Below are 288,358 nucleotides of genomic sequence, written 5' to 3'. Positions count from 1 at the left end.
CAGAAATCTTTGATTTTTGAAGCTGATCATCTGGCTAAGAGGTGACGAGAGAAGAGCAGTAGCTCTCAGCCCCCAGTAACCTATCTAGGGAGTGAATGAAAGTGACAAAAACCTGCCAGCACACTGCCTACACATGAAGAAATTCTGTTTCCAGTCCCCCGGGGGAGACTTCTCCTGAAAATCCCTTTCCTGGGAGGAAAAAAAAATAAAAATTAACAATCACTCCATGTGTGTGTCTGTATGTGATTTTTCCGCTTGACTTAGACCTATACAAACAACGACACTATGACAGTCATCACATTTGTGTCAAAGGAATGGGACAGCCGCGCAGCTCTGGGCTGTGACAGACTGGTACCTGGGATGACCCTGGTGCAGGGTGGTACCTGCAGCACCGACCACCCCACACGCTGTGGGCGCGATGAGAGATGACAGCTCTAATTGCTAACTGCAGAAACAGGGAGCATGGAGGCAGAGGTGCAAAGGAAATGCAGGAGGAGGCCATGCGTGGGATCTCCCCATCCCGCACACGTCCTATCCCTGCCTCTTTTCCTAGACCGAGAGAGAGGAGTGGAAAATGCAACGGGAGGAGGATGGCATGTATATCTCCTTGAGACACACTCCCCCTTGCAGCTCTAGGTGCAATTTACATATGAATGCTGCGGTGTTCTTCAGAAGCAAGAATTAAGAGAACAAAGGAGTGCAGGAAGTAAGGGTAAGGGAAAAAAGACAAGACAGAAACTGGAGGTGGTGACAGGCGCCCAGAGGCAAGGTTACGACTCAGAGTTGTTCAGTGTTGTCCCTGCTGACATGCACTCCGAGGGTATAATTTAAGGGAGAGTTACCTTCCCACGCTTTGTCCCCATCCTGCCTGGTCCCCTGAACTGTTCTGCCCTGATTTCTGATACACTCGTGCAGCATCCAGACCATCATTCCAGGGTGGACACAGCAGACTGTGCTTTTCCAGCCCAAGGAGAATTTCTCTTAGCACTGCAGCCCTCCCTCCTCTGCATTGCATGCTTTTTTTGCATGTGACTGACAGCCACATATATACTCAGTGATGAAAAAATTAAAGAGATTTGGAGAAGCAAATTCAAATGGTGCCTATACATTGAGGATCTCCAAGGTCAAGGTTGGCAAGCACACAGGCTAAGGTCCAAAATCCCAGTGAGGCACACACAGATCACAACACATGAAGTCAGAATCTTATTTGACAGAAAACAAAAAACATGCTTGTACAAGTGTACGTATTTGGTTAAGGGTTCCTTAAAAGTGTAAAGCAAGATTTCTACATTAACAGAAAATCATGTCTTTATTCAGTCTCTTGTTAATTTACTCAACATCCTCAAATTGCTCAACTCTCAATTTCAATAAGTAGGGACTACATGACCAGGAATTCTTCTGACAAAGGGGTCCCTCAAAATCCAGAAGAGTATCCAATCACAATTTTAAGACTGTTGCAGCCAGAATGATTGAGTAAATATAGGAGTGATAGGGAAAGAAAGTGTGAGAGCATGTGTGAAAGACAGATAGCTTCACTTTCTCACACGGGGAGTGAGGAGAACAATACCTGACCTTAAGTTTTGTGACAAGTGGAGCTGAGGTTCCTGCTGCTGGGTTTGGACCAGCTTGCCTTCTTGTCAATCTCCTTTTCTTCTACTTCTCTCTTTCTATTTTGGTATGTGCAGGCCTTGTATTTTTATGGAAAACTTATATTGCTTCTTATGGAGTCTTTTTAGATTTGTATGCATCAACAAGGAGGTTAAGAGCTTTGCCCAGGGCATTACTGGCAGAGAATAAAAGGCTGCTGTTATTTCTGGGCTGAGTCAGATGCAGTGGTAAATACATTTTTCTCCTGGGGACACTAAGGAGGTGTCAGGGAGTCACTACCTTGAAATCCCACCCAGAGCAGGTTCACCAAGTGCTAACAGCTCTTCCAAACTCTCTCTGTGTACTGGGAATTGTCCAGAGAAGGTAATTGTATTATCAAGCCTGGAAGGAGAACTACATGATGATGCATTTATATCCCATGCCCATAAGAGATATTGGAATCCTTGGGTTGCAAAGAGAGAATGTCCAGTTGATTCAGAAGCATTTGAGATTGACTGCAGATCAAGCCCATGTACTCTTTATTGCTGACAGCTCCTTCGAACTCACCCTTGGCTGTAGCTGGGCAAACCCTGGAGTTGAACCCTGCACCATCAGATCAGACCTTCAGGTGTAGACAGCAGGGCTGGGAGCCAGTGAGCCTGGACAAAAAATGGGAGCTCAGGAGTGCACACGGCCCTGGGCTCCTGCTGTGTTTGCCTGAGCTAGGGCTCATGCAAGGTGTGTCTTCAAGGTGGTGCAAAGTCTGAAGGCTGTAGGACCAAAGGAGGCTGCAGAACCAAAGAAAGCATGAGGGGCAAAAAAGGCAAAAAATTATCAGCTAGAAACTTTAATTTCAATTATGAAATAATTTTGCATGTGAGTACCCCACCTGTGGTCATTTTCATAAGGTTTCTAGGACAAGTTCAGTCGTGTGTTTGCAGAACCAGCAACGTTTAAATGAGTCCTAAAGGAGATGTGATAGGAGAGATTTCAGATCCTCTGTAGCCAGGATTTACCTGAGAAACTTGATTCCAGGAATCACACACATCCAACAAGAGAACAAAGACCTATTATGTGACCTACCTGCCCAGTCTAATTAGTGCAAATGCAGAATGGAATTAATTAAAGCAATTAGAAATTGAAATGAATATGCCATATTTCTCAAGAAATAGAACTTTCAATTACTTAAACATTTCAAAATCATGTATTTAGTTCTATTATTTCTTTTTTATTTAGTTTTCCAATTTTAGTCTTTTTATAGCTTTTAAATGAGTTCTGATGTCAGCATGTATAATCTTCATATCATTAATATGTGAATAAAGTTGTGAAGAAGAATCTCTAAAGAAAAAATCTTTTCAAATGCAATTCTGGCAATTTAAGATTTTTTTTCACGTTTAAGTTTTCTTATCTCACACTCTCCAAAAAGGAATTTTACAAGATTCTTTCAACTTTTATCCAGCAATAGCAAAACAACAAAGAAACGAACCACACAACCGTTAGAATGAAGAAGTTTTCAGCGAGACATTTCTGCCTTGCCCTGCTCACTGCAGTGTCTTCTGGATGAGTGACAGGCCACAAATCATCTATGAAAATCACCTGCCAAGTCGCTTCAAATTGAGTGTGTGAGGAAACCAGGATGTGCTCTTGAGCAGTTCCCAGAGGCACCTGTGCACATCAGTCGGTGCCTGCCCGGCTGAGCACGGGAGCCGCCAGTCCAGCCCACCCGAGCCTCACTGCCTGTGAAAAATGCATCTTTTATGATTGGCTTTTTGCAAATATTAAAATGAATATTATATGTGTTGTGTTAGAAAGTAATGCTGCATTAATTCTCTTAAGTACTGTGTTAAATATAGTTTTAGGTTATAAAAAAAAAGTTAAAATAGAAATTATGCTTTGTAAGATACTTTTTTTAAAGAAAGGACTTGCAGCGAGATAGCAGCCACAGGACACCTAAATCTTTCAGAGAAAAAGAATTTATTGTCCTCTTATCAGAAGAAACAAACTTCTTCTCTCCTTGAAGGCCCTGTTAGGATTCAGAGGAAGAAGTTGACGATGACCAGACAGAATCTTGTGTTTGAATGGAATTTATACATCATGTATGAAGTGTATGAATATGCAACAGGCTGTTGTTTTTAAGGATTAATCCTTTGTTAATGGGTGTCCTTTTCCAGGCTGTGCTGTCCAGAAAAAGGTACCTGGATGTCCGAAACTCTTTGTTTCTATTGTCTCATATTGTCCTAATTCAAATTGTCCAAATTATTATTACTCTAATTGTATTACTCTTTTTATAACCATTTTATTACTATTAAACTTTTAAGATTTTAAAAACAAGTGATTGGTGTTTTTCACCCTGCCCCAGCACTCGGGACCACAGCCTGCGGAGGGGCGGGAGGGTCTGACGGGCGGCGTGCAGGAATCACAGCCTCGCCTGCCTCCTTCCTCAGGTCCCCTGTTCTTTCCACCAGTCAGTGCAGTGGTTTCCAAGCCATTCAGTCCACTGCAGTCAATTAACGGGAGCCAGTCGCACCCCCCATCTGCTGTCACAAGCCATTGGGAAGAGTTTCTGTAATCCTGCCTTTGAACTCCGCGGCTATTGCCGTTTACATTGGGTTTATTAGAGGCTTAATTGAATCGTGCTGCTCGGGCTGCTCATTGCTAACGCGACGGCCATTAGCGGCTGCTAATGAGGGAATCCAGAGGATTACTGCATCAATTATCAGGTTGGGCTGGGACCGGAGGGGCAGCCCACAGCGAGCTCCCGTGAATTCAGCTGGCAAGTGTGACACAGCGAGCATGCGGGAAGCCGATGTGCTCGGCGGCTCCAACATCCTGGAGAAGCATCCAGAGCCTCATCCCCATGTGCTGAGCCTCAGCCACCCGGCCTGTCATCCTCATCGTGATGGACAGGGGAGGACCAGCACACCCCACTGCCACCAGAGGAAGAAACACCTGCTTGAAGAGAAACCACCAAGAGAAAGTGTTATAAATTATCAATTGCAAGCCAAATTATCAAAATTGCGAAAAGATTTATTTATATTTTTCCACAACAAAAATACGGTCCTCAAAACCACCGCAGCCAAAGAGACAGCATCGAGCCCGGGATCGGCACTGGGTGAACCTGGATCCGACCTCTATTGCATTGAATCCCCCCTCGTTCACAAGAGCCACTACTAGCAGGGATGTTTTATACAGTTTATCATGCCCGAGGTGAAGAAGTCCCAATTTCTTTTGTAACTCTTCACATTGATAGTTGATTCTTCCACTGTGCAGAGCTGGACAATCGCCGTTTCCTGGTTGATAGCCAGTGTTGATCAAATCCTGGGAAGTCCCATATTCATGTGTATCTTTCTGACGACTTGGGCTATCTTGATTGCTGTTATCCAGAGGGCGATGATCGCTCTTAAGTGTCGTCCGATGACTCGGGATACTGGTGGTCATCGCGTTGGGTGTGTGTATTATTGGGCTAAATGCCGATCGTTATCTGATTACTCCAGGAATTTCGGAGTTTGAACAGACATCCTTCTCTCAGGCTGCTTGTGGTCAGAGACTCGTTTGGTTTTCACAATCTTTATAAATTACATTATTTTATAGCATGAATTATTTCTAACATATATGTGAAAAATGCATGTATTTTATAATTGGCTTTTCGCAAATATCAAAATGAATATTATATGTGTTGTGTTAGAAAGTAATGCTGTATTAATTCTCTTAAGTACTGTGTTAAATATAGTTTTAGGTTATAAAAATTGTTAAAATAGAAACTATGCTATGTAAGATGCTTTGTTTAAAAGAAAGGACTTGCAGCGAGATAGCAGCACAGGACACCTAAATCTTTCAGAGAAAAAGAATTTATTGCTCTCTTATCAGAAGATATGAACTTCTTTCCGCCTCAAAGGCGCTGTTAGGATTAGAAGGAAGAAGCTGATGAAGACCAGACAGAATCCTGTGTTTGAATGGAATTTATGCATCATGTATGAAGTGTATGAATAGGCAACAGGCTATTGTTCTTAAGACTTAATCCTTTGTTAGCGGGAGGGTCCTTTTTCGGGCTCGTGATGCCCGGATATCCGTAACTCTTTGTTTTTATTGTCTCATATTGTCCTAATTCAATTGGTCCAAATTGTTATTACTCTAATTGTGTTACTATTTTTTAACCATTTTATTACTATTAAACTTTTAAAAATTTTAAAAACAAGTGATTGGCGCTTTTCACAATATATTACAGAAAGTATTCAAAGCCATGGGAAAAGAAGTCAAATGACCATATTCTTTCTAAAATAGACTTACTGTTTGCTGGGAATGGCTGGTGGGGCCTTGTTTTCAACAGCCAGAGTCAGGAAAGAATATTGCACGTGGAACAACGCCATGTGCACTGCTGTGTGCAGATCCTTACACATACCTCTGGCGGGTAAGCATCCCCATCCTCTGAGGAAGGGGGAAACCCTCCCCTAGGAGAGACAGGCTGTATTGGGAGGAGAGGGAGGGAGGCAGTAATGATCTCCCACATTAGGAGAAGGATGCTACATGCAGCCAGGACCTCACAGCAGGAAGGAGGCGTCAGTCACAAGCTGCCTTGCTGAGCATCAGCACTCTCCAATCCCACAAGGGGAGCAGGGGGCCTGACCCTGCCTGGCTGTGAACAAGCGATGGGGATGCAGCACGGGTCGGCTGGTCTGTGCCTGCCAGGACCACGGGATGCTGGCTGCCCATCTGTTGCCTTGCTACACTGCCAAACGTCAACAAGGAGAGAGAGTTTTTTTTTTTTTTTTTTTTTTTTTTTTTGTATTTTTTTCCCTTTCCCGTCTCTCTTCACCACAGCTCATTTTTCTTCTGTGTTTCAGATAAGAGAGTGTTCATGAGCAGAGTTAATTGTGTTCTGCAGAGATGAATATGGGGCTTTTGGGTTGCAGCAGGCGCTCTTGTGCCTGAAGCAGCTCCTTTGCTGCTCCTCCATGCTGATGTGCAGCCCAAGAAAAACCTGCACATGGACCTGCTGTGGAGCTGGAGGCAGGCTGCAGAGTGCCTGTGCTTCAGCTGATGATCTTCCATGCCATGGGAGCCAAGGATCCTGCAGAAAGCAGGTCCAGCAGCCTAATGGGGGAGGGCTGTGAGGGGAAAGGAAGGGAAGAAGACACTAGTGAAGGAAAAAGCAAGGAGGTGGTCATGAGGTGGGAAGAAGATGACACTACAGGGATAAAGCATTCTTTTTGGGGAGCCCTACAGAGACTGAGAAACTGGTATCGTTTTTGCATTAGGCATTTTCAAATGCTGTGACAGTTAGATTTTAAAAAAGTTATGATGGGGAAAGTCAAGCTTTTCTTCTCCAGCACCACAAACTCATTCCCTTCTCTTTCCCTGACTTGCAGTTGTAGCAGGAGACCTCCTTTGAAAGGTTGCCTGAGTGGGAGAGATTACCACACAAACACATCCTCTCCATGCTGCTGAGCTGGATTAATACAGTAATTGGGTCTGCCAAACAATTTCTGGCTGGAAGACAAAAAGGCAATGAAGAGGATGACCAACCAACCAACCAAAAGGACCACCTTCAACCATTTGTGCCAGTGAAGGGAAGAGCCGAGTAAAAAGACGGGAGAGTGAATTTCCAGGCGCTCTCTTGTTTCTTCACACAGTCCTGAGGAGTCACAAGGTAAAAGGTGGAAATTCTGTTTCTGCTCTGAGGGTAAAGCAAAGGTAAGCAAACCCTGAGAGTCAGGAGGGCAAAAGCAAGGACCACTGAAAAGAGGAACTTGCTGGCAGCAGGAAGAACAAGCAATTATCAAATCTGGATCAAAATGACACTGGAGAAAGGGAAAAAAACGTCTTGCTGAGCTGGAGTAGGCTAATCATTAGCTCTCCCGAGTGCTGGAGGGGGAGGGAATCTGCCGAAGGAGAGGAAGGAACCGGTGGGACGATTACTTGGGGACCTGAGAAGCTAACGAGAGCAGTTATTTCCATTTCAAATGGAAAGGCGAGAGGAGATCAAACACATTTCACAGTAATGATCCGGAGCCTTTCCCTTAACACTGAGCCACACAAACGCTCAGGGTAATTGAAGCCACATGTAGCTAAGATGGAGAAACTGGAATCTGCTCAAGGGGACTGGGGTGGGGGCGGGGGGAACACCCACAAAGCAAACAAAGATAAAATCCCAACCTGCAACAAACAAACAGCTCTGCACTGGGCTCCCCACCCTCCAATTTGCCTATCCAATGTGATCCAAATGCATCAAGTGCTCCGCAAAATGACATCACCCTCCTCTTCCTGCAGCTCCCCAGAATCGATGGGCACTTATTCCCAATGCCATGGATGAATGAGCCAGAGAAAAAAATCAAAAACTGGTAGTAAATAAATATTTTGTTTTAAACATCAATCTCAGATAATTATGGAATAAGAATGTCAATAGAACACAAGATGGGCTCGAGATCTTTTTGCTTATTCATCCATTTTCTAAAAAGACTACGGTGACTTCGGTCAGAACTAATGAGGAATACTGATCGACGGCTCATTGCTTTTAAATCCCTGATCTGCTGAGTCTGCATTTAGCTATTAAGTGGTAGTTTGATATGGTCCCATTCTTCCTACCTGGAAACCAGGCTGAGATCCACCAGCGTGTTTCAGAGGGAGACATCTGTTGTCACTGTTATCACTGCTCCAGGGTTAAAAAACCTGTCAGTTCCAAGGTCAGAAACACTGATTACCTTACCGGCTCCACATTTATGAATGCCCCTCTAAGAGAAAATCCGAGTCCCCATCCCATTCTAGCAGTCCAAAAACCCTAAGACAAGGGAGAAGTGTTTCTAGGTTCTAAAGAGTATGAAGGTCACTAAGCTTTATTTAACATAAAGCTTGGTGTTTATTTATTAAATTAATCCAATTTTAGTTAAAAATGTGTGCCCAAGGTTCGAAACAATTGCCTTACAGACAAGAGTGTTATAAATTATTAAATTCGTAGCCAATTTATATAAAAAATTGACAAAAATTTATTAGATCAAATAACAAAAAAAAATAAATTTCAAAATCTCACCACAGCCAAGTCAGCTTTCAGTCCCGGGAACAGCAGCTGGGTGCACTGGGTTCGGGCTGACAGAGTGACAGCTTTTCCCCCAAGTGCACACCAGAGCCAGCTTATATACAGTTTATTTCACCTAAGGCAGAGATGACCACATATTTCTTTGTGTTTCTTTACATGTAAAGTTGGATCTATACATGTGTAGAAGTATACAAAGACTGAAGTCCGAACCCAGACAAATGTCTGAATACCCAGGCAGAAAGATGTATTCACATGGAATAGGCAATGTCCATTCCTGGGAGCTGTCTCCAGGTGCAGGGTCCCATGGGCTCCTTCCAGATGTCTATTCCGGGAAAGTCTAGATGGTATCTTTTCTCTTGCATAGTGTTACAGGAAATCTCTGATGGCCTGGGCTGCTTCTCTTCATATGCATTTCTGGTCCGGGAAGCTGCAAGCTTTGCTTGATGTTATCGTTTGAATGCATTCTCTAGTCTAAGCATTATCCACATAGAGTTTTAAGTTCTACTAATTTTATATATATCTATTTCTATCATTAGAGCATGAATTAACTTATTACATATAACAAGAGCATCCACAATGGTATCCAGAACCCAAAAAATGTCTAAGCCTATCCTCCTCTTCCTCCTCCACAGTTACCTTGGCCAAGCTATGGCAGAAAATGAGGAGTTTTCACTCTGGCAGCAGAGCCAGGAGCACCTTTATAGAGAGGGATAAGACCAGTCTGAAGAGCATTGGGTCTTTTCTCCTGTTGAAGGCAGAAGCCCAAATTCTTCCTGCGATACCTATCACTTAACTCATGCACAGCAGCAGGAAGAGGAGGAAAAGCAGTTTCTAAGGTAACCACGCACCCAGCACTTTGGGCTGTGCAGAAGACAGCCAACTGCTGCACACAGCTGGGAGGCACTGGGCAGCCTGCAGGTGAGTGCTGTCCCTGGCAAGGAGCCCCAGGCAGCACTGGGAGAGCCTGATGTCACACTGAACCAGCTGAAGGAAAGGCCCTGTGTGGGCCATGCTCAAGCAACCCCACCCTGTGGGGACAGAGAGGTGGGTCAGTGAGTTAGCTGGGCTCTCTGCATGCAGGTGCAAGGAAACCCTCTTGGAGCATGCCAGTGTGGAGGCTCACTGCACATCCCACAACATTTCCTCCCTCCTCCACACAGGTTTTCATGGCTGCTCATCAGCCCTGCTGTCTGTCTCCTTCCCCACAGATCCACGTGGAATATTTGCCTCCCAAGAGATACTTTTAACCCTTGTAGCCTGCCCTTTGCAATGCAGATCATCAGCATCAGCAGTCCTGGCTGGAAGAGTCTTCTTCAGCATCTGCAGCATTTAGACAGGCGTGTGTATGTGTGCAGGGTAGACCCAGGAATGAGCCCTGTGTGTGTTGTGTGTGTGTGTGTGTGTGTGTGTGTGTGTGTGTGCATTCAGGGTAGATAGCTCTGTGGCAGTGAGTGAAAGCCCAGACACCTCTTTCTGAGCCCATTTTGTAAGATACAGGCAGCAGAGCCTCTGCCTGTGCAGTACATGGGAGCACCTCAGCCAGCTGGCAGCCCCACCTTGTGCTGCAGCCAGCACCAACGCAGTCTTGCCTGATATTGAAACCATTACTCTTCACCATTCCCTCACCCCGTGCTGCCTCTTCATCCCCCAAGAAGCTTGGAGCTAAAATTATATACCCGAATAATTATTCTTTGGCTTGAAAACAATCTTCCTCCCTCACCACCCTTTTCTTTGACATGTGTGTTTAATATCAAATTATTTATAACACAGCCTCGCGGTCAAGCTTTTAATAAAAGAGCTGCCAGAGACTTTTAAAAGCATCGTATTCACTCGACTAGCCACATTATGCTGAGTAAGGGCTGCAGGGCTTTAGCAGAAGGAGCCTTGCTGCTGAAAATCCCCCCAGTCCATGTGTGCACATGTTTTACTCACTCACACTGTCTCTTGTTCTCTCCGTGTCGTTTTTGCTGTCCCTCCTTCTCCCTTCACCTGTCTAGATCTGCAGTCTCTGCCTGGCTGTGATGAAATGCTGCCTGTACTGATGTCTACAAACAAAAGAATTATTAAGAAGGGATTCTTCAATGCCACATGGATTTTTCCTTCCCTAGGATTACGCATAACCAATGAGAGGTCAAAAATGAAGGAATGGATCCTTTAAACCTCCCTCCTTCCTTCCTCAGCTTTATCTGCTTCTTTTCACTGCACTAACCTTTTCCTTCTCTAAGAGTATATATGCACATGTACATATTCCTCTCCCCCTTCAGCATGAAATATTGATGAATTCTGCTCCCCTAAATGAAGGTTTGATGCAGAAGAAGCCTGCAGTTCATCTTCAGCAGGAGGAATGCAAATGTGTTGAAATCCTAGGAGGGATAGGACAGCAAAATACAAGGGCTGCTGCAGCAGCTGCCAGATCATGTTTGATTCTGCGCACGGGCACGGACAGTAGCAGGGCAGGAAAGCTGCCCCGAGCAGTGCCGACCCTCCTGGCTTGCCAAGCAAGAGGCAAAAACATGCTGCCCAAGTAGGGAGCTTATTTACATGGAATTTATGCCTTGAATTATAGGGGAGGGCCAAGCTGCTGTTAGCACAGATGTAAATCTGTGGCTAGTGATGCTAAAAGGGAGTTATTCCAGATTTACACTCCCATCAGGGGGGTTTATACGTGTAGTTTTCCACAGTGCCTTCTGCCATTCCAGGCATCGCTGCACATGTCCAGCTTTCACGGGCTCTGGCAGGAATAAAGCATGCATAACAATTTGGTAATCAGTCCCCTCCAGGCCTGATGTAAAAGACTCGCCCCCAGGGGATCTGAGCACTTGGAAGAAGAAAACCAACAACAACCCATAACATTTAGGGAGCTGTGCTTTTCTTTGCATCCTCCGAGGAACAAAGCGATGATGCCTGTTAGTCTGTGTATGTAATTGGACTCCGAGTGCTAAGTGAGGAACATCAAAGAGGTGAGCATTGCTAACAGACCTCTGAGTGAAGCACTGTGCCTGTTCCTGAGCATTTGGCATTCAGGTAGGAAGAGATGGAGATAGAAGGCCTCGAACATCACTGCATACAAACCACAGCCCTTCCCCAAAAGAGCTACTGATCCCTTTTTAAAGGCTCTATCAACTTCTGCATCTGAGAAGGCAGCCTATATTCTCCAGTAGGGGAAGAGTGGTCAGGCAAGATGACAGTGAGGAAAGGCATGAGTGAGAAGGGGTCAGGTGCCAAGAGTCTTCTCTCAGTCTTCCACGTCACTGAAACATCCTGGTTTTCCCCTGGTCATAAGGTCATAGGATGGTTTTTATTGGAAGAGTTGGCTTGAGGATTACCTAGTTCCAACCCCCTGCTATGAGGAGGGACACATTCCACTAGACCAGGTTGCTCAAAGTTCCATCCAGCTTGGCCCTTAACACTTCCAGGGATGTGAAACATGGAGACATGAAAGCTTCTCCTCCTAAAGAGAAGAGCATAATAAGAATTTCCCAAGCTCTAATGCTTGAAATTAGTGCTGCACTGGCACTCTAAACCTCACTGTCATCTACACTACCTTCACTTTGAAGTGATTAAAGACCTTGGAAAATCCCCTTTGAAAGTCTCTCAGCCAGAAGCCAAACCCAGTGAAGCCAAACACGAGCAAAGCAGCCAACCTGATGCTTGCCTGGTGCTTGCTCCATACCTCAGGCGACCCTACCGAACTCACTGCCACACTCCCTGCCCCGAGAGCCACAGCTTCTCTGCTGGCCTTGCAGACCCCTGCTGAAGCCAGACATACTGGGAGATTTGTGAGGGCTCTCATGAGCTCTTCTCAGCATCACACATGCCCTGGTCACAGCCAGCCCAGGGACAGAGCCATAAATCCCATTTCACAGATGACAGGAGGGATGCACAGAGAGGTGTACTGTTTCACAGTTCAATCTCCCATCCACCTCCCTACTACCTTGGTTCCCCAGCTCTTCCCAAACCCTTCAGAGCAGCCCAGACCCTTTACAATGTGCTTTCCCACACTACAACTTGTGGTGACGGTGATGGAGGGTGCCCATTGCTCCCCCTCCTTCTCCTCTGTGCACTGGCAGCTGAATGTGTTATTTTTGTCCCCAGTTCAGAGGCAGTTTCATGCATCCCACTGTGCGGCTTATCTTCTGCAATTAGCACTTTCCGCCATATCTGATAGGAGAGAAGGGCTCAGCTGCCCCTGATTAATTGCCAAGTATTTGCTTTCTTTTCCACTTCTGTGGCCTGGAATTAATTAGTTTATCCCTCTTATTCCTTTCATGGGCCAGAGCGTTCTTCTTTTTTTGTGCAATTATATATAATAGCAATGCCTGAAATCCCCTGGGGAACAGTTGAGACAGGCTCTCAATGGGGAGGAAAGGAGCCTGAAAGCAAAGAGATTACTAAAGGTCATATGTCCTACAGCTTCCCTGAGGTCTTAAAATATATATTATCCTCTGGCTCCAACACAAATTCCTTCCCTGCACCACCTACCTTGCTGCCTTCTCCAGGTTTTTCAGTTAGTTAATGTCTGAACAGCATGAAGAGCTTGCAGACCTAAATCCCAAGTGCGAACAAGAGATGTAAAAGAATGGCCCCCCTTGGCTGGACACCCTCAGATGTTGCAGAAACACAGACCTCATAGCCCAGCAGGGACAATCTGACAATGCTAGCCTGGCCACTGTAAGGTACAGGGCAGTAGGAACACTGGCTCTAACATGAAGGAGATGCTGCAGTTTAGGTACAGCAGCTGAACACTCTCATAATCTCTGGCTGAGGAGGATGACTCCTGTGGGTCACTCAAAAGCCAACCAACAGCACACTGCTGACTTGGGGAAAGGAGGACAGAAGAATTCCCTGAGCAAGAAGACCATGTTCAGTTCCTCTCTTGCAAATGCAGGTGACACTGGCGCCAGTGTTCACAGTCCAGTCTTGCTTTCCTGTACAGTAAACCAGGAGTAAATGAGTATGAAAGCTCTGTTACTGAAAGCAAACCTTGATCCTTTGGCCAAAAGGAAGACTGTTTTTTGATATTTTTAACTGAGTATCCCCAAGCCAGGTAGGTCTTATTTACTGAGGGTTTTAGATCCATAATTGTTATCTTTCTTCTCGCCCATTATTAGGCTATGTTGTCTTTACAGTCCACTCCATTTGAGTTACTTCACTTACTGCATTTTTTTTAAGCTGGTGTCAGATGGCTGTGACCCAACACAGCCTGAGTTTCAGGGGTCTTTTTGGGTGTCAAAACTCCTGTGCATTAAAATTTTTGTGCTATGTCACTTGAAGACAGGGAACCATGATGCAGCCAAGATGCTGCCCCCAGTTCTCAGGCTGCAGGATGACTGTGGTCTCATCCAGCGTAAGGAGGGAGGGATTCCAAGACAGCCAAAAATTAGGCAAGCACTTGTTTTCCCACAGCAATACCTGCAGAGCTAAAGCTGTTCAGCCTTTAGTCAGAGAACAGACAGCAGGTTGCCTCTTATGGGTGCAAAAGAGAAGGGATGATCGGGCAGGACAGTGTGCCTAAGACCCGGGTATCCTGTTCTTTGGACGGACATTTCTTTCTGCCAGCTCCCCTGCTTCTTCTCTCTACCTTCACTTGGCTGTCTTAATTGTTAGCAGTGACCAGTTGTCTCCCTACAATCCTTTTGGGCAGACTGGAGGTGATAAACCTGTGGAAGGTGAAGGCTGTGCATTGCCTGAGCTGCAAATCAAGAAGTGGTTGCAGACTGTACTCCTCCCCTCCCTTTCTCTCCTTCTTGCTCTCCTGACTTACAGCTCTGCCAGCTTTGCATCATGGACCCCTCTGAACTTGCTCTGCAGGCAGGCTGTGAACGGAGCACAGACGTGCCTGGGAATGTGTAACTGCACAGAGATCTCTGTGTGTGTCAGGGAGGGGGAAATGGGCCAGGGGCTGGCCTCACACGCGGTGTGGAGCCAGGAAATGCAAGCATGCCAGGTGTATTGCACACAGACTTACACCCCTGTAATTTGGAACATGGTCTGCACCCTTCAGTATACACTGCATGCTCCAGAGAGCATCTGCTGAGCAAAAGGCATTAACATACAAAAAGGAGGGAGCTTGCTTTAGAGTCGCTGTATATATCCATCCAGAGTGTCTGCTGCAGTCAGACAGTTGTTTCAGGCAAAATGGTTCCGTCTTTCTCCTTGGGAAGGCAACTCGGTGTACACTCTGAGCTCTCCCTCAATTCAGCATGGTGCTGGGGCAGCAGCCATTTCCTTGCTCTCAGATGCAAAAGGACAAAAAGCATCCACAGCTGTTTCTAATCCATTTGTTTCTGGAGAGGACAAGATGGGGCAGTTTTTTGCCTTACTCTAGAGGGAGTTTTTCTAATGCTGTGGGGCAGAGCTGGAGAAGATGAGTCTATTTGGGCAGAGCAAGTTTGGCCTGTGGTCTGTTAAGGGCTCTAATGTAGCCTCTGTTCCACAGGGACCTATGGGTTGCAGTCTCCAGCAGCAGGCACAGAGGAGACCCTTTTGCCTCCCTACATGAATTCCCGTTTATACATGAAGATTTTGGATTTGTGTTCTGGTTCTGTTCCTTCCACACCTGCATCCCTCAGCCATGCTCTGCTGGTGTAAAATGGTCAGTCTGCCTTTACTTGGGCTGTGCTACCGTCGTTTCACCCCTCCCAAACCTCTAAAGCTCTTTCCTTCATAATTAGGGGTGTAACTGACCTCATATGAAGAGCTTTTAAATGGCAGGAATGCAAAACTGAGGAGGCTCTTCCTCCCCCCCAGCTCTCCCCCGCCCACCACAGCACCTGCGATGTGATTCATGCCCATGCACCAAGGAACATTCTTCATTTTACCTTACAGTAATCCACAGCTTTTCTAAGGTGGTACTCACAGAAGTGACTTGAAAGCAAACCCATAAACGTCTCTCTTAATTACTTGGTAAAGCATTTTATTTGCTATCGCTTTGTTTCACAGTTGTGAGTAGCAGCAGACAGGGAAGATATGTGACATACTGGCTTTGAGTGACATGGAGAGCCAAGTGCCTGCTCATGACAGCTCAGTCAGGTTTGCAGAAGCAGAGCACAGAGGCACCTGCATTCCTGCCTGCCCAGTTCTGAAATGGCATTTGCAATTGCTGAGTGCCTGTACAAACCAAGCATTTTACAGGAGCAAACATTTTTTCAGCCTCATTTGAATACAAAGCTGCTATCATTACACACATAAAGTAAGCATGCAATAGCCTCACAAGACCCCCAGTGGTGGGGGTCCATTCCCCCAGCTCCTAACAGCAAAGTCCTGCAATTTCAGTGTCAAACACTGCTCAAAAAGAAGGTTAGAATCTTATTAGATCCTAGTTTGTTGCTACACACTGTCTACCTCAGGTTTGCCCTACTGGCTTCCATACAAAGTGTTGTTTTTGCTTACTGCTATATGTCTTCGCTGGGTTCCCAGACATTATTAAGCATCTGACACAATCCATCCCAGAGGTAGCTGCATTTAGTTGTGGCTGAATGATTGCTGAATGTATGTAGTCTGCAAAGCAGCGAGTGATTCTTCAAGATGTCAGTCATCTTCATTAACATAAATAAGATACGTTTCATTTTAGTCATTCTAAAATCATTGAGTCATTTATTGATGTCTCAGTAATTTATGAGCTCTGTATCTTTGCTGGAAACCTAGCAGTGAGGCTGGTTGCAGGAAGAAATGGGCACAGTACAGGGATAGATCTCTGCCTAACTGAAGTTCAACTGTTTCTTCCCTGGGTTAAAGAGTCACACAGACTGGGGTGATAATGCTTGCCAGCCTTTCACCTGCAGTTCATACAGTTAGTGACAAAATGCCACTGTGCTGCCCAGTGAGAAATGGTCATCTCCTGCTCCTGTTGGTGCTATGACATATCACAGGCATCCAAAAACTGAATCCAATTCCCTTTTTTGCTGGCAACTTTAGCCCAGAAGGCAAAGGACTCACTAGAACACAGAATGAGCTTCCTTCCTGTTCCAAGAAATGGTCAGCCAGGAGAGGTGCACATTATCTTTGCTGTGCTGCAGCTGGAGCTTTTATCTGGAGGGGCGATGAAAGGGAAACGTGAGTCTCCTGGGGTGTCAGTCAAGCACTCTCATCAGTCTAATTTCAGACAGAAATTTTGTCAGGCAAGAGAACTGAGTGGGTCCAGATGAGCTCTGGAGAGGCATCCAGATCCTCTGTTGATAAGACAAATCAAAATGGAATGCCAGCTTGTCACAGTTCAGAGAGAAGAGGAGCCCTGCATCCTCAACATCACTTCAACAGCCCTCAGCTCAGCGGTGGGATGGAGGATTTGTCAAAAAAATAGGTCCAAATTCAGCATCTCTCACACTGGCCTCCTTCTGCCACATGTTTCAGATCCTCTCTACTCAGAAATGCCCAGCAAGTGTGTCTATGAAGCCAAAAAGGAGAAGGCTGGAGAAGTCATGGCCTGTATGAGAGTCAGCCAAGCTGAGCGAGATGCTGGGTGTGCACACAGTCCCTCCAGCTCTGGCCATGAGCTTTCCCTCAGACAGGAGGAGAAGGAGAGTAGGACAGGTAGGATGCCCAGAGCCCACACTGACATTTCTCACTTCCCCATAATATCACCTCTGTCACCTCACTTCTGGGAGAGAAGTAACTTTGAAAAGAGGTTTTATCAAGCCCATCAAAGCGGAAAAGAGAAGGACCCCAAAGTGTAAATAAACTTGTGTGCCTTAGTTTCATTATCTCACCTCATTTGTTCCCTTTCCCTTCTGCTTCTATGATGTTTTCTTCTCTCTTACCTCTCTTACTTACCTCTCATCCCTTTCTGCCTCTTCCAGTATTTTTCCTCATGCTTTCTCCTTGGAATTCCCATAGGGATCCTGCTCTGTTCACAGGCCCACAAAAACATCTCTCCTTTAAACTCTACCGTTAAGCAGGTGTCAGCAGTGTCTCAGTGAGAAGTCAGAGCTACTTTGCCACCAGACATCTCTGTGCCACACCACCTCTTCCACACAGCCCACAGGAGCTGGTGGCACCACCCAGGGACCCTTGGCCCTGGAGCAGAGGGAGGAGATGAACCTGTCCTCACTGCAGAATTGCACCACAGCTGGGGATGATTTGTTTTAGAAAGCATCCTTAAGGGCCATTGACACAGAATTGTGTCTGTGTGGATGACCCATGTGCAGCTACAGATGCTCAGGCGCTGCCCAATCTTGTAACTGGAAACCGTCAGGGGCCCTGACTTAACACAGAGGGGTTTATATTCCAAAATTAAAAGAGCTTGCTCCTCCTTCCTCCCACCTGAATGTCACCTCTTGGGATGCAGGACCAAGGCTTGAGGCTGGAATTTGTCAATTCTGCATTTGTCACCCTGGAATGTTAATGATCTTCCTGCATGGCCCACAGCCTTCTGAGGTAAAATAGCTCATGTGGAACATTGGGACTTCCATTGATTTACTTCAGCTGCTTCCAGGCACTAACATTCTCTTGGTTTTAACCAGTTAATTGTATTTTCCAAAGGGTTTTTATCTATCCCACATGCCAGTGGGATGCTGAGGCTGTAGCTGGGTGGGCTCACGCACAGGTGGAAAGACAGGTGGACAGGTAAATATCAATGGGGCCTTTTAGACAGGCTGTGGAGGAGGCCCTGTGACTGCAACCATCAGTACAGTTTTCAATGCAATTAAGGCATGCAGCACAGTGGGTCCAGGTGACTGCAGCAGATTGCTCTGTGGAAGTCCAGCTGCCAGGAGAGCCGTCCATGGCTTTTGGATGAATGCTCCTATGCAAGCTACCTGCCCTGCTAACCCTAGTAGAAAATCAGTCACATCTGGTGGCACTGGAGCAACAGCACAGCAAGCCTGGCTGTATCAAGCTTCTCTGGCCAGTGGAAAAGCTGTGCAGATGCACTTTCATGGTGATGATAACTGAGATGTTTTATCTCCCTTCTGTCATGAGCTGTTAGCATCCACACAATTAGTTATTACAGCCCAGCCATCAGCAGTAACAGAGGATGCTGGGGTATCTCTATTGCACATTAATATCTGCCCTTAGTCAAATAAAGCAACCCCTCTGTGTGAAAATAATGTATGATATATCACACTGCCAGATGAGTTTTCACAGGCATCTGAAAGGCAGAAATGCAGGCAGAGCACTCACACAGAGCCAGCACAGGAACACTAAATTGTTAAAGGCACGTCTAAACTTGTCACATGGGACACTTCTCTGAATCCAGGCATTATTGCTTTCTGAATATCTTCCCTCCTCACAAGATGTACTGAAACTCTTCCTCACTGAGCACAATTCAGGAGTCAGAGCTGAAATTTGAAAGCTGAGGCAGCTGTCTGAATGTAAAAGACAATAAATCTATACCAAGTCAAAAGACCAGAACCATCTTAGGATAGCTGGAAAAGGGTATCTCTAGGCTAATGTCCAGATGGGAATCCAGACCAATCCCTGCTGAACTGCTGCCATAGCTGTTTGGTACTTGGAACATTTTGTTTTAAATTTTTAATTTGCTCTTAGCGTAATTTTTTAACTACCACTTTGAACCCCTTGGAACAGGTTGCACTGAGACTCCTCAGATCTCTTGACACATTTAGGAGTCCAGCCTCAGCTCACAGGGTGAAAACAGTGTCTGTCAGAGCTGCCTGGGCTTTGGGAGGAGATTGGAGTCTGCACCCAGGTCTCATGCCATTCCCAGTACCCAGCAGCAGGGTCTCTTGCAAAAGTGAAGCATCTGACCTCAGGACTGTGGCTTCTTCCCTTCTTCTGCCAATATATTTAGAGGTGGAGAGGAGAGAAATCCCTGCCATCCGTGTTAACAGTGTCTCAATGTGTTATTTCTGGCAGTTATTCCACAAGATTTCTTTTTCCACATCAAAATTCAAGAGCCCAGGAAGGCAGCTCAGGGCTAGACTGCAGGATTCTAAATCCTGTAACTCAGAGAAGTACACAAATGTAAAACAAAGCATAGATAAAAAACTTAAAAAAGGCTACACTATTCTTTTTGTGAAGACCTTTCAAGGGTCCAGGCTATTATTTAAAACCAGAAACACAATAACCCAGATCTCCAAGGACTATGCAGTCTTGTGCTGCACCGATGCATCTTTCCTAGGTGTGGCCTTTCCAGCTGCCTGCCTGTGACTGTCACTGCTGCACTGCCTGTCCTGACACAGAGGATGGACACCCATGTCCCTGTCCCCTGGGCTGGGCTGCACCCCAGGGGCTCTCTCAGCTGCCTGCACCCCTGGAGAGAAGAGTGGGTGCTGAGGATGGTGAGCCCCTCTCTGGGTCACGGCCCTGCCCCAAGGTGGCTCAGCTGAGGGGACACAAGCCTTTACTTTTCTGTTTGCTTTTTTCTCAGTCACTTTGCAGGTGAGCCAGTCGCTCCCTGAAAACTACAGAGGATGCAAAGCTCACACTGGTCATTCAAAGCCTGGGGTGTGGTGGGAGACAGTGGAGCCTGCATTGCTCTTGGTTCAAGATAGGAGATAGTGGCAGTACCAGTTGTTGGTTTCTCTGGGTCTGGACTGAAGGCACTTGAGACAGTAGCTCATGTTTGGACTCAAGTGTTTATTATTTCTTATCAGTAAAACAGGCTCGCTGCTGTGAGTTTGGCAGCTTTTCATTAGAAGGCACAAAATGGCCAACAATCTCTTGTTACAAGGGCTTTTAAGACTAAACTATCCAATGAAGAACTGACACCTAGATTATTTTCCCTTTTAATCCAATAACTGATCCCAAAGAGCCCCCAGTGAGGACTTTCCTGCCCAATTACAAAATGCCACTCAAACCCATGAAGAAGAAGGAGGAAGAAGCATGAAGAAGAAACCCAGGATGACACCCTGTGCCCTCCATCTTGCTTCCATCCACAACATACTAAAAATCCCACAACCTAAATTTCTCACCAAGTGATACACCCACACTACTCTCTATAATCCATTTCATACTTTTGTGGATTCTAGTCCATCTTGAAGTCTAGGAAACTTTCTCCATGAGTGAGGGTCAAAGTCAGTGCTGCCCTGGGGGTCAGGGCACCCCAGAGCAGACAGAGAAATATTCCTGGTGCTCTGGGTTTCCACATGAGATGAGCCCCTGATGGCCAAGAAGGGCATTGTGGAGCACAGTGTATGTATGAATCTCTTCCCATGGGATTCCTGGGCATGCAAGGCACCGTGGAAATGCAAGGCACCCTTGGTCCTATTTCTCCACAGCTTGGTCATTCCATCCCTTCTTTAGAGTTTGCAAAGGGAACATCCCTCTGCCACTCTTACTGGCCACTCTACACTGGCAGCCACCTTGCAGAGTTTAGCCTGTAAATGCATTTTACCCTCCACCCCCGGGCAGTCCATCACATCCCCCATTCCTCTCCCAGCTGCCCCCACCATGTGCCTGCACATCCCTGGGGATCCCCTTGGGTGACTACTGCCCCTGACATGGAGTTGTCTCCTGTTTTCCAGCTTTCCTGCCCCTGTCTGCTCCTCCCTGGCACCACAAATTGGCCTCTACAGGGCCTCCCCAAGGCCTGGCGGGGGTGGCTGGTTTTGGGGAAAGTACACAAGTGGGTGGCTGCAGAGGACAGGGGTTGAAAGAGACACACAGAGAGAAAACAAAGCTCCTGGAAGAGATACGTGATTAAAAGGGAACCCTTCCCACAGATTTATGGAAGGTCAGAGGTGCCAGTAAGTTGGAGAAAACCTTGGAGTAGTGGCAATGGTTTGCTGTTGTTGCCCAGGCACCTTACGCAGCCAGGTCCATTGCACAGGAGGTGATGCACAGGGGAAAGCATTGCTGTGGGCAGAGCAAGGCATGCACATGAAGAGTGAGACTGCAGGAGATCTGGATTTGGGGCTCAGCCTCAAGGCTTTGGTGCTTTCCAGCGTGGCTCCTGGCTGCCATCTCTTCTGCTTGCTCATTCTTGTGCTTGAGCTTTTCTCCCTCCCTCTCTCTTACTGTTCTGCTTCTCTGTTCGGGTAGCAGAACACTTCACGGTGGCTTGGCCAGGGCAGGAGCTCCAGCTGAGCCCACAGGGCCAAGGAGCAGAGAGCACAGTGGTGGAGACAGGTGGTGGCTCCACGTGGTGGAGAAGGGACTTGGTGGTGGGGGCAAGGGCAGGGAAAAGGAAAAGCTGGAGGGAAGGAGAGGATGAAGAGTAGGAGTGGAACAAGCTGAATGAGAATCAGAGGAGAAAGAGAGCTGGCCATTCAGCTGGGCACCACACACTTTACACTGTGACTGGCTCCTCTGTGTCTGAAATGTTTTGGTTAATGCTTAGGGAATAAAAAATGTGGAAGGTTTTTTTTCGTGGTTTTTTTTTATGTTAATAACAGTCATCTATTTATAGGCTGTAAATTATACACCATGAACATTACTCAGAGACAAGACATTATTTTGCTGCCAACAGGGAAAAGGGAAGGAAAGGGGGAAAAAAGCAGATGGAGAGAAGGGAGAGAGAGGGAGAAAGGCATACAGAGAGAAAGTGAGGAAGCTTTGAGCTTCTGACCCCCCCCCCCTGCACCCCATGAATCTACAGCAAAGGGCATGTCATGTGCAACAAGGATGACACTGAAAAGAGGAAGAGAAGCATGTGGAGCCAGCTGTGGAAGCCCAATTCTTGTTCCTTCCTGCCAGGGAGGAAATGTGGGACCATTTTTGAATGGGTTCAACCATTTTCTAGTGCTTCTTTTGAGTGCCAGAATAAAGCACCATGAAAAATTTTGCACAGTAGCTGATGGCCTGTGGAATCTGCCACCCTCCTGTCTGTTGCAGACACAAGTGCATGGGCCACTTTCCAGGCTTTCCTGGCCCCCTGACAGCAATTTGAGCGCTTCAGAAAAGCACTTTACCATCCCCCCTCTCTTTTCAGCCCCTTCTGGTTCCCCCCCAAACCCTCTCCCTCCTTTTGCAATCACATGTGCACAGATTCATCTGCCAGAGTTAGAAACCAGATCACGCTGGCTTCCTCTGCAGTCAATAGAAATAGGGAGACAGGGTAATTTGCCTACTTGATCTCTGAAATAGTTATGAGATGGCCCTACCATATTTAATTCTGTATAATACTTAAGTATCTAACACTGGATGAGATGAAGTTAGGCTTTATGAGAAATCCAACAGATTGTTTCCATCAAGTTTGCTGTGTACAGGGTGAAAACATTCAGAAGTAATCCCGGACCATGGTAGAATAAGAAAAAATTCTTTTAAATGCAACTGCTGATAAACTTTTTCATGACTACTTGGGCTTCAGAAAGCATCACAGCAGATCTAACACAACTTCCTCCTTTTCTAAAGCTTATTGATCTTTTTCTTTGGCTCCCTAAGCTTCATCACTTAATTGTTTATTTCTTTCCACTTCCTCATTTCTTGCCTAGATTTCCTACTGTTTTTATAACTTCATTCCTTTTGATTTCACATGCTGAAAAAGAATAAGAGGTTTTGACCCAGCTTGCCCATAGGACTAAAAAAGCTTTTTAATCTCTGAGGTTTCCCAATATCTATCCTATATGATCAAAAGCAAAACCTGTAAGTGAAACCCACTCGTTTTACAACCCCACCACAGAAAGAACCATATGTGCACCCTGCTGATGCTAAAAACATACCCTTGGGCAGCAGCCCACTGCAAAGCATCTGTGATATCTACTGAGAGATGTCACAGTCCAGGTACGGACCAGAACCAGACACTACTCCCTGTGCAGCCTTGAATGCAAGGAGCACGTTTGGAGGCACACAACACTGAGATCCAAACTCAATTCACCTCTTTTCTCTGGTGCTTGGCGACTGAGGGCACATGGTCAGCCACATTAAGCAGCCAGGGCTCCCCTGTGTTTCAGTGAGGTCAGCTTGGAGAACTGGAAAAGGATGAAGATCGGTTTGACAGCCTACTGAATCATCAACAGTTGAGCAATGGGTGGCTCAGTAACCGTGGGGTGCTGCTTGGCATTGTTTCAAACCACATGTTGCTCACAAGCAAGAAATTTAAGTCAGTAATCCGCAGGGTAGAGCAAAAGTGAGACCATGAATTTGGATCTGAGCTTGCAGAGCAAAAGCCTCAAAGTGTTTCTCTGAGCTGTAGTTAGGAGGGATGCACCCACGTGTGAGATGGTGCCATGTTCAGTGCCCTGCTGTGAAATCAGTCAGCTCCCTCAAAGCTCTTGCAAATGGGAGCACCAACATTACAGTGCTTGGCTTGACAGTGCTTGACAGTGCAAACCATCCTAGAACACCATCCTACAGAGCAATCCTTTTCATGAGGAGTGCCTGTTTGGTGACCTGTGTGCAAAGGCACTTCCTAGTTCCGCTTAAAAAGGCACAGGAAAAACATCCTAGATGAATCCAAGGGTAACTCTCATGCAGTCTAGTGCTGTGATATCTAAGCAGACACTTAGCAAAACGTTACATCATACAGAATCCCATAAATATGTTCAGAGGTATTGTCTTTAGCCCTGGGAGTGTAATGTGATATAGACCATTCAGCTGAGATACTGTGTCACTGAATTGCTTTTCATTCCAGCAGTGGGTCTTTCCACAGCTAGGAGAAGACATCCATGATGGCAGTGATATGTGGGCAGGGAACCTGCAAAGCAAATGCTGCTGCCAAATAAATAGAAAATCAGATCTCCAGAGTTTCTAGTTTGGCCTGGAGGACAAGTCAACCAGCAGAATGCATCAGAATAGATACTCCTCATCTGAGCCCCAGGGAACAGCTTTACCTGAGCACAATGCACCCTTACCCCTCAAGCTCTGATCTTGCCAGAGCTCAAATACAAGCAACATGAAAGAATATCCCACAGCTGCTGATGAATTAGTACATTGCTGCCTTCTCTCCAAGTCAGTGCTAAAGCTAAATCTGTCTGCATCACATTGAAGAGTTGTGCTCCCTTCCCAAACCCTGATGTGTGAAACCTCACCTCATTCCTATTCCCTGAAGCTCAAAACTGATCCTGGACCAGTGCTCCCAGCAAGCCAGCTGGCATCCTGTACCCTGGCAGGGTCTCACAGCCAACCTGTATTTTCACTGGTGCAGCAAATCAGAAAGGAGCAGTCTCCTTTCTGACTCTGAGCCTTTCAGGGCATAACAGTCCAGTCTCCAGAGCTGCTGTCTGTAGCCTCTGCTCTCATGCCCTTCCCATGCCAGAAATGCCTCTTGTCCCTGTGCCACACAGCCAAGCCATAGCTGCCATTCCAATGGCAGATACCTGCCAGGAAGTCCCAGCAGGGTTCAAATTCTGCCAAATCACATCTGCTTCTTTGTCCTGGTTTCCCCCAGCTCATCTCTGATTTCAATTAACTGAAATCACGACAGCTATTCCAGTCCTACGTGGGCAGGCCAGATCCCCTCACTGTTTTTTCATTTTTTTTAATGAGTATTATTTTGGGGTGTAGGTGGAGGGGTGGTGCTTAAGTGAAAAAGTCTGAATCTGTAGCATAAAATCTCCTCTCAGCCTAAAAGAAGAAGCTGGCAGATTGATGGAAAGCATCACCATAATGTGAAAGAACAAATAGGGTGAAGATGCTGCCAGATGGGAAAGTGAATTCTCTCTGGTTCTATGAGCATAGATATCGTTGGTGGTGTATGTACCACTGGCACATTCTGCAAGTAAACTTTAATCTTAGCTGCAGCTATCACCAAATTATGCCATGGTCTATAAGAAGCTGCAAAATATTGTACCCAAATGATCTGGGGGCTTGGAGAATCCTTTGCTTGCCTCACTCAGCAGATTAGCACCTCTGTCCTTACACCAGTGTCTTTAGCAGCAGGATGAGTAAAGGGGACTGAGGGATATTTCTTCCTTGTGCACCCCATTTCCCCCTCTCTAACAGCTGGAACCTTCTCACAGCAAGACAGCTGGGAGCAGTGGCTCTTTGCAGAAGGCAAGGTGGTTTCTGTGTGGGTGAGATTGTTGTTGTGAGGACTCCACAGAAGAAGAATCTCCTCTGTTACTAAGCAGGGATCTGAAGGCCATTGTCAGGGGAGAAGCAGAAGAATTTCCATAAAAGGAAGAATTATTCTGCCTGCAGCCAAACCACCTGGACTTTAATCTTGTCAGATCTCACATCAGTAGCAGGACTGGTCAGCAAGGGGAGACAGGGTGTTGCAGTGATGCAGGGAAGAAGGGAGGGAACTTCTTATCCTGTGCAGACAGTAAATACATTATCCCTGTGGATTTTATTTATTTTTTTCTTTCATGACCAAAAGAAGAAGAGTCTTTCATGATCCAGAGTGTGAAGTGTGCATCACATGATGTCTAATCTGACTTTCTCATCTAATTTCAATAGGAGCATTTAGATTATGCTGCATTACTTTTCCTTTTTCCACTTTCTTTCATCATTCACCTAAGCTGCTCTAACCAGTTGCGAGCCCCAGAACTGTTTGAGTAACTGTGTATGAAAACTTTCCTTCTGTTGTAAGCAACATAAGGACCCTGGAAACAAAGTGACCCTTTGCCTGAGCAGCAAGAGGGGTCCCAGGACATTAAAGCAGAAATGGACATGACAGAGGAGAAGGGGTGTAGAGTACGGAGTCTCTGGCCATCAGTCCAACACCAGAGCCAACAGGGATCACTGTGGACTGCAGGGAAAAAGAGGCACCCCCAGATCCCAGCCCCTTTTTCTGCATTAGCCAGGGACTATCTCAGGCAGTTTGTCCCCTTGCTTTGCCTCTGAACCGTGCCCAGCAGAGATGGCAAAGCTGAAGAGGCTGACACAGCAGAGCTCCCTCCAGTGCCCTTGAAGGCCCTGGGACAGAGCTGGTGTCTAGGTGAAGTGCACTCACAGCAACTTTCCCTTGGCTCAACTAAGTGGGTGTTGAGTTCTCTTCACATGATGGCTGCTTAAATTCACTGTAAGACAAGTAGGAGGAAAAGAATGGATCAGGGGAAGGAAATAACCAACTCTTGTCCTGCTGCTCTTTGGCCAATAAAGTGATAAAGCAGAAAAGAGAGGAGGCTTTTCCCCTGCCGTATTAAGAAGCTGAAAATTGAAGAGCAAATGGAGAGTATATTTGAAGATAGCACAAATCCTCGATAAAGCCTCTCTGAAACTTGATGAAAAATTTCAGTGTGCATTAGGAAAGTTGGGATTTTCTAGAGGATAAATCCATCAGACAGGACAAACTGAGGAGGAGACAGCACAGATGGTTGGTCTGGGCTCCTAAACCAGTGGGAGTGGGGGTGCAGAATGAGAGTTAATTTCTCTTGGCCTGTGGGTTAGGAATGGATCACTAGCATGGAGGTCCAGCATGCAGGGTCTTCAGTATCTGCTAAGCCTCTTGTGTCATTTGAGGAGACGGCCACAGCATGCTGGAACTCAGGTGCAGAAGGTTCTGGGGCAGTCATGAGCCTGGCATGGTCCAGCTCTTGCCTTGCTCTCTGTCCATTTCTCTGCCATGGGGACAAGCTGCGGACTGCACAGGCAAGCAGCACCCTTGATGGCTCCCTGCCTCATCAGGAAAGCAGGATAGCATGAGCTGCTCTGGGCCACAAAAATCCAGAGTAGTTTCAGATGTGGTGATGAGGTCTTTGGTAGGAGATATAAATGCAGTCACTAATCTCACTCTTGGTTTTCTCCAGTGTGTCTTATAGGAGAGCAAGCAGAAGCACTCTGCCTAGCTTTCCAAATCTGCACTAATACTGTCTCCCCAAATAGGAGAAGATATGGCCTAAATTTCCTACCTGCTCTTCAAAGATTTCTCTTACCCCCTATGCATTTCCAACAAATTAATTCCCTTGGAATAGGCCTGTAATTAAGAAACTGTACAGGGAACTGTCATCAGGTAAATACAGATGATGGTGTCTGGAGACAGAAATTCTTTCAAGGAAGATTAATAAGCAGAGCTCCTGTCCCAGTCTATCTGGCAGTGGGGAGAACAGGGTTTGAACATGGGGGAGAAGGGTCAATGCTTCCCCTGCTCTGCACATCTGGCACCATCCACCCAGAAAGCATCGTTCATGGAAGCCTTCAGAGGATACAAATGGTTTCTCTGTTCTCAGGCTTTTTGTTTAGGCAGAACTGTTATTTAGACTGTTCCTACAGCAGCAGGGGAAAAGGGCAAAGAAAACATGATTATTCTTGATCAGAAAGTGACATTTCTATTTGCCTTATGTGCATTTGCTTCCCAGAGGGGACATGGACAGGAACTCATGTTTGCAATCCACACAGTGCATAGTGGGAAGGCAGGTCCAAGAGAGGCAATAGGACACAGCTATGCCTCTTCCTGGCAGATCATCCTGGAAACAGATGTTTTGCCTTAGGAATTTGTGCTCTTCAGTGCCCACCAGGCAGCAGCAACCTGACTGCAAAGGCCTGAGTCAGTGAAGGGAGCAGGGAAGAATAAAGAGAAAAAGCTTGGCTTTACATGTTGAATGGAAAAAGAAAATATCCCACATGAGGACAAAAGAGCCCACAGAGGTCACAGCACATAAAGCAAAGGAATGGGAGATGATCCAACACACATCCCAGAAACTGTGTTAAAGCAGCAAGAAGAAAAAAGGCTGAGGAAAGACATAATAAATAACCAGCACTAGAATCAATTAAATGTAGCCAAAGAAGGAAAAAGGTCAAGAAAAGACAGGCAAGAGAACAGCAGATCCTGGTGGCAGGTGAGGTTTGGAGGGAGTGCTCACCCTTTAACAGGAGATTTACATCCATAGCTCCTGTTAAATAGCAGGGTTGGACAGGGCTACATTCCCACAAACAGGGAATCTTGCACAGCCACACAGGAACTGTTCCCATGGATTTCATACGAACCATCCCAGAATTCCTTTTATCAACTCAGCCAGCAGCACTGGCAAAGGGGAGTAAAAAACTGTGTGTTTTTCACAGTGATCCCTTCCCCATCACCACTCACTGGAAAGTGGAATGGGCTTGGTGGCTCTCAGCAGCAGATTTTAAGCACAGAAGGGAAGGGTTAGGCACACTGGTCGTGTCTGATCATCCAGCCCTTTCCACAGGCAGTGAATAACCAGAGCACACAGCTCTTGAGAACAATCTTAGAAAAGCTCCTGCTTTTGCATAATAACTCGTTCTTTTAACAACAGGGACAATACCTGAACTTCTTGTAACAAGTTTGGCCCTTGGGACATTTAATGACAGAATTCCAGAAAGCTGGATCACCTGGCTGGGAAGGCATGGGCACTTCAGGGAACACCAGGTCTCATCTGGGATACAAATGGCTTCAAGTAAGCTCTGGCCCCAGGCTGGTGACTGGAATGCTGCTGACATTCCCAGGAAAGAAAGAAATGAAAAAGGTGTTATGAGAAGGTGAGGAAAGCCTTTGATGCTCAGTTTATTGGGAGGCATAATGTGCTATATGAGAGATTTAGGCAGCATTATCAAGTACTGGAGGACACTGTCAAGTCCTTCAGAAGAGTGATGCAGAGCTGTTCAGGACACTTCCAGAGAACTTCTAAGAGGAATCATCATTGCAGACCTAAGAGAGGGAGTACTGGGCTACTCCTCCCAGCTTGAACGCACTCTGACCTCGGCAAAAACCAAAACCAGCTACAGGATGAGAAAAGAAGCAGGAAGATTTGGAGGATAGGGTGTGCAGAGGAGGAAGAAGCCAATAGGTTGACCCAGCTCCAGGTGAGGGAAAAGGACCAGACACACATCCCAAAAAAAACCCCAACCCAACTCCAGGGACAAAGAAAGAAACAGCAGAAAACATTCTGAATATCTCCCTGAATTCATGCCCTGTATTTTCATGCACAGAACAAGGCTTCAGGAGATCAAAAGAAAGCAGGGCCTCTGTTTGACAAGCAAGGACATAATTAAGAGGAGCTATATTTGGCACCAAAAGCCCCTGAGGTGTGCAGAAGCAGAGTAACCCCTCACACTACAGACACCTTAACGCAGGACTTCAGATGTTACAATGAAACGCTACAGACAATTGCAATGTGGAGTGCCAGGAGGTCCCAGAGACAAGCAGAAAGCCCCCAGAGCCCTCAACCCCAAGACTGGCCCAGTCTTCCATAAAAGCTCTCAACTGGGGCAGGGTAAAGTGAATTTTTTCCCCGACAAATGCTCATTTGTGGTCAGCATTTCCATGCCCTGTACCACTTGCAGCTTGGCAGGGGATATTTTGCCCACAAAGCTTTCCTTAGGAAGCAAAGACTCTCATTTGAAAACGAGAGTGACAGAAGTGGCAGAAGATGCACTTCTGATGTGGGGAAGGAGCTGGATGCCCAGGTGTGGTTAATGTCATGTAATTTTTGGTGTCTAAGCACAGATAAAAGCATAACATAGAAAATGGAGCTGGAATTGCTTGCAGTCAAAGGAGAGACAGCTACTTTTACATTGTGATTCTTTGATCTTTTTGAGATAGGTACATAAGGATGAGATAAATCATGCCCTTCCTCTCCCACAGATATAAGGGGAGCCTGGCAGTGTGGTAGGCAGCTTTCATAAGAGAGAAACTTGCTCCCCACAGCTAGAGAGCTTTTAAAGGCTTCAGTTACCCAGGTAAATACACAACTGACCCAGCAATAAAACCAGCAAGGACACCAATGACACAAACCCAAAGCCCATGTATCTGGGAAGATGCTGTGCATGCTGCAGGTGCAGGACCACTACCACCACAGGGAAAGACCATGGGGCTGCCTTGACCTTCACTCAAGAGATCAAGACTTTTCTCCAAAGCCCAAGTGCCTTCCTCCTGAGGCCCAGCATGACCCCAGCAAAAGGACAGGTGTGGAAAGCAGAGTATCACCACACACACACCCTGCAGACAAAGCCCCAGAGTCTCAGAACCACCACATCCTTTAGAGGAAGAGGCAAGAAACAAGCAGTTATCATTTCCTTTATAGGACAAATGTTTATCTATCCCACCACTTAAGGCAGCCTCCATGCCAAGTAGGAGCTAATGCTCTGCTCTGCCCAGCCCCATTTTCTCATTTCTCTGTTTTTCTAGGTCTGCTAGCTGTGGCCCAGGAAGGTCATGGCAGCCTCTGTAGCTGCCCAAGAGCCTCAGCCAGAAGGGCAATTACAGTGAACACTTGCCTTTTCTCTGTTTGACTGGCAGCTGAGTGCAGGCTGGGGGAGTTGTGCCACAAACCGCGCCCAAGAAGTACTTCACAGAGAAGCTAAGAAGACTCTTGAAAAGAAATATCCTGTTCTGAAGGGACCCAAAGAGGTCTTTGTTTAACAGGCACCACACACAAGTGAACAGTGACAACTCAGGAGCCCCTGCCCTCCTCTACATAATGAATGAATTTTGCTGGTTTCCAGGGAGGAATATTTGTGTCTTGATGTTCAGAATGCAGTCCTGCTTGGGGAGAGGTACAGAGCAGCCTTCTCCCCCTGGTGCTTCAGCATTGCTGTCTACGGGAAGCCAGGCTGCTCCACCTCTGGCATCTCCTCAGACATTGCCAACAGGAACGCAGCTAGCTCCAACTGCAGAAGGGCATTAGTTTTATATGTGCATAATCACGTGTGCCGACCATGTGAAAATGAGCTTACAGAGCTGGAAAACAATAATTCCCCTATTTGCATAACTTTCTTCTTCATCTTCCATGCAGACCTAAGAGCCTGGACAGTGGCCACAAGCAAGAGAATCCAGTCAGAATCTGGAGAGCTATTTTACAGCTAGGCAAGTGGTTGTGTTCAATCTTGTGTCTCAGGAAGAGAGATACAAGCTAGATTTCTTTGTATAAATGCATCCCTGGGGGATTCTCAACAAATGGCACGCATTGAACAATTCTGGCCTTCACTAGTTCTATCAATAAACTTCAGTTCCCCTTTTGTTCCCCAGGGCCTGAGAGTGCAGGACATAACAAAATAGCCCTTGTGCACAGGAGAGGTTCAGGATGAAGCAGAGGGAGCAGTGGAGGAGCAGAGCTGGCAGAGGGTTGAGCCTATTTGAGCTCACAATAGCAAATGGATTTTGCTGGAACAGATTGTGGGATACCCAAGAGAGAGAAGTGGAACTGCTGTGCTCCCTGAAGAGCCTGTGCATGGAAAGATTGGACTAAGAGTTGAACAATGGACCTGAGTGTCAGGGGTGCTCATGGCTCCTCTGAAGCCAAGTGTCCCAGCACTGGAGACATACCAGCACCATGCTGCAAAAGCACAGCACTGAGGGCTGATCCACCCAGAAAAGCAGAGAAACCAGACCCTCGCTGGGGCTGGCCATTTCAGAACCTCTGCCAGTCCCTTTTCGAAAGGTTGTCCACTCAGCACTAACAGGAACAGACACACTCTAAAACGCCAAAAACCTGGATGCACACAGTGAAATGAGGAGCCTGTTACAGGAGTGAGGAGCAAGGGGACAGAAGGACTCTGACAATGGCCAGACACAGAGGGCATCGCATGTGCCGTAAGGGTCTGGCAACCCAGAATCTTCCACACCTTCCCTTCCTCTTGCACAAACCCGACAATGACACAGCTTCCTTCCTCTGTTCCAGCCTCATCTCACGCCTACCCCCATCCTGGGATCTCCTGTGCCTGACACAGCTGAATACATGGTCTGAGACTTGTCATGGGAATCCACACATCAAGAGAAAGGCTCCTAGGCTGTGCTGTGGCCAATGGAGCCCCTGCCTCTTTCAAGTTCCAGTTATTGCCTTCACAAGCTCAGGATGTGATTCTGACTGCTGGAGGGGTTGTTCTTCAGCTGGCAGATGAAGAACTCTGCACGAGCCTAGCACAACAAACCTGCAAAAAAATCCAGACCAGGCAAGGTGGAGGAGGAAGCAGTTTCTCTCTTAGCTGTAGACACCCCAAAGTTGTGATGTACTATTGTTCTGGCCTCAAAAACATATGGCAAGGACTCCATCTGTGTGGGCCCTGGTCGGACCTTGACATGCTCTGGTAAAAGTTGTACTCTGAAAGTATGGTTTTGTTTTATTTTTCTGGTTTTTGGGAGGGCAGTGACACTGCAAAATGTGAGGAAATAGTGGAAAAACATGTTCAGCAAAACAGTACAAGCACTGCATGAGTGTGTCCCAGGAGCACTAGGGGAGAAGAAAGCCAAACGTGGCACATCATCTATTCCATCAAGATCCAACACACTGTCCCTCCAGTGCCAGCACTGAACATAAAATCCACTTTTCCTCCAAAAAGCAGCCTAATTGATGCACAGGAGTGTGAGCACATTACCATGGGGGAAGCGCTGTGGGTCTGTGTGGGTACAGGCAGGACGGTGGTCCTGAGGAAATGGGGCAAGAGGTGGTGGGCAGTGGGGAGGGATCAGTGTCCCCCAGCAGGGCACTGGAGGGGAGCAGGGCTCAGGGGGGTTGGCACAGGGGCTGTGGAGAGAGGCATCAGTAAGGCACTGCACAACTCACTGAGCACTCGAGTTTCTGAGTGCTCAACAGCCAAAGCACTTGATGGGAGCTGTTATTTAAACAATCCAGTTGTTAATAAGTGGAACCTTTTAGTCCTAATTGATGAAGAACCACAAGCCTGCAAGCCTCCCAGAGCTCTTCAATTATAGATACTGCCCCAGAACTGCTGGGAGTGACTGTGCTGGTTCATGGGCTGCCACGGAGCTGCTCATGTCCATCACTTCACACAGCTCTGACAGTGCCCTGGTTTGTCAGTGCTGCCATCACTGGGCCTTCCTTTATACACTCTGCAGAGGCAGATTCACCTACAGCCAGTCAAAGGCTCGGAACTATGAAGAATAAGGGCTTTCTGTGCAGCTGTTTACAGCAATTCTGTCCTCTGTCCACTGCAGGCTTCCACCCCATCTCCCTCCCGTCAGCTCACTGGCTCTGGTGGAGCCTGTCTGACTAACCCAGACTTTGCAGCCAAACTGCCATCAAGTGTTTCCAGTTTTTTCCTGTATCTCCCATAACTTCAATAATCTTTTCCCATCTGTGGAGTGCTGGACAAGCCCAGAGATCCTTTGTTTCCATACCCAAGGTGAGGCAGGTCAGCATGGTCAGAGACCAGGTACTTACTGCCTTTAGCCAGGCTAAGGCATTTTTTCTCCCTTCATTTTTCTCTCTGCTGCAAGGTACCATCACTGTAAACTACCTTCCTGTGTGTAGCCATGAATAAAATGGGACCACTGAGAGGTGTGAGAGAGCCCTTCCCACTTTGCAATATATTTGATGTGTCAGCACACAGTAAGGTATGGGAATTCATCTAAGAGGCACCAACCTCTTCTGAAGGCTCTGAAATCCTCTGGTTCACTGTTTGGAAAACCTCTGGCTCTGCCAAATTAAACATTCAGAATGTTAAGATCTCTTCCAAACCAAGGCATTCTGTGATCCTGTGAAAATGGCTGAGGGATAACTACCCTTTGGATACCAAAAGAAATACAAAAAAACCAACAAAACAAGATTGCTAGCCTGGATACAGCTGCTGGACTCAAAGGCGGGAGGCTGGAAGCCAAGGTGAAGGGCAACGCAGCAGCCAATTCCTTTTCTAAACAAATATTTAACATGCCCGAGTCCTATCCATGGATTTATCCAGTTGGGTACACTCCTGCCAAACAACAGGAGCCTCATGAATCAGTTTTCTAGCAGAAGTACAGTGTCAAGAAATTCTTCATGAAGCCCCAAATCCCTGCAAATTCTCAGAGAGTCTACAATGCAAGCAAAGTCTCAAGGGTGGAAATCATCTCATGGCTTTAAATCCATGTCTTGGACCCTCCTCTTTCTTCATAAGGAGGAAATTAAGTTTCCTGTCTTCTGGTACAGCTGTGTGCCTTTGCTTTCAGACCTCTCATTTGGAACCCATGAAGATAAAAGAAGGATTAGAGGGAATTCTGAGGTGGTAAAACAGAGTCTGAGCTGCTTCCCCACAGGCAGCCTATTCATTCTGCTGCCAGTGTCTTGCAAGGACTTCAGCTGTCTGCTCCTGAAGCCACCTAGACATTAATAAGCATTGTGGGGAAGGGAATGCTACTTATTCATGCTTTGTTGTGCATTTCTCGACTCAAAAGTAAGTCACACTCTGGGTAGGAGCCGAAATGCCTCTTCCAGAGCAATCTCCACGTGTGTGAGCTGCCAGCCCAGCCCAAGGAAAGACCCCCAAGGAAAAGGCAGTTAAAGGCACACTGGCAAGAGACATCCTACAAGCCACTGCAGACATCCTACAAGCCACTGGGTGGGGAGGGCTGAGCTCTGCAGGGCACAGCTGCTGCCTGTGGGGAAGGCAGAGGCATCCTGTGGTCACCTCTGCTCCTGCTCCTCAGAGCTGATGGGACAAGCTCACCTCTGAGACCTTCAAAGGGCTCATGGGCACACACATCACCCTTTCTCTGCTCGTGTCAGACCTTTTTCTCTACAGCCACAACTGGTTTACCTCCTCTAGTCTGTTCAGAATTCTTCAGTAAAGCTTTTATCTCTCCTGCACACCATTTCTTCCTGGGTTTGAGTGCTCTTCCCTGACTTTCAAGCTTTTCTTTCTGTGAGAACTGTTCAGGATAACTGTTCTGCCATCACCAGTGGGGGTGTTAGTGGCTTCAACAGACTGAATCAATCACTGACAGTATTCAGGGCAGACTGTAAAAATACTTTTGCATATTTTCATGCCAGGGCCTTCCTATTGTTTCCATATGCAAGGAATATGCCATGACACACTCTTATTGGCATAGTGGGAGAGCATACTGAATGAAATCCACGCACCCCCTCCCATCCTCTGAGGTTTACATCTTGGCTCTTGCTGCCCTGTGCTGTCTCAGTTTCCCTCACATCTGTAGGCCAAGTGAATACCACGCTGGAAAACACAGTGATGCATCTCTTTCTATAAACAGGTTTTTTCCAGTATAATGTCCATCAAGTTTGGCTTCTCCACATCTGCTTCTTCCTAACCAGAAATCAGCCTTTAGAGCAAGTGATTTTGAAACATGAAAAAGGAAAACATGAAAACCCCACAACATGGAAGTCCCATGTAACATGTTTTGTTTTTAATGAGGAAGACTTTGAGGCAGCTATGCCAGAAGAATGTGTGCTGAAGCTCTTTGCCCTTGGGTTGTCACCTTATCAAACCTCCAGGGAAAGCAGGAAAAATTGCACTGGGGCTCAAGGAGGAGACTGCACAGAAAACCTTGGGTGCTAGGCAGGAGGCTGGGGTCAAAGTTACAGATCTGCCTTACATGGTCCTTCCACAGCTTAGTCCCTTGAACCTCTGCCTCATACTTACTGGCTGCTGTGGGGTTATTCTACAGCAGCAGCGGAGTGAAAGGGTGAAGTAAAGTCCAGCTCTCCAGATTGTGTGGGCAAGGGAGGGCTGCAAAACCACCAGACCATACTTGTAAAAGCTAGAGCCTTTTGTTCAAAGAACTCTGTTGATGACGACAGTGCAGGCCCTGTGGTCGCGGCAGAGGGCTGGTGGCACCACAGTAGGGTGGCTAGGGAAGCCCCAGCACTGCCGGGTTTGGGTAAAGGCCCCAGAAATGTCTGACCACAATATACACTTTACTCTTCAGCCCCTACACAGATGGTTCATCCTGCCCTGGGTTTTCGCTGTTCACCTTGCCAGCATTCCCCTTCCTGCCAAGAGACCATGTATTTTTTCTCCTTTTTAACACGTGAGCTTTCCTTTTTTTTTTTTTTGTTGTGTATGGGATGGGGGTTTGTCCCTTTTTTGCTTTCTTCACCACAGCAGCAAAAACTCCTTCCTGCAAGTAGCACTGACCTGCTCAGTCAGCAGGACCAGTCCTCCCTTGCAGGGATGGGGCAACCATGGTATGAAGAGAACCTGAGGTTTAGGTGGAGTTCATGTTCCTGCAATCAGTCCAGCCTTAATAAGAGCCTCTGCAGCCCCACACCACCTCCACCAGGACTGAACCTGTGCTGTCACATGCCAGCATATACAATAATGCAAGGAAGCAGGGCACCTAGGGACTTGGTCCTTTTGGGGCTGCATTTGCTCTCACACTGTTCCCCTTGCTTAGGGATCAGCTGCCCTGGTGCCCCGAGGCTCTGGCCCTTGCTCCCCTGCTGCTGCCAGAGCTGAGCCCTGCCACACAGCACAGCAGCCATGTCCCAGACTGCTCACTGCCCCTGCAGCATGCAGAGCTGCAGACAGCAGAGCTGCCCTTGCTTGATGCTTTGTGGCTGTGAAATTTCCCAGCAGAGGAGATCTGTGTCACGTTGCAGCTATAGCAGCCTCTTTGGCAAGCAGATAATTAGAACCTGCACTCTCTGTCTCTGGGTCCTGCAGCCAGCTGAAGGTACAGCCCACAGACTGCCCTGAGGACCCACAGAAAGGGGAAACACACTCATCTCTGAGGAGGATGTGGATCCACCTGGGTACTGGAGGGCTCTGAAGCTGGCAAAGTCACTTGTGGCCGGGAAAGAGCTGTATTTTTGGGTGGTTTGAGCTCCGTGGGGGTGGTGGTCTGGCAGCAGCCATAGCAGTGTGTCAGCTGGGTGCAGAGCCAGGTCAGAGCCTGTGAGCACACAGCAGTGAGGCAAGAAGAGAAAGAACTGAAGTGTGCACGTGGGGAATTGCAGATTCTTGTGAGGTATAAACAGGGAAGAGAGGAGGTGTAGAGGCTGTGTGTGCAGGGGTAGGTCCAGCTCTCAGCACAGCCAGTCATTCACTTGCTCCACAAGCCACACAGCAGGGTTTTCTATTGACCTAGGAAAGTGGTGAGTGATTCCCCATGGCCAGACAGCTTTTGGAAAAGAGAGAGGTAGGTCACTGTCTTCCACCCCTGTCACAAACATTAATTTCCTTGAGAAAAGTTAGATGCAGAGATTTATAATGGTCCTGTGCCTTGAAAATTTGCAATTTTGTTTCGGGTGACTGAAGCTTGCTCAAATACTCAGCAGGCATATCAGTGATATGAGACCTTGGACTATAGCATAAAATAAAATAAATCAGCGTTCAGCAAGGGATATGTGAAGCTGCCAAAAGATGAAACTGATCTCTGTTCTTGCAAATGGAGTTTACACATTTGTGTTCCCAATTCCCATCACACAACAGGGACCGTTTCAACATGTGCAGACTGTGACACAGAGGAGTTCTCATCATTGCAGTGCCACATGGAGAACAGGTCACATGAATTTCTCTTCCTGGAAAAGAGAACAAGTGGAGCAGATAGTGAAAACCTCTGGCAAGTTAAGGATCACTGTGTCTTCGTGCCACTGTGCAGAGGACACACATATTACAGCTTACTGCAACCCTCCAGCCCATGAAAGCCATTCTGCAGGGCTTGCATTGGATCCCTGCAGGGCTGGTCGTGATAGCAAAGTTGTCCCATTTTGAGTTTCAGTTTGTGTCACAGAGATGAGGTGTACAGCTACAGGGACAGAGGTGGGAGCTGGCAGGATGAGAGGCACTGGAGGCTGCAATACGGATCTTGCCTAAAAATGCACAGGCACTGAAAAACCCTGCAAGCTAGATATCAATGCCAGGGTGTGCATGTCAGCAGGATTGCCATTCAGCAGTGAGTGTAAACAGCAAGGCAGAAGTTGTTAGAGGATTTTCTGCTCCAGATGAGAATGCCACATAGGAAAAGTACCCTGTTTCTGCCATAAACTAGCTAGAAGACTACAACATTGATGATCCCATTAAAGAATGCAGTAAGGAAATAAAACAGTATTATACAAATCTGAAGTATTTTAAAATTTTAAAAAGTGGGCTAGCTGAGATGTAATTATTGCCCAAAAATAGCTGAAGGAGGCCTCTTGACCTTGGAATCACCATGAGTACTTGTAATGGCAGCAAGGACTGTGCTGCTGATGGGCAGAATCAGATGACTGCTGGGCCTGAGCTGGCTTGCCTTTTAACATCAACTCTCAACTGAGATGTGTCTGTAGCAGTGGCAACAACAGCACAGCACTTGGGAAAAATAAATGTTTTAACACTCTTGCTGACAACTGCTTAAGGTTACTTACTGCCTACACTGAAGCACAAGCTAACACTGCAGGAACAAATACACACCTAATTTAAAAAGTCATGGTAAATAGGGCAGGGACACAGCAGTGCTGGGCTGCCTTGCACTGAAGCAGAGACACCCTCAGCACAGCAGAGCAGTGTCCAGGCACGATGACTCTGTGCCGTGCATGCTAGAAAACCATTGGAGAGAAATGTTGTTCTCAGCAGAAAGAAATGTAAAATGAGTTAACTAAATGTCTCTGAAGGACAAAATCCTGCTGATGATTTAAATAGCTGTTTTGAAACCAGCCTTTACCACAAACTGGTTTGTGATTGACAGAAAGAAAGGAACAAAGAAGCAAAGGAAACATGACAGATCAAGCCAAGCATATCTACATCACAGCAAGCACTTCTTTTGATAAAAATAATTTTATGAAATGGCCTCCCAGGGGGTCCATAGAGTGAAACTAAGATTAACATCTTTGCCTTTACCAAGACAAATTACAGAAGTAGAGTTTGTAGTAGGCAGCCTCACCTGGGTGTAGTTTACAGAATGAGTTGCCAGTGACGACATTACTGTTGACCTGGGATGTTACACACAGAAATAGAGCTCCCTTTGGCACTCACCAAAAGGATTGTGGCTGCATTTTCTTAACATTCCTTCTTTCCCTTTTTTTTTTCTCATCAACAGAACTTTATGCATTTTTCTCTGCTGCATGCCAAGATAAGACTGTTTAATGGAGCATAAACAAACAAATTATTAAGATTATTTAAAAAGAACTGCTGTGAAAAAAGCAGTTAAAAATCCTGGAAAGACATTAGTAGTGGGAAAGAAATCTGCTAAAATGCAGAATTTTAAATAACGTGTAAAGTAATATTTACACAAGGTCTGTCTGCTTTGTTGCAGCTGAGCTGCTGCAACTGAACTCATCTAAGGAAAGGCTGAGAATGCTGTGGCTGTTCACCCTGGAGAAGGCTCAGGGCCTGTCAATATGCACAAACGTCTGAAAAGGGAGTGCAAAGACACTGGAGCCTGGCTCTACTCAGTGGTGAACACTGACCAGAGGCAATGGGCACAGACTAAAACACAGGCAGTTTCCTCTGAACATCAGGAGACACTTCACAGTGACAGCAACAGCATTGGCACGGTTTCCCAGAGAGGCTGCAGCATCTTCATCCATGAAGGCACTCAAAAGCCATCTGGGTGTGGTCCAGAACAATGCTCCAGGTGGTCCTTGGCCCTGCCTGATGACTGACGCCAGACAAAATTACCTCCAAGCCCCTTCCTACCTCAGACATTCTGTGCTTCTGTGAACATAACCGGCAAGAGGAAAGGCCTTGGAGAAGTAAAAGAAGATGCCAAAGATAACTGAAGATTGACAGTCCAAAGTGTTAGGTGGTGTGAGATCACAGAGAAGGAGCTGTTGGAAAGGTTGTCAATCTATGGCATCAACAAAAATCGTTGAGACAAATTGGCAAAGGATCCATGATGTTCCTAGGGGTTACTAATTGTCCATGTGCAGCTACTGTTCAGATGGAATGAAATGGGAAAAAACTATTCTCATTTCTATGAAGCAAGCTTTGCACAACAAGGAATGAGGGTTAATAGAAGTAAAAAATTGCGGGTGTTTTGTACCAAGTTTTGGGTGCATTCCTAATAAGCACTGATTCATTTGTGTGCTCCTCTTGGATGTGTCATTCCAAGCACACCATCAATGCAGAGTCAAATAGGGTAAACGAGGAATCCATACAAATGACAAGAGTGCTGGATACATCAAGCCCTATTGGATTCAAGTGATCTGTCTTAGCACAGAACAAAAAAAAACTGGCAGCACATTATGAGATTCACCATTTCAGAGATTCTTGAACAGGAATTCTGCCATTGTCTAAAAAGCTTTTGGATCCAAGATTAATTAATACTGAAGTTGCTACAAAATAAACCTATGTGCCAGAAGACACAGAAGACCTCTCTAAAAAAGGGTCAAACTGTTACCTGCTAGAGAAATGAGAAAGAATTTGATGTGTCATAACCACTAAATGAGAGCATGTGGCAAAAGTGACCATGACATGTTTGTATAAAGACAAACTACACCAACAGAATTTGAAATAGAAGGCTGTGCATGAGTCTGGTTTAAAACACAGCCTGCCATTGATGAAACCACAGCATGATCAAAGGTCTGAGGGCAGGGCAAATAGGTTTTGAAAGAAAGGAAGAAAGCTGACTGGTAAAACACCTCTGCTACCCACATCTAGGTTGAATGTCTGAGATGTCCCTAGAGGCACCCCCTGAGAGAAACAGAAGATTGCACCTTCTTTTCCAGGACTCATAAAATGTCAGTAATGTTGCTCTGTGTCGGCAGAACTCAGTCCTTCCCGGCATGAAATGAGGTTCTCCACCTACTGGAAACAAGCCAGTGGCCAAAGTGCACAGAAAGGACAAGTTTAGTAAACCAGGAATGGTTTGCTGGTCAGAATAATGCCCTTTCCCCACTGCCTGACTTTTGTTGGCTGGACTGAAATTTTCTCTAGTAGTATTTTTTGATTACAGGCTTGATATGCTCTAAGGTGTTTTAATAAAATAACAAATGTTACATTAACAAAGAGGAACCAGAATGTGTATCACTGAGGAGGAATCACTTATACTCTCATATTACAGTGAGAAAACAGAGATTTTTCAGACACACAGGTATTTCCTTGTGCTTGAAAGCAGCAAGCTTGAGAGGCTTGTCTCAAGGCCTCTTTATACCTCTTCTACAGGATTAAGAAAAGCTAAGGCTTCTCCTCCTATCAGTTCTGCCTCCTGCACATCCATAGCCCCTCACTTTTATAGCTGAGCGACTGGATCACCTGTGTACATGGCAGATACAGCTGGTCATCAGTGTGCTTGCACTGTCCCTGCTGCAGCTCTCCTTGAGCAGACACACAAACCTGCGTCCCCATCCTTGCAACCACAAGGACACAGGAAAGTGTGGAACTGGCTCATGCTCCTTCTGTGCCTGTCACAAGAAGAGCAGTGCCAGGGGACTTCATGCCATGTGTCAGTTCCCTTTGTAATATTCTTCCCTTCCAGTATTTCCATTCAGGACCCTTCAGCATTTAACAAAGCAAAGCAGCTGAAGTAAGAACAGTACAGGAGTGCAAGCAAAATGTCTAAATCCATCCAAACAGGAAAAGCAGCTCTAACACTTACCAGCTGGTCACATATATACCCTGCCAGGAGGATAGATCCCATGTTAGTCCCAAGGGCAAGGAATTCCCATGCAAAGCTGTCTCTAGCTGCTAACCCACTCCAAGAATTTGCTTTTGTTTTGGGATTAATTTCCAAGAGTGCCCATGTGGTTTTGTACAACTGTTTGTTTCTAAAAGCATTTAGCCTACCCTTTTGAGTTCTGCTTTTCTTCCACTGGAAGATAAAAGCCTCACAAGAGACTGAGCCCCCAGAGAAGTACTTACAAATGTGATGTAGGTGGCTAAAACATATTGTTTAATTTCAAGAAGCTCACGCTGTGTTTGTGCTGTGGCACACCTTTGGAGACAACCTCATCACGTAGCAAAGTCCCCACCTGCTAGCTGCTGCACGAGCACAGATGAGAATTCATCCCTCCTGTATGAGTCCTGCACACCAGACGTGGTGAAAAGCTGCTGGCACAGCAAGACTGCCAGAGGAGGCACAGCCCATCAGCCAGGGAAGAGGCAGGAGACCCAACATAGGGACCCAGAGTGGAGATCCCCTTCTCAAGCCTTGCACCTGTGCCCTGGCAGCTGCTCTGCTTTCCTGACCTGTCAGCAGTAGGATAATCTGTGGTTATGGCATACCCACTGCCTAGCCCCTCTCAAGGACTTGTTCAACTAACACAGAAAGAGAAGCCTGAGGCCAGAGAAACCCTAGAGTAAGATGGATGGGGAATGAGCAGATACAGGCCTCTGCTCCAGCTACCTTTCCTCCATCATGGCTTACCCAACCATGGTGTGGGTGGTCCAGCAGCAAAGGGTACCCACAGCATCCTCTCATTACTGTCAGCAGTGGCAGAATCACATCACAGACACGGACTGTGACACACAGACATTCCAGGATTCACAGTGAAGGAGCAATAACACACACAGTTTGTGTTGTGTGCAGGTACCAACAGCCAGCATGCTTTAGGGGGCTGCTTTAGACTCATCCTCCTCATCTCAATGCACCTGGGTGATCCCTCAGAGGGGAGACCCTTCTTCTTCTGCAGCTTGTCTTTCTTGTGGCCTAAAGCACACCAGCAGGGAAGGCAGTAGTTTTTCTTCCCTACCTGAGCTTTACACTACCTGTAATTGGAAAATCCCTCATCCTACTATAGAATAATTTATGCTTTTGACTTTGCTCTTGGTAAATTTCAACCAAGTTCTGGTTGGGGCACAACACTCCTACATTAATGTCTAATCTGTACATTTACCATTCCTTGTGCTGTACTGTGACAGTGGTTTTGGTCTGGACAGGTGGGAATTGATGAATCTGTTCCTCTCTGGGGGCTGTTTTGAGCCATGAGAACTCCAGCCAGCTGGACTGATGTGGAAAACAGCTGCAAGTCTCTCTAAGGACATTGCCCAGGAGCCTTGCTGTTAATAAATACCTGCCTGGCTTTCCACAAAATTTTTACATTATATATATTTGATGTATGCAAAAAGAACAAATCCCAGGGCCTGATTAATTGCAGGGTGAGAAATGTGGGTGTCTCTAATCTATAAAAAGGAAAAGCATGTAGCCTTTATGACTTCCTCTCTTGTACTAGGCTGGTTTGGAGTGTCTGTTGGCCTGTTCTTGATCATTCATCATGCACCTGTTTATTACCTACACTTTGGTCTGCAGCATCCCTAGTCCCACCATGCATCAGCTCCTTGCTCATTTCCTGACAGCTCCCCAGCCCCTCTTGCTTTGGATCACTTGAATTGCCCTTCACTGGACCTCTATGATTTCTGCACTCCTCATTAATTACACCCTTCCTTTCTTCCCTCCTGTGTTTATTCTTCTGTTGGTGTGGGCACACCTCTGCTTGTTTTACAAGCACCTGGCAACACATGGTGACAGGGTGTTGAAACAGCTTAGCTGGTGAGGGCTGAACAGCCGTCAAAATGCCATGTTAGTTACACAGGCACTGCTGACTGAGGAATTGGCTCAGACATCCCGTCACCCAGTACAGCACACTCACATTGCCTTTGCACTGAGCTGAGGGAGGGGAGATGGCCACAAACATCACCACACACATCTCTGTGGGTGTGAGCAGAGCGGCAGAAACACTGGGCAGGTGAAGAGAAAAGCTACAGCCTCCTTCCCTATGTGATGCACACAGAGAAGGAGACAGGGCTTGGGAGAGATGCTTGAAGCTCTTCTCAGCACCAGCAGCGACATCATTGTCAAACTGGTTCTCAACACTGTCCACAGGCTAAGGAAGCCAGCCATGGACACTATTTCTGCACTCTTCAACCATACTGGATAACCCTCCCTCACACATCTGCCTGGTGGTGGGATCTGCTGTGCCATTGATGACACCCTCCACAAGCTGAATATTGAGTCTAAGCACCTACCAGGCCTCCAAAAGGGTCAGTGGCAATTCTGCTGGCTCAAACTGTGCAAGAACACACATGCAGAAACCATTTTACTCACCACTAACATACAACCACCTCCCACAGTCACTGCTACCAGGCACTGAGGTGGTCACAACCTGGCATCAGAGGTGAAAAGAAGGATGTACAGAAGGACACATCCAAGTGCTTTGGGAGAGCACCCTGACAGCTCAAGCAAACACCACTTTCTGGGCATGTCTCATTTGCAGGCAAACAAAGCATCTCCTCACTAGAAAATGTTTAACACTATCATTCACACAGCAAATATGTTAATGTGAACAGTTTCAGGGTTGGGTACATTACCTACACAGTGCATTGCCCAGCAGAGTGGGGCAGAGCACCTTTGTCATGCCCCAGCTGCTGTGTTCCTCCACCCTTATGAAAGGGTTAAAAGTAGGCAGTTCCCCATGGCAGGGCTCAAGTAAGAAAACACATACAACAGCCCTTCAGTCAGGCACTAAACCAAGGATTTTTGGTAATTTTGGGACAGTCATTTTCCTCCACATTGTTAACTAAAAAATATTTCTGCAAAGAATAGGTATCATCTCACAGAATAATCATCTTTTTCTGATTGCATCTCCTGAGCTCAGGCATTTCCAAATGCATGTGCAGTGCTGAGTATATGCCTGATTGCTGAATAAAGAGCAGCATTCAGATAACTGGTGCAAGGAGCACTCTGCAGTAATAAGCAGTCAGTCTTTGGGAGATTTGGATAGTTCAGGGTGTTTTCAATATATGGATGCTCAATTTTTTTTTTGTTTTCTTGTCAGGATATTATTGCATGTGGCCCCATATAGCACATTGCATGATCACACAATAATTTAAGCAAGTGAATTACAGCTTTTGTTGGCAAAACAACACAAAAGATACAAAGAGGGATATAAATATGCATGCATACATGTATGTAAAGGAGACACAAAATATTTAAGAAGTCACAGGAGGAAAGAAAAAAGAAGTTGGTGGTTTGAAGCTGTAGTTGGGAAAAGATGAAAAAATCCATCCACACTCATTCAAAATTACAGGTAGAATTTTTAGATAAGAAGAAATTAATTATGCAAGCTGGAACTGGGCCAGGACACTGTCCTTTTCTATACTACACAACGTTATCATGTTTGAACATGCTTGTAGCAAATTGAGTCACAGGACACAAAGCTGAGCACAGCTTTCCTCTGAGAGCAGGAGCAAGCCAGCACAGCTCCCTCCGGGTCACTCTGGTGTTATTGTCATGGGACATCATGCTTTTGAATGCAATTTTTCCAGGGCCCTGCTACATCAGCCAGGATCCAATCTCTGACTGAACACAGCATTCAGGTACAAGGCACCACTGTCCTTCATGCTCTTGTAGCCATTTGTGCTAATGTTACACCAGCTGAGAAGAGGGCTCACCAGGATTTAGATACAGAAAACACTCCTGTGCAGCTGACACCAGGGAGCAATTCACAGGGACCTGTAAGCTCTCTACTTGCATAGTGCTTTATTTACAGCTCATGTGGCAGGAAATGGGGGGACAAGAGGGGAAAGACAACATTGCAGCTGACTGACAACCTCAGTCTTCTTTTTCAGTCCTGACTGAAAGCAGTGAGTACTTCTTACAACAATAGATCTTCCTGCAGGATCCTGTTTGGCTCTCCCAATGAGGCTTTATCCTCTGCAAGGCACCGCAGTGATGACTTTTGCTTTAGGGTCCTCTAATAAGCCTTCCTAATTTGAGAATAATGAAGACTGAAGGGTTCGCATCCCTCAGGCCAGTCAAGGAAGAGGGCAGCCCAGGATAGTAGAGGTTGGGGACGACACTAATATATTTTAATTGCTTGCTAAACTTTTCCTGTTTGTCTGGTACAGAAAGGGGCCCTCTTTGCTCCGTTAATTTCAATGCTGGCACATGATGGAGAGATTTCATCCCCTCACCCTGCACTGAAGGATGTGGCAGCTGGCACAGGACCTCTACTGGGACAACCATATTTCTGCATAGCTTGGGATTAATGTTGAAAAGACACAAATAGGAAGGTGGAAGGCAGTGCACACAGCACAGGAGGTGTTGGGAAGCCTGCCCGCTCCCGATCGGTTGAGTCCATTTGCCAGCATTTCTGAGGGACAGCCACAAGACATGGTGCACCCAGCAGGGGAGGGCTGGTCCCCAGGGCAAGTGCAGGAGCAAAGGTCTTTCTCAACTACAGCTGCACTGTCAGTGCTGGGGAGAGTGTCAGAGATTATGTCCTGAAGGATGGCAGTGTGGCTGTGCTCTGGGACACATGTGGGGACCCTCGCTGTACTGCAGACAATGTTCGCCATTGCAATCATAACTACCTTTGATTTCAGCTACGTTTTTTCCCCAAAGACATACATTATTTTCTGACTCTGCTGCTTATTGATCTGCCATTGAGTGCAGGCTGCCAAGAGATGCCTCAGACAATAGAGTTCATTACAGTTCATTGTGCTCCCATTTTACATCACTCAGCCCTCCCCTCCTCTGTGCCTGACATTTTCAGCTACCCTGCAGCAAAGAACTTGGCCAGGAGGGAATTCCAACCCCACCTCTGTCCTCAGGGCCTGTCACTCAGTGCAACTCACCTGTAAGGGAGGCATTTACCCCCCAGTCATGTCTGCTATGTTCAATTAAACACAAGCAGTGGGCTTTGGTTGATCTGTCCTTAGTTGTCTTCTGCTGAATTTGTCCATGGGTCCAAACCCCCAGCAGATGTTTCCCAGACCATGAGTTTGGTGGGAGATTTCTCTGAGCCAAAAGAGATCTCTCTTTGGAGAGGATGTACATATTTTCTGTAGTACATTGACTAGACAGAGTCTAGGTGCCAGCAAAAACCTAAGCATATAGCTGAGGTTTGAACTCCTAAAGCTCAGGTGAGCCCCTAAACACACACAAGACACATAGACACACAGACACACAGACACACAGACACACAGACACATGCACACACGCAGGCACACGCACACTCCAATGCCAATCATCTGAACAATTATAAAAGAAATGCCCTCCAAGAGCAGTTGTGCCTCCTACACAGGCCTCAGGCCAGCATAGCCTATGTTTGAGAGATGCTTTCTGCCTGGAGGAAAGAGGCTTGTAGATATCCCCTGCTAGGCACTAGTTAGGGTGTCCCTGTTAGGGAGATGCATCCCCACCTAAGGGGTGAGGGTAGCAGACCCTGGATGGAGCAGGGAATAGCTCTTTTCTATCACTGTGTTCCTGTGCTGCGTTTAAAAGCTTTTCCGTAAACCTTCAAAGAACCAAAGGGGTCAGTAAGTGCTGGTGACATCAGAATGAACCTATACTTGTTAAACTTGAGTATCATAAGAACAATGATAATGTCATTATTTCCCTACATATTTTTACCCACTTTTTCATATCTAGTCCCAGGTCACCAGATTGTGGCTGAGGTGAAAGTAAGAAGGAAATCTATAGAGGAAAGTTAATCAATCTCTTCCCACTTTCAGCACATTGTTGTCCATCTGGGAGATTCAGAGAGGGAATCTGATTTTTCAGTTGCTCTCCCAGTCACTGATAGCATCTCCAGGCCTCTTAAAAATCATTTGTTCAGCTAAAGCACCACCAGTTAAGCCATTTAAAAAGTTCTGGTTGGATTATATTTCAGTGAAATTTACAGAAGTAAAAAAACCCTGAGAAATACTTTTCTACTGTTCGAATCCTTTTTCATTCCCTTTTATGATTATCTTTACTTTTCTCTCACACACTCCATTTATTTTTCTGTTTGGATTACTTGTAGTCAATTGGGAGTTTTCAAGTGTGCAGCTTGGCCAAAAGGTGAGTATTTTCAAACCTGAAATTAAATTGGCAAATATTTCTATCTTCAAAGCAGAACCTGTCAATTAAAAATTTCAGTACTGAAAAAAGGAGTAAATGTTTAGAATGGTATTGAAAAGGTATAAAATCTTTCTGTATTGAAAAGATAAAAGCTCAAAACACTGAAACCTTCAAACCATTAATTTCCCCTGCACCTCTAGCCAAGACTTTGTTCTGGCTAGCAGGTGCAATCTAGTGAAATGCCTGCCTGCCTCTGGCACATGAACCCGGGCAAAGAGCTAAAGTTTGAATAAACTATACGGTATTTCAGCTAAGAGTTGGAAGTTAACCAATTTTGGTGAAGTATCCTGCATTTGAGTGGGAATTAATGCAGCTCCATTCCAGACCCAGAAAACAGAATTTTGTTTTCTTAACAAAAAATATCAGGTGCTGGCAGAATTGGCCCGAAAATCACATTTCGTTTTTGCACTAAGCCACTGCCAAAAAAGTAATTATTACTCATCAAAATGATGTTGTTGGAACTCAGAAATATAAAGGTGAGTACCTTATATTCGCACATGGTTTGAGACTGAAAACCAAAACCTCAATATTCACCTTTTTTTTGCCTTCTGGTATCATTAAGGTCACAAGTGCACCGGTGGATTTTGAGACTGGGAAGAACCACTGTCACAAGGCTATCCACACAAGCAGCAGCTGAGTCATTTCAGTGCAGCAAGCGCAGTGACTTACGGGGGGAAGGGAACGGGGCAGGTGTATCGGGGGTGCATCTCCGACAGTGAGGCTTGGAGCTGCAGCCCTCATTGGTCTCAGATAGTGTCCCACTTCCTTTGGTGATGGACAACAGTGCAGACATGGGTAATGACCCATTTGTCTCTCCAGCTTCATATAAAAACTGAGTATTGAGCCTTTCAGTCTCTCCTGTGCTATTATTGACTTATCGCTCATCATTAGTACTTAACATCTACTTTCAGGATTTTCAATAAGCGTGGGCTTGTGTATATATAATCCTATTTACCTTCATGTTTACTAGCTGGAGATTTTCTTTCCCCGGTTCACAGTTTTGATCACCTTATGAATTATCTTCATTTACTGACATTTAGTGTCAGCTGCCATAAGCTTCTTGGCTGAACACTGCATTTCCTGTTCTGAATCTGACTTGGAGCATCTGAGTGTTTCTGCTGTGTTCCACACTTTAAATTGCACCCCACAGGTAGTCTAGCATCCTCTGACTAACTCAGCTAGTCCATTTTCTTTATTTTTAGCTCCCCTAAAAATAACTGACTGCCCTCTCACCATAAAAGGTGATGCACAGCTCTGTATTTCCAAAACATGTCAGTTCTTAGCATTTCTTTATAAATAACCTCTTGAGCCTTTTCTATTGTTTGGACCAGGGTAACCTCTGCAAAGATCAACTCCTTCCCTCAACTTTGCTGTAGTCTTGGCGTTGTGATTAATGACTGATTCCCAGATTAGGTGACATCATTGAAGACTTCCGTACCATCTTTGCCACCCCTGTCTTTGCCACCCCTCTACAGTCTCAGTCTGGGCTTTGTTTTATGTAAACTGTGTGCCAAAGCCTTGTCACTTGCTGGCTGACAGGAGGGGTTCAAGATATCTCCAAAGCCTTGCAGCTTGGGTAGCAGTGATATCAGCAACTTTGTGGTGGCTTTCATCATGCAACCCCCAGAAACATTTTCAGGCAGTATAAAGGGAGATTCAACCCGCTGAGACAGTCTCCCATTCCTGTCTCTGCCTCAGTATTGTTTGTGTTTCATGAATATGATCAGGCTCCTTCATCCGCTCACTCTCATCATCCAACCCCAAGAGTGTAGCCTCAACCCGCGGCTAATAGTGGGCACCAGGGCAAGAGCCCCTCTCAAGTGACATTGTCATCCTAACTTCAACTCATCACCATTCCAGGCTTTTAAAACATCATTCACCCATGCAGCAAAATTCCCAGGCATTCTCCAAGTTAAGAACAAAATGAATGAAGACAACAACAAAAATATTCTGATTATGGGTTCCAATTTTTTTAACCCTGATATTCTGTGGTACATTTCTTTATTTTTGAATATAAAGTGACAGAAATAATTTGTTGTTAGAAAAGAGAAAGTATCTTTGACTATTTACAGGTTTTGTACATCACAAAGGTTTTCATGTTTTTGTTGATTTTTCTTCTTCTTTTTTTTCTTTTTTTTTTTTCTCCACATCCTTTAAACAATGTTGAACTGGAAATCTCAACAGTTCACAAAAAACCTCTTCCCCAGAAAACAAACCCCAATGAGAAACAAGAGAAATCAAAGGGGAAAAAAATTAACTCCTTTCATAGCTGTCCAGGAAATCCATTTGCTTAAATACATATATTTTTATATTTATAGATATTATTTTTTCAAGTTCAAACACCCAAAATTCAAGAGAGAAAGGGGAAAAAAAACCAAAACAAGTGTCTTCCCCACCCCCCCTCCAGAATCTGTTGATCCCTGCTTGTCCAAAATCAGAAAGAGTTATTTACAGAAAGAAGAACCGGAGGAGGGTGAGGGTGTAGGAGAGAGGAGAATGAGGTTGTGACAGGCGGAGAGGAGATTGTAGGATTCGGGCCTCGGAGAGGTGAGGCAAGCCTGAGTTCGACTGCACGTTCCCTTAGGAAGATGCCGCACTGGGAAGTGTCCCCAGTGTCCCCTTGCCCCCACGTTCAGCACAAGGGTGCTGCCTTTCTGGATCCTGTCTCAGACCCACAGCAGGAGCTCGGTGTTTGTCGCTGCCCTTCTCCCCACAGCCTCCCTTGGTCTTCCCACGCCAGCCAGCCAGCCCTGGACATCTCCAGCCAAAGGTACACCAGGAGCAGAGGGAGTGCCTCGGGGGTCTCTGCTGCGCCCAGCTGAGCCCCTTCACACAGATCCACCGCTGGCAGCAACAGTTGCTGCCCCTTTCCTCCCACCAGCTCCTTTTGCTGCTCACCCATTTCACTCCCAGTCTAAAGCCACTGAGTGCTCAACTAAACTGCGTGTTCACAGGAGCCTAACTCCAGCTCCAAAGGTTCCATTACATGAGACTCATTCTGCTGCCAGCTACCCTTGGCACCCTCTCCTTCTGTTTCATGACTGCAGGGCATTGGCAAGTAGCAGGCACTATGGAAAGACTTCACAGAAAATCCACCTCGGATCCCAATTCTTCCTTCCCTCTTTACAATATTCTGACTTCAACTGCAACCTGCTGGAAAAGGTCTGCCAGCTAAGCCAAATTTTGCACGACAGAAAATGAAGTTTATGTTGCAGATGTGAGCCTGCAATTTCCACATGATTTGTGTGTATTATAATGTATTAATCAGGAAACACTATGTAAATGTGTGTAAATGCAGACCACGATCTTAAATCAGTTTTGCATAATGCAAGTAAACAAATTAATCTCCCAATGTGCTTGTAAATGTTAATAAAAACTTGACATTAACCGTTAAGTTAATGTCACTAGATGATAATGTTACTGGATGAGAAAGCAGTGTTCTGTGTCATGTGTCCTTTAAATGCAAATGAGTAAAATCTACATGTCCAAGAACCATGTTCTTGAGAACTCAAATTGCTGTTTGCTGCAAGTCATGTAAGCTCTACTTTATCCATCAGCAATTTCTTTTTAAAACACTGCCTCCTCCCTGGAGAGAGTAAACCATCCAAAATGTAAGGATCCCTTGAATATTTGAAAAGTGGCAGTGACTGTGTAAGTAGGAGTATGCATAATTTAAAGGGGTTCTGGCAAGACAGACCTACAATTTTGGAGCAATTAATTAGGCTGCAAATTGAACTAAGCTGACCTGTAACCCTAGGAAAGCTGGTTTTATCATCCTAGATTTTTGAAAACAAAAAGAAGCTGGGTCAGCCTCTGTCCATTTGAACATTTGTTTGCACTTCAAACCATCCTTCAAGGTTTGAAAGCAATGCCCAATAAATAGTTGGCCAGAAAGTTCAGTCACTATTCAGACAGACCAGGATGTCTTGGATGAAATTCATTAAGAGTTGCCAAGATGAATGAACACTTTGCATGATACAAAGAGGTTCTTGATGAAGCTTCTCCAATGTGACAGTCTGAGGTGTTACTGCACACTGGTGGAACCAAAAAAAGGGAAATATTTTCTATACAATATTTTGACAGTCTCCCTGGAAATGCTGAAAGTTTGTAGCAGCCTGACAAAAGCAGCAAAGGGATGCTCAAGACTACTTGTGAGGAGTACAGTAAGACCTTGATGTGCAAGTTTCCAAAGAAGGGAAATGAGTTGTATTTTGAATCCTAGTACAGCTTCAGCTGAGAGAAATTAGGTCAAGCTGGCAGCAGAGGCTGAGCCCTGTGCACTGCACACATCCTCAGAGAGCATTTACAGCTCAGCACCTCTCTGGGTTAGGTCCATACATGCACTTTCCCATGCTACCTGTAAAAGCAGTGCTAATTGAAAATGCACAGAGCAATCACAATTTATGGTTCAGGTTCTCTCTGTCCAAGGCTGGGATGTTACAGCATTCTCAAGGCTTTGCCCAACTGATAAAGTGAAATGAAGCTGGAAAACAAGAGCACTGCCAGAAGAGCTAGATTTCTCACCACTCACCTGAAGCAGATCTGATGACCCTAGGCATGCTGTCATCCCTTCATGATTTCCAGAAATGTAAGAAGAAAACATCCTTCCAGGTACTGAAGTGGAGACTCTGGGGTCTTGTGGTTTGCTCCTGAGTGGATCACAGATTCCCCTGCCTGTGTAGGAAAACCTAATCACCTTAGAGTATGGGGGAATCTCAGTTGTGTGGTATGTTGTGCACCATGCTGCAAGGAGATGAGTGTAACTCTTTCAAATCTTGAAAACAAACAAACAAAAAACCAAACCAACCAAGCTGAGACCCTGACTGGCCCTGGCCCTTCAGGTTGAGGTCTGTCCACATCCCAAATCAAGTCTCCCAGCACAAACTTCCTGCACTACTTCTGACTGCATCCCAGGAAGTTACTACACTGCTTTCCCCAAACAGCAATCATGAACATAATACTTTTCCAAATGAAAATGCCAGATGTCCTTTTCCTCTGCTCCTAGTCTTTATCCCTGTTCATACAAGTTTTACCAAGTCACCTGGCTTATCACGTCTGGATACCTCAATTATTTCCCTTATAAAATGTATGTTTCATTTAACCTCAAGAAAATTAGATGCAAATGCATGCAAGATTTCAGGATATTTGCATAATATATGTAAACTATGGCATCTGTCAATTTACTTGTTAATGTAAATGCTAATATTAACGTATTTTAGTTTAGCATCAAAATTGCAAACTCTTTGAAGTAAGGGCTATGGCAGAGTGAAGCATCAAATGGACAAATCTTGTTTGAAAAAAGGACCTAAATGGTTTTGATCAATTTTATGTCAGGGTTTCACCCTGCTGGCACAGCATTTCACTTTACTTGCTGCTTCCCAAATTAATGACTGGCACTGACACGGTCCACCTCCACAGCAATAGTGTTGTTAGGAGAGGTGGAGTCATTTTGATGAACACAAAATTACCCCTGAAGCCACCAGTCACTGCTTGCAATCGATATGCATCCCCAAGCATACCATTCTGATGAAATCCTGCCCCACATGCTACCTACTTCCCCCTCAGTGACAGGAGCTACTGAGGAGGGAACTTTTGCATCTTCTCAAGGGATCTTCATATCCTCAGCTCAACCCAGGGCATCCTCCAGGATTAGTTGGTGGTTGAGATTAATATCACAATATTTTAGGCTCAGGAGAACTCATTTAATTTACCTCAGTATTAAATATTCCAGCCCCTTCATGAAGAGATTGTTAAAAAGAATAAACCTTTCTAGCTTCTGTAATGGAAATTTCTAAAGGCATCTGAGCATCTAAGCACTATTGGCTTTCAATAAGATGGGTTTTGATTTAAGAAATTTCTTGTGTGTTTTTAAAAATCCTTCCCTATGTGATGCAAACATGGCAAAAGCATTAACTGTTTATTTCTTCCCAACATGCAGTGCTGATGGCTCACATGTGGGGTTGCCTGAGGTACTCTAGATCCAGGATGTCTAGTAGGGGCACTTGAACAGAGCAAAGCAAGTGCTAAGTGATTGAGACTTTGGACTCAGGGCTCATCCCTTGAGACCAAGGTGGCAGAGAAATTGACCCTGCCCTCTGTGGCAGGAACTAGTCTATTCCCTCAAAAAAAACCAAGCAGAAACATGGCCAGAGGCTGTGTTTGAGCACCAGTCAAAGATCTGCCTCATTCTACCACTGCAAAACAATGCTCTGCACAGAGTGACAACAGTCAGTTTCCAAGTGAGGGAAGAACCGTCCGTTTCTCCTTTCCAGGAAATTTTCCCTTGGGAGCTGAGGAAAAAGAGAAGGAAGAATCCAGTTCCTTCTGTTCTGCTTTGATGTGAGTCTACATCCCAGCCTTGAAGGAGTGGCAAGCACACGGTGTAAGTCACTCAGCATTCCAGTGCACGTCCGCTGCCGAAGGACAAGCGCCTGCCCAAAGCTTCACCTTGCAGCTGCCAGGCCTTGGTGTCCTGCCTCCTCAGCAAGGACAGCTAATCAAGGGGCCACAGAGACAGGCCCAAAGCATCATGCTGCTCCAGTTTTAATTGAATGCCTCAGATAAGAAAGCGGCCATGAAGCCCTCACACCCTGCATGTAAAATGGGGAAGGTCAGCAGGGATTGCAAATTCAGTCGCCACTGCAGCACAGAGAGAGCCCTGAAGTGGCTTGAGGAGGAAGAACATCTGAACAGTTAGTTCCTAAGCAATGTGAAGCTGCAAAGCTAGAAGAAGTGGCTGGTTCATTACAACTAGCTCCTCTTCATTCCAAATAGTGTGCTTTTACCTGTATCTTAGCACAGCAAGGTTCAGCCTCCAGAGCTGAAAAAGCTGAAAAACCTCTGTGCAGGAAAGGACCAGAACCTGGGGAAGTGCCTTCATTACATGGAAAAGTCCTTAATGTGAAAGGCCTAAGAGAAGCCTAATTGTTTGCTTCAATGAGTAAAGAACATCTAATAATCTTCCCCAGGTATGGGAAATACCCCTTTGCAGATGCCTTTTGTGTAACTACAATCCTAATCCCTTGTTCAAATGTCAAAAAGACACATTGAATAGCTGGTTTTCACTGACATAATCTTGGCTTCTGGTGGTGACACAAATAATCTATGAGGGCAAATAAACCCAGCAGCACTCGTTAACAGAGACATTTCAAGAGTATTCAAGGCTTGTGTGCTCCAGACCTCCAGACTCCTGCCTTTGCTGTACATATGTACTGGAAGGAGTTCTGTCCTCCCTCTGGCATGGTTGAATGTCTACCTGAAAGACCTGATATCTGAGCAGTTTGGTGCAGAGACAAGGTGAGCAGAATGAAAGCTGTTTTGCTTTGTCATTAGGCCCTGTGGGTCTAAGGGAAGATGAGGCTTCTGCTTCATTCCAGGGAAGGGAAGGTGAGCGAGCACACAGGCTGGAGTAGAATGGCCCTTGGCTCAATTTCCAGCAAATCACGTTGCCACAGCCCTGGTTCCAGAGTCTGAGACATTATGCTTGGAAATCTGAATCTTCAGAGCGTTCTCCAAATGTCTGCTTAAACTCTGGTCCACTGGATGGGTCCACCAGTAACAAATGCAGAGCTAGTGCAAAATGGTCACAGGTGGAAGATACCATATTCTTTGTAAGGAAGCAGGTGGAATCTACAAGGTACTTGAGCAAAGTGAGATAAACAATACCCCTAACTTGTGTGTAATGACTTCTCTGCCCTCATAAATCACTGAAGGACACAAAGGAGTCTCTCATAAAGGAGCAAGGGCCCTTTTTCTTAACATGCAGGTGCAGGAAATCACAAGGGCAAAAAGGATGGGACTAGCAGACAGAAGAAGTGGGAAGAATGGTAAATAGCCAGATGCTCACTGGAGGAACAGCCTAGATTTGTAACTAATAATGAGAAAAGCTTCATAAAGCAGACAAAGTCTCTTCTTCCCTGTAGGAGTCAAAAAGCTATCACAGATAGTGCATGGCATAGGGATTGGCAACAGGGAGAAAGAGGCTAACTAGGACCCACAGAGGCCACGAAGATGCGTCAGAATTTGGTCTTTTTATGCTAACAGGACTCACCCCCTCTTTTTTCCACTAAGAGGTAATGTTCCCATGGATCCTCTTTCATACCTGGCTCAGAACTCAAGAACCCACCAGTCTAGCTGGTCGACACCATCATTGCCTTCAGGTCCTTCTTATCTACTTCACCCAAGTCTGTACTGACTTGAGCACAAGACAAGATTTCTATCCAGGATTCTTTTTCCTAGCACACTGCTAGAGGTGTGGCCTAGGTTGACACTGAGACTTCACTCTTTTTCATACTTCTCAGTCAGTGCTGAACACAATTTATTTAATAGCTTATTTTAAGCTATATGGTACACCCTTTGCCTCTTACCTTCCAGTCTACAGTGTAGAAGACACCCAGACAAAAAGGACAGGAGCATGAGAGAAGGTCTCTGCTAGTTGGAGGGGCAATATTTTAGAGATTGTGTCCAGGGACGGGAGCATGAGGGAGTGAAGCTGAAATTCATTTGCAGGAGATCTGATTCACTCAGGCACATGGAATACCTTCAAAGCAGGATGAACAGAGCAACCTACCAACTTTCCTTGACCATTCCAGAAACCAGCATCTCCTGTCTTCCGGGCAAGAAGGACTCACAGCATGTGCTGAGGAACCACCTTGATCCACAGCAGAGTGGGGTGAGTGCTATCACCTGCTCAAAGGCAATGTAGTGCTTCAGCACCTGGAATCAGAGCCCTCAGTGGAGATAAAGAGCACTGATACCTCACCACCTTCAGGGGAGCACAGAACCACAGCCATCATTTCTAAGAGGGTCTGTAATGCTGAGATTACCTACTGTTTTGTCTAGAATTTGGAGAGGCAGTCTGCTTCCTTTAGTAAACTGGGGGGGAGGAGTAAATTTTTTTAAGTAGTGAAGAATGGCAGCAATATATCCTGCAAAAGGACACTACCTTATTCTTTTACTCAGAAGGAAATGTGAAGAGCCCCTGGTTTAACACCTATAATTCACATTACAAAAAAAAAAAAAGAATTTTTTCAGTCCTTCGTTAATGTCTTACCTCCTTTGTACCTGCCTCCCACTATTAATACCTCAACTACTCAACAATCTTAAATCAAGAAGAAAAAATCATGATGAATGCAACACTCAAAAGCAATTCATGGCCATTTTCAATTTGCCTTTTGGTTTTTTGAGTCCTTGGGATTCATTCTGTTCTTATTTTCAAGGTTTTCTTCCCAGCAAACACAGATAAAAAAATCTTTTCATATAGAATGATTTGTGGTTTTTCCTTCTTTTTTTTACAAATCACAAGATTCCAGCTACCAAAATTGAATACCAAGACTGAAGAAAAACATTATGTATTGTGAATCTCGCTCTAAAAGCCATGACTGCAGTATCCCTCTCTCATACACCACTGTTTCTCTCTTCCTTCTTTTCCCTCAGTAACTAAACAAAAACACCCTTTGCACAGCTTTTATTCTTGATCATTTTATTTTGGTGGTTTTCATGCTACATAAAAATTAGTTTTTATATCAAAAAATTATTCACAATATTTCCAAAATAGTTCAAGTTTTTTTTTCCTTTTTGTGTTTTTTAAATATTTTTAATGTATTTTTATTTCTTTTTTTTTTTTTTACTGCAGCTAGGGTTACAAAACATCCCATTTCCTCTCGCCACCACCAATTCACTGTCAGTTCCCTTTTACATTTGCATATGTAAAAAAAAAAGAAAAATAACAAAACTTTTTATATCATTTACTTGAGAAATAAAAAGTCATTTGGCACTCATGTCTCTGTGGCTCTGATTTTCACCAGTGAAGTGGCTGGAGGTGGGCGGGTGTGTGTGTGCACGTGCACACACATATGCATGCATAAAGGGTACAAAGAGGAGGCAAAATTTAGGCAGAGATGGTCTCAGAAGCGGACAGGATATATCTGCTGTGTTTAACAGCCTGATGGGTGGCCAGGTTCACCACAAGGTACCAACAGCTCAAGAGAAGAGGAGGTAGCAGTGTTGGGCAGTAGAAGACTTAGACTAGAGGTGAGTATTTCTTTTTCTTTTGGTTGATAGACTGAGCTTACCAAAGGTGCTCTTCAAAGTAAATGTACATTAGTTAGAAAGCAAATACAGCTGAAGTTGACCTGTGACAGGTCTAGAGACGCTACCTGCCCCAACCCTAGTAGACACAACAGTCCTCCACTGCTGTCCTCAGCCACTTCCAAGTGCCAAAGGATGAAGGTGCTGGGTTTTCCCTTAGGTGTCATAATATTGAGAGCTGGCCAGCTGCCCATGCACCACCTTTAATTCCTACTTCACGGTCTGTGAGACTCTGCTCAGCCTTAAATGATGTTGTCCAAGTTCAGAGTCATTCCTACCCACTTGCAAACAGGTCAGGAGAGGCAAGGCTGAAGACCTCTGGCCCATTCAGGGTCATTCATTTGTCCCTGTTGCAGACCTACATGCCTGGCTCCTGCTCCAGTGTGGGAAGGACTGTGCAGGGGTCAGTGAACCATCTTCCCCTGCCTGCCCTCCAGCCTGACCCACAGCCCACACATACTAGAGGATGATCAGCTGTGGATGACCATTCCCTCTGGGTCAGGCCCCTCTGCTACAGGGGTCTTGTCCCGAGAATGACCATGGAAACTGCCAATTCCATCCTCACCTGGACAATCTTGCATGGCTTCAGAAGGGCAGGACCCAAGGGTCAGACAGGCTCCCTGCCTTGCAACAGCCTTTGGTGCAATGGCCAAAGCTCACTGGAGAAGCATTTTAACATTTTTTAAGGGAAAAAAAGAGAAATTTTAAAAGGAAGGAAAGAGAGGGAGTACCAAAAAAAAAAAAACCACCAAAAAAACCCCCACAACTACACACAAAAATCTCCAAAGCCCACTTGTGCAACAATTAAATATTTTGTCTTCTGTGACTCCACAGGGAAGTCAGTGAAAAGCTACTTCCTGAAAGGCTGCTGCCTCCACTATATACCAGGCCTCACCTCCAATTACAGATGGTGCTTTGGTCACTGGCAAAGAGACGTTTCAAGATAGCCCTGCCATTCAGGAAAAACATGTACAAAGGAAAGACCCCAAATACAGCTGAACCATACAAACAATAACCGCACAGAACTGAGGTCTCGGAAAGTTGTATTGCTGAAAACACCTCCCTGCGCCCACTAAAAGGACTGTGTAAACAAACAAACAAACATACAAAATAAATCAACAGCTAAACAATAAACCTTCCCCCCCATGTTAGAAATTTTGAAAATGCAAAACTAAAAAGAGCAGTTTGCTGTGTTTCTGACCTCAGGTGAGAGACAGCCTGCTCCAAAGATAGGAAAAGCAACCAGACAGGCAGAGGCCTCCAAAGCTAGCAGCTTTCTGTGCTAACCTCCACACTGACTGCTGTCCAGTGGGAAGGTCATTTCCTACAGCACCTCTTGAAGGCTCCAGCTTGCTAGGAGTTTTTAGGTGTATAGCATGTTGATAATAGCAATAATATCTAAAATACACACACGCACATGTACAAGCATTCACACACATATATCTTCTCTTCCATAAAAGACAAACCTGGCAGAGCACAGGATATAATTTGATGGGAGAGGAAAGAGCAGCTAGACATGGAAGAAAGCAGAGGAAGTGGATGGAAGTGGTCTGATAGAATGAGTCATTGGAGACCACAGATTATTCTCTTACATTTCATATACATGAAGAAAAATAAACCATCAAAGAGGCCCAGTGACAACAGCACTAAAGGGCTGGCTAAGCAGACTTAAGATAGGCTAAATGATGAGTGCCCTAGCCCCTAAATGTTGCTCCTTCCTTTTCTGACTAATCATGGCATCTCTTCATTGGGTCCCGATTGTCTTTTCTGGCTGCTGACAGAGGACAGCAGTGTCTTGTTCAGCAGCTGGCCAGTTAAAGTGCTGTGCCAGTTGCTGTAGGGCCCTCCCAGAAGGTCATCCTCGCTGGAGCTAGCAGTCTTGTGATCTCTCCTGGAAATGAATGGGATGGAGAATGGCTGCAGAAAGTTTACTTCCTTCTACTCTCCCTTTTCACTGTCCCCTCTGGAGAAATGGAAACCCTCCAGAGAGCGGGATTTGCAAGCTCCCTACTCAGCTCCAAGCAGCAAAAGTGATGTTCTTCCAGATAATGGGATGGGAGACCAATTCACCTCAGCTCAGCTTGTTTGTGTGTCTATCTGACATAAGAGAAAGAAAGAACAGGCTAGTGTTTTCTTGCAAGTGGAATTTCAGTGCTTGCATCACCCAAGGAGGCAGCAAAATGAATAGCAAGGGAGTCTCTTGTTACAGTCACAGATCAGATTGACCAGATCTCTTCCAAAAGACCTTACCAGTCGGGGTGTGATTGTCTTCCTGCTCCACCTACCACTTAAGGCCAAAGTAGGTAATGAGTGTGGCACGACGGTTTGGAAATGTGGCACAGTGGATGAAGCACAGAAGTGAATGAACACATGGAATGGGTTTCTGATGCTGTAATCAAACCCTCTACAGGGGTCTGCATCCCAGCCTCATCACTGATTCAGATCTGGCCCCCTGGAATCCAAAGAAAGCAGCCACGCCAGGGTGTACCAGGAAGAAACAAGAGGGTTGCCAATTTACCTGCAGGTACCTACCATCACCTGGCTTTAGCAGCACACGGCTCCCATCACTTTTGTCTCAGCTCAAACACATGCGTACAAACACCTAAGCACAGTGGCACCACACATACAAATGTGTGCAGGCTGCATAAATACACATACCAACATGAACCCACCCCTGCCCCCCACGACAGACACGTGCAAGAAATACAGACAAGTAGCAACAGGCATGCAACATACACATGGTGATCCCAAGCAGAGGGAACCCCTCTAAGCTATGTTCAAGCACAGTAGGTTCCTGGGAGATGAATCCTGGCAAAACACACTGCAGAAAGAGGCCCACGAAAGGAAGAGAATCCAAAAAAGCCATTCCAGGCATCTAAACCCCTAAGTAGCTCTTCCGAAAGCTCCTTGAATTTCACAGGAGTTTAGCTGCCTGTGAAGATGGATCTGGCTCCAAGGCCTGGAAGGAAAGCAGAGGGAGAAAGTACAAAACTTGAATCTTATCCCCTTGACTGATTTTCATCTGTTCAGGGACAGGTATCACCTTTTTTCTGGTTGACAAGGGACTTATCAGCCAAGTGCCCAAGGACCTAGAGAGAAGTCTCATGTAACAGATGCATTCTCTCTGGACACCCTGCAAATGTTGCCTATGCTGTTCTTTTGGCACATTGAATAAGCAAAGGAAACACAGCAAAGGGCCTCATGATGTTCAGAAAGGTAACTCACTATTTTGCCATAAATTAATCTATGGGATGTTCTCCCAAGAAGATACCCACCTGCACCATTGCAGTAGCACTAAATGGGCCAGCATTTCCAACTCCATTTATGTTTAGAGTTCTGCCAGGAGTCACTCAAAAGTGCAACCATACACCTCCTCCCAGACTTCCAGGTATTTGTAGCCATTAATTCACCGGCACACAGACCTCCCTGGACCGTGCTGGGACAGTTTTGCCAACATCATAGCAAGGGTACATCAGAAGCCTGATTGCCCTCCTCACACCTGGGAGCAGAGATCCATTCCCAGGTGGCTGTGGTGGTTTTTCTCACTCAGAAATCAGAAACACAGGCCTGCAATGGAATGGCAGGTTGAGCAAGAGTTAGCTGCAGCTGGGAGAAGATTGCTGCTCTGAATAACCTCTGGCCATGCTGATCCTTTGCATTGCTCCCTGCACTGCCCGTGTACTCCCATACAGCTACACTACACGCACAGAGACTGACTGGCCCTTTCTCAGACTGTGGCCAGCAGACCCTGGTGTCTTCAGGGATAAGCAGCCAGTGCAAGGGACATTGAGGATGGTGTGTTGATGGATGATCATTAAGGAACAATGCAAATTGTCAAAAAGGGAAGGAAGGAGATGTCTTGGCATCTGCCTAAAGCCTCTACCAGTCCCACACTGGCTCTCTCCATGCTTATCCACCATCCTGTCACTCTCCTTACTGCTATGACAGACCACCAACCCTAGCAGATAATGCCAAGTACCAGCTTATACTGACTTGTCAGACAGAAGGGGACCAAATACTACCGGGGGTTCACTCTCAGGTCTGCAACACAGCAGAACTTCACACAGGTCTTTAGAAGCCTCTAGGCAATAAAGGAAGTGCCCTGTGCTTTTAAAAGACAGCATACTTCTCTCCAGCAGCCTTGCTTTATTCACATAGAGTAAAAGCAAAGAAACTGTACTGATCCTGATATGGGTCCACCTGGATAAAAACTCTCTCCCTGCTATAAATTTATCACTCAGTCATCAAGGACAGAAATTTGGTTATTTTCTGGGCTTTCTCAGAAAATACAATTTCACTGCTCCCTTGCATGGGCAAATTTGCCATACTGATGATTTCTTGAGTGTGCAAGAGCAGAACACTACCTCAGTGAACATGATAGAGAAGTCAAAAATAGCTACAAAATATCATCTTTTAAAAATCTGGTCATGGCTAGAATTTTCCAGGAGACAAGAAGTGGACGCCTGCCCTTCACTCATCTTCTACACAGCATTGCACAGGCTGATGAAGACAACAGAGCAACAAGAGAGTAATAAGAGAAGGAGAGTGGGAAAACAGCCAACATAAGTAATTCTGAGGGAACAGGGATTGAGATGAAATTGAAGAATTGGTGTAAGATGGGGAAGTAGATAAGAGGCCAGGGAGATGAAGCAGTAAGCTGCTGGAGAGCTCAAAACACCTGAAAATGAGGTTCTGCTAAGAGGAAGGACAAAGAGCAGAGGAAATAAAATGGTCAAGAATGGCGCAGAGGATCTGAGACCATGCTCCCTCCCCTTTCACTGGAACTGGAAAGATCACAAAAAGAGGGAGAAGGAAGGGTTGGCCAGGAGAGGAAGGCCCATAGGGAGGTCCCTGTAATCCACAGTAACAAATGTACCCTGCTGACATCCCAGGAAGAAGACAATGGGGACCAGGGAAGAGGAAGTAATCAAAGAGCAAAGCACATAGAGAAGGAAACAGCCTTGTGCCTCACACAAACAGTCCCTAGCAATCGACACGGCTTTTATTACAGAAAATTATTAACACCCTCTGCTACCCACCACCCCTTACCAATCCCAAACCTCCCCTCTCTGGGGACCCTTTCTTGGCACACACATATAACATCCAGATAAACTTTCCGAACCAGCAAAAGCAACCACTGAAACAACTTCAAACACCACAGACCAATAAAACCACAATTTAGAAGTTAACTTTCCCAACCCCCCCCCATGCCATTATTTAATAAGGAAATACTGTACAGATATAAAACCCACCCATTTCCCAACCTGAATATAATTGCTTGAGCTAGTTTCTGTACATATATACACATGTATTTACACAGTAATGCTGCAGTCAAGAAAGCAGATGATGTAAAAGTCACAAAGTGAATACATAAATTAAATAACTACCAGTAGAACATTAGGAAAGGTCACGCTGTTCCTACTTGGCAAAAATGTGTTGTGGGACAGAGTCATTAAGTGTACTGCAATGTACTCTGTGTCGTGTGTGTGTGTGTGTGTACATACAGGCACGCAAACCTCACAGCTTCCTGCTGTCTCAGGTTTGTTCATGTATGTCTCACTTCCCCAGTATGTCTTGTATGTGTGTGCGTGCCCAGAGGAACCCCTGTTCCACAGAATGGAATTATTTTCTGACCTGTTGGAGTGTATACCAGTGCTTGCTGTGAACCTTTAATGTCAGGAAGCCAGCAGGTTAAGAGATCTGAACTACTAACACATCACAGAGATCCTTCTTTACCTCAGCACTCAGGGGACTGTACCCTTGACATCGGCGGACATGAGTCCTGCTCTCTGCAATATGGTTTCACTGCCCTTTTCTATACACAAGCAAGTTTATGCTGTGTCAGTTTTGTTGTCAGCAATGGCAGAAGGGTGCCAGAATTCACTCAAATGGCATGGCTAGGAGAGGAATTTGGGGAATCTCAAGAAACAGAGAAAAAAACTGAAAGCCAATTGCAAAGTGTTTTTTGTTGCTGCCGTTCTAGTGGCAGACACCCAGGTTTGTCTGCAGTCAGCCCCAGGGAGGTCCAGAGGGCCCATAATGAAGATGAAGCAATAGTGTTCATATTGCCAGTGAGACACTCGGCACCCCAGTTTGCCTTTGATGGGGGAGGAGAGAGGAAGCCACAGGGAAGTGTAGGTAAATGCAGCGAGGGTCTATGGCTTGGAAATCTATTTGGCTGCAAATTGAAAATAAGCCCTTGTGGGGACAACAATCAGGTCCCACTAGTTACTATCTCAATGTAACTACCTGGAGCATCCAGCAGCATGGTAGGTGTGGTCCAGGTGGACACGCCAGGTGTGTTCAGCAGCAGGGAAGCACTTATGGGAAAGAGTGGGTGCAGATGGGGATCATGGCTTGGAGTCTGTCCCCATTTGTTGCCAGCAATTAGTTTCCTTCCTCACACACAGCTCCCAAGGACTCCTGTGGTGACCAGGCATGTGCCACAGAAAGGAAGCATAACTGGCCCCTAGCCTTTGCCAGCTTGGAAAGAGAAGAAAGGGTGAAGTGTAATACCATAGAGCAAGGGCACAGAGGGTCAGCACAAAGTCCTTTCATCAACACTCCTGATCTTTATCTGCTTCAATTTTCTCTTTCTTTTTGGCAACCAAAAATGTGTGGGGAAGTGCAACCTCCCACCCTTCTCCAAGAGAAGGGCTCATCAAAGGTTGCTTGACTGGTGTGGAGGATGTGTGAAAGGCCTAAGTCTGATCACTGGCTGTGTTCCCAGGCTTGCTTCCATCTGTTGATAAGCAATGGAGGTGGGAGGATATGCCATATTTGATAGAAAGCTCTAAAGCAAAGACTTGTCTATGAAGATCCCTGAGGTGTCTCTGATCACTCCAACCTGTCACCACCATCATATTCATTCTTTATCTCCCCCTCTCTCTTTTGCTGGCAATTTTGCTGTGAGCAACAGCCTGATCTGAATGTACGAAGGGGCACTATTCAAGATGGATGCTAGTGTCTTCTCAGAGTGAGGAGCTCAACATCAGCAGACATTGCTGAAGAAGAGGCCCATCCTGGCAACTTTTAACCCCTCCATCGAATCCTTTGCAAAGACACAAAGGAAGCTTCCTCCCCCAGTATGCTGGAAATTGAAGTACCAGTTCCCTACAGGCAAAGTTCATACTTTGATATTGCTGAGCATTTTGAACCCACTGGGGTTCTCACCTGGAGAATTCTGACAATGCATGCTGGATTTCAGAGAGAATGGGATTTTTTGTTGCTGTTGTTGAGGTGGGGACGGTGTGCTTCATTGTCTCAACTGACAACAAGTTCTGACTGCAGCTTTTCTTGCCTGCTTAGGATGTGACATTGCAAGCTCTGATACTGCCTTCACTGGAGGCATGATGGGAGACAGAGAACTAGTACACCAGCCCGTGTTTTGTTGCACTACAGTAAAAAGCTGGTGTGAATACTCCAACAAGGTTTATGATGTGGAGATCCATGGCTGCAAGTTCTACCTGCCAGTTGCTTTCTACTGTGTATGGCACATTTCTGATATTTTTTGCATATTTCCTCCATCTCCTTCATAGACATCCTCCTTCAGCTGAGTACATACACTCCAGCGCCACTTCCGAAGAACATGGCTCATGAAAATACCTCTCAGAGAGCCATGCCTCTGGCTAGAAGTGAGGAGGTAAATGTCAGAAACACTGCCCAAGGTGCCTAATCTTTCCTGGGAGGCTATCTGCAAATAATCAGTAGAGGTCACCAACTGTAGAGGACACAATGGTTTTTGCTCAGTATTCTTGTGTGCAGAAAACTTCAGAGAGAGGAAATGTTCCCAGCCACTGCCCCAGAAAATACTGGTGTTTCTACAGCAGAGAGAGAGAAATGGTAAGGCAGGGGATGTGGAGTTTTGTCAGGCTCTGGTATGAAATCCCATTCTTTTCTGGACAGGTAATAAATAGCACATGGGTGGTTTTCTAGTATAGACAACACCTGCTGCTAATATTACCTGTTTGATTCACTTGAATACTTACAATGAAAATACACCAAATCTAAAATTCTAAATATATAATCAGAGTTTAATAACATCATTGATTTATTTTCTTGATTATGAATTATACCCTCCCCCCTCCCACCCCTTCCCCTTCATCTCTGTCCCAAAAACTTGTTGACCTGTCAGAACTAAAATAAACAAAGCAACCAGAAAAGATCACTTATAGGAGAAAGGATTAACCTGATGGACACGTGGCCTAATATATTATGGGAGAAGGCAAAATACCAGACTCCTGTAGTTAGACCAGTGGTTCAGTCCAGAATTTCCAGTTCTTCTTTTCTGGTTGCCCTAGAGCATTCATTTGAGTGGTTTGTGGCACAGTTAATATTTGCAGAGCACTCGGAGTGTTAACAGTGCTACAACAGTAAGAATACTAGATAATGATTTTGGCAAAGTATCATTTGCCGATCAGTGGAACAAGGGACAGACCAGTTCGGAGAAAATACGAACCAACTTTCAACCCGGAACACAAAAATCAGAACCTTTAAGAAGAGATTTGAAAAAAGTTCCATTAACTTCTTTTTGGTTTGTTTTCAGCTTAATTTCCCTGCAGAGCCACCCTCCAGGTTTCCTCGTTCCAGGTGGGGAGGGACAGAAAAGTACCGAGATAACCACCAAAGAGATTAGCTGCCCTCGTCAGCTGTCAAGCTTCCCAACCCCAAGCCCTTAGGAAATACCAGAAATTATCACGAGCTTTCCCAGGTCCAAGATTTCTAAACCAAAGTAGCATTGGAGAAGTCTCTTAATGTCAAAATGATGGTCCAACCTGAGTGGCCAACTTGATGGTTCACCCCACCACTATCAAGACAGTGTAGTGCCTTGAGGCTCAAATTCCACAGAGAGATGCTGGTACAGAGAGTTTATATGCAAAAAGGAATTGGGGGTGCTCCCATCAAAACATGAAACCCTGCTGGCAAGGCTTGAAGTGACGTTCCGGCGTCTTCCATTCATGAAGATAAAGGTGACAGGGCAATACAAGGGGCCTCAGGGGAACACAACACACATGGGTTTCTCTCTCTCTCTCTCTCTTTTTTTTTTTTCCTCATTCATACGGCCTCGACCTGCGTAAACCGCTTCCAAAAATGCAGCCTGAAAAGTCATAGAAAACAAACAGAACGGAAACAAACTTCCCCTCCCTCCCACCCCACGACCTGAATATTCACGAGAAGAGAAACACCAATTTATACAAAAACGCAATAAAAAAGAAATATTTACAAAAGAAAGGAACGCCTTCTTGGTGGCTGCCATCAGAGGTGTCTGACAAGCTGCCGTGTGTTCTGGATTGCAGATCGCTCTGTTAATTTGTTTGGTTTCTTTTTTTACTCTTTTCCTTTTTGTCCTTGTAATGAGAGAAGAGGGAAAGAATAAGAAGTGCCCTTATCCCAAAGACTAGGGAGTGGCATCACAAAGACTCTTCCCCTCTTTTCTCCTTAATTTCCTCTGTGAAATATAAGAAAATATTCCCCTCACCAATCCTGCCCACCCTCTCCTCACACACTTTGACTTTACAGGTAAATCCCACCCTCCCCCCACCTCAGCTTAAAAAATAAATAAAATAAATAGGTAAACAAATAAAAGGCCTTCTGTTGGCTTAAAAAGAGAACGATAAGATAAAATCAACCATGGTGTGGTGAGGAATGTAAGAGAGGTGGCTTTCAGCTCAAGAAATGTGGCTCATAAAGACAGGGCTGCCATCTCCCTTCAGAGTCAATCCTCAGCAGTGTCCCCATGCCCTCAGCACAGGACTCTCTCAACCCTTCACCTGGTGAGCCATGGTGATTGAGACACTGGGACAGACCCAGGATAAGCCATAGAGACTTTGCCATATCTCTCAGGATGGGAGAGGTCGGTCCACACCCCCACCTGAGGAGACAGATGACATATGAAAGGTGTGTTCAGCTTCTCACTCCTACCATTGCTCCTTTTCCTTTAGTTTAGCTTGCATCTAAAATGATACAATGAAAAGAAAAAACACTCTTATTGATACTAAGTGCACCAGGAAAGCTGTCACTACAACTGCAGGGATGGGAAACCCTAGGCTATTCCAGCTTTACACCTGTGCTAGTATCTCTCACTTTCACACAGAGGCACACACACACACGTACACGCACATCTCAGCTTAGTACATCTTCAGTCTTCAGCACAAGTTTCTGTGCTCTCTGGCATTTATTCAAGCACACCCCTTCCCAGGAAGACAAGCTGTGTACTTCCTCTGTACATTCAATAGTAAATATACACATGTATTTCCCATGGGTGCATACACCCTCCTCCCATTTTCACATGTGCAAGGAGGCATTGAAACAGTCCAACAGCACCACCACCACCACCACATGCACCCTTCTATGGCATTTCTTTTTTCCTTTCCACCATTGGCAGAGGGCACCCTGCTCTTTTTCTTCCAACCTGCTGGCCAAGTGTAGAGAGAGCAGAAGGATTAAGCTCCTTCTTTCTCTCCCGTCCTTGCTGAAAGGACATGCCAAAATGGGTGTGGTGTCCCCTGAAGTGACAGTGAAAAAACTCCCCACCTTTCCCTACTCTTAAGCTCTGTTCTACTGTGTTTGTTCTCCAGACACCTCATAGGATATTGGGTTTATTTTGCTTTCTTCACAGACATTTCAAGTATAAAGTTATCGTATATACTCGCAGATAGGCAAACCCATACTACATACTGCTCCCACCCTTGAAGAATGTCAGAACTAGTGAGCAGCTCACAGCTAACGCACCAACCCTGTTCCTCTTTCCTCAAATCCTTCTTATTTCTGTGCAAACCAGCATCTTTTGTCTAAGTTTGGGAAACCAACCCTGGAGTCAGGGAGGCTCAAACTCACACTCCACTTCTTTTCTCTCTCTCCCACTGGTCTGCCATAGATTCAATGGCTGTAATAGCCATAGTGAAACCACTAGCCTGACCTGCAGACAAATCTTCCCTCCCTCCCTCCACACCCCCCAGCAGACAATTCAAAATTTTAGCGTAAAATTTCTCAGCATATACGTAAATATATATATATATATATATATTTCAGCCCTAAACCCCCATAGTCTTCACAAAATAATGTAACAAGAACCTCAATATACCTAACATGTAAGTGCATCATCAAGTTAGTGTTGTTATTCTCCCTTCACTTTCTCCACGTCAAACACTACTCTCTTCTAGGCAGTTTTAGGAACAGTTGCCTGAGCAAGCATATTTTCCTGCATGTCCATTACACTGCTGCTGCTGCCTCCTCCTGTCACACACACACACGTAGATGTGTGCGCACATGCCTTTCCCTGCTGAGAGCCAGCAGAAGTGAACACTAAAGTCACTGCTGCTTCTCCTCAGCCCACCCCTTCCCTGCCTTTTTCTCTGCTTCCTGAAACCATGAGCAAGGATATCCAACTCCGACATCACTGTAAAGTGCAATGGCCAGGAATGGAGGAGAATGGGAGGAGCGAGAACATGGAAAAAGAGATAAAATGGGAGGCTTGGGAAAGGAGGAGGAGGAGGGGAAACCAAAGAGGTGGCACTTGTCACCAGTGCTGCACTACTCACAACTCCAGTATCCCACAAACTAAGGACGACTCAGGAGAGTAGCTGATGGGATTGATCCCACCCCACCCTCCCATGTTCCACATACATCCCCAGTCCCTCCCCGCACTCTTCCCCTCTCACTCAAACGTCAGACTCAATACTGGAGAGTTTCTCATAAACATGCCCGTTGCTGGAGCCATTGAAAGCCCTGGGGTTTTTGTTGTTAGGCACACAGGGGTTGGACTGGTTCCCTATACAGATGTCCTTCTGGAAACGGGCTGGCACAGCCCCATGAAGGGCTGAGACCACCGGCTTGTTGGTGGTGACAATGGCTCGGAAGTCTGGCCTGGCTTTGGGCCCTCCTGCCACCACAGGCTGCCTGAAGAAATAAGATTTGCTGCCGTGGAGCAAGCATTGGTCATCCCCAAAAGTGGGGATGAAAGGGTTTTGGGTGACCCGGTCGGGGTAGAGCGACTTGCTGAGCATGTAGCCCCCACTGCTGCCGGGGTTGTTGTGGTGGTGGTAGCTGGTGGCGGGCACTGAGGACTTGTTGTTGGCAAAGGTGGTCTCACTGGCTGGCATCTCAAACATGTGGGCGTAGGGGCTCCCCTCCAAAAAGCGGCCCTTGTCCTTGAGGCTGACGCTGCGGGGGGCCAGGGCCGAGTCATCCTTCTGCAGGTCCACAAAGGTGTCGTAGGAGTGCTGCCGGCGGAGTTTGTTGCGGTTCTTCTTCTGCACCTTAGAGGCAGAATTGGAAGGGCTCTGAGGATATTTGGAGGAGGAGGTGGCACTGGTGGCCACGGGCACAGGGGCAGGCGGCTGGTCCAGCTCTTGGAGGGAGTTGTCCTCACTGATGTCGTACAGGTTGCCCGCTTTCTTGCAAGCCTCACAGCGGATGCAGGCCTGGCGGGTGGAGTTCTGCCCCACCGTTGATGGCGTGTAGTTGTGCAGCTTAGAAGGGCAACTGCGGCAGAAATTAGCCCCACTCCGGTCTTCCCAGTCTAGATTGGTCAGGTTCTTCTCCCATGGCGCTGGGACCCCGCTCACAACGCTATGCTTGTGCTCATTGCTTCCACCAAACTCGCCCGAGCCGTGCTTGTGATGGGCCCTGTTAGTGCAGGATCCACCCCCTCCTCCTCCCGAGTCACGTTTAAAGTCATCTCCCCGTTCTTTGTAGATATCCGTCAGGTCCACATGTTCCCAGTGTGGTGAGTTCTCCTTGGTCCGAAACTGGTCAAGGTAGAAGTCCCGTAGCCCTTCCTTGTCCCTGAAGTAGCGCTTGTGGTCAGGTGAGCGGGGCGGGCGCCGGCGGTAGGCCAGCTCTATCTCATCAAATTCCCTCCGGGACTTGGCGGAGGCTGGGCGCTTCTTCAGGCTGTCCTTGTACTGCTGCTTCCGCCTCTTGGCTGCATTGCCCTCAATGTTGCCATAGGTGACCGTGTGAGTGGAAATGTCAGAGACGTCTGAGCGGATCAGGTCGTCGTGGGTCCCACTGCCCCCGTAGCGGTCACTCTTGAAGGAGAACTTGCCATAAAGGTCACCCAGCTGGCTGTGCTTGGCAGGGGGTAAGCCCAGGTCCAGGGGCTTCTTCCCAATGGAGCGCGACTGGGCGTTGAAGGGCGGGTTGTCACAGTCATAGAGCCCGTCGATGGAGCTGGTGCTGCCAATGCTATGGGGGCGGTGGTGGTGGTGGTAGTGGTCCTGATACACATTGCTGTCCTTCAGCTGGAGATTGCCAAAGGTCCTTTCCACCTCACTAATGTAGTCACTAAAGAGGTTCTCCTCGCAGGGGGGGTTGTTGTAGGATTTGCAGTCCGAGTGGGTGAAGCTGCGGCGGTGCTCAGAGATGTCGTAGACAGATGACTCGCGGCGGATAAAGTCCAGGGCACTCTGTGGTGAGCCATTGACCCCTGACAGGTTGGCCATGTTCTTGGCTGTCCGAAGCAGGCGGAGGATGTTGGAATGGGTGTTGTTCATAGTTGCTGTGGGGGAGTTCATTGCTGACTGGCGTTCTTCAATGGCCACGCCATGGATGCAGCTGTAGATACCCTGAAATGAGAGAAAGAAAGGAGGTGAGCGGTCCTGCAAAGAATACACAGAGGGGGACCAAAACTGGGAAGCACCCTGTGCATCAAGAGTCTGTTCCTGTAGGATAGTAGGGCCTATCAGCTTTCCATCATGAAGCACAATCAAACCAAATGAAATCAGATCTGCTCTACCAACCCTTGCTGTTTTGACCCTCTTTCTTGACCCTCACATTTTTCTTTTCCCTCCATTCCTCTTCCTCTGCTTTGTTTCAAGTTGTATCTCCAGGATGCAGAAATGCCTGCTTGCATCTGTAAGAGTTAGTCAAATCTAGTAGGTATAACACAGAATTGCAAATGGAGACAATAATATCCTTGGGAATAAAATAATCGAGACAAATGATTCTGTGGGGATGAGAGGATCAAAGTCTGTTTTGGGCCCTGAAAATCAGCTGGGCATCAGTGAATCAATGAGACAGGAGCTATCTTAAAAGGGAACAGCTTCATTTGTCATAAACTTAGCTACCTTTATCACCAGTACAGATTAGAAAAGGAAACAAAGAGCAGAACTCTAGAATAGGTATTTAGGTATTTTGCATGTGGTTGACTGAGGTACAATAGAATTCTTAATTGCATTTTGTTAAATTTAACAGTGATAACAGGGCTCTAAACCATTGAAAGCAGAAGTCCTCTATTCAACCTCAAGTCAGACAACAGAAAGGCCCAATTTCTCCACATTCTCCACAAGCTCATTTCACCCATGACTTTTTGCAAGGGCTATCCCTAGGAACAGAACAAAAAGGGCTCCTTTATTCCCTGACCTTCCAAATGGTGCCTGATGATTAATGTCAATTGTGAAATAGACACCATCACATCATGGTTTCTCAGCAGCTAGCAGATGATGAACACTTTTCAGACCTTTCACCAACCTGGCCTAGGTCTAACAGATAACCACAGAATGAAATAATCTATTCTTAGCTTAGGGTCACCAAACACAATGCCCCACCTCATCTCCAGACTAAACCACATTAGAAACTAACAATATAGAAGAGAAGCTGTGCCCTTGCATTCTAAAGGCTTTGTCATTTCTCTTCAATATGTTATGCAGCAATTATATACTCCTTGTACAATCAAAGTAACTTCTGCTACATCAGATGCTGAGCTAAAAAATGCCAAGGTTTGACCCCACTTCAGAATAGATCAGGAGAATGGACCAGTGCCTTGACAGAAGGAAAATAAAGCTTCAAATGGGATGCTGCTAGCAACACTAATAGTAGAAGATGACTCAGAAATGGCTAGAATCTGTTTTAAATGTAAATGTTGTACCCTAAGGCAGATTTGCATAAAGCAATTGCTAAGTTTATGTGGTCATCCTCTGTAAAAAGATTTCTGCATAGTTCAGGGCATGGTTTTCGGTTAAGGACTTCTGACTGTCAATGAAGGCACACTTCTAGTTAACAAAAGGTCAGCTGAAAAGCTGTAATTTAGAGGACAATGTAAAACTCCTGAATTTCTAATCATGCCATCCATCATTACTTGATTACAACTCACAACTCACTTTGGAGGAGCAAACAGTAACAGTTAACTTCTCTTTTCCTTTGTTTTCATCTCCATGTGAAATTTCCATTTCCTCTACCATAATCCAGCAGAGACCAGAGGTGTCACAGAAAAAAGCTAACACGTCTTTGCAATGTTAACAGTGCAAAGATGACACTGTGCAGACTGCCACCGGTGTATTAGACAGTCTTGGTGGATATTCCCATCTCCAGTACCTAGGACTGTGTAAATAAAGCCTTTGTTTGTCCCTGGCAGTTAATGGCACTCACCCTGCTGATGGAGAAGACCACACCAGGCTTGCCAGAGCAGACACCCATGAAGCAGTGGCGGAATTGCCAGTAGAAGAGATGCTCACAGATGAAGGTGATGAGACTGAGGGCCATGGCTGCTCCCAACATGTAGAAGACACCTGCCATGTTATCTATATCCAGCTGGCTGCTCATAACCTCATTCTTCTCATTGTGACAAATGCCAGTGAGCCAGAGAGCTTCCAGCTCCTCCATCTCCCCTAGAATGACAGGAGGAAAGAAACAGGTTAGATAATCCTGCAATGACTGAAAAGCTCAAACTGGGGCAGACTGAAAGCAAGAAGCTGATCTAACACAATTTCCAGTCTCCACATTCTTTTTCCACATCTCCAACATCCATAAAATATCCTGACTGGCCTTCTGTGCCATTTGTCACAGGAAAGTCAACAGGATTTTTCCAAAGCCTGATATTAGCCATAACAAGCTGTACCACAGGACACAGCTATGATTCTTTCTGGATGTCTACAATGAGATCCTGAAACAGTTGTCCACCACATGACTGAAGACCTGGCCTCACAAACTTCCACTTTCATTAAGTCAATGAAGGGAAAACTTAGTGACTGATAGTGGTAGACAAAAATTAAACACTTCTAGATGAAAACATTGTATGTTTCCAACTCGGAATCAAAATATTGATTGTTTTCAATCAATTTTTGTTTCCATCATATCCATAGCTCATTAAAACCAGGTGCAATGTTCCAAAAAACATTTGAGTGTTTTTACTTGTTTTTCTTCCCTTCAATTCTGTCCAAATTCAACACTTAAAAGGGCTTTGACCAATCAAAAATTTTACTAATTTGTATCAGCTATGAGCAAATGTTCTGTACTCTAATTTCATACACCACTTACTACCATTATGGTGCTTTCATGAGGGATGAGAGAGAGAAAAACACTCACACGCATGCATGAATATTGGGACATTCAGAATAAACTAATTTTGCAGGATGACAAATTGTTTCATGTTTTTAGAAGAGTTTGTTTTTCACATTTTCAATCTCCGGTCCAGAGGCAGGGGGAAAAAATCCATGCATTTAAGTAGCGTCATAACAGAGTCTTTGAAGCTTTGTGGAGTACTTATGTCCTTCTCTGAAATAACACATACTAGGCTTTTTAAGAAACAGAACAATCTGTCTGTCAGGTGGCCAATTTTCTGAAGTATGTCCAAGCCATGTTCTTTCCATATTTATAGTACTATATGTTATTTTCAGATTTCAGGGGAGAAAAAGAATACTTATAAATATGGAATAACCACAGACAGTCCAGTACAATTAGTGGGTTTGGTCATGGCAAAACCTCAGAGCTAGTGAAAAATTCACACCAGAGTTCTTGTTTTTACAAGATATTTTTCACATAAGATATTTTTCAAACACATATCTGATCTTGTTCTATGAAAACTTTAGTGCTTTTGGCACTAAAGGCTTTTGATGATACTGCTACCCTGCATCAATAACAAGAAAGAAGTGACATTCCCGCATTTTTGGTGTGTTGCCTCTAAAAAAACCCTATTAATAATTCCATGTTCTCAACTCACATCTGAAGCACCAGAGCTAGAAGCTTCCATTTCTTACATGCAAAACTCAGTATTTCTAAGGAAAATTCCAGCACTTCTCTTTCTTGTCACTTACCATCTCCAAAAAGCTGTAGAATTGCAAGATCAACCTGGCGCTTCCAGCCTGAGTCCTTCTGGATGGCAATGCCATAGCCAGTGGAGGCAAACACTTTCCCACTCCCAATTGTCACCAGCTTGCAGCCTTCATCTCTGCCAGCCATGTAGTTTAGCACTGCTGCATCATAAATGAAAGCATCCAACTTCCTGCACAGAGGCAAGAAACAAGAGGGTATAGTACAGAAAACATAACACCTGCATGAAATCAAAGGTGGTTGTAAGGAGCTAAGGAAGAAATTAACCTCTTTAAGATGGTCTGCAATATGTGATGTAGAATCATAGAAAGCTTTGGGTTGGAAAGGATCTTAAAGACTCCTTAGTACCAACTCCCATGACATGGGCAGGAACACCTTCCACTAGATGAGGTTGTTCAGAGTCCTATCCAGCCTGGCCTCAAACACTCCTAGGGATGGGGCATCCACAACTTCATCGCCTCACAAGTAAAGTGCCTAACCACCATCATGCAAAAGATTTTTTTTCCTAATACCTAATCTTTCAGATTGAAACCATTCCCCCTTGTCCGGTCACTGCATGCATTAATAAAGTTTCTCTCCAGCCCTCTTGTAGGTTCCCTTCAGGAAAGTCACCCTAAAGTCTTCTCTTCTGAACAATCCCAATTCTCTCAGCCTTTCCTTGTAAGGAGATCTGCTCTATCCTTTTAATCATCTTGGTGGCTTCCTCTGGACTCGCTCCAGCAGGTCCATGTCCTTCCTGTGCTGGGACCCCAGAGCTGGATGCAGCACTGCAGGTGGGGGTCTCACCAGTGCAGAGCAAAGGGGCAGAATCCCCTCCTTCATCCTGCTGCCCACGCTCCTTTGGATGCAGCCCAGGATACAATTGGCTTTCTGGGCCGAGTGCACATTGCTGGGTTGTGTCCAGCCTCTTGTCCACCTGCACTCCCAAATCCTTCTTGGCAAGGCTGCCCTTGATCCCTTCATGCCCCAGCTTGTATTGATACCAGGGGTTGCCCCAACCCAGGTGCAGCACCTTGCATTGGGTCTTGTTAAATCTCATTAAATCCTCATGTGCCCACTTCCATCCCTCTGGATGGTATCCCATCCTTCAGGTGTCATCTTCACTTTCACCATAGTTAGATTAAAATCTAAGCCTAAAGCTGTTTTACAGGTGAATCTGGGTTATAAATGAGGATTGTCTATTTCTTTCTGACTATGTGCTAATCATCATTTCTGATCTTAAAGGAAATTTGGAATACACACATACTGCAAGATAAAGATGAATGAAGAGGAAGTCAAGGGGATCTATATCCTTAAGAATATCTTATATTTCTCTGCTGCCTTTCATCTCAAAAGAATCTAAACTGCCTTATAAAATATATCAATATTAGATAGCAAAGTAGGGATTGAAGTAAGGAAACTATTTTCTCCAATTCAAATACTGGCATGACTTAGCTGAGAAAAACGATTTTTTTTTCAAATCAAATACAGTCAGTTACTGTGAAAAGTACTACCAGATCTTCACCAATGTGAACTGGCCACGAGAGCAGCTTTATAATTTACCCTGTTGAATTGGTCTTTGTTGAAGAATTTTCAGCTGAAAATCACAACAAAAATTATGTTTCAATACAGAGAAATCCCCATTATGGACTGTGCAGAGAGTACAATGACATGATGAGAGCCTTTTCACACTGCAACAAATTGATTTGGATGTGGGGTACAGTCTCAGGAGGCTGCATCTTCCACAAACCCAAAGACAGCTGATGAGTAAATCCTCCCACTAGATCTGAAATAAACATTTTCTGATAAATGACCTAAGATCTTCCAGTTGCACATTCTCTCTCACATACTATGTTTACAATACACCTCCTGCACATATATTTACAGTATGGTGATTATCTCAGTTCAAGTGCTTATCTGTGAGGAAGTCTGTCCAAGGGTGAATATGAAGCCAGGATGATATCTATCACAAGTGATGACCTCTATCTCATCCATATATTTCCAGGACAGTGCATATTTATTTCCTGAATGACGACTATCCTGGCAAATGTACCTTCCCAGGATGACATCCAACTATGGTACAGCCATTTGCAATGGGCTGCGGGCCTCTGAACCTGGCAAGCAGGTTTAGGAATATTCAGTCAATCTAGTAATTAAATTGGCTAAACATCTTAATTTGTGCTTTGAAATGAACTTTCTGCTAAGAGTACAACATGAGTGTAAGCAAAAATGTTTTTTATTCACTGTGTCTGGGTTCTGACAACCAAAATGGTCAGTTCTGAGAGCAGGTCTTTAATTACAAAGGACAAAGGCTTGCAAAATGTCATTTTGAGTTAGGTCCTCTGCAGATTCATTGTTATTAAAATAGGATGAGGTATTCAAGCATCCTTTTTGCTAATGATTTTTCCCATGTCTCCAAAATTACCCAAGGAAACATTTACATTTTTATACTTCCATATTATTCAAATAATGTATTGTTTAGCCCTTGATACTAAAATATTCCAGCGAGTAGGCTACTTCCAAACTATTTGCTTCAAACCTACCTTCCATTATACTGTATTAGCTGGTGATACACTGGGGTGGGATTAGTCTGACAGCTTCCTGATTAACATAATCTTTTATACACAGAAGGAGGGAAAACAAAGGAATTTCCAGATGACAATATAAATGCTCTGAAAAAAACTTTGTCCACAGAGACCTGTGAGCTTTTCTTCTGTATGCATAAAACCCATCAGCATGAAACATCTTGATGAAGCAAGGTCTTGGGGACCAACACACACATGGATTATGTACACAGGGATACAGTAGATTCTCTTTTTTCTCTTCTTTTAAATTCTTATAAACACAGCAAAACCAGAAACTTTTATACAGATATCAATACAAAAACCTGGCAAAAAGAACCATGGAGTCACTCTCCTGTGCTACTGTGCTGTGTTTGGTCTGGCTATACTTTTAACCATGGAATGACAATTGAGGCTCATTTTTCAAACCCTAAAACTTAAATTTTCCAGACAAGCATGCAAAAAGTCAGGTTTCTGTGGTGAGTAAGCATGTAAGAAAGCCTCACCCAGTCTTCAGCGAGAACAGAGCATCGTCCACGCCCCTCTGATTGAACTTCACCATGTAGCTGTGCATTTCAGGGTAGTTGTTGCGGATGTTCCTTTCCGTGCTGCCATTGGGAACCGTCCCGAAGCGGAAAGGGGGTGAGAAGTCATTTGGTTTCTGGAACTGAAGAGACAGAAAAAGGAATATTTCTCACAGTCTTTCAGATGGAAGCAGTCATCTGGTTGGGAGAACATCAGAAGGTTGATCTGATTTTATTTTACTCCCATGTAGGAAACATAATCGAAAAGATATTTTATTGTTTTCAAACATGAATATCTCTTATTAATGCTGAAGACACAAGAAATAAATCTGAGCAAGCTGTTCTTTTTCTCTACTCTGGATTAAGTGCATGAAATAGTCAGTGATCAGAGATTAAGTAGGAGGTTAGATAAAAGCAAAAAGGAAAGGGAAAATGTAACGGTGGTGCTGGAACACAGTCAAGAAACGGTTTCCAATAAAATCTATGTGATGTGCTTTTTATCCACAAACTGTCATTTAGTTCCTAAGAAGTATCTTTTTCAGCTCTGTGGATGCCTTTACACTTCCTGGTCCTGACAGAGATAGAAAAGTAATTAATGAGCAGAGATGCCTCTCAGCACACCTCACACCCACTTCACCAAACAAATTATTAGCTTTCAAAGTTTTGGGCAAATGTCCCAGATAAAATGCTGTTAGTGGCTGCAAGTTACTAGTTACATTTGATGCCCAGAACAGAGCTGGCAGAACACTCCAAAGCTTTTGCTGCTCACAAGAAATACATTCATCATATCATTCCCCCATGGCTGCAAGCCTGTGAGATTTCATATGTCACTTGCTTAACTCAAGTCATAATCAATGCTCTCTGGGATTTTATGAGGAGTAAAATTTAGACTGTCAATTATAAAGACTGCTTAAAACCCCTAGAACCAGCAGATGAGAAGGAGCAGAGAACTACAAACCAGGAACTGAATAAGCAGTAAAGAAAAAGATGCAAAGGTAGGTTAAATGGAAGGAAGCCTCCTCCTCTCTGGATATATCAAGCAGTAGGTTGCCTGGTGTTATTTCTTGGCTCCCAAGTGTGACTGTGTATTTCTATGATCCTGAGAAGCCCACTGACAACAGGCTAATGGTCGGACCAAAACCATTTAAGAGCAGAAGTGCACCTAGTTCATGAATACGTGCAGTCATGCACTGCCACCTTCTACAGGGCTGCAATCCACAGATAGTTCCAGCTTAAAACACGTGCAGATGACCCTTGTTCTTGAGCTCTACTTAAAGCCATTTTGGAACTTGGTCAGCTCAGCTGAGGAGGCCAGAGCCCCTAGAGCAGTGTATCTCGCTCACATCTCAGCCATGAGGACAGCTAGAAGCTGGGTCTGTGGATAGATGAACACACTGTTCACCTGTTTCTGTGCACCAGCCAACTCATCTCCAGTCTGGATGGCAAGAGGGGCTAACTTGAATGTGCATGTGAGTGTGTGAGAGAACATGTGTCCTACTGTTTTAAGCCGATAAAAAACATTGGGGCTGTTTTTCTGAACTCAGGTTAGTGCATCACCAACAAAACAGAAGTTTCACACAGCATAAAACAGACAGTAAGGTGTCTCTTAGAACTCTGTCACACCTCTAGGGAGGAAGACAAACTCACAGCTATCAAAGACTGTAATGAAAGCAAACTTTGATGGGAGAAAAATCACCGCAGCATGCTAAAATTATTCTTTTTTACTAAGCTGATTAAAGCAGCAGCCTAGGGGACCCATCACAAGGAGGGCACTGCCATGCCAGACACAAAGAAACACAGTCTCTCCCCTGACATGCTAAACCAGGAGATTGCAGCGTGGGCAACTTGCTTTCCCAGAGGCTGCAGAACCCCACCTTAAAGGCATACAGGACATTCCCATTCCCACAGAGCCCTCTGACAGAGTACAGCCAACAGGAGAAGCATCAGGCAGGCCTGACCAGCATTTGTGTGACTGAGTTTTGGCAAGTCCATTTTATACTTCCACCCTCCATTCCCAGTGATACAGTCTCTGCTTTTGTCTGCTTCCATCCTGATGCCTACAAACTGGAGTAAGAAGATTACAAAGGCAGGCATTTCCCTGTGATAAGGGAAATAATCCCAACTGTGAACTATCTTTTGTCCCGATGCTGCTCCAGAGCCCATAATAACAGTCACAGGTGAAAGGATCCAGAATCTCCTGGTCAATCAATAAATAAATGAAAACATTTCTCTTGTAAGAAATTACCATTTCTGGCAACAGGAAAAGCACATTTCTAGAGAAAGAGGTCAGGTTGATGACTTCTTCAATTTCACATACTACTCATTCACTCACCAATCCTTCCTCCTGCTGATTCCTTAGTCAGAATAGATCTTCAAATGCAAATCACTCTCCACACACCAACATGCACACACACTTCAGCAATACCTTGGTGAACAGCAAGATAGGAAATGATAATAAAGGATCCATATGGGGCCCACACCAGACAATTTAGCTTGAGTGCCCAAGAGGAACACAGATCCCCAGCTAACCTAGCTTAATGTTTACAAAGCTGAGAGTAACCAATGTCCAGCTGACTCCACAATCCATGCAGCCAGAGATAAGCCCTGTAACTATTTCTCCATATTTGAGAAGTAATAGCAGTACATGCATGCAGCTTTCTGATAGGAGATAGCAGTTCAAAAATCCCCATGTGTGTCTCTTGGCAGTAAGTGGGCACAGCTCAGTCAAAGGATGAAGGGATCTCCAGTGAGTTCTCCGGAGTCAGAAACTATTGCATCATTCTGAACTAACTTCTGTCCCACACAGCTCATCCTGAGGGAACAAGAAGACATGTGAGCCTTCCTGGAAAGTTCATAGGACAGATAGGGAAAGAGTGTGTCCTCTTCTGCCAACATGGTAGAGGAATGTGTGGAGGAACTGGAGATGATCTGTAAGGAGGAAAGTTAATTGACAGATTGTCAAAGAGTTCAGTAAGGAAAGCCACTCGTTTGATTTCTCCCAGGAGCTGGGACTGTGAGCCTGGATCATAAGTATCATCCCTAGGGAAGCAGGGCTCTTTGGCAGATGGGTCTGTAGGGAGTCTGAGACATGAGTGAGGAGCTGATGCACAATGCAGGGGCCATTACATGGAGGAAGCCTGTGCAGAGGTAATCTCAATGCTGCAGTGAACACTGACAAAGGAATTAACCACAGATATGGACAGAAAGGGTCAGAAAGTAGATCAATTAGAGAACTTGCATTATTTAGTGCAAAAATTTCTCCTGTCAGAGCTTTAAATCACAACAACTCCACTCTAGGCATCTGTGAAGAGGAGTCCTGTGAGGTTCTGGCAAAAACAAAATGCAGTGGTAATAGGGGAAGGGAAGATAAGCAACTACATCAGCTGCTGAGAAAGCCCAGCTGCACAGAGTCCACACTTGTAGGAGCCCCATGTTATACTTGCCTGCAGCAGGAGCTCTGTCCTGCTGCCCAGCTCTACCTACCTCAAAGGGCGACTGCCTGTGAAGAAGCAGCAGAGCTCAGCTGCAGTCCTGCGCCCAAAGAGCCTCAGACAGAGATGTATCCCACTTGCATCCTCCCAGTCATTCACCGTGGAACCTCTGCTGTGAGATGCTCCCCTGTTATGTACCCAAGGTGATGTGCACATCCTCTCACCCATGAAAGAAGTCCCACTTGCTTTACATCAGTTGTGAAGGTGGATGCTAGAGATGGGGGTGGAAAGCAGGCACCAAGGATGCCTGAAGGGCTGCAGTAGCTCTGGGACATGAGATACCTATGTTCAGAGCCCAGTGGCTGCCTGCCTCTTCAACCTCTCACTCCACAAACTGAAATCAAGGAGCATTAAGTGCAAAGCAGATCTCGCCTTTGCAAAAGTAACCTCTCCGAGTCAGAGAGCAGAAATCTTCCTCCTCTGGAGAGCAATAAACGCACAGGCTGGAAGCTGTTAGCACATTCAGGGGGAGAACTCCTTTGCCACTCCTCTCCCCCTCTCTCCACGAGAGCTGTCAACAGCGGCAGTGAAAGCGGGTTGAAGTGGCTCGGCTGGCAGAGCTGTTTCATTAGCAATTTGGAGCCGTGCGGTGCAGAAAGCAGCATTGTTCTCAGATGTTCAGATATCAATCTGCATAATGAAACAGGTGATAGGAGCTCTTCCCATTCATGCAGCAAATGGAGGGGATTTAGAGATGAGGGGAAGGGGTTATGTCTAATTGGCGACAATTAATTTGATGAGAATTTTTTTTTCAATATATTGTCTATCACCAAATGGATCCTACAGAAAAGCACATCTGCACTTATTTATCTGCCTCATGTAGGCCCTGTTTGCACTGTAAAGTGTTTGCCAATAGCATTGAAAGCAGTTTCCCAAACTCAGCAAGCTCCTGCTACAAAAAGTCTCTTTTTTATCAGCCGATCTACTTTTACACTGCTGAAAAAAACCCCAAATCAATGCACTGCTGAATAACATAATGAGCTGGCAGAAAACTTGGTGCAAGGGTGGGTGCGTGGGTGTGTGGGTGTAGTGCTTTACCCTTGTACAGCTTCTCTGGGAGGGCTCCTTACACTTTGTAAGGCCCTGATGACCAGTTAAACTTTTCCACCACAGGAAGCCACACAGCTCTGACCCATCAAACTGAGAGCCACAAATTCAGCTCCTCTGCCAGCTGCAAGTCCAAAAGAGCTGAAGCCATGTTAGATACTTTGAGCTTGCTTCATTCACCCAAAAGTAAGTGCCAAACTGAGATGCCTAGGGAATTTCACCCTGGGAACAGGTCTCTCATAGTCCCTGTGTCAAATTTGCCCACCACCTGAGATGCAACCTAGTGCACCTAAAATAGCTCTAGACATCTACATCAGCCCAAATGACACTAGCCACTGGGCCATTCACCTCTCAGGGCATCTCCCACCAAAAGCACAGGGAGCCTACCATTACGGGTAGCAACAAGCCCAAAGTGCCCACCCCCCCCCCCCCCCATAATGTACAACCTCTTTGCATTGCCCAAACATCCTCAATTGTCTCCTCTTGTTCTGTGTGTCACTGCAGTCAGCTTCCCCCTTTCTTCATTGCCTGAAAATCCAATCAGGATGTTTGCAAAACAGCTTCCTTCAGAACCTTAAAAATTGAAGAGTGGGTCAGTGGTTTTCAGGTCTAACTCTGAGGTAGCTCTATGCCTGTACTTAAGTGCTGATAGGTTACACACGTCCACAGCAGCATGTCTTGCCATAGCTGCCTTCTATGTCTTCTGTTTTTAGCTAGGAAATTAATTCCTTCACAGCTAATGGATGACTCTCAAAAGAGAAAAAGCTTGTTTTTTCTTATCCCCAAAATAAATAATTTTTGTCCTCAAGCTACACCACAAACAATGCCACAGAATCCCAAACCTGGATTTGACCCTGAGAAGATGTCTCTTTCACCTCTGTCTCTCCGGTGAGTCTCTCCTGGGCATCACTATTCCTGATAGCTCTTAATCCAGTCCACTGCGGAAGATGGCTGGTGCTGGAGACTCCTCCATTCCCTGGACAATGTTCATCAGAGCTTTACTACTGGAAAGTTCTTCCAAGTATCTGAACTAAAGTCTTCCAGCTGCAAATACAACTGCAATATTTTCTGTTATCTTGTCCGTGGGCAGGGAAATCCAAATAGCTTCTTCTTCTCTGAAGGTGAATTTTATGTTTTTGAAGACCATTGTGCTGCTGCTTCTCCATGTTCTTTGACTGCAGCTAAAGAAGCCCAGTTTCCTTAGTCTTTCTTTGCAAGCTGTGGACCTGCAACCATTCTTGCTGTTGTCCTTTGGCTCTATCCTGCAGGTCTTTCCTTGACTTACCTTTGGTTGGTGAACATATATGTTCACCAATCAAGAACAGATGTGATCCCCACATCAAGAACCATATCTTGATGGTTCCATCATATCACGAACCATCTGATCAAGATCCAAAGATGCTGAGAGAATATTACACTAAAAAAGCTTGCAGTAAGGCAACACAAACAATGCTCATCAGAGTTCATGCTTATTATTCCTCTTCTCAGGGCTTCTCTGTATTATATCATGTTTTGTTGATCCTTCATTTTCAGCTTGCAAGTTCTTCAGAGCTGCAACTCTGTCCTGATCTGCATTCAGGCAGTAATCAGTTTGTTTCTGGAATGTCAATCAACACTGCCAGCACTGTCTTCAGAGCTTTTACTGTATTCTTTTCTTTTCTGCAGCTTGGATTATGCACCTAGGCACATCCACAAACCCATGCCCCCACTCACCTGTCCTGGTAGAGGAGGTGCTCTACAGATTTCGAGCACAGAACTTGCAACTGCTGGTGGCTTGGTGTTGTAGGCACTGTAAAACTGACAAAATTGCATCCCAGCTAGGAGTGTGCCAGCCCAACAGCATAGGCAGAAAATCATACTGCAAACCTAAATCTTAGCACTGGTACAAGTCTGTGAGGAGAACAGACTAAAGTGACTGTGCTGCTTATTCTCTATTATTAATGACTCTCTTGTACAGATACTTCTTGAGATTCATTCCTAAAGCATTCCTCTCTCCTCTGCACAGTCATGTAGTTTTGACATTACAGACATTTTTTATTTCCAAGGGGGAACTCTCAGCCATTTCTAAGTGACTATGAGTTTTCAGATCATCCTTTTACCCTAGCTCTTTTTAGTTCCCTCCTGCATTCCATCACAATAATGTTCTCTGCCTGTTCAGCAGTGGCTGGGACTCCTCACAGCTCTGAATCCAGTTGCCACATCAACTCTTCCTGAAACCCCAGTTTCTTGTCTTCACTAGTCAAACAACACGTCTTGATGCATAAACAAACAAAAAAAGGAAGCAAAAGAAAAAGGGGACCAAACAGCAACAAATCAAATATGTCTGTTTTGGGAGGGCATAAAACTACCCTGTCCTCCCTCAGACTTTGACTTTGTGGTTTATCTTATTATTCAGTACCCAGTGATGTTTCAAATTCTCTGTCTTGCTTTGCATAGCACTTTCACCCATGAATTGCTCTAGATAAGTCTAGGAAAGGAGTTATCAGTTAGTGCAGCTGACTGCAGTGAAGTTGGCAAAGAATTCTATTAAAGTCCCTTTTAAAGGAAGATGTAGTATGGGTCAGACCCACAAACAAGAAAGAAAAATATCTGTGAAAGACTGTTGGTGAAATATGGACATGTGCAGGTCAGGAAAGGGAACAGAGCAACCTGGTGACAATGTAGAGGTGAGGTGGGGCAGGTGAAAGCAAAAGAAAAGAGTTCAAATATAAGCAACTTTAAAAATAGTCGTCCTTGCAAAATAACTGAGATGAAAGCAGAGATCCAGTTGGTGGAAGAAGCCTCCATCACATGCAGTTATTGCCAGAGCAGTGCACACAGTAGGACTGTGCAGCCTCTTTGCAAGCTGGATTGCCATGTACAGATCTGCTCTGTGCCACTCCTGCACCCTGGGCAGGGCATCATCACCCAAACAGACAGCATGTCAGGGATCCCACATCCTCCATGGACACACTTGCTTGTGCCTGCTGCCACCACACTGCTGACCCCGGCCTGAGGGGCCACTGCAGGATCCCACATCACGTACAGACAGAGCCCACCCACCACCAGCACACCAGAGTCTTCTGGGTGGGGCAAGTGCGTGAACATTACAGAGGCTCTGTGCAGTTTCTCCACTTGACAGGTAATATTAAAGCCTTAAATATTCCTCAGGACACACTTGGCAGTATACAGGCATCAAGTCACTGTTAGGTGTCCCTCAAGCTTGACCAGAAATCTGTAGTGGAATCACTGAGCGTCACCAGTCAGAGCCAAAAGCGGCTTGCACAGCTGCAGTGCTTGTATGTATGGTATCAGAACACCACAGTCATAGCTGTTGCAATGAAGGGTGCTACGAAATCATAGCTATGGTGCACTTAACTTTTGGTTGCATGCATGTAGAGGATGGCGATCATCTGTTTATCCAGCATCAAATCATGCCATGCATCTAATTCTTGAAAGTCAGCTTCCTTGGAAGCTAAACACAATGGGACAAAGGATATCTACTGAATAATCCCAGGCAAATACAAAAGAGAAATTTGTGAGGCAGAAAGATGCCACTTACTACACCTATGTTAATATCATTACGAGTGTAGATGTTCATTCAGAGGAGAAAATTAACTGATTAAAAAGACCTTGAGAGCAGAGGTGACAGCTAAGTACAGAGGAATTTGAAATCTGCTTTGTTTGCACATGAGACAGCTGGTTAACAAATTATGAAACACTCTCAGAAATCCAGGGGATGTAGTTTGGTGAGGAAGCAATTCCATTTTTCACCCATTTTCACTAACAAAGGAAGGTCAGGTCCTCCTGTCTTCTGAATAGTAAGAGTAACCAACCTACTATTATATGGGTTCTATCCACTGAGCAGCCAGGTGAAACCCTGCACAAGCCTGGCAAACCTCCAAAAGACTTCACAGGGACCATAATTTTCATCCAAGCAATTTTAAAAGCTTAGTAATTACATTAGTGCAATTTCTTAAGCACATCTGTAGGGCAGAGATGCAAAGCAAAAAAGCAGGGCACTTCAGACAGGGCAGCACCTTCCCAGAGCTGGGAGATAATGCCTTCCCTTCTGATGAAAACTGCCTCCTACCTGCAACTGAAAGACAGAGAAATGAAAGCCACATCACTACCATGTGAGTCCTGGGGCACTGAGCTACACCTGAAGTAAATAAATCTACTGGGCCACCCAGATTATGGGGAAGTTTGACCTTGAGTAGCCAAAGGCTTGGGAGAAGCAGGGCAATAAAGTAAAGTAAAGCATGCAGTGAAGTAAAAATGTCTGGAAAGATACAACCTGCCAAGTATTTGTCAAGTATATGTATGTGCATATAACTCCAAATGTCACAGTCACCAGGCATCAGGAATGAAAGTGTGGGGATACAGCTGTTGTATTTTTGGGGGTTTTTTTTTTGTTAATCCTGTAGATTACTCTCATCCCTTTCTCACCAGTGATTCAGCCCTGATCATTCAGTTGAAGGAGGCCAGCTCTCATCTCTCAGGCTGCCAAATTTTGGTGGCAGGGCCATTGTCTTTTATTTGACTGCAAAGTGCCAAGTACATTTATGGCACCATATAAATAATAAATAAAAATATTCATTGTTATCCTCTCCCCTGACTTATACTGATGTGAGAAGCAGGACAATCCTTTGCTTCCCTCTCTCACTCTCCCCCTTATGTAATTCTCCAAAGACTGCTTTTTCTAGACTGCCAAGCAATTAGCACAGAGGCAACCAAATTTAACCACTCCCTCCAAAATGGGATAGCTCCAAGAGCTGCTGAAAAGGAAGATGAAAAGAAAGGGCCAGTGGTGGCCAAGGCCTGGGAAAGGCCAGGGTGCTGTGGAGGGGGAATCCAAAAGCTGCAAGCTAAGGACTACGCCACGGCCCCATCCCCAAAGACCCTCATCCTGCAACTCTCATCTGTACCTCCAACAAACCCCAGGGCTTTGCATCTCTTCCTTTCCAGCAAGGATGAACTAAGCCGACAGTCTGACTGAGTATCCCCTTCCCTCACATCTTGCCTGCTTAAGTTCCCAACCAAACTGCATTTTAACTGTCAAAAATCCTAAATAGTCCCATTAGAGGTTTTTACTGTCATGAAATAATAGAATGGGGTGGAAGCAACTTTAAAGATAATCTAACCCCAATCCTCATGCCTTTCACTAGACCAGTTGCTTGGAGCCCCATCCAACCTGATTTGAACAGCTTCAGGGATGAGGCATCCACAACTTTTCGGGGCACCGCTTCCAGTGCATCATCACCATCACAGCAAAGAATTTTTTTCCTAATACTTCAGTTAAACCTATTCTCTTTCTGTTTGAAGCCCTTACCCCTTGTCTTGTCACTACATACTCTTGTTAAAAAGTTTCTCTCCATCTTTCTTGTAGGTTTCCCTTCAGGTACTGGAAGGCCAAATTAAGTCGCCCTGACGCCTTCCCTTTTCCAGGCTGGACAATCCCAATTCTCTCAGCCTTTCCTTGTAAGGAGATGTGCTCCATCCCTTTAATAATTTTGGTGGCCTCCTCTGGACTCACTCTAGAAGGTCCATGTTCTTTTTGTTCAGAAGACAACACCCCAGAACTGGATGCAGCACTGCAGGTGGGGGTCTCACCAGTGCAGAGCAAAGGGGCAGAATCCCCTCCTTCATCCTGCTGCCCACGCTCCTTTGGATGCAGCCCAGGATACAACTGGCTTTCTGGGCTGAGTGCACATTGCTGGGTTGTGTCCAGCCTCTTGTCCACCTGCACTCCCAAATCCTTCTTGGCAAGGCTGCCCTTGATCCCTTCATCCCCCAGTGATTTTTGATACCAGGGAAGTCCCTACAGATGAACAGAAAAAGAAAGAATCCTGAGAGACCAAGTGAAGGCTAAAGTACACTGCAGCCTCCTTGTTGCTCTGCACTGTACAGCGCTGAGCTGAAGAAAAAGAGTGAGAATGACAAAGAAGCTAGGCCTGAAGCAGGGGGAAAACAAAACATGTTTGAAGACCCATTGACTTTAAACATTTATAGTCTTAAAATCTACTGAATCACATTTTAGCACACAGGCACAGAGGTTTGTTCCAAAGATCTCAGAAAGCATAAAAATTATCTCAATACAAAGACTGCAGCATGTCTAAATCTATGATAAACACACCCATCTGCAACTGCAGAAATTATCTAAGATTATATTTATGTATACAATAAATGTAAGTCACAAATCAGAAAAATCTATTACTAACATATGATCAGCTGTAGCTATTTAATAGCTATTTATTAATAAGAAACTTTTAGCATAATATGTAATTACACATAGCACGCATGCATTATGTGTGTTTACACATAATATATAGCTACACTATATAATATTTAAAAATACTTCTTACTAAAGCACCTGATGATTTACAAAGACTTGCAGAGAAACAATCATATTTTAAGCCATAATATTTCAGACTATCAGAGCTCTGAGTTTGTTACACTTAACTATAAACCAGTGTTTCTTTTATTAAGCACTCTAGTTGATTCCACTGTTATTGATAAAGGTCATATTTAAGCAAAAGGCACAGTTCAAGTCATTTACAGGGAGATGTACCCCTAGGAAAGCACTGTGGAAAGAAATTCAATTCTATCCCATGACATAAGTTCTGGAGATTCAAGAACCTCTTTATTTTATGGAGTTTTTTGTCAAGTAAGGTGCATCATGTTTACACATTTTGGAAAAGGTTATGATTTATCACAAGAGGACAGGATTGGAAGTGGCATGGTCCTTCTTCTGTCTGCCTAACTCGTATCTCCACAAAGGTGTCCTGACAATAAAAATCATTCTGCTGTTGAAAGATGACGTACTTTCTGCCTTTGGACACTGCCACATAAAACTTCCTTTGTATCCTGCTGAAATGTGTGGAAGTGCCACAACTGTCAGTTAACACGAAATATTTAATCCCTAGAAGATTTGTACTGCCTCCAAGTTATCCAGTTCGACAATCTTCCCCTTGTAGAGCTCACAAGGCACAAGACTGACCCAGACTGACCCTCACTTTTAGTCCTCTTGAAAAACGTCTAGCTGAAGTCATCTGCTCTGTATTTTCCCTGGACTTCTCCAGAACAGGTATTTGTTGTACAAAAGCTGCAAGCTCGGGGAAGCATTTAACTTCAATCATGTGAATAATAGCCCATTGACTTTAATGTCACCACTCATGAGCACAAAGTTAAGCACATGCTTAAGTCTTCTGCATATCTGGGATCCTTGTATAACTTCGATTTAATTCGAAACAATAAATAATAATTTACTTCAAAATAATAAAATGGGAAATAATTCATTTTTCAGTTTCACAGCCAAGCACCTATTACTGCCAGAAAAGAGCAGATCCTTTTCTTTCTGTAGGTTTTTCAGTGTCTTTCTGCAGGTTTTCCAGTGAGGCTTTTGTTTTGTATCAAACTGAAATGTTCCTTTACCTCAGATCTACCTATGTTGTTTCATCTTCCAATTATCTCTGTCTGTCCCTTCCTTTGTTACAGAAAAAAAAAAAATCTTTTTTCCACTTTTTTTCCCCCTTAAATGTAGGTCAGTTTTATGAGTAGTGCCTTTAGAAAATGACATGTCAAAATACATATCAGAAATATCAAAGTATTTTGTAAAACTATACTAAAATGAGCTACTTTGGAAAATATCAGAAATTCCTTCTGCCTTCTTATACTCTCCTCAAGTTTGTTTTTCGGTTTTTTTTTCATAAAAATACTGACCAGTTTTAACTTCAAAGCCTGCCTTTCAAAAAAAGAAATAAACTCATACCTATTGAAAAAATAACTGACCCACGCTGCATTTGTCTCAACATTGCATTAACATCTTGAAAAGCAAATAAGTCAAATACGTGTGAAATTTCAGCAATCTATATCAATTTGCAGGCATGCAGAAATCAATTTCTCTTCTTTTCATGTCAATTACAAATTACCATTTTGATACTTTATTAACTTCTTTGGCATTTCCAACTAATTTATAGGAAAGGATACTGTTTTTTTTTATTATTATTAACCTACTGCCTTCTAAATCACTTTATTTAAATGCCCTGCTGGCTGTCCACATTTGCTTTTATTCTATTACTACTTTATATGAATGGAAATTACGTATAGCTATTAGATTACTTCACACATTAGTTCATTTTATATAATCTTTCCTGTATTTATTGCCTTCGTTAGACTGAAATACCGCAGGCACTTGTTTCTCTAATGTGTCTGAGGCTCTCCCACTAATGGAAATTGGGTTATATCTTCTGATTGCACTCAGAGGAAATCCAGACCCAGGAGGTTACTGCATATTCTCGACAGGCCCTCTCACCACGAGGGCTTTTGCTGGGCTCAGGGCAGCAGCAGCAGCCCCCACGTGGATCCTGGATGGATGCAGCCCAGCAGCACGTGCAGAGATGCTCCAGCTGGGCTTGCTGGGAGCTGGCACAGCCAGCATGGCACTGCCCCTGCCAGGACCACCTCCAGCCCCTCTGCTGCACAAGATGGACCAGTGGAGGTGGAAGGTGCTGCTTTGGTACCTGCGCAGGAGGAAAGTGGTTCAGCATGCCACAGGCACAGGGAGCTGGAAAGGAGGTGCTGTCCACATCAGGACTTTTCCTGCAGAACTGACAAGGCCAGTGCTGCTCTCAGGCAGGAGCAGGTTTCTCCTCCCTCAAACTGCCCATGGCTGCCCCAGAGTTAAGAGATAAAGCTTGATGTATGATTTAGCAGATCCCAAGGTTTAAGATGGGGGAACTAACAGCCATTATAAGGTGGGTTCCTGCACCAACTCTGGCACCTGTTTTGAGCCAGCTATGCCCAAAGGGTAGCATTCAGCAAGGTGAGCATCACCTGGGACAAAGAGAGAGTGACAGAGGTCCCTGAATTCATACAGGGGGCCTCCAAACACCCTCAGTTCAACCTGGTACCCTGGGACAGAGGCATCCACTCCAGCCTAGCTCAGACAGACATGCTCAAGCATCCACAGAAGCACAGTGGGGGCATGACTTTAGTCATTGTATTGCATGCCATTAGGAACTAAATGCTGGGACACAGCCAAGACATCATCCAAGAGACATCCACCATCCTCAGCCATCTAGTGCATTTCATGCTTTTCTGGGGAAGTGGCATGCCAGCAGCTGTAGGCATCTCTTGCAGTGGTTCTTCCCAGGCAAAACCTAAGGAAGAGAGTCCAAGGAGACGCTCAGGATTGCTGTTGCAGTGTAGCCAGTCTGACCTTGACAAGTGCACCCCAGCCAGGTACAGGAAGGGATTTTGTGAGTGCATCTGGCATTCTGGCTGCTCCACAGTGTCAGTGGGATACCTTCCCCAGGTTCTGTCAAACTACAGAGACATTTGCAAGCAGATCTGGGTCTAGGCAAGCAGGAACAATATCATTTTGTTACTGTCACTTTGCCGATTGGCTTGGATTACATCATCTGCTGAGTCCTTGTGCTGGACATAGGTGCCCTTACCAGCTGATGGAGCAGGCCAGGGGACCAAACTTCCTGACTTTTGCTGTGGACACCAGATCATACATTTGGGATAAAAGAGATTGGAAGCAACAGTTTTTCCTCTTGGAAAACACTCTTTCCCACCTGGCTTTGAACAGTGACTGCCTCTTTTGAAAGTCTGAACTGGCTTTAAGCAGACTAGAGAAGTGAGGTAGAACACAGTGCACCTCCACGTGCCCTGGATGTGGCTGTGCCCTTCATCCTGGCCAAGCAGTGCACTGAGAGGGTCAGTGAGTTGCAGTGTGCAGGCTTCAGAAAAGGGTAAAGATGAGATTCAGATGAGCGAATTTCTCCCTAACCAGGGGATCTTGAAGCACGGTGAAAAATGTCTGGATGACTGCTCACAAATCCTACAGGGCCCTTTGCATATTCAGGGAGTAAAACCCATAAGCCCAGTAGATCAAGCTCATTCACTCACTTTATTTTGGATGGAGTTAGTCCCACCTGCCTTTATTGCCCAAAGGCAGCTGCTGGCCTTCAGTTTCACCAGCCAATTTTCATTTGATTCCAGATGCTCTGGTAGGCTGTAATCTTACCCAAATATTGCACTTGCACTAGCAGCTATGTTTGAGGCATACCACAATCCTCTGTGTACTATAGCCTTTCTCTTCCCCAAGGAAAAAAGCACATATGCTTTAGCGTAGCAAAAGTAAATACAGGTACATTGGCACAGAAAAGTAGAAGAAAATGGCCTCAATCCAATACACACAGGTGGCCCTACAGTGAAATCAACTAAAACAGGCCTAGAAATTTGTATTCAAAGGCTCTGTAAAGCTCCAGGAGTCACTGCTTTAAAATGGTATTTCATGCACATATCTCTGCAGCTATGAAGAATATCTTGAAAAACATGAGAATGAAAGCATGTTCTCTCCATGAGCCTAGGCACAGCCTGAAACAATAGATCACAGGTACAAACCATCCCATTTAGCTCAGATAGTTGAAAACCTAATGATGACAAACTAATGTTACCTCTCATAGGGCTGGCTGGTTTTGAACAGTATCTTTCAATCTGAAGGTTAGAGCTCACAGCCTCTAAGGAGTCTCTGCAACAATCTCCACCTGACAGAAAAGCATCCTCCCCTCCACCCCATCCTAAACACAGCACATTGCAAATGAGGAGACAATGTGAAACAAATTGAGGTCAAAATTAAAACAAATAACAGGAGCAATTCTGCATGGATTGTATTATTCTGTGCCATGTTTCATTCCAGGAAAAAAAAAAAACAAAACAAAAACCAAACAACAAAATGAGTAAGAAAAGCTCCTATGGTTAATCTATCACAGGATTTCCAGCCTGCTGAACAGGAGACCTGGCCACAAATTATTTCTATACTGTCATGATGGACACAAGAGTCAGTAACTACAACCAACCCAGCAGCCACAACTGACACTTGCAGTCCTCCTCTTGCTGCTATCCCCAGTAGCAATGTGTGCAGCCCATTGCTATTTGGCTGCCCTGCAGTGGCATGACCCCTTAAGCAGCCTCAGTGACTGAGTAACAAGCTCAGCATGGGCAATTGAGCCTCACAATACTCAATTCCTTGTGAGTAGCCTCACCAGAAAACAAAAGTAAGGAATGCACAAAGCATTACACCCTCACGAGCCAGACAGTGCTACCCTGCATGTATCAGCAATCTTCTCAAATCCTCAAGTGTTCAGAGTCCAGCAGAAATGAATGCTCTGCATGGACAAAATGCTGTGCAGATAAACAAGGCATTGAAATGCAGTCTGAATACAAAACAATTTCTTGTGGTCAGTCTCCAAACACCTTGAAAAAACAACAGTATAACTTCAAATGCAAACAACAGTAAATCATCAAAGGCACAGTGATTTACCCCCATGGACAGAACTTGTTTTCAGAATAAATTAACAGATCATATTTGCTAGTCTAATGGCCAGCATTCCTACCCAAAACAAATTATTTAATCCTGAAAAACCAGGTTACAGCCATTATACACATCGTCTCCAAAGCTCCATTAATGTGTTTCTTCCTGACAGTCAAGGTGTGGTTGGGGATCATGCAAGCAAGCACAGTTCAGTTCTGTCTATAATTCATTCCTGAAGTGCTTAACACATGTAAAAGTGTAACTGAATACCAATGAAGAACAGTTGTGCTATTTAAACTAGGGTCTAAAGCTATGATGTGACTCTGAAAACACCTGCCCACTTTCCTTGTGAAAGGAAAGAAGGGAGGGTAGAGCAGGCTATTCTGTGGAAAAGGCTGCTTTTAGGATTTGGGGGGATATATTACCTTTTTGTCGCTCAAGCCAGACACCTGGTCCACGTATTCCTCTTGGATCATGAAGGCAGCCAGGTTGGCAGTGTAGCTGGCCAGAAAGATGACAGCGAAGAAGGCCCACACCGACACCATGATCTTGCTAGTGGTACCCTTGGGATTCTGTACTGGCACAGAGTTGTTGAACACCAGCCCCCACAGCAGCCAGATAGCTTTGCCAATGGTGAAAGAGGGACCTCCTGGTTCTAGAGTGATTGAGAAACATGATCCCACAGTGAGCATCTGAGAGTAAGCGGTCTGCATTTGCAGTCATATACACAACTTAATTTCAGAGTTAAAAGCAGAATCTATTCCCACTTGTGAGGTGAATATCTGCAGCTGCACTCCCCTAAGTTCATGCTACCATATCTCAGTTAAAAACAACCAAAAAAATTATTTTTTAAAAATGTCCTCAGGTTTTCATATTTTTCTGTCTCAGGGATTTCCACTGAAACCTTATACAAGGGCATTTTTTTTTATTTGATTGAAGTATCTAGAAGACCAAACATTTAATTTTGGTTGAAGGGTTGTCTCCAGAAACAGAATTTGCTCAGAAACATTCTATCCTCATTTCCATCTCTTCAAGAGTAATGTCCTCAAACTGCCAGTATACACCTGTGTAAAACATGGCTCTCTTTACTGTACTTGTAAAGGTATGAGGAAGACCACCATCTGAAATAACGGGGCTCTACAAATACTTCTGCATGAATGTTTCGTTACTCAGCCTGTTGAAGATCCATGAACCAGAGAAGAACACAGCTCCCTCTCCCCATATTCTGTGTCTAAGGTACATGACAGTGACATATACTTCTTCCACCTTAAGAAAATCTGCAGGTCTGCCCTACATAGTCCAGGAGCAGATCCAGTGTTTTAAAAGCTCCTATTTTCCCCTTCTCCCTTTTCAGTGTGGAAGCTCAGTCATACCCCCGAAGCCATGTGTGCTAAGGAAGCTCTAGATCTGAAAACATGTGAAATGGCACCTGTCTCCCAGCAATCTCGTATCCCCAGCACATGCTGGTTCCATTAGTGGGAACCTAACCCAGAATTTCCTCAACCTGAGCACAAGAAGAGCTGAGAGGGAGAATGCTGATGTGATCACTCTTTGGACACTGAGAAGATCCTCCTAGGATGAATGGAACAGTTCAAGCATCTGTCCTTTCTCCAATGGTGCCAACCTGATCAACATTCCACACTTTATCTCCTCAGGCAGGCTGATTGGGCCCTAGTGCTGCTGCCTGTGGTTGACTCCAGCAAAATAGCAAAAGGGAAGGAAGTTTTGACATGCCTCTCCAAACCTCCAAGCAGCAAATAGCATAGATCATCTGGAAACACTAACCATGTTACCCTAAATACAACTGAACAATGCAAGGGGCTCATTTTCTACCCAGGGAACTGCACACCAAGTTCAGAGCACAGTCATCACCTGGTAAACAGATGCCTTTAAATTCCAGGGAGGTGAAGTTCCTAAGAGAAACATAGCTTGGCAGTCTTCATCTTTTTACATGCTGGAGTGGTATTTTTATATCCCTCTCTACCTAATGTGTCCTAAGATATACAGGTGAAAGGCCTGAAAAACATCAGTGGGAACTGTATGGTGGAAGGAAATCTTGAGAAGTTCCCTTCTAAAAGCCTTCCTCTCTCCACTGATCACCCCACATGCTTCTACAATTACTTTGTCAGACACAAACCAAGATTGTAACGGGAGATTCCAATCCAAAAGTCTTGATGTCCGTAAAGAGAAAATGCAGCTGTTTAAGGCATACTGTCATATTTCAAATGCAGCCAAAGTAACATTCGCCAGGGTTCTCATTACCAAAATCAGCATTGCAGTCTCTGCAGCAGATTTCTGTATCTTCATATTTCATCTCTCAGGGATAATATCTGTCTGATCATGCAATACTCTTCATAATTAGTCAGAAATATTGATAGTTGTAGCTCCAGTTGGGCTAACTTAACAACTGCATAACTGCATGCCTGTACTAAAAACTGCTTCCAGTTCCACATCTGTATTAATACCTCCAAAGAGACTCAGGTTTCTCAGTACTTGTGCCCACAGATCCGTGCAATTATGATCTGGTGCCATAAAGGCCCTCCACAGCTCTGTGTTGAGACAAGTTCTCCACTTCCCCATATATGTGGTTCTGCCTGCATTCTCATTAACACTTTTTATTTTCACTCCTCTCTAATTTGATGGCATAAATTCACTCAAAGCACTAGACTTGGGAGCAAATGAGTGCATTTTCCAGTAACTGTCTCTCTCCCACTATTCTGTATGAGCCAATAAATCCAGAAAGGTTTGAAGGGCTGATTCACCAGGGGGTGAAGATATGCAGCTGACAGAAGACACAACTTGCTAATTGTTTTCACGTCAATAAGGGGGAAAGGCTGTATCTTAGGAAGGACAGACAGCCTTTCTTTAATTAATCTGTCTGTCTTCTGAAGATCAGAACCACAAAAATGGATCACTTGCTTGGTCCCAAATTTCCTGCTGCCCTTGAAAAATAATTCTTTACCCACTCCCAAGAAAATGAGTTTCCCATTCTCTTAGTTGATCTTAGAAAGCCAGAAAGGCAGGGAAGGACCTGACGAGGTGACAGATGTGGATTCTGGAGGACACAGCACTGTGCCAGGAGGCCAGCAGAGTAACTTGCTCTGCAGGGAGATGTAGCACTGAAGGATGGATTGACAGTGCTGAGCCCTGTGATTGCCTCAGAGTGCAGCATCATAGGCCCTGCCAGCACTGGCTACCAGGGCCCATTTTCCTTCAATGAGAAACAAGCTGGAGCTGGTATGTGCTTTAGACATGAAAGGCGACACAGCTCCATCTCTCACGCCAACCAAATGATCCATTATACACATCTGCTCTCTTCACAGCCTTTTTTCTGCCTCCATCCCTGTCCTCTTCAGTCTGAATGCAGAGCTCAGAGTGGCCTAGATCCCTATCACATTCAAGGCAAAGGAACACCCCAACAAACAAACAGAGACTGGAAACCAGAGGGGATCATAGTAAGACACAGCTCCCTTACCTCTGCCATCAGCAAGGCACCGATTGTAGCCCACAGGGCTGAAGTACTCAAAGACGAAGACAGCTACCGCAGAGATGATAAGCAGCATCACAAACATCATCACCCATACGTCAGCACTGAAAGGTTCTGGAGAGGAAGAGAAAACCATGGTGAAAGACCTGATAACACCTCACCTCCTTTGCTCTCCAGAGTAGCCCAGTGTGGAGCAAATCGGGTTGGGGAAAAGCAGAAGTTAAAACTAAGTCTTCAACCTGATTCTAAAACCTTCTTGAACTGGAAAAACTGAAGTTTCTGTCTCTGTAATGACTGCATTCCATCGTACTGTTACATTTGTGACACATGGCTCCATCTGGAACCACGCACAGCCATTGTGGCATGCATTGATAAAATAAAACACATTGATAAAAGATTGTTCCCAGGAAGTCCTCCAGCACCATCTGGAGAGTGTGGGGAAAATCAGGCAGAACTGGCAGAGTTTCAGACAAGCATCCAACTTTCAAGATGTTATCCAGCCAAAGAGCATCTCCAAATTTCTAAGGTTCAGCCATAATGACAGTAGGTTTTCAGTATTCCATCCCTCTAGCAATGGGAACATTGGCTCATTCTAGAAATGTTAGTGTTCGTGTTCTGCAAGTATTTGATCTCTGCCAGGTTTTCTCCTTCTCCCAGTCTGAACAGAAAAAGATAGGACTGAACCAGATCAAAGAAAAAAGAACTTTGCTCCAGAGTATAGTCAATATTGCAACTTCAGTTAAATTGCAGTTTAGAACTTAAGAGATAACTTTGACATTGCTTTTACATACCCCAGCAATATTGGTGGACATGCTAAGGGAAAAAACTCCTGAGGAGTTAGTAGTCATGAAACTCGCATTTTAAAAGGTCTGGGAAAATTTCATTACCCATATAAAAGTATTTCTGTCTGTGAATGTTCTGAGGACTCTGGCAGTGAGCAGACAGTAATTACATAACTCATATAGTGTGTTTGCAGCATCATAAAGCACTTTATAAATCCAAATAGTAGACACCAGGAAGGCATGAATGTCTCGGGGAAATGCAGTATCATTTCCGCATGCTCTGATCACCCTCCATCACTGAAGGACATTAGAAATGCCTTTATTGTAAGACGCAGCATCAGCACAGAACCAATGGCTTAACTGTTCTTGAAAAGGTCTATTAGTTCTCTAACTTCTACTAAGTGTCAAGGGAGGGCCAAGTTAATGACATCTTTACAAATAATGTCTCTCCATGTGCAACTATTTATTGCCAATTGCTATCACCAAGTGTTACGGTATCCCAGCTATAAGGTTTGAATCAATTTTCTTCTGGCCTACACTCCTTGAACATACTATTAGTTGAGTCACTGGGAAATCATGTGCTGCAGTGTATGTGACAACTCTGAGTGAGCCCAATTTTTCTAGGATTAGGCATACAATTGCTGAAAAATGCCTTGGCTTGGAACTCATAGGCAGTGCCTATTTGCACTTGCATTTGCCTGGATTTTACTTGCCTGGGACTCAGTTCTAAAACATCACAGTATATTTTTATACACCTATCCCACAGGTACTCCCAAAAAAGAGCTTTCAGGCTAAGAATCACAAGCAACCTTCACCTAATTTTTTTTATGACCACCGGGTGAAGTTTTAATTTTAGACTGAAACAATACCTAAGAAGGCAGAAGGTGAGACAGTTCCATTGCTACGTGACACCATGACACTGATTCCCGTCTCAATGAAGGGCACAGAGAAATCCACCACTTCTGAACGTTCTTCATTAATGGTGAGGGATCCCACAGCCATATAGGCCCGTTTGGTGACAACCTGGAGGAAGAAAAGAAAGACATCACACACAGACACGAGGCAGCCCTCAAGCACCACAGGCAAGCCCCTTCTCATCTTCCTGCCTTTCAACACAATCCTTTTACTCCTGTAATCCCATTCCCTATATTGTTTGTAACATCTCTCCTTTCTAATCTTTCATCAGGACACCTTCTTCTTTCAGAAAACCTATAGACATTAATCTTCTCCTCAAAGCTGGTATGTGTACAAAAAATAAATCCACAGAGGTCTTAGGATAAACACATCATCCACGGAGAAGACGTCTTATCTCATTTTTCTGTCCTTGCTTTATCCTCTCTCGAACACTGCAAAGCCTTATTTCATTCTTTATTCACCTTATATACAACCAAAGCATAATCTAGGTTGCAGCAGCTATGGTGAATGGATATCAGCCTCTTTCTAAGACTGTGTAGGCCAAATTTGTGAGACCATAGAGAATAATAATTAATGGTCAGACAAGAAAGGTTGTTATGGTCGGAGTGTCAGAGCAAATAAATTCACTCAGTGCCAAGAAAGAACGCAGGCCAGTCATTTCTAGAGTCACCTCTGTCCTTGCCTCAGAAGTGGACCCAATAATAATGGGAGGCTAGACCTGACCCGTATCACCCAGCCCAGGGTTGAAGCCCACCATGCCCTCCCTTTGCTGCTGACCTCTCCAATCATTCCATTCCATGTCCCATTGATCTTTTTTCCATGCTTGCCATTAGTCACCAAGTAGAGGTCATAGGTGAACTTGACAGACTTTGAGATTTTCTTGAGGATGTCTATGCAGAACCCCTTGCAACATTTCTTCATGTAATCTGGCTCCTCATCTGTTTTGTTCCTGAACCATCACAATAATAATGGGTTAAAAGACTGGGAGAAACAACTGTAATTCCCCTCTGCTGTCAGTTTGCGTCCCCCCTCCCACTATATAATGTGAACAATTTATCTTGTGGTATCTGTGCTGGAGGGTGAAGGGACACACTGCAATCATTTGCCCAAAGGGGCCCATCATGAGTGGACATGGGACAGGCTAGGCAAATGGAGGTGATTTTCTAAAAAGGATTATAGATTATGATGGTATTGGCCCCACAGACACTTTGCATTCTGCTGAGAACAAAGAGCCCCAGAGGAGCAGAAGAATACAGGGGCGCATACTCAGTCACGATGCGTTTTTGGCAAGGGACCGTGTTCCTCATGCAGGTGCCACTTAGGGGGTCCACGTTCTCCACAATGACAAATGGTGCCTCTTCCAAGGTCACAATACTCAGGTGATCATCCTCACGTTCCTCAGAGTCAGGATACAGCTCAAAGCGCGGCCACACATAATACTTCATCTGCAACTTTTTTTCCTTCCATTTCCCCACCTGCAGAGACACAAACCACAGAAGACAGACCTCTAATTGAGCCATCCCTTTGCATCAACCACAGCTACTGCAGGACTGGGTAAGAGGACCATTCCAGAGTACCCAAACTCATGATTCATGTAAGATGGAGACATTTCTGGGGAGAAGGCTCTGAGTGAGTGGATTCAAACAAGGAGGAAGCACAGAACAAGAAATATTGGAATATTATCCCAAAATTACCGGATGGAACGTGCCAGGGCTCATCTGACCCTTGCTGCTTGACCAGAGGCAGCAGCTGCGGTGTTTCACCTCAGAGACACCTTTGGCTGGCTGTATGTTGCAGCTAGGCACTTGGAACAAGTCCAGACATGCAGGAACTCAGGCTTTACCTCTGATGGAAAGGCTTTAGGTGAGGTGAAGAGGAAAAGGAGACGGATTCTGCCGGAGTGTTAATCCAGAGTTTTATTCCAGGGTCATAGATCTCTGAATCTTGGTAACAGCTCCAACAGAATGGCGACTGCATGGTCTCAGTATCCTTTTAAGCTCAGGGGGAGGGGGAGGAAAGGAGCAGGTATGGCACCAACCAGGTGGGAGTGGGGGAGTCTCAGGGGACAAGTGACACTTGGCTAGGCCAATGACCCCAGGGCTGAGAAGCATCTTTTGAACTTTAGCCAATCACACAACACCCTTGCTGGAATGTTAAGCTTGACAGACAGCACTTAGCAAGGGGGCAAGGGGAGGGGAAGGGAGAAGAAATTGCCGCACCTGGGAAAGGACTGGGATAGCTAAAACAGGAAATTGCATCACACTGCAACAAAGAAATATCTCTGAGCTGTCTCATCTCTGTTATGGTCTCACCTTCTGGGAGAGTGAGTGGATAACCATGGGAATACTGTGACTGTGGTCAAACAGACTTATGTCCTTCAACCTTTTCAGCCAAACAACTGAACCTTAGCTGGAAACAAGGAATTGTTTTACATTTCTGATGCATGAAAATTAATACCAAAGAGTATCTATGATGATTTTTAAATCTTGCTATTTTTTCCCTAATTCTCATAACTTCCATAAATTTCTATTGCAATTTTAGAACACTTAATTTTCCATTTCCTAAGTGAATAGAGATCATATCTTCAGTAGTCAAAAAAGGGGGTGGAACTCAATTATCTTATATCTACTGCTAAGAATGAAAGCAGTTTAGAAGCCACTGCAGTCCTTAAAGAGACAATACATACAAGCTCACCCACTGCCCAGGCAGACCACTTCTTGCAAAAAAAACCAAAAAAAAAAATCTGTGGAAAAAAAGAAAACTTGAACATCAACTGTACTTTCAACTATCAAAGTCTCGCCTTTGTTCTCAATTCCCCCTCCCACCATCACAGTTGACAGTAATTAGCACCTTGGCTGGCAACCAAAGCTGAGAGGGTGAAGAAGCTAACTGGGCTTTAGAAGAAGCTTTCCTGTATGATCCTCAAAGCAAGTCCTCCAGGCCAGGACTGAGACATGCTGACTCGATGGCAGAGGCAGCATGGGTGCGTGGGGAGCTTGCATGACTGCTCTTAGTGGTGTACCTCCTTGGTGGATAAACAGAAAAGCTACATTCCACTCCAATCCAACACCCCTCCCACAACCCCCAAATTTCAGTCATTTATTTATTGAAATGACATAATGTGAGGGAGAAACATTTATTAAAGGCTCATTAGGTGTCAGTGGATTATCTGTGAAACTCAAAGCCCAGCTGGGGTTTGGCATTTGAGAGTATCCAGAATTCACATAAAACACTTGTCACCTTCAAAACAAACAAACATTTCCTCTGGCCATGAAAGAAAAATCCTCTCTAAGGGCTCTGGAGGGGAAGAAAGCCAGAAGAAATCACCCAGAGACAGCAGTTTCCACATGCACCCTCCTTGTTCAGGGTGAACACAGCACCCCAGTGAGCACAAGTGCACAAGCCGGGGGGGGGAGAGTTGTAAAAAGGTGGGCAGTTGGTCTTGCCTTCCCAAAGGCAAAGAATGCCAAGGAGAGCTTGCCCATAATGTTCCCTCCACCCATGGAGATGCTCTGTTCTCATGCTAATATCTAAGCCTGGATGTGGAAACTGGATGTGGAAAGTGAATTTCTAAGGGAAAAAAAGAGCACAGACTCACATGCTTATCCAGGGTCTGCTCAGCCCTGGGCTTCCCACTCATTCACCAAGCAGATCAATTTATCATCATCTGAGCCAGAGATTTCTGCAGTGCTACTTTAGCTCTCAAGTAACTGAGCTCAAATCCCCAAAAGTAGTAACTGCCACACGGGGCTCAGCAGGGACCAGTGATTAAGATGCTGCACAGAACAGCCCAGTTTTCAGTTCAGTAACATTAACTTATCATAGAAATAAGTGGCTGATGAAAGAGACATCTCGCAGAATCTCAGCAGCACTTAGATATCTCAGTAACAGGCATGATATAACCCCCTAAGTGATAAATTAGATCAGATAGGCAAACCCAACCCATAATTACCCAGAAGTTCTCTGGGACAGAAAGGGGAGTTCATAAGGCTGTGTGCCAGGCACGTCTCACAGTGTTGTACTACACAGAAACATTATGAAATTAGGATAACAATGACAGCGTTGCCACAGCCTTCTGTGCACTAAATCACCTCACCTGCAAATACAGTAGTACACATCCATTCCTTATTATCCCAATAAAATAATTTTAAATCGTCCAAAGAGGAAGAAAAAAGGAACTAAGTAAATGTTCTGATCTCCAAATCAATGATGGATTGTCTCAAAAATATGTGCAAATGTTACATTTTATTGCTAACCTGGACAATCAGACATGCCATGTAACTCCATACATGTCCAGATATGAATAAGAAAAGTCAGAAAATCATAGTGAATTAAAAGAGAGCAGACTTCTTTACATGCTTATGCATGCAAAGGTCAAATATATATTCACATAGTTTAAGAAGGATGGGCATAAGCAACATGTGGGCAATAAGAAACACCACATGTGCAGAGGATGGAGACAATGCAAGATAAAGAATACTCAAATGTATCATAGGCTAGATAATCTGCCATAAGAGGAAAGGACCAATTCACTGCAGGGACAGAAATTAGCAGAATTAAATGCCACAGATTTGTCCAGGTAAAGATGCCTAAGCTTAAAGAATATAACCTACTAAGCTGTGCAGAGCAGAGCAAGGCATTTCAGAAGACTCAGGGTACTTTGTATTAACAGCCTATGAACCATTATTACTTGGGTTCTGATGAGTGCTTGCCTCAGCAAAAAGAGGAAAAATAAACTATCCCAGGCATCCTTCATATTGGTCTCCCTGCAGTTTCAAGACCCGCTGGGTGTTCTCCAATCAGTCCAGCCATCCAAACTCCCACTGGGAGTCCTGAAAGGTCACAGAATCAGTAAAAGTAAAGATACTAGGAATCTATAAAAACTCCTTTCTAATCATATTCTCCAATCCCTGTAAAATGTTACTTTATGCCAGGACACAGCTCCTAAGCAACAGAATTTCGCCTTAACTGTCCCGTTCTCCATCTGATCTTGTCAAGAAGTAAAGTCACTTTGGCTTGGGGGTGAATTTGGAGATGTTGAAGGAGGGGAGTAGTTAAATTTTACCTTAAATATAAGATCCTATTTTGGATAACAAGATTTGAAGTAGAAGTCCAACACATTTGCAAAGAAAGAAAGGGAGAATTATTGTAGAACAGAAAGGTAAACACACATGCTATTTGTTTGTCTAAGCATATAAGTTATCCCATGCAGACAAAAGGTAAGATTGCCTATGCAAGGGGAAAACAAGTGGGAGCCTTCTGAAAGCCTTCCAGCCAGCTGGCAAATTGCCTCAACCGCGGTATAATGCAGCCAGAATAAAAGAGTTCTGCAGTATGTTAATGCGCCTCTTTAATGAAAGGTGCATCGCATTAGTTCCTTGAAACTAATTCTTAACAGAGGCTTTTCTCTCCTCCCAAGGGAAGCTAAGGCTTGTAACAGCCATTTGTGGCAGATGTTTCTCTAACCTGTCCCTACACTGACAGAGAGTCCGTAGTCTCCACAAGCAATCTATTCCAGTGCTTAGCTATCCTTCCCATTAAAAAGTGAGGTTTTTCTCCCGGTGTTTAACCTGAATCTTCTTGCTGCAATTTATACCAGGAGAGTGTATTTTCTTATTCTCCTACATGTGCTCTTTTCAGTGTTATCAGGTCAGTAAAATATTTTTAACAGAGAGGAGCTGATAGTCTCATTCAGTGGCTATCTTATAAGCTACACTGGCAAAAGCAGCCACCTGTTCAAATGACCAGCATCCAGCCTCACAATTCACAAAATCCTTACCCAGATGGGTACTATGGACAAGTACAAGGTACTCTCATGAATTTCCAAAATCATCTGTTCCAACAAAGGCATAAGTAAATTCCTGATGTAAGTAAATTCCTCCTAATATGGCAAGGTAGGACTTCAAAACACAAGAGCATCTGGAAAGACCTATAACTACTGTCAACAGATGGAAAACTAAAATCTCCTAGAAATTCGATTTTCAAGGGCTAGGCACAAGAATACGGTTCTGAATTAAACAAGAAATGTTCAGAGATGTTTCTTAGGCAAGGTACTCAGCAGCATTTCACTGGTATTTGGGGTAGAGGTTCAGGAGAGAGCCTGAACCTTCAGGTACTTGTTTTTCAACAGGCTGGAGTAAAACTAGCTAGGTGAAGTCTCCTCAAAGTTATTATTTTATTCAGGCTCCTGTTTGCACCATGCCTTGCACCAATCTCTTCTCATTTACAATCTTATCTCAATTCCTGCTCTCTCTCTTCCCTGCCCCCCTACCCCCACCTTGGTATAGAAGAAATGCAAAAGGAACAAAAGGGATTTGGTTTCATCTGCAGAATAAAAAAAAAAGACCATTCCAAACTCACTTAGGACTTGAACTGCTTTCTGCATTTTTCCCAAAGCTCAATGTTTCCTCCCTTATTATTGGTTTTTTTATTTCTTTTTCCCCAGGAGCAAAGGAGTTTATTCATTCCAGTGGGGAAGCACTAAAGCAACAACAGAGAGCATGAATTAGGAGGCAGAAATTCCCTATTCCACAAAGAATCTCTGTAACCCAATCTGCACCCTTGTGGCTCTACATTGGGTAAAACTGAGATAATGTCATGTTTTTGCATCTGGGGTGCACTGGGTAGATAAACACAGAAAAGGCCACAAAGCTCACAGGTACTGTAGAAGTGAGGAGACGCATACACAGTGTCTAGAGCTAGATGAGGGAACATATACAGCATGTATCTATGAATGCTATAAATGTGAAATGTATAAATGTGTATGAGTGTCAAAACTTCCTGTCTTTCATCTTTGGAAAAATCTTACATAACTTTTACACCTGAATTAAATACATGAAAGATGGAAGATCAAATACAGAAAAGGTAAAGGTAGGATGTTGGACAAGGGGCAGAAAATGGGACTGTTGTTGGTAATATAGTTGATGGAGAAGCATACCTAGCCCCTTAGGGAAGCAGGGCAAGTCCAAGGAGAAATAAAAGATTCTTGCCAGTAGAATTGGTCCAGATCCTGAATGAGGACATGGGAAAACCAGAACAACTGGGCAGGACCTGAAAAGGGCTACTGTAGAAGCATCATAGAAATAGCAGTTATAACTGGGACACTGCCAATGGAAGTAGGCATAACTCAGGGTACATAAAATAAAGGTAGACCTAGGGGATGCTGTTGTAACCTTAATGCTGCAGTAGACTGTGAAGAAATAAATCATGCATAAATAAAGTAGAATCATTTTGGATTGAAATAGCTTTTGTAAGGCTGGTGCAAGATATTCCATGAGGACCAAACTACAGAGATCTACTGTAGCTCCACAGGCTTGGCTCTCAGTCTAGATGGAGATGCCATTACTATTTCTAAAGAGAAATTTTATCAGGAACTAAGTTATTATGGAAATCTTTAGGTTCACAGAGATTAGATGGAGAACAAATGCAAATTTTCACAGCAGCACCTTGATGTTTCTTTTTCTGGATCTGATAGCTGGCATATTTCTTTACCCCAAAATTACTCAACAGGCAATAGGTCGTGATGTTTTACACTCAGTTTGGGCAAAGCAGCAAGGAACCTTACAGGAAAGCTAGTTATCAAAAATAACCTTGGATTGAGCAATTAGGGGAACAGAGAGCCTGTCTTAAAGAAGGAGATTAAAAAGCTTGTCTAACCTAGATAAATGAAAGACAAGAGGGGATATGACTCCTCTGTATAAATAAAGGGGGGACAGATACACATGGGAGAAAAGAAAGTGATTTTTAAGCAGGAAAAGCAATGCCAGTAAAAGAACAACAGATTGTAAGGAAATTTGCCTTAAAAATAAGATAGATTTTAACCATCATAGGAGGAAGTTCCTGAAACAGCTGTCCAAAAGTAGCTGTGAAAACAACTAAAATGGGGTCAAGAAGCAGCACCACTGGTTTGCATAGGGCTATATGATTTTGCTGCCTAGAGCAGAGGGATGGGACCAGATGAGCCTTTCCAGCCCAGTGACTATAAATAAGCAGAAGCAAGAGGAGGAATTCCACTGTGAAAAGCCTTTTCCCCTCAATTTTTCCATCTGCAAATGTCAAAACTCAGTCTTAATCATCATATCTCTGTCCCCCAGCTAACCCACATGAACACAAAGACTCATGCAAATGATACCTCCAACTCCTTTGCTCCTACTTTCCTCATTCAGCAGCAACACTTTCTCTAGTGCCCTGAAAATAAAACATTCCTCTTAGCCTTCACCCAAGCTGGTTAAGCTATGACTCTCAGATTTACAGTGCTGACATCACCCCACTACCAAATGTATCATTCCTGAGATGCTACAGGTTTGTATCCTCACATAGGCTGGTCTACAGCAGGTGGAAAAGAGATGCCACAAAGAGCAAAAATCCCCTGTTTACAGACACTTTAAGGTGATTAATTAACCACATCAGCCAAAGCAGACAAGAAACGGTTGTGAATGCTCCACATGCAAAATTAATTAACACAAAAACAACACTCCTTCCTGAACCTCAAGTTCACCTTCCACAACCACCTGGGGAAGGATGCTTTCTTGACTGCACCTGCAGAAGCAGGAATTGCTTCTAATAGCCTTTCAATTAAAAATGTAGGCTGCAGGAGATGGTGTGATTTTCTCCCCTCTATATTTATACAGCACCTAGCATATGCCAGAAGGAGAGAGGCTGAGCTTAGAATACAGACAGGGTGAGATACTTGCTCCTGCTTTACAACTCATTCTGGGAATAAAAGCTCTTTGCAGAAACACGGTCTTCCATCTCACTGAGGTCTGGCATTTACACAACTCTTGCCATTTTTGCTGAAAAATTTATTTCCTGGTGCATTTATATGCCTTTTGCAGTTGCTAAGGTCCTGTCCCCTGCCATGATTAGCCAGAGAAGGTTAATGAGGTATACTTTGAGCACTTCTGACTTCTGCAAAGTCAGTGAACTATGGGGCTCCACTGGTATCACAAGAAGGTCAGAGCTGTGAGAATGCCAAAGAGTTTGCCTTGCTAAATCATTCCTCCAAACCAGAAGGCACCAAGAATTCAATACAGGTATAAAACTAGCCCCTCTGGGAGATGATGGTGTTCTTGATGGTAGCATTAATTTAGTATCCCAGAAAGTGATTCATGCAGGCAAGGCTGGCCTGGATGCAGCAGGGACACCAGGGGGACATAGTTGTTCAAGGACCTTAGTGCTACCTGATGTATACATAACCATGATTTATGGAAATGCAGACTGCAATCAGCACAGGCATAAATAGGAGACATGAGGAGAGAGGAAGCTGTTAATGGCAGCGGGGGCTATGATCTGAGTAGGCTGGAGAATGTAACTCTAAGCTTCTAGCAGGGGCAAATCAGGTGTTAGGATTTGGGAAGAATTAGAACAAAATTTATAACTGAACAAATACTGAAAACTGACTACCATCCAACATAACCCACCTTCAGCTAACAGGCAGTGACAGCACCTGACTCAGACTCTTACTTAATAGTGTTGTGTACTTAGAGCCATCATGCCCTTCTGAAATGACTGTGTGAGGACAGGGGAGCTTAGTAAATGTCCCAAATTCCAGCAAGATCAGTCTTTTCTGATTCTGGTCTGGTAAATAAAATCTAAAGTCGGGGAGCTTATACTGTCCCTATCATTGTTCATCTAAGGTGAAAGAAGGTTTCACCTTGAGCATCTCTACTGCTCTCCTTTGCAGAACTGTGAGGCAGGGGAAAATGTAGCAGGGGTTCTGGTAAGATTGCATCTTTTGTGTCCCTGGCGGTTCAGGAGTCACAAAGGCTTTAAAGAAAATGTATTTTTATGTGCATGTATAGGCATCTAAATGCTTTATGTAAGCATTTTGCAGTCTCTAGGACTGCATCCGCATTGTGCAGGTGTGTGTCTGCATCCAGTACGTGTCCATGCATGTAATGCCCTACCTAATGATTTTTCCCCTTGGCTTTCCCTGTTGAGTTCTGGGTTTGAGTTTCATTTTGCTGAGCTTTCATTTATTTCACTCACATTTTTTTTTCCCCCTAAAGCATGTTACACAGAGGGAGGGATGCTTGCCAATTCACTCTGCAGTCTGCGAGACAGTTTAGAGCTTTGGCCGCTAAGCAGGTCCGGTACAGTACAAAACCCTGACACGTGTGCAGTGACACCTGCTCTTTACACTGATTGAATATCTCTCCCAGAATCTCTTGGGATCTGAAGCTGAAGGAATGTTCAAAAATGCAGATGCAGAAGAAGGCCAAAGTTGTCCCCTTGTGCTGAGAAAAGCTAAATGTTGAAGCCAGCCCCAGCAGGGCTAGGAGAGAAGAAAACGTAAAAAGAGAGGGGGTGAGTTACTTAAATCTCACTTTCTTCTATGCTCTGCAAACAAGACTGAAGGCACTGCTTGAAAAACATCTCTGAGAATATCAGAGAGAGACCCTTTACCTTTCAGTGGGGGGTGTCAGAGCGGGTGAAACACCTCCCCACCCCTCACAGAGCGCCTGCCCTGTGCCTGGCAGCCCCACACTGCCCCTGTGCAGAGCTGCAGCCTGCTGAGAGCAGCACTGGCACGGCCGTACCCACACCCCTCTGGCAGAGCGACACGGGGTGCTCAGCTCTCCTCTCACTGCTGGAAAGGGGAGGATCAAACCTCCTCCAGAGGAATTACTGCACACGTTGGGAGCCAGATTCCAGGGACACCATTTACAAAGCCACAAGTCCCTGTTTCTTTCTTCTCCCACCACTGACAGCACCGGGCTGCTGATTGCAAATGCTGTCCTCATCGGCAGGACACCCTTTGTCTGGATCCTGGGTCTGGATCCACCCTGGCATGGCCACAGCCAGCCACACTACCTCCAAATCTTCAGGGTGCATGTCTGCAGCCCCCCTCAACCTGGCACAAGGCAGGGAGTCTTGTGCAGTGCACCAGGGCCACCCAAGGGGCAGCCAACTGAAACACTGCTCCAAGTTGTCACCAGAGATCCAAACCCAGGACAAACAACAGGTCTGCTCTGCATCCTGGTTCTCTGCCAGGACTCTTCTCTTGGCTTTGCAAAGAGACAGGATGGGAAGAAAAGCTGTGGGATAGGAGCAACCAGGGACAACCTTGCTGCTTTCCCTCTATTCTGTGGGTGTTTAAAGGGGCTGCTCACTGCATTCCTGCACCTTTTCTTATCCACAGTCTCCTTTATCTGCCTCTATGCAGAAAGCATGTAAATACCCTCATGCCCTAATTCAGTTTCTCCTCCTTATTTTACTCACTCAGGGGCTCCCCAACAAACACATGGGACAGGGAGTGGGGCTGAGGGAAAGCAGCAGACAGCAGACAGTCTCCATCTCACCTGTGTAACAGAAATGGATGGTGGTCCCTCCTGCCTGGCTCATCGGCACCCCATCTCACCCACCCACCTCTGGTCCTGCCTCCTGTCGCTGCTGTGCACCAGGGACACAGTCCTCACTGCACAGACCTGTGGCCTAGCCGCTGCCTCCATCAGGTCTTCAGTCTGGTGCCCCTGTGCCAGGACCAGTCAAAGGAGTGAGGCCAGTGCAAGCAGTCAAGAAACCTGCAGGGATGGGGGAGCAACTTGCAGGGTGATTTCCCCCTGTCTCAGCTCCCACTGACTTAGATATGGACTGGCTTGTCTGCATCCCAGCAGCGTCCACCTCTGTCCTGAAATGAACTGCTGGCCCAGGCCACAGCAGTGTGAGCACTCTACGTCTCCACCAGCAGTGGGACTTCCACTGTGCAGCTGCAGACCAACCTCTCATACAGCACAGACTGCCAGGCCAGATGGGGCCCCCCAGGAGCTAGTGTGGGCTGAACTCCCCAGCTGGAGACTCCAGCCTAAGAAGCTCAAGCTTCAGACTTTCTGATGGATAAGAACTCCAGAAAGAGAACCCATGAGTTTCAGGATCCCCACCTGACTCACTGCTACAGCCAAGTGCTGGGCTTTGCTTGAAAACCACAGCATTCTGCCAAGTTCGGGTGGAACATTAGACAAAATCTGCCAGCTCTACCTACACCTTACAGAGAAGACCCAACCAGGATGAAGCCCACCAGCAGGACAACTGGTTCATGACACACATGTGCATTACTGATGCTGGTTGTAGCCAGCAGGTGCTCTGGGAGCATCAGGAAGTGATTCTGCCAAAGATTTTTTTCTCCTTTCCCATGCCTTACACAGGTACTCACACACAGAGGTACCCCCAAGCAGCAGTTATCTTAAGCCCATCCAAGCTTGGAGTCCAAGCAGAATTGCCAAGGGCCCAGCTGAGGCCATCTGGGCTGCAAGGCATCTCTGTGCAAAAGGAGCACAACCAGACATGAGTGTGGAGGGAGTGAGAGGTAACCTTGAAATCAGTGATTTGGAAAGGAGAGAAGAAGCTATGTATTTGCCAACCCCAGCTAGCAAAGAAGAGTTAAGCCAAGAACTGTTTTCTTGGGAGTGTGGCCTTAAAGAAATAAAATTCTTCCCTTCTCTCAGACCTGATGGGCCTCAGACACACCTCTTTTTCAACTTGTGTCATTTTGGGCATAAACATGTCAACACAAAACAGATCTTGTGCCATTTCTGTGGCCTAAAAGTAGGAGAACAGGCATGACAGAGGCAGTCTTGAGGACATAAGATGAAGCTAAGGCTCTCAGCAGGTTGCAGGATATCTTTTATAATGGCGTGTAAGTCCACACACAGAATGATTTCTATCAGTGTAGAACCAGGTGGATGATTTTGTGTATTTAAATGTGTGTGTACTGTGCAGCTACTACTGTTTTAAGGAGATAAGCAGTTAGCCTGTAATTAAGTTCGCTGACATTTTCCATTGCAAGAATCTTTAGGCCAGTTCTCTGAGAAAAAACAACAATTCCATGTTTTGCAACAGGCATTTCAAAGTCAGCAGGCCAAAACTTCTGAGGCTAAGGACATGTTTTTTACTTTGGCCAGTCAAATTTCATTCTGTCTTATAAACTGCATTATAAACTGTTGAATAATCACAATTTCTTTTCTGTCACTTTCTTGCAGAAATCCCGGCAGACAGTCCAAACAGCATCTGAGCATAAATGTTTAAGAGCTAAAGCCAACACCTCAGTAAACCAGTGGCGTCCCCCTGTCCGTGCCATGGTAAGTACCACACCTCAGCTTTGGCAGAACAAGAGAAAGGCAGAGGTCCAATCAGGCTACACACAAAATGTGGACAAATCATCCAGGTTCTCTTCTATCTGTTTAAATGTGCCTCAATGGGAAAAGGTCACCTGCACTCCCCTACTCAGGATGCAGAAGAAAGGCAAATCACTTAGAGCTTTCATTAATGTCTGTGAAACAAGTGCAGGTTAGTCACCAGCTTGAACAGTCAGACTCAGTGCTGAAAGCTCAGCATGCCTGAGAATGAAAAATTTATTTTACTGAAAAGACTTTGAGGGGTTTCCTCTTAAGAAACAAATTAAAACACAGCACATATAAAAAACCCACCAAACCATAAAACCAACTACATGAAGGGTAATTTATTTACTCTGAAGTATTAGAAAATGGCAGGTTTACAGTTTCCTTTTCAGCCTTTCTTCCATCCTACTTGTGTGTGAACATTTCGATTCAAATTTTAATTAATGAGTGCATGCAGCTCTCTCCATGGAGTCCCTCCCTCAACCTTTACACTTCAAAGAAACTTGAAGTAGAATTAAGGTGGCCTGGGAAACAAGACTGGCATTTCCTAGCTTGACTTCACAAGCTAAACATTGAATCACTGTTCTTTTATTTTCTGTATGTAATTGCTTCTACAGCTTGAATGTGCACGAGCTATTACAAAACCAATAAATGGGCCAAGAACTTTCTGTGAAGATGGAGAAAGAGCTATCCATGAATCTCCAAGCACTGGCAGAGAAGAGAGGAATAAAGAAATAGCAATGGACAGCAAGAAAACCAACCAATGTAGATTACACAATCCTGTTTTATGATGAAAAAAGCAGCACTGACCTTGCCAAGGGGTTGAATGAGGCAAAGAAAGCAGAAGCCAAATTGGAAAAGGTGCATTGGAGAGAGGTGGAAGAGGGTGAAGCTGGCAGGTCCCTCATTGTCATGATGCCCAGAAGGTGAGGCCATAGGAAGGCATAATCAGGCAGATGATGCTGCAGACAGGTTTCTTGTGTTGCACAACACACTCCTAAGAGACTAAGACAGGGCTGAGGGCTGTACTGCATGGAAGGTGAGGACAGCACCAAGCTGGTCTGGTCTGTGTAACCTCAGAGCAGAAGCACCATGGTGGGGGAGGATGCAGTGGGGATGGTTACAGTCCAGATGCCACGTAGCCTTAGCCCAGCAAGGGCAAGGTGAGAGCTGAGGCAGCTTGCCAGGCTCACACAGCTGTCCTGCACCCTGCTGGCTGATGCACCCCCGTGGCACTGCTCTCCACCGTCTGGATTTACCATTGCAAGCATATGCCAGCACAGGCAGCGCATAGCTGTGTTCACAGGGCAAACTTGCCCTAAGCAGCTGTGCAGCAGCTGTGCAGAGAGCAGACGCTTTCTCCTCAGATGCCCAGGAGTGAAGGGACCCAAGTGCTGTCTTTTATCTTGTCCTGTGCTTACTCTGTAACCTTAAGCAAGACACCAAAGCTTCCTGAAGCTCAGCTCTCCCTCTGTTAAAGGCTCTGAATAATCAGTCCCTTGTTACAAGGGGCGTGAACAAGGACCTGACAGCTGAGAGCAATGACAAGGGTCAGTGCAGGGAGGAGATGCCTCAGCCCACCCACTCCAGAGGAGCTGTGCAGCTCAGGGCTGCAGCCACACCACCTTCCTGCCCCACATCAGAGGCAGGAGCTCTGCCAAAGCAGAGTGGTGGTTCCAAAGCAGGGTGGTGGTTTGTGGGGAGCAGCCGTGCGTGACAGCAGCGGGAATCGTGCTGATTAATGACAGAGCAGCAGCACCGCCAGCCAGCCATGTGCATCAGCGGCTCTAAATGGAGCAGCAGGGTTTTGCATGGGACTTGCTAGGGACTAGTTTTGATGCAGGAGATTAACTAAAGCTCAAGAGAACATTCTTGGGTTTTCTCCACCTGCTCTGGAAGCTGAAGCGACACAAGTGACCAGGCAGCTGTCTTTCCTAACTCTCTGAAAATCCCTCTCCTGGAAAAGGGAGCACATCGATGCTCTGGCTGATGCAGGGGCACTCGGCCCTGCCCACTCCAGCCTCCAGGAAGCAGATGCATCTCATCTCCCACACTCAACATAAAGCTCAATCAGCTGAGGCCCCTGGCCACAGCTCTCCCTCATGGCTCTGAAGCAGCCACTGTGCCATCCAGGGTCCCACACACTAGTTCTCCACACACAGAGGTGAGATGTGGGTGGGAGGGAAGGAGGCTGCAGCCTCCTCAGATAGCACCACTGCTTTTCCTGTCCTGCACCCTCAGAGCCCACCTCCAAGGACGGTTCCCAGCTGTGGCTGAGAGCTGTTGGCTCACGCAGTGCTGTCTTCCACAAGGAAATGGAGGTAGCTTCTGAGACCAGGGCAGGAGAAAGACAGACCAGCAGTCCTCACTGACAACACAGGCACTGTGGTGGGACAGAGCCCCACAGCCAGTCCAAGAACATACAAGTGCAAATTTTTCTCAGTGCCAGCTTTATAGGCCTGGCTGCTTTACTGCTGTGCCAAGAATATCCAGTGAGCCAGGTCTTACCCTTTTTTTGCAATAGAAAAGATTGTGGTTGTGACTGAACATTTATTCCTTCCAGTCTGCTGATTATTTCACCAGGCAACCTGAACATTCCATTAATATAATCTTCTGTGGAGCTAAATATATACACTAACCACATATACAAATATATATAAATACATCTCTATCTAGCAGAGAATCCAATTAAGTGAATATGTTACGCCTTAGCAATTAATGAATTCAACAAGCTGAGCTGCCTCTTGCATATGATGAAAGTTCAAGCAATATCAATCATAACAGCAAAAAAGATTCCAGATTTTCCTACATGCTGTCTACAAAGATATTGTTAACACTTAAATCAATGGGCAAATTCAAGTGTGTTTGCAAAGCTCAGGAAACTCATATTTTTGATGATATACAGCCTGTCTTTCAAATTATGGTAGCCTGTTCTTTAATGTGGTGTCTCAGGCCATCCCTGCTGCCTTATATATCTTTTTTGCAGCATTCTCAGGATGGCAGGTCTGTAAAAATACTTGTGTCCTATGGGTCAAAAGAGAGCAAATTCCATGACTGAACAGATCAGACTGACTCTAATCACTTGACTCATGCAAATGTTTTCCTTCTCTTTGTGTCCAGTTGCCAGTTTTCTGTTTGTGTTTATACATGTGTAAGAGTGTGTTTGTGTGCACGGGTGTGTACTTGTTCTTTCACACATTAATCTTTTTCCGGGACAAGACTGTTCGTGCAGTTTCTGCCTCTCAGCAATAGACAACACTGAGCCCTCTAGGGACTGCTCATTACCTCCTTCTCTCACAATATCCCTCCTCTGCATTCATGAGACAATCCCTAGGGGCAAGTACTATATAAATAAATATTTAAGTAGCCACTAAACCACAGAAGATGCAAAAAAGTACATGAGGGACTTGTCTGCAGTATTCAGGGCACAAAGGAGAAAGAAGGGAGGCATGGCTTGGAGGGTTGGGACCAGACAAGTGATGAGGGTGTGAACTGGAAACACAGTTATACCCTTCTCTTCTCTGACCCAGCCAGCACAGTGGGTTGGTTTTCACCCTGAGACCAGAGCTGATGTAGTACAGGTCTGTGTTAGTACAGCTGCATAAATCCAAAAGCCAAGAATGTGCCATACTGGGAGGCTGATAGAGGAAACAGCCTTTAACTGAACCATCACAGACACAGATAACGAATCCTAGTAATGCTGAGTCTTCTTCAGTTTAATTGCTCCACCATTCTCCTAGTTTGTTGCCATACTCCAGAAAGAGGCCTCGAATGCCCAGGAGAAGGTTGGAGGTTCATCTCTGAGGACTGGTTGGGTCTGTCACTCAGAGAGGCCAGGCATGAGACCCAGACCTGGCTGCTCCTTTGCCCTCTGAACTGGGTACCAGGAGGCTCCTTTGAGAGTTCCTTCCAGGATCACCAGTTTAGAGATCCTACATCCACTCAGAATAACTTGTGCCTATGCTCATAGCACTACAAATTTCACAAGTCTCTATGAGATGTCAAAGAATATAATTTGGATATTTTCTAGACTCCTTGAGAAATGCTGTTCTGGAAATGGATATTTTAGGGAATAGGGTATGTACCTGGCCACTTATGTCAGCCATGTAAGACAGCAGTTTTAAGGGTGATAGCCATATAAAATATGCCATACTCTAGGAAACCACATACTACTTGTATGCTTCCCAACATATCCAGGAGAGCTAAAAAGCTCTCAGAAAATCAGTCAAGAGACAGTTTCTTACAGAGCAGACTCTAGCAAAAATCACAGAGTCCACAGCAGGCACCAGCAGACTTGAAGGACCACTTGTATGATCAGAGGAGGGCATTCTTTGTGCACTGGCACGCAGCTGTTGGAGGGTGACATTTCAGAGAGATTTGGAGAACTTTCCTTCAGGAGTATGTCCCAGATTTTTCACTTCCCCAGAGAGCAGGAAAGGTCAAGGAAGGCCCCCTTTCAGGTTCTCTAGTACTATTTTCTCCTCCAGTACAAAGATTCTGGCTGCTACTGGAGTTGTGGTAAGGAGCAAGCCATCAGCAAGAGTTTTGGGCCCAAAGTGAATGTAATCAGCCAAAGTCACTTCTTCCCTCTGTTTCAGCAATTTCTGCAGCTTTTCTTTCTGCCTCAGCAGGATGGGTTTTTATCACTTTTTTTTACCCTGCTGTACATCGGTGTTCTTTAGGAAAGGAAGACATTTAGGTTAAAAGCTCATTATTGATAATAAAAACAAAATAAAATACCCAATCTGTATAAATAAATAAAAAAACTAAGCCTTTGCACATTTGCAAACTAGGTGTTCAACGGGAGAGGGTATGTTTCTTTACCTGAACTCTGTGCAATAAGTATATAGAGAAATGTACCTCCTTCCCTAGGCAACTTTCTTCCATTATAGGGAGAAGCACCCCATCCTTCAGCAACCTGAAGAGTGAGAAGAGCCAGCAGCATCCACCAGAGCAGCAGATGGAGGTGCCCTGTCAGCGTGGTGCACACCACTGAACATGAGAATTCAGCCCATTCCTTCCATCCATTCCCATTTCTCTATAAGCGGAGTGGAAAATGAAAACATGCTTCCCGAGATGTCAATCCAGTCATCCAGATGTCAAATCATAACTGCATTTGCGCACTTGGGATTCCCTTGGGATTTTTCACAGCCATCACAGCTGATGATTTCCCAAAGTGGCTGCTGCATTGTCAGGTTTCTTGCAGTTTGCTTTCTGTGTGGCATCAAGCCCTTTCCACCCATCACCTCCTCCCTGTCTGTGATTACCCCCGCCTGTCAGCACTGCAGTAAATATGTGTATATTGCCGGGTCTCTCATTTTTCACTTTACAGAACTTTCTCATCTAAAAAAGGCAGACTTTCCAAACAGAACAGACACTGGTATAGAGAACAAACAAGAATTTTTGACAGACTAATGGGCTCCATTCACTATCCATGCATCTACCTACACATAAGAACTTTTGTCTGCTTCCTGCAGGTTATTGCACTTCTGCAACTGTGCCATTGTCAAGCTGTTGTCAGAGGTGCCTGTAATCTTATAGATCAGGAAAAATCAGGTCTCATGAGAGCTGGACAAGATATCTCCAAAAAACAGAAGTCTGGTGACATGCAGCAAGCAGCACAGCGAGACTCAGTGAAGGAGAGCTCCATGCTCAAACTCCTGGGTACAAAAAAAGCAAACCCTGCTTCTGGACAGACTGTTTTTTGGAGGGGAACACAGCCAGGCTCTTGACCCCATTTTGTCTTCAAAGATGCAGGTCTGAGGTTTGGGATTGGGACCCAGGTCTGTTGACCCTCACTGACATAAATGGTTCTGATCCCCTCCTTAATCTACCATGTTTTCACTTTGGCTGTGGCAAATGCCTCTCAGTCCCCCAACGCTGCACATCCATTCTAAAGGCTGTTTCAGAGATTATTTTCCTGATATAATTTTTCCCCCGTCTCTTCATTCTTCTTTTGCCTCCCTCCTCAGTTGCATCAAGTCCCTCTTTTCCAAGAAACTTTATGCATCTAATCCCTCAGTCAGTAACAAGATGTGAATTCTGACCTGTTCCACTTTCTTCAGGAGCTTTTCAGAGACCCACACAATTTTCTTCAATTTTGGCCTTCTTCTTGAGGGAGGTCCCATGAGCACCAGTGAAGTTCTGTCATTGCTTTTTGTCTTACCCTACTATAAGACTCACTTTTGCCCTTTTACTCATTTTCTGCAGATAATTTGCAGTGGTCAGGCTGCTGCCATGTTAAGCTTATAGTCCACAAAACTCAAAATTCTCCCCCATTTACAATTAATTTGTAAATTAATTGTATTTCCATAGCAGGTCAATGCAAAAATATTCATTGCCATTGCTGGATAAAATATATAATCTCTTTACAGATCTTCCCCAAAGTATGCTGAGCAAGAAAATCCTGGCTATTTACTACTGTTCTTAACTTGCCTGCATTTGCTGTGCACTGGCTCTCCCCTCTGTCTGTGTGACCATGTTTTCCCAGCTTATATTTACCTGGTAGCTATTTAGTAGCTGCAGCCGTCATCTACGCCTCTCTGTGCAACTCGCAGCACAGCAGGGCACTGGTTATTGGCAGGCTTTTTCAGGGAATAGAGTAACACAGATAATCAAAATAACCATAAAGCTTGTTCTGCACAGTTCATAATTCAAACCCACCAGGGCTGGTCTGCATGACAGAGAATGATAGTCGTACTGCAGCCTGAGTGCTATTCATTACAGTGCCTGTTCCCCTAATTACCCCTCCATTTTCACACATTTCCTAATGGCCAGTTAGAAGGGCTTTGCGCTGATGAACGGCTGCCACATCTCATCCCAAGAAAGCACAGTTACATCTCTACAGAGGGCAAAGCAACCTCTGTGAACACAGTTCATTCTCAGAGAGCTCACAGACCCTCTAGGCTCAGGAAAAAGAAGAGATCTGCTATCACAGATTTGCCTTTGCCTGACAACAACAAGTTCATAGGTATCTGGGAAGTCTGTCTTGAATTTATGTAAGTAATTTATATGTATTTAATGGCACTTGAAAAAACAGCAGAAACTCAAGAAGTGAGTGTCTATTTTTTTCCATTCATACCTCAAAAGCTTCTCTCCCCACCCCCTGGCTCTCCTTCCCCCTATCCCAGCATGAAACACAACCTTTGAAACACTAGCTACTCACTTCATGCATGTGACAGACTGATTAAACTCACAGATAATGACCTTGCAAGGCAGAGTCAAACTTGCAGCAGTACACGCTGTTCTCATCATTGGCTCCCAAAAATAGTTTGTTGCCAATAAGAGTCAATCAGTTCAGGCTTTGCCAGCCCGCACTTCTACTGTCCTCCGCCATCTCAGGGGTTGCTGACACAACTTATCCCCTCCTGAGTGGTTGCAAGGCTGTAAATACCACCAGGAGTTGTGTACTGAAAAGACCTCAGGTTGGTAAGATTACTGTACACCAGGCTTCCAGGGGTCCTCCCCGTCTTTGCTCCCTTGTGTGAGGGAGATACGAGAGTTCTGGCCTGCAGTAGCTATGAGGCAGCATTCATGGACTTCAGTTGACATCTTCCACAACCTCCTAAGACATGGTGGCAATGATGATCCTGGAACAGCTGTTTCAGCTTTGTCTCAATAATGCCTGCTGCAAGAACTCAGCACAACCATCTCCAAAGAGGGAGGAGAGGAAGCCTGAGATTGCAGACAAGCCGATCTGAAGGCATTCGGGAGGATACAACATGGAGCAGAAAAGAAAGTCCCAGGACAGAAACGAACAGAAAAGAGGTTCTCAGTACGCAAAGGTGGAGTGCAGCATTGACAAGAAGCCAAACCAAACCTGTGAATGGGTCATTTTGAGGAGAGAAAGCAGTCCATTATGTCTTAGACCTGTTCATTTTGATATCTACATTGCAAAAATTTTCTCCTGACATCAAGCAGTGAACCTACTCTGAAGTCAATGGAATTGCAACACTTAATGCCAGAGGTGAATTTGGCTCCCAAAGGACTTTTCTATGCCATGATTTAGATAATGAGCCTTCAAAGCTTACATTGAGGCCATAGCGTGAGTGGAGGACAAAAACGGCCAAAAAAGGCTGCAACAGAATAGCCATCTGTCATACTCAAGTCTAGAGCCCCGCTAACTCAGCTGAGCCTAGAGCTCAGCTATGGCATAAAATAAGGGCAAGAAATACTGGAAGCTAATGAGCACCCCTGGAGGAAATCCTACCCCCATCTAACAGTATGAAACAGTACAGATGTGTTAATACAGGTCTCTTTATGAAAACTGCATCCCAGAATATTTTGTGAAGTTAAATACAAGGCAGAAAATGGCATGCAGCACAAAGAATAGCTGGTGCACTGAGCAATCAAGAGGCAGTGCAAATGGCCATATAATTTCGCCTTTTAAAAGCAACTTCATAAAAACTCATTCATCCATAAAAATGCTGCGTTTCTGTTTTCTGCCTTCCTAGGAGCTTTCTTGCCTGCCCCCTTTATCTTCAGCTACAGACTTTAGATCTTCTCAAAAGACTAAGAACACCTGTCCTTCCATGCCCAAATATTGCCTCTGCACTTCAAGGTTGTTTTATATAGCTCCTAAGTATTGCCAGATAGGGCTAATCAAAGAGTTCACAGAGCCTCAGACTCTTAATAGAAATTAAAAGTAATGCAGATGATAACTGTCCATGACTATTGCATCACCAGCACAACCACTACCCCCCAAAAACAAAAAGTATGTCAAGGCAGTATGTGGTGAATACATTTGAAATTTAAAAAATAGAAATTAATGGGATACAGTTTCAGGTATGGAAGACTAAATTTGTTCCCCAGTTCCTTTGAGAAAATAGAATTTAGCACTCTAGCATCCAATAGATTGCAGACATCATTTTAAATGCCATGACATTCAGCCTTCAAACTCTCTTCAGCTTTGATATCTGCAGGACCTATTCGAACAGCAAATTACAAATACCATTCATTATGCTATAATACAGATATTTTATTTCCTCAATGCACCCAAGATCTCCCACTCTCTCCATATGTATGTTTAATTTATCTACTTGTAGTGTGCAATATCTCCTTTCAACACTTTGAGAAACTGACCTCCAGAATGTGTTTTTGTGGTGCCTAATAAAAGACACCATAATAATGACATTAAAGATGAGACACTTGATATATGAAAGTCCTAGAGAATTACAGCAAGCCAGAAGACAAATACAAGTCCAGAAGAGGAAGTTGAGGCAGTTAAATCTCTGTAGGTATATATTGGTGATAGATAGGAAGACAGAGATGAAAGAGAAAAACAAAGATAAAGCCAAGTAAGGCAATAAAGAGCAAAGCACGGCTTAAAGAAAAAAATAGGAGAGACAATATGTAGCCTTTATCCTTCTTCCAGGGTTACAGATATTGTGCAGAAGATGACCTGCCAACCCTCCAACCTCACCTTGAAGACATCAGCTGGCACACAGCACAGACAGTGAGTAACTGCAGCAGCTCTTGGGCCCAAGCAGACCCTTGGCCTAGATGCACCCATTTGTTTCAAGTGAGAGAGATTCCTCATGAGCACTGCTCCCTTGCTCCCCTTCTTCCCTGTGACAGCCTCCAGTCACTATGTTGACCATGGTCCAAAGGAACTGTTCCAGCACAGGGGAACCACCTGAACCTCTAACCATACAAACCACATCACAGAAATGCTTCCTCCTCTGGGGACCAGGTAAAAGTGCTGACGCTGTCACTGATGCTGCCACTTAGTGCTGCCAAAGGGATTGCTGCAAATGGGGAAGCTCTGAGATTCAGAGTCCATTGCCTGTTGTGCAGTCTCTCCCCCTTTCTCCTCAGTTCTCCAAATTACAACTAAACAATGCCAATTCATTAAATCCTTGTTTGTAAGGCTTATTTTCTACATTCCCGATTACTCTCGCTGCTTCCCCCAATGTCATTCTAGTTTGTCCAGACCTTTTGTGAAGTGCTATCCACAGAACTGCAGAGAGATTTTAAGCCTTACCATTGCCCAGCAAAGCACAGAGATTACATCACATGCCTTGCAGGCTAAACTCCTATTTATATGCCCAAGTACAGCATTTGCCTCTTTCTCAACAATACATAACCATGTTCAGCTTGTGATCCTCTTTTATCCTTTCCCCCAATCCTTTTCTGCAGAACTGTGATCTAATTGATCTTTCTCTGCACTGTATTTATGTAGTCTATTGTTCCTGCCAAGGTACAAAGTTTGCACTTGTCTCTATTGAATTACATCACACTTTTTCAGTGTACCTCCAGTTTGTCAAGAGCATTATGAATTCTAATCCTGCTCTCCATCAAATTTACAGTCCCCCCAGCTTTCTGTCATCTTCAAATTTAATATGCAAATTCTACATCAACCACCAAGTCTATTAAAGAAAACATTGAACTGAAATGAGCACAGGACAGAGCCTCACAGAACTCCAGTCCCTTCCCTTTTGACATTTTTACTCATTTTTGCATGCATTTGTTATTCACTCTCCTCAAGCCCTTGTTCCTCTAGATTGCTAGCAAAGTGTGATAAAAGAGATGAAAAAACCTTACTGGAGTCCAAGTAGATGACACCTTAATTTTCACCTCTGTCCAAAATATCTGTTCCCCTGTTAAAGAAAGATATGAGATTGGTCTGACATGACTAGCTCTTAACAAATCCTGGTGGACTTCTACAAGTCTCCATTCATTGTTCAGGTGCTGATGAAGAGTTTAGTTGATAATTCATTTCATATGCTTTCTTAGAATCAGGGTTAAGCAACAGTGATGCCATAAATCTACAATTCCCGAGCTCCTTTCCCTTCTGCTCCCTCTGATCCTTTTTAAAGAGAGGCATTGATGTTTCTCCAGTATCTGGCAAATACCAGCTGGGTCAGCTTTACACATACAGGTTCAATGCAGTGCCTTCAGTGAATGCCCTTTCTGTAGATTTGCTTTGAAAATTGAGCAGGTTGGGTATGTAATGTGCTGCTGCAACAGGAGAAAGGAGGTTGTTACTAAGCAGTTTACTCAGTGTATCCATGACCCCATCTGCAGCATCTCAACTATTTCAGTCCTTCCTGCCACTCCATGCTCAGTTTTGTCAATATGCCTCTGTCCTGCCAGCAGCATCCCCAGCTGCTCTGTCCTGCTTACCCTATCCACCCTGTGTGCTCAGCAGGGACTGATGTTAAGCTGATGGCTTGCACCTTCCCTGATATGACAGTTCTCACCCACTGTCCTGGTTTCAGCTGGGATAGACTTAATTTTCTTGCTATTAGCTAATACAGTGCTGTGGTTTTGATTTACTATGAGAACACTGTTGATAACACACTGATGTTTTAGTTGCTGGTAGTGCTTACTTGAAGCCAAGGACTTTTCAGTTTCTCATTCTCTGCCAGCAAGTAGGTGCACAAAAAGATTTGGGAGAGCATGGCCAGGACAGCTGATCCAAACAAGCTGAAGGGATATTTCATACTATAGAATGTCATGCCTGGTACATAAACTGAGAGGAGTTGTTTGGCGGTCATCAGTTGCTGCTCAGGGATGGGTAGGGCATTGGTCAGCAAGCATTGAGAAATTGTATTGTGCATCACTTGTTTCTCTTGAGTTTTATTCCTTTCTTTTTTAGATTCCTTCTTATTTCTATTATTATTTTATTTTATTTTATTTTAATTATTAAATTGCTTTATCTCAATATATCAGTCTTACCTTTTTTCTAATTCTCTTCCTCATCCCACTGGCAGAGGTCAGCAAGGGACTACTTGGTAGATAGCTGTTGGCTGGCATTAAACCACAGCACCCACTTCTTCCTCCTTCTCCATCTCTTCTGAGACATTCCAGCCTTGACTTCCTGCTCTCTCCTGCACCCACAGCTGTGTCAGTGCATCTTTCACCTCAATAAAAGCAGCTAATCCTGGGCAGGCAATAAGCTGTGAAATGTTTTAGTGCAAAAACCCAAGCTGTGGAAACCCAGGAGATGATCTGAGGCCTGCTACACTTGTTCCAGTTACAGCAGAGGACAGGCTGGACAGGAGTGATCAGGGAATAACCCACTGGGGGAAGAAGGCAACTGAACTGGGCTCCGGTGTGACAAGTGGAAGTCAACAGCAGGCACAAGTTCTGTGCTGGAAGAAGTGAAGCAGTTGAGACAACTGGAGAAAGGAAGTTTCTCTAGAACTACTGAGAGATCAATTAACTGGTGTGCTGGGGAAACAGTGCTGTTCCAGCAATGAGCTGTGATGGGCAAAATAGCATTTTCATGTACTAAATACCATGTGCACTCTTCAGTGCAGACAAGGACTCAGGTGCTCATCAATTATTGAGCTTGCTTGAAAAGGCATTTAGAAGAACTGCACAAGAGGCCAGTCTGCAGCTCTACCTCAGTCCCAACTGGGCTGCTCTTAGCAACCCAGCCAGTGAGAAGGAAAGAGAAAGGTGGAGGGAGAGAAGGAAGTAAGAACAGAGAGAGAAGAGGGCAGAGCCTTTCCCCTTGCCAGAGGAAATCATGTGTCGTGCAGAAAAGGCCTCCTTGATGCCCCATAGTATCACCCATCTAGTATAAACCTTTTCCTTCCAGAGCAATTCTTGTTTCAGGGTGCAGCCCATACCCTCTGAGGCCAGCTCCAGGACTGCAGAGAAGTCCTTGGGCTGGAGTCAAGTAAAGCCAAGGACCCATCCTTGCCTCAGCAAGCACTGTTACCACATCCTGACCACTGCCCTGCCCCAGACCTCAATGGAATTCACAGCTTTAGGAAGAGCTGCCACAGACTATGGCATAGCTCAGTGAGCTATGAAAGACCTGATGCTCCTTTGTGCCAATGGTCTTTTAGGGAAAAGCATAGACAGCCTTTACCCCTAATGAGGTGCCAACATTTAAACACCCACCCCATCTATCAAACACATTTTCACATGGGGATGTGATAGAAGATTCTCCTAACAGCACAAGCCCATGCATACACTGCACTTCACCAGGAATGCTGGCTATAGCCAGCATTTAATCTTCACCATTGTTTTGCATATGAAGCACAACTCTCCAGAAAATCGCATGTCTAGGTGCAGCTCTCTCAGGAGATCCACAGCTGATTATGCTTTCAAAAAGAGAAAATGAGAAGAAATCTCAAGGAACAGCTGCAATCTCAAGGAACATTCACTCACAATCACGCAGAATGTTTCTATTTGTGAACTAGATTTCCTTGGATGTGAAACGTCACTCAAGCCACGTAACAAGCATGAAGCTAAAATTTTATCAACCACAGAATTATATTAGCACTAAAAAGTGTTTCTTTATTAAAAAGAGGGATTTTTTTCTTCACAGTGATAGAATTTGAAAAATACTTAGTAAAGTCAAATTCTAAATGCTTTTTTTTCCGAGATTTTTGTCACAGTTTTGACATTTTAAAGAAATGTTGGGTTAAGCACATACAGAATAAGAATATTTTGGATTACCTTGATCCTCAAAAGGCAGAGCTTTCTCAGCTAGGAGATTGTAGAAGACTAGATGCAATTATAGAAGACCACACTAGAATCAAATGGTTTACAATTCAGAAAAGAAAGAAAGTCTTATGTTTTGAATCTGGAGTCTTTAAAAAGTGGCTACAAATTTGTTCAAATTTATTTGTATTAATGTCTCATTTAGCATCACACATACATGCTTTTGGGACCTAGGAAAAGCTTCTCCACAAACTAGAGTATGAGATTATGGAATTTGCTGTCATAACACAACAATAGGGAACATGGCTTGATGCTGAAAGAAGGACTGAGTACTCCCAGGTTTAGAAAACACTCCAAAAGTTGCAATGGCAATGATTAGAAAGAAGCAAAGACAAAGAAACTTGTATTTACAGGAGTGGTAAAAGCTCTTGTGGTCAATCAAGAGTGAAAGAAGCAACAGTGGCTTTCGGCCCTCCACACATACTGCAAGGACCAACATCTCTTAACTCACACTCAGAAACACACACAGGACCACTACACTTCCATACCTACCCTGTTAAGCCCAACCATCCATGCACAGATCTGCAACTTTCTGCAGGCATCAAACACCACTTCCCTATGCTCCTGAAAGAGCAACATGCAAAATTTTTTCTGCCCTACAGTACCTCACAGAAGCATCATATCCTGAAAACACTGCAAAAATTATCAAGATTCACACCCAATACCAACCACTGCCTGCTCACAGCCATGGTGAGGTTTGTTTCTAGGCTTACATTTGGTGTATTGGGTGAAGAAGCAGACAAAACCCAGAAGCCAGCCTGGATGGTAAGTGTAAAGCAGAACACAACATTGCAAACTTTCACACTTGGCATTTTTGTTGCCTGAGATCTTTGGCCATTAAACAGAAGTCTCAGACGGCAACCAAAACAAGATAATAAAGAGGATAGAAAAAAAAATATTACCCCAAAACTAAAAAATAAGACTATTTTCCCTGAAGACATAACATTCATTCAATTATGTTTAAGCCATTCTACAAGTAAATCTACCTCTGCTGACTGTCCTGGCCTATGGGGAACTCTGAAAGAACACAGCTTTGAAAATAGAATTATGCCAGAAAAATGCTTGTCCCCAGAACAGTTTTATTTCTTTTCCTGGGCTCCAGAGGGCCACACACTTCAAATATCCAAGGGACAAAGCCTTATACATGAAGTCCAAATCACTGGACACTTAAATTAGTCCACTGTCATTTTAACAGTTCTCAGCATCTGTGGAGGAGCCTGGAAGGACAGCCTGAAGATGCAACTCACTCAGCTCACCAGAAAGCAGAAGCAGTCCTGCCTTGCTACTGGAAAAATGGGACATTATGTCTTGAGCCACTCTGAGGTTTCCCACATCATTTATTGCCCACATTAAAACACTACCTGCTGTGGAGATGTTACACTTCTACCCATGAGCAGAAAAAATCTGTAGCATAGAGCAGAGGTTTCATAGCAGCCGCTGAAAGAAACTCCACTTTTTCTGATTGTCAATGAAAGTCCCTTGATCTGTCTTCACCGCGAAGTTAAGTGGCAGGGACGTTGGACTGAAGGAGATGTTTAGGACTTAACATGCTCTTTCAAGAAGTACTTCTCTCTACCACCTCTTTCTCTTGCCACAGTTTAATTTCAGCTGCCATTTCTCAAAATACATCTTCCTCAGCAGCCAGGAAAATTGGCTCCTGTGTTCAGGGGAGGGATGGAAAATTGTCACAAGGACAGCTCCACCTCTCCTCCCTTGGCTCCTCCTGGGGAGTTTGTGCACAGATTTAAGAATGAATTGGTCTACACCACATGCCATCCATCACAGGCTGCAGGGGTACCACAAGAAGGACCTCGAACAATCAAGCATCACCCTTTCAGAGGCAACTGCCCCCTTACAGCGCTGCATTAAAAACTGCTGATGTAAAACAGGTAGTCAGAAAAATAACATTTGTCCACAGCCACAAGCCAGAAGATCATTGGTAGCTAGCATGAGACAGAGAATTACAAGATGTCAAAATTTTCCTATTCTCAAGTAAACTAATTTGTTGGGAATGGCGGTACAGAAGAAATTCTCATTCTGGGACAATAAATATTGAACAAATTTATCCCAGAAATACACCCCTTTGTAAACTACGCTGTCAAAAGACTGAGAATGGAAATCAAAGCAAATAAAATTGTGTCTTCTTCGGGAGGATTTAGAAAAAATATCATCACAGACAGTTTTAGTGAACTGCAGCAAAACCCTTTAGGGGTTTGCTCTGAATGTGGCAAACTGCAAGAGGTAAAGGATACTTTCTCCAGAAGAGAAGCCAGAAAAAGAAGAACAAGTAGTTTATTAGTCAACAAGGATGCTCCAGGCACCACAGATGTAAGATTTGCCAAACCTCATAAGATCATTAGGTTTATTTACTTCCCATTCTGTATTGTGAATTATTTCAATCTCTCCAAGTGCAACAGCAATAAAATTGAAAAACATCCATGGAAACACTTCCAATTAACACAAGGTCAGAAAAATTACATTAGAGACCTCCACAGCCCATAAAGAAGAAAAACATCTCGGAAACAGCTTCAGCAAGCAGGCAAGGCAGTGCAACTTGTCATAAAGGTCAGCAACCTTTTGCCTGTGTTTTACAAAGAGCAAGGAAGAAAGCATCAGTATCTAGCACCCTGTGTGGGTACCACACCACCAGTAAGCTACATGCACAAACCTGATTTCAATCCAGGTTGAAAGATAAACCTATAAAATACTGAGCATGCAAAGCCACAGAGGGCTCTGAAGAACATATTCAGTACCTTCAGTTGCACCAGAAACACAAAACAAGGTAGATCTACCCCTGAAAAATACATGTACTGTAGTGTCAGTGTATGAGCACTACTCAGTGAAATATCTCTAACCTCACTATGACTTTGGCACAGGCTCCTGTATGCCCAGTAGCAAGAGAACTAGTGACTGCAGTAAGAAGGGAACAAAACACAACAAGTAAAATAAAAAAAACATGTTTTTAAACAGCTGTGGTGCTATGTCTTTGTCTGCATGTCCAACACAAAATAGATGGGACACCCTGGTACCAGGAGATCAGCCACCCAGTCTCATTTCATGGGCAAATTGGAACATTGTCTAGTGCTTTTCTGAGTTCTTGTGGCCTCTTCCAGCCAAGTCTGAGCCTTGAAAATTACCAAAACCAGATGCTGCTCACACTCACATGGAGGCCTTATCCCCCAGACCAACCACCCTTGTAGAGATAAGCAATTACCTTAAACTACCCTGGAGCTGAAGTGAACAGAACGGAGGTGTTAATGAAAACCTTGTGTCTGACTCAGCAACTGGATCATGGTAATTACAACCTTCACAGCTTCCCTGTTCCCAAACCTAAGCCGAAACAGGCGACAAAAATCAGAGATTTTTCAGATCTACTTCTACACAGGCAACTCAGAAACTACCTTCACCTGTAAGGAAACCCTCTGAACAGGCAGGGAAATAAAGGGAGGGGTCATCTACTTTAGGAGATAGGTGTTTGCAGTATCTCTTAGAGCTTCTCACAGAAGGCGGGTAACCTGTCTCCTTCTCTTTCTATAGAGCTCATGGTGATGTCAGAAAATCCTTGAAGTCAGTTCCAGTTTCCATTGCTGTCAATGCTGTGCTGCAGGTAGATTGTTGACTGCCCACGTGGCAGTCAGTATTCAGTTCACTGCTCTGCAAAGTACTGCAGAAACAGATGACCAGTAACTGCAAAATTTCAAGCAGAAATAACCTTGGCTTAGTCTCTTCCCCAGGATACACGCTTGTAATCAAGGATGCAGTCAATTTTCTTTCAACACAGATCTCATGAGAGTCCTTCATTTTAAACCTTCCCACCTCTTCCCCCTTTTCTTGGCTATCTTCCTTTTCTGACTTTGCTGAGCTGTCCACGACAGTCCTGTCCACCACTGTCTGACAATGTTGGGAGAACATGAAAACACTTCCTCGGCATGTGCATCTCACATTAAGAACCAGGCAAGAACTGCTGTCCCAACCTATCAGCAGACAGAGATTGTGCTTGTGCCCCAGAAAGAGGGTCTGGGGTCAGGAACTGCAGTACCATTTTTACAGCATCAATATAGCTCAGAATAGTCTGGTTTGCAGCAACAGAAGTGGAAGAAAGCAGAAAGCAGCAAGGAAAAGACACACACTTTGCATGTCGCTATAGAGGATGGTGTCTGGGTGGTCTGTGAAAGAGGCCTTTCAAGAACAGAACATTTTTGCTTTAATTTTTAGGAACCATCTGCAAAGTTGTGATGCTGTCTAAATATTTATCACTTATTCTTTTATCTCCTTCCAATAATTTCTGTATACTTCCTGCCACACACCTGTGCCCATATTCACCATACCCTTCATAAGCCCTCAACAGGGTTCACAGTTTCAGATTTGGCCAGGATCATGGAATGGCTTGAGTTGGAAGAGACTTTGAAGATCCTCCAGTCCCAAACCCCCTGCCATGGGCAGGGACACCTTTCACTAGACCAGGTTTCTCAAAGCCCCATCCAACTGTCCTTGAACACTTTCAGTTCAAGGATCTCAGCCTTGAACTGATTTCCATCCCTAGCTTTTTTCCTCGGAAACCAAGGTTTGGTTATTCCATCAGCATCTGCACAACTTTGCATTTATCATTGCAGAACTTTCTGGAGCAGAGAGAGATGATAATTTCCTCTGAAGGAGGTACAGTGGCTAAAAGTATGTTCTTTTTTTAATACCAGAATCATCTGGTTCGTGTTTCTGGCTTCCTGAAGCACACAAAAATATCCATTTGAATAGAAATGAGAGGAGGTCCCTGACTTCTGCTGCTGAAAATTTCAAAATAGTAGTCAAAAATCTGAGACAAAAAACAAAACAAACCAAAACAAAATTTGCCCATTTGTAGCCATAAAAGACTCAACAGTGTCACTTTTCAATCATTCAGACTTCTCAAAAAAGTTAGGGTGTCTCAATGAAAATAAGCACTTAAAAAAAATACTAATTTTCCACCAAAAAAACTTTCAGAAGTTTTCCTGCAAGTTAATTCCATACAAGTTGCTTTAGGCCAGAGTAACTCAAATATATGTGTTTGCATATGCGGGCCTCTTACCCAGGGCCTATACTTAAGTATTGTAACAAATCAGCATCTACAGCTCTTCAGATTACATATCCCTGTGACAAAGCCCCAGTGAGCAGGATAGGCAAACCAGTGCTTCCAGGATAACAGCCACACTTCCATAGTATGAATATCTTCATTATATCCCTTTTGGTCCATTTCTCTACAAGAAATCATACTTAACAGTTTGCCTTCATGGGATAATTTACCAGCAGAAGCCATACTAATTGAGAAGTCCTCAGCTTGAAGTCTCTGCCTGACTTTCTATCATACCTTTAGAAAATCTCCACTGCCTTTCACTTCAACTTCACACATCTGTATTTGTCTCAGGGACAGCAAGTGAGGTGGGACAGAGCACCCAGCACAAGGGCAGAAAGCATGGGATTCATCTTCACCTTGCACCACTTTGATCCTGGATGCACAGCAAGCTAAGTCAATTAGCAACCTGCCATCATTCTCCTGCTGCTGGCTAACAGAAAGGTTCAACAGTCCCCAAGGCCTCTATCCATTCTGATGCCAGAACTGACATGCAATACCCCCAAATTCTGTTTTTGCCCACTGTTCCCCACTTCTGCTCTCCATGGTTCTCCCTGTGCCCTTCACATGTGCCACTTAGTCTCTGAAGGCTTCTCCTGAGCCATCTTCTGACCTTCCCACACAGGCCCACCTATGTGACCCTTGAGCCTTTTCTGAAGTGTCCCCTGCAGAGCCCTTCCTGCTGCAGCAGCCCTGAGGGAATGTGAACCCTTCCTGGGGGATAGGCCATCCCAGCAGGCAGCCTAGAGGAGTCTGTGGGCACACACAGCTTATCCGGGACCTCGGGAATGTAATGCTAACAGAGCAACAGCACTTGTGAAGCAGAGAGGAGACCCACAGGACCCACACTTGTCCTAACTGAGCCTGTTTGAGGTTGGAATTTCCAGGCTCTCTCTGTGGCAGAGGAAGCAAAGGTGCTTTTGAGCAGGGCTGACCTTTAGGCACTTTGAATTGCCGACTGGAAGAGTCAGTCTCACAACTGGTCACAGGTCCAACCTCATAAATTTCTCTTCCCTTTTTCCTGGGATCCCAAGCTCTGAGCCTGCTCAGGAGCAGTGCTGTCAAGCAGCACCCCAGGTACCAGCAAGGCTTTGCGCTAAGCTCCCCTACGAGACAGTGCTTGGAGGTCCTGCTTTCCTCAGCTGCCTTCATCATCCACATCCTCTGCCTACTCCTGCAGGCACTGCACAAAAAAGGCAAAGGCCTCTTTTCTGGAGCAGGACTTGAAAATGCCTAATCTTTAGCTCACATTTCCTTCATTTCAGATCCCAACTGAAATCATGGGAAACTTTTCTCCTCCCTTACCTACCCCTTTCACTGCCCTCTGTCAGAATTATTCAGCTCTCTGAAGCATTACCAGATACACTATGTAGGAAAGATATGGCAGAAGAAATTAAATAGTATTGTTAGGTATCTATAATTACCCCAAGTAATTTTTTTCCACAGTGCAGCAATTTGAAATCTCTCACAGCACTCTCTCTTTGGAAAGCAGATGTTGACCATGTCAGCTGTGTGCTAAGAATGCATTTTCATGAGTTGCATTTCTTGGAATTTGCAAAGTGATGGTGGTGGCAGAGGGGGATGATCCTGGAAAATTCCACCCGTGCAGGCACAAAGCAGGCAGTGCAGAGACCTGCCAGCCTCCTCAGGGTATCAGGGGCTTCTCAGCCCTCTCTCTCTCTGACATGGCACCAACTGGGCCTGCCCCTGGCAAGCAAAGGAAATTTCTTCTACATTCCTGCCCATAGGAAGGCAGGCAGGGCTGCTGGGGGAAGAGCACATCTGGGAAAGGGAGGGTTTCTCCTCAGGTGGGGGGAGATTTGTGCTGCTCTCCCTCTAGAGAAACACATACAGACATGGAACAACTAAAATAAAAAAATTGGTGGATATCTCTGCTGTCAGCTCCTCTCCATCTCTCTCCCATGTGGTCTGTCCTGTCCCACAGTCAGCAGTTACAGCAACCAAGCTCCCAGCATATCCATCAGACTAGTGTTCTGTATCTTCTGAAAGAACCCACTCCTCCCTGGTACTACATTTAAATGCACTTTTGCTCTACCCTCTGCCTTCCATTACTCTTTAATTACATTCGCTTGGACTGTCTTAAAGAAGTCCTTCATTTTCTCATTGAATATTTCCTTCAAACACTTGCAGGAAATTATCATACTCCCTATCTAGCAAAAATATATATTTGGGGAAAACCTACCCTCTGGAACCAGGCAAAGGTCCAGTGAGACACAGGTGAGCCAGAGAAAATAGGTTTATAACTAAAGTTCAAGTAACATTGCCCAATAAACCCTGGGAATTCTTTAGAGTGTTTATTTGAGATAGGGGACTTCTTAATGGAGGAAGTTCCTAGTGCCAATTTCACTAGACTATTACTCTTTTAATCCTTATTTATTTATAAGACAGTGTCTCCATTAGTCCCAGGCTGGAACAAGGTGTCTGGGCAATGAGCAGGAAAATTTATACACACACAGAACTTATTCTGGACCCAAATAGGAGACAGAGCATGAAGAGGACAAACGTTCAAATAGAGACACAGGGAGTTCTCTATGGGTCTGTTGCTCAGCCTTTCCAAAAACTGAGACTTCAAACAGCAGTAACCTGTAAGAAAAGGAACAGGGCATGAACCTGGTGGAAACTACAAATGCAGGCTGATCCATACACACAGGACAAGCTCTAGGAAAGCAGCTGTCCACAGGTAGCCCCTGTCAAAGGCGAAAAAAGCTACAGAAATGAGATGCTGCCATAATCCCAGCAGTCTTTACAAAGCAAACATAATTTAATGCAGCAATACAAAGAACTCTGGCCTCGGTGAAAATGAGCGCACATCTAAGAAGAAAAGCAAATAGTTCCCACTTCTAAAAAAGAACAAAAGTAAAGCACTCGCTGAAAGAAGTGACCTGAGCAATCCTGAATTCTTAAAACACCCAGATGATGCTTAGAGCAAACAGTTAACTCAGTGTGCTGGTGCTGATCTCCAGCAGCAGACTGCAGAATGGACTCTCTGTTACTTCCAGATCTCCCAGCTTGGATGGTGAGACTGTTGTATGACACTGTTTAGACTGGAAAACCTGCAGCGTGTCTCTGCTGTCCAGTGCTGCGCCCAATATAAGCTGATTTGCCAGCAAAGACTATTTCCTCTAAAGAAACACATGATTAAATAAACCAGAATGGATCTAATGGGAGAACAATAAGATGTTCAACACCTGTTAGCATTTACATTTCACTCTGCAGTTTGTCCTGTCATGTAAGTGCCCACACTTCATGCTTCACCACTGACTAAAATGGTGCTCTGATAAAGCTGTGCAAAAAAAGATTTTTCAAAGCAAGATACAAACAATTGAAAAAAATTTAAAATTAAAGATATTACTTCAATCTAAACCCAGGTATTTCTTCCACCTAAACCCAGGCTTGTTGCCTTTTTAGAATTTTCCACTAACCAAACTCCGATCATTCAACACACACAAAAAATGTTCTTTACCAGACATGAATAATAAAAGTGATGGAAATTTGGATCGAAACACACATCTGCAGAGACACTTCAGGTACTCACTAGCAACAAAGTATCAATTTAAAAAATAAAATAAACTCTAAAATCCCAGTTCCAAAGGGTAGACCTCTCTCATGGGAAGTGACAGAGACCACAGTTTAAGCCTCCATTCTGAGTCAGGCTGAAATGATTTGAATACAGTTTGCACACTGCCTAGTATCTGTCCTCACTGTTTGCCTAACGAGGCTCTGGGCTCTGGGGGAAGGTGCTGCCATTTTCTCCTCCACACCACCTTTGTGAATGGTACCCAAAGGCTTTTGTGAGTCTATGTGAAAACACCAAGATGTCCATTTTCATTTACAGCAATAAAACTTCCAAAATATAGCCTCCATATCTGGTCAAAATTAATATTTTCATTGATCCTGAACTATGTTTTTTCATACTCATTTGTTCTTCCCACCATATTTCTGAGGCTTGGGCATTATCATCTGGAAAGAGAAGGACACAGGCCTTATCACTCCTCTTATTTAATGATCAATGTCATATTCCCCACAAACAGACTTTGTGGACAAAGTTGGCCAGAATCTAATTAAAAATTCCTCGCCTCCTTCTGTTTGGGACTCCTGTTCCTTACCTTACATGGCTGTGCAGTACTATTTTACATCATTAAACAGCCTAACCCCATTCCAGCACACGAGCAGCTGAATGTTACTCACAGTGAAATGTTGTCTCTATGTTAATTTTGCAAAGTGCTTGGGATCCTTCTCGAAGGAAGGAACAATAGAAATGTAAGTCATTATCGTGTACAGGAACTGAGGAAATAAACCTAAGAGAAACGAGCACCAGAAGCTGCCACACAAAATGTAGCCCAGTTTGAAAGATTAAAGGGGAGTAAGAAAACAGCTGTCAAGCAGCCTCTCGGGCTTGGCATGGTGGGAGACATTGCAGCATGCAGCTAGCCCAGCAGAAGGAAATTAAATAAGACTGTCAAACTGCTGACTCAGCAGAAGACATCACAACTCCCAGCACATTTTAGAATTAAACCCAGGTCAGTAAATGCCAGGTCCTTTCACAAGGAAGGAAGGCCAAAGGACAGTAACAGAAACTCAGACACCACTGCAAGGCAAGGCAAGAGTCAGAGCTGGGATCTAATGTTACCAAAGGCAGTCTGAAAAAAATTACAGACTCAGGGAAAACACAGTTCAGGCACAGGGAAAACAAAGGATGCTGAACATATTGTATGCTCAAATCAATGACACTGAGCGCATGCCAGAGCTCATGAGCAGCGAGAGTAACTCAAGCACAGAGTAGTTCCAGTGATAACCACAGCTTTAACGCTGAAAAACCTTTGAAAAACAGCAGAGAAGTTTACACGTAACAGTGCGTAGAAGACCACAAGGGAACAGACTGTCCTGGTCTAGTAAAAAACACCTCCAAGATGCAGTTCAGCATCGAGCCAAGTCAAGCACATACAACCAGGGTTCAAACACAAAACAAGGAGCATGTGAGAACAAGCACGGGAACACTGAACCAACACCAGGGGAAAGAAGCAAACCAAGCCAAAGACACAACAAACAAGCTATTTTTTACTTAAAAGTGTCTGAGCCATTTCCTATTAGGAAAACATTATTTCAAATTAATTCAGAAGCAAATGTGGCCAGACTTTTACTGTAGGAAAATCAAACTGCCAAAATCTTACCAAAACAAATAGAGAAGCAGAGGAGGAGGAAGAGAAAGAAAAAGGCAAAAGAAAGAAAAACATAGGGTGCTATGAATATGCAGCACTTCCCTTCTCTCAAGCCCCATGGAAGGAAAACAGAGCCTCCAGTTAATAACATTCAGATAATGTAAAAATAGAAAAAGCAAAGGATTCACAGGCCAAGCAAAGATGTCGCTGACATGAGACAGTTTCAAGCAAATGCAACTGAACAGATGAAAACACACCCTTAGGCACTGGGGGCACGTTCACTCACTCTGAGTCTCCTTCAGCTGCAGCTCTGCTAGTTCTTTCTCCAGACTCAGTTTGGTTGGCTGCTAGCTTTCTCTGCCCTCATCTCTTCATGCATTTCAAATCTTAAAGCTGCCTAAATTGCCATGCTTTCTTCAGCTGCCTTTTCATGGCACAGCCTGGCCACCAAAAGCAACAGGAAATAAACTTCCTCTTCCAATGCACTGTGTGGCTCCTCAGTGCTACAGACTCCCTGGAGTGATTTCCAGTAGATGACTGGGCACAAAGCAAGGGAAAGTGAAAATAGCTATGCTGTGCATCTATCCAGGATTGAAGGATACATAACCTGTTCACGTCACTCCTGAGTGGAGTACAGATGAAGTAATTACTGTTGGGATGATGAATAGTCACAGCATCACAGAATCTTAGAATATCCTCAGTTGGGAAGGACCTACAAGGATCCTTGAAGTCCAGCTTCTGGCCCTGGACAGGACCATCCTAGGAATCCCACCATATACCTGAGAGCATTATCCAAACACTTCTTGAACTATGGCAGGCTTGGTGCTCTGATCACTTCCCTGGGGAGCCTGTTCCAATGCCCAAACACCCATTGGGTAAAGAACCTCTTCCTAATATACAGCTTCAACCTCCCCTGGCACAGCTTCATGCCATTTCCTTGCATCCTGTCACTGGTCACAGTGAAAAGAGATCAGTGTCTGCCTGGCCGCTTCCCCTTGTGAGGAACAGCTGCACTTAATGATCCTTGTGGGTCCCTTCCAACTCCGTATGTTCTGTGATTCTGTGAGGCCGTGAATTCTGTGAGACTGCTATGAGGCCTCTGCTCAGTCTCCTCTCCAGGCTGAACAAGCCAAGTGACCTCAGCCACTTCACTCAGCTCACTTGTACATGGAATTCGGGGAAAAATCACTCCTGTGTTCAAATTGAAATTAGGGACAAAATCAAATCATCGTCCCTGGCTGGGTTTTTTGGGGGGTTTGGGGTTTTTTGAGGATGTTATAGACTCATCAGGGATGATGATAGGATGGATCCTTGATACTGTGCTGTGATAGGATTATGTAATTACTGTATCCATACCTGAAAGCTCATCTTCCCATAGCAAATCAGCTATCTCCTGCATTAAGATATGGATGTTCATTTTCAACATGCTGAGATGAAACATTTCCACAATCAATGAAATGCTGGAACAGAGATACACAGCAGCATCTGACATGCCATAGAAATCTCCTAGCTGCTGGCAAGCAGGAGGGTTTCAACCAGAAGCAATGAGGCTCTGGCACTAGCACATCACCGTGTACTGGGAGTTTGTGCTGCACTGCAAGATGTGGCCTTACTAGAGGCTTTTTGGTTCTCTGTAAAGTTAGGATTATCCCCTCAGATATTAAGAAGACTGTAAATTTCCCAACAGCATTGGGTATTTTTGAGCTGTTGCACCTTCTCAGCTGCACTCTCCAAGCACCTTTGCTGCTTTTCCCTGTCTGCCCTTCGCACTCTCACTGAGGCTCCCACAAGCCTGCACAAAGCCAGCTATAATTCTCTGCTGCCTATCAAAGCCTTCACAAGAGTTAGGCAGTTGGTGTGTAAAGCCTGCTGCCTACCATGCTGACTAATGTTGTCTGATTGTTCCCTTGTACTCCCCCGTTGGTCCATCTGTACCCATCTGCTACCTTTTGTCTTGTAATTAAAGTGTAACCACGTTGGGGTAGGAGCCACCTTTTTTGCTAGTGTTCACTCAGCTCCCTGCAGAGCCGAGTCCCGAGTCCATAACTGGGTGCTGGGGACAGCAATGATGATGTGCAAGAGGTGCATATACACTGGCAAAGGGTTACAGTGGCACTTCTCGCTTTGTGGCATGAGCAAGTCAGCTGAGAGAGAGCTCCAGACAAGAGTTCTCATGCAGAATACAACGGAGGTGAGGGCAGTCTTCGCTTGTGGCTCGATGTTGCTATCACATGTTGTTATTAGTACACCAAGCACAATCCTCCAGGATCCAGGTTGGCAACCCCAGTAAAGGTCAGATGGCTGCTATCACCCTCATCAGCTACACCAGCAGAGAAATGGTAGGAGGCATTCTAACTACAGCCTGGGCTTAATAAAGATCTCCAGATATTCCAATATCTGATTTGCATAAGAGGACAAGGTCTTTCCAAGAAGCTGTCATTGTTTCAATGTAAGAATTCCCTCCAGTAGCAAGGGAGTAAGGTCTGGTGGAGAAGAGCCAGAATATTTTTCTGCAGGCTCATGAATCATACAAATACACTCCAAAATTCAAGCAAAGTCAGGAACTGCTTTAGCAAGAGGCAAAGAAAGCAGACAGCTCATAATGACATAACACACAGTGGTTAGGAAGAGACACCCAATATGTTCTCTTTGGTCAGAGCTAGACCAGCTTATTTTTGCAGGATGCAGTAATCCAGCAAAGACACAGTTTGACCAGCATGTCTTCAAGATTTACATAGAAGGCTTTTTCACAAAGAAGGTTCTGTTTGTCTTCTGATAAGGAAGGCTTTGTGAGGCATTGGAATCTGTCCTTCTCCTTAGGAGTCAGTGAAAGATTAACACGGCCATAATTAGCCACAAATACATACAGTTAGATCCTGGGCAACTGTGAGAAGTCAGGCCAAATCCTGGCAGTGGATGCAGCATAGGTGCACAAATAAAGCCATCTGGTTGTCTGATTGAATCAGGGTCATAAATAGACCCATCAGATGTGACCTAGATCAGGTATCTAAGGGACACTCGCTTGGGAGTGGGATATCCATAAAATATGTATTCTTTGATGCAAGTCTGCTGTCTAATGAGAAGTAAGGCATTCAGCAAATTACGGTCTCTTAGAGACATATCCAGAAAGAACACTTTAAAAATAAAGGGGGAAATGCATGTACAGACTCCCATTCTAATTTCAGCCATATGTGCTTGAATCCAGAACAGTCCCTCTGCCCTAAGAGAAGACATATCCTTCTAAAAACTGGTTCTGTGGGAACAGAATCAGTCTCTTACTCTGAGTAGGTTTAAACAAACTTCTATGCCATTTATCCTCAGGGACAATGAGTCATAAATCCCCTTGCACACAGCAAAATTAGCAAAACAAGACTGATTGGCAAAAACAATCCAATCTTGTCTCACTGTAAAAGGAGTCGGTGGAATAAAAAATAATTTTCTCCCTGGACACACAGGCAAGATGCCAGAGCTTCACATACAGAGCAGAACCTGACCAAAGGCAGTAATTCTACCCCATGGAGACAAGCATACATGTGCAAGGCTTGGCTAGGTGGGCACCAGACAACATGAGGAAGAAACTGTCTCAAAACATCTAGTTATCTTTCCAAAGGCAGGGGAGGGCCTTCAGAGAAGACTTGGATTTGTACAGCTGAAGTTTTCACCTCAAAACCCTTCATTCTTTTTCCTTTTTTATTTCTAAAGAGCCTTCTTTGAGGAGGCTTTTATTCTCTAAGAAAGTGAAATAAAAAAAAATCGAAGTCCTTCCTTCTGCTAAGCAATGTAACAGATAGGATAACATGATTCATATTGATTCTTCATGGAGTGGTCAGTACCACATGGACTGTTACTAAAAGGCAAGAATACTGATCACATTTTCAGTCATCTCCCCTGTTATTTCTGCCACTGGGACATTGAAGCACACAGAGAGATGACAGTGAATGTTTCTTTTAATGCACAGTAAGAGATGAGGCCTGAAGGCTGCATCATCATCAAATGCTACAGCCTCTTCAGCATCTCTGTGGCGTTCATCAGCTCCCCAAAGGTGCAGACTTCAGGAGGTGACAAGTGCTTTTTGTTTGTAAGAGCTTTTGTTCACAGACATGCACAATAGCCTTCACATGCCGGCTGCCTGCTCGTACAAAAGGTTCATGGTGGAAGCTTGAAGAAAATATGTCCTCACTGGATCAGGCTTGAAGTTTCTGCTGATCAGCTTGTCCATAACCCGGGTTACCTCTCCTATGAGATAAGCTGCTTTTTGTGAAACACTCTTCAGGTTTTTCTTGCTCATCTAATCACAGAAATGTAGGCTGGCAGAGAACCACAAGAGATCACTTACTGCGTCCACCAGCTTGGAGGCAGGACACGATAGACTGAGAGCCTGCACTGCTGGATATTTTTCTCTATATACTCCAGCAAATGAACCTCTACCAGCAAATGAGCCTCACCATGTCTCACCATGCCAATAATTAGACAGCTCCCTACATTTCTAACTGAAATCTTTCTGCTTGACAATTTAGCAAGACAACTTTTTCTTTCTCCCTACTGGGGCATGAAAAGCAGCTGACTAGTATGTCCTTTTTTCAACAATCATTTAGGTGTCCAAAAATTCATCTTGTTCTCTTTCCTCACTTTTTTAGATAAGAGAAATCTTCATTTTTCATTTTTCTTTTCTAAATCCTCCTTTTCTTTCTCTATCTCTGTCCCATATCCCAGGGGAACTCTCCCCAGGCATGGATGGGCATAATGGTGCTCTGTCCCAAGCTGAAGACAGGGTCACAGAAGTTCACAAACTCATCTTATGCAGGCTGTGATCAAGGTTAAATACATCTCTGGAAAATCCATGTGGCAGAGAGTAGTGGCACTATTTTCCACCCTGCTGCATCGTTAGGAAGTCCTGGAAGTCTACAGTGACTGAGGCAGTTGAGAGGATGTCATAGCAAATGGCCCCATCCCCAGGGAGCACTAATGTGTGCAATGGTGTAAGGGTACAGGCTAGGAGCAGCCTGCCCGTGAATTTGTAATCATGGTCACACCAATGGATATAGGAAACAGAACAGACTCTACTGGAGCTGAAGAGTTCAAAAGTCAAGTGCTGATAATTATAGCACCAGCAGCAGGCAAACATTTTATCTGCTGAGTGGGGCGAAGGTTGATAGGGGCAGAGGATTAGTACACGCAGCAAGGAGAATGCATCTTTCAACATAAGTTTCCCATCTGTCCTCTAAGATGTCTTGTAGTGGCACCCTGACCAAAACCATCTCCTGGGGCTTTGCTAGCCCAGACAGGAAGAGGAGTGAATCAGGCATGCTTGGTAAGAGATGGAGGGAGCTTGTGAATCAAAGGGCTCTGTGGGGTGGCACAAGAACCTGGTGTCAGGAGCCTCATGGAAAGGTGCTCTGAATCCCCAGTGACACACCTAAGAGAAGAGGCTGAGCACAAACTAGCCATAGAAATTATGCCAAACTCACTAGTAATTAAAGTAGAGAAGGAATCTGAAAGAGGGCCTCAAAGTTTATAACATTCGTGTCATCCTCAGGTTTGCTGGGGGAAAGTGAGGAAGTAGATGGGAGGATCTGGGAGCTAATGGGACAGGACTGTTGGCAGGGAGCTAGTGGGATAGGACTCAGTACAGAAGGAGGATGTAAGCAAGAGCTAGAGATAGCAACACTCACAGAGGGGTCATGAACCCAGAATTAAGTCCTCATCATATGTGGGATCATAAGAGAGCAGAAGAGAAAGGCAAATAGTGAAGAAAAATAGTGGGTGAAATCTCTTCCCACACAAAATATCAGAACCCACTGACACAAAACCTAGAGTAGTACTGACCCTCTGGCTCACTTTGCAAGACATCCAGCCCTTACTCATCACTGCACTGAGGCATGGTCCTTCATGGGGCATAAGAGTAGACATCCTTCACCACCTCCATCTGTATAGCTGCCCCTCTATGATAAATACAACAGGGGCATCTAGGCACCCAATACACACCTAGGCTATCCGGCCAGTGAAGCAAAGAGCTTTACTAACCAGCTCATGAACAGGTAGTGTGGAAAGGCATGCAGTATTCTGCCCCTAAGGAGCCAAGTACAGAGAAGTGAATGAAATTCAGCACATTTGCTTATCATGATGAACCATTACTCATGGTTAAGACAAGCAGGAGAGCTCAAGTTACTGCCCCCTTGCAGGAAGTGGGTTTTCTTCTGGTTCTTTCATGATTGTCAGGACTACAAGGCTTCAGTTTGTATGAAGCACTCATGAAGAGATTTGTCATCATCATCAGAGTCTGGGGGCAGCTGCAGCTCCTCTGGAAAATTAATTCCTGGTCTGAAATAACTGGTGAGGTTGTGAAGATATTTACTGGGGAAAAAATCAAAATCGCAAAAGATTTCACAGACCTGAAATCCTGAAACAGTTCAGTCACTGTCTGGATCTTTGCTGCTCAGAAAATGGAAGAGTTCACACCTATTTTAAAACACATCTTTTTATATATACTCCATGAGACATACCCTCAAAATCCATTTGCCATCTTTCAAGAATCAAATATGCCAAGCTGTACAGAGCTGCAAGCTGTGTTACTAAATCCAGAGGAGACTAACAGAAATGATCAGAAGACCAGGAAACATGACCTACCAAGAAGGACTGAACAAGTTCTTGTTTAACCTACACCAGAGGTGACTGGGAGACAACATGATGGAAGACTTCAAACCCACAAGGGGACAATAAGAATTGGTAGAGAATAAACAATTCCCTATGTCCATTAGGGAGACACGAAGTATTCATGGGCTTAAATTGCAGCCAGGGAAATCTAGGTTAGACATTAGGAAAACTTAGCAGGGTAAGGAGAAAGAAGCCATAGAAGAGATTGACTTGGGATTTCATGGGATTTGTAGCATTGAAGGTCTCTCAGAACAGGTGAGACAAGCATCTGTCAGGAATAATTTCAGTCCAGTTAAACCCTCTCTTGGGGCACTAGTTGACCTCTTGATGTTCCTTCCAGGCATAGCATCTGATTATAGATAAGTGTGTAGTTAAAGACTGAGCTACAGTGAATGCAACTGGACCAAATCAGTATTTCCCACTCAGCCTCTCGTTTCATGTCTCCTACTGCCTGTTTGCCTAAAAGTTCCCAGGATGAAGCACCTTGCTATTTACATAAAATTAGTGGGAATTTGGATAATGTTCCAAAGCACTACAAAGGTATTGGAATTATGTGCTAAAAATATATTAATAATTTCTTGTATTGTGGCATTGCCTGGGAGCTGCTGTTAAGGGCCAACGGTTTGTGTTGCCTGACTCTGCAAACATGGAACAAAACTATGATCATTGTCACAAAGATCTCTGCTTCACACGTATGTTTGCATTTCTGCTGAATGGAAAAATATTAAGAAAAAGAGCATGAGGTTCCAGGTATGAAAAGTTTTGGTCTGTGATCAGAACATGCTGGAGATTACTTCAGTGTCTTCCAGAAAGAGCCTGCCAGCATAAAATTCAACCAGTTCAGAGTTTGATTATAATAATCTGATCCTCCCTGAGGAAGACACCCACTTCAAGATAAAACATTTGTGTCCAGGGAGGACTATGTGTTTTTCTTACCACTAATACCATAGCTCATCATGGCCTCATTTCAGTCCAGTCCCAGCTCCTATGAAATTAAGGATTGTTTTGATTTAATGGATGCCAAGTAGTCCTCACAGACAGCAGGGCTCAAGCAGGTCTCAGATCTAACCCCAACTCTCTTGAAGACCCTTCTACTAATTGTCTGGTTCATCTGAGAGACCACAAATTCACTCCCAGAGACTGAACAACCCTTCTCACCACTGACAGAAGCCACCAAGCCTTCACTGAGGGTGTGACATGTGAAGCATGTGACAGATAAAAACAGGACTGTATTTAGCTGTGCCTCCCCAGAGACTGCAAAGCATTCCAGCAACAGATTCCCCCAGCCAGGCCTGCTAATAACCCCTAGGAGGATTCATGCTGCTACTGCTTCATTTTCCTTCTCTGACGATGGAATTTTCCCCCGTGAGAACAAATGTGGTGCCAGGAACAAATCCTCCTGGACTCTTGCTGGTAAGATTTAATGGAGTTGAGTGAGGGACCGAGCCTGACGTGAGCTCTCTACAGCCTGAGCTTTGCGTGTGCACACCCTGTGCAGTATCTAGACAGCCGGCCTTCAGCTATGCCCAAGAGTTGTCCACACATGCTATGCCATGCCCTTTGTTTCCTCACACTGCTGGCCCACTGAGACCTCTCCTGACTCTCCCAGACCACAGACCCTCATCTGGTCTGAAGAGTGCCAAGACTATGAGGTAGACAGGTCCTCCTGGAAACCAGGCACAAGCTGGGGGCTTTCACCTTCTTGCCAAATTCCTGCAACTACTGGGAGACCTTAGTGACTGCCAGGCACCAATGTGATTGCTCTTCTGTCTCATTCACAAGTTGTTCCTACAGCTCTCTTATGAATACACTTCTCCTGACAGCTCCCCATTTCATTTTCATTTCCCCATTAATTTCTTCCTCACTTTCACCAAGCAAGTCACTTGCAAGTCCATGCAGAGAACAAGCAGTGCACAATGGGACAAAGGGGCATTTTCCTAAGCCATACACATGATTGTATATAGACCTGCTTCATATCTATTGAGCATTCTGATGAATTCTCCTTCCTTTGCTCTGACTTCTCACACCCAAAACTTTTTTTATATCTCATTTTCATAGCCCTTAAACTACCCCCTCTGCTTCAACAGAAATCCTTTGGGAATGCTTGTTCAGAGCCTGGACCACTGACTTTTATGTGGGAGGTGAAATGAACCAAAACTTCCCACTAACTCAGAAATTCACACCATTTCTAAAATGGTGCTTTGGGTTTCATGCAAATTATTCCAAAATATGCAAATTTGGATCTTTGAACAACTCAATATGACCTCACGTTCACATCCCACTTAATGCACCATCCCATTGCAAGGGACACTGGCCAGATACATCAAGCACAGTTAATACTGCCATAAATTACTAAGTGTGGCTGTAGCTCAATCATAGTCACTTAGTGTACAGAACTTCACTGCCACCAAGCCATACAGAGAAATATTTTCTGCCTCAGCCACTGAAACTCACGGCACAGAGGAGGTATCTTCTCTGAAAGGCCGGAAAACTTATGTTCAGAGATTACAGAAAGGAAGCTGATGAATTTTTTATGCATCCTAATGGAAGACTGTAATGGCATCCTGCATGGAGAAGACAGCGGCCTGGGCAGTGGAGATACCAGTGGTCTGGGATACGAGAAGCAGATTGCCAGCCCTTGATAAGAAGTACAGAAAGGTGGGGAGGATTATTTGCCGGGAGCCTTCCCCCTTCTTCTTCCCTGACACAGATGGAGAATTACCAAACATATCCTACCCTCTCCCACTTCCTCTCCTTGGTCAAAAGGATGATGACCAGCTTGGGATGCATCTGGTATCCGTCCTCACTGAACGACAAATTCCTGCCTTCAAAGGTGACATTGATCAGGTACCTGTGGGAGAGAGAAGAGAGCAAGGAGAACATTAATGCTTGGAAACCAAACCCAAAACGAGACCCTGCCTCTCCTCTTCAGCTCACATCAGGAGGGTAGAAGCCCAGTGCAAAACAATCAAAAATCTTAGAGGAAGGGAGTTAGAAAAACAGGACAATTAGTCCAGAAATTGGGACAATCAGGCAAGGCAGGGTAATTGCCCCCATTTTGTGACTGGGATAGGGAAGTGATGTACTGTGTTGGCTCTCAATGAATTCCTAAAAACACATCTAAGAGTAACACACACACATGTATGCCCACATGAAGTCTTCTATCCCTGGTTTTCCCTTGCCTCAAAGGGCAGAGGGATCCTTAGCAATCAGCTGTGTAAACACACTGCACAGCCTACACTTCACCCACTCTCCAAAGAGGATTTTGCATGCCACTTGAGGACAGCGATGGACGACAGGTGAAGCAGTGGGGACAGCCTCCCCCTGACCCAAATACCAAGGCAATGACTCGGGAAGCAGTGGAGACCAGAGGAAGGAGCAGCACACCTGCAGGAAGCTCTATCCCTATTGGAGCCAGCACACCTCATGGGGCCCAGAGTGATCCTGTGAAGGAGTTTAGGAATAGGGATAAGGATGTTGAAAAAGCCCAGTGAAAGTCTTTTTTCCTAGGGACAGAGTCCAGCCTTACACCCAGTAAAATCAAGCTAAAGGGTGATCAGCCCTGCAGCCAACATCAGCAATTCTCTCTGTCTGGAAAGGCCCCATCACTCCTGCAGAAGGCACTCCCTGTTGGGGCATTTCATGTCAGCTGTACAAATGGACAGTTAAACAGTCCAGGCTTCAATCTCATTTATCCTAAAGCCTCCTTACTCAGCTCTGGCAATAGGGAAGGCCTTTAAGTGGACTGAGATTACAGCTACACTCATTTCAAGGCCTTGCTGCACACTGAGAGCATGTTAAAGGGGTGTTGCTGTAAATAAGAATCAGGTCTATTGTTTTCTTAACTGTCAGATCATCTAGAAATACACTGTAGGGAAAAGGAGGTAAATACACATTTCACAGTTCAGTGGTTTATATGACATCACCATGGCATTCTTACCGTTTACACCCTGTTCATATATTTCACTTCAATTCACAATTCTGTTGCATGAAGTAGATTTTACCTTTGTAAATCTGCTCTGGCACCAGTAGCATGACATCACCGTGAGAGGCAGAGGTGACCAAGCTGCCTGCAGGGCTGGCCCCTGGACTCTGCACTCCCCTACTTTGCACAGTCCTATAAATTACACAAGCAACATTTCTATTACAGACATGAGAGGTTTTCTATTCTATTACACCGTGACATCAGGAAACATTTCCTAATATTCAGCTTTATTTTGTCCCTTATGAACTCAATTTGAACCAATTTCAAGAAAATAAATAAGAGGGGAAAAAATCTGTCTTTCAGTGGGTTCATGCGTTCCTACTATCTGCACAAAGAGACCTCCCTGCTAATCTAATGAAATCATTGTATCAGGGAAACTTCTTCAAATAAATGAAAAAAAGCAGGTCATTATTTTAGTTTCTTCCTTTTTCAAACTTTTTTGTTTTAACTCCATTAATCAACCAAACTCATCTACTCACTCCCCATTGCCAAATGCAATCAGCAATTATGTTTATTTCTAAAGGAAATTCCACACTTGCTCCATGTTGTGACCTTCAAGGGACGTGTTCAGCATTGGAAATACAGCCATAAGGGAGCCCAGCATGAAACATCTGCAACAGGACAATTTTCAAAGGCAGACTATTGGTTATTTTCCAAAAACCAAAGCCATTTGGAACCCGAACATTGAGTGAACCCCAAAACATCCTCCACCTGGAAAATCTTAGCCATAAGATAAGATTTATGGATAAAACATAAAACATCCCATGTCAGGACCACACATGCTCTTTTTTTTTCCCCCAGCTGTGTGAATTGTTCTGGTACTCAGGAGTGCCAGGCACAGACCATTGCCTGGTATGTGCACCCTACAAGACCTAATTAAGGCTCTGGTGGTGGTGGGAGGGATTTTCCAGTGGACCAAGATTACAACTTCATGACTTCTCTGCACTGGCCACCAGAGTAAAGACAAAGAAAAGCTCCAAGAAGATGAGGATGCCATTAGCCTGATGGGAGTTGCAGCTTTATATGTCAGTAACTAATAACCAATGCCAACATCTAATTAAACAAACACCAATATTAAACCCTTCTCAACCCTCTTTCTTCTTACACCCAAGAACAATTCCACTACAGGAATCTCCCTTGCACAGCTTGACAAGAAGAGTTCACAGAAATCAGCAACAGATATGAGACAAGAGGGTGTCATTTATGCTCATTTTCACTGGAAAGATTAGAACCTCTAATAATAATCAAGGCGGGATCATCAACGACTCCAATCCTTGGAGCTGCCTTGAGATTTACACTTAAAGCAGCACTAAAATCCCTTGCTTCACACCTTAATGACTGAAATTAGTCTCCAAATTTGGCAATATAACTCTTCAGAGTGTTTTCTCTCCAGCCCATTAGCTATATGTTTACAAAAGTTTGCAGGAGAAGTGCAGAAGAAGTGGCATCCCCCCCAGCTTTCCCTGCTCTCCTGTACCTATGCTGCCAGCTAACACAGGGATGCAGGGCGAGAGCAGCTCACAGGGAGCTGCAGGGCTTGCCTGGATGCACTGAGCCTATGTGACAAAGCATCAGGGCTTGAAGGACTCCCAGGCAGGCCGAGTCAGCAGCATGCTGCAAGGCAGCCACACTCGAGTGGCTCTGCCCTCCACCATTACTGCAGCAGCAGTCCCCCCCTTCGGCAGCACTGCTGCTCTGTACACCAGCGCCACTGCTGCCTGCTCTGGCCAGGGGGATTTGGGTCCTCCCTACAGCCTACACACAGTCCAGTCCCTAAGCAGGCAAGCAGGGGGCTGAGAGCCTCCCTGACATGTCTGAACTGAGCCACCAGATGTAACGGGGGCACAACATGAGGGCAAGCAGGTTGTGCATGCAGGTGACATAAACCAGGAGGAAACTGTGCCTGTAAAAATCTTAATCCCTGCATATTTGGCACTCCAAGAAAGAGAAAGGGGGCATGGTGGGGGCTGACACAGGCAATTTAATTTAATTTGCTAGAATCACCTTTCAGCAAAAGATTTTGCTTATGTGGCAGTTTCTGGAACTACTTGATGCAAGCACAGAAGGGTTGAGCCCTTCGCCAGCCCAGTGGCGATGCAGCGGATGCAATGCCCAAAGTCAGACGGGTGAGAGCAAAACATACACACAGCCTGTGGAAACAGGCTGACCCCGTGAGCCCTGGGGTATGGACAAGCAGGCAGGAGCAAAGGGATATGCCCATTGGGCACAAAGCAAATTAGACCCAGGGGGACCTAAGCCCCATGCTGGGCTCTGAGGTAACATCACCCATCCTGGACATAAATCAGTCAGCCCTGCAAGTTAAAGGAGAGTGTTTTAAAGAATAGCTAATAGAGCATTAAAACCACATCAGACGGCCAATTTAGGACCAGCAGAGAGATGATGGCATTTTAAATGGTTTCAGCCATGATGGAGAAAGCCTGAGGAGGCAGATGGTGGGCACAGGGGGCTTGAGGGAACACAGAAAGGGTGCTAACCAAATTTTTTCTGCCCCAGAGACAGCTGTGAAGGAGACGCAGTTGAAATCAGCACCTGCCACTCGTCCTTCTGCCTCCAGTGCCTTGCCTGGAATCAGCTCCCCCTAAGCCTGCTGACTGGAGGGGCAAATTTGGACATTGCATCGGTTCACTATCACATTCCCTGCCTCACATGCGTGCAGCACACACAAACACACACCCTTCCCTGCGTCCTATCAGTGTGGGTTATGCTTCAGTGAGACAAGCAGTCTGTCTGAAATGGCGTGATTATCCTTCCATCGATCGCTTCCCTGAATAAAACAGACCATATAAATAAAACAGCCTCTCCACAGTCAGCACTGGGAGTCATCTCTGCAGCCCAGCACACAAGAGAAAAACAAGATGTAGGTGGAGGGTGGGAAGGAAAAGCTGTGGGATACCTTTTACCTTTGCAGGGTAAAAGGCAGGTGAAATGTGATGCAGGATAAAGGGATGGGGATGCACACCACCACCATCCTGTCTGGAATCTCACTGTAATGGGAAACACTGAGGCCAATTATAACAGCAGTGAGATGGAAGCAGTGAAAGGCCTTTACTCCACAGAATCTGCATGGTGAAATAGCCTTTTTTTCCCCCTAGAGACAGTGTTAAAAATTTACCAGTCTGAGGTATCAGGGAACAGACACACTTCATGACCAGGAAGGAGCAAAAAAGCAAAAGCATGTTACTGCATTTTAGTAGAAGTACCCACAGCTCCAAACTACGTTCTCTCTCTCAGCACCAGCAAGACCAACCCAGCCTTGCCTGATGCAAACAACCAGGGCAGAGAACATCAATCCAGCCCTGCAGCAGGGTCCTGCCCATCCCTCACGCCTGCTCCTGAACAAGGATGGACAGACAAAAGGATGGGTGGACTCAAAGGACAAGGAAAAGGGAGTCTAGGACCAGAATACTGATCTACAAATGGGAATTCAGACCTTCAAGGGGCAAGTGATTGACAGATAAAAGACTTAACCTGCACTAACTATGCTGATAATGCCTTCATCAGAGTGACTGAAGTAGTGTTGACTTTTTTTTAATGAGAAAACCGCAAGTGATCCCTTTTGCTTCTGATTTATACCTCCATTCTCCAAACCCACAGAAGACTTAAAATAATACAGATGTTATTTCTCCATACTATTGTTCAAAATTTCTGGGGCTGACTGTGCCTCAGAGCACAGCCAACTCAGACACCAGAGCCATCCAGACCCGGTTGTGCGTGCATGAGTTCTCTTGAGGTAAGACAGGTTCCACAGGATATCAAACCCAATTGTTCACCCCAAAAAAGGCAAAAACATTTGGCAAAGGCCCTCTGCCTGGGCCTTTGATCAAATTTCGCCATGGAATCTGTTCTGAAAATCCTGATCCTCTCTGAGCCTTTCAGAGGTTCTCTCATTGCTCGCTGCCCTGCACTGTCCCTCACACGGCTGCGCCGTCAGTAGCTCACAGAGTTGTGAAAGGCGGGCACATCTGGCTGTATCTGTGTAACATCTGTCTGGTGTCAGGTACAATTTACAGCGAAAGGATTCCATGCAAAGGGCACGAGTGCAGCTGATTTTATGTAACAAGAGGCTATTACGAAGAACAAAACCAAAACAAATTAGAAAAAAAAACAGAAGCAACCATTGACTAGGAAAATTGAATCTTGAGGGAATGGTATTTCACTCTTCTGCATTTACTTCTTTCTCTTTCACTGCCAGTGGTACCACTGAATATGGGGAAATGCACTGTAAGAAAGAAAGAGTAGAAAAGAGTGCTACCAAATTCCAAATTGTACAGGCATCTTGCACCAGATCTGCCCAGACTACAGCCTAAATTACTTCTGGGAATCAATCTGACCAGAAGCCTTAGAGAAATGCCCAGAGCTCAAGATTGTTTTCATTAAGCAAAAAGATTTAGAGATCATCTAGATTAGGAAATATGCCTCAGGCTAAAAGATAACAGAGATGTAAGAGATTAATTTGGTTTGTCTCTGCTGTTCACACCTTTTTAGAAGACAAGAGGGCAGCTACTGGGCTGCAATAAATCAGTGATATTCATCTGACATCAATGGAGTGATACTGGTCAATCTGCTGAGACTGGCCCCTCACCTCTAAGAAGATTAAATTTTTTGGTGTTTGATCCTGACCTCTGAAATAACCATTTCTGGTGGAAGACAAATTTCAACTGAACTATCCTTTCTCCAACATTTTTAGCAAAGTTGCTTCGAAAACAATGTGTATGTGTGCTGAGACTTCCAAGTGAAAGCTCCTATGTACAGTGGAAGGATGAATCTTTTACATCAATCTCTCTCTTAATCTAAAAAAAAAAATGTGCTTCCACTTTGTTTCCCATTTCTTCTATTTATCTACCACAAATTTGTCATTTCACAAAGACTCTGAGATGACAGCTCCTGGGGACTGAGGATATATCTATCCTTGGAGGATGCAGGGAGCCACAGCAATGGTAGGGCTGCTTTCCTACACGCATTGCTTGATCCTGATGAGACGGGACCAGTCCTGAGAATGAGAAGCAAAGCTCACTTTCCACAGCATGTGCAGCCCCCAGCCTCCCTCCTGAGAATGTAAGGGGAAACTCATCACTGCACCACAGGGCTCTGCCTCACAGACAGGTATCCATCAGGAAGCAGACAGGGTGGGGGAGTCACTGAATTACCCCTCAAAAGGGAAGACGGGTTCCAACCTGGGGCTGACATGACAGCAATGACACCTAGGTGGAAGGCTGCTTGTGTGAGAATCAGAGTTTTCGCAATAAATTTTTCCTCTGTCTACATATTGTCATTCAGGACCTGATCCCATTTGCTTTTCATCCTATGCAGTCACTAATGGGGAAAGAGGTGCCATTCAGGCCTAGTGGCATTTCTCACTCCCTCTGCCAGGGTGCTGCTGGCAGTCCCAAAGCCAGACTGCATGTGACTTGCAGGATAAAAAAATGTACAATAGGATGAGGTAACCTGCTCATGGGAAGAAGAGCAAGATAAATCTTGATTTTGCCCTGTGTGCTATGCTAGTCACAGCAATATCTTGAAATTTCAACCCAAACCAATTTTTTATCACAGACATCCTGACTAACCTATTTTCACAAATGCCAGGGCCATGAAAAATTATCTGGCAAAACCAGTTTTTAAATGGGATGAGAATGTGGCCACAATATTTTCTCATGGAGAGGTCAACATTTTGTTAGAAAGAAAAAGAAACATAAGATCTGAAAACTGTAGTAATTTTGGACAGAAGATGAAGCTTCCAGTACCATCAGGCTCCCACACAGTCTGGTCTGTTGTGTGACACCTTCCACCCCTTCTTCTGTGGAAAAGAGTCCCAGTTAAAACGCATCTGTGATGTGCCACATGGAAAGAATCCTACAAGGAACAGCATCACCTCAACAGGAGAAGGAATATCACTGAATATTTAGTTCAAGTTTTGTGAAGGAGAAATAGGAATACAAAATTCCCATGCTCCTAATCACAAGAGAAAGCATATAGGATTTCCGTGTCAAAATATTCCCTTTTAAACCCCAAATACTTGATTTACAAATTCTGATTTCTTCTAAATTTATCTATGTTTTGTCCTTTTTTTTTTCATGGGAAAATGACACAGTCCCGAGTAGCTAGGGAATATACCTCTACATCTTCTGGCCCCACTGGAAATAAAACAGAAATAAGGAAAGTGTTCTAAGAGCATAGTCTGTTAAAGCTGGAACTATCTATAAATGTCATAGGAAATCAGCCAATTCTCAGAAAGGTTTTTTTAGCCAGAAAAGCTTTGATAAAAACAAATATACTTCTGAACTGACTCACCAAACCTTTAAGTAAAAGAAAATAGCTAATAGAAAATTAGCTTTAAGGTCAAAATTGTTACAGTCACTGCATAAAATAAAAACTAAATGTTCAGTCCAAAATTGGATCAAGCTGGAAAGCTTTACAGAGTTATTAAATTCCTGCCAGTTACTTTTTTAAAGTATTATTTTTTTATTGCTACACCTTTATATCCTTCCTTATTCATTAGGTACAGATAACATATCACTTTTCTCCAAAGCAAAAATAGCTTTCAAGGTATTTCTTTCATATGAAAGGACTAAAAATCAGCTTACATGGGGCAGTAAAAGCATGGAAAATTACATTTGTCAGAACAGCTGACAATGGGTCATAATTATGTCTTGGCACCGACAACAGGTCACTGATGAAAGCCATACCACTAGAATAAAGCAAATACTGAAAGGTTAGGAGACGTCCTTCAGATCTGTTTATCTGTCTTAAGGCATAGTCATACAATCATTGATAGGAGAAGCAGTCACAGAACAGAAGTCAAATGAGGCTCTTCAGTGATTTTTCACCCAGGACGATGTCTTTCAAGCTCTGTCAATTTGAAGAGCTGTAAAAAAATATTCCAGTTGAACTACTGTCCCTATGCAGTGAATTTAATCCCACTGACAGCAGCCTTACTTTTCTTAATAATTGTGGTACATCCCCTTGAAATCTCACATGGCTGTGGACCACGGCTTAAAAAATCTGGCTGAGCAGATGTGCAAGTCAAGGACCTCTTTGGTCTTCTGAAGATGGCTGGTATGCTGGTGTGCAGCCAGCCATCAGGGCATCTTGCTATTTACCCAGAGCTCATTCCAGTTTCTGTCCTGGGAGTCAATACCAGCAAACAGGTGAACATGTCAGTTTTCCTAGAGAGCTTTTAGAGCATTTTTGCTTGTGGAAAACCACTCAAATCTGCTAGAAAGGTCCATCTCACTGAGAGAAGCCAGGCAAGGCTAAACTAGCTGGAGACTGAAATAAATCCTTTTATTATATTCTCAGAAAAAGCAAACTAGTTCAACTTTTTTGACCCAAGGAGAAACCACTAGAGATTTTGGGGTTATTCAAGTTTATCAAGGGTTGGAGGCATTCACACATTTGTAAGGGGCAATGAATTCACAGTGTTGGCAGGAGCAGAGTCACGCCTGCAAGGAGGCTCACTCCAAAAAGTGTGACTGGATTTTCTTGGGTCTGTAGCAGTTTGGCCAAGCTGGCACCCTATCACTTTCTTCCCTATAACATTTCCAAGGGGAAATCGATTCAAAAAATAAACAAATAATCACTTCTGTCTGTAACTGGGAAGGGAGGGTCTGGAGGTTGCTCTTCCTTCACCGGAGGAGCCATTCTCCCTCTGCTGCTGTTCCCTCTCCTTTCTCCCTCTTTCTCTCCCTCTGTGGGTTGATGTTTCCATGGAAACGGTGTTCTTTACTGCCGCTGAAATTACATTGCATTTAAAGCATTAACCCTTCTTTGGGCTGAGGAAAGTCTCAGAACTATCAGGGTTCATTTTTTTTTTATTTTCCGCATGTCCTTTAAGCTTTCTTGTGATTTTTTTTTTCTCTGTAGCATTAGGAAAAGCTCTTTCTTTCAAGAAGGCCTCCCAGCTAGCATTTGTGTGACAAGGGGCACAGGATGCATCACCAGTGGGGTAATGTCTAAATTAAGATTTCTTAATTCCCTTTTTTTTCCTACATGAAACCTTTAATGCATTTCTTTCCACATTAAGTGCAAAGAGGGAAAATGCTGCAGTAGCAAATAAAATGAATAGTAAGATAGAAGGAGAAGCAAGAAAGCCACAAGCTGGCACATGCGAAGAACACAGCTTTGGTTAATACCAGAGCTCAAATCCTTGTAGTCACGCACTGATCAGCATCTTCTTCATTACAAAGTGCCATAATCACAGACCTCACCACTCCTCCTCGAGCCTGCCTCCTCTTCCTCTTCACAATTCTGTCTGTAATTAGTCATCCTTGTCCTCACTCGTAGTTAGCACTCTAACAACACTTGGTGCAATTAGTAGCCTCCTCACCATGAGCCCTTTCCCTGTGTGGCTTCTTCTCCACCCAATCTGCCATGTCTGCCATCCTTCCCTTTGGCTCTGTGCTGGCATCCGCCACTTCCATCAGCACTTCCAACACAGCCACTGCTGTTACACTGCTGCCTTCACTGCAGCCAGCTCAACTGCACAACTGGTACTTTCTCTGCTCTGACTGTGACAGAAAGGCTCTAGAAGTCAAGATGTCCCCACTTGGGTGCTGCCTGGACCCAGGTCCCAGGTCCAAAATTACCCTGCAAATCCTCAGCCCCCGGCCTTTGCTTATACCCACCCCAGTCACAGCAATAACACCTCTGTGCTCTTCTTTCACTGACATCATCCATTTTTCAAACACTGGGAAAATAGAAAAGAGAGATAAATACCAAGAAGTTCCTTCCAGTTTTTCACATGGTCTCCTACACTCAGACATGCCTCCTTTCTGTCCCAAAGTCCCATGTCCTGACAGCTTGCAAACTGCTTCTGTTAATTCCACCTGTATAGCTACAGAGTCCATATTCCCTTGCACCATCTATTTTGGGTTTCCCAACATACATTTCAAGACTATCTCACCATTCTCAACTCTTGCCCCAAAAGCCAGGGTGTGAAGAATCCTGCTTTGAGCTGGATGCATATGTAGTGCTGTGAGGATGGATCAGTGTGGGAGGAAGATGCTATTCTGAAATGAATGATAAATATGGATAATAAACCCAACCTAAGTCTTTTATGCCTGCCTCTAGTGGGTTCCCAATATGGGAGATAGAAATATCATGGGTACATTTTGAACACGGCTGGGAACACTGCCAAAGTCCTACTCAGAGTTCACACATTTACATCATTTATATCATATCCGACTTGTGCCTTGTATTATTAACTTTGGAGAGTGTTTTGTGATGTAGTTTGTAGTCCAGGCTCTGTTAAATCAACTTACATGCCTCTCTCTCTCTTCCTTTTGGTAAAAGAGAGAGAGAGAGATCTGGGGCTACACAAGTTCTTGCTAAGCACAAGGAGGGTAACTGGTTTGCTGATAAGATCAGTGCACTCCTACATTCTCATATTGTGTTCTGGAAAATCTTTTGGGATCCCTCCCTGAGGTCTGACAGGTGCAAAAAGAAGGGAAATACTGCATTCTGGTCAATAATTCAACTTCTAGATCAGACTGGTAGTGGTTGAGTAATTTTTCCAATTGCTACTAAGTGTTCAGAAGCCTCTGTGAAACACAGAGATGGGGTCCACCTGATAGGTGCCCAACACACTGCTGCAACTTCTCAGGCTTCCTCCTCAGCAGTGTTGGAGAAGAGGTTGAAAATGGAAGTAGACAAACAACCTAAGGCATGGAACTGAAGAAATTATGTCTGTCTAGAAGAGAGTAAAGGCATATTGCCAAGGAAAAAGGTAGAGTTCTGCTGACAGATCAGGCTTTTTGCAAGCATTGCTGAGAGATCAGGCTTTTTGCTTTCTGTGTGGCGGTTGGAAATCCATCACTTTCCAGGGATTAATCCAAAAGAAGAGGCTTTAAAATGACCTAGCACTATGACTTTATGGTTTTGTAAACCAATGGTTTTTCTAACAGTCTGAAAAGACTCAATGTTATACTCCATACTCCACATGTCCAGGCCAGACTCCGTGACTATTTCAGCATCTGAGGTCAGGTGAGCAGCAAGTGACTCAGATGCCTGGTACACACAGACAATGGGGAGAGGTAACCATGATGAATAGATAAGGATGCTGCAGCAGACCACCTGAACCTAGCCATATACATAAAAATGAAACAGAGCATGCGTCCTCAGTGTTTCCTGAAGCAAGAAAAGAGTCAACTTCAGCCCATGTTGCTTCATCTCCAGCAAAATAAATGTGCCATTTTATTCTAGAGTTGCATTTGATCTTGAATTACTTCTCTGCTTCTTCTCTGAGAAAAGGTCACTTTAAAGAAGCCTCAGGCATGATACTAACATTGCATCCAATAAAAGACTCTCAGGAGGTCTGAAATAAGTACAAGGTCCAAATTTGGGATATATTATCTGAACCTTATTCCTTCTCCCTCCTGAAAGTCAGAGTAGGAAATCTGACAAGAATATTTCTTTGCTCAGGAGACTTACAGGACTCCTTGGTCCTAGAAATACAGTGAAAACAGTTTTCCAGCAAGCATCTCAGCATTCCAGGCCACAGTGTCCATGGTGGGAAATCTGAACACAGAAACAAGTGTCCCAGGAGTGAGACCAGAGCATTTCCATGGAAAGTGCATCAAAGGGTCAAGCTCCACATCTATTACCATACCACAGCTCCCTCCAGTTCAACCAGCTCTCAGAAATTTAACTATTTTCACCTTTAACTGGTACTGAAGCTAACAAACTAAAATATAACCCACAAATCTCATCCACAAGTCCTGATGGATGTGGACATACCCTGAAAGCTTGGGAATTAGCCTGAGCACCAGGTGGAATGGAATAATGTGGGCTCTAGTTCTCGTCTCATTCAGTACCTTCAGCTGCATCATTTCCACAGCTCTTGCTATGCACATATTGTGGCAGCGCATGAGTTGTCTGCATCCTCTTCTATTGGCAGCAATCACCAAAACCACTTCAGAAAAAGCAGCCTCAAGAGGAGGCACCTTTCAGAAATCTCTCACTCCTCCTTTTTCTCCAACATGTCTTGGGTGTTTATACATCATTGATTCAGATGCCAAATGACACGGTCCCTTCAAAAAAACTGGTAATAAACTCTAATGTCATGTAAGCACTTCCCAAGGCCACATACCCTGATGGGGTGCCCATTAGCTGGAGCTCCCATGCAGAGCTTCATACCACCCTCCCTCCAGGAGGACCTTCAATTCCAAGATAAAGACCTCCCTCTTGCCAAGGTACAAGGTTTCAAAGAGGGAGATACAGCTTTCCCTACCCACACATTAAACAGAAAAGCAAACTTTTAACATGAAAGAAAACCAAACCAAAAACCCAAACCCCAATGGGTGTGGGGGGATCTGAAATTCTTTGTGGATTATGACTTTTCCATGGCAACAAGCTTGAGAAACAGGAGGGCTGGGGAGGGGGGTGAGGAGAGGGAGAGGGAGGGAATGGGAGGCAGAGTGCTGAGGAGGGAGCAAGCAGCACTGGTACATTGCCATGGAAACCCTCTTCCATCGGCAGCCAACTGCCAAAGTCAGTCAGGATCCTAGAAATGGACTTGGAGGGGGGCCTGGGAGATGCTGGGGGAGTCACCTTGCCAGCCCTGAGGCTATCTCAACCCCAAGAACCCCAGTCCCACTCCTCTCCCCCTTTCCCAGCAGCCTTGACACTGCTCCTGCCCTTGCCTCCATCAGACAGAGTCAAATTTGGCCCAGCTGAAGAGTGGGAGGAAATACAAGTCAGCAAACGAAACAACAAGAGCGGGCGGAAAGCAGCGAGGCAAAGAGGGATAATTTTTCTGATAGCCCTTGGTTTTCTTTCCACCTTTCTGGATCAATTTGGACCATGCAAATGTATTTGTTTTCACACCCCAGATGGCTGTAGAAAGAGGATGTCACTCCTAATCACTGAAATCAAGATGGAAATGTTATTTCCCTGCAAACTTAGCTACCAAGGAAAGAAGCAGAGTTGTTGTTGTTGTTGTTGTTGTTGTTGTTGTTGTTGGGTTCACATTTGCACAAGGCCAGGTCCCCTTCAACTGTGTCTGTCCCACCCAGTATAGCACATGTCCTAACCTACATGACAGATGTCACAATATTGTGGCCAAGCAAAAATTAGAGGAGATTCTGTTAATGGAAATGAAGTACATGGTGAAAATAAGTGAATTCTGCCTTCTAACCCGCATCTGCAACACTTGGAGGGTGGGCAACTCAGTGAAATGAGCAACCATTCACACCCTTCTTGTCAGAAGCCTTTTGGTGCCATAAGAAATGGTCAAAGACAGAGTCTGGAGAAAGAACTTTAAAAGGGCTGGCAAATTCTAGGAACCCTTGCTAGTATTTATAGTTGCACCCCTAGCATGGAAAGGGATGGATGAGTCGTTTCAGGCTGCAGACGGCTGCAGACGGCAGGAAGGAATTGACTCCTACTCCAACCACACAACTGGCTAAGCAAATTGTGGAGGAAGATTCCCTTCTCCTGAAGCATCTGTTATCACCCATCTGATTGCACAATGAATCAGTAGTATGAGGACAGGCTGCTGTGAGGGTGGGGGAAGAGGGAAAGAGAGATTGCAAATCAGGCAGTTATAAAGCAAGGAGATGCCAGTTCCCACCTCAACACAGAAAAGGACACGGACCAAACAGAAAGGGCCTGGCTTGTAATGTTTTTAAGTTATGTGTTTGGATTACTACTGACAGGATAGCACCAATGAAGTAGCTTAACTTTTATTGCAACAGCAGCTTGGTCTTCCCACATATATTTCAGAGCAGGGGATCCCAAAGTGCTCTATGCTCTGATCATTCATCTCTCTAAATGATCTGCACTGATGAAATAAAGCAACCAGCCTGCAGACAATGCTCAAATAGAAGAAAAAAATCCTTGCCCCTGTGCTCTGAGCCCAATCACAGCTCTGCTGGACCACCAAGTGATTCATCTGCACTGCTCTGCATATTACTGAGACTGGAGCCCAAGACCAGGCCTCCAGTCCACCTCTAAGATTATCTAGTCACATTATATAGGATGAGCACAGACAGTGGCAGAATTTTTCTCAACTTTCTTGGTGAGGGAAGAACAGCTGATTGACTCTACTGAGCTTCATAACCTCCGATGTGTCTGATGCAAATATACCACAATAATGCTTCATAATCTCAGCGTCAGGCTGAAAAATAGTGAAAAATCACTAATGGGTCAAACTCTTACTTCAACTGTTGTTGGGACCTAAAACCAGTCAACATTTTGGAGGAAGAAAAAGGAAATTATAAAAATGACATGTTATGGGCTTAAGCAGTAAACAAGTCAATGCAGAAAAGAGTCATCATGGGATTAGTGTTTTCACATGGTCTTTAGTTGTGAAACAACCAATAAATCAAATCCAAATCAGTGCTGATTTTCAGATCTGACAAGAAGCTCAACATGACCTGGCAATGTGCATTTCCAGCACAGAAAGCCAGGGCTACATCAAAAGCAGTGTGGCCAGAAGGGTGAGGGAGTTGATTCTCCCCCTCTGCTCTGCTTTGGTGAGACCCCACCTTCAGTGCTGCACCCATCTCTGGAGTTCCCAGCACAAGGAGGGATAGTTCAAGGCCAAGCTGGATGGGGCTTTGAGAACCTGGTCTAATGGAAGGTGTCCCTGCTCATAGCAGATGGGTTAGAACTAGAAAATGTTTTAAATCCCTTTCAATACAAACCATTCGATGATTCTATGGTCTCTATTGAGAAGTCCCTGGCAAGTCTGTTCTTTTGGGACCAATTTCAAGCAGGTGACCTCACAAAGAGAATTTCTTTTTGGGCTGGGCCCCTTTGAAATCTTGAAGTAAGATGTTGGGAATCATTCTGTAAGTCAATATAAGGGATGCTATTGGGGAAAGGCAGTAGGCCCAGATGAGTCCAAGCTTGAGTCAATTTTGTGAGATGTGGTCTGATTTGGAGCCTGGATGAAGTACCATGCCCTAAGGGCAGGAAAAAGGCATGGGGGCTCCCACTAGATGAAAGAAAACACTGTGAACCCTACCCAAAGAGAGCAAAGCTTCGTTTTAGCCTCAGACAAAGGTGAAGACAGTGCACAGCCCAGAGCCCACTATGCATACAACAACTAACTGTGCACCAATAAAAGGAACCAATATCCAGTATTTTCTTTTTGAATTCACTGTTGCAATTACTCTTCAGGAATACTCTGCAACATTGGATGCACAGGTCAAAAGGGGACAGATTTATTTCTTGTGGCCTGAAGTCTGGTTTCAGAGACCTTCTAGTTCTGAGCTCAGCAGGGGCTCCCAGCCAGCTCACTCCCAGTTATTTACCAATAAAATAACTCAGTGGCAGTACCAAACAGGAGCCTGCCCCTAGAAGCCAGACTCCTATCGGCTACTTTGTGCCTGGCACTGAATTTTTTATCCCTGTATCCCTTGCACCTGCACCTGCCTCCAGGGAAATGGACAGGCTATTAAATATGGACTGGTATCACTTACGAGAGCTTTGCCGGCCCATCTGTGAAATTGCTCGGTGTCTCTTGAAGGCGTGCACAAGAGATGTTCTCTCCCCCCTCCCTCATCCTCCACTGATGGATTGGGTCTGTCAGCTTGTCAGCTCTCATTGGGCACTGTTTGACATCAGTCCACATTGGGGCAGTGAAAATCTGTTTGCAGTCAGCTCTTCCAATAGCTCCTGTGAAAGAGGGGAGGCTGACCCACTCCAAAACATGCTGCCTCAGCTGGCATCCAAACAGCCACATATGATAATGGTGATAGAAAACAGCTCGAGAGAGGGTGGCAAAGCTACAGGTTTCTTTGGGGTCTGTTGGAAGGGTCAAGGAGAACGCTGAGAGCTGGGGTAGGGCCCTCATGACTCCTGAATCCCATGCACAAACACTGCTGCCAAGACCAGTAGTCAGCAACTGAAAAAGAGGAATTCACACAGCTGAGGTTGTGCAGGGACGCAGCTCAGTGGAGTGGGCCCTGGAATAATGTTCTGAGCATCCCTGGCCTCTCAACTTGCAAATGTCATCTGTCAATCCCAGACTCAGTCCTTCCGGAGCAGTTCTGACAGGGACAGCTGAGAAGGGACATCAGAGGCAAGCTAGGCTTGCAGAGCCTCCAGAGGGTCAATTGCCATGGTACATCAAGTAGCCAGTCATTCAAGATAGAGTTTCTTAACCCTGCTTTCTTAATGTCTAAAAAATTCAAACTGTTTGATATATCTGAAAATCCTTCTCAGAGTCTTTACAGAAAGCCAGAATCAAGGCTCTTGTAGCTAATCACAGTGCCTTGGAATGAGAACATGAAATCATTAGGAACACTGAAGCTTCCATTATGCCCCCTTCAATTCATTTTATTTTGACATGGGAAAAGTCATGTGAGAAATATGAGTTTCTAGGAAGAAGCTGAGGTGCTACAATGGGTAGTTGAGAGACTAAGAAGACTCAGTGCAGCCTACAGAGATTTGCCATTTTGGGAGTCATTTTGACAGGAAAAAATCCCAAACTGTACTGCAAAATTCACATATAGGTCCAGTTTCAGGTTTGCAGTTCCACTTCCAGCTGCAAGCCCTCATTTAGCTCTCTGAAATTGTAAAGGCTTTGACCCTATTTGTTATTGCAGCCCTTGACTGGCAAAACACTTCTACAGATGAGCTCTTCAAATTGCAATTTTTTGCTCTCTTGCAAAGAAAGATTTGTTTAGGCCATGAAAGAAGAAACACTTGATTGGATTTCAGTGCCTAGACAACAATATTCCAGATACTGCCCAGTCCCCCCATGCCACGCACTGTGAGACAAACAAATAAAAACACACCTCAGGATGAAAATATCACTAGAGCAAACAGGATTTTAAAAGTCACAGAGAAATTCAGGTTAGAAAGGACCTCTGCAGGTGACCTGGCACAGCCCTCCATTCAAAAGAGGGACAGCTTATGTAATCTTTTCCCACCCATTTTTCAATGAAGCAACCAACCATCAAACTATGATCATTAGCTTACTTGTCACCTATTGTTTCATGGCATAGTAGCCCACTCTTACACACCCAAATGACACATACACAGAGAGCTTTTTAGCTCCATCTCAAAAAATAAACAATAGGTCTCTTCAGTTACTCTAACAAATAGCATAATAAAAAACAACTGAACAAAACCACTAAAGCATCCTGCAGTTAGGTATGATGGGTAAAGAGTGGCAAGAAGGTTCAAGCAAGAGAGGAAAGAGTGAAGGGCAAAAAATGTGACTGTAGAACGGTTGGATGGAGAGGTGGAGTGTTGTGGAATGAGAAACCTTTGGATCTGTGATAGAATTATAGCAAAATATAAAAAATTTCATAAGCAAGGATTAGTTTCTCTGAGTTTTCTAGCTCAGCACTTCAGAGCCAATGTGTATGGGCAGTTGAGCTAAGCAGCCGTGTTTTAGATACTGAAGGCAACCTGCTTGGTTGTGGAGCATCCTTTCCACAGAGCCTCAATGGGTGCCAGCTCCCTGCTGGGCTCCCTGACCACTATGTCTGCTCTCCCACCACTTCAGTCCAGAGGCAGCCCTAGGGGAAGGCAGAGGCACCCACGGCAGAAGCAGCTCATGTGCACAGCTGTAAGAGTGAAGGAAAGCTGATGGCATTGAAGAGGGAGCTGATGCTGCTTTCTTTGCACATGGTAGAAAACAGAGAGATGAAGGGCTCAGAGTGAGTGGTAAGCACAGAGCCAGGTCATTTAAAGATGAAACTTTCTCCACCTCAGAGCCCTGCCCTGTGCATTGGTTTCATCACTAGCGATGACAATGATGACTGAGGATTCCCAGCCTGGAACAGAGATATGAGAGCATCTGCAATTCCCTCCTATCACTGTCCAAATGAACTTCCTGTCTCTGCAGAATCAATACATGAGCTTTTACTGCTCCTACCAAGCCCTGTGTAATAGCTGGGGTTGGTCTTATTCAGAAAGCTGGTTAATCCATTATGGTTTCTTTTTAAGCTATTTGCCATAATAGTCCAGCTATTTCCATATTTTAATTAGACACTGTATTTTTAAGTCTCCTCCTTTTAGTCTTTTGCCTTTCATACATTTTACCTCAGGGAATACTATTTGTTCTTGGAATATTGAAGAAGGTATGATAGGGTCAAGCAAGGAAGTCTCAAGAAATTGGTACTGAGATGGAAGAAATATCAACGAACTCTCAAATACAAAGGTGCAGGCAGCTGAAGGACTGGGAAATACATATGGAAGAAACACTGCCTTGAGAGCACCTTGCAAAGGCATTGCTGTGGAGTAGGGGGCACACAGGTGAGAGAAAGGATGCGCCTCTTGGTGTGTGCTCACTTGGTCAGTGCCACTTGACAGGGACACATTTCCCCACTCCTCTCTCGGCAGTCCTGAGTGAAGCTTAGCAGAGGTGTATCCTTGCCAATTTCCTTTAATAACAGGGTCCTGTTGCCCCTGATTTTTTGTGGAGTTCTTCTACTAGCACTGTCATATGGCAGCTGACTACCTGAAGAAATTTATTATAAACCACAAAGCAGGAGAGTCTGATTTTTACCCCCATCTCCCAGTGAGTGCTGATGATATGGAATAAAAGGAGTGGAGGTGGGGTGGGAGAGGGTTGTGAGCCCCCATGCACAATGCAGAGTAGCTCAGATAGGGCTGGCTCTTCAGGGGTGTGCAACATGCCTGAAGAACCAGTCTGATATTTCAGCTGAGAGCTTTAGGCAACAGTAAGCCTTGCAGAAAAGGGCTCAGCACTCACTTAGGACTAAAAACAGAGCACTTCTTATTAAGGAGGCTGATGTAAAGCCCAGAGCAGGGGGAGTGGTGGGGGGGATGATGCAGGAAGGAAGGACATGTGATATTCATTCAGTAAAAAGAAAACCAACAGCTAAAGAATGCACAAGGTTAATATCAATCGCTTTTTCTGCCCTAGAGCCTTTTGGTGCTCAGAAGCTAATTTGGGTGGGGTGATTTCTTCACATACACACAGCAGAAACACACATCACACACCCCATCAGCCTCCCACAGTTTGAAAGAGGAGTAGATATCCAAACCATAGACTAAAAAGAAGAGCTCTGCAGGGAGAAGTGCTTAACTGAAAAAAGAACTGGTCCTAGCCTGGAAATCATCAACCTCTCCAATTCCAGGGATGAGGAGAGCTTTCTTGATGGCAGCCATTTCCAGCCCCTGAGCACAGACACAGCCACTCCCTGCAAACTGAAGAGGAGCCACAATTCCTGTAGGAAGCACATGTGGGGTGGGAACACCCACATCTTGCCCACATCTATCTCTCTTCATGACTCCCTGTCTAAGCTTCCAGCCCTCCCACTCCCAGTACTAGAGGCTCTCCCACTACAACCTCTGTGATTTAAGAGACTGAGGGTGCACAGCCTTTAGCTCCTATGGTCCAGCACAGCAGCCTCACCCACAGCAAGGTCCAAAAGGAGAATTCTCTCCAGGTGAGGAAAGGACCCTAACCCCCAGAGTCCCCCCTGTGTAGCTCTGGGTCTGGTCACTGCCAGTCATTTGGCTCCAGCATGAGTGCTCAGAGCTATTCCTGCTGCTTTCAGACTGGTTTATACCCTGGTTTCTGGGTGCTTTCCACAATGAATTGGCTAGCCCTGCCTATCCCTCTCCCCAGTGCACAGTGCAGCCTCTTTGCACAGTCACACATGGCCCAGAATCCAGGATCACTGCTAACCATATCTGAAAGGAAGAACCAACGGGGAAACCAGAAAGTTCATTTTAGCTTCAGGTGACAGCCAGGGAGAGCTAACGAAGACAAAGCAGAAAGGGTGGCAAAGTAAGACAGATGGAGGGACAAGAAAGATGGCACAACATTTACATTTTCTTTTACCCAGATGTAAATGGATTTATTGCCCTGCAGCAATTTACAATAGCTGAAAACTTGTCCGCAAAGCCCAAGAGGGAATAAGGACGTCCCAGAGAGCTGAAAAAGTGGATTCAATGCTGAGCTGTTGCTCGCTGGGAGTCCTTCTAGATCCACAGCCCAATCAAAATACTGGCCTCAGTATTTTCTTTGCACCACGACCAGATGGACAGGAAAAGTCTGCTCCACTGACCACCTTCCTCCCCACAACTGCCTCAGCCACGTGCCTAACAAACTAATAATTCAATCATGCATCTTCACCACACTTTCACTGCAGCCCACACACACACCCACCTGCTGCCAGAATAGGCACCCCCACCATTGCCAGAGTCAGTCAGGCATGTTTTTCTCCCACTCGTGCAGTCCCACTCAGCTCCATCCACACCCCGACTCTGTCTGCCTTTAACCATTATCTCCAGCTCTGGGAAGGAGCACTGCAGATTTCCATCCCAGCCTTCCCTCTAAGTGCTTATGCGTTGCATCACAGAACATGCCCTGAGCTGGAATGAAATTTCGCCCTTTGCATATCCTTACTTATTTATACTTGCTGCCCATGCTGGTTGCCTAAGGGATGGGAAGGAGGTAGGAGGGTATTAACAAGCTCTTTAACATGATACCTCTTAGAAACAGAGTAACTACTGCTATCTGCATCACTATCTTTTGCTTGAGTGAAAATCGGGCAATGGACGCTACTGCTGGCTGCTTTTCTATGCCCACACAGTACTATGAGACACACCAGGAATTTAGGCTCTGCTGCTGACCCATCAGTTCTAAAAGATAGTGTTCACAAGTGGCTCAAATATTACAAGGTGTGAGATGGCAAGGTGTTTTCAGACACTTTTCAGAGCTCAAGACAAGGTGATGCACTTCAGAGACAGAGCCTTTTACAATTCATATCCATTATTCTACATCATTGTTCACAGTCTTTTGGATGCATACAGCCTCTGCTTCTTCACTGCCTTCCTCTAGTCAGTCACCAAGACCTTCCTTCCCTCTCCAGAAAAGCCCACTAGTTAAGCCCAGCAGTTAAAGCACTGGGTCCTCAAATCCTAAATGCCTGACTTCAGATAAGGATGTCAAGCAAAGTCTCCCTGGGAAGGTGTCGTAAATTTGAAGATGTCATATATACTGATATAGAAAAAAATCTCTAAATCCCTTTTCCAGAAGTAATTTTATATCATAAAAAAATACTCTGCATGGGCAGAACACTCAGACCTTCAACCATACACATCCCCACACCCCCAGCCAATGATCTGGATCTGCCGGGAGCACAGGCACGGAGTCAGAGGAATAATGTTTTTACCAGATTGGAGAATACGTAAAGAGGGGTTTAGGGGAAATGGAGTCTGTCAGAGGGGCCACTTGCTGGGAGGACAGCTTGCTGGCATGGGACCAGCAGGTGTTTGAGTGTTTGCAATGCAAGCCCTCACCTTCAGATACCACATGCAATGGCCCTCCCTCTTCAGGAGGTGGCTCGGGGCCCTGCAAAGGGCATTCCAGTGCCCCTGCATCGCACCAGGTGGGTCCCCAGGACAACAGCTGGCCCTGAACCTGCACAGCACCCCTGTAGCCCTTGGCTGTGAAGCTGATAAAGGATTGTTGGTAATAACATGGTGTGGGAAAGAACAGAAGAAAAGAGTAGCTGAAGAAGGGGCCATGAGGAAGAAGGGCAGCACCTTTCCAAGGCAAACATCCTTGTTGTACTTTCTGGAGATAATACAGTACAGAGCAAGGGCAGGAATGAGGCCAAGAAGCAGCTCTGGACTGTAAGGGGGGGATCAAAACCACCCAAGCCTTCCAAAGCCCTCTAACCCATCTCCAAAAGGGTGTGAGAAATGATCTGTGCACAATTGTCAATTTGCACGGAAAGTGAGAAACCTGTCTCCAAGGCAAAGAAACTTATCTATGAAAAGATATCTCTACCAAGCCCAGGGAGCACCCCCAGGATACTGGACAGAAGAGCACCTTTCCCATGGTGCCACCAGGCTAAACCCTCCCCAGGGAGCTGGGGGTGTCTAGCCTAGAGAAAAGGAGGCTCAGGGGGGATCTTACTGCTCTGGAAGGAGATCACAGACAGGTGGGTGTCAGTCTCTTCTCCCAGGTAACAAGAGACAGAACAAGAGGAAATGCCTCCAAGGTGAACCAGCAAACAGGCTGCCCAGAGAGGTGGTGGTGTCACCATCCCTGGAGGTAGATGGCAATGTGGCACTTAGGGTCACGGTTTAGTGGTGGACCTGACAGTTTAGGAAGACTGGACCCAATGATTTTAAAGATCTTTTCCAACCTTAGCGATGCTATGATTCTGTGAGTCTTTGAAGCCTGAATCTGTGGCATCTAACAGTGTCATCACTGCATGCCACAGTGCCAGCCCCATCTCGGCTAAGGAAAGATGTACTGGTAATGAAATACAGCTGCCACCCCTGGAACTTGTTCCTTGAAGTCATAGAAGTACCAAGTAGGACTTCTTCCCTAATACAAGCAATTTGTGTGCACAAACAATACCAGTCATTGGGACCAAATCAATTTTTTCTCCCCCAGGCTCTCCCATCCTTCACGATTCATATGTAGCCGAGGCTATCTGGGAATGCAAGCAGAAAAAAAAACCTGCTCCAATTTTTTTCCCCATGGATGCTGGTTCATGACTATCATGCTGAGGGACCAGAACTACATCCTTTCACACCCAGATCACTGAGTTCCCCTCTCTGCTGCCAAAACCATAGAGCCAGACCTTATCTCCGCCATGCAGGTAAATCCCTGTGACTCTATTTAGTTTTCCTCTGCTGCCCAGTTCTTCTGTGGCACTCTTCAACACACTGATATTACAGATTTCTCCCATGATTATTAAGGGTAGAGCTTTGCATTGGGTCTGGCTGAGATGGAGTCATTTTCCCCCAGCAGCCCTCACTGTGCTGTGCTTTGCATTGGTACCTAGAAAGGAGTTGGTAACACACCAGAGGTTTGGCTACTGCTGAGCAGCGCTGGCACAGCATCCCACCTGAGACTGAAACTGTGCTTCCAATTCCTATAATCATAGGAATAAGTAATAGGATAAAGCTAAATGTTCAGACCATGCCATTTCACACATCTTAATTAATCCACTGATTGTTCCTATATTCTCCCAGATTAGGATACCCTCTCCTAGAAAACATCAGTTTATTAACCCCAGTCACTCCTTCTAAAGCAGTCCCAGAACAGATAATTGCCTGCCCCCTAAGTGCCAAGGTATTCATAATGTTCTGATTTACCAAGAGGCATTGCAAAGTCTCTCTGAAGTATTTGAGTGGAGGAATAACACACAAGCTCTTTCAGAAGCATCATTAAAACCAGACAAACCTTTCAATCCATTTAGTGAAGTGCCTGGAGGCTGTCTTTTCAGAAGGGAAACAGAAGTAAATACAGCACACTGAAATTGAATACATGAAGTGCCACAGGCAGCAGCCCTCTTGCACATCATTTGCGATGCTGGTGTTTTTTCCTGTTTCCTCCTTTTTTCAATTTATACTCAGCGCATTTCAGGCTCATGTGAGGAGGAATCATAACAACCCTGGAGATTTTTATTTATTCCTGAGAAAGGTACAGAGTGGACATCAGCCAGGCAAGTTACCTCCACTGTCAACTGAATGTCAGCCAGGAAGTATCCCTTACCTGCCACGAGAAGGCAGTTCATAACTCAGCCCCACTCAAACCTCACCCCTTCTGCTGTGGACAATTCACAAGAGCCATCTGGGAACAGCCTCAGGAGAGGGATGATATCAGCACTGAACCAGACTGAGATACCTTGTTCATCTCACAAGTCCCACACCACTGCTGTTAAATGGCCATAATAGGATGAGAGAAAATGGCCTCAGGTTGTGACACAGAAGGTTTAGATTGGATATAAGAAAAAATTTCTGCACTGGGAGGGTTGTCAAGCACTGGAACAGGCTGCCCAGAGAAATGGTATTGCCATTCTCCCTGGAAGTATTTAAAAGACGTGTAGATGTGGCACTAAGGACATGGTTTACTGGTGGACTTGGCAGTGCTGGGTTAATGACTGGACTCAATGATCTCTGACGTCTTTTCCAACCTAAACGATACTTTGATTCTATGAATATTTAGCTAAGGCTAGTAGTGAGGTTCAAGGCTGCACCACCTACTCTGAAATCTCTTCCCAGAACACAGAATGCCTTTCATGGAGTGCAAAGAAGTAGTATTTTTCACTATGTTTTTTTCCAAGAAGAGACCAAGGGAGGATTCATCAAGTGTCAGAAGATGCTTGGCCAAATCTTTGCCAAATCTCTCCCAACATTCTGACCCCAAACTTGCCTTTCCAGTCTGCCACACTCTGTAGCTCTCAACCAGAGTTCTCATCTGCAGCCTGCAACCTCAACATGCCACTTGGCTCCTAGAAACATTTTACAAAAAATTGAGAGAAAAAAAGTATCTCTGGCATTGCTTTCTTCCAACTAAGGCTTCCCATGTTTGGGGATGATTCATGAGCTGCATGAGTTAATGTGTTTTGGTAAAGGCAGGACTGCAAAATACAGCACTGTAGCTGAACACCCATGGCTGCAGCAAGGAGGGAGGGAGAGAAGGAGAAGTAAGAAAAGGACAGCCTGTGGAGGATTGGATTTTTTTCCACTCTTGCACTTGTTTTTTCTAGCTGTTTGGATGGTTGGTTTTACTTCCATGCTGGGGACTGGTACCGATTTTCTTTCATTGTGTGACATACATTCTTAAACAAAGATTAAAGGTACTGAAAGCCTGGGGTAGACACTTTTTATCTTTTTTTAAGAAACATCATTTTCAATTGAAACTGAAAAATCCAATTAGTTTCTCTGCTTGCTGACTGAGACCCAGGTTTAAGACCCTACAAGAACACATTCAGCCAGTAAGCAGATCTACCTTGACCTCCTAAAAATGTTCCAGGAAGCCCACAGAGAAATTTGCACTGCTGGAGCTGGTATCACCATCTCTTCAAGCTGTCTCTTCTTCCCAAGGTAAAGCCTTCCTTATAGATTCCTCTAGCTATGCCAAATTTTATCTCTAAGAGTGACATTTTCCATATCAGATGTTCATGTCATATCTGATATTTGACAAAGATTGAAGTTAAAATGGTCCATTATTTTCCAAAAACAAGCAAGAGGAAAAAGCTATTTTACCAACATTAGGAAAAAGATAGCGACCTTTATAAAAAGCTCCCGTACTTCTCTGCTTTCAAGGGACATGAATTTTGATGAGAGAGGAAAGCAAACATTCATTTCATGCTGATTTTTCCCATACTTGTGAAAACCTAGACAGGTCATAAGCCTTTGGAAAAACTACAGTTTACAGTTGTTCAAGAAAAATTATTAGAGCTTTCAAAAAACACCCATCCTTTTTAAACTCCTCTCCTGGCTGGGCCTTCTGCAGTCTAAGGCTCAAGTAAGGCTTATGAGTGGACTGGGGAAGCAGAAGGAGAAGGAATAAATCTATTGGGTTTGTATTTCCCATGATCTGGTTTGTATTTCCCTGCTCCCTGCACACAGAGACGGCTGGAAAAGGAGGCTGGCTAATTCCAAAGCAGCACGAAAGAGCCAGGAAGGTAATCAGGATACACTGACTTGGGACACTGCAAGAAGTAAGGGGCTAAAAAAGAAGAGAACTGGGAGGTGTGACACCTGGACTATTTGGACAAAGAAACTGTGACTTGTTGGAGCTGAGGGGAAGGGAAGACAGATTGGACAAGAGTGTGAGATAAGTGGAAATGGATGAAAATAAGCGACACAGTCCAGCAGTGGAGGCTGGATTTTTCTAGATCCAGGTTCTGGAGCTTAGATTATTTTTCAGTAAGACAGATTCTAACTTTACTAGGCAAGAACCAGACCGGGACAAGAAGCCAGAAGGGCAGAACAGAAAAGGCAAGCTGGTAGAGACAAGACAAAAGAGGTCAGCAGTGGGAGAGAAAAGCTAACGAGTTTGTGACCACTAAACCATGCAGTTTGGCAAAGTGCTGGCTTATTAATTTAAAAAAGTAAAGCGCTGCAAAAGAGGGAAAACTTCAGCATTATAGTGATTCAACCAATTTGAATGCATCCCATTTTGCATAACAAGAATCAGTCCTGAATCAACAATTTTTCTAGCAGGAGCCTGATCTCATTGAATGCACCAGATAGATTAATTTGGGAATCAAACTTAGCCGTTTGGAAAGTGGGCAGTAATCAAGTGAGAGGTTGAGAGTGGACAAACAGGAAAAATCATATTGCTAAGCAAGCTGAAAGGTGTACTGCAAGGCTGGATTTGTCCCAACCTCTGCACAAGGCCATGGTGGCACAAATAGAACAAAATATTATTTCATTATTATTACAATATATTATGTGTTCTATTCTATTCTATTTCAGTTGAAAGGGACTTACAACAATCATCTAGCCCAAATGCCTCCTAAATACTGGCAGGCTTGGAGCATTGACCAAGAAGCTTGTTCCAGTGTTTGACCAACCTCTCAGTGACGAAAACCTTCAAACCTTCCTAACACCCAGTCTAAACCTCACATAGAACAGCTTCAAACCATTCACATGCATCCTATTACTGGACACAAGGGAGAAGAGATCGGTAAATTCTCTTAAACCAGTTTTTTTACAAGCAGTCTCTAAATCTATGCATCCATTTTCTGGATGCTTAGCAAAAGCTGGAAAAATCCTCCGGCCCCTTTTTTTGGTCTGGTGGCAATGCCAAACAGAAATAAGTACTCTATTGATAGCCCAATTTTGGCAGACCAGTAAATATAAAGTTCTGACTTTGTTGAAAGAAAAAATATATATATTCAGTCTGTCTTCTTTTGAATCTGAGCATTTTCAAACACCTTTTTTTCAAATGAAAGGAAGATACATATTGAAGTTATAAACTAATTGGAATTCAAAATCCAGTTTTTCATCTCAAATATATTGAAAGAAATAATTCAGATTAAAATTAAAAAAGGGAAATGGTTTGGAGATTGTTTTGCTTTTCTCCTGGGTTCAAGATGATTTCTGCAAAACAAATAATTATATGGGGTATAAACAAACAGCCCATATAACTTGTATGTCACCAAATTTCCATTTCTACATTAATAAAAAATCAATGAAAAACGGTGCTCAGTCCTAAGTAAGACTTGGCAGGGGGCAATTGAAGAATTGCTGTGTTGAAGACAAAGAGAAATTTGCTTTGAACACTGAAAGCATTCTGTAATGATCAGTACTTTGAATAATAAGATTCTAGGTGTCTCAGATGGGCCATGAAAAATTAATAGACATTTTTGACCTTAATCTTGCTGCACCTCAGTTCCCCGCCTATACAATGGATTTACATAAAGTAGCTTGTGTCCTCTCATCTCGTAGGAGCAGGGTGAAAATCCATGAACTTTGTGATGTGCCGAGATACTGGCCTAACGTGCCACAGATAACACCTTGAGACAAAGAATCCTCAATTCTCAGCAGCCTGTGAAAGCAGACACAATACAAAGCTTAAAGATACACATTAAGCAAGGCAAAGGAAATGAAATACTGAATCACTGCTCAGTCAGGAAATATTACCCACCACGCATACAGAAGCAGGCAGGGGTCCTGCCTTGAAAGATAGGACTGAAACCACTGTTCTATAATGCATAGACACAAGAATGCCAAATTAAGATTGCAGCCTTAATTCTGGCACTTTCTTCTGTTTGAAGTGCTTGCCTTTGCAACCTAAATAATATTCTTCTGACACAGTTGTGTGTACGTAATATATGAAAGGCTCTTGGCTCGGGGGCCTTGGACTTCACAGAACATTGCAGCAGGCCCCCTGAGCTTTCCTCCCCAGTTATTTTGCTTCCAGCTCGTACCAGTTTTGCAGCACAGTATCAGAGCTTGTCTTTTCCTGTCTCTCTCCTTTAGCACATGCCCTTCCTCAGAAGTGCTTCCTCACCTCCAGCCACCCACCCTGCCAGCTCCCCAGCACCAGCTTTCATTGCTGCAGTGTTAATTATTTGCTTGGGCAATCACGGTCCTAGCACTACGAGCACAGACAGAGGTCTCGCTTCATTAGATATAAAACAGCAATGAGGTTTCCTCATTTCAGGGCAAAATTGCAATAGTGTTGGCATTCTGCATCCTTCCCAGATCTGGTCCATGATGCAGAGATGCCTGCCTCTATCTTTTCTTTCTTTGCAACCTTCCACCCAGTAACTGTACTGGTGGGCGGCAGAAAGGAAAACTTTGACTCATCACACCTGTCTCTAATGGCAGTTGTCATGCTCCTCATAACCCCAGGTTCCCTAACATTTTCACTGCTATATAACTTCTGGAGTATTTTAATCTTTATTCATCCCTCTTTACCTGAACAGCAGTTTAAACATTCCCTACTTCTCACCTGAAAACTTCTTTTGGAGTAAAACTACCTTCAGAGAATTTCTGGTAGGGTTTTGTTCATACTGCAAAATATGCCCAAAGCCTTATGCAAAGACCATACAGACAACAAATCAGACATTTGCAGACAAATGAAACAAAGAGACTATATCAGGGTGGGAGTAGGGCCTGCCTGATGTTTAAAAAAAATCTGTGCAGAAGGAAAGATAATTTAGTAATTGCCAAAAAGGAACTACTTGAAAAAGAGTTCAGAGCTTCTTTAATTTTCAAGGATTTTTTTTCCTACTAATTAAGCTTCAGAAGTTGAAAATGTCAAAACAATAGACAAAGACCAATCCAATCCAAAACTGTGGATGATCCTCTTCTTCCTGGCATCATGACATCTGTCAGTGTAAGATTTTCCTTTGCTAACACCCCTTGTCCTGTTCTGTTGTAAGTTACTGACTCACTTCTTTTTCTCTCTCTCCCTTTTCCCTCTCTCTCCTGGCTCTCTCCTCTGGCTCTCCCTGGTGAACAGTGAGCTGCAAGAAGCATTCCTGGGCTAGAAATTAACATATTAATGAAGAGAGAGCCTTGAAGAAGGGTTGAGAGATGGGGAGAAAACAGAGAGAGGAGGCAGGCAGAACAAAATAACAAAGGGAAGATATTATGAAGAAGGGACACAGAGCCAAAGCACAAAGGGAAAAAAAAAAGCCTTTCTTGGGAACTGGTGCTACTTCAAACACTTCCATGGGAAGAAAAGATGAAAGAGAGAAAGGAGGTAGGAAAAATGGGTGGTTCATCTGTTTTAAGCTAAGATTTAATATTTCTATAGAAAACAATCACCTATTGAGGGAAGGATCAGAAGATGGAAGATGGGAGTGATGGAAGGACACAGACACACAAAGGGGGCATGACTGATAACAAGAGCAGTGGGCTCATCCCTGGCTGTTTGCAAAACACCACAAGCATGGAATCATCAGTGCAATAGGCCTTGCCTATAGGCAATTGCCTCCCCTGCAACTTCCTGTTCTCTCTTTCCACAATGTAAAGCTGCCCCAAAATTATGCTAAAAAAGAAGGATAAAACATCAAGCCTAGCAAGGACTAGGGTTGATCTGGCAAGCTCACAAATGTCCCACTCCCAACCCCTCTCAGCCCTCTCTTAGACAAACAGTGGGAAATCCATTAGGATCAGTGGATTGAGGAGGAAGTAAAAAAAATGGTTAGTTCAAACGTTTAAGTACTTGTTCCATCCTCTCTGTTTCTCTATTTGACTACCCACCATTTACATCCTTCTTTAGAAGCACTGCAGAAGAATAGATGCTGAATAATGCAAAATTTCCTCTTGTACCCACTGGCCAGAACAAGCACACCATTCCCATTCCTGATGACAAAACAAAAGGAGGGGGGAAAAGGATTCCTGGACTGAAGAAGGAACATAAAGAAATAGCATTTTTAGTGGTGAAATACATAACAGACATTGCAAAACCAAGGCATAAGGATTTGATTAGAAAAATAAGCTTTTTCACATAGGTCTACATCAGTAAAGGTGTGAGTTGTTACCAAAGAGCCATTCTTGTAAAACAGACCTCTCTCAGTTTGTCCACATCTTTCACAGTCCCACCAGCATGTACCACTACACAAAAACTCGTTCCAGAGCTTCCAGGTGGTACCAAGCCAGCTCCTTGACACCTCACCAGGCTACAGCAATACTGAGAACACCCTCAATACCCTAAGTATTGACTGAGGCCCATGGTCTTGTGCAGCAGCCTCCTAGAGGTGTAGTAATTCAGTAAATAGCCACAGGCAAAACAATGTTTGTCTCCTTGACCAGCCCAACTCCTCCTTTCCTCTATAACGGTGAGGGGAGCAGACCAAGGGCTGTTTGTCACTTGGCCATCACCAGATGAGACCCCAGGTGCTACCACACAGCTTTCTTTGACACTTAAAGAAACATTCAGCATGAACCTCTGTCATAAATGTGACAAATTTACATGGCTGCTTTCCCTTGACTTCTCACATGACAAGAGGCGGTTCAGAGATTTCCCGGCATAGGAGTTCCCACTGCTCAGCTTCAGCAGAATGTCCACAGCCAAAGTCACAGCATCCATGCAACTGCCTGGTTTCTGGGTTTGGGTACTGCTGCTGCTCTGACCTGTGGCATCTGAAAAGGCAAGGCAAGCTCCAAACCACACAGAGGAATGAAAGTCAGTGTCACCCACAGCCTTCCCACTTAGAGAACCAGCTGCATGTCCTTCACAGTGAGTGCTCTAAAACCAAGCTCAGTGATGCTTTATATTTCCCCAAGTGGTCCTCCATCTGCACCACATCCCCACACTCCCTTTCTGTCAGTGCCCTTCTCTGGGGACCTGCTTCCACACTGACAACTCATGGCTGTGAGAAATGTTTCTGAGCTGCTGCAGCTGAGCACGGAGAGGCAGAAACCCCTTCTGCAGGCCTTGTGAGGATCCAGAAGAGGATGACAAAAAGGGAGGAAACCAGCAGCAATGCAAACCAGCCTGATCTGCAATGCAAGGTTGATGGATGCCTCTCACTTGGGCAGCTCTCCTCCCTCCCTGTGTCTAATCCTACCCCTGAATGCCTACACGCCCTCCATACTGGCTTACACAGTAGTCCCAGTGCCATCCACTGTTGGGAGCACCATGCTTTTCTCATTTGGCTCCCTCACTCTGCCAAACTTCGTTGTTAAGCAATTTCATGGAACTATAATAAACTATTCCAAATCAATTTCACAGCATTGCTAAGCTTGTGCCTTCATCAATTCAAACTTGAGCCTTCCATGAAAAATTGCTGGGAGAAAAAAATACAAATCAGTAAAATGAGTAAACTTCTCACTCTAGGCAGTCAAACTGGAGCCTTTTCCAGAACTCTCATCTTTCCACAGCCACCAGAGAAACTGTGGCTTGGTGCTACCTCCAAGGCACTTGTTGGAGTACCTCTTTCATGAGGAAAGGCTGAGAGAATTGGGATTGCTCAGTCTGGAAAAGAGAAGCCTTTGAGGTGACCTAATTGTGGCCTTCCAGTACCTGATGGGAACTTACAGGAAAGAGGAGGCAAGACTATTTACAAGAGCATGTACTGACAGGACAAGGGGGAATGGGTTCAAACTGAAAGAGAGTAGGTTTAGATTATGTATTAGGAAAAAATTCTTTACCGTGCAGGTGGTGAGGCACTGGAACAGGTTGCCCGGAGAAGCTGTGGATGCCTCACCCCTGGGGGTGTTCAAAACCAGGTAAGATGTGACTCTAAACAATCTGGTCTAGCTGAAGATGTCCCCTCCCATGGCAGGGAGCTTGGAACTAGATGATCTTCAAGGTCCCCTTCCAACTCAAGCTATTCTGTGATTCTGTGATTCATCCGATCTGTAGTCTCACATTTACAAAAAGCAAGACCTTCTCCATCTCAAAGCTACATTAAAACCAAAATAGATCTGCAAGTAAAGCCCCCCAGTATCTCAGCTACATGCCTGCAAGGAAAGGAAAAGGAAACTGAGACAAGGGCAGCAAAGCATGCAGAACTCTGAAATAATGGTTCTGCTGCACTTCCTGAATCTGGGCAAGTCAAATGCTGGAAAGCCCAATATCCTACACTGCCCTGCAGAACAGCTTTCTGACATGAACACACACTAGGCATACTGAAGAGTGGTTGCGAGATGCTCACATTTATTTAGAGGCTGTAAGCATCTGTATTTTGCACCTCAAAGTCTTCACAGTCCCTTGGTGATGCTGAAGAGCATTTTGTGATGGCTTAAGTACCAGCACTTGTACGCACTCACCATGCCATACGTCACCACTCAGATGCAGAAGGACAACATCAGCATCTTTGTGAAGAAGGTAGAAAGTATTGCTTGCAGCAATCTGTTTGAGATACCTCATGTCACTCACAGGGCCTAATCTGTCAGTGACACATTATTTTAAGGGGGAAGAAAGCAATGAAAAGTATCCTTTTGGGAGGATCATCTGTTATATATGACATCTATTACCCAAGTGGATAAAACCTCTCAGAGTTTCATTGCAGTCAACCCTTTTGCTCTCCATCCAGTTCTGGTTATCACTTGTCTGTAACCACAGCAGCCTTGCTGGATATCTCCCACTGCCCAGGGCTGTCTCCAGGGGAAATAAGCACATAATCAATGTAAAATCTAGATCTATCAGCTCAAATGTAATTCTCTTGGGATGAAGGAGGTCACTGAAATTAGATATCATTTTCTCTTGAAGTCTGCACACTGGAAAAGCTGCTAACTAACCTCCTTTGTGACATCACTTCTGGAGCTGCTGGCTGCCTGCTGCACACAGGCATCAGAGAGGCATGTGTGGCACTGCCACTAATATCTCGCGCTCATTAAACACCCCCAATGTCTTGGCGAAAATCCACCTCTAGTAAATTCATTCTGCCAGCTGAAATTCCTCGTGCAGCTCCAGTGAGGTGCAGTATTCATCTCCACTTCGTACTATATTCTGTTAAACAGTTGCTCTATTTCACCCCAGAGATGGCTGCAATTTTTTGGTGAATTAAGCCATCCCCTTCTACTTTGTAAAGTGCTTTGGAACTGCAGATTAAAGATGCTAGAGCCTGTCATAAATAAATGTAAGTTGCTGACACTGCTACTGGAGGTAGCCATCTTGCTGAAAAATTATTTCATTTGTGACACTAATAATACAGGGAAGAACACTAGGCAAGACACTAAAAACTCATTTCCATCTCGTTTTAATACAGCTTCAAAAACCAAGAAAAAAAGCCAGCATCGAGTCAGCATTTGTGCACTTTTAACCACTGTCAGGTTACAGAGATTCACAGGCTTTCAGTCCATTGTGGCAGCTCTCTTCCACCATGACCACACCATCAAGAGGGTGAACTCTTCATCTGATTATCTTCTGTCTCTCCAAATCCTTAACAAAGACCAGCACTGAGTTGACCAAAGCTGTTTTCCCGTTTCTCACGGTACATTACTGCAAAGGGAGGGCCCAGTCACCTTACCATCTTTATTCAATCAAGACAGCATAGAGACCTGTTTGGTGTGATGTAACAAGATCAGAAATCTCTCCACAGAGGTGGAAAAGAGCTTTCTTTGTATGAAGATGGCTGGCAGCACTCAGTCTGATTGATCATTTCAAGGGCAACTATGGTTAGATTTTAATATTCATTTTATATTAAGGTGCTTGCAGGCTTGAGTAAGGACATTTTTATTACTTAAATCAGGAGAGAACATGCTGCAGAAATGATAGAGCAGGGTGTACTGAACAAGCTGACAGGCCTCTGCTATTTCTATTTTCCTTGTTATTATTTCACTCACATTCAAACATTCTAAACACCACATTCCTAGATTTTATTCCATTCAAATACTTCAAGAAATATAGTGCACAGCGAATGTACAATACAAAAAAAATTACACTAAGGTAACATGCATCACCCTCAAATGTTTATATTCAATGCAAAATCACATTTTCTAACTTTAGCAAAGCAGGAATCCCTCATCTAACACTGCAAACCAATTTCTGAAGTTTGAAGTGAAGCTAGCTTTGAGTTATTTGTCCACACTAACAGAAACCCCACTGCTGGCTAATTATTTGAAAGCAGAACAAATTCATCCATTTCACACTCTCTTAACTCAAAATTGGATGAACAGGGATTTTTTTGCTCAGATTTTTCAAAAATTGTTCACCTTTCGACTGTGAATGAAAATAAAATTTGCTAAGTAAAACAAAAATGTACTTTAAAAATTATTGCTACTTGAAAATAGGCCAGTGGAGAGATGCGTACACTGCAGAGGGAGGTCTGGATTCTGCCCAGGTAACAGGTATGTAAAACCTGTTACCTGTGCAGACCTTGGTAGGGTCCCTTTCAGATAAGTATTCAGCTGCCCCACAGATACGCAGATCCACATTTTCCCAAAATGTGGATGCAAGACTCAAGTAACCCTTAAAGCAATGATTTTGAGAGGAATTTCATCAGCAGCATCTAGTCAGGAGTGCTCTAAGCCTCAATTCAGAAAAGCACTTAACCACGCACAATCTCTTGGCCAAAGCATAGATGGCAAAAGCCACTGAACAGCAGGTGCTTCTGCAGGGAGCAGGCAGCTGTTGGACAGGGCTCAGCTCCATCACACAAGCGTGTAAGACAGAAAGGGGAAAAGAACACCCCACTGAAAGTTAAACCACAGCAACAGTGTTAAATCTGCAGAACATTAAAAATCCCATCCCAGCCACACCAAGGTTAATATCTCCACTCTTTTCCAAGAAAGGTCACCTGACTTAATATTTTCCCCTTTTTTAGTGAACACAAAGGCTGTCATTGTCCATCCCCCCACCCCCTGCCTTCCAGGAGGGAGCACTAGGTGCAAGCAGCTCTTGTCAAACCAAACTGGGAACCCAAATTGCATCAAAGAGAAGAAAAAGCTGCTCCAGAGCTGCACAGGGAGCCATAGCAACACGGCAGTTCCTATTTTTAAAAACTTGAAAGATAGTAAGAACATTAAGTCTGAGGGGAGGAGAGAGGGAAAAAAAAAAAAAGGAAGCTACGTTTTTAACAGAAAGAAAAAAATGCACATGTTCCTGACAGGCACCCGTGATGAAACTACATATGGCCAGCCATCAGTGTGCAGGTGTGCAAGCCAGAAAATATCCCCATCAAGCCAGTTCCTAAAGGAAAAAGGATATTTCTCACCTTCCCTACACTGCTCTGCTAAAGCAGGTTTTCAAGTTCCCTGAGGCACTTTCAAGCCCACAGCACCCTAAATGCATTTTGTGATCAGAGCAGGATCAGCAAGGGCATAGCTGGTGCTAAACTGTGGCCCATACTGGGTTTGTGGTTTCCAAGCTCCACCACAGAGGAGGATTTTGACTCACTTTCCATGAGGAGTGGAGACAGTCTGAAGGCACACATTAAAACATATTGTCACCAGCAAGTGAAGTTGCCACAGTACTAGCACTAATTGGACTTGGCTCCAGAGCAGAAGATGTCTCAGAGGGCTGGAAGCAGAACACGGACATTTTCCCATCTGGAAACTGATGGTGCATACCAAAATTCATTCCCAGCTGGTGGATTTTGGAGGCGTGTATGAAAGGGTATGTCCTTTAATCAAAAGACAAGCCTTGCCAAAATCCCATCATTTTACTTGAATCTTTCTATTTAGCTCAGTTGGTTAGAGCAAGGTGCTAACATCAGCAAGGTTGCAGGTTCAATCTGTTTACAGGCCTCACTTAAGAGATTCTTATGGGTCCCTTCCAACTCAGAATATTTTGTGATTCTATTTTAATTGCAAAGAGGCTGAAATACCCAACTGTCCACACTGAGCAAGTACCTACTCTCCCCCTCTGACAAAGTCCAGCTATGCAGGACTAAGGCATCCTGTGGTGCCTGCTGAGGAACAAACATTTTTGCTGTGCCATCACATACTCCCACTGAGAAGCCAGGGATCTCCAGTATCCTACCAGCATCCAAGTTAGTTTGATGTTTGTCCTTCCACTGTAGGACAGCTGTGCTTCCCACTGCTCAAGCAGGACTGCTTCAGAGCTGGGCAGAGCAAGGAGGGCAGCCAGATGCAGACTGCTCTTCTGCACCAGCACCCTTACCAGCCCACCTGCAGGGAGAGGTTTGGATCAAGAGCATGTTACAAACTGCCCTCAGCATTCCTCTCCAGTGACAGGAAAAAAAGGACTCAGAAGAAGCCAACACTTCCTCCAAGATGTGGTGGCACACAGTGCTCACCTCCTGACCAGGCAACATCAATATTCAGTAGCCCCAAGCCAGCAAACCCAGCACATTTCACCAGCACTGCACACAGGGCAAATGAAATGCAACAGGAGATGCAAGATAGGGACAGAAAAAAGTGATGGCAGTACACAGAGAGAGCGAGATGGCGTACAGCAAGGGATGCAGGGAGGCACAGAGACCCTGACAGAGGCAGGAGGTACAGGCCAGCCCCAGCCTCCAGCTGCTGCTGGAGCAGTGACAGGAACAAGCAGATTTCAGCAGCAGGGATGTCTAATCTGTCAGCAGCGCTCACGCCACGTGCTGCCACTCTGCACCAGCCTGACAGCAGCAGGACACACCAACCAGTGGGAACATAATGAGCTGCTAACTAGACATGGGCCTAAAGGCTCCAAAAGGTCAAAAGTTACATATGCTCCCTCACCCTCCAAGTTTCTGAAAAGGGCAATTTCTGCATCCTTGGGAACATGCCACTTATACCTTCTCTCACCACCTCCTCAGCATTAAGAAGCAAGTGTCAGCACTGTGCCTGCCACAGCTGGAGTGCCAAAGGATTCAAGGGCTGGAGCAGGGCCTTCCCAGCCAGCTGCCAAGCAGGTAGATGTAGCCCTGCACACTGAGTGAGACAGGGCTCCTGTCTCTCAGTACGAGGGTAACTGGACAAACCTGTGAATGGAGAAAAAACACTGCAAATGGTCCATTGTCCATTCCTGCCCTCAACTCCCCTGCTGCACTCTCTGAAGTTGTGTGATCCACTCAACTAGGACACAACACAGAGTGGCTTCATGGCAATACCTGCACGTGACATAAGATGTCCTCTGTGTCTGGCATGGAAGGTGATGGCTGCCATTATTAGAGAGGAGAGGGCAGGAGGGTGGGTTGAGAGAGACCAGAGAAACAAGGAAAGGTGTTGCCTGGGCACTGTCCTTGACACTGACCGGGGGAAAAGAGGTCCAGGGTACTATGGGTATGGTGTGGCCCACAGGTATCAGGGTGACACAACACCCTGAAAGGGCACTGCATCTTTTTATGGATATATACAGCCCATATAGTCTTGAGTTTCCAGAGAAGCAATTTGTTTGTACAACCCAATTTCAAGAACTTTCTCTGCTCACTGACTCACTGTTGAGGTATCTAAGCCCCAGCAATTCCTAGTTTCTATTAGGGAAATGTGGTCATGTGAGAACAGAGCTTGCTCTGGTTGTTCCAGGAAAAAAACAGTTGCCCAGCACTCATCAAAAGGTTCTTCTGCATTTTTTATCTGTTTGGAAAGGTAAAACTACAGATGAATGTTACTTCCCCCAGAGTGGAAGTGTCATGTCCAAACAAGGCACTAAGTAAGCTTGCCAGCTGTTTTCCTATTTGAAGAATCTGAGGTACAGAATAGAACCTAACTTTGTTTCCCTCTAAAAGTATTTTTTTCCAAAGGTGGTATAATTCCACATTTGTATTTTAATTCCAAAGCAAATGCTCCACTGCACTTTTTATTAAAATGAAATCTGCTGTGTGCAGCCTGGTGTTAAATGAGAGACTATTAAAGCCAATCAGTGGAGAACTCATTAGAAGCCCTACAACAACAAACTAGTAGTTATGGCCCAGCATTCACAAGCAGCCATGACAACAAGGAGAAAGAATCCAGGTCTCATTGAAGGCTACAATAAAACCACAGCTTCTGTAGCCCAAAGACTGTGAATATCCATACAAAACAGCTGAGCTTCCATTCCTCAAATATGTGCCAGAAATTATATTCTTTTCTCATGACTCATTTCTGAATTCCACTCCTAAGAATACTCCTGTCATTTAGTTATTTCTTCCCATTTCTAAAATGTAATGAGAAGCACCAATCCAGAGCTCAAGGAAATCTGTCCCATCAATTAAAATAACGAAATAAGCAGAAGGCTGCCTATAAACACATCCACCTCTGCCCACTCACTCCTCAGCAGCCATGGTGAAGGGAAAAAAGATGAGCTTTGCAGGATGCCTGGAAGCCTAGCAACTCTCCTAGGAAGGGCCAAGAGGTAAGAACTCCTCATCTGAGCATTTCCTTCCCAATCTTTGAGATCTTCTCCTCCAGTAGAAAAGAGCGGAGCACACAGTGTTTTTGCTGGGTGCCCAGAAGACCAGATATTGGGATAACTATGAACTCAGTAGACTGAAATACTCAGATCAGATTTTTTTTCTGGGACAATGAAGGAATAAATGAATAGGTAATTATTACAAACAGAACAAAGAATTAAAGACTGTACTTGAACTGGGAAACAGCATTTGGATATTTGGACTCCAAATTACCACCTAAGCCTATTATCAGCATAAATTGAGATAAATCCCTCACTAGAGGAAAAATTCCTCAACAATCATTCAAAAAGATAACTAACAAATCTTGTAGGACAAAACTCTCTCAAAGTATAATTTTACTACTCTTTAGTGGAGTTATCTCATCAGCAGGTTCACTAACTGGACAAAATCCAAAATGTTCAATGGTTGTGATCATACTTCTGCAGTTCCAGTCTAACACAAAAGAGAACCAGTTTCAAAACAGAAACAGTTGCTATGCGACCATTAGTGATACAAGAAGATGCAGACCAAACACCTACATTGTCAAGAAATGGCATTTAGATAACAGTCTGTCTTGTTTCTTTTTGTGCTTACAGCCATACTTCAAATAAAACTTTGTTTGCACAACTTCTTGCAAAAATGAACAAGTGTCAGGGTAAAAAGGAGGAAAGATATGGAGAATTTAAACAACATTCAGTTCATTTTCTCCTTACTCCATTATATACCCACATCAACCACTGACACCATGTTGATCAAGACCATTTGATTTTAGCTGCATTCAGAACAAGTGCTCTTTTAGAAAGACAAGGGAAAAAAGTAAGAACTGGTCAGAGTTCAAAGGAAGATCTTGGGAAATGACTAATTCACAGTCAGTGTATAGTGTGCCTCAGCTGAGCTAAATCACACATTTTTTTAGTTTGAAGTGTCACTCTCCACAGAATAAAATGGGAAAGTTCATTTATTGCTTTGCCTCCCCAGCTATGGATTTGAAGGAAATTGGACCCCTTTGGATTAGCTTCAAGAGTTTCTGAAAGAGTAGCTACAGGGTGATGCTTTATCTGAGGTCACATACACTTTGTCTCCCCAGACATCAAGCCCACATACATTCATTTCTCTACTCTGTGTAGGCAGGTGGACGGGGAACTTTAAGTTACAGATGGCTGAATACAGTATTGCTGGGTCGAGAGCAAGGCTAAAATTAGCTTTCCAGAACCTGCAGTCCAGTCCAAAATGAGCCAAACCAGGTTCCAGACATGCAGGTATTGCTGCTACCTGGCGTGCACAGTGCATATCATGAGAGTTTTAAAGCTTAGCACATAGTAAATTCCAGTAAATTCAGTGGAACTTGAAGGTAGGAACACAGATTGCAGCTATTAATCTCTGAGGGTTTTGGCTCAGTGAGGCAAACTCACATCTTCATGATTGCCTCCTTCCACATCTTGTGCTTCTCCTCTGCCTCTTCTTCTCCACAGACTTCAGGCATGAGGCTGAGCTTGAAGCCATCCAATTTCTATTGAACCCTTGGATTTGTAAAAGCAATGGCTTATTTCAGACACCACTAGCTTTTAAACTTCAAAAGGTGCCTGAAAGTAATTTGACTTAAATAAAAAACTAAGCACCCAACTCACTGAAGTCCAACTTTTTAACCATCTCACTTGGAAATACAGAGAGTGTGGAAACATGGGTGGGTGGGGGGGGGAAAGGATGCAAGGTCAGAACCCCCTCACAGGCCAGCACCATGCGAGGCAAAGCAAATATTTGCACTGTGCTTACAAGTAACTACAAAAGTATAATTATTTCTCAGTTAGCTCAGGTGCCTGTAGCTATCTACACAGCGGCAGAACAGAGCCTGGCACTGACTAATTTGACTGTGCTTTTCAGTGAGACTGATGTCAGTAGCCAAACTGAGCTGGGTGTATCTACACATATTGGCACTCATTCCTGTGAATGCTGTACCCACAGCAGACAAGGGAGCAGAGACAGCATGATTTGGGCCGTGAAGGTGAAAAGAAAGCTATGATATTCACAAGTGACAGGAGCTGCTTTCAAGTGGGGTGCCGAGGCTTCAGGGCATATCTACACAGCACAACAGTGCTGGCATATCTACACTCAAGAGTCTCTGAGCTGGTGACTTCTAAACAATGCAAAGAGGTGCTATGCAGAGAGATTTTGTTGGGTCCTTGAAGCAGCACAGCTACATGGGTGTGATGTTATGCATAGGCTAACAGTGTCAACAGAACTCATTAGCAGAAGGTCTCTGCAGAACGCTGCATCACATAGCAGGGAACGTTTTGTTTTCTAGATAACTGCTGAAAAGACACAATAGAGCTTCCCCCAGAATCCCTCTTCATTTGGAAAGGTAGAACAAAAGCCTGCCTCGATGTTACTTCTCATTACTTTGTATACACTATATATATTTTCCCTGCTTAATCATTTCAGCGATGACTCAAAAGAGCAGCAGAAAAAATCCTTACTCCTAAGCCTAGCTGGGAAGGAAAGAGATAAAAGCTTTAGGTACCTTTAGTAGTTTCAAGGCCTGCATAGAGAAAAAAAGCATGGGGAGGATGAAGTAAAAGCAATAAGACCAGGCAACATGCTAATGGATCATAAAGACAAAGGACAAATAGCAATATGGGTAATATATTGGGCCAAAGAATAAAGTTATCTCACAGTCCCCAACGTTCAGGCAAAGCAAAAATCTGCTTCCTTGTCCCTTTGTCCATCTGCCTAGTAAAGTTGACAGTGAGGGGTCACAGCATGCGGACCAATCCATCACATTTGCACACTCAGTGAGTCAACATGACAAATTAACAAAGACACTGAGCTCTGTGTGGCCTGATGGCTACTGCCTAGATTCTCCTTTTCTCACCACAAAGGATCTAACATGTCTAAGGATTTTATATGTAAAACATTGGACAATGACAGCTGAGCAGATCAGGAGGCATCTGGATTCCATGTCTAATTATCTGGGTTGCTTTGCTACATGCTAAAACTCCATCTGGGACAAAAAGGAACATTTAGTAATCAGAGTGCTGTTCTAGAGGTTGGTCCACCACAAGCTTCCTCTATGCCCTTAAAGAGATACCTTAGCACTGTTTCTTAGGAAAATTTTAATTTGGATAAAAAGATGATGTTTATTCAAACAGGTTTTCCCTGTATTTAATACCCTTTTCAATTTGGAAAAATGTGCTGTTCTAATCGAGGCACTAGGCTTTCTGCATAAGGTACATGAGAAAGAGCAGTACCCAAAACACCCAGCAAACAGCCAGTGAAGTGTCAAAGAGCAGGGTGACAGCACAAACCCCCCTCTGAGGCAAACCAGATTCTTAAGACATCCAAGGTCTTTAAAGGCTTTGAGTATGAAGCAGGATCTGAGCAGAGCTGATGGCTCTAACACTTTTTGCAGCTCTAGTTTTCCACATCTCTTTGCATTTCCTTCGATCCTGCAATTCAGAGCTAATGAACAGCAGAAGGACACTTGGTGTTCAGACAACAGTTGCCATGAAACTATTCCTGGTAGGTTACACAACCACCACCTATAAGGGACACCTGTTCACATAGTGCTAGTGCCTGGAACAGAAGCTGGTGCCTTCTAGACTTCAACACAAACATTCCCATTGCTTGCAGCAAGAACCCACCTGGGAGCTGCAGACCCAGTCATGCAAAGACACCACAAGAAGTTCAGTGCTGGTGAAGTTCTGTGCTGAAGAAGTTCACTTATGAAAGCAAAAATTTGTGCATTGAGGGGTGCAATCAAATTGTTGCACTATGCCTTCGTTATTCCTTTTCCTCACACTGACTTGCCTTCTGTGTTGTATGAAGGCTTTCTAAGGGGGTGACAACACTGGCACTCATGATGCACAGCAACATGGGTCCCACCCTCAGCTCACCTCCCCTTGCCCAGTTCTGGCCAACACCACCTGCTGCCCCAAAGCAGCACATGCCCGGCAGAAATATTCTGGTACCAGAGGTCATCTTTGACCGCCCTTCTGTATAGTTGGCCTGGCTGTTCCCCTTACCTGTTGAGCATGTTGGACTGGTAAATCCTTTTCTCCTGGGTGTTGTAACAGCTGCTCTTGGGCTCAGGGATGAAGCTGTGTTCAGACAGCATATCAGAAGCAGCCGTGGTGATTATGGCTATTCCATCCCTTACTCTGGCAGGAAGACCGTAGTCCCATTCATCATATGAGACAGAGATGAGCCCGGTGGGGAACTCGGATGGCACTGTGTCTGTATCCCCTGCCACCAGGCTGGGCACGATCCACGTGTAACCATAGCCTGTCAGACCCACTGAGTTGGCCACCTCAAAAATGTAGGTGGCCTCTTCCTTTGTGCAGTAGAGGAGGATAACAGGGCTTTGGAGCTTCTTGAGCTGGTTCTGGATCTTTGAGTCCCCATCGTCCAGGGACATGTCCAGCAGAAGAACCTCCTCCAGTTCCCAGCCCACAAAGCTGTGCTCAATGGTACTGCGGATCTTGTTCACAAAGTCCTGGTAACCAGGGAAGTATGTTGTGACAATGGAGAAGATGTACCAGTCATATTCTTCCATGATGTTGAGCATGACAGAAGCTTGCTGTTCTATTGATGGGCCAAACTGGAAGAACATGGATGACTCATCCTAGAATAGGAAGTCAGAGGAAGAGAGAAAAAAAGAAAACAAGACTATGTCAAAGGAAATAAACAGCATTCCTACCCAATCCATTGAGCATAAAGGGATAGGCACACAGTCAGAATCTTACTTCATATCTTGGCCAGAGCTTAAGGATTTTTAACTTTTTAAAATTTAAGTGAAGCAAGTGAGAAGGAAGTAAAATCCTTTTTATGACCAGCTGTCCTTACTTTATTTTTAAAGGCAGGTTGCCAAAATTACTTAAAGGTTTCAACTGTTAGGCCTGATTCTAACAGACAGAGAACAAGTGGTACACAAGTGAAGACAGAAAAACAGAATATGTACAAAATATTTCATGAAATTAAGAGCTTTAATCACAGCATTATCATAACCTTATATGTAGCATAAACAGGATACAGAGCAGCTTTGATACTGATTTTGGGATGGTTACTTTGATACTGAGTTTGGGACAGTCACTCTGGTTTGAGTATCCAGACTAAAGTACAAATAGAGTAGGCAAAATCATTGGCTACAAACAGCTCTGACAATCTCTACAGCTAGCTCCTCTCAAAGCAAGCAGCAGCACAGAGTTCTGTACAGATCTTCTCAGTACAACTGTGAAGGCCCAGTCTCAGAATAACATAAAATACATTAAAATAAAACAGAGATTTCTAAACTATGATGAGGTTTGTTGACACCATCTTTCAGAGAAATATCAGCTCAGTATTTCCCTTGGTATTGCTCTCATATCCTTCTACCATACTAAGTTAATCTTTGCAAAAATTAGAACTTGTACCACTTTACAACCTTGAAGACTCCAAGGAGTTTTATACAGATCTCAGCTCTCCAATGACATAGTGTAAATCTCTTCTGCCCTGGGATTTCATCAGATATCAGGCTTTCAATTTATGACATCCAGAAAAATGCAAATCCCTGCTTTTGCCCAATTCATGAAGGAAAGGAATGGAAAAAAGTATTTGCCAAAATGCTCTCTTAGGGATATATCTTCTATCTTTTAAAAGCCAATTGAAAACTCCTCCTGACTTCTATAGAGTAGGATTAGATCATAAAAGAAAAAAAAAAAAAACCAAAACACCATAATTAAATTATATCTCTCTGTGTAGAGATTCCCATCATAATAACAAAGTTCTCCAAACCCAAACACTGCTTTAAGGAATGAGAACAGCCCAACCTTCTATTAATAAGCCTGGAAAACTGGACCAGGGGTACAGAAAGATTTACTCAGGAGTTTGAGACCTAGAAAACTGATTGTGCCTCAAGACATTACCTCAAGATAGTCACATTTAGAACAGCTCTCTACCAAATTGAGTCTCCTACAGCCTGGCAGGTAAAGCTGTTTCACAGCAGGGATGTAGTTAATCAATGATCCATTCATCCCTTAGTCATGGTTTTGATTTTCTATAGCCATTTTCTATATTGACAAAACATGCTATAGCTCACCAACTCCAGGGAAAATAAATAAATAAATAAAGTCCTGATGCCATACCCAGCCTTAAGCTGCTTGTTTCTCTTTCCTGAGCTCCCCATAGGTCACATCCTATACAAAATGCCTCTCTTACAAGGTTTGGTGATTAAACTCTGTTTGCTTCCTCCATACAGCTCACCACCCACATGTGAAAGTTCTCTTAGGGCTGCTCTTTGCTTAGTGGAAAAATAAATGTATGCAAAAAGAAAAAGACAACAGCAACAAACTGAAGAGAAATTTAAAAAAAAAAGAAAAAAAAAACAAAAAAAAAACCAAAACCAAAAAAAACCCCAAAAAAAACCCAAAACAAAACAAAAAAAAAAAAAAAAAAAAAAAAAACAAAAAAAAAAAAAACAGGAGCAGCAACTGGAGCCACTCAATATATGGAAACCATCTCATATTTTTTATCACTGGAATTCACCCCCTCCTCTCTGAACTGTGCTCAAGAAAAGAACCTACTCTTCTAATAAAAAGACACTTTATCTCTTTGAAGCTTATCAGAAAATTAGAAAAGACAGAGGGAAAAAGAAAATCAAACTATTGTCACAGCATGTGCCAGAATCTGAAAAAATCCTGAACAAGCATCTCCAACACCCTTCATTGCACAGTGCCTTTGAAAGCCACTTGTAGCTTTCTCAAACTGAATGCTAGTGTGCGAAGACTCAGCCTTACTGCAACATGAAAAGACAAGACAGCTACACGGATGACTAGTATTTATTTTTATATTAAGTTCAACAAGAGCCTTTCTACACTTATGCATAAGAGCCTCTGAATTGACTGCAATTTTTCACCATTTCTAGCAGAGAGTCCAAGATCTGAAGGGCCTGGTTATTGAATTACAGGATCATTTGACACACAGCATCTGGAAGTCTTGTCTGGTTGCTTCCTCAGTGATAAATAGGGGACACTAGGTGGTAAATCCACTGCTATTTCAAGGCTATATACACGAACTCTCAGGAGTTAGTAGGCAGGATAGCAAGGTGCAGGAGGTAATGCCCTCCCAGTGATTTAAACAGGGTCAAGCTAAAATGCCTGCTGACAGTTCGTTCCACACGAGTGCACTGCCTAACTGTTGGAGGGAATTCAGCCCCAAAAGACTCAGGGACAAAATTCAGAGCTCCTCACTAACAGGAGTGTATGAACATCAAAAATCAATACACCAAATAGACAGCTTTATCACAACCCAGGGAAACAATTCCCCTCCACTGAGAAATGGAAGCCCCCCACTTTACATCAAGCACAAGCCACTTGGCTGCACATGCAATAATTGCTCTTGAGCAACTGTTGGCACTTCTATTACAGAAGCAGCAAGAAGAGGCAACATATTCAAAATAAGAGCATTAAGGAGGTGCAAGTCAGTCCAGATTTTGTTTTGCCAAGATGGCTCTTGGCACTTAATCACCCCAATAGTTGGGCTAGCCAAATGTTCTTCATTCCCTGACCAACTCAGCACTCAGAGAGGGGTGAAGAAGGAAGGACAGACAACAGTAGAGAAGAAAGTGTCCCTCTTGTAATACATCAGGAGAATTGCTGATAAAGTTGGATAGAAATCTCAGTCACTACCTTTTGAGGGGGACAAAAATCAAACTAAGAAAAATGTCCAAAAGCCGCAATTTTCTTCCCTACCTTGTTTTTGGGCATGCCTGATGAAAAGTCAAGAAAAAAGAAGGAGCTGAACTGATACAGAACAGTGGGGCTATCAGAGTATGAATTTGACCTCACTGTAGTGCTACAGTGAAAGTTTTTTTAATTAGGAGACAGACCTAAGGTGGTTTTACCACTTTTACACACATATACCCTACAGAATCATTATTGCTTTATTACAGTCTAATACTAAAAAGTAGTATTTTGCCCTTCCAAACATTATGGGTTTTCACAGAACATTATAAGTTCCTATTTTTTCCTGAAGAAATTTCACATTTTCCACCTTCCTATTTTACCTTGAAACAGCCACAATATGGTGCAGCATTGCCACTGGGGACAGTTTTAAGTTTGGGACAGGGATAGGTCGAGTTTTAATCAGAAGTCCCTTGCATTGCACATCACCCAGATGAAATACAGTCCCCTGGATACAGGAAAAAGCTTGTCTTCCTCCTACAGCCCTTTCACCTGCCAGCTCAGGCTTTCCATCACTACCTGATGCAAGAGACACAAGATGCTGCAGGGTGTCCCTCACACAGTCTGAAAGAGCAGAGGCTCCATTACAGGATCTCAAAGCTTCCAGAGATCCCAGTACTCCCCCACTGTCACCCTACAAGGTCAGGGATCTGTAGCTTGCAGAGCTGAGCTGGAGGTGGAGCTGATCAATTGACACAGCACCACTCCCCAGTTGACAGATGGCTTCCCACAGAAAATCTGCTCTGAGCTTACCAATGCTGGGACAAGTATTGCCTCCTCCTCCTGCACGTTTAACCCTTCCAATAGGAAGGCTGGATTGCACACAGTGAAGGTACAAACACACTCATCATGAAGCCTCCTCTTGCAGACTGGTTGCTAGTGAGTTCCTAGGTGGATAGAAGACAGTTTGCAGAGGTAGGACAGGGTTTAGAGTACTATCACCAACGCTTCTAAGTTCTTCAGACTTGCAGATAGGCCAGGTCTGACCCACACCTCACTGAAGAGGTGAGCCCTTGGCAAGGCTGCAAGTGACTCTCCCAGGAGCCCTCCTCCAGATGCACCATTTGAAACCAATCACTGCCATTTAACAAGCCATTTACCTCAGATGTGGCAGGAGAGGTGCTCAGGGAGCTTTTCTCACCAGTTCCTTCCTAACAGACACTCTAGATTCCCCAGGCAAGCAAATACAATTACTGGCTTAAAAACAGGATCTTACAATCCAGACCAAAACTACTTCTCAGCAATGGGCAGAGTGGGGCATACCCCCAAAGCAGGGGAATACAAGATCCCCAAAAACAGTTGCAGGGGTCCACTCATGCTGAGGAACTGGCCAGCCTTGCACTGAGCCATGTATTGACTGCTGACCTGGCAGTGAGTGAGGAGATCAGCATGCTATGTTCCCTCTGTGCAGCCCACCTGAATGGAATCTGGTTCTGTGCTCCACACACTGGTGGCTGGTCCATGAACACATTTTTGCTAGAGGTGGCAAGCTCCTGTAGCTTCAGTCAAAGTGCCAGACCCCACAAAGGCAAGATGTATCAAGTTACGCACAAGGAATTCGAGTAAGGAGCAAGTCCAGAGCACTGTTTGCTTCCAGGATTTTGAGAAATATGCCATGTCATTGCAAAATGCCCTACTCTGCTGTCTCCACACAGGTGCAGGACAAATACAATTTGTACTGCTAGGCTGGTAGCCCCTTTTCATTAGGCTTTTGGGAACATCTGTATATTTAACCCCATTTGCTGCTTCATTAGGTTTCCTGTGCAGCCATAATTTAACACCTGGGGTCTGCCCTTCCTCTCCAGCTCGCAGAGGGGATCCTATCAGATCCTAATGACTCAGGCCACTATCACTTTCCAAAGCTCTCTTCTCATTTCCTGATTTAGAAGAAAAGCTGTTCATGTGTCTTTAGTACAGTCTTGATTTGTAAAATTACTCTATGACCAACAGCCAAACCACACAGCCTTTTGTTTAGATTTCAGTCCTACCTACCACACAATGTGGCAGGGACAAAAAGGAATGAGCAAGCACCAAATAACTTCTGGGAAAACACAGGCTTTCATTTGCCTACCTATGTATTTCTTTTCTTCAAAACTGAGACACCGCTGTGTACCTATTTGTCACAGTCCTGGTGGGATACTGGATTCACTGGGAGTTTTACTGCTCATGATGGAAAATGCCACTACAGTTCAATGTCTTATAATTTAGTTTCCTGTATGCCTGAGTCCCGTTTGTTATAACATATCTGACAGGAAATCAGGATCTTTGTTGCTTAAGTGTTCATTTACTTCTGTTTATCTTACCACAAATCCATTACTGCCTCAGGCTAGCCTACAGTCAGGATCCTCTGTCTGTTTGGTTTTTTCTCTCCAAATTTAATTTTTTTATTTAGTTTTCAACAACTCAATACAATATAACTCTGGCTTTTGTATTGCATGTTGTATCATGCTGTGTGAGTCCTTTCTTAAATGCTCGCAGTAGGGACTATGAGAACATGGTGACACTACAGACCTAATATATTGTCCTCCTGGTGGAACTGGCATCTAAAACAGAATCTCTGCTTCTCACACACATATATACACTCACACTTCCACAAATACATTCATAGCAAAATCTACTCCATGTAAAGTTGGAGCACGCTGAATTGTGTCATTTCCTAATGACTCTGCCCAGTTTATACTATTTAATAAGATTTCAAAACTTTGCTGCTTTACTGAAATAGGTTCCCTGGGTTACTAATGATTTTGACTTGCATAGCACATGACCTCCTGCAATCCTTTTCCCATGCTCTGATTCACTGAGGAGTGGATCATTCTTAGTGAAAATCCTCCAAGCTGCCCTGGGAACGTGCTATCAGTGGGAAGTTCAAATTTCTTAGATGAACAAATGTGGTTTATATAACCATATCATTTATCAGTTCCCCCCCTTGTTCTTGCAATAATTACTGAACACCCTAGACTTACTTGACAGAAGGATACATAGCTCAGAGTTGATGGTTACAGGAATTGGTGGATGAGAGATAGCAAGAGACCCAGTTCAATGTCACCACTGATAGAAAGACAGGATACACTGTGATAAATTAATTAGGAGAATGGTTATTGACTCTAGGTCTTCTCTGGAAGCCACAATCCCTGATGGCTACTAATTGCAATGAAGAATATAGAATTGTTAGCACAGTTCTGTTGTTACCCTGGTAAATGATAACAAATACACTAAATTCACATGTATAATGACATTACCTACACATAAAAGTTTCATCACAAACACAGATCCCAGTCATGGATTGGACATTAATCTCTCTGTAGCAGTGGGAACAGGTCTGCTGCAGAGCCCTAACCCAGGGGCAACAGTCCAAGTGCTCCAGCACCAAGGAGTTCCTGACAGCTGCAACAAAAAGGTCTCCAATTAAAGATGACTCAAGGGCTGAAAACAGCTAAGTGATTTCCACTTTCTACTTAAAGGTCTGCAGAAATTTGTTCAAAAGACTTTGCAACAGAGGAAACACAAGATAACCTAGATTCTGTAATCTTGATCTTGGTGCTGTTCCACTCTATACCACATGCAGTTAATAAAAAAGATGAAAGAGTCAAACACACCAGAGCCATTGTCTGACATATACAATTCAGAGAAATTCAGTTGTTTGGCTAAAGAGAGGGTGAAAAAATTGTGACTTTTATAAACAATGACTGGTAAAAGCAGGCTAATATATGCTGGTATGTTGTACTAGCTTCTTGGAGTATCATGCATGGATACCAGCATTTTTGCACAGAGGAGAAACAGCAGTTAGCAAGCTGCCAGGATAAACAGTTTCCCACCAGGATTGTTACATTTCCATTTTCACCTCTGTAGGTGTGTATTTCCTTGTTAGATGAAAGCACATGGATGGATTAGAGCACTGGCTGCACTGAGTAGAGCCCAGCCCCCAGGTGACATTAAACCATGGGGCCAATTTGGGCAGCCCAGGACCAGTTTCCCTGTCCCAACTCAGAGAAGCCCACCAGGCTGGCTTAATATCTTGAAATTGCCAGCCCAAAACAAATGAAAGTCAGACTGCCCCATTACTCATCCATCTGATTACATCATGGTGTTTGCCTGGCTCTTCTTTTCTGGCTGTCTTACCCTCCAGACTAAGGGCTGAATTTTGACTGTAAGCTGAATGGGATGTCATTTGGTATAGCCTTATTAATCAAGAGCAGCCATAAAACTATCCAGCACTTTAAAAAAAGTCCAGTCACAGTATTTGGCAAGATGTCATTGAATAAATTTCTCAAATCAACTATCCTGGGTGAAATACTATTTCTTTTTATCATTTCTAAATTAACTGCTCTCCCATTTCATCAAGTATACCTTTGGTCTCTTATTATGAGCAAACCTTCATATGAGCTGAAGCTCCAAAGGTTCACAGAGTCAATTTACGTAAGTCCTGGAAGTTCAGCATCGCATCCAATGCCCCCTGAGCCTCTCAGAAGCTTAATATCTCTTCTCACTATGGTCCAGCTGAGGACAGGTCAGAGTGTGTCTGTTAAGTGCCTCTATTCCTCTTCTCTCATAAAGTAGTGATACCCCCCATCTCTCAAATTTTGCCTTGCTTATTTAATTTAATTATTAACCTTCTGCCGTCTAAGCTGTTAGTTGTTTTCTCTGTCCTAAGAGACGGCACCTGCAGTCCTAATGATGCCAAGGTCTAGTCAGCCTTTATGGGCAGAGTGAATTTGGCTGTGCCTATGCTCTAAGATGGACAGCTGAAGTAAGGAATCAGTTTAAAGTAATATTGTGCCAGGATTTAATCTTTTCTCATAGGCTGGTATTATTAGCGAGTTTAGATAATTTTTAACACATGGATATAACTTTCATACCCCTTGGATCAGAGCTGGCTTGCCTTAGAGTACACATGAGCGAGCAGCTGCACACAAAGTCTGCGTAGATGTGCCCTCTGCTTTCCTTAAGGCAAGGAGCAATAAAAGGCTTTAGCCCCATCCATCCTGGACAGCAGTAAATGGGCAATTCTGTCACTTGAAGGAAAAACCCCACTCACTTAAACCAGGAGAGCTCTCTAGCACGTGGACAAAACCAAGAGCTGAGGTTTGACTAAATACACAGACTCCAGATTTCCCATTACCTCATACCTGGCTGCCTCTTCTCTAAGACAGTCATAATTGATATTCTGTTCTGAATATGTCCCAAAGGAAAAATAAATTAAAAAAAAAAAAAAGAGAGAGAGAGAGAGAAGGGGGGAGAGAGAGAGAGAGAGAGAGAGGGGTAGGCACCGGTCCTGCCCCACCGCCCTGGTCCCAGCTCGGCAGCCAGGTTCCCTTGGCAACAGCGCACACGAAATGCCGCTGCGGCCGCAAGCTCCCGACCGCCGGCATCCCGCCGGGAGGCACCGCACCGCGCCCGCCAGCGCTGTGGCACGGCACGGCACAGGAGCTGCCAAGACTGGGGCTGGGCGTCACTACCCCAATCACAGCGCGGGGCTCATCCCCCGACAGCCTGCCGGGACTGCAGAGATGCTCGGGAAGGGGAGCGGGACTGAGGAAAAGAAGGCAGCCCACTCTTCTCCTCCCGAGCCTGGGAGTGAGCATTCACCACTTCACACTCACAGCTTTCTGGGACAGTGAGTATCGACAGTTCCCTCCACCACACCTTCCAGATCAGACCCCATCACTTTGGAAAGGGGGTGCTGCTTGCTCAGAGTACAATTCCTTGTTGCCTTGAGCTCTCCCAAACCTGATTCAGCTCACTTCAACCTGTGTTTTACAGCAAGGGCTGGGACAGGAGGAATGCCAAATCATTGTTCTGTATACCAGGCAAGAAGGCAGCTCTGTGTGGTTTTATTTTAAGAGGGATTTTACCCCCTGCCTTATACTTTCAGAACAGGATGAAATAATCTGGGCATAAAATGAAGAAACAGTACCCTGGTCCATTTTTTGTTTGGACATGCTGCTGGCAAGCAGCTGCCTCATTAGCACAGAATGTGTATGTCTGCACCAGGCAACAGGAGGCACAGAACCCATGCACTGGCCCTAAGGCATCTGTTCATCAGCACTGTGTGGAAGCTCCAGCTCGTGTCCCATGGAGCTGCCAAATCAGGAGAGCTAACTAGTTCAAATCCCAGCCTGTGCCATCCTGGTGACCCTTATTCTGGTATCAGATCTAGCTGGGGACTCTCCAAGTCTGAGGAGGAGATGAATTCCTGACCCATTGGACCAAGCCTCTGGGTTAAGTCCCTGCTTTGGAAAGCTACTGTATCACTGAAGTGTGTTGTGAGAGTCCTTGGCTGAACCAACAAGGATTCCAATATGCTTGAAAACCCAACCTCCATTAGAGCTTGCTTTGGCCATAGTTAGTTACCTCTTGTGTTCCAGGATGAATGAAAACTGCACCTACCTTCTCTACCCAGCTCTCCTTCCTAATCAACCAGTGAGGAGTGCCCCTGTTGGGAAGCTGCTGTCGTGTCTGTCTTGTTTATCTAATTGATTCACAAAGTTTTAAATTATTATTGATTGTCCTCATCCCCAATGGAAACTCTGAGACCAATGGAGTTATTTACACAGATTTTAGACAGGAAAGAAGCTCCCTTCTCAAATCTTCTTGAGCTCCCATCTATTAACTCTTGAAAACTCAATAGGAGGTTTTCTACAGCTTTACAGATAAAACCACTCACAAATACATGAAGTCTCCTGCATGCACAGATGCCCATCCAAACATACGCAGCATCCTCTGCCAAATCCACAGCTGCTGCATTATTTTTTTTCTATTATTTTTGTTTGGGATCATAGCTCTTCCATTTCTTTTCCTTTGCCCTGATGATTAATAGCTGTTTTTCACGGCTCTTGTTGTTATGAGACTGAGGCACAAATTGTGGCAAACTCCCTATCGATGGAACAGCCATTTCTGAACTCTGAGGAATTGGAAATTGCTCTTGGTAAAAGACTGGAGACCACAGCAGACTTGTAGAGCTAGAGTCTGAAATCATCCCCACCATTCCTGAAGTTATTAGAATTTACAGTTGCAACAGTGATTGGTGCTGTAAGGACCATTATATCCACTTCCATGATCTAAGCACATGAACATTTACACTCCTCAGGATTCAATGAAGAGGATCTGAAAGTGGGAATTGGTCTGTCTGACTTTGCAATAAGGGTGATACAAGTTTCAGGTTTGTATATTTTTTTGCTTGGACGATGAAAGTCAAGAAGCCCATTTCCAGTCAGCTTAACTCTGTGCCGAAGCACACGTAATTGAATTCAGGTTCTTTCTATACTTACCTGCACATTAATATATATCTATATATTCCATATGCCCTTGACATAACTCGAAAGCAGCAGCATAATAAATAAGATACTTTTTGTACTTGAATTCAAATTTTTCTATCTATATTAGGCTTTGTACTTTTTTAAACAAAACCCGAGGCTGAGACTGAACTGCCCTATCTTTTTCAAGATCACACAGGCACATGAGACACTGAGATTTCTGTCGAGGATCGACACAGCAGAGAAAGGGAATGATAGCGCGGCAAAAGAATTTGCCTCTGATGGTCATTAATAATAAGAGTAACAAAAGCATCTAAGAGAATAAAAGCCAGAGTGAGATATGTTAGGTATAGAAATAGCTCTTTGACTGACTCAAAGGCAAAGCTGGTGCATCTTGTTTTCCTGCATCTCCTTGTCTGTCCTCTTTCTTAACCACACGCTCTGCCACAATGGGGGAGTGGGAAGGAGATGGAAGCATCAGCAGGGGCTACAGCAAGCAGGGGAGAAACGAGCTATTCAGTCTGAACACTGCCTGGCCAGGGCCTGTGACAAAAGATAAACACATGATCATATGAGGGGAGAAAACAAAAAGTCGTGTCCAGCACTGCACTGGCTGCAAGGAAAGAACCATAGGCTGTGGTGTTTTGTCTTCCACTTTGTCTCACTCCAAGTCATTCTCTGTCTTCCTGCACTCCTGTTTTCTCACTGCATGCAGGTGTGTGTCTATACAGACATAGACATGTCCCTGTGTACAAAAGCAATCACTTGCAGGATGTCTCAAAACAGGCAAAGCGTCTCATGCCCAGTATGGCAGCTGCACTCCAATGCAGGCTGGCAGCACCTGAGTTGGCATCTGACAATAATCCCTTTGAAATCAGGTGATGGTGCGGCCCAGACTCAGTGAAGAGCAGTGTCTGCATCACCACACATGCATTCAGAGCTAATTAAGCCTCTTTTTTGTGTTCTCAGGGAGAAGCCAAGGTTTACATAGGCTGCTTCACTACACAGCCCTGGCCACAGCCCAGAGGAAGACAGATGCCTTCAAATCATGGGTGAAAACACTCAAGATATAGTCTTAACAGACTTTATTCCTTTTGACAAAATACAGTCCTTGAGGACTCACCTTCCATGAAGGCAAGTAGTCATGTAAATAATATATATACATCAAGAAGATTTGAGTTAAAAAAAAACAAAAAAAAAAAAAAAAAATCAAAATTGTCTTGTCACAAACATATTTTCTGAAAAATCCTTTTGCCAGGATTTTTCTCCTGAGAAGCCTCAGAGGAAAAAAAAAAACAATAATTATCTACTGCTGTGAAATGCAACAGGTGCATCTTTGATTGGTCCATATGAGTTATTTCTACTTAATGACCAATCACAGGTCCAGCTGTGTTAAGACTCTGGTCAGTCACAAGATTTTATTGTCATTCTTTTCTTTTGATTAAAGCCTCTCTCTTTCTTTAGTGTAGTTTTAATATATCATTATCTTTTAATATAATATATATCATAAAATAATAAGTCAGCCTTCTGAAACATGAAGTCAAGATTCTCATCTCTTCCCTCATCCTGGGACCCCTTATGAACGAACACCACCACATTGTCTTTTCTTTAGGTAGCTCAAAAAAGGTAATATTTGTGGGAAGGGTTTAGCCACAGGAAGGTTTATTTCAGGGTGCAGCTAAGCAATTCTGAAAGCTGATACAAAGACATCACTCTGGTCATCTAGCTTCAAGACAATTTTTTTTTTTTTTTGCTAGTAGCAAGTGGGTTTTTTTCTCTTTTTTATATAAAACTTCTGAATATCTCCTCCTGAGAAGCACCGAGATGAAAAATTTTCCTTCAACAGTGGTGGCTAGTGCAAGGAGCTCAACCTTTTCATTATCTCAGTGCCTTCAGGATGTGTACATTCCTACACTAGGCATTTGTCTGCACTGCGTAGGAGCCTGCAGCAGTAGCTGTGCACCCTTTATCTCAGAGGACATTCTCCTCTTCTGTGTGCTAAGAGTAGAAGGAGCAGAGTTGAAGAACGATGTACATTTATTATCATGGTGTTGGTGCTCTCCAAGGCATGCAGCCTTGCCGACTGGGCAAGCTCAGTGAATGAAGCACACTGCATGGAAAACATCAAGCCAGCGTTCTACAGCTCATTTGGTGTCCAACTGCTCTTGTTATGTCACCCAGCAGCTTCTAAGGGCTGACAGCAGATCTCTGATTTGCTCCTCAGGCTAAGCCCACTAACTTCATAGTGCTATCATACTCTTTAAATGGAAGTGAAAATATGGTCAGGCTCCCTGTGCATTCTGCACTAGGCTATGGACAAACCTCTCTATTCATCAGAGGAAAAACATGGCCTTTCCTCGCTGCCCTCCTACTAAATCTCTCTTTATACTGTAACTCTAGGGTATCCAAGGAAGAAAAAGTAAAGCAATATTTTTACATATTTTATGCTTTACAATGTACATATTGCATTCCTATATAAAGTGCTGAGGATGCTAAATCAAGGGTCATGCATTCCCCTTCAGCTATCTTTGAGGGTTAGGGAGGGGCTGCACAGCCCATTGGTAATTTGTGTGTTTCATTGCTATGCATCATTGTTGGGTCCCCAGGAGATTTTCATTTCACTCCATAAGCACCAGCATGTCTGTTTCAACAGAAATTAATCATACAAGCCCTCCCAGTCTTGGACTCAGTCATTCTCAGGGCAGTTTGCTTCCTCACACAAGGTCAGTTGTATATCTTGGACTTGGACAAAGTTCTCTGGGAATTCTGACAGCAGCATTTTAACAGGGTACAATGATGCTGTGCAAATTTACAGTCTAAACTTAACATGAGCAGCATTTCAGACAGAAGTGTCAGGAGGACTTTAAGCAGGCTGATCACAATCCTTCCTGCTGGGATATGGACATATCACCATTTATGGTGAATCTTGGTAGGGGATTTTTCAGGACTGCAAGTGGGCAACATCTTCCATCCTACAGCTTCCAGCAAACCACCTCCTCAGAGTTTATCAGTTATCTTGCAGTCTTTATGGACTCAAAAGGCAGATTATTGCCTCTTGAGGTGTCAAGAGCTTTTGCTACAGCTTCTGGGTTTCCCTGAAATGCCCTCTTCTAGGTATTGATTGAGCTAGGTATTACAACTGAAAAGATTTTCATTTAGCAAATTTTTCTTTGCAGTCCTCACAGTGCAGAGGGAATACATTAAGTGAGATCTCTGTTCACCCATTTTTGCATAAGCTTGTTCTAAGTGCACTATGCAATTGCTTTAATTCCCCAGCAACAGCCTCCTCACATTTTCAGACCTCTCAAAACCATGTCTATATTGTATAATGCCACATCCCCACCTCAGAAATGCCAGCGCTAACCTGAACAACCTAGAAAGACCCAGTTGTGTGCTGTAAGGCACAGCAAAAGCTTGCAGAAGTATTACCTGGGGTCCTTGAAGCTGCAGAGTGGTTTCAGTATAGTCCCTGAGCTAAATTTGTTATTATACAGTTGTACCATTCTTCAAGGTATCCTGTTGGGTGCTATCTGAAGATCCACACATGATGCCATGTAGCAATGACCTTCCTGCAGTGTCCAGGCACCCCAATATCTCACAGTGCTCTCCCCGCACAGCTGCCACAGCATATTTACCCTTGCTGCCTGCTCCTCAGGCTCCCTTTGCCCCCAGCATCTCAGTAGAGGTGTTTTCCACTCCCAGGACCCAGGGAACAACTTTAACCTCTCTCCCGGCCCCTTCTCCTACACGCTCAGCCCCACAGGCTCCCTCCACACCAGCTCCCCTCCCACCCACTTGGCACAGGACAGTCACAACCACGCTGGCACGGGGGCAGCAGGAGGTGAGGCCAAAAGGCCAGCAGACGGTGGGTTCGCATCCACACGCATCCCGATTAAGGATCCAGCTTTGTTTCCATGGCAACGTGCAGAGCCACGGCAGCGCGGTCCCTTCCCGCAGCGGCCGCGCGCCCTGCCCGACACCGCTCAATCCACGGCCGGGGCTGCCGGCAGTGACCCTTCGTGCACCTCCCAAAGCCCGACAGATTAGGGCTCACACATTTCCCACCCACGATGTGCCAGCCAGAAAGAGGCAAATAAAGATGGGCCAACTAATAGCAGCGACAGAAATAACACCTCCCATCGCAGCTGAGCTGTAAACCCCTTAGAACAGCATTACAGGGAAATAAATGCGCTTTCTTTCCTAGAAGCCGGCAAGCATAAGCAATGGAATGCAGTTCAAGGAATTAAAACAAAGTATTTTTTTTTCTACATGCAGGCAGCACATAGCCAAACAGCCCACACTCCCCTTGATCTATGCCAAATGCTACTCACAAAGCCCACCCAACTCCACCTTTCAGAGCAGGTGGTCCCACAGAGCACACCTTCCCAAGGGACAGCACTAACACTCTCTCCAAACAAGGGTATCACCAGGCTGCTCTGCTTGGCCCCCACAGCAGGAAGGGAAAACACCAGAGAACAGTCAGGACACCGGGCCTGGGAGCTTGCACCCTCCTCAGCCCCTCTCCAGGGAGAGGCAGGACATGGCCAGATGCTTCTTCAGGCCTTCTGCAGTCAGAAAATCTACTTGCCAGTTTAGAACCGAATCACAAGCAGGATTACTCAAGATTTCTTTGCCATTTCTACAACATCTAAAGGGTTGTCTAATGAGAAATGGTTGGGAAAATTAATCCAAATTAACTTAAATTGTGAGTTTAGCATGAATTCATTAAATCACATTAGCCTTGAATGGACACAGTTCTTCCAAATTAAAGCAACCCTTAGAAGAAAATTGAACTAAACTGAATTAAGGTCCTTTTAAATCCAAAAAGCAGAGTGCCTACATGGGGTTTGATATCATTAAGAAATAGCAGTATGGGAAGGATGTCCCAGAGAGTTTTTCCATATTACTCTTTTCAGGAACCAATAATGCTCTCACTGGAAGGAAGTAATTTTTCTCACTTTCCCATGTGATTTGAAAGTTGCTGTGCTGATGACTTTCTGCTGAAGCCCTTTTCTAGCCAGTCAATACCTTCACCAGTAGCTCTTTACCTTGAAGAGCACTATTGCTGCCAGGGTATTTTCACCCCACTCGTTTTAGCAGAGGGCAGCCTTTTCAGTTTTCTCAGACTGCATTTTGCCAGGTTAGGTAAGCTACACTGTCTTACTCTCCTCCTGTAAAATGTGTTCTTCCCTCTCTCTACCAACCAGATACTGTTCTGGCTCCACTTTGCTTTAATTGGAATAACTGGAATTATACACAGAATTATACACAGAGGAAATTACTGTAGAGACTTTTACAATGATACCGACACGTCCCTGCCTTGGCAGGGAATATCCTGCCTGGCACCTAGGAATATAATTGCCTTTTATGCTGATGTCTCATATTGAAGACTCAGTTATCACATCAGTAAATAATACTCCCACTTTTTCTCTTTTTCATTTGCTTATAACTGGTAATCCTATTGTTTCTAGGATCAATTAGCAGGAGTAACAAAGAATACAGACTAGCAGACTGTGCAAAGGCATCCAGACCAGTTAGAAGCAATAGAAATATGGTAGTGTTGCACTCTCAAAAAAATTTCTGCTGCTCAAATCCTTAAGATCTAGTGTGGGTCCTACCCAAAGCAAGGCTCCAAAACAGGCACTGTAGTCACACGTCTACCTGCATGGTCCCTGACTTCACACTGGTGCATTTCAGCCTACTTCTACATTGTGGTCCTCAAGAATGTCCAGCTCTTCCTGTTTGTTCCCTGTTACACTCTGTGTTGATCACGCTACATTACTTACTCCCACGTGTGCACAAATGTCCTTATGAACACGATCTCTCACACTTCTACACCATAAACCAGAGCCAAACATTTGGAAACTCTTGCAATTCTGTTGTTTAGAAAGTTTCAGTTTAGATATATTACATCTTTCTGAGATGGAAAGAGGGAGCTGGGGAGAAAGGTTGGAAACAGGTAATTAATGGAAGTGAGAAAATCAGGTCTCCCATTCCGACAAACACTACCCATTGAAGGACACAAGCACATTTGCAGCAAGTGTCACATGAATACAGCCAGCTAAAAAAGAAACAGTCTTCATACAATAAATGTCCAATCTTTCCTTTTACTAGGGGAAATCATTGCACTGATCAGCAGAAAGAGGCAAAGAGGAAAATTATTAGGTTATGATTCAACATTCCATTATTGCCATTCAAGATGGTGTTTACCAAGGACTAGGTTACTTTGCAGAAAAATACAACTTTTGTCCTGGTAATTTAGGCCCTTTAAAAATATTAATTCACTTTTTAAATGCAAAATTACTTAAGCTTAGCTTGTCGGTGTTTGTTTGCTGTCAGTGCTCCCATATAGGAGTTTTATCTGCATATTCATGTATGGAAATTTGCAAAAACTTGCAGAAGTGTACATCTACCACGTTCATATGCAAGTATTCAAGACAGAAGTGCTTGTGTGCTCATTCAACAAGGGAATAGAAACAATACCAAATAGATCTCTCTGACCAACCATAATTAAGTAAAGCAGCCTGTATCAATCCATAGAGTAAATATTTTCCAAGAAGTTCACTAAGTAAATTCAAATAAATTTGAGGAAATTATGATCTGCACAATTGATATTCCATGAGCAGAAAAAGCAGCTAAATTCACTGAATAAATTACATGTTGTGAATTAGTCCCCCAGTTCAGCAATTACTATGGCTGGGTTACTAGAATTAATGGATAATTTAGCATCAATAATACTATTTTATTTTATAGGTACTGCTCAACATCAATTAAAAGACAGATTTTTGTTTCATTTTCTTTGTTTCGTTTTTTTTTTTTTGGATTTAGGGGGTTAGTTTGGTTAGGATTTGGTTTGGTTTATCTCTATATTTTACAGAGGAGGAAAATAAAGAAACAACCTTTCTGGTGTCAGTGTGTGTCAAAGTTCCCAGTGTGCACCAGCTCAGTAGACTGGAGGAAATACAACCCACACCCCTGAACAGCCAGCTAGATCCTCCTTCCATCAGTCAGGACATGATCCCTCACACACATCCCTTGTCCCTCTGTATGAGAAGATGGCTGCATTTGAGATGCAGGAAGAGCAGGGATCCTGTTAGCTTGAAGCAACAGGCAACAGTTCCTGTTTGAAAGTGTCTCACTACATTTAATGGACTAGTGAGCACTAGATTTGCTCTTTTAGAACACGTCCTTTGGGAAAATCCATTATTAATTGTGATCTCTTCTGTAGTGCCCCCGAACTATGATGCTCAGCAAACACTCCAGTCTGAGGGGTAAATTAGCTAATTCATCAACTAGAAATTATATTGAAATCAGTCTGTTACCAGGAAATCATTTGGGAAGCCAGCTGCAGGGTGCCCCACTGAAATACCTCGTTCAGCATCACACACAGAGCTGCCGCAGGAACAACAGCAAAGGCTGTTGCATGAAGGCAAAGGGTTTAGGAAGGCAAAGGGTTTAGGAAGTCTGAGCTGCCCACTGCCTCCTGGGGACTTTCCTGGAGCAGGGGTGAGACACTGGCTCAAGCCAGGGCAAGTGGGAGGGCAGCTGCAGGGCAGCCTTCTCTTGTGATGTGCCTGGGATGGTATACAAAAATAATTTTGTGCTGCAAATATCATCAGTTTGGCACCTCGCAGCAGCCTCAGAACTATTCTGGTTAAAATGAACGAGGCAATTTCCTGGTAACTTCACTAAGCCCTCCCAGTTCTGATGTAAAGCCATGGGTTAGCGCTCGTCCATTGCTCCCTTCCCCAGGTGCTGTGCTGCTGCCACACGCGAGATTAACAAGGAGGTTATATTTAAACTTCCAAGAGGAGCTGCTGTGCGATTATGGGTCTATTTAAAATCCTCCGGGCAGCTGCAGTACATAATAACAAGTCAGCGGGAGGGAGGGAGGGAGAGAGTGGAAGGAGAAGAGGGAAAGGAGGGGGGTCAGGAAAACATCACGGATTGTCCCTGAAAAATGGATTGCCAGAAATGGCAGGGGGTGCAGCCACGTTAAAATGCCCCCCGCGGGGAGCGAAAGGGAGAGGGGGACACGCCAGAGAAGTGGCAGTGGCCGAGGAGAGCGCTGACAGCGGCAGGGGGATTGGAGAGACCGGCATGGAAAGCTGCCAGCCCCGAAACCTCACTGCCTCGGGCAAGGACGTCATTCCCTTAAACCCACTCCGCTGGCTCCGGAGGGCTCTGTCACACGCCACTGGGTGCCCGTCCAGGCTTCCTCAGATCACAGGCGTTTGAATGAGTAAATTGCTATTATTAGACTTCTCCTGCCTGCCCACGCACACACCTCAGCCTTAGGTCAGCATAAAACTACCCCAAGAAAAACACCACTTTTACCTACTCCAAAGGGCTTTACCCAGTCCTGAGTTCTGCTACAGCACCTGGAAATGTGTTCCCCTGCCAAAATTGCAACTAAAGGAGGAGTGCTTCCTCATGACACCAGAGCAGGGACTCGGCTCTTCCTGCCTCGCCATACATCACATTTTCTGGGATTTCTTCCCCAGCCCTCTCAACAGCTGACTCCACTATCTTGTGTGATCAGGGAATGGGCAAAGCGGGCTAAGGCCCCCAGATGATCGCTGACACAGGTTCTCAGCTTGCAGTGACACCAGAGTCAGTGACATCATGCCTGGTGAGGTTGCACAGGTGGACATGGGGGAGGTGGGATGGCAGCAGCAGTGGCCAGGCAGATGAGTGAGAACCATGCACAGCACTGTAAGAGGCTGTGCTGGTGGCACCAGCCCTGAACTGAGGAAAGGGGCCCTCGGCACTCCATATCACTGAAGGATGAAGACTAATTCATTCTTCATTGCAGGGGTGAGACCTCTGAGCCACAGGTGTGGTTCAGATAAGTTCCACACCATCACACAGTTTCACGTCTAATGATTTCCCTTTGGTGGTATCACAGCCTCCTGCCTGCCTTCTCCTAAGCAGCTGAATTTCCATGTCCTTTCAAAGACTTGCTGCAATCCAGCCAAGATGACTGCATTTCATTGCTGACTGGAGCCTTTGCGATGCAGTCTATAAAACACTTTGGGAGCTTTCCAGAGGAAAGATGCTCGAGAAACATCACTCATAGCAGTCCACACACATTCACTGACTCTGTCCTATGTGACCCTTTCCTACTCTTCTTTCTTCCCCATCCTCCCATCCCTATACAAGCATTTTCAGTACTGGAGGTTGCTGGTAGCAGGCAGGGAAAGAGTGTCTCTCCAGAATGAGATTTGCCTCAATTTCCATCAGCAACACAGAAGAAGAGAAAAAAATGTCCAAATTAAGCTGCTTGATTACTGAAATTAATCCTGTCACTTAGCATCCCTGTTCCACAGAATGGGGCCTTTGATTAGCCTCCTTGTTTCAGAATATTACAAGCAGACGTTTATTAAGCAGAAGGCAATTCCTCTGCAGGGGGAGAGGGGCAGCTGATTCCAAAAGGAAGGCTGCTCTCCGGATAAGAGATGCCCACAGCTTTGCCTGCCTCCCTGGCAAGTGAGGAGATGCTGCTCTGACAACACAGCCACGGCCCCCAAGGATTCTCCAAGATCCTCTCCCCAACATATGACTAAGGACCATCCTGTTATTACTGTCATAGGCTTGGTATTTATAAGGCTGACAGCTCTTGCAGCAAGTTATCTCTTGTTATTACCATCATCCTGAGAGCCCTCAAAGGTTGTGAGGTGCTGTGTCCCCCTGTCTGGCTCCCTCAGGGTGCTCAGGAAACACAGAAGGATGGGCAGCATTCCCCAGGGCAGCTAGTGGAGCAGTGGACCTGCACGTGGGACCTTCAACACCCACACTTCCCTCTCTGCTTCCTCTCCACCTCCAGGCAGCATCACCTAACACACGGCGGTGACTCTGCATGACCATGCTGTCACAGGCAGCTTTGTGCTTTTCCACTCCACAGGGCACGTGCTCAGAAGCCAGCACCTCACTGTAGGCATGGGCTGCCCTTGCTGAGCTGATGCAGGGTGCCCAACTGGCTGGGATGGCAGAAGGGAGAGCTCCAGGAGACCAGTGGGGGGAACCCATGGATGTTCTTGCAGCTCCCTGGGAATTTAAGATTAATACACCTTAATACAGGCTCCTAGGAGGTGACATCCAGGAGCTCTAGGGTCCAAAACTGGCGCTGCTTGTACAGAAGATGGATGAGAAAGGGTAGAAGGTTGCCTCTCATGGCTTGTTCTGACTCCGTCTCCACCAACCAAAAGGTTTTTGGACATTGTTACTGGCATAGGGATATACTCAGCAGCATTCCAGGCAAATTACTGACAAATTTTAAGTAGGCTAAACTGATTGCTGGGTTTCAAGCTACACTGGTCAAAGTCAGCCAGCACTGAAAGGCTGTAAAATCAAAGATCAACCTTTATGCTACCTTCCTTTCCATTTCTGTGCAAGGGATGTTTCTGGTATTGCAGACCTAACGATCCCAGTATTACTATTAAGATTGCTGTATTGCAGCCTCCATCCTGCAGCCAGTGCTCCATCCTGCAGGAGAAACACAGATCAGAGGGAACAAGAGGGTGAGGCCTGCATAGGCTTTATGTATTATTTTTTTACAGGCTATTGTTCTGAAGGGTGGAAAAATTTGTCTGTTTTCTAACCACTCTCACCAGAGGGCCTCAAACTACTTTCCAGACATTAGCTGAACAATTTTCACAGTAGCCCAAATCCTGCAAGTACCTGTTTGCACTGACCAAAGTCAACCTTGCCCAGCCTATGGGAAGGTATCATGATCTTCTCTGTTCTACAGATGGGGAAACTGAGGCACGGGGAACCAAAGTGATTCAGAGAAGGTCATGAAGATAAGCCAAGAGCAGAAGAGAGCTTTTCTTGGTTTGGGTCTTCCTTAGCCCTCTGCTTCCCCACTCTTTGCAATACACTCAGAATCCCTGAATCAATTAGGTTGGAAAAGACCTCTGAGATCATAAAGTTCAACCTGTGAAATGCCGCCTCATCAACCAGCCCATGGCACTGAGTGCCACATCCAGTCTTTCCTTAAACACCTCCAGGAACAGTGACTCCATCACCTCCCTGGGCAGCCCATTCCAATGCCCAATCACCCTTTCTGTTTAGGAATTCCTCCAACCTAATGTCCAACCTAAACCTCCCCATCACAACTTGAGACTATGTCCACCCATCCTGTCACTGGATGCTTGGGAGAAGAGGCCAACCCCCACCTGGCTGCAACCTTACAGCCTCCTTTCGGGCAGCTGTAGAGTAATAAGGTCCTCCCTGAGCCTCTTTTTCTCCAGGCAAACAACCTCAATTCCCTCAGCCACGCTGCACAGGACTTGTTCTCTCCCCCTTCATCAGCTTTGCCACCCTTCTCTGTCAAAAGCCATTCCTAAACTGAGGGGCCCAGCACTGGACACAGCACTCAAGGTGCAGCCTCACCACTGCCAGCCGAGTACAGGGCAACAATCACTCCCCTTGTCCTGCTGGCCACACTAATACTGATACAAGCCGGGATGCCACTGGCCTTCTTGGCCACCTGAGCACATGCTGGCTCATATTCAACCTGCTGCTGACCAACACCCCAGGTCCTTTTCTGCTGGGCTGCTTTCCAGCCATTCTGCCTCCAGACTGTAGCGCTGCCTGAGGCTTCCAAACTGCATTCAGCAGCCTACATATAACAGCAGATCAAAGATTCTAGAGCTGGTCAAATTTATATGAACCTCCAGAACTATTCTGAGGGGCCCAGATGGAGGTGGGGGGGACAAGCTGGGTGTAACAAGCTCTAATTTTAGCTGATTTGTGCTTGCTCGTCCTTTCCTCCCCCAGGGCAGCGGGTAGGGTGTGCAGCCTGAATGAGAAACCGTGCTCTAGTGAGGCATCTACAGGTTTGGTGGGGTTTTGTTTGTGGGTTTGCTGTTTCCTGGGTACCAGGGCTGTGTGAAGCATTGAAATTCCACCCTGAGCAGCAGTGAGCAGCAGAATCTGTTTCCATAGCACTGCCATGGAAACAGCACTCTGCGAATCTGTGCCTTCAGGCCCCTCTGCGGCTGAAGCATCTCACTGCTCCTCCCCAGCACCCACCTCCACACTACAAGCCCCCAGACCTGCTTGTGTGCCTCTGGTGATTACAGGTTGCAGTACACAAGAAAAGCAGCATCTCCTGTTTGGCCTCTTACTGAATCATAATCTGTAAAAGTATCCTTTGAAGATAAATACTAAAAGCATGCTTCTTTCCCCCTCTTCCATGCATAAAAGTAGAAAAAGCTACAGTTAAAATTCAAGTTGAATTGCACCAGTAAAATTTCACCTGGTAATATATTAAGGTGAAAACACAGTAATCTCATGCAATGGGCTCTTTTTATCTTCCTTTTTCTGCCAGGAACACCAGCTTCCAAAAGCGAAGGATTTAATTAACTGTTGGAATGTAGAACAGGCTCCCCTTAATCTTCTCCTCTGGTTTGGGGTTTCCTTTTGCTTCCCATCCCATAGTTCATACAAAAAAATTCTCACGGCAAGGGCTCCATAAAATGGAGGGATAAATGAAGCAATGGATGTATGCAAGACACGTGTTGTTTCCTCCCTGCATCCACTGAATGCCTGAGGAAGCGCACACCACAACGCACATGCTGCTGGTATTTGAGCATCTCAAAGACATACAGCCTATGACTGTTAGAAGCCATCTCCACTGGCTGGAAGACCACAGGTCCACCCAGCACCTTGATAAGTCAGTCCTTAATGGGCTTGGAAATCATGAGTTTTAGTTGCAGCACTTAGACCCCCTATCCCAGGAATAGGACAGGAAAACAGTCTAAATTTCAGAGGGACACCACCAGAGAAGAAAGGGAGAGTCAGGATCAAACTGACAGGCAGCAGAATGCTAAAATTTCTTCTTACTAACCTCCATCATGGGTCTAGTGGGATGGATCATACCCAGAGCAAGAAAGAAATCTAGCCCCTCTGCTCTACCAACACCCCGGGTCTCTGCCACAGCTATGGAAAAAGATACTGTGTTACCAGGATAAACCAGAAAAATTTGCTCCAAGTGGGTTGGGAATCACCCACAACCAATGAGTGATACAGAGATGCTTTATGTACTGTTAAAAAATGGCAGCTGTCATCTGACATGCATGGAGCAAAGTAAGCCCCCAGATGAGGAAAGGATCGGTTTTAACTGGCCTAGGTGAGAGACCATCAAGGGCACAGACCCTCACCTCTTCCTTTCCCAAGCAAGTATGAGAGTAACAGGAATCATAACATCAACATAATACCAAATTTTGCATATTTATAACCTGTCCACTGCCTCCTCAAAGAAGTACATTGAGTTACTCTCTGAGGCAACCTGTGCTATCACGTCAACCAGCTCTTCTTCACATGCAGAGCAGTGTTGAGCCTATCAGTCACATCGTGACCAGGGCCACATCTCTCACCTGCTGTGGCTGTAACTCATCTGAAGCCTTGCTGAGCAAAATGACTGATTTGCTGCGTTCCCATGTGGAATGTGAAGATTGCCTGTCTTCCATTATATGTGTCCACCTGACCAGACAGTCTCTGCAACAGAGTGTTTTCCTGTGCTGCCAAGCCCACTCCTTGCTCTTCTCCTCCAGCACGTGTGAATAAAATCATTTCATGAAGAAAGGAAGCTTCTCAGACTGCAAATGCTTTGAGATTTTTGGTTTGCCTTACTTGTCCCTTCATGTAACTAACCACAAATCCCAAGTCACTCTGACCCCAGTTTTTGACTTTAGTTTTCCGTTGAACAAAAAGCCTGCAGGAGGCATCTCACCCTGTAGATGCCATGCTGTGATTTAAAAGAGCTTAACACAGATCAAACTATAACCCACATCCCTTTCACTGTGTTCTTTATCATTTTAATGAGGTTTTCAACCCATCTGTTAAATCATGGATGAAGAAAACTAGCAGTTACATGTCAAAATCCATGCAAACTACTTAAAATTCATGCCTACTAAGCTGGCCTATAGTCAGATGTTACTAAGTCAGGTGTACGGTGTCTGGAAAAACAAATTTCGTATGCATGATCACCTACTTAGCTGGAGTGTCTTCTAATAAGGTTAACTCGAGGAAGTGAGAATAATAGCTTAGGACAAGTACATAGTGAATTGTTTTATTTTTGTGTTGGTTGTTTTGCTGCCTTTTCCAGGCAGCAAGGGGACAGTTTTCTTTGTACCACTAACTCTTTCACTTGACGTGGCCTACATTTTACATTTTTGGTATGCGTGTGAAAAGCTTTGACAGCCTCTTCAATATCACCGCTCTTCTGGGTTCAGGATAAAACCTCTCTGGCCCCTCTCAAGCTCCTTTTAAATCCCTAAATTACCTTCACATAATCTTCAGTTTCTCATCTTGTATTCACTGGACATTTTGCACAGAAGCGCTCTCAAGATCTGGGTTGTTGGAACTAAACGAGGCACTGAAATTTCTTACAAAGTTATGGTACTTTTTCCTCCTCTCTGGGGCAGTGTTGGCAACACTGTGATCTACCTGCATTAACAAATCTTCACAGTATGTAATTTACACTTCATTGGTACTAGTTCCTCACAAAGATCTGGTAATGGCTTTATGGAGTTTAAATGCAGCTCAAAATTTCCACTGCCTAAATGTTCATGCCCACTGTCTCCGAGTTCTTCCCCTCACAGTCACAGGAACTGATCTATTTTTAAACCTTTATTTACTCTTTAAGATCGTATGTGTCCAGCTTTACACGCTTCATCACCTGATGATTTCCAGAGGAATAAAATCTTTATTTTCTCTCCACTTACAACCAAAATGGAATTTTCTAGGGTTATGAATCATGGGCTGACTTGACTCCTACCACTCTATCCTATAGCTAGGAAGCTTCCCTCACCCCCGGAAAGCACCCTCAAATGGTTCCTTGGAGAGAAAGGATCAAAACCAGCTAACCTTACATACCATTCCTTCTTAAGTTTGTTGGGCTTTTAGCCATACTTTCAATTCAGCCACTTCCCTTCAAAAGACCAACCATTCCCATACATCCTAAACTTCCCTGCTTTATCACTTCCTTCCATTATTTTTACTTTTAAGGCTAAGTCATTTTTCTGGCATCAGACTAACATGCTCCTGCGCAAGTTCACTTCAAGAAGTATCCCACTTCCTTTGATGCCAACAAAATCATCTTTTATTGCAGAACTGTTCTTTGCAGCTACAAAGAAATGCCCAGTTTTAATGATGATGAGGGCATCTTCATTACTATATTGGGAGTGCCTTTCCAAAGAAAGCACAGCGCTGCAGTTCTCGCAGCATTTCTCAAATGTCGGCACTGCTTTGGTTATTGCTGTTTGCTGCAACATTAGCACGGCTCTGTGTCATTTCTGGTGGACGCTGACTTTGAAAAGGGAAGGTGGCCAAATAGCTTTTTGCAGATTCCTTCTTTTGCAGCATATCAGGTTCCTTACCAAACCCAAACTTTCACTGGACTCAGTGATTTCTCCCATCAGTAAATTCAGAATACTTTTCCAAGGGGTACCATGGAAAATCTCGTGCTCACATTCTCTCTCTGGTCACACTCACTGAGTTTTGTTGCCTCCTAGCACCATCCAGTCTTCCATGAGGGGCTAGTTTAACATCTCAGAATTGCCAGATATGGAGGACTTTGTCCTTTCCACTTTCACAAGCCCTCTTGAGTTTTTTGTCTTCTTTTTTTTACTGTGGTTGAAAACCACAGGATGAATTGACACTAATTCCAGGATTATGGAATATATGCACTCCCATTCCAAATGAAAGCTCATATGGACAAAAACCCCTGAGAAAAGCCCATGCTTCCATCTACTCATGCTTTTCATTTTGCTCGCAGGTTTATGGTCAGTTACCATGCACGTGTTCCTTTGCCTCACCTGCACTTCCAAAGCGACTCAGCTATGGCAAGGCTTTTTTCTGCTCTGTTCTTCTACTCAACACATTTTCTTAGCTCATTTTACTCCTGATGCTATGTATTTTCCAATATTCATTCAGAGTCAAGGAGCCACCTTCTTCCAACATCCATTCACAGGCTGCTTCACAGGAGTAAGGGAAGCATCCCTATAACACAACAGCTGGCTACAGCTGGGTCATGCCAAAGCATCCTGGAGAAAGTGCCCTCTGTGCAAGGGCTGCTCAGGCAGCTCAGAAATTACTAAGTAAGCAAAAGCCTACTAAAATGAAGCACACACTGCAAATCAACATTACCCTTATGTGTGGGATTTGACCATATACAGTCTGGTTTAGAATACATTTGTGGTGATGGACAATCTTTCTTGGAACAGTCTGGTGATCACTCTGTTTTTCAAGGGCTCCTGGTCATGCAGAAACAAAAAGAGGTGCTATTGGGAAGGACTAGCCATCCTCATTACAAACTGGAGGCAGATTTAGCCACCCCCACACAGCTTCAGGATGCACTCCCTCTAACAGACACGTTCAGCTCAGTTATTTTTTCATCCATGCTCCTCACAGAGTTTTCACTTCTGCACCCCAATAATCCCTGGATATTATCCATAGCAGTGTATTCCAGACTGTCATTGCTTTGCAGGATGACCCAGAAGAGGTCACCCTGCTCACAAACTGCAGGTTAGTCCTATTGCAGAAGGTAAATCATAAGCATCCTGGACAATCATCAGACAGAGTCCAAGCAAGGCACCTCTCCTACCCACCATGCTACCCACCAGGTCTTGGAAAGAAGAACACAGACCTATATGGGGAAAGGCTCTGACTCTTCCATTGGTGTGGTTTGGATATACTAGGCCCTGGAGAGCAGCGTGCTGTAGAAAGGTCAAAAAGCTCCTTTTTTTAATCTAGAGCCTCCTGGAGATATATTTGCATGCATAAGTGTGCAGACACGACATCCTGGACCCGCACAAGCTCCCACTCAACGCAACAGCTGAGGATGTTACGCAAGAAGTCAGCACTGAGCACCACCCCGCTGCACATAACGTGTGCATGTCCTCAGGATGGAAATCTCTTGATTCTCAGCCTGTCCTGCCCCCCACCCCATCTGCCTTCCCCAGATTTCTGACAGCTTCAGTTCGATGTCCCTTCACTGTTCCTAGTAAACAAAGCCTTTCCTCTCCTCAGTATTGCTGTTACAGTCTGTGTCACCCTGCTCTTACAAGTCCCCACTGCCACAACTCCCTTCTCTGCCCCTACAAACCCCACAGGCCACCATTGCCTCTCAGAAGGGACGTGTGTCCTCAGCAAGTGGGTGCAGTGGAGACAGAGATAGCTCGGATGAGTCCCACACCACAGAAGGGACTAGCAGAGGAGAAAGAAGCACCAGAGGAATAATACATAAAAATTTCTTGCTTCTCTCCTCCATCCTCTATGATTTCTGTAGGGAGGTAGCTCTTCTCATTTGCCCCATCCCACCCTATACCCTGCACCTAAATATGTCTTCAGGATGGGGAAGCATCTGTGCAGTGGGTGGTGATGCGGGGGTGCAGCCAATAAAACTGCAGCCTAAAAGGACTGAAAGAGAGATTTGATAGCAATAGAACCCGCATGCTTTGAGCTTTTGCTGAGAAGGAAGGCACCAGAGCAGCTTGAGGGGCATGCTGGAAGTGGCTTTTGTCTGAAGGGGTGTTTTGGGTCTGAATGAGTTCATTTCTGCCTTATTAACCCTCATAGTGCTGTGCTTTGCACTGGTAGCTGGAAGGGTGCTGATAATTGCGCTGTGTATCTTGAGCTGGCAAGAACACAGAATTGCTGTTCTGTTTGGAGTCAGAGAGCAGAAAGTTCTCTAACATGTATGAAAATCAAATATTTGAGAAAACTTACAGAAGACAAATACTTGAAAAACTCCAGTCTGGGAGATTGCATTTTTAGCTTGTCACCTACTCAGCTGGCAGGCAAGGGATCTGGAAGAGCTGCACAGACTCTCTGCAGACCAGCCAACCTGACTCATTTCCATACACAGTTGTGACAGGCCTGACACCTTCACAGTGGACTTTTCATACTGTAGAATCAACAATTTCCAGCACAGAATTGTTCCACTGGAAAACTTTCAGGTAGTTCTACTACACATTTAGAAATGTTTTGTATATGGCAGTATGTTAGGCATATATTAATATGCCATCCAGATATTTTATAATCTCCAGATACTTCAAGTGCCTGTCTGTAAGGAAAAGGTAGAATATGCCCCTTAAAATGCCAATCACAGCTAAAATGATGAATGATCAGCACAAGGTTTTGCAAGAGAAGCTCATAGGTGGACTCTTATTTTCATGCTTGCTCTGATCATATGGTTGACTGCAAAGCAGCGTTTGCCATAATTTTGAAGAGGCTCACTGGAGTCCATAAGGATCTGCTGACAAGCTGTAGACACAGGCATTATATCAGCACACAGAACCCAAGTGTGCCATCCATGTACATTTTCTGTCACATAGAAGAGTGTGGATATTTTGCCTGTGCATACTAGATTGCAGACTCAACTTCATCTTGTTTTGAAAGCTCTCCTCAACCTCATGAGCTCTCTCCTGTGGGATTCTGTGGCTGGAAAAATTAAAAATTTGTTTCCTTTAAAAGTTATAATTCTGCTTTTCCTAGAGGCAGCTACAATTCTTTCTCTGTGATCTGAAATTGCAGCAATAATTATATTTCCTACTTTGTTCACTGTAGTTGACTGTTTTGGCAGTCATCCTGTAGCAGTAATCCACACATAAAGAGTCATCTTGCATTTTTCAATCCAATTTAAAGGGAATTGTTTCTCAAGGAAAGCAAGAGGGTGAAAATGTTCCCCTCTGGCAAAAATTTCAAGCACTTTGGTATTACATGTGAGAATTTTACCTACCTGTCTTAGTCATTGTTGCATTTTACAAGCACTAATTTAAATTCTTTGCACTTCTAGGAAGGCCTGAGACTTTCTTCATGTGCTTTTATGCTTAGTCCTCCTGTACTTCTCCCAGACACTCAGAAAGAGAACTTCAGCTCCCTCTTTCCAGATCATGCTCAGAGCACCAAGTGCTCTCGTTTTGTTCTTATTTTCTTCTGGGGCTATTTGTTCATTCCAGAACAGAGGAAAGGATGCCATAGAGATTAAGGCAAGGGTACGTTAGGAGGCAAGGGAATAATTATTTATTCTTGCCATCAGCTCATTCATTTGGTTTGATTTACACCAGTTGCCCCAAAGTTTTCCTTCTAATTTTTCAGTGAAATACCCAGAAGCCTTTAATAATGGCATTTACATGTATAATGTAGCAATATTAATGTTAAACAAAGCCTTTGAAGTCTCCTCTGTTCTGCACACCCCATACCATTTCAGAACAGATTATTTTCACAGTAACCTCTGCCAGGTACAAACACACACACATGCCGCTGCTGTTTTATTAATTTCAGATACTTTTTCCGTTTTCCCCACACATTGTCAATCCCAATATTCTATAATCTACAAGAGCAGCACAAGAATGAAGGTGCTGTACCATAAACACTATGGTTATAGTAGACCAAGCAAGGCGACTAGAGCTTCAACCTTTAAATCCAACAGGATTTGTCAGACAGGACAAGCACCTGAAATAATAGAATAGCAGCACAAGAAATAAAAGTTTCAGGATATCTTAGAATAACTAGAAGAAGAGATACTGAAAGTTTAGAATTGTTGTCTGGGAAGCATCCTGCCTCCCATCCCAGCACATCTTATGTTTTCAGCCAGCTTACACCACCAAAACCTGCACTTCATCTGAGGAAGTTTCAGACACACCTGCAATTACAGGAACTCTTAGGAGCTTTGTTCTTCTTTTTTTTTTTTATTGTTGTTTTAATGGGCTTTTCCATCTCCCAGACATGCAATGATTCAGGTGTCAGTTGTTTCTATAAGACCTCTGCTGCATCCATCCCTGTGACCCAGCTGCTGCTCTGCTCAGCAAGCCAAACTCACTCCAAGCCCTGTCCCACCCTTTGTTCTCTGCTCCTGGGGCCTGTTTGAGCATCTCTGTGCAGCTGGGCAGGCGGGTCGATGGAAACCCCAGGGCACCCCTACAGCAGCTACTGCAGCTTCCCAGGGATACAGTAACTGCTCCCAGGTGCTAAAAACCCACCTGCTCAGCACTGCAGCCCAAAATCTTGCTGCGTGCTTCCTAGAGGAATGCAGGAAAGGGACAAAATCCTAATAGATCAATGCCAATTGAAAAAACTGAAATCAGAGGGGGAAAAAAGAGTCACAAAGAACTTTCATACCATACAGGCAATCCTAGAAATTTTCTGCATCTTACACTCATGTATCATCACTGGGGCATCTCCGTGTCACTTTATGGCATCCCACTGAACCATTGGCAGGACAGGGTTTGAAGGATCCCCTCACAACAAGGCCATCACCAGCAGTAGATCTGCTTTGCTGTAGCTGACTCAAGGCCCTTTCTCCAACACTGTATTACCTTGCTATTGAAATTTTTTTTCCTGTTGTCCAAGGATCTGCCATGGCCTTCCATGACATTATCTGGCACTACCAAGTACAGCTTGGCTCCATTACCTTCAAAACTACCCTTCAATCAGGGATGGACACCTGCACCTCTTACCCACGTCTCAGAGGGCAGAGCCAAAAACAGTCCCTCAGGCATGTTGTGTCTGTGTCAGGGCCAGCTCACTTAGACACTGCAAGTAATTCCCGCGGCCTGTAGATCTTCTCATTTCCAGTGGAGAGTCTCTGTGAAATGCCTTCCCACAGAGAGATGCAGAAGTGGCAAAAAAAGGTATGAGGATGGATGACACTACTGGAAAAGTTCTCCTGATATTCAACCAAATAAATTACTGCTCTCCTGAAGAAAAGTGATAGTAAGGACTTCTAAGGTCAGGGGCTGGACAGAGAAGGTGAAGAATGTATAACTGTTAGGTACCTTTTTTTTTTCCTGCCAAAGAACAAGGGGATATCAAAATCAGAATACCAAGGAGCAAGTTTCCAACAAAGACCTTCTTCACCCCATGAGCAGTTAAGTAAATGATGGAACTCTTTTGTCTCTTGGATGCTAAAAACATGCCTGGGTCCACAAATGCCAAGAATTTGTATGTTGGTAAGGATATAGAAGAAAAACCCATCAAGCACTACTAAATGCAGAGACACCATGACTATCTTAGAGACTTCCAAGTCACAACTCATGGGATGTCTGGAGAATATTCTGAGGAAGTATCTCCAATTGTTCATCTATCAATTGCTGTTGGATGCAAAATCCTCGACTAAATTACCTTTTGATATAAACAAGTTCACACATAATTACAAAAAAGTTTCTAAAATAACATTTAACATTACTGGACAACTTTTAAGTCTATCAGGACAGTGTAGCAAAGCTCCTACCACTATCAGTCAAACCAATATCCAAGTTCACTCACCTCTTTTTATTTAAAGACTGCACCATTAAACAGAAAGAAGGCTTTTGGCATCCTGGAGAAAAGGCAGGACATTACCACTGTCCCACGGCAGCCAAACATGCAGAGCACCTGGGTTTGAGCCCAAGGATTTCAGCCATGGAACATCACTCTGCTTTGCTCTTCACTTCACAGCCAACTGCCCCCAGCTTCAAAGCATCTCTTATGAAAAATAGCAGTGCTGTACCATGGCTAGGACAGAACATGCTCTGAGGCCAATCACTTTCTCAACTAACATTTGTACCTTCATCTCCGTTCCAAATACTCACAATTATTTTGTCCTCCCCTGATTTTCTACCCTCTGCTATACGTAATATTCCTAGAATAATCCACAGGGTTAAAAACTGGTCTTGGGATAGTAGCCCATTTGGCCAGGAGAAGAAAGAGCAAAGAAACCTCATCACCTTTTCATTTCTGCCCTGATGGGTAGAAAATGCTGGATTGTACTGCTCTGCCACGTATCACCTCACACTGTCAGGGTGACACTCCTGTGGGACAGCAGATCTGCTCCCAGATCCTGACAGTACTCAGCCACCCAGACCTGCCCAATATGGGCAAGCCTCAATTTCTGCAAATTTCTAGTGCTGCCTGTGCCAACTCCTTTCCTACTCCCTTGGGTCAGATGCACAGCCCAGGGAAGACAGTTTGGCTGGGGGCATCCATGTGTCAGACTACTCCCAGCTGCCACAGGGGCCCTGGGAGTCTGTCAGCAGCCAGAATAAATTGAGGTGGGTCTGACTCATGCCAAATCCAAAGCCAGCAAGGGGAATATACAGGTGCAGAAGTGGTACAAAGCCAATTGCCTGCTTCAGCACACTGTCACGTACCAGGTACAGCTCAGTGTATCCAGGAAACAAGATCCAGCAATCACAATTCCCCAGTGAGACAAATACTCCTATGGTCCTCCAGCTGCAGGTGCCAGCCCCATGGAGGATGGGACCTCAGGGAGCCAAGGCTGTCCGAGAGATCTGTGCATGCAGATCTAGCACATCTACATTCACCCCAGGTTTATTACACTAGCTTTTCTAGTCTTAAGATATATTTTAAGCTAAGCAGCCCTCACCTCAGCACCTAGCTCCAGACAGCCCTGGCAGCAGCCAGGCAGAGATGAGGCAATGCTGTACTAAGCAGGGAATGAGCACGCCACGGTCACACGCTGCTGTCCCCTGCTAACCTCACCACCTTTACACCTTCCTACCCCTCCTCGCCCTGATCCTGCAGCAGGTTCATTGTGGAGCACAAAGTTGGTCCATGCCAAGCTGGCACAGGCTTCAGAGGAATTAATTTAGACGGGTAAAGTCTGATCCCTTTCAGGGAGCGTGCTAAAGAAGAGGCAGCACTCAGCACTTTAGACATCAAGGGAGAGTAAGAGAGAAAGAGATGAGAGAAAGCCTCGCACAGAAAAGGCAGCAGGAAAAATGTCCTAATTTGGAGAGACAGGGCTCATTGCCATGGCAACCCAGAATCGCCCCGGAGAGGCCAAATACGACTTTATATGTGGTGTTAAACGATTCAACCACTAAGAGAAAATACTAAGGGGAAAAAAATAATGGGACTGTGGAAGGGAAAGTATTTGGCAACAAAGAGCTTTCCTCTGGGGGTACTCTGGAAACAGAAGTGAACCTTTTGAGTCTTAAGTTGTATTTTTTCCCCCCATCCTTAGGTGCAGACACGTTTTTGTGCATTTGCTCGTTTGGGGAGAATGAGTCACTCCTTACTGCCTGCACTGCCTTCCCTCCCCAGCCTGGTGCTCATCAGCAGTGGGGCCAGATCCTCCCTACTGGGCAACTGGAACCCCTGCTCCTTTCCTAAAGTCCCCTACCGAGATGTCCCAGGACAAGGCAGAAACTGGCAACGCATGGCAAATCACACAGGGACACTGCAGGGTGGCAGCACATCTCACCAAAGAAGCAGCCACATGATACAGGGTGGCAGTGACCACCAGGAGCTCCAGCCTCTGGTCCACAGCCTTGAGAAAGCACATACAGGATGTTTGTAAGAGATCTGGGATTGCTGAGCACATCTGGCCATGGGCTAAGTGAGAGAAGCAGCAGGAGTGATATGCTCACCATAAGTCACACAATGCACATACTGCTGGCTGAGAGAGGAAGATGGATCTCTGTAGTTGTCAATTAATTATCTGATCTCACCCTGAGTCCTTTCTATCTGCTTTAGTCTATTAATTACTTTAAATATCTTATCAAACTTCATCATCCCACACCCTCACCTCCTTCTACCCTCACACTTGGGATTCCCTTCCTCTGCACTGCTGCCCTTTGTCAAACACCCCTATTCAGCAGATCTTCCCAACTATTTTCTTATCCCTGGCACAGTTCTGTTACATTTTCTCAGTCTTTATGAGAGGTCTCACCAAGGCTGCAGGGGCGACACCTCACAGGATGATGGTGGAGGTGGACCAGTGTGAAGAATAGCAAGACCAGGTGAGTGGCAAGGAAAATACTTTATCTTCTGGAGGTTACCTCCTTGTAACTGAAGGTACCAATCCCAGTGGATGAGTTCCCAGAGGGCCATCCTCTACAGATTCCTAAGTGCAAAGCAATAATTTGATTGTCAAGGCAAGATCTTCGTCATTCATGTCTAACCTACTCATGTCACCTCATTTCCCTATCCAATTTATTCATCAAATGCAGCAAAACATTTGGCCAAAAGGATTCCTTGAGAGCAGATATGGATTCAGTGTTGAGGACAGGACATGCTTCTGCACGATCATGGTTACACAGAGACACCCCCACGTCTCCTACGTGCTGTTACCCATTCCTATACTAAACCATTTCTTCCTGGCCACAGAAACCTAAACGAAGCAAGATAATCCTCTCCCTAGTATTTTAGTCTAGACTAGACCAGGAGAGGGAAAAATTGGTAATAGCGGAGTGAGTTTAGTTTTTCAAACAAAAAAAAGCCTTCAATGTATGATTCAAGAGATTTGTGTATTGTGTAGCAGCAGAACACCGTGAGCTGCTGGCTGGCTTCTGGCTCTCTGGCAGCACAAAATGCTTCCCCATAGCTTGTACTGTGTATTACTGAGTTTTATTATAGGCACACCTCAAGACATAGAGCAACAGACTGCAGGATCAGTATAGTGACCAGTGAGTGACATTGTCAGACAAAATCATGCTCCTAAGCACAGCAAGAGACAAACATCACTCACAACCTCTCTTTCTCCTCCCAGTGGTCAGTATCACAGCATGTTTTTTGCTAGCCTCTGGTGAGAAAGCTGCCAGCCATGCTTCAGTTTATAACTAAGCAGTTGAAACCTCAAATCGACACGTGCACATAAAGTCTTCCAAGGGTGCTCAGACAAGGGCAGAGGGATCAAACAGAGAGAATGGCTGGGACAAGTCCTGGTGAAGATGAGCCCTGCAGTCTCACAGCAGGACGTGGAGACAGCAAAGGTTAATGGCAGTATGGCTCATTGGGGGAAAATGGACCATGGGCACCAGCACAGCCTGGTGAGCTTTCCAGCCATTCCCTAAATGAAGCTGTTCCACCATCTGCAGGCAAGCACACTTTGGCATTAAACATTTTGCATGAAGGCCTATTTAATGGAGCACAAAGTGACTTATTAAATCCAAATTAAAGAACCAATTGACTATCAAAAAAAAATTAAATCTCTGGGTAGGTAATGGCTGTGTCAAACATTTGGATGCGCCCAAAACACATCAAAACTAACCTTACAGTTATACAACAAAATAGAAGCTGGCCATGTGGGTTTGGGGAGTCTCTCAGATGACCAAAACTAACAGAAAGAAACGGCTGACTGTTGTCATTATATTACAGGGGCTCCATACTGTTGTCTCCTTACTACAAGAGTTTCATAACCTCCTTGGTATTTCTCAAGGGCAGCTCCTTCAAGCACTGACTCTTTCTTCTTCTCACAGTAGGCAACTGACTCCAGTACCCTTCTCAACCAGCCACCCCACTCTTTTATAGCACTCTTCTCATTGGCTACAGCTGTGGCCTGTTAAAGTCAGGCCTGTTCCTAATCTAATAATTGGCCCAGCTGCAACTCCTTAGGGGTAAGATTACTTTCTATACTACCTTTATTTCCTTATATTCTATCCCCCTACAGCTGACTGGTTCATCCTCCGTCCAGTTCCACCTTATCTCCCTCCACTTCAGCAGTGCTGTCCCCTGCAGACATGCACATACTCCAAAACTGTCACTCTCATTACAGACCATTTCAATGGCCAGACTGCAGCTGCAGAGATTAGCCTAGGGAGCCATAGAGGACTAACTGTTCAGAGGTACAGCCCAAATTTGCTGGCCACTTCTCTGCCCTGCATTTTATCTCATTGTACTGTTCAGAACTCCCCAACTCTCCCATTCCCAGGATTTCAGCCCATTCAGCACACTCCCTCATTTAGATCAAGGCATCCATCCTGCCTTATTTTTATCACCAGGCTGGCCCCTCCTCAGCCCACCCAAGGCACCCAGTGATTAGAGTATGCCTTGATCTTGAGCGCCAGGTGAGGAACTCAACCACCGCAGTTTGCTGTAAGCTTGCCACAAGGTTAAGAATAAAGCTAGACAGAAATCTCAGCAAGTCAAAAGGAAGTAAAAAAACTGGGGCAGAAAACAGACGTCTGCTGGACGGTTATGAAGGAAAAAAGGCACAATTCACATTTTAAGCGCAAGTTTTAAGTCTGCATTGAGAATACAGTTAAAGGCACACGTCTTTCTCTTCCACAGAGGATACTAACGGAATAATCCAATTACTGCTCCTGTCATCAGGCTAATTTCTTTTCTCAGGAGGTCTGTCGTGCGACAGAAATATTAAAATCTCCAAGCCTCGCGCCATGTTCCCCTCCAAAATCTCACCGATAGGAGCATGCGACACTGAGCCAGCGCGTGTCCGTGACCGTGCCTCCCTGGCTGCCGCAGCCCGGCGCGCAGCGTGAGTCACAGAGCGCACACATGTGCGCCCCGTGCCAGTGCGAGCGAATGCCCGGCCCCGGCAGCCAGCGGCGCCCGCAGCGCCCGCCCGGCCGAGCGCGGGGGCTGAATCACAGTGAGTCACCGAGGGAGCGCCCGGAGCCGGGGCAGGGCTGCTGGGCGCGCTCGGGACGCCCTGGGTGTGATCGGGACACGCTGGGTGTGCCCACGGGACACCCTGTGCGCACAAGGGACACCTTGTGTGCGGCACGGGACACGCTGCGTGTGATCGGGACACCCTGTGTGCCCACGACACACGCTGTGTGTGCGTCCGAGACACGCTGTGTGCTCGGCACACGCTGGGTGTGAGCGGGACACGCTGTGTGCCCACGGGGCACGCTGTGTGCTCGGGACACCCTGTGTGCGGCACGGGACACCCTGTGTGTGATCGGGACACGCTGTGTGCCCACGGGACACGCTGGGTGTGCTTGGGACAACCTGTGTGCACATGGGACACCCTGTGTGTGCTCGAGATGCGCTGGGACACGTTGTGTGTGCCCATGGGACACGCTGTGTGCTCGGGACACCCTGTGTGTGCACGGGACACGGTGCTCGGGACATGCTGCGTGTGCTCGGGACAGGCTGGATGTGCACACGGGACAGGCTGTGTGTGCTCAGCACACACTGTGTGAACATGGGACACGCTGTGTGCGCTCAGAACACGCTGTGTGCCCATGGGACAGCCTGTGTGTGCCCTCGGGACACTTGCGATGAAAGCTCAGCTCCCGAGACACTCCAGCGCAGCACCGTGTCCATCTTCTGTGTGCGTTTTTAGCTTGTTTCCTTTAAGAAACAAGACTCTGGCAAACCTGGGGGGGGGGGTGTTTGTGCACAAGTGAGTCAGGCCTCCCAGTATCTCTTGAACCTGCTGGCCAATTTCCACCTGATTTGACAAAGGGGCAGAGGACTCAAGGAGAATTAAATTCTTGAAGCGCTCTACAAAATACAGCCTGCAACTGCAGGCAGTCCCAAAGCCTTGGTCTGACCCCACAGCAGCGTGTATGATTCACCCACTCCCAGTCAAAGGCTCGCTAGGCAATCAAATGGACTTCATCCTGAGCTGGCAGCATGCCTGTGGTGGACAGCCCCTGTACACAGAAGCCTCGGGCTACCACAGTACAGCTCTCTCATAACTGTGCCAGCCAGTGACTATAAAAGGCACAGTGGAAACTGGGAGAAAAACAACAGCAGATCTGGGGAGAATGGCATTTTTGTATGGAGGAGGTGCAGACAAGTCCTGAAAAATTGAAGCTGCTGTGGGCACACAGACTTATTTGAACTGGTCATCTTCTAGTTGATACAAGGCAATGGGTGAAGAAATGAGACCCTTTTAATGCCCCTGGTCTTCACCATTGGAGGAAGGATGAATCCAGCTCTTCTGAAATATATTCACTCAGCTCAAGTTCTCACCTCTATGGACACTCTGGTGTCTACCATGAACTAAACTCACATTACTGCCTTAGTATATGATTCAGTTAAAGAGTCAATTAACTGTGAGATGTGAATCCAGTGAAAACAGGATTCATTCATTTGGGAGCTTACAAAATTACTTGTTCCATTGCCATTCCGCTTGCTGTCTTCTCAACAAGCTGTTCCAATGTTAGGTCATAAAATTCACTTTCAAGTGTGTCAAATAAGGGGAAAATAAATAAAAGCCTCTAGCGTGCATTTGCAAAAGCAATGAGGGAGGGACTCAGAGTGTCCATTCAGAGATACAACATGAAAGACTCAACTTTCAGAAAATGGAGACGCCCAGCATTTTCTCAAATGTAAGCTGCCTTAACCTGTCTCATGTTGGATGTTGGAAAAAAAGAAAGACCTATATTCACTGTTCACACTTAAAACACTCCAGCCTACTTCTTTGATTACCATGGCTTCCTGGGAGGTGGGCAGAGCCCATTCAGATACCAGGTGTCCTCGCCTTGCAGCTTGGCAGCCAGTGCCGCGTGGAAAAGGCGCCACACTCCAGCAGCCTCAGTGCCACCTGTTCCCAGCCCTCCCACCACCCACCCAGCCCTGCCATGTCGAGGAACAGTCTGAACCTGGCCCACAGCCCGGGCCATGAAGGAGCCCAAATGGAGCCAGGCAATTTGGAGACATGGAAAGCAGCACTTCTGAGAGACGCTCTCCCCGTACACTGTTATCTGACAAATACCCCATTATCCAACAAGAGCCTCTCTCCCCACTTCCCAAGCAACTGTCTCCTCTGTTAAGAATTCACCGATCCCTCCTTTTTATCTACAGTTCTGTCAGAGAAGAACCTTTTTCATTACGTTTCTCCTGAGCTCACAAGGTGGTTTGTGGGGCTTTTTTCAACAGTCTCTGGGAGATAACTAAAAGGTATTGGTAACCATCTGCTCAGTGCATGCCCTGAAGGAAAGCATGTACTTTCCTTGCTCAGACTCCTTCCATATTGCACCAGAAACAGGGCATTCTCTGCTCTTCACAAGACTTTGTGAACTGGAAGCAACAGAAAGACCTCATTTCCAATGGCAGGAATCTCAGCAAGAAGCAACCAGCCCGTTCAGAGGGAAAGCTCATTTACCTAAAGAGGGTCAGACCCACATATGGCCATCTGCAAGAAAGAACATTTCTACCTTCTGATCTGGCAGGCTTAAATAGAAGTTAAGAAAGCAAAACCGTGCCAGATCTCTGACCTTTGATAAATGTGAAGAGCTGGTTAATGCAGCACACCAAATATTGAATCTTCAGCTTGACTAGGTTTGTGTTGGAGGTGGCCCATCAGCTGGGAGCCATGAACCGTCACATGCACCACTTCCTTGGGGGCAGCTCTGCCCCAGCTGAGGTGACACCACACACTGCCCCAGGCCAAGCCCCTGAGATCAGCAGCCCCATCCCTTAGCCCAGGGCAGTGACCAGCAATGTGCAGGGGTGTAACAAACCATTCCCCAAGCTTTGCCTCCCCTTACCCGCTCAGCCATGACATGGACACCAGGCTGCATGTTCAGCTGTGGTGAGAGGATCAGTAGCTTGTCAAGCTGGTGATGTGGAGAACGGTATTAACTGAGTAATTAAATCATTTCTGTAATTACTCTCACACAGCTATAAATAATGTAAGCCCACACGTTCTCTCTGGAAGCCACAATAGCAAGAGAAGAGAGAATGAGGGATGCTAATTAAAAAGAAGAAATAATAATAATACTTTACATTTATACAGCACTCTGCATTTTCAAAGCACTGTGCAAACAAGAATTAAGAAATGGGTAGAGTGACAGGAGAGAGCGAGAGAAAGGGAAGCAGGAGAAGGGAGATGATAGGAATGAGGATAGGTACAGAGCAGGATCTGGGACCCAGCAGGGCTGGTGACTGGGTGTATGCTCAGCCCAGCCCCGTGGCAGGGCCACGGGCCCTTCACGGCCCAGCTCAGTACTGCTGCAGGAGCCGGGGGGGCAAGGACACAGCTCTGGCTCTGCAGAGAGCGAGCAAGCGAAGCGGGAGTGAGGATAAAGCGCTGCGCTGCAGGAGCTCACACATGGAGGAGCTGGCAGCTCCATTATGGAGCTGATCCCCTCCAGCACAGAGGCCTGACAGTGACTGTGCTGGCCCCAAGCCAGGCAGCTGGTGGAGGCTGTGAGAGCCTTGCCCCCTCCTCACAGGAGTTTTTCCCCCTGCCCGTGAGGCCAGGGCCCTGGAACAGGGCAGGCTGGCTGAAGGTGTGCACAGCCGAGCCAGCCCCAGGCAGGCTTTGGAAGACCCGCTGGCCTTGCCCCAGCAGGGAGCACTGATGCCAGTGTCCCAGTCACCCTGCAGAGTCATTTCTGACTTCCTCTGTGGCTCAGGGCAGAACAGGAATATTTCTGCCCAACTGGAGGGAAGCAGCACACTCAAGGAAAGCATCGCTGCCCGATCCCACTGTCCTGTGCCTGCCCCAGCCCAGATCTGGTCTTCTCAACTACACAGTTTCCACCTGACAGGTTTTCCACTCCCATTTCACACTCCTCATCCCATTGTTCAGCAGTTCTGCCACCCCCTGTGCTCCCTGGCTGTTGCTCTGGTAGCCAGCAAGGAAGCATAACCTGGGCAGGTTTCTCTTTCCCTCTCTTTTCCCATCCATCATCTCCTGCTTCCTACCTTTATCCAGTCCCCCTGCCCATCTCCTTGTATCAGGATCTCTTCCATACTCTACTCACCCTCTCTAGTGGCTACTCAGAATACCCTGCATGCCCCCCACCCCATCACATTTCTGCCTAGATTCCCTGCTGCACAGCACATTCCTGCAGGCTGGATCCCACCAGGATCCCACAGGAGACCTCCAGATCCAGCACCAGCCTGTGCAGCCCCCAGGGCCAGGTGCAGTTTTGAAGCACAGTTTGCAAGGGCAAGTTCTTTGCAAGAGAGGTGGCAAACATCTAAAAAAACTCCAGGCACATCTGCAGTTCCTTACATGTATAACAAGGCCAAACTTGGAGCAGCCAAGCAGGGGTAACAAAAGCACATCTCTGGTTACAAGTCCTTCCCTGCAAGACACCCCTGCTCCAGACCCATGCCCTTGCTCTGAGAACATGTGGTGGTCAGGCAGAACCTTTGGAGGAAAATGTGACAGCCCTTGTGATATAGATAAATCACATATAGTCCTGTGCCATATTTTCAGAGAGAGATGTTTTATTTTCCAAATAAATATCAAATTAAATCAATCAGCTTGAGGCATACACCTGGCAAAGAAAACTTTGTTCAAACAGTCATAGTATGGCAAAATTACAAGAAACCCCCAAGAGAATTTTATAATGGAGAATGCTGACCAAGCTTACAAGAGATGGTACTATCAGCTCTGCATAAAATGAGTTCTCCAGCATGATGCAGCTATTCAGCCACCACGTCTAATGGGGGTTAAAGCTTCTCCTCCTGGAGTCCAGATTTTCATCTCAAGCATTGTATTTACTTCAGTTAGAAAAATCCTGTAATTGTTTCCTGGTAATTAGGTCACCTTTGCCTTTTATAGAGCTCAAACTTCACAAAAACATTGTTATGGTCTTCTTGTAAAGGGCAAATTGCTGTAGACAGCAGTTGAGCAAGCGTCTTACAGTCATGTTTTATAGCAGAGCTGCAGTGAGCACTAGGGTCTGTTGGAACTGCTGGATTCTGTTGGCACCTTTTAGATCAAATCTCCTCACTGCATGTACCTGCCTCCTTTACTTTTTTGCCTGCTCACCCTTGGACTCTCCACATCCTTCATTCCTGTCTTCCCCCTTCCTCTGAAACCAACATTTATTGTTATTACCAGGAACCTCACAGATACACAGCTAAAAGCTACTGCCAAGCACAGAGAAAAATTGCTTCGACAGAGCCTTTAAGGCATTTTTTGCCTTACTCTCAGAACTTACACTTTTTTTCCCCTTAATTTTCTCCCCATGATCCTAGGTTCAGAAGATGTTTTCCTATCTGTCTTTCATCTTCTTTATCCTTTTTCTCCTCTGCTTCATCTATATAGCATCTTCTCCAGCACTTAGTTCAATCCTGTTTGAAAACAGCTGAAGAAACGTGGTTTCCATGTTCTTCCCTAAGAAGTCTGAAGCACTTCCTGAGAAAAGTCAGTGTCTGAGCCTTTTCTTGATACACATATATATCAATTAATATTATCATTTGATGTATCATAATACATCATTTAATATATTTCCCTAACTTTATCCTGTCATTCCTATGTGTGCTTCTGGCAGCTACACTAAGCATTTTTTTCCTCTAATCTTAGTCTACCTCTATTCATTGAGTATATAAATCACACCCTGACTCATTGTTCAACCAATCTACAGTACACACATACAGCTGTTTCACTCTTCATATATCAGCTCTTCCAGACTATTAACAGGGTCACAGACTTCAATTATGTCTTCTTCTTTACCCTGTTGTTTCCAGCCTCTGTATATGTAATTCCCTTAGTTTCCTTCATAATCCATCCCCTCCAAACTTGGCTAATGAGGCAAATAAAAGGCAAAAAGAATAAGAGATTCCCTGGAAAGAATTGTTTCTCTCTGTCCTGCGGTTACTGGGGAATGACATGCAGATCTAAAGCAGCAGCATCGGGCAATTTCACACTTGGTGTTTTCAATTTCATTTTGAGGCCAGTTTAGGGTAGGGCAAATTTGAGCGTAATTAATTTAGATTTTGTGAGACAAGTTACTGCTCGGGGTTGTAATAAAGGACTGCCTGTCCAGATTGAAGAAACTAATCTCCTTGTCCGGCTGGGGATGGCACAAATTGATTTAAGACCTTTTTGTTGGGTTTTTTGTTTTGAAGAGAGGGGTTGTGATAAAGATTATAAATAACTATCAGTCAGAGCTCATCAAGCTTCCAGATTTTCTTCAGGTAAGTGCTTACAGATTTGGTGATCTACCTAAATATCATTAGTGTGAAAATCAAGGTACAAATTATACTACCCCAGTACCCCCTAAGAATAAAATTACTAACCTAAATAAGTTCCCACAACAATTACCAAAAAGATATTAAGTCATTTGTAAAAAAAAAAAAAAAAAAAAAAAAAAAAAAAAAAAAAAACATTCCCTCAAAAATTAAAAGTAGCCCATATAACATCAACTCACTATAATAACACCTGGTGTTGAAAAACCTTAATCCAACAACACCCAGGTCTAAGCTGGGTGGAAATCAATGTTTTCCTCACAGAGAGTTCAACAGTTCTATTTCTAGGTAGAGAGTGGCAACATTGCATTTAAGCAATAGGAGTGACAAGGTTAATTCACCTTTTCTTTACCCCAGGTGGGTTGCAGAAGTTGCGTGCAGAGCTAGGGAAGGAAAGGTCTTCTGTCCCTCAAAAGAAAACATGACTATAACAACAGAAGAAAACTAACACTCTGTACTCCTGGAGGAAAAATCCTATGACCCGAAACAAAACAGCTTATAAATAGCTGCAGAAGGCTGCTGTGAAGGAATCAGACTTCACTTTTGCTTGACATTTGTTGTCTGAGACAACTTCTGCTAAAGGAAAGCACCCACACCTCTGTGTGGCCATGGTCTTCCCAGGGTATCAGGTTTCCTCCTTCCCAATTCTGTGCCCCCCAAACTCAGGTAACACCTCCAAGCATCAGGTGTCCAAGGCTCAGGGCAAACATGAAGTGCATCCATTATAAATCATTAGGAGGGAAAAATCAATAGGGATATTTCATGGAAAGTTACACTGCCATAAGAATTGTTTTCTTTGTTTTTTTTTAAGAGGCTTTCTTGTTGCTTTTAAGCGATAAACCAAAAAGAAAGGAATCAACTCCACTTTTTTTTTTCCTGTGACTCCTGAAAAAAATACCCCAGAAAAAAGTGAGAGCCTTGAAATTAGGTTCCTCCCAAGAAAACTGGAGATGAACTTGAGGAAAGCCTTAAAAATTAAAAAAAAAAAAACCCAAACACAAAAAAAAACACAAAACCCCCCAAAACACAAAAAAGCACACTATTTTAATAGGATAATTAATAAAAGAAATTATACATTTCTTTAAAAAGTCATATTTTCATTGGAATAATACTAATGAGAGTACTTGAGGTCTTGTTTAGAAAATCAGAGTTCACATTTAAGGATTTAATGGCACTGGGGAGAGGTTAGACCTCTCAAAAGTTCACATCCAGGTTTCCTAATATCTGAGGGTTTTTAAGTGCTGTAATTTAATTGTAAAGTAATAACAATAGTTCTAGGGAAATTCTCAGGTGTTAAACTTTCAAAAATATGCTGCCCATATTCCCCTTCTTTACATGAATAAAAGAAAATGTTATTTTGCATGGGTTGATTAGACACAGATGTAAACATAAATTACAGATCCACCTGGCTTTTTACTACATGTGTATACAAGGGAAAAACAACACTGGCATAAAATACTGGCTTTTATTTTCTGTGTCTCTGTGACTTACCTTTTATTACTCTTCCCCAACCTTTGCAGCAGACTTGTAATTTGAGGGCACATTATGTTAAGTTTGTTATTTGTGAGCTACAGAGAGCTTTGTTTTGGCAGCAAAAGGAAACAACAGAGTACCAAAAGCAAAAGAAGTGTATTAATCATGTCCTTAATAAAATTATTAAGAGCCTGGAGGGAAACTGCTGATTTCTTTTTATTTTTTAAAATCAAACTCATCTTTGCTAATCACTAGATAAGTTTAAGAAACATTTAAGCTATTACTATCATCAAATGCAGTTTCAGAGAAATGAAAACACTTTGTGAAATTACATGAACTGCATATAAATTTGTTTTGCAGGAAAAGGGGATAGAAATCTTTCAATGTCTGCAGATCAAAATGTGCCTTTTCCCCCCTTCTAAGCAGCATTTTGTTTGGAATTTATTTTACTTCAATTCCTATAATCCAATCAAAGGAACTTCAACTGGTTTTTTAAATTTCTTTTTTTTTTTACTGAATTTCCTTCACACAAGGGCTTGAAAAACTTCAGATGTCATCCCTAATGGAAATGAAACAGATTTACACCCAAAAAATGAGGTTTTCATTCCCTATGCATCCCTATTACTTAACCTTTGAAAACCTGAGAGTGAAAGTGCTTTCCTTTTAATTACAGATGTTCTGCTTTTAGCAGCACTGTCCCAGTGTCTTTGACTTTGTCCTGGTTTCAGTGTGTATCTAGGTGCTCAGCTTATCCAACTAGTTTTGGCTTCCCTGTACCTGCAGCATCACTTTGCTGCACTCTGGCCAACAGCAATGATTCTTCCCTGGTGCTTTACTCCCACTGTCCAACTTTGGACTTGCTTTCCACCAAAATACCACAGAAATGACAGAAACAGCTGCAGCAGCATGGCCCAAACACAGACTGATCATAGCAACCTTTGGCATTGAAGGAGAGATACAACATGGTGTCTTGGAAATTTTACCAGAAACCAAAATAAAGGGGACAGGGACTTAAGAAGGGGAGATGCAAAGGCAGAGAAAACATCATGGCTTTGGTATAAACAGAAAAAAGAACAGGCTAGTGGAGAGAGTGAGAGAAAAGCCAGCTCCACGCTGTGTGAAAAAAAGGAAGGAGAATCTGGCCTAGAACAGATTTTAAATTTCAGGTTCATTTTATGCATCTTTTATACAAATGGTATTACTGGCACAGCTGAGTAATAGATCACTCTTACCTACCATTTTATTTCCATCTGCATGCTGATGCATACTGCATGTATCCCTGTGTGGGCAAGCCCTGGAGAGAATAGCAAGGGATGCAGAGACAGAGAAGACTGATTTTCACCTGGGAAAACATAACCATCCTCTTCTTCCAAGACTTTTTTCCTCTTCTGCCTGTGCACCATTGTGTTATTATAAAGCTGCACAGGACAAGAAGCTCTGGCAAAATAACCTGACTGTTGAGAAGTAATGAGGACGAGTTCCAGCAAAAATGATGGCCATCAGCTGTGCTATAAGAGAACCTTAAATCATTTTCTGGTCTTACCTTTTCTGCATTCATTATCACCAAGTTGCCTTTTTCTGTTATTTTAAAACAAATAAATAGTCTATCATTACAAAATGGACCAGTCAGCCAAGTGGTGTGGTCATTTGTTAGGCAAGAAGCTAAATCTTTTCCAACGCAGTAAGTTTTTTAAATCAGAATAACAATTCACCCTTCCCCTGAGATACCTGTAAATATACATTCATAAATGTTATTTCCTTTTCTTTGTGTGTGTGATTGCTCCTTTACCTCCTAGCTCTGGGCAGAAGTGATTTTAGGTAATATGGAAACGAAAACGAAGAAAAGCTTAGTTCAGATTTCCAGTTTCAGGCAACCCAAGATATTGGTTTGTGTGGTTATCTGAACTGAAGCTTGGTTTGCAGTCTTGAAGATTTACTTTCACCATCAGTCTCCTAACACAGGGCATCCTCATACAATTTAATTTCTGCTCTCAAAACAATTGGGGAGAAACAAGAAATTATCTTCAATGCTGGAAAGCCAGCAGATATGCTCTCTGGTCAAAAGTGCATTGCAGTCCTCTAGAGAATACAAACTAATGCTTAAAATCAGGAAACACAAAGCTGTTAAAAGTCAGGTCATTGCAGCAGCATCAGGCAAACTGAAGGGACCAGCAAGCTTCCACGAGCAAAGTTTTTGGACCACAGAAACCTAACAGTGGTGGTGGTGCACATTTCTCTCCTCTCCATCTTATCCATTTTGGATTAAACACAGATCACCAGTGGTCAATGCTACTGCCTTTCTAATCCCAGGTCCTGGTGAGATGATGATATTGCCCTAGTCCTTTTCAAGGATTCAGCACCAAAATAAGGTGGTTTTTTACAGAGCTGAAACAATGTGAGCACTCTTCTACCCCATCCCAGGGCTACAGCCTTGCTCCTCTGAGAGGAACTAATCTGGGGTCTGTTGGACCCCTTCGCCATCACTCCCAGGCCACCCAGCCCCAACAAAAGGACTGCTGCACTTCACTCCATTTGGAGTCACTGCTGGCATGCTTTTGCAGCTCAAGGGACCGAACTGGCTGTGACAGAACTCTCACTCTGCAAAGGGGCCTCTCCAGAGCTCGAGTGAGGCACATCGTGTGTCTCTGCTTCACTGCTTTCCTGGAACTGAACCCAGATCACAGTGTGCACACAGATCATCTGCTCACATTCTTCTTATGCCAGATTAGTCAGAAATTAAATGTAACACTCTGTAACAGGTAAGCAGGTGGAATTAGAGACACAAGCACCAAGGAGTGAAAACAGCAAAAACATGTAAATTCCTGTATACTTATTTTTCAGAGGAAAAAGGCCAAATACAGGGAAAACAAACTATATATTATTTACAAAATCTAATCAAGTACAGTATTAAAGAATGTGAGTTTGAAAAAATCAGGAAAAAAGGATGTTACACTTTCATCAACATACCTCCACCTGCTATATCATACCTAAGGCAGGATTCATGGCATTTAACTTGAGATATCATGAACACATTGAAGTACAGCCTTCTTCAGTAATCAGTGAGGAGACACAGGACTACCCCATGAGCCTTTCACTGCGCCCTGAATTGGGTGGGATGAATTGTCCTCAGCTGGTGTCTCCATTACCACTGATGCCGAGACCTCCAGCTGGTGGGTAGCAAACTTCTAGATGAATATTAACTGAGATAAAGCCAGCATATAGTGCACATTATACAGTATTTCTGTCTTTATATACAGGACAAAAGAAAATTTGGGCTTGAAATCCTAATTTTCTTTTTCTTTTTGCCTGCCCTTTTGTGCCTCAATTTACCAGCTGCATGGTAGATTAAAAAGCCCTTTTTACACATGACCCACATTTCCTACAGAACACTTACTAAACCCTCACTGAAGGTGAAACAGAATTTTACATGCTGCTCCAGGAAAGGTGGTTTGACTGGGGAGTGTTTTTGCATTAAACCCCAGCAAAGAGGGGCTCATCTGTCACACCAAGACATTCATGGTTTCTAGCATTCCTTAGGTTTGCATTGGCACTACTGATCACAAACACACGGGGAGCATAACAAAGCTGTAAGTGCAGATCTGAACCTGTGAAATGCTGAGCAAGTTCAATCACAGCTGACTGCTGTGGGCGTTGAGGGGATGCTGAAAGAAGCATTCCATGCTTGCAGGATCAAACCACAGCCACACAACTCATCTGCAAAGAGCATGACTAAGAGTCACTAAAAGAAAAGCCTCTGTGAAGGCCCTCTATGGAAAATAAATTGCTGAAGGACTTACCAGGCTGACATGAGTATTTTTAGTAGAATTTCAGTATATTTACACTCTACCATATTTTAATTCAATTCGTCAAATAAATATTATCCATTAAAGATTACACACCTGTGGATCAGAAGTTGTAAAGGTCAGCCTTTTCAAATTATTTTTCAAAGAAACCTTGGCCTTTCTTAAAACTGCAAATCTTTGTACATAGCCTGCAAACCTCCTGTCTGCAAAACTACCAAAAAAAAAGAAAAAGATTGGTAAAACAGAAGTGTCCATTCATAAGGCTTCCACCTCTGAGCTCCCTGTGGGCTGCCTGCCTGCCTGCCAGAATGCTCTTTAGAAGTGAGCCAGTGGGGTACACAGGGCAGTGGCAGGAGATGCTGCCTTCCCAAGGAGACACTAGGGACAGGTAGAAAGAAAAATCTTTTCAAAGTTCAATAGGCCAAATTCCTCTTTGAATTACAGCAGCATAAATCTGATCTAATCCTGCCAAAGGCAATGGGGCCGTGCTGGATTTACACTGCGGGAATCTGAAATCAGAATTTGGCCTGCCATGTTCAAAGTCACAAGGACTTTTCCCAGTGCTTAGGAGGTCTTCTGTCAGCAACTCTTACACTTGTTCAAAGATGTAAGATGGCGCCCCAAATGTGAAATGCAGCACTTGAGCACTGCTTCCAACCCTCCTTTGCACAGACATAGAGAACCATGCAACACTGCAGGCAGGAGAGCATCAACATGCAGCATTGCTGCCTGCCTGGCCTCCAAAGCAGAAAAGCTTCACTGTGGGTGGAATGGAGCAGTGGAACTTCAGCACATGTGCAACTATTCGAGGGGTGAGAGAAAAAAGGCCTGTGATTATTCAGTGACTATTTCAGTTTAAAGGCCAATACGAGAAAATAACACTGCATACTAACCGTGTGTTATTTGGCAACAGAACAGTTGGTCAAAAAGTGAGGAAATAACTTGTTAGCACTTTCAATAGCCTGCACTGGATTACTTACTTGCAAGGTAAATAAAAGAGAATGTGCCTGGATTTCTCATCTCACTAGTTATCTTTCTGAGGAAAAGCTGCCATAGCGGCCAGGTCAATTCTCACCCTTCATTCCATTAGGCCTGATTCTGCCTAGTTAAATGTCTCAGACTCACTTAAGAGCCATCTGTAAAAGAAAAAGACTGTCAGCTTGTGTCCCTATTTACTTCTTTGGGATGCATAAAGAATGGTTGTGAGGTCTTCTCAATAAAAGCCTTGGCCTTGACAGTCTGGCTTCAAGCCTACAGGAAAAGGGACAGCCAGCTTCTCTCACATGTTCCCACTGGCCCCAAGGCTACTGTTAGCCTCACTCCCTGGCCAAACGCACATTCAGGTGTGAATTGCTGCATGTCCTGTTTGTGAAAGGTGGAAGATTTGTATCAGGTCCACCTGCACCCCATGGAGGCTTTGTAAAGAGTTATTAGCTGGCCAAAGATGCTACTCCCTCTCTGCATCTTGCCCCGTTCAAAAGCAGTAACAGGATGGCTTGTTTGTGTAGTAATTATTTAGAGACTGGCTAGGGCCTGGGAAAACAGTGTAAAGTCTGTGACATGAAGGAATAAAGTAGTGCAGTAGAAAAAAAGAAAGATTTAGCTGGACTGGTTCAGACTGGTTAGTCACTTCAGCTAACACCTATTTAACTTCAGGAGCTAATGAACACTTTATGGAGAGGATAGCTTTATTAAAGATTCAATTATATTCCAATTAAGATGTAAGAGCTGTATTAAGCATCCCTGAAAATACCACAATGTCCTCCAGCTACATGCAGAAAAAAACCCAGGCTATGATCCCTGGCTCTTCTAAAGTAAAACACAAGCAAAAATAAGACCTTTAAAAAAATTACAATTGTCAGGGGCTCTTTACCCTTCTTAAGGAAGAAGAAAAGGGCTGATTCTTTTGTGGGTCTCTTCTACCTGCTTCTTTCCCTCCTCAGTTTTTCTCTGTTTCAGATAATTCCTCATGATTAATAGGCTCTTCTCAGTAGTGCTACACACAGTTAGCTCTTTTAATCTGTCTTTGAATCTGAAGCTGTCTAATCCCCCAAGCCTTCAGCCCCACGAGACACCACCTGAGGATCACAGAATAAGATATTTCTCTTTAAGTTTGAATGCACAGGTCTGCAACAGAAAGAAGCTCATTTAAATTTACCTTATCTGCCATGATCATAGAGGAGCCTCCATGGATGCCCAGGATGGGAGTGAGGGTCTGGGCAGAGATGAAGTCCAGGATCTGGGCAATGGCTTCCTGGTCTGTGTCATCGGCGAATACCACCCCTTGGATCTTGCGGTCAGACATGAGGTCACAGATGCGGGTGATGATGCTCTTGGGATCTGTCTCATTCATGGCCACCAGCTCCACCCGAGGCACCACTGAGAGGTGGTGGAAGTCATCTTTCTCGTGGGCATCTTTGATGGCCACTTCGTCTGAGGTCCCCACCAGGATGACTGCAATGCCAATGCTCGGGTGGCTTTTCTGGGCATGGGCCCCGCTCCCTGTTGTTGCGAGGACTGCCAGCACCAGCCAAAACCTTGGAGAGTAGCACTCCACCCTGGGCCTCATCTTCGGCTCTTACACTCCCTGAGTGAGGAAGAAAAAAGGGGGAAAGTAAAACAAAGTGATTAATTGACAAGTCAATCATGCACTCAGCCTTCAAGGTAGATCCATTGATCTTGCTCAGCCACTAGCTCTCCTCCCAAGAATCCTTCTGGTCTGATGCCGAGCCCTTTGGCTACATTCAGGGCTCTGCTAAAGTTGGGGGGTCAGACCAGTCCAGCCCCTACTTAAGAGTCTGGCATCACTTAAGAGAACAGCTGTCAGCAGAAGATGGGATCATGTCATCTCTCAGGTCCTGTGTCACTTTGAGACCCAAGTCAAAAGTGATAGAGGATTGTCCTTTGACAGCTGATCAGCTGTCTTTGTGAAATTAATTGCTTATGTCAAGCCCATGTCAGAGTGCTCACCCTCAACACAAAGGAATGACTGGTGCTTGCAATCAGTTTGGACTTGTGCTGGAGGTACAGGCAGGGAGACTGAGGAGACCAGGCAGATAGGGACTCCCTTTTCCTTTCTCAGCACAGTCCTTCCAGAATAAAGTGAGGACAAATGGGCAAGGTCATCTGATGTATATGTATGTGCGTATCCATTGCATACACCATCAGGACGCACACAGCTTCAGTGGGTAACACAGTCAGCCATATGCTTTTCACCAACACAGGATTCTTTAAAAAAAAAATCAATAAAAACAGGAATACAGAATTTCCCAGGGGTCATGGCCAAAACTGGATCAGGATCCTCCAAGTCCATACAACAGCTGTGTTTGCACAGAAGTAGAAATGCCAACAGAGCTTACAATGGTTCACCCTCAGCTACTACAGCCAGGCATGCTACATTAATCTTCTCCCTGAGCATGTCCACTTTATTTTGTAATCACAACAGCAGAAATTAAAAAAAAACCTGATGAGGTGATCTCTCTAGCCCCTGCCTGAGTGGGACAGTTCCCTGCGGGACTGTTCCTCACTCTTTCTTTATTCAGTCCCGCTTTAATAATAGTTCACATTTCCACAGCACTTTTCATCCTCAAGGCACACTACAAACACTAATGAACTAATTCTTACAGCACCCATGCAGTGTAAATATCAGAGACAACAGAACAGTGTCCCCCCATCTGCCTACCACACCTGTTGGAGGTAGCACTGCTTGGTGTGCCCACCCAGGGCCACACTGATGTCCTAAGGAGATTTCAGTAATTTCAAACTAAAGAAGATTTTCCCTCAACACAACAGGTCCTGCTTAGCTACTCATGCCCAGAATTCTGTTCTTCAGCAACCAGGCACACTTGAAATAAATACACCAGCCCTGGACTTCTTTGTGCTACACCTCTGGTCTTGGGTGTCCAAGAATGGGACCCTTCCATACTGTTCATTGCTTCACATGCCTCTATTAAATTAACAGAAAGCCACAGCAGCAGGGACAAAAGCTGGCAAAACTTTGTGGAAGCAGGAAGTCCAAACCAACCCTAGCTGACACTAGCCACCTACAGGAAAAAGGCCCAAGAGGCCCCATCTTGCCATGCCCAGGAGAACACACAGGCTCAACACCTGCTCCCTCATTTTCATGCTTAGCAGAGAGGATGTATCCTGCATTGAGATTACCAGATAAATAAGCAGATAATAAAATAGATAATAAATATGCACCGGAGAAACCAAATCCACTTAAGAAGCTGAAAGGGACTGCGGGTGTGAAGCACCAACCGATTCTAAGCTCTCCAAAGGATTCACTTTTTGAGAGACGCTCACAAGGAGAACCAAGAGACTCTGAGAGTTTGGCAAAATGAACAGTTAACTTCATTCCAGTATGACTGTTATCCTCCAATTACGAGGCACTAAATTAGATTCCTTCACAGTGAAATGCAGTCCCCATTTCTGCAATGCTTTATTAACTTTAATGCACTCTATACACTCTCTATCTCTCACTCTCTTGCTCACTCACTTAAATGCTATATTTGTTCTCTTAAAATACGTTTCCTGCAGTCCCTCTGCATCAACTCATACAGTGCATTATGGTTGGTTAGGCAATGGCTAGTTGTGATGCCCAGGGAGGAGAGTGTAGGTTTTCCCAGCCCCTTTCCCACCAGGAATAATTTATAGGGCCTTCCAATCCAGGGCTCAGATAGCATTCAAGCAGGAGCTATACAGGCAGTCATGGCAGCTGTCAGCACGTGCTTCTCCCACTGGGAAAAATGGCAGCCAAGAAACTTATTCCCCACTCTTCACCTGTATTAAAGCTAATAAATCTCTAGCATCTACCTCCAAGCAGGAGAGAGCCCAGGTCCTGAAGAGCACATAGGTGCCAATCTGTTGGGTGTCTGTGCCCCACTCAGGGAGATTTTTCCATTCAATACAAGATGGAGTTATCTGCTCGGTGCCAGATCCTCGGGCTTTGGCTAGATGTGCAGAGAGCAGCCAGGGCTAGGAAGAAGCTCATTCAAAGAGGAGGCTGTCTGTGGCTCGGTAGCCAACCTGCCATCTCCAATTTGGATATTTGGATCCTCAGCCATAAGCCCTCTCTGGATCAGGCAGAGCAATGTTTAGGTAGCCTGTGTTGTACCAGCCAAGACATCTCTCTCTCCATCTCTCACTCACACATAACACCTCTGTCAGGCTCACAATGTCTTTCACGTGCTCATGGGCAGTCTCTGTGACAGACAGCAGTGTTCTTCTAAGGGAATAGCAGGTACCAGGTCCAGGCTGGGCTCCCTCATAGGATGGGAGCTGGGGGTGTGATGAGGCAGGAGAACATCAATAAATCACACCCAGCCCAGGGCTGAGTGTGGTTTTCACCATTCAGCTCCCACAAGGCAGCATAGGGGTGAGCTGCTCAAAGACTAAATCAGGGATGCTCATGGTGTTACAATCCTTCCCTCCTTGGAGCTGACTTGTGTTCACATCAGTAGCCATTCTTCACACAGCTGCTCACATGTATGTTCTGGCTGTTAGAGAAAGGGACAAAAAGGACATCCCAACACCAACCTCACCTCGTGTTCCTCCTCTGGTCTGGCTCACTGCAGGCCCCTTTTGAATGTGTGCTAGTAGAGACAAGGCAGGCATCAACCCCCACAGACTTAATGTGTTTCTGCCTACAGAGCAACAAGCTTTGTCCGTGACTTCCACAATGTTCAAGTGCAAACATTCACAGTACTCAATTAAGAAAGCACTGGAGACAGCATACAGACCTCCTTCTAAGTGTGTTCCTGTTTCCAGTGAAAGGGGGATGGAGAAATTCACACACAAAGAAATTCATAAGCACCTGACAAGGCTACAGCTGTAAAACAGGGCATTTACTCTTTTGTAGTTTCAAGAAATTTTAATAATTTTACAGTCAAGAATTATTATAAAAACATGCAAGTATATTCTATTACCAATTATTTTACATGAACAGATTTTCCTTTAGAGGTTGCGTGGGGCAGGCAACACAGTGTTTGAAGTATTTTCTGTGATTATGGCACTCTGAAACAATTTAGTGAATCCCAAACTCCAGACTGGTACGTAAAATCCTTTACACATTACTGCACACTATTATATTGTCTCTGACTCCCTAGAAAATAATATATGGTAGGGCCATTAGATAAAGTGGTTTTACAGACATATCTATATTTAGGTATAAACATGCCAGTAAAATCATTATACCTCTATAATCTTATTTTACTTACCAATAAAATATATCCACCACTGTAGGGGAATGCGGCGTGTACTTACTGCAGAGCAATGTTACACAATCACTTTCAAAATGGGAAGTGAAAGCTAACTTCTCCCATTGAAAATGCAAGAGGAATGTAGGTAGTCAGACGGTAATTATTCCAATTGGAATTTAGCCAGGACCAAAGGTTAGATTGCTTAAAAATATCATGAGAACCTTACTTGACACTGCACTTTTATGTGGATCAGACCTAAGATAAGTATTAATAGAAAATTATTAGGCTGCACAGGCAAAATACAGTTCAGCATTAAGAGATAGTTCTGGATGATATTTCAAAATATAGAAAGTACACAAATATGTCAGTGTGCATTCAACCAGGCTAACTGTAAGCAGACTACTACTCAAGCAGTGTACAGCAAAGCCAGGCCATATTCAGGTCAGGTAAAGAAACTGAGGCAGAACAAGGTCTGGTCACAGGTTTTTGGGGGTAGTTCTGTTGTGTGCTGACACTGGTACTTCCTCCTGCTGCAATTGTGCCTTCTAGGTAGCCTTGCATAATACTCTCTAGGAAGGGTGCTTGCAGGCTCCCCAAACCCAATCTCCAAGCTCAAGACAGCAAGAGGAAAGGAAGTCATGTAATACTGCAGTTCCAGACAAAAAGCTGTCTTGAAGGCAGCTTTCCTAATTAATAGGAAGACAATGCTTGGGACAGGAGGCTGAACAATGCCCCTAGCCACCATCAAAGGGAACTTCACAGGAATACTGGCTCCATATTGGAGAATGAAAAGCCTACCTCCAGCCTCCCCCTCCTGTGCTTCATTGGAGGGCCACAAGGAAGTTCCTATCCCAGTGGTTTTTGAGCTCTGCTCACTGAGAGCTCTGATGCTCTAAGAACTGCTTAGACTTCAAGCCACAAAATCTGAATTCAACAGCTAATTTTGTGTCTGTTCCAGCTGCAATGCTAATTCCCAACCCTTCTCTTATGAGTAGCCCAATTCCAGGCCTCACCACTATCACCACCTTCAGTCCCATTACTACCTAAAGACAGATCTCCTGCCAGACCCAACGTGAGACATCAGCATTACCCTTTGGCATTTGCTCACCTTTGACAGCAACTTAATTCATACTGCCTTCATTTCTCTGAAAGTTTGAGCAGTATCAGACAATAAACCCAAAAGAAATTCTTATGTTTCAGGATCTAGCTGGAGGTAAGAAGAAATCCATCTCATCTGTGAAATACTTTAAAAACCTCAAAGGTGCATTGGGCCTAGCATCCAACACACCACCAGAGAACAAGTGCACTAAAAGAAGCTGTAGGGAAGTCAGCATTGCACTAGATGGCTACTGAGCTCTCCCACAAGGATCTGTCCAGATCAAAGAACAACACTATTTCTGTATTTACCAATGACAGAAGACTGGTGACATTTTGATCTTTTTGTCTACTACCTGCCTTATGGGCAAACTGAAGGAGCTAAGAAGACCCATGGGAAAAAAAAATAAAAGAAAAAAGAAAAAAAAGAGGCAGGACAGACTGGAACCTCATCAACTATTACTCCAAAGAGCTGGGGTTTAAAGCTATAAACCACATCACAATCTACACCTAAGTTTCTCCATCTCTCTGATTTTTGATGACCCAGTTTCAGCTTAGGACATCCTCTCAATCTCGTGGTTACTCTGCAATGTAGACATGCTGCATGCTGTGTACCTCTGAAGAGACATTCCTCTTCTTCTAACACTGCTGTAACTATGATCCTACCACACCTTCAGCCCAGGCTATTTGTACATTGACAACTCTTGTACTGCTGGTTCCTGTATAACTGCTTACCACATAGGTGACATAAGTGCCCATAAATCTTCTTCTGGCTCACAGCCTTGTTGCTCCGATAAATGTGTCTTGAAAGCACCTGCACACTTCAGGTGCTGATAGACAGAATGAATGATGCTGCAGGAAAATCTCCATACATTCAGAGCAGAAAGATGGCAGAGACTAGGGACAATGGAAGTGCCATACACAGTGGTGAATGCAACAACCCAGCACCTGGACCAAAAGGGTTTATTATGGTGACCCTGAGTAAACAGCCCTCCAAGGGCATTTCAGTAGTTTCAGATGAAAACTGATATGGTTTAGTTTATTTTAACTAGCTTCGGACATCACTTATATTCTCATTCTGAGCTATAAATGCTTCTACGACAGTGGCAGAAACATTCCTCCAAGGTCTTTTGGACAGGTCTTCTTTCTATTCTTCACAATCACTCCCTCTCCAATATGAACCTTTGTCCACGCCTGTAACATCCCACTGATCCATTCCTATCTAACATACAAAATGTTTCAAATTTTCCCTTATTTCTCCCAAGTCAGCCTTGTTCTTTTGGGGGATGCATCACATACTCCCAGCCAAAGCCTTCAAAGCTTTTGGAGCTCCCTCATTACCTCACTGTTTGCTCTCTTTCCATAGACACTGGGTGGAAAATAACACACATTTACTTCTAGTCTCTATTTATTTTCTTCAGAGCTGTTCTTTCTTTATTAAACCAGGTACAAACTCCTGCCTGACTTGGGCAGTGTCAGATACATCAGAGGCTAGTTTGCCTCTGTTTATCCAACAGGTATATGCAAGAATAAGGTGAAAAAGTACTTCCCCTTCTCTACCCCATGCAAAGGAGAAGAGCAATTCTCTCCCTGCACTTAAGGCAGTACAAAAAATGCTTTGATCATCAATTAGACCCATATCATTCCCAATAGATGAAGAACTATGTCTTATTATTTTAAGCTTGCCCAAGGGTAAGTTCCCAGTGTCCTTCCCACTTCCTCCCACCCACACATTTTACATATCACAGCTGATAGCTTATACAGCCACAGCCAGCAACCTTCTGTTGAGACCAACACCAAATGATTCATAGAAATCAAAAATTAAAATCCTCAGCTTAATAGTCTTGCCCTTCCCCGAGTCACTTCAGGATTACTGTCTACAGCACCTGCTTTAGCACACTACCTGCTCTGAAACAACTCAAACAATAAGATTACCACTGCTAGGAGATGGCTCATATTTTGAAACATATCCCTAAACTCAGCCTAAATTTTCCCTTTGCTCAGCTATCCTCTAACTTTAATAATATCCCCTTCATTCAGCCTAAACCATTTCTCCCTCTCAACTCACCATTTCCACCGTGAAAATGCTTGTAGGTGGTTATGTGATCACCCCTTGAGACTTTCCTCTGCTGCAGAAAAAGTTCAGCTGCGTTTATTGCTCCTCATAATTCGAGTCCCCTTGGATCCTCATCAGGATGAGTGAGGGAGAATGAAGGAAATGGCTAGGCAGGGAGTGAAGGAGTGGGTCTGACCTGCTTACCCAGACTGGCACATACGTGCAGAGCTGCAGGACTCAGTGTCACACACACAAAAGCCATTAAGAGAGACAGCAGGTCAGTCTGGCATTGCCCAGTGCCAGCTTCTAAATGCCAGAGCAGAGAGGCTTGGCACAGCCATCCCTCTCTGCAAGCCTGGCTTGCGGAGCCAGGCTAGAGCCACTATTCCCCTGCCAGGATCTCACCCTTCCCCCAGCATCCTGCTTAGAGAAGTTTAGAGGGTTGAGACAGGTCCTCCCTGCCAGAGACTGAAATATCCTCACCACCTGGAGGGTTCAGTTGCCACAGCTGTCACTCCATGCATGTGTATGCTCCGCTTGAAACAAGGGATTTCAAAGCTTACGAGGCATACACCGTTTCTCACTTGCAACTGTTGTCTGCCCCACCTCAGAACTGAATCTCAGCTCAGAGCGAGACCATCCAAATCAAGGGACACAGGATTCACCATGGTTGAAATTCAGCAGCTTTGCCTCCTGAAGTGCAAGACCCAGTTTAAACAGGCAGCAGAATGCTGCGCAGAGCAACGCCAGGTTTGCCTCTCAAATAGAACTGAAGCCCTTTGAAAATCCATTGGACAATCCCTTCCTTCCATTCTTAATTCTCCACTTCCAGTTTTCATTTCCAAGCAGGAATTGACAGCACATTAATAACATGAGGATATAAAAGACCGCAATTTCCAAAAGCTAGGGATTTAAATACCTCCAATCCATTAATAACCATGAGAAACACACATTTAACTTCACTTGGATGGTTTAGAAAAGCACATCCTTGGCATTTCTCATTATGTGATGTATTAATTTGAGGTTTTCTATTCAACTTTAATCAACTCTGCATTTTGTGCATTGACAGACTGATACAATACATTTCAAAATTTAAAAAACAAGGAGAATTTTAATTTCCAATGGTGGAAATGAATGGGAAATTTAATTTTTCCCAGGCTCTCTCATGCACCTCACTCAGTACCTGCTCATTCCCTGCATCATTTCCTTAAAGGGAAAACACAGAGCAGGTAAACAGAGTCTGCACTGGCTCTCAAAGGCAGCTGCCAAATTCTACACCAGTGCCAAGATCCCCATTGATTACTCAAAGTCTTACATCAAGAGACAGTCTTAAATTATTTGGACGCCAGACATAAACCATGTAAAAGCCAATTCAGAATCTTTTTTTTTTTAACATACCATAAGCAGGAAAGAAAATATTTTCTTTTTTAGGCCAAAATAGAGTGATTCCTTCTTCTGCAAGTCTGAGAATTCTAGAAAGGGCATCTGAGTCAGAGGGAGACAGCCTCAAACTACACTTGCACTTTGGACACAGTCACCCTGTTTGCTGCCTATCTTCTCACATATAATGCATGACACGGGATACAGTTTTAAAACATAAAGCTGCCCACTCCTTAAAAAAGATCCTCATGGGTACACATTTCAGTTTTGGAACCCATGCAGCAGGACAAGGTAGGAAAAAATATGCACTGGCTCTGCTCATGATGACACTGCTATAGCAAATCTGAAACAGCCCTAAAGCAGAGTGCCAGGGTTCACCAGGCCTGATCAGACTCTTGTGAAGGTGTTACAGACAGCAGAAATGGCAGAAAAGGTCACTTGATGCCTGAAGCACCAAGATGTGATGAGGACAAAAGAGCTGCTAAGTGGAGGTAGTGGGGTGGAGAGAGAGATGCATCCTGTGAGCTGGTCCAGGACAAAGTTGCAGTGCTACAGACATGGATGGGCCACATTTCACAAGCCACCAACATCCCTCAGGAGCCTTATGGCCTCTTGTTCTCCACTGCTACGTAGCATTTTGGAAAGTGAGGTCTAGTCACCAAGGGACCCTGTGACAGAGCCAGCCTTGTTTATGAAATAAGACAGGGAACTAATCTGGAAGTGAAAGGGACCGAGATAATGGGTTTAGCATGTGGAAATAGGCATGACGAGGCCACTGGAGCCAAGAAGAGTCAAAGGCAAGTTCTCGTCAGACCACTAGAAATTATAGAGGAGAACCCAGAAAACTTTGGTTTGTGTCTCCTTCCTTGTAATTGCCTGTCTGTTGATCCCTCCCTTCTCCTCACTCTGATCCTTGGTAAAGGACTTTTATGTTCCCGTTATCATTATTTATTGAAAAATAAAACTAAGTCTACTGAGGAGAAATAATAAGGCAAGACAAATGTGTGACACCTAAAAGGGTGCAACTGAAGGTATTTGGAACTGTACACTCCCTATCCAGAAGCATCCCAAAAAACACTTATCACTTTAGAAAATCTTGATCCTCATGATAAACACTAAAGCCAGGATGAGAATGGAGAATTGATAACTGCAAATCAGAAAAATTGGTGATAGTCTCATTCTTCTTCTCCTTTCCCTCTTTCTTGTTCTAACCCAAATCTCTTCCCTTTCCCTAACTTTCTGAGTTCAATGACCAGTAAGGGACCAGCCATCAAGCAGCTGGATACAATATGCTTTCACAGTACATTAGTGCTGTGCACCAGACCATGCTGTGCCTGCAATTGTATGACAGGTCAGGGCCAATTCATCTTTCTGAGACCTTCAATCAGCAGTGTCCAGAAAGCTCTCCCCATTGGAGGGACCCAGCCCAGCAGCCACTGACCTCTCCCTCTGCTCAGCACTCGATCATATTTACAGCACTGGAGTGAAGGAAAGATACACAGACAAAGCCATGTCAGGACCACAGCTCATCACTGGCCATTGATGCTTCAGGGACAGGGATGGGAAGACCCAATGCAGTGCAAACAGACCAGATTTGGCTCAGATGAATGCCATTTCCATGGGGTTTTTTTCCTGTTTTTTTTTTCCCAGCCTCTCGAATTCATTGATGCTGGCTACTTCAGGCACCTTTCCCAGTAGCTCATTCCACTGTTGATTCCTCCTCATGCCAGTGAATGCACGTGAGCAGGTACCAGCCCATGTCAACACCCAGACCAGCTCCACCACGGACTTCATCATGGTGCAGTCCAGCTCCCTTGGACCACATCTGCTTTACACAAAAGTCACTATAGCTTATGTTTGCAGCAGGAAAAAGAAGCATTAGCAGTGAGAGTAAGAGATAACATAACCAGAACACGACAATTGTCACAATACTGAATACCAGTAAATAAAAATCAATACTATGGACAAAGTGTAGCCCTGGCTCATTAATTCTTTAAGATCAGTATAGTTTTAAAATAGTATAAGAGAGCTTAGTTAAAAAAAAATCCAGTATTTCAATATTCCTCATCAACTTCCTTCAAGCTACAATATATGTCCTACTCTACCACCCTTCTCCATCCATCATTTTTCTCCAATTCATTTTTTGTTCTTCATGGCTCCATTTCTCACTTTAAGCACTGTTATATTTTTGGTCCATCCTTTTTACCTCTTAGCTCACTTGTATGCACACCATTCATTGTCTGGGTTTAAATCTTAAAAGCATGGAGGGAGCAAATCACAAGCGAAGTCTTGTTCTAATCCTTCATATCACCATCTAAAACCAATAAGCATTTTTTGAAAGTGCAAATGCCATTGGTTTTTTTCTCATCCTTTGCCTTATTCTCCTCATCAGAAAGATGGAGATGCATCTTCTCTGCTTCATAGAGTTGGAATGCTTAATTATTTATGGTATTTAAAGTACTTTTGACTCTCAAGCAATAGAAGCTACAGGAGCTGAGATTATTATTATTGCTTTCCACTGCACTTACCCGAAGGCAGCAATGTCTTCTTGTGAGATCATACCCAACATTACTCACAGGATCCCAAGAGAGTGTATTAAAACCTGTATGTCCAAGATCTTGAGGACAATAAATCCTAGTTCAGCTAGGAGCAGAGAGAAAGGAAATCCTGTAATACCGCAAATACTTGGCAACTGCCAAGCTAATTCCTGATACTCAATATCGACTTTGCCACATTGACTCAAATTGAAAACACTGCTGATCTGTAGTTTTTGATGAAACATGTTAGCAACTGCAGATTTGTTAAGCTTATGCTCACAAAAATATCTAAACTCATGATATATTATTTCACTTAGTGCCAAGCCTTGCTGGCAAGGAAGAGCAAGAGCAATGCAGAGCTTTGGTGAGGGAGGCAGAGCTGCAATGGGCAGCCAGCCTTCAGGGGTGGAGCTGCAGCTCCTCTCAGCACCAGGGTCCATCCTCCAGGCAACTTCCAACCAGACCTAGGAAACTCCTGTTTCATCAAGAGATCTGTCCTGGGGGTCTGACACAGATCCAGGAGGTCTGGTTCCAGCAGTTCTTGGGCAGTGGAAATGTAAAGCCCAGCTCCATTTCAATTCACTTGCAGAAACTCAAGAAGGAGATCACCTAGGCATGGGTCTCCAAAATTGAGAACTTGGATTTAATTTGATCTGGGGGAAGGTGGGCAGACCAGAGTCAGCAGGCTTTACAGTATGGACAAAAAAATCTTGGGAGCTCCAGTTCATTCCCAAACAAAATCCAGGAGCCTGCAGACCCCAAGAGTCCTGTCTGGGGCTTCAGTGTCAGAGGCGCCAGAAATCTGGGATTCATGGAGAAGTCCTCACATGTAATTTTGAGGCCCCATGCCCTTAAACCAGACCATGAGTTACAGCAGCCCACAACTAGAAGCTCTGGAAGCTGGGGGAAGAAATACAGCTGTGTCAAGTTCACCACAGTTAATTAGTGACTCTTACAGGTACCTCTGAACTTGCAGTATCCCAATACTTGCAGGGAAAGGGAGGGAATTTTAACATTAAGTTTGGCATAAAAAAGTTTCAGCCTCTGACGGTATCCCCCTGCCTGGAAAAGCTTCTTGCACCCTGCAGGCTTGTGATTCTGTCAGACTTCACAAAATGCACTGCACTGTGCCTGAGCACCTAAGTGACACCTGGGGGAACACAAAGGGGTTTGAGGGGTTCTGGAAGCCACAGGGCAGCTGTTGTCATTGACAAATTTACAGAGAGAAATTTACAGGAAAACTGCTCTACTTTGGGGAATTTTTCTGTTGAGCAGGGACAAATGGTGATGGCTGGAGTAGTCCTGGAGTCAAGAGAAGAGATGTCCACCCTGACTCAGTTTCTTCTTTCAGTTCCCACTATTTCTTTGGTTACACTGCCACAGAGCAATGTTGAAAGACTTGTGCATTCCCACTGCAGAATTAATTATAAGGTAAAATAAGGGTGTGTATGTATTTATTACAAGCACACATACACATGGTATATATTTGTTTATATATAAAGAGTTTGTTATCATTGTTTATTTTTATATAAATTTAGAGGGTATATATGCACTCCATCTTGAACCAGGAGACAGGTCTGCATTTCTTCAAAGGTGGAAAATAGGTGAGAGAAGCAGCTCTTTACCCTTTTCCTGTCAGACCTGAAATGGCACCAGTTCCCAAACACACTAAATCCATGTATTCCTGAAAAGGGGAAAACTCAAAAACCATCATGGGACAGAAAAAGAAAAGGTGGAGACGACATTCAAGTTGCATCCCTATTACATCTAGGATGGCCCTTGAAGGAAATCAGCTTCTAAGTCAAAAAACCCAAATGTTATTGCTACACCAGAGGCCAGCACCCAGCACAAAGCAGTTGTTCTCCCCACCAAGAGTGGTTTCTGGGCTGGAAAAAGAGGCACCACTCAGACAGTGGGGAGGGGTTTGGTGGCTACATTGTCAGGGCTGTCTTAACACTGCCCATCTTGAACTGCTGCAATAGCACTGAGGTGCCAGTCCTGCCTTCTGAAGGATTTTTATACAACCCTGAGGTTATAATGGCAAATAAGCATCATGTTAAAGCAGTCAGTCAAAATGGTCTTTACCTCGGTCTCACCCTTGTTTGTATACAGAAGTACCAATACTGACATCCTGAACAGCCAAAGATTATATGTTGCAAATATTGCGCATCCCCAAAATGATGTAGATAAACCAAACCCAGCTGTCTATACAAACTGCCTCTCCAAGTGCCTTGAGCACACCACTCATCCCTCCCTAGCCTCCTGGGCTATGCTCACTTTGGGGTTTTCATGTTTCTCCTACTCAACATGGCTTTGATTCTTCTCCAGGCCAGGTCAGGGCCACAGTGAAGGGAACTTCAGCCCCATAGGGTCCCCAGTTTCAAATAAAAAAACGTCAGCGCTTAGACATCATCCTTGCTTCCTGCAAAACCCCTCTGATACAGCCCTGCTTTGGTGTCCTGTTCAGGATGACATTGTGGCAGGACCTTGATTCCAAGCCAGGAGGCATTTCTGCACGCAGCCATTGTCAATTGCTATATTTATGAAGATGCCAAAGTATATTAAAATGCTCAGAGGCCTTTGCACTATTCATTTGCACTACCACTGTGCCAGAGGGGTGTAAATCCCCTTTGATCTGATGTGGCAGCATCTTAAACCTGCTTTGCACAGGTGTTAGCACCTTTGTGAGGCACTGTGTGCCACAGGAGGGGGTGCATGATCCACATCCAGAGAGAAGCCTCTTGCCACACTCCTGGTGGTATTTGTCTCAAGGGAGAAAGGGAAAAGCTGGAACAAATAAGACATTTATGCATTATCAACTGACTACACTGTTGGTGTTCTGGGATCCCCTTCCTCTTATTTATACTTTATCTTCAGAGCCTGCAAAGCTTCAGGGACTCTCCACCTCCCTGACCATATTCCAAGCACAGCCCTGTCATCACTTCATCCAGAGTCCCAGGGTACTTCAGCAGGACAAAAAAACAATATCCATTTATTATTCCTTCTTTCCTAATTAAAGAAATCAGAGGACCTCAACAGACCTGGAGCAGAGGTGAGTTGGTGGGCAAGCTGCGCAGCCTTTCCAGGTGATTCATCCACCCAGGCTGGCCTGGCATGTAGCTAAGGAACTGTCCTCTCCAGATCCATCTGCCTTCCAGCTTCCCCCCACTGCTATATTTTTTATTTATATATAATTGCCTAAAATCATATATTTAAAGAGAAAAAAAAAGAAAGAAAAATCACCACCTCATACCCAAAATATCAGATACCCAGACACTGGGGAAAGAAAACGCACTCAGGCAGTGCATCAACTCCCTAAGGGAGGTACTCAGGTTTGAGTTACTGCCAAGATGACATCTGTAGGGAAATAAGCCACCAGATACAGGGAATGGACTGCAGGGGCCTAGAGCAATGGGAAGGGGAGGGAGGGAAAAAAAAAAGAGCAAGCAAGAGAGGGAAATAAACCAAGAAATTAAGCAGTCCGGTTTACAAAATTTACAGGCATTTTCCACTCCCTATCTCTGCTGAAGCAGTTTCTCAAATGTCCCAGTACCTGCTTCAAACCATCTGGCTTGCCATACCCCAGCCCAGCAGATTCTCAGCCAGAAAGGTTTCACTGCCCATTGGATCAGAGAAGAAGAGACATTCTCTCTAGGTATTGTGATCTATGGGTTCCCTCACTTCTTCCATCTACCTAGAGGGTCCCCAGTCCCCTCATAAAGAAAAATAATCTCATACACATTCCAGCTTTCAAAGCAAGGCCTCTTCCCAAGCATCCCTTTGGTAACATCAGTCCTGTCTCCCTCATGCCTTCAAGCCCACTGGTGTGAAGAGAGGATATGTCCCACGCCAGCAGAAATGGGAAGAGGTTGATGTTTCACCAGATGGCTTCGGACTTGTCACAGCAGGGAGAGAAACACACTTGAAAAACCTGGCTCTGGCACTAACCATCATCTCCTGGACTGGTAGTGCAGGGCAGCTGGAGCTGCTGGGGCTGAATACCAGATGTGAGATGACAGGAATGCAGAGCAGCAGTCACACAGGGCAAACATGGAGGCAGTAAGAACCACAGGCTCCCTCTGGGACCGCAATGACATGTTCAGCAGACAACACATTTAGAGCAAGAGCAGTGAAAAAGATGCACGTACCAAAGGGTCAAGGGAGCAGGGTAATGAAGAGTCAAACCATCTGACCACAGCTTACAATGAAAAGCACCGAAGCAAGACAAGCAATGTGTGAAAGAAGGGCAAGGTCTAGGGAAGGTTCTGCAGCATAAAACATGCAGGGCACCAGCCTCCCTACAGAGCTCACCTGCTCAGAAGACTTTACCCTCCCCAACCCAACATCAGCCCGGAACAACCACTAATAGCAGTTCTAATCCTTGTTTCACAGAGCCCCTCTAAAGGTCCTTAGACATCAAGAAATTTGAGAAAATGCAAATGACCACCAGACAACTGTGCTTTGTACATGTGAAATCTGTGTACTTGTGAAACCTGTACCTGTTGTTCAGCACCTGAAGGAAGCAAAGGAAGGTCCTTGTCTTTTCCCTCCTGCTTGCTGTGTTCCAGGAGACAACCTTCTGCTATTACAGAAAATATCATCTGATGCTGAAACCTCACCTAGAGATATCTCTTTCTTCTTTTCATAACCTTCACTGGATTTTTGGTTTTGATGGCCTCATCCCAGCACCAGGGCATCAGCCAGATGTCAGCACAGCTGAAAGAGAAGTCTGCTGCAACTGGTGGGACAAGGGGATCCCATGGGGATGGATGTAACCACACTATCAGTTGGATGACTGAGCCCATGTACCCTTTTCCTACAAAAGTTTCAGCCAGAAGGGGACTAAAAGAAAAAGGACTGCCCCACAATGACAGTCACAGAGCACCCGGCAGATGTGCAAAGAGTAAAGCAGATAGTCCTTGCAGATAGAGCTGCATCATAGAGAGAGGGATGACAGAGATCCTTTGCCTTTTCTTGTCTTCAGGTGCTTACTACTCCCCAAAAACCCCATCAGCCTGCACCCTTCTTCTAGCAATGCACACTTTTCCAGGAAGGGGACCATGCACAGTTAGGTGCAGGCAGTCCCTCCACTCCATCTCAGGCTGACATCCATGCCAGGTGCAACGCCTGCACCCACACACCCATGAACAAAGATCAGAGAAAGTGGAAAAAAGCTAAGGGAAAGGAAATAGCAGAGCAGAGAAAGGGAGGACAAGAAGAAAAGTAAGAAGTGAGAAGAACAGTGTTAAGAAGAGATAATAATGGGAGAGAAAGTGGAGAGGGAATTACTTTCCAAGCGGTAGCTAAAAATCTCCCAACGTTTACAGCAAATTATGCATGAAATACACTGTCAGAAATGTGATGCCTAGAACCTATTGCTGCTAAATATTTAATCTGATTGGCAGGGAGCCGTTAAAACCTCAGAGTCTGGATCTCAAGCTTCTACAGAGCAACAGGTAAAGTAAATACTTCAACATGTAGCAATTCACTGTGGGTGTCACCGATCCTTCCAACCTGCAGCACTTGGCAGGGGAAAATGTTGCCAATGGGTATTACCAACATTAGAAACAGAATAGAGGAAAGGTGCTGTTTATGGACTTTGGCTCTCACTGCAACCTAGAGAAAAGGGGAAGGTGAATATGCCAGTTGTCTTCAGAAATCAGAACACACGTGCTGCTGCAAAGATCTCACACAATGCAGTTCACACCCCTCAAGCACTAGAAAGTCATGCAGGAGTGTGGTACATCAATGCTGCAGTTCTACTGGCTCCCACTTCCCTGCATGCAATCCCTGAAGCCAATCCGCAGGCAGACCAAAGGCTGCCTCCAGCAATCAGCTCCCACCGTCTGTTGAGCATGAAGCAGGTCAGGATGTCCTGCACACGTGTCCTAATGCCAGCACCAAGGATGCAGCAGGGCAGCTGGGGTGCAGGCAGGCACGCAGCCCTTTGGGTAGGAAACATGACCAGCTGCTGCTGCAGCATGGTGAGGGGACACAGAGCAGCCACCTGCTAACAGGGGCTTCCACACTGCACACCCAGTGCAGGGTCCCACTTTGCTGACTGAACCAATAAAGCTTTCAGAGGCACTGCCGTCCATGTCACCTCTGGTGCCCCTGAGCCAGCAGCTGAGCTGGGTCTGTGCTCCCAAACAGTGGCTTCTTGGAGCCTTGCAAAGGAGGAGGATTGTGTTTAGACAAAGCTTTTGCAGTTTGAAAGTACAACTCCATTCTGATTTAGAGTCAAACCTGGCCACTCAGAGGTAGTCTGAGGAAAGAAACAGACTTTCTTTTCAATCATTTTGTATTGTTCAAATCCACTCATTTCCAGAATGAAGCCATTTAGAGGGTTGTTTATTTAGGTATAACATAACATTTTAGATTTTCCAAAACTAACAAAGATAAAAATATTCTGCTCTGCTACAGCGAATTTCAGACCAAATTCCTCACCACCATCCAATACTCCAGGAACAGGAGTACAGCTCTTCCTAAGAATTCTACAGGTCCAGGGCATGTGGTTGACTCAGTGCTGACTAGCACTGACAACTTACAAACTGCATGAGCCATGTAGCTACCTTCCAAAAAAAGAATAAATAGATATAAGTAAATACATAAGAAGTGGAAAGCCATGACAGAAATCTAGGGAAAAACCAATATGCTCCATACTTGTTTAAGAGGACATAGGATTTTACTGTATCCAAAACCCCATATCACATAAAATATCTGCAAATCTAACACTGGCTGCAGAGCATTGGAAGTCTGGGATGAGGGCTTCACAGATAAGACAGCACTGAGATCTTCTCTAGGCACAGATCTTGCAGATCTGCTGATAGATTCATAAATCTCCCATCATATTCCCCTTTCTGTATTTCTGGCTGCTTTGCTGTCCCTGTTGCAGCTGTTCAAGGAGCTGACTTCATCAGAATATGCTTTGTGAAGTGCTTTTCTGCTCTGTATGGTGCTTTTGCTTGCTTGCTTTCTTTCAGTAAGTGCCAAATCACTGAAGAATGCCAAGGCTAGAGCTCTGAAAGCTAAGACCAAGTAAAGAGCAAGTATGATTCTGTGGCATCATCAGCTGAAAAGTGACACCTCACAAGCACAAAAGGAAGTGTGACTTTTGAGTACAGCCGTACAGTGTTCATCATCCCAGCTCACAGCAGCACAAGTAGGCTGAGTGATTTGCTCATGGGCTCTGACAAATCCTGCTACTGCTTAAGACTTGTCCAAGCCCAGCTTGCCAGGCTTGTGAGAAGGTACCGTGGGCAGCTGGCAAGGCAGAAGGAGACCTGTGCCTGTGTTTCAGCTACTCCAGCTGACAGCCTGACTTTCTATACTCAACCACCAATGAAGGTGGGCTTGCCAGACCACTGAACTGCTGCAGGAAAAAACTGCTGGGGCAAGGAAGGAAAATGACTTTATTGAGCACAGCTCTTGATTAACTAAATAAGAGCCAATTCATGGAACAGTCAGATAGGAGGACCCTGATGATGTGCCTCCTATCTTTACCACTAATTGAGTCTTCCCCGTAGCCCAGGACAGCACAGCCCCACACTTGCACACAGTGCTTCAGCCTTTGCCTTAAAAAGTGCCCTTACAAATTTGCAACAAGAACCAATTTCTCTGATGCTGGGCTCCTGCCACTCTTTGAAATTCCTCTTAAAATTGTCCAGGAATTAGCTGTGACACCAGGACACAGTCACTGTCCTACAGGGAACTATGCTGAAGCACTTCTTTTACAAACGGCCCTGCAAACAGATATCACAAAAGAATACAGTTTAGGATGCTCTTCACATCACAATCACACAGCTATTCACCCACAGAGGCTGGAGCCACCAGCTGAGATACTGCACCAGCTAATGGCTCTGTTTCTTATCATCACCTCTTCCTTTCACTTGGAAATGCACTCAGTCTTAAAAGCAGATTGGGACATTAACATTTCCAGGTATAAAATACACCCATGTATGAAATAGCCAAGCATGTGAAAATGGGCTTTATATGAAAAACGTGCAGAATTTTTCAAGCACAACTGGATGACAAATACTGTGATAAGAGTTCTTGCTTCAAATTTTCCCATGCCTGTCAAAAAGAGGAGATATAGAATTGCACACTTTTTTAAAATTAATTAGGCTATTTTATTCCTAAAAAAAAAAACAACATTCAAACCAAAGGGGCAAAAAAACCCAGCTAATCAACACTTTGCTGGAACTAACCCCTCATTGCATTTTTTGTAAGTGTACATTTCCTCCACAGACCTTCCATTGCAAAAGACAGCATTCAAACACATCTATAATCAAGGAAAACATAAACAGAAATATTAATAAACATGTCGATACACATAATATTAATAAAAACCTGCAAGAAAAGGCACCACAGCTCTATCTTGTTCAGAAGCTCAAGAAGATTTTAGAGGCTCCAAAATCACATGAAAATTTACTGAACCAATATCAGTTTCCCAATGCCTGCGGTGTGTGATAAGCAAGTGTCTCATGTCATCCCTGGCCATCTACATTCATAACAATTCCCTCACCCCTCCTGGCCTCCTTGTCACCCAACACTCAGGCTTCTTCTTCATACAGGTCCTGCTTTTCCCAGTTTCAGCCAAGGGCCCACTTTCTTCACTATTCCCTTAGTGACTAAAGGGAATAATTGGCCCCTGTCCTCTCTTTATAGCAGTCCTTTACAGAATTGCTGTTTGGTTTCCACCCACAGTTATCTTTCCTCTAGACTGTCTCAGCGTTTCTTACAGGTGTCATCTACCCATGCTTGCTCCCACTCCACCCTGCAAGCTATCTTTTTGGAAACACTGCACCCTGACATGGATGCAACACTACACATTCACGGACAAGAGGACAGGGGAGAAATTGTCTATAGGTCCTGCAGATCAGAGAGGGAGGACTTCTGTGGGAACACCACACCCTTTTCCTCCTCCTCAGGAGAATTCTGGACACTACTTGTAGCAAAGCTTCAAGAGTCACTTCCCTGGAAACAGTACTTTAGCCCCTGCCACATTTCACAGCAGGAACTGTGCTGTCTATTCAGCGCTTTCTTTTGTTCATTTGCTGATATTGTTTGGCTACAGCTACTTCTCAGTCTCTGGTTCTGCTCCTACACAGCTCTGGTAGCAGTGCAGAGCAGGCACCTGACCAACAACCACTCCAACAGCACTAAACAATCCCTCCTTCAAGTTCTCTCTCCTCTGTTTACATTCTTAAGCACACACTTTAAGGCAGTCATCACATCTCTCTTTTAATTGTCATTTGGCCAAGCTAAATGTAATTAGTTACTTTAATCTTCCCTCTTAGATCAATCCCTCCAGCATCTTAATCATTTTTGTTGCTCCACTGAATTTGTTCTAATTTGCTGCCATCTTTGGGGCACTAAGTTCTCCAGAAATTAGACTAGGTACACTCAGATGAGGATCCTGAAGGAAACATGACTAGAAACACGCAGGAAACATTTCCTTGCTTCAAGACACAACAGTTCTGTTTATGCAATCCAGAAATCACATCAGCCTCTTTGCTGCCGCATTGTACTGTGAGTGCACATCTCATTTGCTAACCCCAGTGTCATTTCTAGCATTACTGCTTTCCAGGGGTGCACCTCTCATCTCTGCTTTCTTTCCAAGCACAGTCTGATTTTAACTCCTACTATTCAATTTACTATCCACTCTGTTAATCCCCAAATCCTATTCTGAGGTATGACTGCTTAGCTTGCTATGTATCTCAAATCTCTTTGATTTCCAGTGGAAATACTCTCACAAAGCAAAGGTGTGGGGTTTGTCATCAGAGTAAAGTCAAGACTTATCCCTAAATTCACAAGACAATATGGATTCTTCACAGACATGTCCCCATCATCTGTCCCTCACCAAAAACTGCCAAAAGGTTTTCAAGGGCTTCAGTTTGCTCTGGTGGTGACCAGTGCTGGGCTGCTGTGTGACAGCCTTGCTGCTCCCAGAAAAAGCAGTGGGCCCTGGAGAGCCAGGCAAGGCCCTGCGACAACAACTGGGAGCACTGAGCAGGTGCTGCTGAAGCATCACTCTAAGGTACATTTCTGCACACTGCCTTTCCCTGGGCACATCCCCAGAGTGGGCACAGCACCTTCCCAATAGTCTGAACATCAGCTTCCTCCAAACAGTGGTACCTAAGCCTTCCCTCCTCCTTCATTCCAAAGAGGGGAGAGGTGGGAGGCTACTTCAAAGCCTTTCTGTGAGACACCACATTTGTGCAAAGCACACCAGATGCTGCCTGAGCAGCAAGTAGTCATAGAAGCAGGACCTGGGTACAAAAAGTATTTTTTAGGATTCAAAAGGAAAAAAACCCTTTCCCTCCTCCAAAACTTTTCCTTCTGAAATCTCCTTCAAAACTCTTCCCCTGCCCCTCCAGCTCCCAAACACCGGGGCCTCCAACAGCTCCCAAAGTAGTTCAAAGGCACTGAGACACTGACTTTGCCTCCCCAGCCACACTGACCACCTGCAGGACTGCCCCAGCCCAAAGCTGTGCCTTATAGAATGAAGTCCACTTGGGCTTGTCCAGACTGTAGGAGGAGAAAAGAAGATGGATGAACAAGGGAAAGGTGGGGGTGGGTGGGAAGCCTGCCCTGGGCAGCATTGATTCACTGCCTCCATGGCTGCTCAGCTCCATGGAGGAGAGGATGCTGAGCCCTGTGCAGCTTCTGATAGCCACAAGGCAGCTATGGTTCAGCAGTGTCTAAATGAAGTGGGGGTGTCCTTGACATTATATCTCTGACTGTGTCTTCTCCCCTTCTACTCTAGGACCCAGATGAAGGAGGCACATCTACCACACAAGTGGGTTGTAGCATCAGCTTCCCTCTTCAAAGAAAAGAAGTCCAAAATAAAGCAACGGCTACTCCCTCCCACCCTCTCCCATGAGTGTGTACCGGTGTGCCGGTGTGAGTGTGCCGGTGTGGGTAAATGTGTCAGCTCTCTCTGTCCTTCACAGTCCAGGTTTTAGCAGGACCAGAATGCAATTTACAGCCACTGAAAGTCCAACAAGGTGTATAAATCTGTCTTCTGGCCACAGCCTATTCTCATAATCCCTGTCAGCTCACTTCCCCCTCACCAGCATCGAGAGAAGGTTTTCTGATTAACTTTCCAGAACTCAGAAGGGACAAAGGAAGCTAAGCACAACTCAAGTCACTTGAATAGCCACAACATGTGTGCATTGGCTGGATTCATGACAGTTGTTAGCACCATAACAAAGATCTTTATAACAGAATCCATCTCAGCAGAGAGAGAAAACAAAGTGAGTTGCATAAAAATACAAAACTGCGTCTGTCCTTTGTATGTTCAGAAAACATGAGATGGCACAGATGCACCCATACACCTTCCCCACACTCTGCACTTACTTGAAGCCCAAGGGTCCTCCTGCAGGAGCCCAGTGTGCTTCTAGTTGAAAAGAAAGACCAGACCTAGGCATGTATCTAAAGCAGAGGAGCCCCATCCAAACCACCTGACCATATCTCTGGGCACCAACCAAGGAGAGCTGCTTTCTGCCAAATGCTGATCAGCATGTACTAGACCAGCTCAACCAGGATGGAGGTGGTCAGCTTGGCTTCACCTAACTGGGAGCTGACTATGGCCAAGAGAAAGCTTAGTGTGGCTTTTACCTTCCCAGTCTAGCACACAACAAGATGATTCCCAATTACACCTTCTCCAAGCCTTCAGTTTTGCACTGAGGAACTCCGTCCATCCATTCAGCACACCACAAGTTCTGCTCAAGGTTCTACAGCTGTTCCCCAGTATGTTCTTCTGTTTACTGGTATGAATGTTTCATGTCTCATTGCCAGTTATGAGAGGCACAGCTTAACATCCTCCTCCTGAGTGAAGCTTACCTTCTCTTTACATTGCTATTCTAATCTTTCATGCAACATATAATCTCCAGATGATTTTATCCAAGTTCTGTATTTCTTTGGCTGGTGTAATAAATGTGGCATTTCAGTAAAGCCAAGATTCAAGCTGAGTCTTTTGCATACAAACTCTTTAAACCCCAAGGCTTCAACTAAATAATACACATAGGTTTGTCCTATGCAGGAGGAGCATTGGACCAAACATTTTTGCCACTAAATATTTAAACATCCTAATAGGAAATCAGAAATTTTAAATGGAATTTAAGTTTTGAATGTTTTTACCCCTCCCCCTCTGGATCTCTGACCGTAAAATCAAGTTCTAGGATTTTTGCATCAAGTTTTGTCCTGCAGCTTTAAAACCATTTATATCACTCTTTTAAAGTAGTTCAGATTATGAGAAAACACAATTAATTTGCTTTAAAAGTCTCAAATTTTGTTCAGATGGAAATTTCAACTATGCCAAGTACAGTCATTTTAAGCAGTTCTACCAGAGAGCATTGATTTTTCTCCCCCAGGCACAGTCCATGAGGATTTGGGGAAGCAAACCTGATACAACTTAATTTCATCCCAAAACTGAATGTCAGCTAGATTCTATACCCACTCCTGTTTCATACTGCAGGAAAAGCAATACATTACATGATCAAGAAAACACCTGAAAACTTACATGGAAAAGAAGTGTATAAGAATCTGTTGGATCCTTAAAATCATGCTATTTAATATTTGAGAAAAAAGGAAATCATAAGACACAAGGACAAAAAATAGCACCTTTTGTATTAACACAAAGCATTAATGCAGCATTCATTGCAGGCACTGAAAAAGCAGCCTAGACAATGCCTAAAGAGCTCTTTATGATGTTCCTCTGGTGACAAAAGTGAACAAGTTTATAAACAAAAATACTTCAAAATGAAGTTGATTCAAATAAATATTGGAAGCCCTTGTGTCTTGTACCACAGAACAGATATCCAAAGTCAATCCAGTTTGATGCTGAATCCATAACCAATGCCAAGATTGCCCATTTTGAAGGGACAGTGGAGCCAGGCTCTGGGCTGCAGCTGCACCCTTGTACAGGCACACATTGTAATTGGTCCGGCCACAGTTGCTGAACTGCACTATCACAGAAGACTTCACAAATTCAGAGGACACACAGATTTCTGTATTACCCTGTGCACCTCAAAGCACATAGACAGTCAGGGAAAACCTTCTCTCGAATTTTCTGTTTTGTTCGATTTTTATGCTTCATCGCGCAAGCAGTATTTTCTTAGGAAAGATGTGCCTTGATGAAGATGGGCAATGCTTCTAAATGCATGCAGGAAAAAATGTACAAAGACATAAAATAAAATGGCATTCTTAAACTAGCTCCCTCCTGGGACACAGTGGTGTTACAAGCAGCCAAGCCCTGGCCCATCTTTCCTTAGCATGTAACATCCAGAGAAACAGATAACAGGTCTCTGTGGGAGACTGAGAGATATCCCTATACCTGGTCATTTCAACAGACCTCATGCACCAACTTGCCACTGTCTGGTGTGAAAGCAAGGTCTGAGAAATCCATAAATCATGGCTCAGCTCACCTAAGGGGACATTGGTGTTACTTGCAAACTCAAATCACATTTGAGAACCGTTTACATTGGGCACAGACTAAGGAATCTCCAGGCCTTTGAGTTCAAAAAGAGATGGACTATCAGGTACACAGTCTTCTTACAGAGGACAAGATGCAAGATAGAGAAACAGGCATTAGGAGATTTTGGATTCCTCATGGAACATGCCTGTTTTCCAACTGGGTGGTGAAAGAGTAATAATTTAATACACCTCTTGTCTTTTCTAGCTCCCAACCCCGTAAATCCTTAAAATGCATACAGGCAGAACAAAAGAGATAATTAAAAGCTTTCAGAAAGCTCATCTATGTAGGCTACCTTTGACCTTAGTCAATAAGGATTAGCTTTTCGAGAGGGCAAGCTGGAGCACATCCATGGGGCTCCTGCTCTATGCTGCCCTTCAAAGAAAAAAAGCCTTTCAAAAGTGGTCTTTCTCCACTGACTCCCTGGAGTTCTTCTGGAAACGAGTCTCCCACAGCCAGTGTTCACTTCTGGAAAAACTCCCCTTTCCATATAAAAGTCAAACATCTCACCAAGCTTATAAAAGCAAATGTATAACAAACTATGAGAGGGGATATACTGAGGGATATGAACTGCAGGAATGAAAATCCCAAGTGATTTTAAAGAACTGGAGACAATTGTAAAGAGTTACCTGCACATTATAAGAAACGATAAAAATTTTCATTGGAGCAGTAATTCTGGTTTTCTGTCACAGAGTCCATAGTTCTCATCCCTCATCCTTAGTTTAGGAGAACTTGCCTGAGGATCAGGTCTTTGTTTCCTGGGAATTCACCTCCTCCTGTCACTTTATTCCCCACCTGGAATCAGCACTGGAGCTCAATGCTAAATGAAACATTTTGTTTTCATGTCACCGGGAAAAAACAAATGCATCCAAAGCAGAACAAGAACAAACCTGCACTGACTAATTTGGAGGAAGAATTAGTTCCCATGTCTCCCATGTCTCAGAGGACTCCACTGCCTCTGGGCTACAGAGCCTGTGCCTCCATTTCTTTCAGGTTGAAATAAATTCTCTTTTTATAAGTAATTACTTCGTATTGGGCCAAAACAACAAACTACCCCCACAGCCCAGTCGTTAGAGCACTCCCTCTCCAGCACAATGAATAGGCATTTATATAAAGTAGAACAGTTCCAACTGGAAAAGTTCCAACTGAGAAAGCATTACTGCAGAGAACCCAGTAGTCTGAGCCCTTATCTTGGCTAGGACAACCTCAGGGACAAGTCCCCACTTCGAAGTATGCAGAATAAGGATGTGTCACACAAAACCCTGTTAGTTCCCTGCCCACCAGGCTGCTAGCTATTCTTTTCTCTGCTTTTTCATGAAAACACATCAAACACTCTAATTAAGCTCAGTACACAACTAGCAAAACCTCTGAAATTACTTTTTTTTTTCAGTTGGGCAGTTAACCCATTTCCAAACCTCTTCTGTCGAAAACATTATTCATCTTCTCTAATGTCAAAAGCTGAAATCAGGAATCAATCTGCCCTAACAAAAAAAACAGATGACTATTAAGGCAAGGCATGTCATTAAACAACCCTCATCTATGCATCTCCTGGTTTCTGAAAGTTATTATGCCCTCCAGTAAGAAAAAGGCCTTTGCACAGAAGGGGTTATTCATGTATGATACCCTCTGCGACATCCAGCTGCTGCTTCAGCAAGCACCAAGGTACAGGCATTCAGATCCTGCAAAGTTCTCTGAGTCCTGAAGTTCAGAGAGCCTCGGAGCCCCTTTACTCTACATAGAAATGTTGCAAATTAAAAAGAATTAACGCATGATCCTTGGCTCTCTCTCTGAATCCCTGGTTTGAAAGTTCACAAACTTCCAAACCAGGGATTCAAAGTGCTTTCCGCAAGAGCTGCTGTATGTTTCAAGGCAGCCCTCCCACAGCTATCCTCTTTTTTTAAACTACTTAATTTTTGTCTCCTCCTATTTAGGATACCAGTGCCCCATCACTTAATGAAATTGTCTTTCCTGAGATTCTATTTATACTTTCATGGCATTTACCACTGTTACTTTCAGACTGAGTCTTAAAAGCTTCCTTCTAGAAAGACAGTACCGCAGACCACATCCACGCTGATTTTATATTTTGACTTCCAACACTTCAGGACACTATCTATATAATTTCAATTATATATGATAGTCACCTTTTCAGTAATAAATTAGAGGGTAATTTCAAGTTGCACCAAAAACGTGGAGAGCTGAAAGGGAGAGACTGTGAGAACAGATTATGTCATTCTGTCGCTTTCATTAGACTCTCCCTTGGGGATTGTCAGCCTCTGATATTTCAGCTTGCCTCTGCCGAAACACACGTCTGACAGGAGGGAATCTCCCCTGAGATACTTAGGCCACTGACTACAGCAGCCAGCAATAATAGAGAATTATAGAGGAGGAAAGAGAGGGGTGCAGGGATATGCAGATCCTTCCCACGTGCTTTCCATACAAGCGTATGCCTACGTGCAAGTAGCCGCGAGTTAGTGCGTTCTAGTGCATTTCCTCTGTCACAATGCACTTCAAATGCATTTCTAAGCAAAGCCTTGTGACAGAAATTCCCCTGCAATCCAGCTGTGTACAATTAAACATCATCCTGCTTTACCTGGCCAAAGAGCCAGCAGCAAATTTACAGCAGCAACCCTTCCTCCATCCTCCTCCTGGAGCAGGTGACAGCACCCCGACACCTTTCCATGCAGCAGTGGAGCCGTTCTTCTCACTGCACAGGCTTCAAAACCACTGCTGTGAAGAGCTGGGATTGCCCTTGGCTTTAGGATCCTAGCAGTTCTTCTGCAATTCATTTCCAGGTGGTATTGATTTAGGACCTCCACCTTTCGCATTCCAAAGAGCCACTGTGTATCTCCAGTACCTCATTTCCAGCTGTGAGTAGCAGAAGTCTCATGTGACACAGGGAAACCACAGCCCCTTGTTATGACAGACTTCAATCTCTGACCTACTCATGCCCCACTGTATCCTGCTCACAGCCCACAGCCAGAGGTAACAATATGGGACCACTGCAATCTTAAGCTACCCACGAGGCTATTATGCCTATCACCTGAAGACAATTTTCTGTTCATTAGGCAATCAGCTGAGATGTAGGACATGGCATTTGCACTAGTAAATTATCATCAGCTTGGTGACACCAGATTTTATCTGCCTCAGCTGGCTTCAAGTAGCCATCTTACCTCCTAGTCTGTTTTGAAGTAGTGAATTTAGTAGTTTTACATTTGTTTCATTTTGAAAAATCCTCTAAATTCTTCAGAGATCATTAAGAAGATCTCTGAAGCAAGAAACTACATCCATGTGAGAGAGTTGTATATGCATTCTCTCCAAAAAGAGCATGGCAACCTTAACTAAGAGATTAGGTGAAGAAGCTAAATAAACAAGTGAAATCCAAGTATAATAAGAGAGTGTATTGTGTCATTTCCTCCATTTGGGTCAGAGTGTGTCCTGGACAGCTGTATAGAAAATTCCCGATTCCCACAAAAAAACACCAGAGGTCAGGATTACATGCTTGTCACTCTTTTTTAAAATAGGGTAATCCACCAGCAGGGCTGCACCACAGTCACCATTTCTGCTGATGCACAGGAGGATTTACATTGGTACAGGCCTTAGGCCATACAGCACGTTCCTGATGCTGGCCAAACTCGCAAGTTCAAAACAGCCCTTTCAGCCATCCCAGCCTCTGGCAGGGGAATCTCTACTGACCCGAGGTGGGAATATCCCTCACAGAACTTCACTGTTCATCCAAAACCCCAAGCAGGCACAGGAAGCTCCTCCAACTCGGAGCACAAAGAGATGTGACTGTGAAGGCTGGCTAGTGGAGCGATGATCCTCAGAAACCACAATGCTCATGGCTGCCCACATTTTATCTTCTGGAAGCAGCAAAGAGGAGTAAACAGAAGGTCTTTTTAAACTGTATCTCATCTTGCAAGACAAAATAATGACATCATGCAGTAGCAAGGTGTGAATTTTCACATCTCTCAGTGTGTGACGGTCAACCTCCCCTCCCCCTGCAGTATCAGGTTTTGGCACAGCAGCTATTCAGATGCTGTGATAGTGTAAAGCCCTGAAAGCAGTGGCTACAGACAGGTGAGGATTCTGAATGAAAGAGACATGGTCTCTATCTAAAACAGCCCAACTTATCCCAGGATTCAAGAACTGTGCTTGCAAATGCTAAAGCATCATTCACACAAGACATGTTTGTAAGCCTCTTCTGCCTGATTTCTATACTGCAGCTCTTGCCAGTCCCCTGGACAGTATGAGCTGTCACAACCTAACAGAGGTTTTGTAAAGCAGGCATCTTTGGGGAGCTCCTGATACGTGCAAGCTGTGCCACCAGTTGACACCACCATTTTGATTCCTACTGGTTCCACATTAGATTTGTTGCGCAGAGGCAAACCAAATCAGGTTCCTCCAATGGGACAGTCTCTTCCCTCCTGCACACAGGACAAATCAACCTTATTATCTTTCTTCCAAAGTTGTTTGGTTAGGCATGCAAATATCATGATCCAAGGTTCGCTGGAGACAGACTTTATTAGATACAAAATCCTGATAGTTCAGCACCTACATCTAGCTTTAAATATTGTCAGTCACAGCTAATCTGCCAAATTTATCAGCTCTTCTACTGTCACTAAAACATTAGTGCAGTAAACATTTAATTTGATGTTTAATCTGTATTCTCTCTGCTTCATCTTAAAGTCATTTATTTCCTGATCTGTCCTCTGTGACTAATGAGAATAATTGGCCCCTGTCTTCTTTCTGTAACAGTCTTTTATGTATTTGCAGACAGCTAAGGATCCACCCACAGTTGTCTTTTCTCCAGACTGAGCTTCCCTAGGTCTCTCTCATTCTTTCTTTACAGGTCTTGTTTTCTCTGCTCTGTGATGGTTGTCTTAGTTCACTCCCGCACACTCCCCCCAGTCCTTCCCTCTCTTAGAAGTGCTGCCCTCAAACAGAACATAGTTACCTAAGCAGAGCTAAACCACATCTGTAAATAGGTTCTAGACAGATCATTTCACTGTTTTGAACAAACAAGGATTATATACAATCTGTATTCTGTATACAGAGCTCACACACAGACTGGACAGTGGGTTTGGAGGAGGATGGTGGTAGCTACACTGCTTAATTCCTTGATCCGTGTTTGAAAATCCAGACTGGAAGTACAGTAAGCAAGAACTGTTACCATAACTAAATAGCTACACACAGACAAAGTAGACTAGGGTGACTGCTACCTGGAGAGGCAACTTAAGAGTTTGTCCCATGGACAGTTAATTGGAGGTGAGCTCCTACAACCCCAAAATGCCAGGGGTGTGTAGGAGTGGCAGAATAATATCCCATGGATTACTCAGGCCAGACAACCTGGTGGCCCTGCACCTGTTTTAGTGGAGGAGCAATCAGTACAGATAAGCCACCAAACATGAAGATCAAATTCACATTTTTCCCTTTAGAGTGTTTCTTTCCTATAAATGTTTCAGCACAGCCTCGTACACCAATGTTAGTAATACTGTACGTGCTTTGGGAATACAGAAACTTCTTCAGTATTCAGAGGCAGCAATCTAGCCTTTTACCTCAGCCACTTTCAGTGACTCTTTTCAGTTCTGAACCTTCTTTATGGATTGGTTTTGAGGTATAGGGAGTGAATAGTGCAGAGATCTCAGGCTAGTATCCCTTTCACTTTGTGCCAATAACCACTCTCATTCAAAATTTCTTCTCCCCCAGATGTTTAATCAATTCATCCATATTGATATATATATATATAGATTATATATATTGATATAAAACATAGTCTTTGATTGCTTGTGTTAGAAAGGGAAGAGAGCCACCCAGCATACTTTGCAGTCTAAACATACCAGCTATATTGGGAAGATGAGCTGGTAGTGAGCCTCAGAACACATACCCTTTCACTCTTCACTTTTTTTGGTGACCCTGGGTATGGAAAAAGAAGTGGTTTTATTCTTCTCACATGAAGCATATTCAATGTATATGTAAAAATTTTATAAAGCGAAGTCTGTCCCTTCTCCTGCCCAGAGTCAGTGTGCTCTTCTGTTTCCAAGAAAACACTGAACAAAAGACAGCCTTGCCTCTAGAGGTCCAAATTAGCCATGGTTAGAATTTAATTTGAATTTGCACAGTTTGCACGCTGCCTTGTGCCATACAGTTCTTTCTGAGTGCATAGAGAGGGGATTTTTTTCTCTGCAGTGACCTCAGGCACATGGAGATACGCTGCTTGGTTTGCACACATCACCACCCTGCACTTGGTCAACATTTACACACACCAGTTCACACTCCAATGTACAATTCTAGCTGGGAGCTTGTGGTTTGCAGCTTAAGGAAGCAATGAGCTCCTGAACAATAAATGATGAGTTTGCTTGGATTTTTTTTCCCCAAAATGAAAGGTAGCTTTAACATTTAACCTGGTCAGATCAATTTCCTAGTTCCCAGGCACTTAGCACCATGGCACTAATTTTGCCAGAGTGAGCACCAGTCCATACCTGCCAGGAACCTTCTTTCCTGTCTTAGGTAAACAGACAAGCAAGAAAGGTAGGTCAGAGGGATGGTGGAGCCCCCTTTGTGGCTGGAGAAATGGTTTTTTACTTCCCACTACAAAGCACTTTGCCTTATAAGCAAAAAGCAGAAAGACAAAACTCATAAGAAGGGACAAGGCAGTAGTAGTAGGTGGGCCACGCTTAGCTTCAAATTTCTTATTTTCCTCTGATTCCCCTTCTACTTATTTCAGTGCTGTGATCTTCAAACTGCCATTTCATTTTATGCAGGGAGGTACCCAAGGCAGCAGCGAGTCTCTCTGCAGCAAAGCGACAATTAATAAGTTGACTCACTTTGGTGTAAAGAGTTCTTGTGGATGGGTGGACAGAGGACAGATCAGGGTAATAGCAGATAACTGATCAGCCCTGCTTCTCCCAACCACTTTGTGCTTTTGTCTCAAGTATAAATAAATATCAAAGAGAGCTAATCACAGAATTGCAGAAGAGTCAGGCAGGCCTAGAGTCAGGCAGAGTGGATACCACAAGCATTCCATGGTGGATTAGGCAATCACAATACCCTGAGCCATTTTGCTCAGAAAGATCATCTAGTCCATCTTTCCTATTAACTAATCCATTTTCTTTTGTGATTAATTGCAGCTTACAAAAAGAAAACTGTAAAAATTTGAAAAACCCTCTGCATGTTCTCAGGCTGCAAGATAGCTGTCTTGCCACTGCCCACCAAACCACACTGCCAAGTAGAGAACAGGCAGGGTAGAGCTGTGGCCTCCCTAAAGGCCAAGAAGATTAAACCTCTTGGGACCAGACCTCAGTCTGGACTATCTCATAGGCAGCTTTTGTGCATCCTAAGGATGGGAATGTGGAATGGAGCCCATTGCAGATACAAGCAGTGCTATCTGTACAGTGCTCCCACCCTCTGCCAGCTTGGGGGAATGAAAAACAGCACCAGGAATCAAATCCAGACCTCCCACATGGTGCTGCAGAGAGACTGATTCCTGGTGCCAACCCAGGCAACGTGAGTCCAGTGTGGGAATCCAAGCACAGCTCCACAGCTCTGGCACTGGAAGCGAGTGGTGCCAGAAGCACCTGCCCTCTTCCAAATCAAGCACAAGAAACAGCCCCAGCAAGATGAAATAGAAATTAATTCCATCAGCTGTAGGTTAGGGTTTGGGGATCAGGTGCTTGTTCGTAGGTTGATAGACTTTTTATACAGGAACAGTTGGAAAATCCAAAATGAGGATAATAGAAGTCAGAGTGTCAGTTATTAGATGGGGATAGCAGCTTGGGATTTTTGCCCCTGTTCTGTATTTTCCACCTCTCTGTGATCTCTTGCATGATGTTCTGGCATGTACAGATGCAATGTAGACCTCGGCCAACAACGCTGGTATCCTGAGACCCTTGCCCAGAACAGGATGGCTGGGCGCTGCTGCTGACACCTTCCTTTGCTCAGCAATGGTCTCAGTGGCACAGGGATCGTAACAGGCACCAGCACCGACACAGGCTGAACTGGCTGGTGCAGCAGGTGTGCCAACAGATCAGAGCCCAGGGTCCCTGGGAAGAGGAGCTGTGGCTTTCACCATGCTTCCTTCCTTTTCTTGGCTGAGATCTGCATTGTGACCTGTGTAACAATGACTGAGCCAAGAAGTTGAAGCAAATCTCACCATCTCCGAGCTGTTTCCTGACTCTGCCCTCAACCTGTTCCGTCATGTCCCAGCCCTCTGAGACCTCCACCCAGGGCTGGGGGACAAGCTGGTGTGGTGAGGGACCAAAGAAAAGCAAGATAAACGGAGGCGACAAGAGCTGCTGCTTTGGGGCGGCGTGGGTGAGCAGCTGAAAATTGCCCACACCCACAGCTCCCCTCCTGCAGAGCACCCTGCACCCACGAACAAACTGCTGCTCTCCGCAGAGCTGCAGCTGGGGCACACCAGGTCACCCGGCACCGCAGGGCGCTGTGTCCCTGCTCTGCTCCCCACGGCCTTGGGGCGGGACAGCACTAGCACCCCATGAGCTGCGAGTGCTGCATACCCAGCCCTTTCTGCCTGCTCAGGGGGCAGCTCAGGCGGGATCAGCTGCCTCCATGCGCTGCTTGCAAAGCCTGAGGTAGCTGTGCTTGACGGTGGGGAAAGCAATGGTAGTGGACATCTCCTTTTGCCCATACTGGAGCTTGCAGAGAAGATGAAGAAAAGTCACAGGTAAAGGCAGCAGGCAGAGACACTGGGCAGTAAAGAGTGAGGATGTGGGCCGGTGCTCCTGGCTACCACGGCTGAGCATCAAAGCTGTAAGACCCCTCCCCAAGTCGCACCTGTGCACAGCCTGGCCCCGGTCACGGCTGGGAAGGGCTGTGGCAGGGATGCGGCCCCGCTGGGGCCGGGTGCCCCGCGGGCAGGGCTGGCAGGCGGCGGGCAGACAGAGCTGGGCACCGCTCCCGAGGGGAGCAGGCAGCCTGGCCCCGCTGCCGACGGCTGCCACCCTGGCCAGGCACCCGAGAAAACCTTCCCCTCTGCCGTGCGATGTGCCTACAAAACTCAGAGTAGGGGGCAGAGGGGCAGGGACTGAGCCCACCCTCCCCTTTCCGTGCATCCCTCCGGGGTTTGTGCTTTTAGGGGCTCTCGGGGGTAAGCGATGGCCGATGAAGGGGAACACAATCCCCCACCCGTCCGGTGCTGGGGTCCTGGGAAAATCCGGGAGCTGAGAGGCCTGAGAAATTCCTTCGGAAAACGGGGAAAAGGCTCCCACACGCCCTCCTCTCCGCACAGGTAAACTTTCTACTCCCACTTGCGGCGAGGGAGGGAGAGCTCAGGCAGGGAGGATCCAGGCGCGGATACCCTGGGAAGCCTTAGATATTTATAGAAGCACAGGCAGAATATGTCAGGAAAGGTGGCTCAACCCCTTCACGCGGAACCGCTCTTGGTTTTTAACAATAGGCCGACAAAACCCCCAGAAATGTAGCAAGGAGCTGCTGGAAAGATGCAGGCAAAGGAGGTGGTAGGAAAGGCGCGCCCCCGGCTCGGCGTGCTCGGGATGCACCCAGAGCTCCGAGTGCCTCAAGGCTTGCCCCACCCCACAGCGGGGCTGGAGGATGACCCCCCCTTCTTCCCCCCTCTGCCGTGGGGTGCGCCTCCCGCTCCTCTTGCCGCCCCCCACCCACTGCCAGCCTTCCGGTGTGGACGGGAGAGGCGGCCCGGGGGGAGCCTGGGCGGGGGGCTGGCGATGCGGCTGAGGGTGCCGGGGGGCCGCCCGCGGGGGGGCCGTGCAGCAGCTCCCCCCTGCCCCCGCCGCTCCCGGCGTGGGGGCGCGCAGACCCACGCGTGACCGGCGAAGCGGCGCGGCGGGCACGGGCTGAGGCTTAAAATAACCCCGAGACGTTCAACACCTTGTGCCCGGCGCTCCCGCACCCCCCGGCTCCCTTTGTCTTGCCACCATCTTACGGAAAGACTCACATGTCACGTTACGGTCGGGATGCACCGGTATCTCTCGCGTATCTACAGCCGAGCGGCACGATAGCCATTTTGCATCCCTCCCGAGTGGGCTGGGGAAGGGGCTGCAAGGCGCGGGGGATGGCGAGGGGGAAGGATGGGGCGAGGCGGAGAGGGGCCACGATGCCCGCTGATAGCACCAGGGGGACGGGGATAAATTAAAACACGTGAAGTTGCCTGAATACAGCGCCTCGTAGGTTCAGGCTAAGTCGCTTGACGTGCTTGGACTTAAAATAGCCCTCCACCTCCACGCAAGCAGGCGCACTGGCCCCGGCGCTGGGCGGGCTCCTGCCGCGGTGCCAGGGGCGGCCCCGGCCACTCCCCGGGCCCCGGCCCCCGCGTTAGGCCGCTCACGATCGAGAGGCCGGCGTGGGTTTTCAGTAATGCACCACCCTCCTGGGCAACAAGCGGGTTTCTACGTCCTGGTGTTCCTGACCAGCTCTGCTTTCGCATCAAAGCATAGCAAGGAGCCGCTGGACCAGTGAAAAGGGGGAGGCAATTTGCGGGTGGATGGATGAAAATTATTTTCATTTTCACCCCTTTCCAAAGCCGTGTTCCTCCTCCCGTGTCTCCCCCGACCCCACCTGCCCACCCCCCCACCCCAAAAAAATCACAAGGGACTTTCCCCCAATTCACAACGTTGTACCTAAGTCAAACCCTTTCGCCTTCTCTTCATGTCCTATTCGATGAGCCAAGAGGGAATCAACATGTCTGGTGAATGTTGGGGTTTTTTTCCCCTCTATCTGCTTCTAAAAGCAGCATCTCTAAACCTTTTGTTCTACCGTGAATGATCTTCCCTGGGCAAACCCGCGTACCAAAATGAGCTGCAAGCAAAACCACAGAAACAGGAATTTCCCTACCTTGGTTTGTAGAAGCAGAACCTCTAGACGGACAGATCAAGGGAGAGAGCATGTTGGGAATGTCCAGTCTCCTCTTCTTGCTTGCATATCCACATAAGAAGAATAAGGGTCGGGGGCAAACGTGGGGGAATGAGTTAAAAAACAATCCTATTTGGCTGTAAAAAAAATAGAGGTTTCTTTGTGGCAATCTTGCGTCTTGAAGCGGTGCAAATTCAAAAGCTGGAGAGAATCACTTCAGAGGATATTCAGCGCGAGTGGTGAGGATCGTCAAATGCAGGTTCCAGAGTAAGCATTCCTTTTGCCTTTTTAATGATTATTCTTATAATTATTCTCTCTTTTTTTTTTTTTCCTGGAGCCCTAGTGGAGGAGGTTGTGTTTAATGCAACTGGAGGTCGGTGCCGTTCTTCTGTGAAGCATGATTATCCTCAAAGCGTCCCCTTCCTGAAGGGAAAAATAAGCATCAATTCTGTATTAGAGGGATCTGAAGGGGATAGAAAACGCTCCCCAACAAAGACATTAATATATTGAGAAGAAAGGAAGGCAAAACGCATTTCCCAATAGTGCACACAAGCGGAATTAAAAAAAAAAAAATTAAAAAAAAAAACAGCTGGCACGAGTCTATAAATAATTCAGATACGGGCTGACTACACCATTCGCGGGATAGGCATGCATACGAGACGAGAAAGCGGGCGCGATGTGAATCGCGGAGAGAAAGCAGCTCCCCCCCCCGCGGCCCCCTCCCCATGCACGCACAGCATTTCGCCCACCCCCGGGCCCAGCCCCCGAGGGCTGGCGAGGGCCGTGCCCACCCCTCTGCAGTGCTGCCGGCACCGCTGCCCGCCGCGCACACGCACCGCACCGCCGCGGGGCTGGGGGGCACGGGGGGGCTGCTCCACCTGCCACGGGCCCCCCGCCTCCTTCGGCCCCGGCAACACAGCCCTCGGCTCTCCGGGCTTGGCTTGGGATTTTTTTTTTTTTTTCCTAGGGGTGGGTGGATGGCTGGGAGTGTCCCCACCACCACCTCCTCCAGCACAGCCGGACAGGGCTCACAGCTATGCAGGCATTTATTTAATGAAGCCGCAGATATTTATTTCTTTTCCCCTCCTTTCTCGCTCGGTAAAAGATTCACACTTAGAGCTGTCATAAAATCCAGACCCACATACATACCAGCAAATCCTGCTTCAAGCACTCGGGCTGCTCTGAGTAGCTACTGCCCCCCTCTCTGCCTGCAAGGCTGATCCGCCTCAGACATGCTCAACTTCTTCATTCTCCTCTCTGGTACTGCCCGGGTGGGAGATGAGGGGCGGGGAGGTGGAAGTGCTCAGAGCATCACTCTAAAAATACATTTTAAAAAAAATTCTCTGCAATATAAAAGCTCCGAGAATGCTTCCCGGAGGTGGGGAAAGCACGGGAAGGTGAATTAATAAAGCAGCTTAATAATTAATAATAATTAAATATACCCGCGCAAAATGGTGGGGAGGGGGAGATATCGAGGGGCGGGGAGGGGAAGCTGTGCGAGTGAGCAGTGGGGGAAACGGGGGGGGGGAGAAGACGAGGAGGAAGGACAGTACGGGCAACGGGAGACCAAGCCCCGGCCACTGCCGGAGGGAGGGAGCAGGTCTCGGCCTCGGCGGGGACGAAGGGGGAGCCCGCTCCCGGGCGGCACCTGTGCCTCCGGCCGGGCCGGGCCGGGCCGGGCCGCAGCCCCGCGGGGACCGCCCGGGGCTCCCTGAGTCCGGCGCCCTCTCGGACCGCGACCCGCATGTTTGGAAGCAACCGAGAGTAGGAATGCTTAAAAAAATGTATTAACAATAACCATAAAATAGTAATAATGAGAAGAAAGGAACGGGCACCCAGCCAGCAGGCAGGCAGCAGAATTGGATCCCAAGGAAAAGAAAGCAGTGAGAGCAGAGATAACGCTAATATCCAAATTGGATACTCCACAATTAAGCCCGGTGCTTTAATTGCTATTCTCAGAGCCCCCTGGAAGCCAAGAAACGTGAAATCAGCCTGAACAGAAAGGAAGTCGTGTCTTCATCCTCATCCTGCTCTGCCCATGGATGCTTGCACCCTACAGCCCATGGTGCTCTCAGCCTCATTGCAGGAGGGCAATCCACTCTGTGGTCACAGATCCATCCCTGACACCTCCTGTGCCATGGGTGGCTGAGCAGAGCATGCCCACCTACCCCTCTCAGCACCAGAGAATGGCCCTAGGGTAAGTCTTGCCCCCTACCAGGAAAAGCCAGAGTGGGTAACAAAGCAAACCCCTTCCAGGTGGAAGTGTCAAGTGCAGTGTCCTTGAGGGTTGCAAACACCCACCCTGTCAATGACTGAGTCTTGGTAGGAGATTTGGAAGAGCTCAGATGGTCCTTGGTTTCCCTGAGGAAAGCCCTCCCCGTGCTTCCCTGCCAGCTACACTTGTCCTGCAGGAAATCAGACCCCAGGCCGAGCATGACATGCTGTGCTTCAGTGCCAATGCAGACTGCACTGTCTGGCCTTTGTATCCCTCTCACTGAAAGCACCCTCCAAGGAACGCACAGTTGCTTGGACCTGCCTAGCATTGTCTATGTCCAGGAGCAGTGAGGAAGATGCTGCTCAAAAGACAGGCAAGGAGGGCTGGATCCCACGTGCCAAAGAATTGTGTTCCAGCAAACAGATGGGCACTCAATGCTGGACCTTTGTTGCAGGTATGTATTTGCAGGGCAAAATGTGCATGTGGCCAAGGTTTCTGAGGGAGGAAAGCCTCCTAAAAGAACCACAGCAGCTCTTAACCCCCCAGGTCCTTTCTCAGTTTGTACCTCAGAATCGATCCACATGCTCCAAATACAGTTTGCTGGTCTGTAGGGAAGGTTATGGACAGCAATGTGGCTGTAGCACTGCCTGCATCTATATCAATATGCCATCTGGAGCTTGAATGAATTTCTGTTTCCATGTGTAGTGTGTGTACAGTGATATTTTTTCATGTAGCTGCAGTGACCACAAGCAATACCAATCTGTGCTTGAGCTCTTTGACAAAAGCAGACACCAATATTTTCATTTTGACAGCCTGGATCTTCCTGAGGGTGCTGGTAAGGGCTCTTCTCCAGTAAGAAAGATTTTCCTAACATTTTTAGGCGTGCTTTAAAAAGTGACTATGATATTTTGCATTCAAATTGCAGTAAAAATGGAAGACATATTAGCCAAAGCCTAAAGTAATCTGAAATTATCTCAGAACAGTTGGAGAAAAGAACTGTAGAGTGATACTTACATACAGAAGCTGCTAATAGCTGAAGAGATTAGTCATTTGACTTTGCCATTCCTTTCACTGATAATAGTAATACAGGAATAGCAGATATGATTTGGCCAAGGGATGTTTTTTCCTTTCTGTATGGCAAGAAGGGATAAACTATGACTCTACAAGTCCTCCTGCATTCTTCTGGATGAAACAAGCTGACAAGGAGCTTGACAAAAAGAGAGGGAGTGGTTTTCATCCAGCATATTACTTAGAAACACAAAATGGAGGGTTAAGGGTTTCTAGGAACAATTTCTGACAAGGGGCTGCAATCATTTTAAGCAAGTCAATGATATTTAAGGTTATAATCCCCTGTGATCTTAAGATGAAGGAATTAATCAACTGTTTTTCTTTATAAAAGTACACAACTCCACAGTTACATGGTACATGAAAGCCTTGTTTACTTTTAGGATGAGACTAGTTGCCTTTCTACTTGATAGATATCCATGCACATCTTACATAAACATAATACATATGTATAATTCCTTCTTAAATAAATCATATTTAAGTGCTAAGTTCTCTATAGTGATTAGGGCCCTGAGTGTCCAGTTCAACAATTTTTTTCAGACAAAATGGGTACATTCCCCTTGATCAAAGAAATCAGGCTCGATTACAAGTTTGAAATCAGGCACATAAAAATGCCAATTGCTTCAGAATTATCTTCTCAAGATTTTGCAAAGCATCTAACCCCCAAATTATTTTTATATTAAGATGTAATAGTTATTGTAAATAATGTGTGTGGAGGCTGGCTGCAAACAAAAAATGTTGCAAAATCTACAGCAGCACAGTACTGTGGCAGGGTTTACTCTCACTAGCTTGGGTAGGCTTTTCTTTTTCCTCCAATCAGCTAAGATGAATAAACTGCATAAAATGAAACAAATAGCATCTCTGATAGGAAACGGTTTTTCAAACATCTCTTCAATTCAAAAACACTTAAATGTTATTTGTAAGACAAATTGAGGGATTTAGTTTAAACGGGTCCATGTTTACTATAAATTAAGGGCTATATTATTTTTGTCCTGCCTAAGATAAAAGGATGTGAATGGAAGTTCTTATATCAAAAGCAACCAGGGCTGGATGTGGCTGTGATGATGCTGGGGAGGATGCAATCCAGCAGTGCCATTCTGTCACAACAGAACAGCCTCTGCCAGCATTGACAGGGACCAAAGACCCTAAAGTAGCTTTGACCCTTAGTCAAAGACCCTTTGAGCCCCGCTGATTTCATAAAATCAGAGCCTATTTCCAGGGCCCTAGATAAATGGGGTCTGCAGCTAAGGGAAAAGACTGCCACTTCATAGGTCCTCTGTACAAACATAGACACGCTTGCATTAGTAGAAGAAAAGCCATGTCTATGGAAAACAATTTCTTATAATCAACGAAATGGATCAATTGTTCTGGATAATTCACACCATAAAAAGGTTTTCCACAGTAGCACTCCTTTGGGTGTTTGCACATGGGCTGCAGAGCATGGTAACCAGGACTCCAGCTGCTTTTACACGGTGCTCTGTGCCCTGCTCTACTCAGCCAGTCAGGTTATAAAGTGGCTGAATACATCTATGCCCTTCTCCTGGGTTCAGATACCAGGCCTGTGTCAGTTTTGGAAGATCACCATAACATTGGTCACACAGGTCCACAAACAAGGATTCCATGTCATCATGCATGAAGAACAGCATGGAAGAAATTTTATCAGCTAATTAAAGGGAAAGCAAATGGAGAAACAAGCATACAAACCTGACAGTGGCACAAGCACCTGGCTGAAGGACTTAGCTTAATTTTGGCATGAAACCTGTTTTCCTTTCTTTTGCACATGGTTCAGGACCAAGACATGCTAGAGCAAGATTGAGCCAGAAGCCACTGGGTGGGGAGATCTCATCAGTCTTTTGCAAGGACAGCTGGGCACAAGGAGACTGATCACTTTGTTTGCTTCTCGGAGGACACTCATCCTGCCAGCAGCCCAGCAGAAGGGAATTGTGAGCACTGCTGCAGTTGCTTTGAAGTGTTACGCATGTTCTCTCAGCTGTCATACCAGGACACTTAGCTGAGCTCTCATCATTTTACACTGCAATAGTTGCAGCATCCCCTACTGTCCCTGCCATGGTCAGTCTGCCCCAGAAATCCTAACAACTAGCAGACTGGTTTTTTGTCATGCAGAATCAAAAACAATGTGAAGCAGATTAAAGGAGAAATTGCTTTCTCTGTCTCTTTATAGACTTGTTTTATTATTTTGAGTATGGAATGTCAGGCTCACTGAAATTGGTTGTCCTGGATGGTCATTTATGTATGAAATACAGACACATTAAACTAAGAAACTGTGGAGTTTGTTCTTTCAAATGGAAATGTGTTATTTTTGAACTGCAGAACTACAGACAGGATTTCAAACTGACACTGTCACTTCTCTAAGATGATACATGGCTCTTCTTCCTATAGCACACCCAGACTGAAGAACCTATCCATCAAAAGGCACCACATCTATCTAATAATAAATAGTAATTAACATCAAATGCTGTACTGTATTTCATCAAAGCATGGTACAAACATTAGCCATAGATGGCATCCCTTTTACCCTGCCATTCAGAAGCAGAAAGGAAAGGCTGAAGCACTCACTGCCTTGCATCACTCTGAGGAAGATGCCTTTCTTCTCCACCTCTGGGGTGCAAAGATCATTCCAGTGGCTGGAGATTTTGTCCCATCTCACTGGTCTTAACAAGATACAGTCTCCTGACACACTTGAATGAATGGGAAACCGCAACCCTCCTAGCAGTCATCTCCATCTTGCTCAAATCCTAACAAAACAAACAGATTATCTGGGGTTTTTTTCTAAAATCAACTTTCTGGTTGATGAAAATCTTACTGGTTCTCTCCAGATTCAAGTGATGACTCTCTTCACTGGAAGAGCTGCAAAATGGATTAGGCAGATTGCCTTCACGGTTTAAAGGAAACTGAAAAACCGCTTTCAGTAAAAGATAAGTGTGGCTTTTGCCAGCTTATCATGATGAAAAGCTAAAGAAGAGTTTCTTCAGCAAAGTACCTGCATTCACCTATTCTCCATACAGGGCATACAGCAGCCAGAAAAATCACCCTTATGTCTGAAAGCTGTCTTTAATGTTCTAGCAGATGATCCATCAGAGCATTCAAAACTAAATTAAAATCCCAAGGAGGAATAGGGGATTTAATTCTAGGATTAAGCTTTGAAGTTGCTCCCAGGAAATAAATTATTATTGGATGAGAACCAACACACCAATTATCTAGTTTACTGCTCATGCTACTGAGAGCTGCTGCAAGCACCCTCAGGGATCCGCCTTACCTAGATGGTCTCATCTTTAATACAATATCCACATAAAGGCAAAAGCTCAACTAGTCACATGCCAAGAAACTTCCCAGCCCCCAGTATTAAAAGGGAAACTGCCCACTACAGAAATACAGGGCAATAAGTTTTCAGTCAGTTAAGTTCCCTGGCTTTCACCTTTTAACTTGCTTTGTTGTAGATAATAGAATAGTTAATAACATGCCACTTCTTTGCTCTGTGTGTTACAGTTGGGTCAAAGTTCTACAGTATTGGTGCTGTCATAAATAAGCACATTTATTTTCCTTACCCAGAAGGCCTACATGCTAGTGAAGTGGCTAGGAAGCCCTACTCCATATCAATGGCCTCTAGACAAAACAATAGGACATTTCTAGCTTTTTACTTGCCATTCCACAGATTTCTTAACATTACCCAGAATACCTCAGCTTCACATACGCAGCTTCAAATCCTTAATGGTTGTTCACTGGGACATTGCTAAAACATGTACCACTTCCGATGAAAAGAATTAGTAAAGTTAAATAGCTCCAAGACTGATAAAAGTGTCTGGAGCAAAAAAGAGTACAGAGAGACATCAGAGCTGATATTTCACTCAAACTAAATGGTACCAGTTAATCAAGGCTATTATAAACTCACTTGGAACATTAAGTTACTGCAGGTAAAAAAATAAATCCTTCACTCTTAAAAATGCATGTGTCACCACTGAGGCCAAATCTAACAGCAGCAGTGTCCACAAATATTTGGTTTTCTCCTAAAGGATGCATTTTTTGTTTAAACACCTTATGGCATAAAAATACTGTCACCAAAGCATCACTACTATTTTCCTCCCAAACACATGGGTCCTTATCTTTTCTCCATAGATTCCTTCCAATCCTTTACACAGGGAAACAATGTACACAAAGCAAAGACAAAACCTCACCCACCTCCTATGCCCTCCTTCACCTGCCAAGCTCTGTCAGAACTTTTGATATCATTTATTACACACAAGAACATAGGGAGAGGGTATATCCAACAGAGGGATTCACTTTAATGTCACTGTGGCACAACCAGGCTGGTTATTGTCACCAGCTGGGCTCCCTGTCAGCACAGTTCTGAAAATCCCTTAGTTCACGACATCTTAACAGCCTCTGCTTTTGTTCAGGAAAAGTTTGGGGTTGATAACAGCACTGAGTCTCCCTGTTCATCTCATTTCTCCTTCAGGTGAAGCAGATGGTATTACAAAACACTCACCAAGAGGGTGCAGGGGAAGAAATGGTAGAGAAGGAAAATATTATTTATACTGTCAAGGATTCTGAGAAAGGACCAGCATGATGTTAGAAAAGCAGATCACTTTTCTAACACAGAAATATGGGCCTGAAAGCCTTCCTTGAAACAGAAACATGAATGATTTCACCAGCAAGCCAAGAGCCTGTGAGCTGGAAATGTTCTCACTGGGTTTGAGTTAGGTGGTCACTACAGCATTTATTGCACATTTGCATTGACCATCTAATTTAATACAAATGTTTTCTTTAGACACACTTTAAATTGAAAAATTAGTTCTGTTAGCATGCAGCTGTGATCCCCCAGGATAGCTCTTTGCCCAGGGACAAACAGAAGAGAGATGCTAAAGAGCTTAAAAGTAGCTCTGAAAATCTGTCCATGGTCAATTGAGAGCCAGCAGCATTAGGGTCACCTGCTCCTCTGCCCATTTATTTAGTAGTCTCATTAATTCAAAAGATGGAAAAGCATGTGTTAAGCCTGAATAGTCACAGTCCTGGGAGAGAATATCTACCTACAGCAACTGAGGTTATCCTGCTGCTCCACCACCACCACACCTTCCTGATAAAATAAGACCTACCCTTGGCAAATTACTTTATGCAAATGGAGATAGATTTCTTTTGCTTGAGCTGTTTCCAAGTGAGCCAGCTGACTCAATAATTCAGCCCTGTGGCTGGAAGAAACATTAAGATTTCTGTCAGATTACTCTATATTCTAAAGAAAACTGCCACCTTCTTTTCTCCTTTACTTAGACATCTAGGAAGAGGCAATAAGCAAAAGACCTCTAGTACACTTCAGCTGCATCTTTTAATCTACCATCAAATTTAAATGGAGGCATTTGTCTCAACAGCTTTGAAGCCCAGCAGCCCATTTTTGCTCTCATGTTAGGTCTGACCCAAACTCAAACCTCAGCATTTTAATGACATGCACTACCCACTAAATGTCTCACGCTCTGACGTTTTTCTCTTTGTTTGTTTTTTTTTTCCATACATCAGCTGTAAACCTGATCCCAAGACCAGGCCTTACTCAAATATAAGCTCTCTTTCACCTTCACGGTGATTAAGAGCTCAGAGCCAGGGTTATCTTCAGCTGACCAGATTCCATCCTCCAGAAAGTCTGTAAGTATGCCCTCTACCTGTCATGTTACTTCCAGGATGCGAGTGTTGATTGTGTTTCTATGCCCTGGCAGTGGGAAAATGAAAAATATGGACCCTTGCTGTGAATGAGCTAGGCCTTTTCCTCACTCTTTATTAAGCACCAAATTCAGAAAAGCACACAATGTTCTGTCCCTCTTCCCTCGTCATCTTGAGAAAATGTCCACCTAGAGCTTTGGCCACACCCTGGCAACTTTCCCAGCCCAAGGACGGAGGCTGGGCATCACAGCAAGGCAACATTTATGAGAAGGACAGCTTAAAGCAGCTCACAGTGAAAATCTTGGCTTCCTCTGGCCCTTCTAGATAGGTTTGCCTGAGTAGAGGGAAATCTGTGACTGTATTCTGTGGGTTTACAACAAGGCCATTTGTCATTTGTTGTGCCCTTTAAGTGCAAGTACATTAAACTCCTGTGGAGATATGGCTTGTTCCCCTGGCAAAAATGCAGCTGGACATCTCTGCTCCAGCCCATGTGCCAGTCAAGAGTCAGAACCCTGGGCTTGATGCTACCAGGCTTTCTCATGCTGACAAAGAGGGAACCTGCAGCCTGTTGTGCCCTTGTTGGTCATGTTCTTATCCTAGGCCAAGGACAGCCATGTGTTTTCATGCTGAAGGAGTTGTACATTTTTTGTCATCAACTGACTAGTGTCTCCTGCTTGACTCAAGTTTCTTAGGCCCCCATCTTTTGCCTAACAGGTTTTTTGTTGTAGCCCAGCCTCTGCAGAGAGCACTGTCTCAGTGTCACAGACAAAGGGACAGTTCACAACCTAATGAAGTAAAAGCACAGGGAAGAGGGGTATCACTAATTCCACTTTTCCCAGACATTTTCATCTTCAAAAACATTAGAGAGGGTCTCTGTCTCAGATATATTGTTCCTTGTGGCAGCTCAGGGGATGCAGAGAGAAGAGAGATGCTGGGAGAGAGTAATGAAGAGATCAGTATTTGGCAAAACTATGACTTTATGTCAGTGGTCATTTAGTGTCATATTAGGAAACTGTTTCTCACTCAGAGGGTGACTGGGCACTGGAACAGGCTCCCCAGGGAAGTGGTCACAGCACCAAGGCTGACAGAACTCAAGAAGCATTTGGGTAATACTCTCAGGCAGATGGTGTGACTCTTGGGGTGTCCTGTGCAGGGCCAGGAGTTGGACTTGATGGTCCCCGTGGGTGCCTGCCAACTCAGGAGTCACCCAATACTGGTGATGTGGCTGAGCTGAGCAAAGGTAGGTTTGACTTCAGTAAATCCAGTGTTGATGAAATGGCTCCTTGCTGGCCTCACTGTCTTGTGGTGTCCAGAATAGGGTACAGAAATGTCAGCAAAGCCCGGGATGCTGCTACAGGTGACTGAACGAACATGCACATTATGACAGGTCAACAGGACCTGAAGGCATAGTGCAATGCCCATAATGGCCAGAAACAGCCAGAAAGAGATGCAAGAATTAGGATAAGCTGCATCATTTGGAATGCAGGTTGATGGCTATGTGCTAGAAAAGTTACTGTCCACAGGCAGAAAAATGCCTCACCTGACCATGATGACAACAAGAACTACTGACTATGTAGGCATCCAACACACAGCCAACATTGCCTGCGTTAATGCCCATAGAGAAGGTCATCCTATTCAACCATTCATTACTCCCTATGTTATGATGGCATAGTACTCCTTTTTCTTCATTTGGTGAGCTACCACCTCGTCGTGGTTTTACAGGAAGTAGGATTTCTGGGATATGCTGTGGTCAGGCCAGAGGCCAATAGGTGTTCAGATTCTGAAATTGGCACCTGCTTTGGCCACTGAGGTATTGGATACGCCTCTGAGAACACAGGGGTTAAAAGCAGAGCTCTTGTGGGAGAGGGCCTCTTTGATTTCTGGCGGGAAGGGCAGCCCCCCCCCCAGAGAGAGATGCCGAGAGGTATTGGGCAGCCCCCCCCACCCCGGGAGAGAGAAAGCCGGCGCTCGGTGCTTGGGACTGTGGCCTTGAAGTGGATATCAGCCTGTGGAGAAGGAGGGGGAAGGGGGGTGCAGCAGAGAGGGAGCCTGGCCGCTGGCAGGAGCTTTTAACCCTTTCTGGATGATGAAAACCTTGCAGAGCATTGACCTTTCCTGGGCAGAGATGGAGTGGAGGATAAAGAGGAAATGCTGTGATCAAGTGATCAAGTGAGCAGTGAGTGAGGCTGGAAGAGCAGAGAAGAACCCTAGGTGGGAAAAATGAGGAGTAGCTTGTTGCTGGACTCTTTTTGTATAGCCATGGACAGAACCATGCTTCCTTGTGATACAGACACTGCATCCAGGGGGGCAATGTCTCAGAACCAAGAGGGTTCAGGGTGGAGACCCCTCAGCCCCAGGGGGTAGAAAATATGGGGGGGACAGGTGTCCCAAAGGTGAGACTGTGCCCTTTTTGGAACTGGACAAAGCATCCTTAAAAAGGACAACCCTGGAAGCAGCCCTGGTCCATGTTTAGTGGTGAGAGCACTGGACAGGAAAGGAAGGGAATCACCATGGTACAAGAAGGACTCTTCTCTTTTTGATGAACTGAAGATTGATTGATTATTTGAAGGTTTTGGTGATAGATTGAGAGCTGGGAATTTGGGAGATGTATTGTATTGGAAATGCGGTGGGGGGAGGAAGAAATGCTTTTGTGACGTTTTCATTTTCCATGTGTGTGTGTGTCCTTTTCTCTTGTAGTTTAGATAATAAACTTTTTTTTCTTCTATTCCTAAGTAGGAACCTGTTTTGCTTATTCCTGGTCACATCTCGCAGCAGACACTAGGGAAAGTGTGTTTTCATGGGGGCACTGGCATTGTGCTAGTGTCAAACCATGACACGCCTCAGCCTGACAATTTGTAGAGCCATGGGCCCAGCAACTGGAGAATCTGTTTGACTAAAACTGTTAGTACTCCCTTTGGGACACTACAAGGCGTGCAGTAACATGGCACACATCAAGATGGGATAAAAAGTGAGCACCGTGACAGTGCTTCCCCCTTCTGTGACAGCCTCAGTGATGACCTGAGGGTGCTGCCCATGGACAGAAGCTGACAGCTGTCCCTCTGCACCCCTGGCCTTAAAGGCTGCCTGCTGGCATTCTTGGATGTATGCAAATTCATGGCACAGCAACTCAGAAGATCTTCACATGTATACACACACCTGTACCTGCTGCTGCTGGCCTTAGCAGAGGCAGAGAACATCACAAACCTGTGGAGCGTTGGTCCTTGCCTCCCAAAACTGATGGTCTACAGCACAGAAGCAGGAATCAGGGTCAGTCACTTGCAGCTGGGGAAAAATAAGATCTAAATAGTGCCTCAAAAAAAACAAGGGGGGCAGAACTGCTTTTTCTCTCTGCCCAGATATACTGCGTCCCAGAGTTGACAATAGACAGGATTCTGGAAAAGGCCTTGGTACCAGACCAGGTGCCCACCAGAAGAAAAGGATCCCACATCATAGGACCCCTAAAAAAAAACATGCAATAGGATAAGATGATTGGGGCTGGGTGCAGGCATCCAGGTAAAGTTAACAGCTGAGTTCAAACTCTTCCCTATTCCTCAGGCGATTCCCACTGTCTCCCTCAGCCTTTATCCCCTAAAAATGCAAACTGAGAAATTTTCCTTTCTGAGAATACTAAAAAAAAGACCAGGGCACCATAACAGCTGCAGAGAAGTCTGACTTCAACTGTCATTATTCCAAACATGTAAATCTTCAAGGAAGAAGTGAGGAGCACTGTGCAAGTGGCTGCAGGAATCCCCATCTGAAATGGTCATACTTGGTAGAGGGCACCAGACATAAGTGGACAGTTCTGGTCACCTGATGCTGGGGATAGGCTGGTATTGAGCAGATCTCCACCACACAGGATAGCACTGTTTCAAAACCCAGTGATCTGAAGGAACAGCTTACCCAAGAGGTACTGGTGCACTGGAACATGGTGCTGACATGGAGTAGAGTCAGGTATCTCCTGACTGGTAAGAAAATGAGTAGGGAAACTGGTTATGATCATCTGCTTCTACAGTAATATAGGAAACAAGTTCTTAGCTGTAAATAAACCAGCTCACCAAAAAAAAACCAAAAAAAACCAAGTTGTATGGTTTCTTTGCTTAATGGAAACAGCATGATGAGATCACAATGAGATCATCATGATGAGATACTGGCTAACTTCCTGGGACCCAGAAGAACAATACTAGGCTGATAACAGCCCCATCCTCCCAAACTGTCACCAGGATCTGCATTATTCTTCTCTACCAGTAGCTCTACTGCATAGGACTGAAATACCTAATCACATAATCTCACAGGTCTCAATGTCACAGGCTGTAATAATAGGCCCCAAACTGTAAGATAGCAAGAATCTTGCATAGGTACAGATGATAAATGTCCCCTGAAGTTACTGCTCAAAAGATCACTTTCAGTGTTTTCATCAGAAAGGACTGTCTCCTTAAAAATCTCTTCTTTCTTCTGAAGCTTGACAGAGTTCTGCTTGGTGCCTCTGTGTGCTGTAATGAAAGTGTAATCTCCTTCGAGGGGGTGAATAGGAGCAACAGGTTTTGTTATTAACTACATATAACTACATTTTTGTTTCCAAGTTTCTCTTAGTGGCTGCACAGGTTGGGAACTGCAGAGGTGCTCTAGAACTTCAGGTGCTTGGCTTGAAGTCTGTGGGCACCTTACAGCACAAAGTAACAGCAGCCCCCCCTCACCAACGAGGCAGCCATAGGATCACAGGATAGTTCAGGCTGGGAAGGGCCTCAGGAGGCTCTAGTCCAATCTCCTGCTCAAAACAGGGTCACTTGGGAGACCAGAACCAGTTGCTTAGGTCTTTAACCAGATGAGTCTTGAAAATATCCAGGGACAAAGACTGCACAGGCCCTCTGGGCAATCTGTCCCACTGCCTTCCTGTCCTCAGTCAATTCCTGCAGAAGCATGGAAGTATGCTCCACAGGGTCTTTGAGCCCAAAATTCTGAGAAGGACCATGTTGGCTGGACAGACCAGCATGCCTTCACAATCCCCACACACTCATGTTCCGTGTCTCTGTTCAAAACCCTAGTTGGTACCGAGACAGGCTGCCCATCCTCCTTGTCACCCGCACTGCCCATATCCCTGTACACCACCAAGATGCTCACCAACTCCCTATCTCCACCCACAGTTATTGTACCCACCCTTGTCCCCCAGCTCCCCCTTCTCCTCCCAGTGAGTATTCAAAGTGTCCCCTCCTTGGATATTGCATCTGAATGGTGACAACAGGGTTGCCAAGCAACATGAATCCTCCAAGCAACCAACCATGGCAGATGGCAGCAACCTGCTGCAAACCCACTCCAAAGCTTACAGGCCTGACACCATTTTGTCTCTTAGCGTCTCTTTCATCCAGCCACAGCTCAGTTCCATCCTCTTCCCTCATCAACCAACAGCATCACCCCTGCACTCCTGCCATTTCCAACCTAAGTTATCATTCTATGCAACATACTAAAGGTCAGCTCCCTCTCAACAGACCAAGACAAATTATTCAAGTGCCCACTACCT

At 44.8% G+C, this 288,358-nt stretch overlaps 1 protein-coding gene across 5 annotated transcripts; it reads right to left on the bottom strand.

Moving 5' to 3' along the window:
• Window positions 1-69,513: 69,513 nt before the first annotated feature.
• GRIN2B (glutamate ionotropic receptor NMDA type subunit 2B) lies at window positions 69,514-275,140 on the bottom strand. Of its 5 annotated transcripts, none has more exons than XM_030959372.1 (14): window positions 275,049-275,140; window positions 273,882-274,322; window positions 238,471-238,899; window positions 187,454-188,052; window positions 145,260-145,374; window positions 100,276-100,484; window positions 99,787-99,958; window positions 98,964-99,117; window positions 97,301-97,426; window positions 94,251-94,480; window positions 77,968-78,128; window positions 74,906-75,093; window positions 73,242-73,480; window positions 69,533-71,440 (listed from the first exon to the last, which is right to left on the bottom strand). In XM_030959372.1, exons 3-14 carry the CDS (start codon window positions 238,879-238,881, stop codon window positions 69,533-69,535), a joined length of 4,512 nt encoding a protein of 1,503 aa, XP_030815232.1. In that variant the 5' UTR covers window positions 238,882-238,899; window positions 273,882-274,322; window positions 275,049-275,140. The 5 variants fall into 5 exon arrangements, with proteins under 5 accessions (XP_030815236.1, XP_030815232.1, XP_030815235.1 ...); XM_030959375.1 differs by lacking the exon at window positions 275,049-275,140 and adding an exon at window positions 274,778-274,810; XM_030959373.1 differs by lacking the exon at window positions 275,049-275,140 and adding an exon at window positions 274,635-274,703.
• Between the last annotated feature and the right edge of the window lie 13,218 nt (window positions 275,141-288,358).

The sequence above is a fragment of the Camarhynchus parvulus genome, chromosome 1A (assembly GCF_901933205.1).
Source record: "Camarhynchus parvulus chromosome 1A, STF_HiC, whole genome shotgun sequence".
NCBI classification, from domain to species: domain Eukaryota; kingdom Metazoa; phylum Chordata; class Aves; order Passeriformes; family Thraupidae; genus Camarhynchus; species Camarhynchus parvulus.
The sequence above is the reverse complement of the archived record's forward strand: the minus strand, read 5'-3'. Positions and strand labels throughout refer to the sequence as shown.

What these genes read in the sequence shown, in the direction of transcription:
- GRIN2B (XM_030959372.1), bottom strand. Translation starts at nt 238,881, where the DNA reads ATGAGGCCCAGGGTGGAGTGCTACTCTCCAAGGTTTTGGCTGGTGCTG. An exon ending in AGGAGAGGAAGTGGGAGAGG is followed by an intron (nt 100,485 to 145,259) that starts GTAGGATATGTT and finishes GTGTCTCTGCAG; the next exon opens with GTGGGGAAATGGAAGGAAAA. An exon ending in GGAATGGAATGATTGGAGAG is followed by an intron (nt 99,118 to 99,786) that starts GTCAGCAGCAAA and finishes TTCTTCCTCCAG; the next exon opens with GTTGTCACCAAACGGGCCTA.